Source organism: Nycticebus coucang, chromosome 24 (assembly GCF_027406575.1).
Source record: "Nycticebus coucang isolate mNycCou1 chromosome 24, mNycCou1.pri, whole genome shotgun sequence".
Taxonomy (NCBI): domain Eukaryota; kingdom Metazoa; phylum Chordata; class Mammalia; order Primates; family Lorisidae; genus Nycticebus; species Nycticebus coucang.
In genome coordinates, this window is record NC_069803.1 from 32,014,138 (window position 1) to 32,280,917 (window position 266,780).

At 41.3% G+C, this 266,780-nt stretch overlaps 5 protein-coding genes and 1 long non-coding RNA gene across 14 annotated transcripts; 2 read left to right on the forward strand and 4 right to left on the reverse strand.

Annotated features, from left to right (window-relative positions):
- Window positions 1-20,155: 20,155 nt before the first annotated feature.
- Window positions 20,156-29,854, reverse strand: LOC128576449 (uncharacterized). Its single transcript, XR_008377372.1, has 3 exons — window positions 29,704-29,854; window positions 22,063-22,216; window positions 20,156-20,824 (listed from the first exon to the last, which is right to left on the reverse strand). It is a non-coding gene; the product is annotated as an uncharacterized LOC128576449 (long non-coding RNA).
- Window positions 29,855-57,095: 27,241 nt separating this feature from the next.
- On the reverse strand, window positions 57,096-110,938 carry IDO2 (indoleamine 2,3-dioxygenase 2). Of its 8 annotated transcripts, none has more exons than XM_053578646.1 (13): window positions 110,687-110,725; window positions 110,214-110,522; window positions 84,293-84,388; window positions 79,731-79,850; window positions 78,169-78,287; window positions 75,972-75,986; window positions 74,460-74,559; window positions 72,951-73,068; window positions 68,252-68,303; window positions 62,354-62,502; window positions 60,693-61,044; window positions 60,428-60,564; window positions 57,867-59,612 (listed from the first exon to the last, which is right to left on the reverse strand). In XM_053578646.1, the coding sequence occupies exons 2-13, from the start codon at window positions 110,310-110,312 to the stop codon at window positions 59,323-59,325; spliced, it is 1,647 nt and encodes a 548-aa protein (XP_053434621.1). In that variant the 5' UTR covers window positions 110,313-110,522; window positions 110,687-110,725; the 3' UTR covers window positions 57,867-59,322. The 8 variants fall into 8 exon arrangements, with proteins under 8 accessions (XP_053434626.1, XP_053434621.1, XP_053434622.1 ...); XM_053578647.1 differs by having other exon boundaries at window positions 110,214-110,500; window positions 110,687-110,705; XM_053578651.1 differs by lacking the exon at window positions 57,867-59,612 and adding an exon at window positions 57,096-57,248 and having other exon boundaries at window positions 110,214-110,808.
- Window positions 110,939-127,119: 16,181 nt separating this feature from the next.
- IDO1 (indoleamine 2,3-dioxygenase 1) lies at window positions 127,120-141,012 on the reverse strand. Of its 2 annotated transcripts, none has more exons than XM_053578750.1 (10): window positions 140,885-141,012; window positions 136,531-136,626; window positions 136,124-136,243; window positions 134,389-134,507; window positions 133,407-133,421; window positions 132,608-132,707; window positions 131,369-131,486; window positions 130,349-130,400; window positions 129,742-129,890; window positions 127,120-128,282 (listed from the first exon to the last, which is right to left on the reverse strand). In XM_053578750.1, the coding sequence occupies exons 1-10, from the start codon at window positions 140,981-140,983 to the stop codon at window positions 127,927-127,929; spliced, it is 1,224 nt and encodes a 407-aa protein (XP_053434725.1). In that variant the 5' UTR covers window positions 140,984-141,012; the 3' UTR covers window positions 127,120-127,926. The 2 variants fall into 2 exon arrangements, with proteins under 2 accessions (XP_053434725.1, XP_053434724.1); XM_053578749.1 differs by having other exon boundaries at window positions 132,578-132,707.
- Window positions 139,400-232,295, forward strand: ADAM2 (ADAM metallopeptidase domain 2). Its single transcript, XM_053578751.1, has 19 exons — window positions 139,400-140,036; window positions 176,941-177,019; window positions 185,238-185,314; window positions 185,831-185,999; window positions 188,440-188,493; window positions 192,167-192,238; window positions 193,242-193,408; window positions 194,343-194,424; window positions 196,516-196,652; window positions 201,044-201,227; window positions 203,683-203,781; window positions 203,897-204,092; window positions 208,032-208,137; window positions 214,190-214,373; window positions 220,793-220,870; window positions 221,715-221,844; window positions 228,141-228,303; window positions 230,207-230,270; window positions 231,967-232,295. The coding sequence occupies exons 1-18, from the start codon at window positions 139,732-139,734 to the stop codon at window positions 230,238-230,240; spliced, it is 2,316 nt and encodes a 771-aa protein (XP_053434726.1). The 5' UTR covers window positions 139,400-139,731; the 3' UTR covers window positions 230,241-230,270; window positions 231,967-232,295.
- Window positions 232,296-252,841: 20,546 nt separating this feature from the next.
- On the reverse strand, window positions 252,842-254,917 carry LOC128576316 (protein FRG2-like-1). Its single transcript, XM_053578368.1, has 3 exons — window positions 254,737-254,917; window positions 254,150-254,227; window positions 252,842-253,857 (listed from the first exon to the last, which is right to left on the reverse strand). The coding sequence occupies exons 1-3, from the start codon at window positions 254,915-254,917 to the stop codon at window positions 253,292-253,294; spliced, it is 825 nt and encodes a 274-aa protein (XP_053434343.1). The 3' UTR covers window positions 252,842-253,291.
- Window positions 254,918-263,060: 8,143 nt separating this feature from the next.
- On the forward strand, window positions 263,061-264,068 carry LOC128576317 (vomeronasal type-1 receptor 3-like). Its single transcript, XM_053578371.1, has one exon. It carries the CDS (start codon window positions 263,061-263,063, stop codon window positions 264,066-264,068), a length of 1,008 nt encoding a protein of 335 aa, XP_053434346.1.
- The last annotated feature ends 2,712 nt before the right edge of the window (window positions 264,069-266,780 follow it).

Sequence of the window (266,780 nt, forward strand, 5' to 3'; positions counted from 1 at the left end):
AGCCGGGCGTTGTGGCGGGCGCCTGTGGTCCCAGCTACTCGGGAGGCTGAGGCAAGAGAATCACTTAAGCCCAGGAGTTGGAGGTTGCTGTGAGCTGTGTGAGGCCACGGCACTCTACCGAGGGCCATAAAGTGAGACTCTGTCTCTACAAAAAAAAATAAATAAATAAATAAATTCTTCAAAAAAACAAATACATTCTCATTTCTGGAGGAACCAAATAGAGAGGGAAGGTAAGCCTGAGCTCTCCAAAATGCAAGGTATAGAGGTTTGGCATATGCTGTTTACAACTATCACCTATGCCTGGTGGCAACTGAAGAAAATGAACTTCAATCAGATGCTTTGGGTGTGACGGTACCAATGTTGTTTTGATTTACCTTATATTCCTCCTAGAGAAGCAATAACAGACTTATAAAGATTACATTAACATTTTTATGCCTTTATAACAGTGGGTCAGGTAATAGCTTTGCACATTTGTAAACAAAAATAATGATATTTTAAAAGCGTTCTACTACAGTTACAAAATGTAAGGGGTCTCAGGGTTCACTTTCCCACTCCAGGCAATCCTGACTCAGCAAAAGAACAAGATAAGAAATCCAACTTGCTTCTCCACAGAAGGGCTGGAAGAGGAGGGTTCATTTAATAGGTTTCTAAAAGGGGACCTTGAGAGATCACCTTCTGTGGCCTCCCTCCTTCAGAAAGTGAAAATAATTCAGGGGATTTGAGACAATTGAGGTCCATCCTCCTGCCTCAGCCTCCTGAGTAGCTGGGACTACAGGTAATTTGATCAAGGTTCTATGGTAGATCTTGTTTAAATAAGAATGCTACAAAAACTATTTAAACCCCAAATCAATGTGTTTAAAACATTTCTCAGCAATCCAACCACTTTGTATGAAAATATAAGTAATAGAGGCTAAGAAAGTCATTTACTAGGAAACCATGATTTCACCCCCCCAAAAAATAGTTGCCTTACACATTCCAAATTACTCATTTTGTGTCACATTTGGGCAGACACTTTGTCAGATCTCTTGTGTCAGATAAGCATGATTTACTGCGATGATTACCTTAAAGTTTTAAGAGAAACCAGTCCCTCAGCAGTGCTGGAAACTCTTTGTTAATATAAAGTGGCAGAATCATAAACCATCAAGGGGGATGTTTGGTTACTATGCAACTACAGGAGAATTTATTTTCTTCTGTTGTTTCTTGTGGAAAAGATTGAAGTGTTGGATATAAGGATAGAGGCAGGAACAAACCAGTTCAAGGGCACCAGAGCTATTTCACTTCTGGGTAACAGGAAAAGTAAAATCAAATCAAATCCAGTAATCTGTAGCATAACAGATTGCCTTCATTATATAAATAGAGTCCTTAAAAAGATCTTGTTTCTGTAGCTTTCCAAACATTTTTAATTTCACGAGGACTAGATCATAAGTCCATATTAATTTTCTATTTTAATGTCTAGTTACATGTCCTTTTTATATGTACATATTAGTATTTCACATGCATAGAATTTATAAACATATGAATAAATGTAGACTAGAAAAGTATGCTCAACTTTTTTTTTTTTTTGAGACAGGGTCTCACTCTGTGGCGCTGGGTAGAGCACAATGGTGTCATCACAGCTCACAGAAACCTCAAACTCTGGGGCTTGAGCATCCTCCTGCCTCAGCCTCCCAAGTAGCTGGGACCACAGGCGCCCGCCACTATGTCCAGCTAGTTTTCTTTCTTTTCTTTGTTGCCCTCAGTAGAGTGCGATGATGTCACAGCTCACAGCAACCTCCAACTCTTGGGCTTAGATGATTCTCCTGCCTCAGCCTCCAGAGTAGCTGGGACTACCAGTGCTCGCCACAACACCCGGCTATTTTTTGTTGCAGTTTGGCCAGGGCCAGGTTAAAACCTGCCACTCTTGGTATATAGGACAGGCACCCTACTCACTGAGCCACAGCCACTGCCCTAGTTTTCTATTTTTGGTAGGGATGGAGTCTCGCTGTTGTTCAGACTGGTCTCCAACTCCTGAGCTCAAGCTATCCACCTGCCTCCGTCTCCCAGAGTGCTGGGATTACAGGTGTGAGCCAGCCCTCAATTTTTTTTAATTCACAGAGTTCATTAAACAAAAAGTTTAGAGAGCATATTTATGAATTATATGTGCAAAATGAGTTTGAAAGGAGAAGAGTTTGGAAGGCTCCTCAGCAAAGAATGTTATTGATTTGAGCCCTGAAAGACAGGTTGTATCAGGCCAGACATGTAAAAATGTGACCTACAGATTTCATGTTCAGAAAATCAGACTGAAGAATAAGCCCAGAGGTCCTTGGAGGATCCCAAAAGAGGTGGGCATCAAACCTTCCATCAAATAAGACCAGTTTGGGGAGGATGGGTAGAGGGAGGGTAATGGTGGGACCACACCTAGGGTGCATCTTACAAGGGTACATGTGAAATTTACTAAATGTAGAATACAAATGTCTTAACACAATAAATAAGAAAATGCTGTGAAGGCTATGTTAACCAGTTTGATGAAAATATTTCAAATTAGGGCGGCGCCTGGGGCTCAAAGGAGTAGGGCGCCAGCCCCATATGCCGAAGGTGGTGTGTTCAAACCTAGCCTCAGCCAAAAACTGCAAAAAAAAAAAAAAAAAAAGAAAGAAAATGTTTCAAATTGTATATAAAACTGGAACGTTGTACCCCATGATTGCATTAATGTACACAGCTATGATTTAATTTAAAAAATAATAAAAACACCAGAAAATAGGAGCGAAAAATTAGAAAATCCTCCTTTTTAAAGATGCTAAGGCTAGGTATAGGTTCCAAAGTTCTTCTACCCTGGTGCCTCAGGGGCTGTGGCGAGTGCCTTCCATTGCCCCTCCAGATTTATTCCCCGCTCTTGTCCACCTGCATAAGGACCCAGAGGTTTGATCCATGGCTACGTGAAAGGGTTCCTTTGTCTGCTGTCTTTTGTTTGAATTCTTTACTGGGCTGAAGAAGAGACATCAAATTATCTGAGGGAAAAGGAAGGGTGAGTTTGGAGTATTTACCCCATTATACATGTACACGCGCCAAGACACACTGGTAGTTGTGTCTTTGCATAAGGCTATAAGCCATTTCAGGCTGCACCAGGCTCTTTAACTTGGGCTCCAGAGACTGCTCTGTCCTCCGGCTCTTTCAGACCAGGATGGTTAAGGAAGGGCTGTCCTTCATGGCTAGCCCAGGGATGATACCTTATTCTGGATTGGTGTCCTTAATTGCTCAGAGCTTTGTTTAAAAAAAAAAAAAAAAGGAAATAAATAAGGAAAACTAAATCCTCCCCTCAAAATTTGAGTGTATGGTTTATTTCTTGATGGAATCCTGACTGACACAGGTGCAAAGCATGGATTTCTAGAGGACAGAATGTGGAACAGCTGTACTCTGTGCACTGGAGACTCAACCAACAGGAAAAGAGAGAAAGAGGTTGGCTGGGAACGCCAGTGAAAGGTTGATCAGGCTGCTCTAAAAGTGGTCATGTGCAGAAGGGCCCTGAGCAAGTAAGTGCATCCCTAGGCCAAGAAGGAGTAGGGCGTCGATCCCATATGCCGGAGGTGGCGGGTTCAAACCTAGCCCCGGCCAAAAACCAAAAAAAGAAAAGAACAACGAAAGTAAAGGACTCACAAGGGACGTCCAAGGTCTGAAAATATTCAGCATCTTAATCTGGCAGCCAGTTCCCAGGTGTTCATTTTATTGTTCATTCCTATAACCGTACACAAATTTTCATACATTCTTCTGTATGTGTGATGTATTTCACAATTAAATAGGGTGGGGAAACGAGTGAATAATCATGGGTATGGTGAACAATGCCGCATGTAACTTCTGTCAACACAATGTTCAACATATTTTACGTTCTGTTTTGTTACTTAATTTTACACTAAGATGGTGAAGTAGGAATAGTCATCCTATACTTAAGATATTCCCAGGAAATTGGCAAAGTAGTGTATGCCAGCAGTCAATATTCTATGAAATACTTTAATCAAGAAAAACTTGTGTTGAGCAGTGCCTGTGGCTCAAAGGAGTACCTCCATGTGCCAGAGGTGGCGGGTTCAAACCCAGCCCCAGCCAAAAACTGAAAAAAAAAAAGAAAAAAATTATGAAAACTTGCCTAACTTTGGAAAAAATCCTTGTCACCTCAAATGAATTTGTAAAACAGTGTCTTAAAGAAGTAATCACTGACTTCTTAAAAGAGACTTTAATCATTAACAGAAAATTTTAAAGTTCAATGAGTGCAAAATCAAAACTATTGCCGGCTTGTGAAATAACCTCAACATATCTAGATTTAAAATATTTATCATATTTTTACCATTCCGACTTTCACAAGCCAAGAAATATTTCACTTTATCTCAGTTATTACAACAATGTAGGTTGCTTAGAAAAACCTAAGCAGATTGTGTATAAAACCAGCACGTTGTACCCCAGGATTGCACTAATGTACACAGCTATGATTTTATTAAAAAAAAAAAAAAAAGTAGAAGAAGAAGAAAAGAAAAGAAAAACCTAAGCAGGATGAAATTTGACATTATACTGGTTTCTAAACAAAAAGTTCCCTAATACATATGTGCATAAAGTTCCCTTGAGGCTGACCTCCCAATGGAGATTAGTTTCAGGGACAAAAACAGAAAAGTGTTTATGATTCTCATTCCTTTCTGAGAATACAAATGAGTAAAGACATTATTATTAAAACCCTTTTGAGTTAGATATTTTTTCTCCAATAACTCATGTTTTATTGTGGTTCGTTTCATTTTAAAGTCAACGTAAATTCAAATATGAAGAAGGAAATGCTTTATTCATGTAAAATTTCTGCAGTGATTCATACAGGAAGGCTTCAGGCAAAGAGCAAGATGAAAGCACTTTATTCCCCGTTTAGAATTCTTTTCCACAGTTCCTAAATAAAATTCCTTCTCACTAGTTATTGTGTTTAAAGACACTCAAAGCCGTGAAAAAAAAAAAAAAATGCTCTCTGCCTTTCCTAAGTCCCATTGCAGAATCTGCGTAGACATCTCACATCCCTTTATTCAGAGACTAAAAGGATGTAAGAAACTAATTTAAAAAATTAATTCACTATGGATAACAGACTTAAATCTAAGGCCTGAAACTACATGTAGAAGTATTCAGAAGTAAATAAATCTTGGAAAAATTCTTATTGACATTGGCTAGGCAAAGAATTTATGAAGAAGACCCCAAAGGCAATCACAGCAACAAAAGTTAACATACAGGTCCTGATTAAATTAGAAAGCTTCTTCCCAGTCAAGGAAACAATCAATACAGTTAATAGACAACCCACAGAATGGGAGAAAGTATTTGCATGCCTTACATCGGATAAGGGTAACCACAATCTATAAAGAATTCAAGCAAATCAGCAAGAAAAAAAAAAATCAAACAACCCCATTAAAAAGTAGGCAAAAGACATGACTAGAAGCTTTTCAAAAGATAGACTAATGGCCAATAAACATGAAAAAATGCTCAACATCTCTAACCTTCAGGGAAGTGCAAAGCAAAACCACAATGAAATATTTCCTAATCCCAGTGAGAATGGCTTCTATCAAAAAACCCAGAGCAACAGGTGCCAATGTGGGTGCTGAGAGAAAGGAACACTTATTCACTGTTGGTGGAATTGTAAACTCGTGCAACCTCTATGGAAAGCCGCGCAGAGACACCTCGAAGAACTAGACCTACCATTGGTTCCAGCAATCCCACTGGGAGGTATTTACCCAGAGGAAATAAAGTCATTTTTGTCAGAAAGACGTGTAGTAGAGACTTTACTGAAGCACAGTTCACCATCACGAAAATGCGGAACTGACTCATAAATACAGCAATGGGTTAATAAAATGTGGTCTACGTGTAACATGGAGTAATATTCAGCCATTTTAAAAAATGGTGAACTAATACCTTTTGTAACAACCACGATGGAACTGGAGACCCTTAGAAGTGAAGTTTCACAAGAATGGAAAAACAAACACCCCATGTGCTCAAAATTGGAACTAATCGATCAACACCCATGAGCACATTTGGTGGTAAAACTCAACTCAGTGGAAAGCAAACAGGTGGGAGGGAGCAGCAGGGGAGCAGTAAATTTATATCTAACGGGTACAATGCCCACCGCCCAGGGGAGGGGCACACTTACAACTTGGACTCAAACTGCACAAAAGCAATTCATGTAACCAAAACATTTGTACCCCTATAATATTCTGAAAAAAATAAAAATATAAAAGAGAAACTAACCTAGATGAATAGATCAAAATTCAAGTAGGATATAGTCTGAATTGATTTCCGTGCTGGGATAGTGAGTTTAAAAGATGAAAGCAATTGGTTGGTTGGATTGTGGAAGGCCTTGAAAACTAAACTGAAAGTTTAGCACTTTTCACCTACCCATAGTAAAGTGTTATATATTCTTGAGAAACTCAGAACACCCAAAGGTCACCATATACAAGGAGAGATGGAAAGTTATAGCAAAATGTGCTTTTTTTTTTTTTTACAAAATATTTATTACAAATTTTACAAACAGAGTATTTTGTGAATATTTTGTAGACTAATTCGATACATATGATACTTCAAGAGAATTAGCACGACCCCAGTGGATCAATAGAAATGTGTGCGGAAAGGACAAACTTTGGAGCAACCCACAACTGGGAGGAGGGAGCCCCACTCTGGGCACAGATCGGTTCCTGAGTGATCACTTTTATCCATGAGATGCTTCACTTTAAGCTTGAACGGTAATTGCAAGACCTTGCTGGAAATGTGGACATGTAAGAATGAGTTGGAAGAATAAAATATAATCCCGAATCTTTTAGCCTTCAAGATTGAGATGACCGTAGCCTGGACAAGACCAGCGGAAATGTGTTTGCGGTCCACATACAGGTCATGGTGACAAAGGTCAGCGTGCTGAATTTGTGATGATGTAGGACATTTGGCTGGATGTACTAGAGAAGGGGCTATGACCAGAATAATTGCCATCTATGTAAAAATATCCCTAGTGGTTAATTCCTCAAGGGAGTTAGAATGAGAAAGAAGAGCCTAAGAAATTACAAAGACTTCCAGTGAAAGAGAGAAATACTTCCTGTGAAGGCGCAGGAACAGAAGGAGGACATTAAACAGAATGGTGCAGAGATGGGAGAGCTTTCAGTAGTTCGTGGGTACCAGGGCCAAGCTTTTCACCATGTCAAGGATGGACGCGGAATTTGAGATTAAGCCCCTGTGGGTGAAGCCACACCAAATAAAAGGCTTTTTGTTGGTGGTAGTTTTTGTTTGTTAGGGATTGGAATTCTGAGACATGGAAAAACTTTGGAAGCCGATGTGAAGAGGCTACATATTTCCAAATACAGGATTGCCACGTCTTAAGGAGCCATGCTGGACCCAGACAACCGCTCCAGTCCTGTGTGCGGATCTCTGGGTTTATCTTTGTGGCTTGAAACAATGCATTTCAGATAAGGTCACGTGAATAAAAGGGATAAAGAAGAAATGCTAAAATACTCTTTGTACTCAGTTTCACCCTAGAAGACAGCCTCGCAGCCTCCGTCGTCGTAGTTGTTAGAAGCCTGCATCTTCAGAACCTACTCTCTTCCTGCTCAGACCGTGAGGGTAGACTAGAACCAGATGTGTCCTGACCTTCTCAAAACCTACACACAGGCGGGGGGCCATAGCACTCTGTAAATGCAGCCCATATGTGGCTAGTGCAGCCCTCATTTTCCATGATGTACCCAAGAGGCTGGAGCCCGGCCAGGTGCAAAAGCCCCTGGCTAGAATTTTACCAAGAACTTGTTCCTCTGGGAGGGAAACCTATACTGGGCACAGTCCCTGAGTGGCCACTTGAGCTGCTTCACCGTAAGCCTGAGCCACTTAGGGGAAACGTGATCTATAATTTTCAATTTCTTCATAATGAAAGGTCAGCTTTTAGAAACTGGAAAAGACACACACAAAAAAAAGCATTTTAGTTTTGTTTTTTCAACATGACTCAAGCGGTAGACTCCCGCGACTTCCCTTGTGGTTCAGTTCCACATCCAGGTGTCTCTGGAGGAAATGTATTCTTTTTTTAATGGAACTTTGACATTTTTTCTTAATGTTGTTTCCATTGCTCCTTTTAGACCACCCTGAAAATATTTTCCTTTTTAATTTTCTAACTTCTTATTCTCTCCCTTTGAGTCTCTCTCTTCTCACATACACAGTCACCACAACTCCAATCTCTCTGATCTCAAAGGACTAAGGCAAGGTTTCATTTTCACCTCCAAGGGTCAGCTCAACAAACATATACCGAACACCAACTATGTACCAAGTGGTCATTAGTTCTTGTTTTACTTTGAAAACAGCTGTTGCCTTTGGAGAAAATGTTAAATGGCTCCTCTTGAAAAATATAAATAAGAAAAATACAAGAAAATATTTCAGATCCCACTGTCCCAATATAACCAATATTTACCACAGTTGAGCTATCCATGATTCTTTCATGCACATTATGGAGATGGGTATACATATGTTTAAAAATGTTCAAAATATTCAGATTGTATATGAAACCAGCACATTGTACCCCTGGATTGCACTAATGTACACAGCTAGGATTTAACAATAAAAATAAATAAATTAAAAAAATAGACAACTAATATTTATAAATAAATAAATAAATAAATAAAAATGTTCAAAATAGGGGCAGTGCCTGTGGCTGAAAGGAGTAAGGCACCAGCCCCATAAGCCGGAGGTGGTGGGTTCAAACCCAGCCCCGGCCAAAAACAGCAAAAAAAAATTTTTTTTTTTTCAAAATAAAATCATAGATATTATTTCTACAAGCCGCTTATTTTACTCAATATGCCAGGAATATCTTTCCTAGTGAAAAAGTATCACTACATCTTCATTTGTAACACAGTCATGCGTCACCTAACAACATCTTGATCACGGTGGATGGAATGTGTTGTGGTAGTCCCATAAAGATCATAGTGGCACTGAAAAATAATTCCTATCATATACCGATGAAGTGCCTGTCACAAGATGGTAGCTCACTGAATCACTCACGTGTTTACAGTGGTGCTGCTTAAACAAATCTGCTGCCCTGTTAGTTGTATAGAAGATACAGCACTTGCCATTATGTGCACTATACCGCTCGGTAGTGATGGTGAACACCTGTTCTCGGTTTGTGCATTACGACACTATACCTTTTAATGTTGTTTTAGAGTATACTATTTTTACTTAAAAAAAAAAAATGTAAACTGTAAAACAGCCTTCGGCAGGTCCTTCAAGAGGTATCCAGAACAAGGCATTGTTATCATAGGAGAGGGCAGCTCTGTGTGTGTTACTGCCCCGCAGACCCTCCAGGGGGCCAAAGTGTGAAGGTGGGAGGCCGGCACAGATGACCCTATGTAGGCTTATGTGTGTGCCTGTGTTTTCCTTTCAACAAAAAAGTTTACAAAGAAATATAAATTTTAAAATAGAAAAAAAGCTTTAAAATAAGGATATAAAGAAAAAAGATTTCCGTATAGCTGTGCAATATGTTTGTGTTTTAAGCTAAGTGTTAAAACAAATGATTCAGCAGTTTAAAAAAAATTAAAAGTTTGTAAAGTAAAATAACTATAGTAAGTTGCTTTATTATTAAGGAAAGAATTTTTTTCTTCTTTGTTTTTTTTTTTTTTTTTGCAGTTTTTGGCCAGGGCTGGGTTTGAACCTGCCACCTCCAGTATATGGAGCCAGCGCCCTACTCCTTTGAGCTACAGGTGCTGCCCAAGAAAGAATTTTTTAATAAATGCAGTGTGTACAGTGTCTCCAAGGTCTACAGTAGCGTACAGCAATGCCCTAGGCCTCACCACTCCCTCTGTGACTCACCCAGAGCAACTTCCACTCCTGCAGGCTCCAGTCACGATGGTGCCCTACACATGTGTACCACTTTTTATTTTTATACAGTGTTTTTACTGTATCTTTTCTATGCTTAGGTGTGTTTAGATACACAAATTCTTGCCGTTGTGTTAGAATTTTTTGCAGTCTTCAGTACGGTCACATGCTGGAGAGCTTGGTCGCCTGGTAGACTCCATCTTGCAGCCTGGGTATGTAGCAGGCTGCACCATCTAGGACTGAATGCACTTCTGATGTTTGCACAATGACAAAGTCGCCTAACAATAAGTTTCTTAGAGCCTGTCTGCACTGTTAGGTGACACAGGACTGTAGTTGTGTTGTACAACCTATGGTCTCCCATGGCGGTCATCGAGTCACATGACTGGGCTTATTCTTGTTTTGTTTTCAAACTTCCAGAAGTGACTTTATACATCAGAGTTTTTCACTGGTCCCCTTTATGAACCTCTGCCTGCCTACTCCAGATCCACTTAAGAAGGGTTGAGGGCAATCTCTGAAAATATGAAGAGCTTTTAAGGAAAACACACTTCATGTGTGGGACACCAGGCAGGTGAGGTCAAATGATAGACGCCTCATGTTGGCAGATTTGGGTTCAATGCACAAAGGTGTATTTCAAAATAATTGCATTAAATAAACAATTAGATGTGAAAGTTGTGCTGAGAGTTGTACAGCACAATAATTTTTAAAGCAAATACCATTGTCATGGTGTAATTACAGAAGGAATTGCTTCATTAAGTGTTGAATTCCTAGGTTTCAACTATGTTTGTACTGAAGTTGGGCGAGACATTTTTAGCAGTTAAACCCACTTTGGTCCTAGGTGGATGCTTTTTTTTTTTTATTAAATCATAGCTGTGTACATTGATATATTCATGGGGCATCATTCACTAGCTTCACAGACCATTTACCAAGTTTCACATATACCCTTGTGAGATGCACCACTAGGTGGATGCTTGAACTGGCTAACCTATTGTATTTTCTTTCTCCCATGAGTTTCTAAGATTCCAAGGTGGAGCTAAAATTGGTTCAGCCTTAACTTTACCACCACGTCCCTTGTGAAAACCTTTAATTCGGGAAGATTCTTAACAGATAGGTAGATGGACATATTTTGTTAGGGAGCCTTTCTGGGGCCTCCCTTAGATCACAACTTTTCTAATATCTGTTTATATGATAAGTTCCCATCTCAAATATCATGGGTCTCAAACAGGATAACCCCCCTCCTGCCTCCTCACACTCACATCCAGAGTTTCAGCCCATCAAATGTCCTGCGTGTAGGGGGTTTGCTAGATATATAAAGAAGTTTAACAACAGGAAGAAAATAAACACCCCAAAATTCCATTGTGCCTCTACTTGCAAATCATGAAAAGATAGAATGTGCTAGACATCGACACACATGTAAATAAACGTTGTCAATATCAGTACAGGCAACATAGACACCTCGCTTTCATAGCCGATTTCTTACAGCCGTCTCATAGCAGCTGTCCTTTCAGTGAAGTGTCTCTTCCTGGCACCTAGAGAAGTGGGCTAGTTGACCTGTTTGCACAGTTTCTCCTGCAATGTTCTTAGCCCAGTTCATACAAGTAAATTAATGGGAAATATATCCCACCAAGCAAAAAGGGACTCGTTGTGGAGTAAAGATTTGCACCTGAAAATTTATATAGCAAGATACAAATTTTCTCAAATAAACAATAGTGATCTTGGCTGGGCACACTGGCTCACACCTGTAACCCTAGCACTTTGGAAGGCTGAGGTAGGTGGATTGCTCGAGCTCTGGGATTCCAGACCAGGCTGCACAAGAGCAAGACCCTGACCCTATGAAAAATAGAAAAAAGCTAGCCAGGCATTGTGGCAGGTGCTTGTAGTCCCTGCTACTTGGGAGGCTGAGGCAAGAGGATTGTTTAAGCCTGAGAGTTTGAGGTTACTGTGAGCTATGACACCACAGCACTCTACCCGAGGTGACGGAGTGAGACGATCTCAAAAAACAAAAAATTATATATATATAATACATATTATATATATTGCTATACACCCATATATATGTGTGTGTATAGCAATCTCAAGGGTCAAAACATACATATTATCCCAATGGCCAACACTTTTCAGCTCTCTATTAGCCTTTGATCACTTCTTGAAAGAATATGCTGAAAAATAAAATAAAATAAAATCTTTGCCAGTGATCTAAAGAGGCAGCGTCTGCCCTGGGCAGTGGTGGTTGTGAGGGTCTTCCTCTTGTCCATCCGGTGAAGTCTCGGGGTGTGGAGCAGAGCCGAGGAAAGGAAAGTTTCCTGAGAATGGAAAGAGTTTGCATCTCCATGCAACTCTGCTTCTTTTGTAAAATAAGCCAACCCCTCCAACAGAGTGTGAGTCTCTTTTCAAAACATTTGCCCTGGGTTTCCTGTGGCCTACAGCTGCTGTTTTCTCATTAGAGCACTCTTACCTCAAGAGTTCTTGGCTAGTACTTAAAAGCTATAAGATAAGACATTTCCTGCAGCTTGGATTTTCTAAAAGCTATAGTGAAAGAAAATCATAATTGTTATAATATAATGGGAATAAATATTATTCAGCAGAGTGCAACATCCATGCACTTTATTTTATCTTTAAAGCAATCCATTATGTATTATTAGAATGAAACTTCAAGGCTTTTCCTTTTACAGTCAGAGCACATAGGAGCGTGCAAATATTCTCAACACCCTTAGGGATACGTCGGTAGAAATTTTTTAGAAACATTAAGCTCAAGTAGAGCATAGACTTCTAGGCTGGTATTTAAAATCTTTCATAATGTGGTCTCAATATTTCTCTTTGAACTGTTTCCACTGCCTTTCTATCTGAAATCTGAATTCCAGCTGGTGTGTCCACAAGTTCAGTGTGCTCCAGGCATCCGGAACTCTGCACCAGGACCCACTTGGTTTTCCTTCCTAGAATATTCCTGCCTCTGCCCCTCCTCTGCATCTGGTTTGCAAAGTTGAACTCAAGTAAACTCTTGTGCAACTCTATCCCCTTTAGGGCTAATTCTGCCCTCTCTGCCATTGATGGCTTCTTTTAAGTTGTCATTACTAGTAAAAAAAATCCATTGCTTGGCTAAAAAACATAGTGTCTTGTTTTAATTATATTTTTGTGCTTACAACTTCAACTGAAGATTCCTAGAAGGAGGGACTTTTAACATTCTTCATAAGTCCTGACTTGGGAGCAAGTACACAGTAACAGAAATAAAGATCTGTGGACAGCCTTGGAGAGGTCACAGAATCTTGAGTTTCTCGTTCCTTGTTTCGTAGATGAGGAAATTTACCAGTAGAGACCAAAGGAAAAAAGCAAGAAAGCCTGGAAGAACAGAGCAGTGATTTTGATTTTGATTGGGTCTTCCTTTTAGTTTTTGTAGGGATCAGTTTTACAAAAAGCCCTCAGGAAATTAGAGAAAGAATGGAAGAGAGAGAAAAAAAGGAGAAGTTGATTTTTGCTACTACGGCCTATGGCTGGAGGATTAGGTCAAAAATAAGGAACTCTGCCCGAGGGGAAGGAATGTTTCACTCTGCCCTCTGGGGATCTTTCCTGCTGCTCCAGTGTGGTGTCTAGAAGCAGGAAGATCCACATCTTTCTGATCTCTCTCGGCCTTCATTTAAGCATGGGCTTATTTTTGGAGTTCTACTCATTCATATGCAGAACCACAGACCCGAGGCCAGTCCTCTGAACAGTTCATTTTCTAGGGCTCCCCCAACAAGGTGCCACAATCTGGGTGGTTTAAACAGCAAAAACTGATTTTTCTCTTCATTGTGGAAGGTAAGAGTTCAAGGCCAAGATGTTGCCAGGGTTGATTTGATTTCTTCTTAGGTCTCTCTCCTCAGTTTACAGAGGGCTCTCTTACCCCTTTGTCTTCATAAAATCTTCTCCTTTTATGAGGACATCAGTCATATCAGATTAGGGTCACAAATACGACCTCACTTTGCTGCAATGGCCACTTTAGTGGTCTCCAGATCCAGTCCTATTCGGGGGTGCTGCAGTTAGAATTTCATCATACGGATTTTAGAGTGGAAGGGACACAGCTCAACCTATGAAAGATGGCTATGAAAGATGGCTATCCAATGCTCATCATCCTTAATCATCAGAGAAATGCAAATCAAAGATGGCTATCCAAATGTATATTCTGTAAGCGACTGGAAATGCGAGATTACGGCACAGAGAAGAGGACCAAGGGGGAGAAAGCTATTTGCAGAATTTAGCGTGGACGATGAGGCCATCAGACTTATAGTGTTTCCTTAGGAACTTGTTCCAAATAGGAAAAAAAATACATATATATGAACAAACATGGGAGTTTCTCAGATAATTTAGGGAGTGACTAAGCCTAGGTGGGACCAGGTAATAATAAATAGAATGGAGCTACGTCATTACTAGAATCACAGTGGAAACAGTGCCAGTCAGGTGCACTGCCCACTCTGAGCGGATTTTAGGACAAACACTCAGGGAGTGGCAGTTTTCGTATCCCAAGCAAAGCCTCAGGTGGCAAATAGTCTTGGTGCGTCCCCAGACTCCAAGACAGGTTTTAGCTTTGTGGATTTCACCCTGATTCTTGCTGGAACTAGTTTAAGACTACTTCCTCCAAAGAGAAAACGATGCTCAGGATGGTTTACTCCCCTCTCTCCAATTCCCTCCCCTCTCTCTCTCCTCTCCTCCAACACTGCACCGCGTGGCTGGGTCCACAGGGGACGATTACACCAGCAGGGTTCCCAGAGCAGTTCACGCTCAGACCTGTGCCAAATCATGGCTTTTATGACGCTGACGTCAGAAAGGCGAATCCAGGGAGGGCTTAAATTGGCTTAGTGAGGAGGAAGAAAATCATCTTCAGTTGAACTCTGCTACCCGGAAAAGGTAAAGCTTCTCCTTTTCAAAACGGTCCTTCCAATTAGCGCTTGTCACACCTCCAGGGTGCCAGGAGGCTGTGGGTCAGAGGCACAGTGTGGAAACTCAGAGCGGAATGAGAACGCTGCCCGGGCTTCTCCTTACACATGCACCAAGCCTGCTAACAGGGCTCACCACACTGCACCACAGCCCTGGCTGGTCTCCTTCTGGCTTCTTACTACTTTACATTTACATTTTTAACTTTACTACTTTACATTTTTCTCCTCTTACCAACCGCTCCCTCCACCTCCCTGACTTCTACTTTTTTTTTTTTAGTAGTAGTAGGCTTTTGTTTTTAATATGGGTTATGCCATAAATTCATGGGGAAAAGCTCCCAGCAGTTCAGAAAGGCAGGTGCCTTGCCATTGAATGTGACAAAGCATTGCTTGACTATTATGCCATGAATCCATAGGGAACAGGTCCCAGCACCTTATATCACTGGTACTTAGACACTCTAAGCTGTCTCGGCTCTTAGAGTGTACAGGGTCCGTTGGTTATCCTGTGCCATGCCGTACACCTATTATGCCATGAATTCATGGGGAATAAATAAGTTCCAGCACCTGTGTGCTAAGTCATATGTCCATTATGCCATGAATTCATAGGAAATGGGTTGGTCCTCACAGAGTAGGCTTCTCTGGGTGGCGCAGGCTGGCGCTTCAGCTGAACCCAGGTACCTTTCTCTGTGGCTTCCTTCTTTTTCTGATCATTTTCCTTCACATGTTTCAGGAAGCTGTCTCGGTTCTTAGAGTGCTTAATATGCTCAATACGAATATTAATCCTCTTGGCAAGAATCTTGCCCTTACCTGGTTTGTTTACAACAATGCCTGCTGAGTGACACTGTAGACTCTCCCAGTTCTGCCGTGGTGACATCTGTGTGGCATGCCTTTTTGAACAGTACCCGTTCCCTTGATGTCTACAATATGACCTTTCTTGCAGATTCGCATATATGTGGCCAAAGGAACAACTCCATGTTTTCTAAAAGGCCTAGAGAACACGTATCGGGGGCCTCTCCTCTTTCCCTTTGTGTTCGTCATTTTGGTGAATTACTGGAAGATGGCAGCTCCGGCCGAAAAGCACTTCCACTATTCTTGAGACTTCAGCTGCCATCACTAAAGCTCATACCAGGTCGGGTCCTCCTGAAGTAGGTCTTTTAATTGTTACTTATTATGTCTTCATGCTAATTTGTCCTTTTATTTATAATAATGTTTATGACCTGTGCATGTTTAGTTGCTATTTAGCCACCTCCCAGGACTGGCAGCTCTAAGGGGCAGACGTCGTACCCACTTTATTTGCTGCCGTTCACCACATGTCTAGGGCAGTGCTGATCCAACCACGTACGGGATCAGCATTTATTTAGTTAGTGCATCTAGTAGCAAATAGTATGGCACAAGAGAGAGACGGCACGCTGTGGAATTAGACATGCCTGAATTTAAATCCAGTTGTCACATTTTAATTGTCTAGAGCCAGATGCAAGAACGATCAGCAACTCATGTTTATTTCTCATCTTCTTTGATCTTTCAGTTGAACCTTCACTTTTTTTAAAATTTTAAATAAATGAAGGTACAAGTCTTAAGTTACTTGTTACAAAGTTCAAGTTGCAGTTGGGCCCCTCACCCGGGGCCCTGCTGAACATTCCCTCCCTCCGCCCTCTACCCCTTGCTACTCTACATCTATGTTTTATCTTTCATGTCCACGTGTTTATATATTGGTTTCATATCAGTGTTGAGTACAGTGGACACTTTTCCCCCCAGAGATTCAGAAAGAGAATCCTAAGACAGCAGCAGGCCCCACAAATTGAGGAGAACAACTTTGAATAAAAGCGAGTGTGTTCATCCCAAAAACACAATGCTGCCTGCCGTCGACTCATCCTCCTCCTCCCCATCCCGGGCACATCCTCCCTTCTCTTTCCTTTGCCCTCAAGGTGTATTGAACCCTCCTCCCCATCCCTCTCAGGATCGCAACAGCCCCAGCCTGCATTTGGGGACTGTCTCTTAATATCTCCGTGAGAGCGCAGTGAACAAGTACTGTGCTTAGTACCAGAATCGAGCTGCCGTGGATTTGGAGGCTTAAAATGATGTTATAGTGAATTGATGAATGATATTTTGACAAAATGGATAAAGGGAATTGATAAAATGGTATTTTCGTGACTCTTGTGGTATATTTTGAGGCTTAAAATGATATGTTAGGAAATAGTTTATAGTTTATTCCTAATCCCGGTGGGAGATGTGTTTGTCACAGCACCAGTTCAGGTTTGATTATGTTTTAATAAGAACTTTTTCTGTGCATGTGCAATCTGTAATACAGGGTGTAATACATAAGAAAACAGGAAATTATAGCTTAATTATCTTTATTTACAAAATATTCATTACAATATTTTACAAAGGGGTGGCCAACATGTCGACGATATTTTGTAAAACATTTTTAATGAATATTTTGTAAATAAAGGTACATTTAACCACCATTTTCCATTTCCCCTGTGTGTAGTGAACTATGGGGTGACTTTTGGGGACATCTTGTACAAGACTGCATATACTGTCATTGCGAAAACATCTTATGTTTCAGTGAAAGATCTCAGAGATCAGAAATTCCTTCTAAACCATTCCCAGGGCTCTGAATGTAAATTCTGTCTTCAGCAATTAGAGATTTAGATCATTCAAGACAATGAAAAGCAAGCAGACAGCAAAATCTGGATCCTGACAATAAGCCCCAAGGAAAGGTCAGATCCTAAAAATAACTCCAAAAAAGGTCAGACATCAGGGTAAGAAATACTTCATCCAGGCATATTTGTGAACAAAAAAAAGGTATCTCCAAACCAAGAAGAATCTGAAGTAGCACGGCCTTCCATAAGAGGGAGGAAAAAGATTTGACTGACACTGATCCAGTGAAAATCAAACCTGCTATTGATCTGAAAGGAATGATTTTTCTTTGTGTTTAAGTACCTTGTGCTAAGTCGAGGCATTTTCTTTGATAAAAATGTATCAGTTACAGGGTTTTGGGCTTCACATTATGAGTTTTTGAGTAACCCACAGGTTATGGATAAACTTGTTTTTAGGTTCCCCGCAGTCCAAAATAACAAGAAAGACAAAAATCAGTCAGGCTACAGCTGTGGAAGGTACAACTGGACATTGAGGCTTGATCTCCAAGAAGCTTTTGCTCAACCACCTTCTCATGTCATCTCTGAAATACGTTGCTAGAGACTAGTTGTGTAAAAGGATAAAAATTTCAGTGTGGATCTGCAAATATCTACCATCCAACAGTTATAACTCAACCATATACCAGAAAAACAGTTGTCTTCAGACTTAAATTCTAACTATTTTTTTCTCTAAATAGAAAAAGAAAGAAAAGAAAGAGAAATGCTAAAAATATTTTCCACAATAAACACAACTTTACATCATAAATTGGCTGTTGGGCAGGCTTAAATACCCAAAACTTAGAAGCAAAGTCTCTAAGTAACGAGAAATTATGGTGCCTACAGTAAGTGTGAGTCACTTGACCTGAACATGAACCCTTCAGGCGTTTATTCAAGGTCATTTACAGTTACCTTGTACTACTTTAAATAAGCTTTCATATTTGATAGCTGAGTCAGCATCAGCTTAAAATATAGAAATTAGAATACAGGGTGGTGCCTGTGGCTCAGTGGGAGGGTGCCGGTCCCATATATCGAGAGTGGCAGGTTCAAGCCTGGCCCCGGCCAAACTGCAACAAAAAAATAGCTGGGCGTTGTGGCAGGCACCTGTGGTCCCAGCTACTTGGGAGGCTGAGGCAGGAGAATCGCCTAAACCCAGGAGTTGGAGGTTGCTGTGAGCTGTGACACCACAGCACTCTATGAAAGGCAATAAAGTGAGACTCTGTCTCTTAAAAAAAAAGAAGTTGTTCACCTATTCTAATAAATAATAAAAAAAAGTTTAGAAAAATATTAGAATACAGAAACAGGCAGACCTTACTCTCAGCAACAGTACAAAGCATTTGAGCCTACTTAACAGAAGGAAGAAAAACTAAAAAAATCAGTAATTTCTCATGAACCCAGAATATTTGATAGTGGGGGAAGAGTGGGGAATTTGGCACAACACGGTAAGCCCCAAGGAGATAATCTATTATAAACAACAGCAATATAACAAAAAAACAGACCAAAAAAAACATAGTTACAATTTTTATAAAAGTAAGAAGAAAAGATCAGGGAGCTGTCTAGGAGTGAATAAGAAAAGCTGAGGATTTCTCTCTCCGAGAGAGAGTTGTCCAGGGAGAACTGGTAAGATGGGACTTAGTACGAGGGACTTTGTGAAATTTTCACTGTCATCCCAAAATAACAAATCTAGCCCTCAGTAAAGCAGGTCACCTAAAAGAGGACTTCCTCTAACCCTCTGAGCTGGGAAGATAAGAAAGCCAAACACAAATAAACTCTCAGAACAAAAAGGATTAGCTCCTTGGGCTTTTTCTGACTTAAGAATGCTTAGTGCTTAAAAATCAGAACAAAGAAAACTGGATAGTCTCTCTTTTCTCACTGCCAGTCAGCAAAAGCCTTTCAGTCACAGGAGTAAGTCTTGTTAATCTTTACTTTCCCCTGAGATGGGTGCCAATAAATAGCTATTAAGCGGAAAAAATCAATGAGTTAAGGGGCAATGGAATGAAATCTACATCAATGGCTTGAGCTGAAGGTGTCCTGTCTTTGGTGTGTACGACATTCTTGGTAGCCAAACCGACGAGGATGCAATGCAACTCGGGGCCTCCTTTGACACACAGGTGCATGTGACTAGCTGGCTCTTTCCTCTCTGGGGACGCCATCCTTTGACTCTCCCGGGCCACATCTGCTCTGGTCCTCCAACCACAGTAGCTTAATCGGGACTCCTTATCTCTTGCTTGGATTCTTGCCATCGCCTGCCAATTGCACTACAGATTTCCTTCATCTTCCCCCTGGAATCCGTCTCCACATGGGCCTCTGAGGATAAAACAGACGCTACCACTTTCCTACTAGAAAAAAATGTAAACGTTAGGCTTCGTTAGAACAGAGTCAAATCCAACCCCCTAGCCTGTTGAAGGAGCCCTCATCTGGGTCTGGTTATATTTTCCAGTGAAATTTTATTTATTTTTTTATTTTCAGGGGCAGTGCCTGTGGTTCAAGGAGTAGGGCGCTGGTCCCATATGCCGGAGGTGGCAGGTTCAAACCTAGCCCTGGCCAAAAAAAAAAGAAAGCTTATTTTTTTATTTTCAGATTAATATGCGGGTACAGACGATTCGGTTACAATATCTACATGTGTTAGGCAAGGTCCTTGTTGTAGACGTATCCCAGGAGGTGACCATACACACTTCCATTGTGCCCATTAGGTGGGAGCACACCCATCCCCTCCTATGGCCCTTTCCTTCCCCCTCCTCCCTGCTCATCCCAACTTGAACCGAGTTTTTCCCTTGTGTGGGCACCCAGTGACATTTTAACTCACTCTTTGCAAACACTAAGTTTCTTACTTCACTTGGTTTACCGTCTTATCTTTCACCGACATAAACATGCATGAACTGTTACACTCACACTTATTCCTTTCCCAAAGACCCAGCCATCTGCCTGAAAATCACCCGGGTATAACCAGACATGTCGCTTAAATGCCACTGTTTACTAACCATCTACCCTGTGCCGGGCATCTGTTCAACATTATAGGTACTTTTTTGTTTAATTCTCACAACCTTCTGAGACAAGTGTGATTAGGACAAGTGGATAGCCAGGAAACTGAAATTTAAAAATAAACTCTCCTATGTTTACACAGCTAATAAATAGATTTGAGAGCTCAAGTGAACTAGGCCTGACTCCAAAGTCCATTAAATGTAATACTTCCTTAGACCTAATTTAACCGTGTCTCCAGAATATCTTTACTGGTACCTGGAAGCAAAGTTAGGATCTAAAAAAATGTTGCCCCAAATTCTCTTGCAGGACTGAATACATTATAGTTATTTGTTACACGTCTCTTTCTTTTAGTATACTGAGTCCCTGAAAGTTCTTATCTAATTTCACGTTTTCCTTGTGGACACAGATGAGCATGGTGGTTGGGCAAGGAAGCTTCAATGTTTGGGGAAACAGGTGGGGGCAGGGTGAGAGAGAGAAGTCCTCCATTCCCTGTGAAGAGAGATGAGGGGGAGATATGAATAATTTCAGAACAAAAGTATATGAACACTAGAACATTCTACTAATGCTACGATAATGTCTTATAGACATACTCTTTGTATTCCCAAAGTATGAGAGAAGACGTCATAGGTATTAGAACTGACAACAAGGTAGCAAGTACAGGCTTCATGACAACGGAAAAGACTGAGCTGTTTTTCCATTTGATTTGTCTTTATAAAAACATCTCCTCAAATCATGGATTTCATAGCTGCCACTTCCAGCATGGTGGCCTAGGTGGCAAGTAGACACAAAATAATTTAAGTGGAAGAGATTGCCAATGCACTGAGCCCAAAAATAACAGTAATAAATTAAAATCGAGAGCGCCAAGGACCTGCAGAGGGAAACAGTAATACATCGGCTTTGAGCAAAGACTATTTGGATAAAAATATTAATCAGGAGGGCAATTCAAAGAACTTTTGGATGATGATAGAAGCCTCTCAGACGCTCCAGGAATACTGAGCAAGGAATATTTTCATAACTTTCAAACATCTAGGGCAAATAGGATATTGATTAATATTAATGGACATGACAGCAGTGCAGCCAAGAGGTGCCCCCTACTCCCTCCACTGACAGAGAACGGCAGCACCAACAGTGAAGATGGCGTCACCTGCTTGTTACCCACGTGGCCGGGCTCTAGGAAACGAGCCCCAGATGACGGCGGGGACTGTGAGCGCAGGGAAGCATGGAGAATCCAAGTGCTTCGCCCAGTTCCATTCCAGATAATCATGAATATAAAGGCAGAGTAAGAGCAGCAGCCTGGCTGAGCTGTGTTCTCTGCAGTCTGGCTTTGGGGAGTGCGGATTGCCCTGCGGAAAGCAAATGGGAATTCCAGCAGGAGGGGCTGCAGCCTATGGGAACCGTCTCAGCCAGAAGCAGCAGGCTGCGCTTGAAATGGAAATTTATCTTTGCGGAATTCTGAACAGGAGAAAAGGGCATTCAAAGTTAGCCAAAGCTGACTGAGGAGCGATATTAGTGAGGGTGTGAGAGCAAAATGCTGTGAGTAAACACCCAGAGCTCCCAGGAAGCTGCTTTAAAGCTCACTTAGCACAGACATTCTCATTTGCTTTGCTATAAAAAAAAAAAAAAAAGAAAGAAAGAAAGAAGGAAGGAAAGAAATCAAGAGGAAAATCAATCAATTCTTCTTTTTCTAATGTGATACCCAGGAAATCAATTTTGTACCAAAGAAATACCTGTTAGGCGTTTTCCGAAATAATATGGTTGAATTTGGTTTATGATGGTTTAATGGCAGATTGCAAATGGCTCAATCCACGGCGATTTACTGAGGACCCACAGTGCACAAAGCAATAGATGTTCCAGATAATAACCAGAGTCTGAGATTAATGTCTGAGAATAGAATGTTGTAGGTCGTTTAAGCACATTAGGCTTTGTTTGGGAGAAGAAAGATGAGAAAGAGTTGGAAGCGATTTTATCTAATACTGCAGCCTCATTAAAACCTCCATAAGTTTAGGACCTAAGAGCATTCTATACTCTAGACCAGGGGTCCTCAAACTGCGGCCTGTGGGCCACATGAGGTGGTGTGATTGTATTTGTCCCCGTTTTGTTTTTTTACTTCAAAATAAGATATTTGCAGTGTGCATAGGAATTTGTTCATCGTTTTGTTTTTTTTTTTAAGCTATAGTCCGGCCCTCCAACGGTCTGAGGGACAGTGAACTGGCCCCCTGTTTAAAAAGTTTGAGGACCCCTGCTCTAGACTCACTGCCTTCCTTTCTTGCCTCCAACTATTCCTTAAAAATACATACTTTGCCTCTTTTTTTATTTTTATGTAGACATTTAGGAGAAAAGAAAGAGGCACATGAACATCTACCAATCAGATTTAACAAATTGCATTTCCCACATATTTATCACAGAGCGATTCAAACAAGAGAGTTATCTCCAAAGGTTTAAAAACTCCCTCGCCTGCCCCATCCCTTTTTTTCCTCTAAGATACAATCATCATTTCCAGGATATTATGTGACATTTCACGTTCATGTTTATAGATTTCCTAAACATGTGTGCAAAATTTTTTCTAACCTAGTGTAATTCATCCTAAAATTGCTTGCTGGAGTTGTCAAGCTGGTTTTTCACCCTGATGACCTTGAATTCTGTGTAACGGTGATGCTGTAGGACGTGGTATTTCACAGCCAGGCCTGGGCAGCCACGTTGCCCAGGCATAACACACTGTTCTGCTACTTATTGCGCGAGTGTCAGTGAATGCTGCCTCTTTCTAAGAGTCACTTTTTTTTAATTTTGGCAAAAACAAAGTACAAATGCAAAGATAAGTCTCTAAATTTAATGTTTTATTTCAGAAGAAAGAATTGCCATTTGGAACAAACATGCAGACCTAGACTGGGTAGTCTTTGGTGTGTCCAAAGAACAAAGAAAAGGTTGGGGGCTTTATAAACACGGGGAATGTAGTTTGGAGAGAAAGTAATCAGCACAGGCAAACCTTTGGGGAGCTGGCCAGCTCCAAGTTGAGGGCGAGGGTGGTGGGTAAAATCAGAATTGTACCAGGTGCTCCCAGCAGCTATCGATAAAACTGGTTTCAGGTTACAAGAAGCAGTTTCACCTGGCAGACTGGCAGAGACGTGCTTTTCTAGAGCAACGTTATGTACCCTGAGTGCTTTTCCCCCATATCTCCCACGGTTCTGATTTAGTTGGGCATGACAAGAAGGACCTAATTCAGATGATCAACTTTCACAATTTGTAAAATAGCTCATCGGAATGTAGACGAGATTAAATAAGTTAACAACAAAGTTCCTGGGCCAGTTCCTGACCTGCAGGAGAACTTAGTAAATGTTAGCTGTCGTTATTAGTATTGTTATTGCTGTTATTATTATCATGCAAAGTATAAATTTAATTAACTATGAATGGATAATCACTCCAACAATATTTATGATACAATCATTCTGTTCCAGCGTGAATAAATAATGCCACCTGCTATTACAGGCGTATTATACGTCTGCAACACACTGTCCTTACAATAAACCTCATGTCTGGAATGACTCATCATCTGCCTCGGACTCTTTAGAGTAATCTTGGTAATTCTTAATCCTTTGTTCTTTCATATCAATCTTTCACACTAATCTAATGAGTTAAATTCCTTTAAAAACAGCAAACAGGCTGGGTGTGTCCTCCCAGCACTTGGGGAAGCTGAGGTGGACAGATTGCTTGAGCTCTGGAGTTGGAGACCAGTCTGAGGTCTCCCCTAAAAATATAGCCAGGTATGGTGGTGGGCGCCTGTAGTCCCAGCTGCTTAGGAGGCTGAGGTAAAAGGGTCGCTCCAGCCCAAGAGTCTGAGGTTGTTGTGAGCTGTCGTGCCACTGGTACAGGGGTCCCCTATTCAAACTGGGGTCACTGGACAGGTGACCCCAGTTTTCTAGGCCTGGGCAATTTCATAAAGGGAACACCCTGACATTCTGCCCCAAGCTGGAGGGGCTGCGTTCATTTGTTAATAGGCTCATTAATTTTGGAAAGGTGTTTTTCAATCTACCAAGTCCCAGCCAAATATACTTCTCAAGACCTTAAATTCCTGGACAAAGGACCCATGTGGAGACTTCCCACTGGGGTTTTCCCTCTTCAGAAGCTCCGGTGCTTTTTACTCCTTCTGTACTCCTTTCTGCCTAATAATTCCTATCTTACTACTGATCTGTGGTCCATGGGTTCATTCTTTGAATCTCCAAGACCAAGGACTTGCTGCATAAGGAAATTCAGGTGGCTCGGTGCCTGTAGCTCAGCAGCTAGGGCGCCAGCCACATACACTGGAGCTGGCAGGTTCAAATCCAGGCCAGGCCTGCCAAACAAGAATGACAACTGCAACCAAAAAATAGCCAGACATTGTGGCGGGTGCATGTAGTCTCAGCTACTTGGGAGGCTGAGGTGAGAGACTCACTTTAGCCCAAGAGTCTGAGGTTGCTATGAGCTGTGACGCCACAGCACTCTACTGCGGGTGACATAGTGAGACACTGTCTCAAAAACTAATAATAAAATAAAAATAAATAAATAAAATCACATATCTAGCAAGTTATCACTTTGTCATATACCAGTCACATATTCACAGCTCAGCTCAAATGTTCTCTATTTTTTCCATTGCACCATCCCAGTGCGAATAGAAAGCAGTTCTGATGACTGTGGTTTTGTATTAAGGCTTGAAATCTGGAAGAGCAAGTTGTCCTTTACGCCTGTGGTGCTTTCCTTGGCATCTGCGCTCCCAAGTGACTTTGACAGGAAGTTCGTGAGATTCTAAAGTAAAACAACAGCAGCTGCTGAGTTGTTGCCTTGAATCTGTTAACATGGGTCTTTCCAAGCCGTTAGGAAGACACAGGCCTTCCGGTGCCTAGACTCTCCTCCTCCAGGTCTCTCAGAGACATTGGATGCCTCTTAATTTCTCCATAGAAAACTTACACATATTTTGTTAGATTTTTTCCTTAGGCACTTCCTATTATTTTTAATGTTATATAAAAGGTACCTTTTAAATTTTTGCCATTGCAAATGTCATCGCTTTGGATTACAGGGTGGGTTTGAGTGGGGTAAGTGGTTAGCTACGTGGAGAGAGAGATGATTAGTTTTCATTATCAGATCTCCCTCTTGGTGTGAATGCAGTAGATTTTCACATTTCCCAGAAATGTTGACTGCCCAATTTTTTATTTCTCTTGTGATTCCTCTGTGGCTCTGGAGATAGGTAAAAACAAATAGGTAACATGATACCGTCAAACCCTGCAAAAAAATAGCTCAGGAACGTTTTGACTATTAAACAATTCATATCGCCCTTGACTGTTAAGTACACATTGGGTGTAAAATGCCTATGTGTAAGACCCCTTATTTAACCTTGCAATGAGATGGCTCGTAATGTTATCACTTTGCATGGTTTTGTCTTCACAAAATTATTTCAACTGGTTTAGTTATTTTTTAAAAAAAACATTCTGGTTTCACCTTTATTGAAGTAATTTGCATCTATACTTCACTCTTTAGGTATATGGCATGAGGCCATCTTTTGCACTCTTGGTCTTAATAATGAACGAGTGGTCACCGGTGTGATAATGAAAGAGTGGACATTGGTGTGATAATGAATGAGTGGTCACTGGTGTGATAATGAATGAGTGGGCCCTGGTGTGATAATGAATGAGTGGACGTTGGTGTGATAATGAATGAGTGTGCGTTGGTGTGATAATGAGTGGGCCCTGGTGTGATAATGAATGAGTGTGCGCTGGTGTGATAATGAATGAGTGGTCGCTGGTGTGATAATGAATAAGTGGACGGTGGTGTGATAATGAATGAGTGAACGCTGGTGTGATAATGAATGAGTGAACGCTGGTGTGATAATGAATGAGTGGACATTGGTGTGATAATGAATGACTGTGTGCTGGTGTGATAATGAATGAGTGGACGCTGGTGTGATAATGAATGAGTGGGCCCTGGTGTGATAATGAATGAGTGGACATTGGTGTGATAATGAATGAGTGGGCCCTGGTGTGATAATGAATGAGTGGACATTGGTGTGATAATGAATGCGTGGACATTGGTGTGATAATGAATGAGTGGACGGTGGTGTGATAATGAATGAGTGAACGCTGGTGTGATAATGAATGAGTGAACGCTGATGTGATAATGAATGAGTGGACATTGGTGTGATAATGAATGACTGTGCGCTGGTGTGATAATGAATGAGTGGACGCTGGTGTGATAATGAATGAGTGGGCCCTGGTGTGATAATGAATGAGTGGACGGTGGTGTGATAATGAATGAGTGGACATTGGTGTGATAATGAATGAGTGGGCCCTGGTGTGATAATGAATGAGTGGACATTGGTGTGATAATGAATGAGTGGTCATTGGTGTGATAATGAATGAGTGGACAGTGGTGTGATAATGAATGAGTGGACGGTGGTGTGATAATGAATGAGTGGACATTGGTGTGATAATGAATGAGTGGACATTGGTGTGATAATGAATGAGTGGGCCCTGGTGTGATAATGAATGAGTGGACGGTGGTGTGATAATGAATGAGTGGACATTGGTGTGATAATGAATGAGTGGGCCCTGGTGTGATAATGAATGAGTGGACAGTGGTGTGATAATGAATGAGTGATCACTGGTGTGATAATGAATGTTCACTGGTGTGATACACTCCTGAGAGGTCAGTAAAATGAGACGATCCAGAGTTGACCATTAGACTTGACCCCTAGAGGTCCTTGTTGACTGTGATGACAACATTGCAAAGGAATGGTAAAGTCGTAAATGCCCTGAGTAGAGCCAGAGAGAAAGTCTAGAAGTGAACACAAACATTGGTGTGGTGCCTACCAGGATATCTCACCCTAAATGTACGCTTTTCCTGTTTGAAGTCAATAAATAAGTTGTGGGGATTTACGGTGATGCTACATAAACGTCCCGTTTCAATTCAACTCCTCCCCTCCTTCCTACGAGTTCTCAGCGTGTGGCTGCCTGGGCCTGGGCTGCTCTGCTTTCCTCTTGGCCGGCAGAGAGGGTACAGAGTGACAACATGCCTCCTAACTGCTGACATCCCTCCAGTCTCAGCTTTAACAGAACTTCCTCAGAGATGCCATCACACCCTGCCCAGCCCCAAAATTACTCCCTTGTTATTTTCTGTTGCTGCACCCTCTACCCACCCTCACTGCCTTGAACACGGTTGATGCTAACGTGTATCTTTCATGTTAAAATTTTCAGTCTCGTTCATCAGAGAGGCTGTCTACTTCATTACACTTTATAAGGGCAGTGCCTGATATAATTTAGGCACTAAAAGGACCCAATGAATATCAAAATTAGCCAGTAGACAAAGGTGGCTGACGGCAAAGCCAGGCTGAGCCCTCAAACTGCTGACCACACAGCCTGTCCTGCCAGGACTCAGCTTGGCCTCCTGCCTTGGTTACTTGGACTCTCAGCCTGACCTGTAACGATGGTCTGAGACGTGTACATCAGAAACGCTTCTTATTCTCATTCTCCTGCCATACTTTGCCCTAGAGGCAGTCCCTGGGTAGGCTGTGCTGCCCACGCAGCACCACTGACAGAAGGAATGATGGGGAATGTTTCCAGGTGCCTAGCACTTCATGTTGGTCACTGGACAGATCATTTCATTCATTTCATTTTATCTCATTTATTTCAACTATGAGTTAAGTACTGTGGTGGACTTTGTTCTGTATGAAAACATCAGAAAAATAAGTAAAATAATAGCCTACCTCCACATATGAACCCAGAGTAATCTGACTCAAAAATCACAACTCTTGACCTTAAGTCACTCTCCGCTACCCTGTTTCCAGGTCCTGTTGTCACACACCCCCGTCCCACACCATCTGTATATACAATGAGCATGTTACAAAATCCAAAGCAAAAGACGGAATGATACAAGCTCAGATCACGTGATTTGCCACACCAGCTGCCTCGGGAGCAGGCCCACCTGGAATGGTGGGGAGAGGGAGGGGACTCAGTGTTCTTTACTGGTCCCCACAGTCCCCTCTCCCGGCCTCGGACGCTGCCTCACCTCCCTGCAGCTCCACCACTTGAAGCCACACTTCAGTCTGTGCTCGGAAAAGGGAATCTTGACAGAATGGTCGTGTGTCACTTCAGATTACTGAGGAAGACACCTGGCATTTATTTTCTCTGTCTCAATGCCTGTGCTGACGTCTGGGAATAAAAATTACAAGGTATCTCTGAGCTAATGTCATAGAATTGGCCCTTCTCGAAGCAAAAAACAGTTGAGAGTGAGGCGTCACCGGGCTGAGTCCCTGATGAGCACTTTCTAAAGGGAGTGTTTGGCAGACAGTACCTTTGTGTGCAGGACTGGCCGGTATTTGTTTTGGAGACTGTTTGTTTCAGAAACTTTGAAGAACATATGCCTGGGACTAAACGCTCCATGTTGACCTGTCGCAGTCCTGAGTAGACTCGGTTCTGGACTTGTAGCTGCAATTCTGATTTCTTGTTTTATGCTGAAATCTGAGTGATAAAATGGCCAACGGTTTCTGTCCTGCAAAGTTATTTCATCTGAACAAGGCAACGCTCCCTCAATTTTTTCCTTGCCTTAGAGACTGAGGTTTGATAACCTAACAAGAAATTGCATCATCCACAAGTTCTTAAGAGCACTGGCCTTGCAGAATGCCTGTTTCCAATTATATAACATATTTTATAGTTTGTCATCCAAGCAGGATGGTAAATACCAGTGCTGTCATATCATCCCTCCTGCCACAAAAGACTGAGGCAGCTTACAAAACTGTAAGATGAAAATTTGATTGTAATATAAGACACAGCTTTGGGAGAGGACAGGGGAGTTAGAAAGCAAAGTCTCAGTTTGTGAGGGAGGGAAATGTGTCTTGGCTGAAAAAACCTGATCTGAACAGAAGCAAGCAACCTGATCTGTACCACATAGGGGAAAAGCCCCCTCCCCAGGCTCTGCTAGATTTTGGCAGACAGTAGGAAGGTTTTATCTTTTGTAATTCTTCCTCTTTGCCCCAGTTCTGTGCCAGAAGCTAATGAGTGACTTTAGCAGCCTGTGTGGAAAGGCACAGGGTTGGGAGGGGAGTCTTGAGCCACCCAGAACTGGGGTGAGACTGCAGCGTGGCAGGGGATGGGCGGATGGCATTGGTCAACATTTTCTCTACCTCAAGTCACGGGGCACAGGCATCAGGATGCCTTCAACCTAATTTAGGACTCAGCACAGACAGTGGCGGAGTCGTCTGTCTCTAAGTGCAAATGTTTTGTGTGTGCTATAGTTTTCTTCTGCTGACTGTAGCAGACATGTTGGTGCCCAACATCCATATCCTCCCCGTCCCCCTCTGAGTTCACTTGTGGCTCAAATGTTGAGAACTTCCCACCCCAAGCACTTACCTTCCTTCCCCCTCTGCCTGAGGGTTCCTTCAGTGTTTTGTAGAAGCTTACTTTCTGCATACTTTTTGCAACTCAAAAGCATATGTAGGAAGAGGGTTAATAACCTTGGATCGACTGACTCCCAGTTAATTGGGAGAACAGCAGCCACATAAACCAGGCAGCCTCCACCCACTCTGGTGGGAGAATTCAGATGGACACTCCCTGCTTGGGGGTTTTGAGAATCTCCCCTAGGACAGAACCCCGGTTTCCTGCAGAAGTCAGCACACAAAATAACACAGACTTTTGCGGCTTTTCTCCCTCCTGGAATCATGGGCCCCTCTTGTTTGCACTTCAGGGGTCATTTCACAGTTACCTGGATCTAAATCTTAATCTCAAGGTCTTCTTTTGTGGAAAACAAACAAACAAACAAACAAAAAAAAAAACCAAACCAACAATCTAAGAGACTAACCAATCTGTATTAAGAAGGAAGGACGGAAGCAAAGAACAGGGCTTTCTCCCCAGGGCTGAGTGTCCTTGGAGGACATTGCAGTAAGATGGCTCAGCTGGCCCCTCCCAGGTGGCCTCCCAAAGCCCTTGAATCTCTGAGAGGTCACTCGCTCTACTCTAGGGGACACCATTCCCTCCACTGCCAGGGTTGGAGCCAGTGGGTCTTCCCACTGTGGTCTTCCTACAGCTGCACTGCCCCCCCACCCCCCCATACACACACACACACACAGGGCATTGGCCTGTTACATACTGAGACTGGCTCAGAGCAAGCAATTTCCAACCTCTGTGCCAGTTCTCTCTGTCCTTTGTTTATCAGAACTGGCTGGGATTACCGACTAGAATTCCTAAGGGGAGGACAGAAGTTGCAAAAAACCAGGGCTGTCTATACTCCATTAGCGGAGGCAGACAGAGCCAGCAGCACCACAGAGCATTAACTTCCAGACATACACATTTACTGCAGACGGTCCATGGCCAGGGTGGGAGAGCGTGGTGGGGGTGCCCACACCGCAGGATGAAAGTGGGCGGCCCCAGGTGCCCTGTGCCAGCCATTGCTCAACAGGTCTCTGAAACCAGTTTCCCCAGAGTTAATGAAATGTTTGTTTGTTCAAAGAGTATTTCTCTAAATCCAAAGGTCAATTTCGTTGATTCATGTCTATCTACACCACCTGCACCACAAAACGTGCCCTTCTGACCTGTATCTGCCTTTTACCCCTCCCTGGTGACAAGGCATACAGCCTGGTTTCCACCACCTGGGCACCATCGGGAGGTTTCCTGACCACCATCTCCCCCAACAGCTGCAACTTGATTCTGCCCCCCACACACACACCACCCCACCAGGAAGGACTCACAGGTGCGGAGAGGCAGATCACACAGGTGTCATGGGGGGAGGAGCAAATTTAAACATGTCAGGGACCTTTGTCACGTTCATGTTCTCATCTCAGCCTCAGAAGAGAGTTGACACTTAGCAGATGTTCATTAGATGGAAGTTGAACCTTTGGATACATGCAGGGATGAATGAATGAATCTATGCATCCTTTTTCCAGCTTAAAGTGTTGAGTTTTAGACTATCAATCTATTTACTGAGTAATTAGCTCTGTGCATCGTAGGTGCACATAAAACTGTGAATTAATGGGTCAATATGTGCCTTAAAGGGCTTTGCAGAGGGTAGTGCTGTGAAGGGCTGTGAACGTGCCCCCACTCTGCCGCTGGTGGAACCGGGCACTGTACCCCCTGAGGATTAGAGCTGCGTAGAAATGATTTCTGTGATAGCATCGCTGAGACTGGTAGGACGGCTTTTTCGACGGGCTTTCTGTTTCAATAGGCGCTGGTCTTTCTTCATGTCCTATTTTTGTATTAGTTTTTTGGAGACATTTAGGCAGAGCTAGCTAGTGGGGAAGGACCAGAGCTGTAATTAGTTTCCAGATAGATTTTTTTTAATTGAATAAGAGTCTGCCAGTGGTCATAAGTTCAGGCAGCTAGTCCCTAAGGGGCAGTGCTAGCTACATTATCTCCACCTTGCGAGCAGGCCCTGCGCTTGATAAAGCCGTAACGGAGTAACAGGTGCAATCATTCCTCGGATCTTTATCCACTCAGTGCTGTTTCGCTACATCAAACTGTTTCCTTATTTCATTTCCTAATCGCACTGTGGAATTGAGACATTTTATTTTTTACTCTCATGTGGCATTGACTATTTCTGGAATGTTCATAAGGAGTCTAATTGGACTTAATACTCTTCTATTTAATATTAATGATAATAACTGTGATAACAGTGACTGTTTTTGAGCATTTTCTGTGTGCTAAGCTCTATTAAGTATTTGGTACGCATATTCTTATTTACGCCTTAGATTAAATTTTTGAAGCATTTGTTATTATTTTCAACTTACACATAAGGAAGAAGGGAAATTTAGGAGGGTAAGTAATTTGGTCAATATCATATACATGGCAAATAGAACAAAGTCTCAAATTCAAGTCTGTTTGAGTCAACATTCTTTACTCCTAATTATTTTGTTAGCATGGAGGCAGGAACCCTTGACAGAAGGCTAAAATTAGGATCAACATAAACCAATATGGGATTTGGAATAGCAGCAGCTATTATCAGATGTTAGGCTGTACACAATAAATTACATGCAATTTCCACTTTATACAGGTGAGAACATTTGAGCTCCTGGGGTTCATGTGACTTTCCATTGGTGACTAGCAACTAGGTTAGCAGAGTTCAGGGTCAACCCAGCAGTCTGACTCTAGAGCCAGCAGCCCAGTGACTGTTTACTGTGAGGGTAGAAATTTCCCGAGTATCTATCGTAGACATTTAACATTTTGTTCTCTGGATGGCATCCACCCTGTCTTCTTAGCAACACCTTGATTTTGAACTTTATATATATTTTTGTGTGTGGAGGAGCAATGACCTCTTCTCATTGTTTACATACTTTTTAGAGTAGTGAATTCATGTGATTTCAACTTTTAACTCTTGTGGACAAGACATGGATGGACGATCTAAATTTTACCATTGGGTACTTTTTTCAGAGACTTGAATCTTGATGAACAGGTGCTGGTGGTGAAGACGTGCTTGGGATGTATTAGTCTCATTTCTTTTCCATCAAATGTTCCTACTTTCAGATCACGCTATGACTCCCTCAGGCATGGCCCCGACACATATGAATAAAGTAAATCCTTCCTTGGACTGAATTCCAAAGAGCATATCTCACTAACTTTGCTAGGAGAGGTGGTCTGAGATGAGATTATATCTTGGTCATGGCAGCTTGTAGTCAGATAAGCTGATGAGAAATTTAGGACCCTGATTAGAGAATTGCAACCAAGGGAAAAATTACCAACGTACTTGAAACAAATGAAAAATAGAAAATGTCAGTAAAGACATCAAGCGTGTAAAGAAGAACTGACTACAAAGTTTAGAACTGAAAAACAGAACAACAAAATAAAAATAAAAACTCAGTGGATAAAGACTACCTGAAATGGAAAACAAACAACAGAAATTACCCCATCTTAAAAAAAAAAAACAAACACACAGAGAGGAAATAGACTGAAAAAAAGTAAATAAACAAGCCTGGGGGATACATGAGGTGGAAAAGAAAAGATTTAATATTTTTATCATTAGAGTCATGGAGACAGAGGAGAAAAGGACTGAGATTTTAAAATTACCCAAACAAATCATGGCTGAAAAGTTTCCAAATTTGTCAAAAGACACAAACTTACACATTCAAAAACCTGAGGCCTCAGTAATGCTCAACCTTGTATATAAGGGTATTTCAAAATGTTGATAATTAATTTGTATTTTGCAAAAGTGCAATGGCTTGTTTTTATTATAAGTTGCTTGATCAGTAACTATTTATAGGAAACATATATGTTCATGTTTTATACCTTGAATATTTCAAGATTCTGCTCTTATGTCTTTTTCATAAATAAAAATTTGTCTAGAAAATAAAAAAAAAAAAACCCTGAGGCAACAAGGTTGTATCCAAGCAGGATACAAAAGTCCACACCAAGACACATCATAATGAAAATTCTGAAAATTAAAGCAGACAAAATTCTTGAAAGCAGCAGGAAGTGACACTTACTAGATGAAAAACGGTCTGAAAAACAGCAGATTTTCTATCACAGTCTACAAATGCCAGAAGGACGTAGTAAGCTACTTTTCAAGTGCTGGATAAAAAAAGACAAGTCAAATATTTTTTAGGAATGAAAGGAAAATCAAGACATTCTGAAATGAAGCAAAACCAACAGGACGTATCAGAGGCTGGCCTACAATAAAAGAACAGCCAGAGAAATTCCCTTAAATAAAAGAGATGGGAAAAAGAAGTGATTCGGAAATGCCGGGAAAAAAAGGAAGAGCAAGGGGATTCCATCAGGGAATAGGCAGCAAAAATACGGATAATTGCAACAGACTTCCCATCTACTCTTGCGTCTTAGCATTTGTAAAACAAATTTTACAGTCAGATGTCATTCTCAAAATATGTCAAAGAAATTTTCTAAATAATTTCATTGTAAATGTAGAAAGGTTAAGATAAGATTTCTACACTTCACGTGACTGGTATAACGTACCGTGCAAAGCTTTACGTGTACAGTCTGGAACTGAAAGCAAGCACCGAAAATACTTTTGAAAGAGATGCACTCAAAAACCCTACATGTAGGTGTAAATAACATTTTTTTAATGTTCACATAATCCACAGGAAGACTGGGAAGATAGAAAAATAAAATGTAAAGAAAAAAGAGAGAAAATAAAAGATAGCAGACATAAACTCTAATCTATCAGTAATGACATTAAAGGTAAATATTCTAAATATACCAATTAAAACTGAGAAATTAACAAAATTTATTTTTCAGAAAGACCAAACTATGTCTTCTCTTGAAGAAACTCACTTCGAATATGACAATATAGATAGGTTCAAAATATAAGGAAGGGAAACAATGAACTACGAAACCAATAATTGATAAAACTGAGAGTGGGGATATAAAATCAGACCGACGGTAGCAGAGAGATTGTCAGGAACAAAGAGAGACCCCACGTGGTAAAAGGATCCATCCACCAAGAAAACAAGCAACGTTAATTGTGTTTTCACCAAGCAGGAGAACTGTAAAATATGTGAGGAAAACAATTGATAGAACCGGAATGAGAAACATATTAATTCAAAATTACTGCTGGGGACTTTAATGCCCTTGTCTCAGCAACTGATAGAACAACCAGATGAAGAATCAGCGAATATACAGAAATCAGCAACATCTCACCTACGCCTAACCTCCTGGCCACTGAATTTCACATCAGCAGATAAGACACTTCACTCCAACACAACCAAATGCATGTTCTTTTGACCACTGACAGGGCAGTGTCCCAAGTTAAACTGTATCTTGGGACATAAATAAACTTCAGCAAACTTCATAAAGTCAAAATCATATGGATGGCATTCTGTGAACATGATGCAATCAAACAAAAAAACAGTGACGAAAAGACAGAAGGAAAATCTCCAGATACTCGGAAACCAAACAATACTTCGTATGTAATTCATGCATCAGGGAAGAAGTCTCAAAGGAAATTAAAAAAAAAAAAAATATATATATATATATTCAACTTACTGAAAATAAAAATCAAAGGACCGTGCCTATGGCTCAATGGATAGGGCACCAGCCCCATATACCGAGAGTGGCGAGTTCGAACCCGGCCCCAGCCACACTGCAACAAAAAATAGCCAGGTGTTGAGGCAGGCACCTGTATTCCCAGCTACTCAGGAGGCTGAGGCAAAAGAATTGCCTAAGCCCAGGAATTGGAGGTTGTTGTGAGCTGTGACACCACAGCATTCTACCCAGGGTGATAAAGTGAGACTCTGTCTCAAAAAAAAAAAAAGAAAGAAAGAAAATAAAAATCCAAACTAGTTGAGAAAACTCTCCCGTATTTTTATTTGCCAAAGTAGATTTTAAAGGCGGTGCCTGTGGCTCAGTGGGCAGGGCACTGGCCCCATACACCGAGGGTGACAATTTCAAACCTGGCCCCGGCCAAACTGCGAACAAAAAATGGACAGGCATCGTGGCGGGCGCCTGTAGTCCCAGCTACTCGGGAGGCTGAGGCAAGAGAAGAATCGCCTAAGCCCAAGAGCTGAAGGTTGTTGTGAGCTGTGATGCCACAGCACTCTACCAAGGGTGATAAAGTCAGACTCTGTTTCAAAAAAAAAGAAAAGAAAAGAAAAAGAAAAAGAAAATCCAAACTCGTAAAGCATTTGGGACATGACTAACGCAACAAATGAAGGGAAGTTTGTAGCAGTCAATGCCTACATTAGAAAAAAGAAAAGTCATGGGGGGGTGCAGTGGCTCACACTTATAATCCCAGCACTCTGGGAAGCCAAGGCGGGAGATTCACTTGAGCTCACAAGTTCAAGACCAGCCTGATAAACATAGTGTCTCTAAAAATAGAAAAAACTAGCCAGGTATTGGGGCAGCATCTGTAGTCGCTGCCACTTGGGAGGCCGAGGCAGGAGGATGGCTTGAGCCCAGGAGTTTGAGGTCGCTGTGAGGTAGCATGACACCCAGGTGCTCTAGCCAGGGTGACAGAGTGAGAATCTGTCCCCACCCCACACAAAGAAAAGAAAAGAAAAATTATCAAATTAATAATCTAAGCTCCCATTCCCATGAACCAAAAGAGACTAGTGATATTTACCCAAAATGAACAGAAGGACGGAAATAAGAAGATCAGAACAGAAATTATTGAAATTGAAAGCAGAAAACTATTGGAATAGAAACTGGTTTTTTGAAAAGAGCAATAAAATTATTAAAAATTCTCTGGCAAGACGGATAAAGTGAAAAAGGAAGATACAAAGTGATAGGATAACAGGAAAAAGACAAAGACAGACCTTTCAAATACCAAGGGACAAGGCGGAAATACTGCAGAGACCTCACACACGTAAATTTGATAATGTAGGTGAAACAGGCCTGTTTCTTGAAAAGCACCAACTGCTACGGCTCACTCCATAGGAAGTAGATAATAATCGAATATTCTTAACTATTAAGAAAACTGAATTGTTGTGTTAAGGTCTGAGGAAAAGGTTCCCCTCTGCCCTCTATGTTCACTAAAAATGAACTGACAACTGGCAGATTAGTAGGATAAAAGGACATACAAATTTATTTAATGTGCCCAAATGGGGAATTACAGGATAATTACCCAACAACCCAGTGAGGTTCAGATGCTTATAAACCCCTGGAAGAAATGTGGTCATTTTGAGAGTTAGTAAATTATATTTTGTTTTATTTTATTTATTTATTTATTTATTTTGCAGTTTTTGGCTGGGGCTGGGTTTGAACCCTCCACCTCCAGCACATGGGGTTGCACCCTACTCCTTTGAGCTACAGGCGCCGCCCTATTTTATTTTATTAATTTGACAGAGTCTCACTCTATCACCCTGAGTAGAGTGCCGTGGCGTCATAGCTTACAGCAACCTCAACCTCTTGGGCTTGAGTAATCCTCTTGCCTCAGCCTCCTGGGTAGCTGGCACTAGGGTGCTGGCCATGAAGCCCGGTTAGGTTTTGTATTTTCAGTAGAGACGGGGTCTCACTCTTGCTCAGACTGGTCTCCAACTCCTGAGCCCAAGCAATCCACCCGCCTCACCTTCCCAGTTTACTAGGATTACAGGTATGAACCCCCATGCTGGCTAGTAAATTATTTTTAGAGGGAACGAATAAGCCCAATGTTCAGACAATGGTTAGTAAATTATTCTCTTTAAAAATTAAATGGGACCTAAGAACAAACAATAGCTTGAAATAATGTTTGTGTTCCAGGTGTAGTCTTTAATATTCAGACTCTTTCTCTGTGATAGGAGTATTTTAATCTTCTCTGGTTAATGAAATATCAGGGAGAGGATCAAAGGTGATTGGGTTCCTCTTTGGTGAGTGGTCTGGTTTCTGGGCAGATAAGGGAGATTCAGAGAACAGCCTCACCCTGTGCTTTGGGAGAAACAAATCATTGAGAGAAAAGATGGAATGGGGAAAGCCGGAGTCAGCTGCAACTGCTTCTTCAGTTCAGTATTTCAAAGCACCATGTTTTTTTGTATCATTTTCTAGGCCCCAAGAGTTACTAAAAGCAAAACAAAACCTCCCAAACAAATCTTTAGGCCCAGATGGTTTTATTAAAAAATTCTACCGAATATTTACAAAAGAATTAGCACAAATTTTACGCCATCTGTTCTAGAAAATAGAAGAGACAGCATTAATGAATCATTTACTTATTTTATAAAGACCAGTGATAACCTGAAACCCAAACCGGAGATCACACCAGTAAAAACAAAAACACAAAACCTTTGCGTTATACACTGATGTACTTTATAAACTTAGTTGCAACAATCCTTAACAAAATATTACCAAATAGAACTTACCGATATACACCAAGAAGTATACACCTTGACCAAGCAGAGGTGTAAGGCTGGTACTGTGTGTGAAAATAAATCAGTGTAACCCACCTTCTTAACAGGTGAAAGAAGGAAGGTCACATAACTATGGAAATTATCATATGGACGGATTTGACAAAATTCAACACCTATATACGACGAAAACTCTTAGAAAACCAAGAATAAGGGAGAGCTTCCTCAAACTGATAAAATAAAAACCTATGAAAACCTATGGCAAACATCATTCTTTTTTTTTTTTTTGAGACAGAGCCTCAAGCTCTTGCCCTGGGTAGAGTGCTGTAGTATCACAGCTCACAGCAACCTCCAACTCCTGGGCTCAAGCGATTCTCCTGCCTCAGCCTCCCAAGTAGCTGGGACTACAGGCACCTGCCACAACGCCCGGCTATTTTTTGGTTGCAGGCATCATTGTTGTTTGGTGGGCCTGGGCTGGATTCGAACCTGCCAGCTCAGGTGTATGTGGCTGGTGCCTTAGCGGCTTGAGCCACAGGCACCAAGCCGGCAAACATTATTCTTACTGGTGAAAGACTGACAGTTAATTTTATGCATCAGCTCAACTGGCTGTATTAATCCTTATCTCTGGGTCTGTCTGTGAGGGAGTTTTGGTGAGATTAGCATTTGGTTTGGTAGACCCGGCAGAGTGTCCTCCTCTGCTGGGTATGGGTATAGCCAATCCACTGAGGTCTTAAACAGAACAAAAGGTGGAGAAAGGAGGAATTCACCCCTTTCATTTTCTACCTGCCTGAATTTATTCCTAGCAGCTTTATTTGTCACAGACATAACCAGCAGCAGTTAACATGTGCCCCCCAAGAGCCTGGTGATTAAACAAACTGCACAACATTGATATTGTGAAACATTACTACTCGCAATCAGAAGAAATGAGCTATTGACACAACAGCAGCTCTGATGGACCTCCCAGTCGTCTCAGAGGCTCACACGCCCTGGTACTGGCTGACTGCAGGCTCAGGGAGCCCTTCGCTGCTGAAGCACCAGGACAGTGCTTCAGTGTCTTGCTTTTTTTCACCCTCTGATTTAGAAAATGGACTTTCCAAGGATATGCAGAATCAGGACCTTCCAACCGTGTTCTGCTTAGTCAAATATCTAACAACACAGGCCTTCTTTCTGTCTTTTCTACTTTCATCTGCCTGATCCTGTTCCCACGAGGGCTGGGTTATGTGGGAACAGGATCAAAATGTGACCCATTAGGCCGTGAGCGCTGTGCATGTGGCGGATTTCCTTAAAAGGAATGTGAGCAGAGCAGGAAGTCATCGTAAGAATGTGGCCCTGCTTAAGGCTGCTGGGAAGGCTTCAGACACCCTGAAATTCACCTGTATTCCTTTCCGGTTGACGTGCCTTTGGTTTCAAGGTGCAGAGGTGAAGCTGAAATACTAACTGTTTTCTTTTCAGGAGCTACTTGATCCCCTGAATAGGTGTTTGTCTCAGCTGGGGTGGGAGAGTTGCTGGGTCTTTCAGGCCAGGTGGGAGGAGCAGAGAACCCCAGGAGTACATAGGAGGGTGGGCTTGAACAGAGGGGGTAGCCAGAATATCAGGAACAAGCCACTCAAATTTATTTATAAAGCAGACACAGAACCAGAGGCATGACCAGCAGAAGAAAACTACTTAGCACCAGGGGTAATGTGAAATCTACCCCAGGAACCTACACTGTGAACTTGAAAGTCTGCGAGTAACTTTGAGATCACGTCTGGCAGAGTTAATAAGGTCCATCTCTATGCCAAGACAGGTGCATAGAGATGACAGAGTTGTGGACAGCATTTGTCATATCTACTATCCTTTGCTTTTGTAAATATAATACAATATAATTTATTGGCTTAAGTAGCTAAAAAGTCCCAGGGGGGCAGAGTTGGCTTCAGTCACAGTGATTTGAAAACAGCTTCTGAGCCGTCCCTCTCTCTCCTTCCCTCCTCCCCCTCCCCAGCCCCCTCCCTTCACCCTTGTCCCCCGGCCCCTCTGTTTACTGGCTTTGTATTCTTTCCACAATCATCTTCACACCTAATTTTCATGAGCCTTTTCAGCTGGCAGATTTTCAAAATCAGGGAAGGTAGGATGCCCCTGTCTGGTGGCACCCTAGTGCGGTAATGTTGACCATGACCTGGGTGTGCAGGCGTGAGCAAGCAGTGTGCCCACATGCGAGGGCAGAATTGGAGTCGGCCCCACTAGTGCACAAACAGCAGGGCAAAGCCGTTGTCAGAGCAGGCACTCAGGGAATTAGGAGCTGGGGTACCAGAAGGTGCTGGAGGACACAGGAAGAAACGTGGAGACCTCTGCTGGGAAACCCACCGACCTCAGCATTTTGTCAGGAAAGCTTCACGGGAGGGGACCCCACAGGAGGAACTTCGACACACAGATACGACTTTGGATAGTTACATAAAAGGTCCAAAGAGGGAAGACAAGAGGCCTCACACTCCCTGTGATCATTCTGGGCTGTTTCTGGGCTTCACCACCACCCCAGGTTTCCTTATCTGGAGCAAGAAGTCATTTCTCAGGAAGAAATGAAAAGCAAATTATAAGAGGCCAATCTGCACTTTCTCCCCCAGATTATAAAGAAACTGAAAATCCTGGACCCTGGGAGAGTTTTTAGCTAGCCTTAAAAATCATGTGTGAAGTGACAAATGAAATAGGTCAAAAATACAGCTCGCATAATGAAATACTTAATACACATGGAGTGATTGATGTTTTGAAGATTTTTTTCTTAACTTGGTAGCACCAAAAGCTGATCCATCATTTTACACCTGAGCTCACGGTCTGCAGGGACCAGGGAAGGCACAGACTTAGTTCCAGGCTTTGGAAAGGTGCCTGTAGCACCACCAACAGGAGCCTCCCAGCTGATCTGACTTTCTGGAGAGACCAATAGCTTTGAGGATATGTCTGAGACCACGTGTTGTGTGTGTGCAGAATGCATGTGTGTACATGTATGTATATGTGGGTCACTACGAAAGTTTGAGACAGCCTGTTATTGCCCATTATTTTACTTCCAAGAAATCAGCCAACAAACAGCGTCCTTTCTGATTGACCTGTGCGAATTTCCACATGCTCAGCTTATTCGTGTTACTGGGAAGGTTTCGTTTGTTTCTGTCCGTGGGTTTTACGTTTCTTGATTTTTGCATCTCTCAAAACTGTCGTAATGACCCGTGTACTTATGCATTTATATTTTAGTTCCATATATGTGCACAACTCATCTAGTGCTTGGTCAGAAAAAAAGGGCTCCAAAATTACCACTGGATGGTCTAAAGATAAATCTTTGCTCATGAGGCGCGTAAAGTCTGTCTTTGGTTGGGAGGCATAAAATCTGGTTTCTATTGTTTTTGCCACTTTGTAAAACCACTGTATGATTTAACTGTGCTATACATGAAAGTTTCTATGCTGCCATTGACTGGGCCCTTAGCTGTGGGTGGAGTCTGCACCAAGCAGAGCTGCACTGCACCTCCCATTCTAGGCCCTGCTTCTTTATGTCATGGACAGCAAGTCAAGCTCTCCCCCCGTCTTTTATTATTATTATTATTATTATTATCGTTATTTTTTTACAGTTTTTTTTTTTTTTGGCTGGGGCTGGGTTTGAACCCACCACCTCCAGTATATGGGACTGTGCCCTACTCCTTTGAGCCACAGGTGCTGCCCTCTCCCCCCATCTTCTGATGGAAGAACAATTCAGGTGTTTTTCATTAGGATCTCAGAGATGGACACTAGAAAAAGATCAAACAAGTCGCCTTCTGCTTTCTCCACTCGAGGAGGAGCTTTCAAGTTTCACACCCATGCAGTTCCTCCGTCACTGCTGTCACCCGGCTCTGGTTAATCTGACGGATTGCCAGTACCCTGCAAATTGCTCCCCTCTCAACTCCAAGGAGCTCTGGAGAGGACAGCCAGGTTGGGGTTGGAGGAGACGGTGCCACCTTAATAGGGATGTCTGTGGAGAACGGACGTGGACATCTGCTTTTGTTTTCTGCTCTCCTTTCCTTTGGTGAGGGGACTTTTTGCAATTGTGGTGGCCATTGCTCCTGGCTTTATAAATCAAAGACTTCAGAAGCAAATGGAACTGTTTATGAAATATGAATTAAAGATTCGAGTTAAATGGCCTGAGTCATTGGCAATTGGAGAGTGATGCATCAGAGGGAAAGTCTCTGCCCAAAGCCATCAGTGCAGATTCACCAATCAGGGCAGTCATTCCAGGATCCTGTGTCCCCGCATTTTGCTCCCAGACGGGCAGAGAAGCTCAGAGACAAACCTTTGGGACAGGAGGGAACGCTATTTGGAGCTGGGGCTGAAGGACAAGCTGGCTTGCAGCATTCGAGCTCCCTCTCCACCAGGCAACACGTGTCCAGTTTTGAAATCCCTTTGACAGTCCTGCCATGTGACAACCATAGGGAGACCCTTGTCATTTGTAATAAAGAAAATCCAGGTTGAGTTCTAGTCCTGCCCCTCACTATGTTCTCATGCTTGGGCAGGTTACCAACCGAAGCTGCATTTTCCTTACCAGCCGAACTGAGATAATCATGGTACCCTCTTTACTAGGCTGTCGTAAAAATTAAATGAAACTTAATGATATTGAATTTTTCACTTAAAGCATTCAAGGTAAAAGCATTCAATCATGATACACATCTGCTACTATGATTATATGCCCCTAATCTTTCAGTAAGATATTACTACCCTGTTTCCCCGAAAATAAGACAGTGTCTAATTTTAAGGTGTGCTCCCAAAGATGTGCTAGGGGACGTCTTATCTTTCCTATAAGTAGGTCTTATTTTCGGGGGATGTCTTATTTTCGGGAAACGGTGTAGTATAAAAATGTGTTGTGGGAAAAACCCACAAAGTAATCTGCCTAAGGCTGCAGATTCTCTAAGGGTCACGAGACTCCTGTTTCCTGGCATGGTGGCTCTTTTCTCCTTCACCATCTGAACTGTCTTTGCCTCACTGCCTCTGCTCAAATGGGCAATCTCCAGCCTCTCCTGTGTTCATTTCTTCCTTCACTCCAAGAATATTCAGCAAATGTGGCCTCTGGGAGGCATAGGGAATACCAGGGTAACATCACAGAACTCATAGTTAAGTGGAGAAAGCAGCTATGTAAGCAGATGATTATAACTCTGGGAGCTAACCATGTACCCATGGAGGTGAGCCTGAGGGGTTAGGCTGCCCCTCCGTCCCCCATGGTGGCAGCAGGGAGAACCACCAAGAGATGACATCAGAATTGAATCTTCAAGGATTTGCAGGAGCTTGTCAGGGAATGACGGAGGAAAAGGTACCTTCCAGGCTCTCCCCATGGGTAATATATAGACTAAGGTGAATATTGTAAATTATGAGGAATTATAATTAAGATTTAAAATATCAATAACTAGATCAGCGCCTGTTGCTCAAGCAACTAAGGCACCAGCCACATACACCAGAGTTGGTGGGTTCGAATCCAGGCTGGGCCCACCAAACAACAGCTACAACCAAAAGATAGCCAGACGTTGTGGTCGGTGTCTGTAGTCCCAGCTACTTGGGAGGCTGAAGCAAAAGAATCGTTTAAGCCCAGGAGTTGGAAGTTGCTGTGAGCTGTGAGGCCACAGCACTCTACCCAGGGCAACAGCTTGAGACTCTGTCTCAAAAAAAAAAAAAATCAATGGCCACTTCAAAGATTCCATGATATTATTTGAAAAAGGCAGAAGACCATGTGTGGGGAGGGCTCGCTCAGAGGAGCTGGTGGTCATAGAACGAGGGTTTGGGGTAAGGCAAATGATGAGTTTCTTGAATAAAAATATGATTTATCTTATTAAAATATGATTTTATTTTTAGCATTCTAAGTGTCATAAACACTGCCCATGTTTCAGGCAAACACCTCAGCTTAAATGGCAACAAACCAGCTAACGCTTAGAATAACCGCCCGTTGATCCTACACCTAGAACCAGCCCGTCCCACACAGCACTCAGATGCACCCCACACACTCACTTGTGGATCCGTGAATGTTAGAAAAGGCCTCAGAGGACGTTCAGTCCAGCACACTCAGCTCACAGATGGAGAAACTGAGGCTCAGTGAGGTGAGGCAACGGGCCTGAGATGGATGTGCAGGGAGGAGTAACACAATTATTCCACCACGTGATTTAAATTCCATTCATGAAAATCCTTGTTTGTGTTAAGCATTTTTCTAGCTCTGTTTTGGAGCTAATTTTCTCACTAATTTTTGGAGGGACATTGCAGCCATTCATCTTAATAAACACCAAACTCTAATAGTTCCAATTTAAGTCCCAGAACCAGTCTTTCTTCCAACAAAATCTTAGTCGGCAGCTGCTTTAGGATGTGGCCATTTTAAGGAAATTATCCACATTATTTCTTGTGTCTTTTGGCCCAAACTGTCTTGAATTTTTAACTATTTTCATCATTAAAGTGATATTGCTTTTTTTGGAACTTGAATTTGTTCTCTATTAATGTTGACACTTAATGCTGCAAGAGGATATAAGTGAATCATTTCTCTTTATAATAGACACAGACATTTTTCTGTATGTTTTTGGAAAGAGATACATATATGGGGCTCAAACCATCCAAGACATCCTAAGCTCCCCATTCGGATGACGATGAAGAACTTAAGCTTTTCCCCACCAGAGGCAGAACACTCTTCCATGTGAGATGAGCTACTATCAAGGAAAAGAGGGAAACATCATAACCCAGTGGCCCTCAAACTTCAGCTTGTAATGACATCACCAGGGAACTTTAGAAAAGCAAAACTCTTGGGGCAGTGCCCGTGATTCAAAGGAGGTGCCAGAGGTGGCAGGTTCAAACCCAGCCCCAGCCAAAAACTGCAAAAATAATAATAATAAAAGAAAAATATAGAAAAGCAAAAATCTCAGGTTGAATTCAAAACCTACTGGGTCACTTTTTGAAATGTTTTCTTCTAGAATTTTTATGGTTTCAGGCCTTACATTTAAGTCTTTTTTCTTTTTTTTTTTTTTGGCCGGGGCTGGGTTTGAACCCGCCACCTCCAGCATATGGGACTGGCGCCCTACTCCTTGAGCCACAGGCGCCACATTTAAGTCTTTTTTCTATCTTAAATTAATTTTTGTATATGGTGAGAGGTAGGGGTCCTGTTTCATTTTTCTGCTTGTGGCTACTCAATTTTCCCAGCACCGTCTATTGAATAAAGCTTCCTTTCCCCATGTATACCAATGTCTTTTTGGGTTTTTTAAAGATCAGTATGTAGATTTTTTTGTTTCTCTATCCTGTTCCATTGGTCTGTGTCTCTACCTTTATATCAGTACCATGCTGTTTTGGTTACTATCACCTTGTAGTATAATTTGAAGTCTGGTAACGTGATACCTCCAGATTTGTTCTTTTTGCTAAGGATTGCTTTGGCTATTCCAGCTCCTTTTTTGGTTCCAAATGAAGTTTAGGGTTATTTTTTCCAGGTTTGTGAAATATAGCATTGGTATTTTGATGGGGATCAAACTGAATCTGTAAATCACTTTGGGCGGGATGGACGGTTTAACGATATCTATTCCACTAACCCAGGAGCAAGGCATGTTTTTCCATTTATTTGTGTCACCTGTGATTTCTTTATCAGTGTTTCACAGTTTTCCCTGTAGAGATCAGAAACTCTTCTAAGAGTGGTCTCCACAGTCTGAGTTTTATCAGATTCTCCGGGCAATCCTAAAGCAGGGCTCCAGTTTGAGAAGCTCTGCTATAAACTGAAAGACTGACGCATTTGAAGAATGGGTACTCTTGAGTCCATGAACATGAGATCCAGTCTCTCCTCCAATCTGAGAACTGCTGTCTTACACAGGCGGAACTTTTTTCATAATGGTGTAGCTGCACATTGAAGATGCTATTACAACTTTTAGTACAAATGACCAGCCTCGGGGGAGGAAGGTGTGAGTTGCGTCTGTGACCGTTTCACATTCTGTTCCTACCCATCACTGCTTTTACTCCCTTCTTTCCCTTGAAAATTTACTAGCAAACTGTGATAGCTACAGGAAGTCTATAAGCCTGTAAAATGCACACATGCCTTAGTTAGTGTCAATCCTTCTACCCTTCATCAATCTCTTATATGTGAGTTGTAGATTCCCATCTGAGAAAATGTCAGGGAGCATAGAAGCACTGAAACAATTGGACCATTTAAGAAATATGGAATATAAATGGGTTTTGTGGCTACCTCAACACACATGCATTCCTCTCTTCCATCTTTTTTTTTAATATACATGTGTTTATTAGGTTTCCACTTTTTGCCTTCACAAAATTAAAAAGGCTTAAAATGTAATAACAATAACAATGTTTAAGATAAGGACTAGAAACAAAAACCTTGTAAAGAACGAATGACAATAAATACATTCAGAAAAGAAATCAGATGATTGCTGCATTGAAATATTAAGCAATAATAATAATAATAATGCAAAGGAAGTAACATTCACATTATCAAATAAGAGTATGTCTATCATAGAATGCTTTGACTCTGAGGTTCAGTATGGAGTCATCAGTTAACTTCTTATTATTTTTTTTCAAAGTCTCAAAAAATAGACAACTAATGTTTATAAATAAAAGTAAAAGATAATTTCAAAAAACAGATCATGCCAAATCTTATAGACAATAGAAAAAGAAGAAGAACTTCAAAATCTTACATCTTTTTTTGTTTGTTTGTTTTTTGTTTTGCTGGGTGCATGTCTGTGTGTACCCAGCCAGTCTTCATTAGAGCTAAGAAGACTCTTGGACTAAGATACAGTCAACAGAGAGAAAAGTATATAGGGGACTTCTTGGAAGTATCTTTAAAAAGGAGAAGTTCGCTTTTTCACCTCTATTCTTCCTGTGATGTGGGCGCCAGATGTAAGGGCTGGAGTTTCAGCAGCCATCCTGAACAAGGAGATGGGAGAAACCCCCTGAGGATGTCGGGGCAAAGAGGGAGCAGTGTGAGCTGTTAATGACACAGTAGGGACACCATTGTGCCCCTGGATATTTTAAAACCAGGGTCCTCAAACTTTTTAAACAGGGGGCCAGTTCACTGTCCCTCAGACCATTGCAGGTCCGGACTATAGTTTAAAAAAAAAAAACTATGAACAAATTCCTATGCACACATCTTATTTTGAAGTAAGAAAACAAAATGGGAACAAATACAATATTTAAAATGAAGAACAAGTAAAGTTAAATCAACAAACTTACCAGTATTTCAATGGGAACTATGGGCCTGCTTTTGGCTAATGAGATGGTCAATGTTCAGTTCCATATTTGTCACTGCTAGTCATAACAAGTGATGCCAGTGTGCATCAGTTAGTCTAGATCTGGTTGGAGATTTTAGATGTTTCATTCTGGAAAATGTTTGTTCACGGACATAAGTGCTACCAAAGATGGTTGCCATTTTGAGTGCATGGTTGAGATTAGAATATGTCTCAGAGGGGAGAGATGCATAGAAATTAGGAAGGCTCCTTGACTTGAATGCATCTTTCAGAGAGTCACAATTCTGCAGTTCAGCCCGTTCCATTTGGTAAATCGTATCCATGTTTTCAAAGTCAATAGAAAATGGGTTACAGAAAAGCTGTATGTCCTGTTCATGGAGATGAAGCTCTTTAGATCTAAATTGGAACTCCTTTTGCAACTTTTCCAGTGAATCCACACATGTTTTATTTGGGAATGCAACCAATGGATTTTCTGCTAACAGATTTTGAGCTGTGGGGAGATGGCAGAAATTTTCCTCTTTGGGGCGGCGCCTGTGGCTCAGTCGGTAAGGCGCCGGCCCCATATACTGAGGGTGGCGGGTTCAAACCCGGCCCCAGCTGAACTGCAACCAAAAAATAGCTGGGCATTGTGGTAGGCGCCTGTAGTCCCAGCTACTCAGGAGGCTGAGGCAAGAGAATCGCTTAAGCCCAGGAGTTGGAGGTTGCTGTGAGCTGTGTGATGCCACGGCACTCTACCAAGGGCCATAAAGTGAGACTCTGTCTCTCCAAAAAAAAAGAAAAACAGAAAAGAAATTTTCCTCTTTCACTTGTTTGATGAGGAGGCCTAATTTTACTTCAAATGCTTTCACATGTGATTGCATATCACAGATGAGCTTCCCCTTTTTCTTGAAGTTGCACATTGAAACTGTTGAGTAGCTCTGTTATATCTGTCAGAAAGGCAAGGTGCCATTTCCATTCTGCATCATTGAGCTCTGGTACTTGTTTTTTGAAAGCAGAAAAGCTGTAATCTGTGGAAGTAGGTCATAGAAATGTTTCAAAATTCTCCCTCAACTCAGCCAATGGACTTCTGTGTGGTACAGAACATCTTCACAGGCAACATTTAGCTCAGACAGAAATTCCTAAAATTGTCTGTGGTTTAGTGCATTACCTCTAATGAAGTTAACACAAGATACCACAGTTTTCATAACAGAGTCCCACTTCAGTGATTTACTACACAGCGCTTGTTGGTGGATGAGGCAGCGTATGGCTATTGGATGAGAATGGTTATGTTTGTCCATCTCTTGGTTAATGCGAGCAGTTACTCCTTTCTTAGACCCCACCATGCTAGGAGCACCATCAGTTGTCACACTGGCTAGTTTTGCCCAGTCCAGCTCGAAACTGTTCATAGTTTGGCAAACCTTCTCATAAATACCCTCTCCTGTAGTTGTTCCTTTGATGCTTTGCAGTGCAGCAAGCTCTTCTGTGACTTCTTAATAGTCATTCGTACCATGAATAAAAATTAGAAGTTGTGCAGAATCACAAACATCATTACTTTCGTCAAGTGCCAAGGAAAAATAGGAAAGGTTTTTTGCGGAGTTTTGCAAATGCTGAAGCAAATTGTCTCCCATTTCTTCAATCCTTCGTGTAATTGTAGGTCCTGAAAGACTCACTGTACTAAATAAATCGGCCTTCTCTGGACACATCTCTTTGGCAACAGAAAGAAGGCATTCTTTAACAAATTCTCCCTCCACGAATGGTCTGCCAGTGCACACCATTAGCTTGGCAACTTGAACACTTGCTCACAGTGATGAAGTATTTAGCTGTTTCTGCTTCACAAAAGTATTTTGCTAAGTTGTCAATGTATATTTCAGTTTTAATATTTTATCTTTTCTCACTTCTCCGACCAAACTATCGTATTTATATTTATGTTGAGTTTGATAATGTCGACATAAATTGTATTCTTTGAACACAGATGCTATATTCTGGCATATCAAACACACAGCTCTTTCCTTGTGCTGCATGAAAAAGTAATCATAAGTCCACTGTTGTTTGAATATCCTACACTTCGAGTCAATTTTTCTCTTTCTTGATATCATTGTTTCTTAGGGATTCCAAATTGCTATTGGTAAAATACCAATATATATATACAGCGCTCCAAAAACAATATACCAGCAATAACTTTGCCCACACAGAGACATATAGACTGCACTGCCCATCAATGCAGTCTGATCAGTGCCCATCAATGCAGTCTGATCAGTGCCCATCAATGCAGTCTAATCAGTGTCCATCAATGCAGTCTGATCAGTATCATCAATGCAGTCTGATCAGTGTCATCAATGCAGTCTGATCAGTGTCCATCAGTGCAGTCTGACCAGTGTCCATCAGTGCAGTCTGATCAGTGTCCATCAATGCAGTCTGATCAGTGCCCATCAATGCAGTCTGATCAGTGTCATCAATGCAGTCTGATCAGTGTCCATCAATGCAGTCTGATCAGTATCATCAATGCAGTCTGATCAGTGCCCATCAATGCAGTCTGATCAGTGTCATCAATGCAGTCTGATCAGTGCCCATCAATGCAGTCTGATCAGTGTCCATCAGTGCAGTCTGATCAGTGTTCATCAATGCAGTCTGATCAGTGTCATCAATGCAGTCTGATCAGTGTCCATCAATGCAGTCTGATCAGTGCCCATCAATGCAGTCTGATCAGTGTAATCAATGCAGTCTGATCAGTGTCATCAATGCTGTCTGATCAGTGCCCATCAATGCAGTCTGATCAGTGTCCATCAATGCAGTCTGGTCAGTGCCCGTCAATGCAGTCTGATCAGGCTCATCAATGCAGTTTGATCAGTGTCCATCAATGCAGCCCCCAACCCACATCATTTCAGCCTCGCCAGTGCCCATATGGTGGAACTCCGCTTCGACCTCAGGCTCACACTGGTGTGGTGCGGGAACAGGCACGATTACAGAGCTGGTTCCTCCACCACCTTTCCAGTTCACATTACCCTGTGTGAACCACACTGTGATCTGTGAACTCGCACAGGAATCTGATCGCCTGGGTGAGAAGACCCATGTGATCATATTCCACTGCAGGAAAAAAGAAGGCATATATGCCTTTTTTCTTCCGAATCTAATGCGAGTTCCGCTGTACAAGCATATGGCTGAACTCGCACTGCTCAGAGATCGCAACAGTGTGAACCGGGACTTACACAGCACACAACATACAACATCATACACAACTGAATAGCAATCAGAATATAAATGCACTTACTGGCAATTAAATTGGGTTTCCTACTCCTCAGCTGTCTGCAGAGCCAGATTAAGTTCCCATGGGGCCCTAGGCAGATTACCAGTTTGGGGCCTCTATACGATAACACTGAGCACTGACCATTTGCATTAACACTGACCACTGACCATTTGTGATAACACTGACTGCTGACAATTTGCATTAATACTGAGCACTAACAATTTGCATTAACACTGAGCGCTGACTAGTGTTATCAATGTGATGCAACCCCCCTAGAAACTAACCCCAACCAACTAACCAACTTAAAAAAAAAACTTTCCCAACTTCAAACAAAGGCTCTTCAACTTCAAAAAAAGGCGCCCCCATCTGCAAAAAAAAAAGACCTCCTAACTTCCGAAACAAAAGGACCCTTTAACTGCAAAAAAAAACAAAAGGCCCTACTAACTGCAAAATTAAAAAAAAAAAAAAGACCTCCTAACTTCAAAAAAAAAAATCCTAACTTGTTCTTACCTCAGTCCTTAGGCAGCAGCAGGCTCTGCACAGGCAACCTGGTGACTCCTCCGATTACACCAGAGATTGAGATGAGGAGTCGAAAGACAGAGAGAAGGAGGGGCGGAGAGACAGAGAGAAGGAACGGAGTCGGAGAGTTGGTGCACACTCCACACATGCGCCCTGTGGCCCAGGCGGGACAAGTCAGCGACTACGCAGGACAGGCAGCTGTGGCAAAAACACCCGGCGGGCCAATACATGTCCTTGGCGGGCCACAATTTGAGGACCCCTGTTTTAAAACATTAAACATCTACCATTGGTATCATTTTGCTTATATAAAATAGAGCATTGTGCTAAAAGGCATGTCATCAGGCTGTGGTTTGGTGGTACAAAAGACACCAGAAACGTGAAAACCAAACTTCCCATCCTTTTACAGCCAGTCCCGTGAGGCAGAAAACTAGCTCCTCCCTGCCAGTATTCTTCGGAGTCTCAGCTCTAAAGCTCCCACTTCTGATATTTCCCAATTCCTTGCTGTCTGCATTTCTCTCAAAGAATGTTGGAACGTCCCCCAACAAAACTGACATGATTTTTGTTATAGTTTAAAAGTAGATATTTTATAACGTTTGGAATTTAGGAGTGGGATTAGAGAAATTTTTCTATAGTGAAAATGACAGTAAGTAAACTGTGTTAGAAAAATGCTCCCCTAGAAAGATGAGAAGGAAATACCATAGAAGTTTCTTTATTTTTCCAAAGGTCTCTCTCTCTCTGCAAATGTACCATTGGTTCTTAGATCACAAACTTCACTCGTGGGTGAAGTCTGAGAGAACAGAATGATCTGAACTCTTCAGTAACTGTGTGCCTTGGGTCTGAGAGAGGAAGCTTTCCTCCCACCCTGCATGTTTAACAATTTCTAGCAATTAATAAAAGGAATGCCAGTAACAGCAACCTGTCACATGATGCTTGCTCTCTAACCCTGATCTAAATGCTTTCCCTACATCAATTCACATTCATACCCCATTGTTACTGGCCTAAAATTGACACACAGAGATGTTACAAGTGTGTCCAGTGGAGGAACTGAAATTTGTACCCAGGCAAGTGACAGAGACAGAAAGGAAGTGCTGCGAGCCGATCTGTGCGGGCAATCCCCTGTACTGCAACCCCCAGAATGTTTATTGCAGCCCAATTCATAATTGCCAAGACATGGAAACAGCCCAAGTGCCCATCGACCCATGAATGGACTAACAAATTGTGGTATGTGTACATCGTGGAATACTATGCAACCATAAAAAAGATAGAGACTTCACATCTTTTATGTTTACATGGATGGAGCTGGAATATATTCTTCTTAGTAAAGTATCTCAAGAATGGGAAAAAAACTATCCAATGTACTCAATACTACTATGAAATCAGTATATAACCACCTATATACTCATACGAATGGCAAAAACTATAGTGCAGAAAGTAGAAGGAAAGAGGAGAGAGAGGGGAGGGGAGAGGGTATTTGGGGGACCTCACCTAATTTGCTTGATGCAATGGTAACTATTAAGAAATGAAACTATTTCAAAACTATTAAGAAATGAGTATAATTGAGATGAATGTGTTAGTTCAATGTAAGCATTTCACATTGTATATCGAAGCACTACCCTGAACCCCATACATGCACGAAGTTATGATTTAATACAAAATAATTTTTAAAAAATTTATGCTTATTGTGTGGTAGAACGGAGTAAGCAATATCTAAGTTTGTTGGGTTAGTTCCATATAAGAATTTTTTATTCTGTGGTCAGTCCCCTTATTAATCATTGGATATGAATGAACATGAGAGATGATAAATAAACACTCTGGAAGTCTGATTTATCTTATGCTGCTTTTGTATTTTAAAGGCAGGCTGGATGTGGTGGTAACAAGCAGATAGATCTCCCACCGCCTTGGCCCGGCTAGTGCCTGACCCCCTCCCCATTTTCCCTCAGAGTCTGAATGTCATTTCAGTGAGTGCCACTGACTGTTTGGATTTGCTGAGGGCATCTCCAGTCTCCATGGCTAGAATTCCCCAGAAACACCTGTGCCTGAAGTCAGCCCAGTTAGGGTGGGTTGAGGGATGGGAGACAGAGATTTAATTTCAGTGATGCTGTGTCTTGTCTTTTAGATGAAAACCCCAGCTAATCTCTTCCACATCCCAGTGCAGTGATTTGGCTTTTCCTGTCTATTTTTTGTGATCTTTCACTTCGATGCTTAGTGCTTAGTTACTAATCTTTTCAAAATTTGGCTTCATTTCAGCTTCTCTAACAGCAGAGATTCACAGATAACACCGATCAACAAGGTAGGATGGCGCCTTCCTTTCCAACTTAAAAAAAAAAAAAAGTCAATGTTTTCATTTTTACTAATGAAAAACATAAAAGAAGTCAAATAATCCACAGCTCTATCACTTAGAATATTCTATGAACTTTTATTAATGAATAAGATACCATTTGCTTTTGGATCTAGAGGGAGAGCCATCTGGATTGACCTTGGGTGAGATAACTTCTCAAGGTCTTCCTGACCCTACTATGGGAGGAGGAGATACATCACGTATATTTTATTTTTTTTAAATACACATCACGTATATTTTAAACAGCTCTATAGAGATACATGATTCATGCATGTGCAATTCACACATTTAAAACAAATTGAATTACTGTTCGTATGTTTGCATTTTTGTGAAACTGTCACCACAATCAATCTTAAAACGATTTCATCACGTAAAAAAGAAATTCCATAACGCTACTTCTAAAAAAAAAAGGCCTGTGGCATCAGCTTGGAATCCACGCCCTGCGGGGCTGGTGTTGGCTTAGCTGGTCGCTAGTTCCCTCTGGTGGCGAATGGTCAGAACTACAAGCGGTGACTAAACCTTCCCGGTGAGACTGAGGTTTGCAGGGCCCGGGGTCAGAGCGCAAGGGGACACTAGCATACCATTTATACACGTACTAAGAACTGTAAATCGATACTGAAGATTATTCAATCAAAGACATTCTTACCTTCATAAGGGCTTGGAAGCTCATATGCAAATTGAAATTGTAAGACTTCTCAGAATTCTAAGTCAAACATGGGGACAGGAAGATGGTAGGTCTCATGTCCGCTTTGCTCTTCCCAGCCCTGCCCCACTGTGTACTTCCAGGGACCCGTGTGCTCCGTGCAGACAGCCCTGCCCCACTGTGTATTTCCAGGGACCCGTGTGCTCCGTGCAGACAGCCCTGCCCCACTGTGTACATCCAGGGACCCGTGTGCTGCGTGCAGACAGCCCTGCCCCACTGTGTACATCCAGGGAACCCGTGTGCTGCGTACAGACATCCCAGTCCATTTGGCTAAGATCCAGCTACCCATCTGCAGGGAGCCTACTCCTTCCTTCCCTCACACTCAGTGAACTGGATGTAATGACATGGTTGAGAGGATTGTGCAGGCTCAGACTCAGTCTTAGCACCATTTGTGTTGACGGTCCTGGGTTCCAGGTATGCTGAGCATTGCCCAGCAGGTGCTGGTGGTGGAGGCTTTGGGAAGGGAGGTTAGCCATTCTGCTTCTGTCTGCCCTGGTTTAGCACAGACAGTCCCCCATCCTGGGAAACACTTCTTCAAGATGCTAAAAGCTCTGCTTACTGGTCTTGCATAAAAAACTAAAGGAAAAAAGCAAAGTCTATATGGAAGCCCCCAAAATAGAGGCTAAGAGTAATGCTGTTTTTGCTGTCAAATGAATATGATATTTTAAAAAATGTATTAAAGGGCAGTGCCTGTGGCTCAAAGGAGTAGGGTGCCTGCCCCATATACCAGAGGTGGCGGGTTCAAACCCAGCCCCGGCAAAAAACTGCAAAAAATAAATAAATAAATAAAAATGTATTAAAAATATGTGTTCTGAAAAGATGGTATTCAGTCAATAGACTGCACTGAAGGATCCAGAAGGCCGCACCGTGGGCCTGAGGTTGCAGGTCCCCACCCCGGCCCCACAGGTGCTGCAACTGTGACCTGCAGTTCTCAGTAATGGCTCACTCATCACGCTTCACTCTGAGTGATCCAGCTAAAGTGTGCAGCGTGAGTGCTCTGTAATCACAAGCATTCACAGCCTGCCTGTGAATATGGATTAACTGTTCTGCTCTATCGAGATAGTATGAATTTAGTTTTTCATCCTCTGGATATTGTAATCGTGTTTTCTCAACTCTTTCTAAAAATTTAGATCATTAAAATGAGAACCATCCAGTGTTATCTGTTTAATAAGTCCTGCTGTTAATGACAAATAGTTGTCACTGTTAACGATCCGATTGTTACATTTATAAAACAGAAAAGAAAGTATTTCAGAACATAACCTATTCCACACAGATGTTTAGTTTTATATTTTGATGATCAAGGAATCATCAAAATATAAAATTTTTTTATGCTATGGCCGTGTCCCTGGTTGTTTTTCTCAAAGGTCAGTCAATCCTAAGGGTAAATCGCTGTGGCTCAGGAATCCTTGCCTTCTGAGGAGAGAAGGGCCAGAGTGGGGTCTCAGAACCTACTGCAAATGATTTCCAACACAGACTGCAGGTAATGGTACCTTGGGGGAGGAAGAAAGCTGTTTAGGGAAATTAAAGGCAAATGCATAATAGAATTTGGTTTGATAGTCGTATAGCTGCCACAGAAGCATGTGGTCCAATCGATTTGTGAGTTTACAAAGGAAATTACTTTGCAAAAAAATTCATTTATTTTTGATGATGCTTACACTCAAGAACTCAGTTTTTTAATGTTACTGGGTAGCAGATGCTAAACTGCAAAAATTGACGAGAGAAGGCATTTCAGAAAGCAGTAATATCTGACTCCGTTATTAAGTTTACTGTTAAGCGAACAGAGGGAAAGAAGTGTACTTCTTCCATTAGCAAAGCAAACAGGACATCTGTGCACAAGAGAACGCAAGGCAAAATGTGGTGGGTGAAATCCATTGCGGTGGGAGGAATAATTGCAGGTACAGGAAGTTTTGTATTCCAGACCTTGAGTGGAACAGGATGTCATCGTTTTTAAGAATTGCTTTTCTTTTCTATCTCCTTTCCCCCTTTCTCTCTCGTTAGTCTTTCTCTTTCTATCTCCCCTTACCTCCCTCCCTCTGTCCTCTTTTCCTTTCTTTGTCTTTTTTCTCTTTCTTTCTCTCTTCCTTCTTTTTTATTCTTTGATTAGTTTCATTTTGATTTTAATCCTGATTAAGAAACAACTAACATGAATTTCAAATGGTGAAGAGAGAGGAACCCAGTCGGCGAGCCTCGCTGTCATGGCTGAGAGGTGCTTGTGGACCATTTTGAGGGGTCTCGTCCACCCAAATCTACCCCCAGGAATCAGGAGAGCATCAGGTCCGTGGGCACCAGGCAGTAAACATCACCTGGTAGCCACGTTAGCTAGCTGTTATTTCTTTAATGTTTTTTGTTTGCTTGCCTTTAATATCATCCCGAGTTTTTACTGACGTCTCCTTAACTAGTCAGCAAACTAATCTTGGGTGCTCTTGGGCACGGTGTTGAGAGGAGCAGTGTTCCACGTGCCTACAGTGGTTTAGCAGAGGGGACCTTTAGAAAGAGAAGGTGAACGTAGCTTGGAGAGGTCAGGGCTCAAAGGCTTGTCACTCTTCCCAGGGAAGAGTCACCCCATGTTCCCAACCTCAGAGCACCGAGTCTTTGTCTTATGAAGGGAGACAATGTCTTTGTTCCAAGTGGACCTCGAGGCATAGTCTTTAGTTGCAAAATACATCAGGCCAGTGTCCCCCACTCCTCTCAGAATCTCTCACCCAACCTACTGCTGGGTCCCCTCCTCACATCTCTCAGGGACAGCTACTGTGTTTAGCATTTTTGATCTCTTCTCCATCAGCATAAAAGGAAGACTCTTCTCCTATAATAGAGAGTGTCTGGATAGTATGTGAAAGATTCTGTAACTTACCTTAATTCTGGCTCTTCTGAAGGAGGCCAGTCATGGCCAATTTTATGTCATCTTGGCCGGGTCACAGCATATGGATATGTGGTCAAATGTCGTTCAGAATATTTATGTAGGGGGTTTTATTGAATGAGATTAACATTTAAACGGACGGACTCTGAGTAAAGCAGATTGCCCCGTAATGTAGGCGGGCCTCTTCTGATCAGTTGAACACCTGAACACAGCACAGACTGACCTCCCCTGACCAGGAAGGAGAAAGGACGTCCACAGCAGGTGTGTGGACTTCAGATTGGAGCTGCAGCAGCGGCTGTCTGGTCCCCCAGCTCTCCAGTTTGCCAGCTCTCCCTGCAGATTTTGGAACTGTCAGCCTCCATTATCTGTCTGTCTCTGTGTGTATAAATATATATATTACAAATACACACACATGCACAGAGTCCTCCATAGCTACAGTTCCACATCTGCAGATTCAATCAACCATGGATTGCAACTGTTTAGGGACAAAACACAATAAAAAAAAAAAAAAAAATACCAGGGCGGCGCCTGTGGCTCAAGGAGTAGGGCGCTGGTCCCATATGCAGGAGGTGGCGGGTTCAAACCTAGCCCTGGCCAAAAACCAAAAAAAAAAAAAAAAAAATACCAAAATAAAAAATAAATTTAGCAATACAGTACAACAACTATTTACATAGCATATACATTGTATTAGATGTTTTTTTTTGTTTGTTTGTTTGTTTGTTTTTGCAGTTTTTGGCCAGGGCTGGGCTTGAACCCACCACCTCCGGCATATGGGGCCGGCACCCTACTTCTTTGAGCCACAGGTACTGCCCCTGTATTAGGTATTATAAGTAATTGAGAGATGATTTAAAGTTTACAGGAGGATGTAAGCAGGTGGTTATAGGTAAACACTATGTTTTTTTTTTTTCTGAAGTATGTACCCTTTGAACCCAGAAATTTTGAGAAAACTGTATTTGTTCTCATCTGTACTAGAAGCTTTCCTTCCACCATCGTACCATAAAGCTGAGGATAGACGCCCCTCGTCCAAGAAATCACACCTAACACATGAACTGGGTTCATTTCTTCATTGTCATTCAGTAGGAAGAGCATAAGGGCCTGTGTTTCTTTTATTCCCTGCTGTGTGAGATGTGATGACAGCAAATAAAACATACTCCGAAGCCTTTGAAAGATGAAACTTCATGTACTTCTCCTCCTAACCCATTTAATATGTCCAGTTTTCCATTTTGTTCAATATTTATTGGAAATTCCACATCAAGCTCTGTGGTCTGAGTGACTTAGATCTGTTGAAAGTCAACCAATGACGATTCTGTGGGACACCTGTTACCGTGAGAGACAAAGGGGCCTCCATCTAGTGCAGGTCAAGATTTAAAACCTGAAACGACCCTGGCAGCCTTTCACACGTTCTCAAAGGCCCTTGTCATTACCGCACATGCCTATGTGATTTCAAGAAAAACCCAGATTCTTGGGGTCATTTTGTCCCATATTCTTATCGAGTGTGGGGAGGTAGAGAGCCAGATCCAACTTCCACATTGGTTCCTAGGAGTCCACATATGATTCCTTTCCATTCAGGGACACGGACAGAGGAACGAAAGCCACCACTAAGCCCCACATGGTAATTATGCGATTCCTACGTTTACAATTAAGTAAATTGTGGCTCTGAAAGATTAAATAACATGTCTGTGAGTATAAAATGGGACAAAGCTGGAGGACAAGCCCAGGTTTCCTGGCTCTGTAAGCCCACACCTCCATCTGTGTCCCCTTCTCAGCATTCTCACGTGACAAATGTTTATTGTGTTTCTGTGCAGACTTGGTGACTGCAAAAAGTTTGAAGGACACAGTTTCCCTCTTGAACTGATATCTGTACTCCGACCCTCATCTCACAACCAAACATGATTTTGTGATTTTTTTTACCCTCTGTTGCAGGCACAATCCTGTCTGTTATCCATATGCACCCCCAGAACCTTCAGATCATCTAGATTTTTATAAGAGATGGGAAGCTGGGGATTAATGACTTTCCAAAATTTGTCAAAAGCCACATTGTTAAAAAAAGGGAGAGTGAGAATTCAAATGCAGGTCTCACTGTAAAGGCCACGCCCTTTCACCTGCAAATGGCAGAGAAGGATGATGTGGCTTCTTTCCCGTCTGAGCCAGCATCCTTGGGCCACAGCCCACATGCAGTCCAGGCAGAGATCGTCCGGGCAGAGCAAATTAAAAGCAAAAAATATGTATGTTTGCTCACTTTTATGGATTCAAAATAAACTTTTTAAGAAACAGCACAAGGACAGCAAGTGCTTCGTGGAGCCTAAGCCTTTGAGCAGAGGCTCTGACCTCAGCTGTGGGCAGAGAAGACGCCGTCGAGCCCAGTGGTCTCCCTTGGCCACTCAGACAGGAAAAGATTCGCTGTCTGTGAGTCAGAGAAGACACAGAGACAGAGCCTGGGGGAGTGTCTCTAAGAAGAAGTTTTGGTCCTGTCCTGCCCACCTCTGTCTTCACCAGGCCAAGCCCTGGGGAATAGATGATGGGAGGATCTCTCCCTGTGGAAGATTCCGGGTCCTGTCTTCTCATCAAGGGCCTCGGAGAGTTGACAGGGTCTGGAACTCTCTTTTCCCCGTGGCACTGGAGAGTGAAGATGGTTGCTGTGGCTTCTAGCCAGGTGCTCTCTTATCGTGTCCAAATACTCCCAGAGGATGTAGGACCCAGTCAAATGTTTTTCCAAGTGGCATGATGGGAACTTGAGGGCTGAAAGGTACGAAAGGCCTTTAGACGGGATGACTCATGTGTCCTCCACTTGACCAGCACCTGTGGGGAGGACGGCTTCTTAGCAGATGTCAGGGTGGCCAGAGGCTGCCCACAACCAGGTGCTCCCCCGGAAGCCATGACACCATATGAGCGTTGCTGGGGATTTAGAAACAATTCCGGGTACAGGTGTGTGTGCATGGGGAGGAGGGGAGGACCTCAAGTCAACAGAATTTATTCTAACTTGGTCTGATTAAAGCTTTCTGACATTCTACTGTCAGATTGATTGAGCCTTTGAGATAAAAATTAAGTAAAGGTAGTTACATTCACTTACACACTAAAAGCATAGGGATTTACCGTTATTTCCATGTTGCTTATTTACTTACAAAGAGGCAGTTCATTCGTTTTACAAATGCAGACTTTTAGAGTAAGTATAATTATTCTTCTAAAAATAGAGGAATTACAATAGACTTTGAGAATCTGTGTGCCGTGTGGAATAGTCCCATCCATTCCCACATCATCAGATATTTGTTTACACACTGGCGACTTCCAGGACTTAATCGTCAGCATCTTCTTCCTTCCACCGGAGCATCCCCAGCTCCTACAGCAAACCCAACAGCTTCAGGAAGAAGAGGGCTGGTCTGGGGCCAAAGGAACCCAGATTCTGATCTCAGAGGCAGTGCTCAGTAAGAACTTAATAAAGTGAATTTGTTTGCTAAAGAAATCAGCAAGGTTATCTGTCCCCAGGCGATTTTATTTTATTTTTTAAATTCTGAATGGTTTTCTATTACTTGCCAGAAAGAATGGGGAACACTCACTTCTTTGTGGGATCCTGAATAAGGAGGTATCCAAACTGTCTGCTGTTCTGCGGGGATCAGCTAGGAAACAGGAGTGTCTGGCCGTGTCAGCTCTCCTTTGTGAACCCGACAGCTCACAACCAGGAGAACGTGACATTCTATACAGGAGAAGCATAGAGCAGGGCTGAGTCCTCCTTGGAGGATTCCAGGAGGGAACCTAATGGCAGCGTCCACCCGCCGCCCTCCCATGGCTGCTCCGCCTTGCTGGGGAGAGGCAGCCTCTTACCCACTTGGCTGAAGGATGGCCTCTAAGGTTGTATCCCTGACGCTCTTTAGGAACCTCAGAACTGCAGTTCCACCCGTCCCCCTTTCTTCTAAAGCCTGAGGTAGCCCTGGGAGAGGGCTCAGCTTCCGGCTCCTCACTTTGGCTGCAGCCGTGATGAGGTATCTGGTCACCATGGTGATGTGATAGCTCCGCAGACCTCCCAGGGCCTCCACACACTGGTTGTAGGCTGCCAGGAGGTGTCGGCCTCCCGAGGACAAGACGAACTCCCTCAGGGCTGGAGCCCTACGGATTTCTTCTATGAAGGCCTTATGGGAAGGAGGCATGTAGTCCCTCATCCCGCACAGAAAGTTAGCTGGAAGGAACAACCCAAAGGGACGTCAGGTGCCGGGGAAAGCCTGGGAGAGCCCGCCGCTGCTCCAGACACCCTGCAAACCGTGCCAGTGTCTTGTCTGTTGTTCTGGCTCCTCTGCGTGCAAATTTCAAAAACTCAAATGCGTATTTCTGACTGTCCCTGGGAGATGGCGAAGAGCAAATGAAGCACGTTCATCTCAGCCAACTCAGCTGGAACTACAAGTATTTATTATTGGCCAGACGTAAACAAAGCACCTTGCAGCCAGCTACACACCAGGACACAATTCTTTTTTTTTTTTTTCTTTTTTTTTTATTAAACCATAGCTGTGTACATTAGTATGATCGTGGGGCACCATACACTTGGTTCATAGATTGTTTGACACATTTTCATCACATTAGTTAACATAGCTTTTGTAGCATTTTCTTAGTTATTTCTTAAGCTGATCAGCTAATGACTCCCGGGAATTTTGTTGCCTAAGTGTTTTGGCCTGGGGGGACTGTTGGGGAAGGTGAAAGTTATATGGTGTCTAAGGCCAAACAAATAAGGAACAGCCAGCTGTTTGGGGAGGAACCTCTTGAAGCCTAATTGTTTAGAAGTCAAATCAATTGGTATTTATAGGAAAATCATTGTGTTTAACATGATACATGGTAAATCAGGCATTCACCTCACTAAATGTAAAAATCCATGAAAAATTATCATAGTTCTACAGAACTGGCTTTTGTGGAAGAGGCTGGACTCTATGACACTATATTTTACTCACTTTTTTTTTTTTAATCTAATCCAACTTGAAAGCTCTAAAGTGTGAAGTGCCTATTTTTGCAGCTGTTAAGCCCACAGCTTTGATGCTGGCAGGTAAGGAAATGGGCGATTTCAAGCTTCAGAAACAGTACACCCCTCTTCTGGTCTGGAGCGCAACCCTTCCCTGCTGGCTCCAGGCTTATCACCATAATGTCACGGCCTTCAAACTCCAGCTCTCTCCCCCATGTTCTTTTTTTCTCTCTCCCATTTTGTAATTTTGTCTAAATTACAAAATGACAGCAAACAGTTGGAAATACAGCCATGCTTTAAGATTGGGAAATGAAACCCCAGACCCTGCCGAGATCTGATATTTTGATATCAACTGACTTGGAGCAATAACATTTGGCAGGCACAGACTTTCCAGACTGATTTAGATGAGTGTGGACTTCATGACATTTTAATTTATACTTGGTTTTATCAGTTGCTAGAAAAACAAAAAATTCAGCTCTGCCTCCCTCTCCTCTTGGAGGAAAAAAAAGAAAAAGGAAAAAAAAAAAAAAGTCGGACTTACCACTTTCCTTGCTGTGACGAACGCCCAGGAACTCGTCAAAGGCGTGAAGCACTGTGCTCTGAGCCGCACTCCCTCCAGAGTATTGCAGAGGCTCCTTGGAGACACCTTCATACATCAGCCCTGCAGGCACTGCTGGGTTATCTTTCCATCTATGCAAGAGTAAAGTCAGAGAAAATAAAGGGGTAGTAGGGGTTCAGAGTATATTTTCTCATATACAAGCCAAGAGTGAGCACCAAAGGGAATATGATTTCAGTGGTAATTTTAGGGCAAGGGATTGGGTGTCTCCATAGAATAAACATGGAAGCATCATCCTAACCCCAGCTTCAGAACATGCCAGAAATTTACAACCCTTCTCTCCCTCATTTACACGATTCTTCTTGCAGTGGCTCACACCTGTAATCTTAGCACTTTGGGAGGCCAAGGCAGGAGGATCTCTTGAGGCCAGAAGTTCAAGACCAGCCTGGGCAGCATAGTGAGACCCTCCATCTCTACAAAACATTTAAAATTAGCCTGGTGTGGTGGTGGGTGTCTGTAGTAGTAGCTACTCAGGATGCTGAGGCAGGAAGATTGCTGGAGCCCAGCTCAGAGTTGCAGTGAGCTTTGATGACACCACTGCACTCTACCCAGGCCTACAGGGTGAGACTCTGTCTCAAAAAAAAAAAAAAAAAGAACAAATACAGAGACACACACACCCCTGTGCCCTTCCCTGAAACGATGACAGTTGTAATAGCTGTCACACTGAACTATCAGTTCTAGATATTACCTGCGTTTGTGAGCCTCGCCTTTACCTAACACCCTCTCGGCAGCAGGTACTCATAAGGGCGGATAACAAGGGTGGTGACCGAGAGTGCAGCTTGCCAGGCTGACGTCAGGGGCCGCAGAGGCCTGGAACTGGGGCTCTGTGAGGTCCTTTCCTCCCTGCCCTGGCCTTCCTTGGCCTCCTCCCCACTCCCTTCTTTCCTCTCCTCTGTCTCTCTGATGCCCTTTCTTCCTTCTCTTCTCTGGATCTCCCCCATCTGTCCTGCTCATTTCTCTGTGTCTGACGTTTCACAGCATCCTGAAGACTCTCGGGGGACCTGGATAGCTCCGTGATGAGATCAGCGGCACCTTTGCACCGACAGCACTTTCCGCTTTGTCAAGCCCCTTCACATTCATCTGCCCTCCCGTAACCAAGTCCCTTAACCAATGAGGTAAAGCAGGAATTCTTTACCTCATTTCATAGATAAAGAAGCAAAGACTCAAAGAAATTAAGTTTCCAGGATCACATTGTCCAAGAATGATGGAACCAGAACTTGAACCCCAAACCCGTAATTTTCTATTTTCATTTTCTCAAAACTCCTTGGATGGACTTCTGTTTTCACTAAGGAAAAGAATCTTTTCCTCTTATGATGGGGAACAAGCTACCTTCTCTGTTTTGAGTTTGCCTAACAGATCTGCACGGAAGTTTCACTTTCTTCTGGTAATTTGAAAAGTCATCTTGCTCAAGAGCAGGACACCCCCGTCGTGCCCTTGCAGAGGACACAGGCAGACTGTCCTGTGTGCAAACTCCGACCTTGTACCAATATTGGCCTGAGGCTGGGGATGCCGCAGGGAGCGGGCTTGGTTTCTTTGGGGCTATTTCAGGTTGGCTGCTCTGTGGCTTCCTCCGGCTGAACAGCAGAGTGGATTCCGAAGTTGGGGTAGCATCACTCTGACAGAGATGAGGTTCCAAGGACAGATTTCTGCTGTGAGGTCCCCACAGGCCACCACCTTGCTGTGCATCATCTATGAGTCTTGGCTTCATTCACCAACCTCTCTGCACCTCCTGTCCCTCATCCGAGCAACCCTAGTACGCTGCATAAACTAACACGCCACCAGCCTGGGGCCAGGCACTTATTAAGCGTTCAATACAGGTTAGCCATTTTATTTAGAGTGAACTGAAATCCTCGTGCCCTCCTTTCATTATCTTGAACTTTATAAAGATTTTCCTGGGTCTCAGTTTCCCCGATTTGTATCGGCTTCCTACAGCTGTACTTGAGTGACGTGAGCTCCAGAGAGGTTTTGCGAGTTGTTCAATTGTTAGTTTTTGTATGTTCGGTTGTGTCATATAAACAAATATGCAAAAGAATAGGTGGGGTCAGGTGACTGTCACCTTTTGGAGGTGACTGTCAATTGGGGCTCTGACAACATTCATGGGGAAGAAACGTTACAGATGTAACTTCTCTGGGGTGAGGGGTGGCCCAGCCTGAGCACACTCGCCCAGGGCTCTCTCTGCACCTCTCTCGTGGCTTCTGCTGTCATCTTGGACCTCTTCACCCGCTCCTTTCTGTCCTAACCACTCCGACCCGCTGGGTTCTGAGTAGGGTCAGTCTTTGTTTTTTTGTTTTTTTTTCTTTTGAGACAGAGCCTCAAGCTGTCGCCCTGGGTAGAGTGCTGTGGCATCACAGCTCACAGCAACCTCCAACCCCTGGGCTCAAGTGATTCTCTTGCCTCTGCCTCCCAAGTAGCTAGGACTACAGGCGCTTGCCACAACGCCCGGCTATTTTTTGGTTGCAGCCGTCATTGTTGTTTGGCGGCCTGGGCTGGATTCGAACCTGCCAGCTATGTGGCTGGCGCCTTAGCCGCTTGAGTCACAGGCACGGAGCCTAGGGTCAGTCTTTGGACTCCTAACAACTCTTGCTTCCCCTAGCTAGCCGAGTGCGTTTAAAAATCAACGATATTCTGGCTATTCACAAATCTTCACCTACAGCTGGTAGGTGTCCCCTATATTCCAGAGGATATGTTGAAGCCACACTGGAGGGGACAGAATGCACACCAGCGTAACAGTCCAGAAAGATAAAAGAAATATGTCTCCTTTCAAAGCCCGTGTTTGCCAGCTCAATAATTCTGATCTGAGGAGGGAAATTGTGTTTCTCTGAGCAGCCCAGTGACTACTCTGGTGTATTCTTAGGTCCAGGCCTCCATGGAAAAAAAGGAATTGTTTTCCTTTCAAATCTCTGTAGGCAAGATTATTTTTAGGCTTGTCTTGTAGCATATTTCTAGCAACCCCAAGAAAAGGGGAAGTTTAAACAGAATAAACAAACAAAAAAGGATGACATTTTCCCCCCCTCAGGGGCTAACATCGCTGAGAAATTTAATGAAGTGGGAGCTAAAGGGAATGTATTTCATCTACACATGAAATCTCCACTCTCCAAAATAAGAATGATTTTTAAAAAGGAAGCAAAATATAATAAAGCAAACATAGGACAGAGGAGCCAATTTCACATTTCTCAAGACAATGGAAATCCTCAATAATCCAGATGTTTTTTGGCCATCTATATTCATGAAAGCATTTAGGATTTAGTACTGGCTACTCAGCAACATGCAAAACATTTTGACCATCAGAAAGAGCAGGGAGGTATTTACATATATCACAGATAAAATTCACTGACCCAGAATTTATATTTTAATAAAAACAAAGTCACCCTCAGGGGCCCATCTCAACATGAGCACTGCAGAATAGAGTCCATCCTTGTCAGATACTCTGACATAAGGAAGAAGGACAATTCATTTATTCCCTTAAAAGATACAGTGGCTAAGTGGAATTCTAAAAATGATTCCCCCAAGATTCCCATCTAATCTCCAAGGCTGCTAATATTAGGAGACATCACACCAGTCCATAGGATATATTACATGGTGCAAGGAACTTTGCAGATGTAATTACGGTTACTAATCAGTTGGCCTTAACATTAATATAAAGTTTCTTGCTGGATTACGTAGGTAAGCTGAATCTGATCACACAGAACCTGTAAAAGCAGAGGGTTTTCCAAAAAAAAAAAGCAGAGGGTTTTCTCTGGCTGGTGGCAGAAAGAGAGGTTGGAGGGATCCCAAGTACTGGACGGATGGGAAGGAGCACGGCTGGGATGGAGGAGCTGCATGATGAGGAATAAGGGCATCTCTGGGTGCTGAGAGCAGCGGCTGTGTGACAGCCAGCAAGGGAAGGGAGCTCGGGGCCAGGACTATGAAAACCTGGATTCTGGCAACACCCTACTGAGTTTTGAAGCAGATTCTTTCTTTCCCACATCTTCAGTGAAGAGCCCAGACAAAAGAACTGGGGCCTTCTGAGACCCAAAAGACAGAACCCCACTGAGCCTGCCGAGCTTCCATCCTACAAGACTGTGACATTTAAAAAGTGCCTTGTTTTAAGGTGCTGAACTTGTGCTTCATAACTTTGTTATGAAACAATGAAAAACTAATACAGATTTAGAGAGTAGAGTGAAGCAGAAGGAGATTTTCCAGGGCTGGGTGTCTTCTCCTTCCCAATCTATGTCTAGACTAGCTTGCTATATGGTACCATGGGATTTTTTAAAAATGGCCTTTTTAGGGCGGCGCCTGTGGCTCAGTCGGTAAGGCTCCGGCCCCATATACCGAGGGTGGCGGGTTCAAACCCGGCCCCGGCCAAATTGCAACCAAAAAATAGCTGGGCGTTGTGGCGGGCGCCTGTAGTCCCAGCTACTTGGGAGGCTGAGGCAAGAGAATCACTTAAGCCCAGGAATTGGAGGTTGCTGTGAGCTGTGTGAGGCCACGGCACTCTACCAAGGGCCATAAAGTGAGACTCTGTCTCTACAAAAAAAAAAAAAAAAAAAAAAAAAAAAAACATGGCCTTTTTATCTCTAGTCAAATCCTACCAAAGGTATACATAGAAAGCCCAAATTCTGAGACTCACTTTCAACTCTGCCTTCCAGCCCTTGCCCCCCTCTGTTTAGTTCCTTCCCCCATAAACCCCGTACCTATTACTCTGGAGTAACTGTTTGGAAACGTTCTGGCTTCCTCTCTCTACCCTTACCACAGAGATTCCCCACTCAGGCTGGGCTCCCCCGAAGCATCTCACACTTCAGAACTACCCGAGCTGAAGGGAATATTATACTCAGCCTGTGTTGCCACACTGTTCTTCCCATGGAATGGATCCACGGTAGACATCATCATCTGGTGGGTCTCTCTCTACCTCCAGACCCAGCCTCAGGTCTTTCTGCTGCTACACATCAGCCTTCCCCTGGTGAATAGGAGACCTCACTAGAGGGTGCCTATTTCACATTTTCACCTCATCCATCTACTGACTCCACCTTTTCATCCTTTAAAAAAAAATTTTAAAAGCAAAGACAAAAAAACAACAACAACAACAAAAAAAAAAAAAAAAAAAAACAGGAGATCAGGAAGAAGAGAAAGGACCAGAGGTCACATGTGATGGTGAAGAAGGGAAATTGGTGTCATGGAGACATTATCTAGGCCTCATATTGAAGATGTTTTGGGGTTTTTTTCCCCTCTTTCTAAGAAACAAAGAGCCATAGACAGAAATCTAGATATAATAAATATACCCCAGATCACAAAACTCACAGAGACCCCCATTATATGAAGAAAAAAGAGCAATCCGCAATAGCTGGTGTGAGGAAATCCCCTCCCGGAGGGCCCACTGTCTAATGCCATCAACTTGACCCTTACGCTTCAACACCTGAATTTAGGAGGGACACAGACATTCAAGCTGTGGCAGGTAGCTCTTCCAGGAAATCTAAAGGAAGGTTTTATGCTACTGCCCAGCCCTCCACCTGCCTTGATAACAAAGGAACAGTAAAGGTAAACAATAGAACTCTGCGGGTGACATGCTGCAGGTTTTAAATGTCAACAAGATAGAATTCTAAGAAAAGTGAGCACAGATGGCTCTCAATGGCCTCAGGACAGTCTTGAATATTCACCATCCATGTTGTTGGTCATGCCCATTACATACCACTTCTTTCAGCACAGAGTGGGTCCACGTGATCCCTTGGCTAGCACTGCTCGCTGGGTATGCTTCTTACTCTAGAAAGCATCCGTCTGTTTCTCCCCTGATAAATTTGGACAATGCCATAGAGACCTCATGCACAAAAGTAGTTGCACTGGACTTACCCAGAGAGGAATATCCGGATGACTGCATAAAATACGTCTGGATCTACATAATCTGGAGAAGCAATCAAAATGTGAGCTTTACTACATGCAAAAACAAACAAACAGAAAAAGCAATTCGTTACATGTGCACAGGCCCCGCGGCTCTCCTGGGGCTGCCTCCTCTATCTGATCTGCACGGAGCCCCGGAATGAGGGGAGCAGAGAGAGGGAGCTGGAATGTCCTCTCCCGCAGTCCCCTCAAGGGCCCTCACAGGACCTTTAAACTGTCCCATATGCTGCCCTTTTCTATTTGCAGCACTCCCCACCCCCACCCCCCGTGCTTAACAACAACAACAAAGAGATCTAGGCCATCTTTAAAAATGTAATATTTTAAACAGATGATATTTGAGGGAATGTGGGAAGTGGAGAGCAAAAAACCAGAGAGAATTGCCTCCCTGAAAGCTTTCATAAGAAGGGAAAATTAAACCCATCAATACCCAAGTGAAGGTCTGTGCAGTCAACCAGGGCGCAGGAGTGGACCGTCCCTTGCCCAAGCACTGCCACACCAGATCAAAGACAGACTCATTGAGCTCCACGTTTACCTCTGTTCATTAATATGTGCAGCCAGTTCTGAAGTTGTGCCAGTGCTGGGAGATAACTGATTCTGAGAGCTTTATTAGCTGGTGTATAAGGAAGCACGTCTCACTATTCATCGTGTATGTCCATCTTTGCAATAAACCACAAAACTTAGAAAATGTAACTTTGCATAATTTAGTGGTATGTACTGGGTTGTTTGTTTATTAAAGTGAGGACCTGTATTTTCTCATCTCTTAGCCCAGGCAACATGTGAGACCCCATCTCCACAAAAAAATTAAAAAGAACTAGGCCAGGGGTAATGGTTCAAGTCTGTGATCCCAGCACTCTGGGAGACCAGTGGGAGGATCTCTTGAGCTCACGAGTTCCAGACCAGCCTGAACAAGAATGAGACCCCATCTCTACTGAAAACAGAAAAAAATTAACTGGGCCAGTGTCATGGCGAGCGCCTGTAGTCCCAGCTACTCTGAAGGCTGAGGGAGGAGAATCACCTGAGCCTGGGACTTTGAGGTTGCTGTGAGCTATTGACCCAATGGCACTCTGCCTAGGGTGACAGAGTGAGACTGTGTCTAAAAAAACCAGCTGAGCGTGGTGACACCACCTATAGTCCCAGCTGCTCAACACACTTAGGTGGAAGGATTGCTGGAGGCTGGCCTGGGCAGCAGAAAAAGACTATCTCTAAAACTAAGTAATTAAGTAAAATAAATGAATAAATAAACGAGGATTTGTATTTTCTCTTTTTTGTGTTAATTAACTTGAGTTTGTTTGTTTGCTTGTTTTAAGCTTTAATATCAAAAATTGCTATTGTTTGGTTTACCTAAACGGAAGTCTGAGTGATTGCCATCTTTGAAGGATTCTCTAATTAATAAGGTGGAAGCCGTGCATTTCCCAGGTACAGGCTGAGCAGAAACATTTTCTTTTACCAGAAGGAGCCTTTTGGGGGCATATTTGAGCTAATCACTGACTACCCACCCCCGTGCAAAAATAATATTATAGGAAGTTCAAATTGGAAAAAAAGAGTGGACAGTTAAGCAAAATGTGTGTATTTTTATGAAAGTGAGTGCATGATATGCATACTACTCTGTCACCTATTTTTTTCACTTAGCAATATATCATGAGCATCTTTTCCAGCTCAAAAACGTTAACATAATTTCATTATCATGCGAAATTAGACAAGAATGCAGTGTTAATTACTTTCTAATTGAGTTTAGGCAGAATTAAGTGAACTGATCAAAAGTTCACAGTACAGTTTAGCTCCAATTTACTCATAAGAAATCTAAACTCGTGCACCCAGTTTGACTCTTCACTGCCATTAAGAAAATTCTTACACCTGTCAATGGGTCAAGCAGAAGCTACAAATCCTGTTGATCCAGAAGGAAATAAAGGCAAACACTTCAGGGGTTTTCAGAGAGAAAAATATCCTTCCGCTTTCTGAGGAGAAAACTAATTCTTAGGGAACAGGTGCTAGCCATAAACCGGCCACCAAGTGTGTCTGCCCCTGGTCCTCACTCTGGAGCATCTGAGAATCTGTTGGCCTTCCCACAGATCACAGAGCTTGGACCTAGTTGAGCTCGTAAACTGGCAGTTCAGAAGGAAGTTAGCCGCAGCTCCTGTAGACACGCGGTGGAAAGGCCAACGGCAGCTAAGAAGGCATTTCCTGCTGAGCCCCGCACGCGTGCAAAGAAAATGGAGGCAAAGGGAAGAGGGGTCCAGCCAAGCTCCATTTATCCCACAGAAGAAAACTAAGGACCATACACCAGAGACAGTCACTGGAGAATGCGTGTGATTCCTTGCAGTTTCTAGTATCTGCCATTGTTTTTATAACTTCATTTTTGTTTTTATCGCTGCACAGAAACTACTTGAAACTTAATGGCATAAAGCCACCGTGACATCCTGCTGGTCAGAACCTGGGCAGGACACAGGGAGAATTCTTTGTCTCTACGTTACAGTATCTGGGCCCTCAGTTGGAAGACTTGAAGATGGACGGCAACTGAGGACAGGGCCTAGAGTCCTCTGCTGATGAGCTAACTTGTCAGGCGGCATCCACACATGGGGCGTCTCAGCACGCCCTGCCTTTCTTAGGCACAGAATGCGGGCAGGTGAACTTTTTACAGTATCCAAGGTAGAAGTCACATCACCTTTTCTGGCCTTGCCCCAGAAGTCACCTGCTACCTTCTGCTTCATTCTGTGGGCTACAAGCACTGCGCAGATGTGAGCTGGACCTAAAGGGCTGTCCACACCATGCCCTGGAAGAGCATGCAGCATGGTGCAGGGGTGGGCGCTGTTGTAGCCATTTTTGGAAAATTTATTCTGATACAGTCATCTCTTTTGCCCCTGACTAGTAGGGAAACATTTAAAACAAATTACTGTAGAACCTCCCTAGCTGACCACCTCCTTCAGTTGACCTCATCTTCATAGACTGATGGGCACCACATACACGTGTCTGTACGGTTGGCCTAAGTCCTTATGTCAACCACCTCCACGTGTTGACCAGTTTTTACACTCCCTTGAGTGGTCGACCCACAGAGGTTCTACTGTATGTTTGTGTGGGGAAATTTGTCTCTGGGGGAAACAAGGAGGTGGCCCCGGGACCTCCCCAGAGCCTCAGCTATCATGCAGAGGCTAATCAGGAGCCTTGGGACAAATGCACAGTGAGTCACCTTCCTGCAGCATGCACTGAGACAGGGCAGAGAGTCTCAGCCGCCAGCTCTGAAGACTCCTGCACTCTGTCCTGAGAAGTCTTCTCCCCCAAGTAAGGAAAAGCCAAAACAGGTCTCCTCTGTTGTGAGCTTGGCAAAGCCAGGAACAAACTTAGGGGACTCATTTGGCAGGAGAAATATTGCTATGGTGATCAAGGTTCTAAAGTGAAAATCTGGGGAAATGGAGAATATGAAACATACACTATAAGATAGGGAGGTTGGATGGAAGTAACACATGATCCCGTGACTTCAGCTGGAAGTGTCCTGGTGACGACATATAAATTTTCTCTGAACAAAGAGTAAATAAAGGTGATGAAGCCCCCAGCCCCCTCTAGGCTCTTTCTCCCTCTCGTCCTGTTTCCTGGGAACACCCTTTTTCCCCAACAACTTTCTTTCAGTGAAGCAGGATTTGGGGAAATTTATACCCCATTCTGCTTTTCCCTTAACAGGTCACCCCCCAACCCCCACACCTTGCTCACACCCAGTCAGATTCCTGTGATAGAGTCCGGTGAAGAGCCTCCCAGGCCCAGAGACTGAGCACAGAGACCAGAACCCATACAAGCCCCCCGGGAAGCAGAGCCCCTCAGCTGACCACACCTCAATAACAGACACACAGGGGCTCTCCAGACACAAAGGTTCATTCCACAACAGGACCCTGCAGTGCGACCACGTGCACATTCCAGGAGATAAAGAAAGACACAGGTCTTCAGAGGAAAATTACATCACTTCGTAAGATCATTATACTTGGCTAAAAGAACAATAGCAAACAATGCCCATTCGAGGATGGACAGGGCAGTGGCCGGTCAGAAGTCTGTGTTGTTTGTGTGCGTTTGTGTAAGATTGTGACTGATGGTCCTTATGCAAGGTTGTGGTTTTTGCAGAGTCTTTTCTGATAGTTTGAGTTGTCAGGCATGAGAACCCTCTCTTCTGAGCCCTCCCTGGCTCTATTTGTCAAGTTTGGTTTATTTATCTATGCATTATTTATTTATTTATTTTTGGTTTGGTTTTGTCAAGTGACTTCATTGATAATGACAACTCACGCTCGCCCTAGTCACAGGAAAGGCACCTCAGGCCAAGGCAGGAAGAGAAAGAAGAAGAAATGGGGTACCCGGGAGTCCAGTCTCACTGTGCACCCCAGAACCTCCTTCCACGCTCAGACAAGGCCTCCACATGCCGCAGAAGTCTCTGGCCACGCAAGAGGGGAAGCTCTCCCATCACAGGAGACTGTAAAGAAGGACAAAGCCGTGACAGTAGCTTTGCACATGGAGCAGGTGCTCCAGGTCAATGCTCACGGCCAAGTGTAGCGCCTTAGAACAGAGACAGTCCGCCAGCGCCACCTGCCGGCCAGAGATACCGTCACCACGCGGGATGCGCCCGGCCGGCCAAGTCCCCAGTCTCGGTCGCCTTCAAGAGCACCCTACATCCTACCGTGCATTTGTCCCAAGGCTGTGGTCATGGCCTGAATGGAGAGCCTCAGTTGCTGCAGGGCTTGGAGCAGCGCGTCCTGGCTGAGCTGGGAGATGGCATTCACGGCCTGAACGAGAGCCTGGGGATGAGATTCCTGCATTCAATTCATGAGCACTCCATTAAGCCCACTGAGGGGGGTGGGCAGGGAGGGCCGCTCCAGACAGCTGACCTGGGAGCGTCCTCTGCTAGATCTATCTGCTGTGGGGTCTGCCCCAGGGCTGAGAGCTTGCCAGGCACCTCCCAGACAGAGCCCTGCTTGGGGTTTTCTGTATCTTTGCACTGGCTGCTAATTCTTGTCCCTCTCAAGGCCTGAACTCTTCTATTCTGCCCATTTCTTCTTCCTGATTTATTGTACATTATGGTCATGTTTACTTCTGCATCTCCAACCAAGGCGTCATTTCTCTGAAGCTCCATCTTCCATAAGGTCAGACAAAGCTCCCTCTGCCAGGAGCATCCCTGCCTTACAACAGTCTTATCTGAACATTTGATCCTGTACCGTAACCCTAGACTCCCACTTCTGCTGGTGAAAGAACGTGCAGTAATAATTGAGCTGGGACACCGTATGCACTCAGCATATGCTTCCTGCTGAAGGCAGTGGGCGAAGGATAAATCCACCTTAAATATCTTTTCTTGTTGTTGTTGTCATTGATGTTTAGCAGGCCCTGCCGGGTTCAAACCCACCAGCCCTGGTGGAAGTGGCCGCCCTAACCACTGAGCTACAGGCACCGAGCCTCACCTTAAATATCCTAAGAAGAGGCACAAAAGTGCCGGCTGATTACACTAATAACCCTGAGAAAATGCACGAAGGTGCTGGCTGATTACACTGGCTTTTTTTCTTGCCTGGCCTTTATGGTACCTGTCCAATCCTTGAAGAAATTCAAGTTTGCAACCCCTGGGTCTAGATTACCTCAACAATGCCTTCCAGCTCTAAATACTGTTCATTTCATTTTTCCCTTGAGCTTTTTCATAGCAGTTTTCTCTTCCAGGAATAACATAACAAAATACTTGTGTTCTCTCTCAATATCTATCTATCTATCTATCTTCTCTCTCTCTCCCCTCATTCTGGTTTTGATTCCATTTCTCTGCAGAAGGTCTGCCTGACCCTTCAAATCAGGATTAGGTTTTAGCTGTCTTTTTATGAAACCCCACGCTTTTCTTTATTACCCCCTTATTATAAAATATTCCATTTTCTTTCACTGGTGAGCTCCTGGAGGGGCTGGGACAATGTCCGTCTTCTTCGCTGTGATTTTTTGTTACTCGGAAGAATACCTGTTTGTTGGGCGGACAAACGGTCAATTCCAAATTTTAAAGGAATTAAGAAAGAGGAGCTAACGTTGTGGGCTAGAATTTATATCTCTTTTCTCAGACTTGAACTAGGACAAGGTCTGTGTTTCACTGTATTGAGAAACCTGTGAAATTCAGACTGATTTCTCATTTAAAAGAATAAAATGCTGTTACATGAGAAGGTACCTTAATCCCAGGCACTGCTGCTTTCTCTACCAAAGCTGTCACCAGCACAAAACCACGAAGGCTCTCTCCCCCAGGAAATGAGATGATGACCTCCAAGTTCCTTAAGAAGGAGATGATCACAGGGTTAGCTATCTGGAGCAGGTGCTGTGACTACGCACTGCCTGGAGGCTCTACGCTCCTCCTCTCCAGTTAGACAGCTGCCAGGTGAAACTATGAGCAACTTTCTCCTCTGCACAAGACAGCCTGGCCTGTGAGCATCCATCTTCAGCAGCATCCAGGCAGGAAAGAGAACAGATCCGTTCAAACTTATGTTCACCTGACTGGAGGGCTCTCAATGTCTAGAATGGCCCTGAAGGTCCTAGACTGTCCCTCAGTTACCTGATTCTTCTCAGGACTGCAGAGCCAGTCACTTGACCCATTACAGCCTTCCTCTCAAAAGCCACAGTTTCAAAGCCAGAGCAATCCCAGGCAACTGCTAAGGCCATGCTTTCTTTTTACAGGTATGAAACTATGGCCTGAGAAGCAAAGCAGCTTGCCCAGGGCCTTACAGTGGGACTAGGCAAGGAATAATTCCATGATTCAGGCCAGTGCTCCTCTTAAGATGTGATATGTGAGTGTGTGTGTATATATATATAGAATTTATTTTTGTTTAAGTCAAATGTAACAGAGTGGGAGCTGGAAATCTTTTTTTAATGGTCTGCTATTGCTTTGTGGGTCCAATCAGCAAAACTTAATAATTTAACTTTCTAGACCACTTTTGCCTTTAACCTTTTAAGCTTGAGAAAAGATGAAAAGCAAACCGAAACCTAAGTTAGGACTTTTGTCATTACAGGAGGTACATTAGCTTGGGAAGTGACGTCCGCATCTTCCATGCCCCCTCTCTGAACTACAGCTTTAATTCTCAACTCCTTTATTTGAGGAAAGGTGACATCTCAGAGGTTCCTTTTGTTCTCCAGGGAAAATGGGCCCTAAGGGGACATCTGGTTCAGCTCTGCCTACGAGTTCCACTCCCTGTAACCAGATATTTCAGAGGCATTCTTCTGTACCCACCGAATGCCCTTTCACAGAAGTTATAGTGAAATGGGAAATCTTTCAGGCCATTCGATTTCAAGAAGTCACAGCAGGTGGCGCCCGTGGCTCAAGGAGTAGGGTGCCGGTCCCATATGCCGGAGGTGGCAGGTTCAAACCCAGCCCTGGCCAAAAAATCCCAAAAAAAAAAAAAGTCACAGCAATTTGGTGAAGTTTTCTTCTCTTGCATTGCATTTTATTTGTTTTATTATGTACAAATTGGGAAATCCAGTAAAGAAAATGAACCCCCTAATCCCTCCAAGGCAGAGGCACCACTGTCAGCTTTTGGACTATTAATTTTGGGCACATTTTCTTTCAGTATTGTTTTTTATGCATTTTATTTAGTTGATCTTATACTATATATGATCTGGTATGCTTTCCTTTTTGTTTTATTGTAAAGTTAGCATGGATTTTAAAGTGAGCATAGGATTTCTGAGAGCTTACCTGATTTCCAGGGGTCTGGTTCAATTTCAGTTATTAGAAGTCACCGAGAGAAAGAGAAAGTAAAAGAGTAATTTAGTCGGTAAACCAGATGTGCCTTGTAGGGTCACACGTACACAGGATTGCACATTCACGTTTGATGCAATGCACCTGCAGACACACTTTGAATGCCCATGGCTGTGAGAAGACTATGGGCCACTGTACGATAAAGGGGGAGTCAGGTCTCAACTCACATACCAGCCTCAGAATACCTGGCCTGTAACCGTTAGTTATTTCACCCCTTTTATATTATTGTGATTATCACAAGCCCACATTTTGGTTCTTTTACTCCTACTTATCTTTTAAGACTTGCCTTATATCAGCGGTTCTCAACCTGTGGGTCGCGACCCCTTTGTAACAATGAAAATACATTGCGGTATTAGGAGGGTTGAGAACCACTGCCTTAGATCAAGACCTGCCCTTACACCCAGCCTTTCGCTGATGTTTAAAGCCTGAATTGATGTTATTTCTCCTAAATTCTAAAGGGCATGTTGTTTGAATCACTCTTTGACATTTGTAGGCTGCTTTTCTTGGTATTTGACCATCTGGGCAGTACTTTCCTTCTGTTTTTTTCATTTCTTCATAGCACTTGGCTCTGTGCTAGGCATATTAAAAGACTCCAAGAGATAATTACCAAGAAAAATACCTAGTAAGATCCAGGACTGTGTCTGCCTCCCTGGGGTTAAACTAGCCCTGCACCCTCACTTCCTAGGAAACTAGCTTTTTGTTGTTTTATTCTCAACTTTACCATCTCCAGACAGCCATTTGCTCTCCAATCTTCCTTTCTTAAGGAATCATAAATTCAACTTATCCAGTATTCAATGCCCTGACCAGACTTATGCACATATATTTATGATTTCTTTTTCAGCCAAATTCTGAGCCAGATTCAGCAGCTTTCAATGGTCACCTATTTTGTTGTTAAAGCAGAAATGGTCAAAGATCACAATTAATAATTATAGAAAATATAAGATACCAGGGCTCTGAGATTTTTAGATAGATGAGGTGGCCCAATCTCACTTCTTCCAGTGGCATATAAATACATCCAAAAGTCAAAGCTCTTTGTTAACTGTTTATTCCTTTAAAGCAGATTCCCATCATGTCCTCCGGTAATCCCCTGGTGACCCACCGCCCTTATACTAAGGATGTTCTTCCCAAGATCCAGCCTCAATGCCTCTTTAGTCAGTCACAAAAAAAGTGCTAAAGTGAACTTGGCCCTGAAGATGACGTTCAAAGGCAAATTTAACATTTCATCTCTCCCACCTAATTCTATTTATTAGATTTCTTATTTGTTAAAAACTCATAAGTCATGCAGGATATGGCCAGAAGCAAAGCAAAGCTCATGTTGTTTCTTCCATAAACAAATGCCACTATTTTCGGCCCTAGTGATGAAAGAATGATGTGAGCTCAGTGGAATAGATGGCATTATTAGTCACACTTCCAATCCAGTACACCTAGGGCACTTGCTCTTAGTGCGTTCATAACCATTCAAATATCACCATATTACTATATAATGTACACAGATTTTAAGAAAGGGAATTGTAATGCTCAATATGTCCCAGTAATGTTTGTTATCTTGTACCTTTTGTAACTGCAGAAATCAAACGTGGCCTGAGGATTACAATTTTAATACAGTTTTTTCCTTTCTTAAAATACATAGACATTTCTGGCATCCTGTATAGTATATGTTATATATAATATATGTGTTATTATATAGTGATATGTGTTATATATGATATATTATATGTGTATTATATGTATATTAATGTATTATATCACTATATCATATATCACTATATAATGGTCACACATTGAAGCTCCTGGTTTTCACTTGACTTTAAGGGGGGCACATTAGGGAACAAACAATTTGATAAAGTCCAATTGTGTGGGAGCTTGAAGGTCCCAATGAGAAATTCAGATATCATGTGAAAGCAAACTAGGAAACGTAGTCTGGGCCCGGATATTCAGAGTATATGGAAAGGAAACATCTGTGATTTCTGAACTTGCATTCAAGTTCACCCCTTCTGTGGTATTATAAAAACGGACAATAAATATGAACATCCCTAATTATAAATAACTGAAAAGTCCTGGGTGTTTCCTGTGGGGAAGTCACAAGATATAATTTCATTCTGTCAAAATTCAAAGTGTAGTCTCCCTTCCTTACCCTGCCGGGTTCCTTCTGGCCCAGTTCGCCAGCACCAGGTCTGCGTGCACCAGGATAGGAGGGAGCCCCAAGGTACTGGAGACTTCCACCAGGGGCAGGGCAAGATTTCTCGGCAGAAACTTTCAGACACAAATGCAGATAATTAGCATGTTCTAGAAAAGATTCAGCAGAGGAAATAACAATGGTTGTCTTTCATTCCAGCAATCCTCTGGTAGGGAAACGGGCTGGGGACCTAGCTGGAATTACGCGACTGATCTTCATTGAGACACCACTAACAGACTTTCCTGTTAACAACCCACTGGAAAGGCCGTGTGTGGTGGCTCACACCTGTAATCCTAGCGCTATGGGAGGCTGAGGCGGGTGGATTGCTCAGAGGTTCAAGACCAGCCTGAGCCGAAGTGAGCCAGAGTGAGACCCCATCGCTACCAAAAAAAAAAAAAAGGTGGGACATTGTGGCCAGAGTCTCTATTCCCAGCTACTTGGGAAGCTGAGGGCAAGAGAATCGCTAAAGGAAGAAAAGAAAAAAAAAAAAAACTTCAATGGCCAGCACCTATGGCTCAGTGGGTAGGGCACCACCCCCATATACCAAGGGTGGTGGGTTCAAACCCGGCCCTGGCCAAACTGCAAACACAACAAAAAAATAGCGGGGCATTGTGGCAGATGCCTGTAGTCCCAGCTCTTGGGAGGCTGAGGCAAGAGAATCACCTAAGCCCAGGAGTTGAAGGTTGCTGTGAGCTGTGATGCCACAGCACACTACCCAGTGCGATTAAGTGAGACTCTGTCTCTACAAAAAACAAACAAACAAAAAACTTCAAACAAGACAATTGAAAGCAAAATTAAAAAAAAAAAAAACCCTGGTGGAAATAGCATTTATGAGTCTACAGTGCAAAGGATGTGTAAATTGAAAAGTTGGATCGCGCGCACACACACACACACGGTATAAAATAACCTCTGAAAACTGGCTATGCAGAGAAAGGCATTACAGAAAACCTTCAGGACTAAGGAGATGAAGGGTGGGGGGGAACAATCTCTCTAGATAGATAAATAGAGATATATAAATGGACATAGGGTTACTCGTGCCTGGCCTGGCTTGCTCACTCATCAGCCATCTGACTGGGGCAAGGAATTTAACTTCCGTGCCCCTCAGCCGTCTGTAATATGGGCATAGGATAGCCCTATTTACTTTGGACTGCGAAAAGCAACCAAGGTAACTGATATGCATACCAGTTTAAAATGCTCTAAGTCTTGTTGTAGTTGTTTTAATAAATTCTCAGAATCTGCCTTCAAATACAGCCCTTCAAACATTCTTGGAAGACAGTACCAGAGAAAAGGAGAATCAGATGCTAATTAAGGGGAGTAATGTGTATCAGTGTAAAAGAAAACTAGCTCCCTAATCAAGGGGAAAAAATCATGTGCAGCGGGCCCTTCGCCCTGCCTTCCACGGACACGGATGGAAAAGAACCAGAAAGGGCCCATTTTCCAGGACACCGGAGTGCCCAGCAGAGGGCGCCGCTCCGGGCGCCGCGGACCCGGCGCAGGACGCGCCCCTCCCTGCCCCCTACCTCTTCCGGCCGCGCGTCTCCTTCCTGCCACACGTAACCCATGGTGATGGCGCTCAGGACCAAGCGGGCCAGGCGCTGTTCCCGGTGACCCTTAAGGAACCGGCAGTTCAGGAGAGGCATCTGAAAAGAGACGTCCCGAAGACTGAGAGTCAAACGGGTGGGAACGAGAAGGGGCCTTCCTTCTGGGGCTTGGAAGAGTCTTTTGGGTGGAAGGGAATGAGTTGTATTTTACTGAAGGAACTAAGAGCCCGCACGCGTCTCATTCTCCCAAGATCTGGGACACTGCGGTGCTGGAGGGTCCATACGACGTAGTTCAGGACGTGCCTCAGTGCCCCTCCCGAGCCCCCAGATCAGCCGTCGTGGCTGCACCTGTCTCCAGTCTCCATCAGGGAAGCTGCAGCTTGGTCAGACTGTTAGGGAGTAATGAGTTCCCAGACTAAGAGCACACGCTGGGGGGAAGTCTGACGCGGCGGTCTCACTCAGCACTTGTGCCTACTCGCCATCATTTAACCCTCTAACAGCCCCGGGTTGCATGGAATACTGGGTAGAACGAGGTCCAGTGACGCTAGGAATTTTTATTTTTCAGAATATTATGGGGGTTCACATGTTTCAGTTAGTTTGCTTTTGTATATTTTAAGGCAAAATTATAAGTGTATCCTTTACCCAGTGTGTGCTGTACCCATTAGGTATGAATTTACCCGTCCCCTCCCCGCCACCTACTTGAATTCCACCAAGTTTTTCTTCCAAATGTGCAAGTAAGGGTTGTTCACCTAGTTCCAGTTTAGTATTGAGTACATGTGGGCCTTGTTTTTCCATTCTTGTAATACTCAGAATGGTCTCCAATTCCACCCAGGTGATTACAAAAAATACTAGGTCACCGTGTTTTTTTTTATAAATAAGTATTCCATGGTGTCTATATACTATGTTTTACTAATCCATTCACATATTGATGGGCACTTGGCCTGTTTCCACATCTTTGTAATTGTGAATTGTGCTGCTGTAAACATTTGGTTGTATCTTTTTAATAAAATATATTTTTTCTTTTTCCTTTGGGTAAATACCTAGCAGTGAGACTGCTGGATAAAATGGGAGGTCAACGTTAGTTCTTGGAGGCCACTATTTTCCACGGAGATTTTGTCAGGCCACAGCCCCACCAACGGTGTAAGAACATTGCTTTCTCTGCACCCTCACCAGCATCTGTTGCTTTGGGACTTTCTGCTATGCACCATTCTCTCTGGGGTTAGGCGATATCTCAGTGTGGCTTTGATTTGCATTTCCCTGGTGATTAGAGATGTTGAGCATTTTGTTAAGTCAAATACACATTGATCATGAATACATTTATGCATATGTGGGGTACAATGTGTTGATTTTTTTTATGCAATCTGACGTGGTTAGATCAATCAACACAGCTTTCACCTCATTTACTTGATCATTGTGCTAAGACATCTATGTTCTACACTTGAGAGATTTGACTTGTACCTTGTCATATGCTCCAGAAGTGTGGTCCCTCCTTTTACCCTCCCTCTGTGAAACCTCCCACCTCCCCTCCCTTCCCACTCCATTTCTCTCCTTCATCCTGGGCTATAGTTGTGTTCTATCTTTCATAAGAAAGTGTGGGTAAATATAAGTAGGTTTCATAGAAGTACTGACTACATTGGATACTTTTTCCTCCATTCTTGAGACACTTTACTCAGGAGACTATAGGCCAAATCCCTCCATGTAAACATAAAAGAGGTAAAGGGTCCATCTTGTTTTAAGACTGTATAGTATTCCATGGTATACATATACCACACTTTATTAATCCATTCATGGGTTGATGGGTACCTGGGCTTCTTCCATGACTTAGCTATTATGAATAATAGTCTGGGGCAAATATATTTTTTGCAAAGTGATTTTTGGTCTTTTGGATATACTCCTAGTAGAGGGATTGTAGGATCCAACGGCAGATCAATTTTTAGATCCCTGAGTGTTCTCCAAACTTCTTTCCAAAAGGAACTTACTAGCTTGCATTCCCACCAGCAGTGCAGAAGCGTTCCCTTTAGCTCACTTTTTAATCTTGATGATTTGCTTGGAGTTCTTTGTGAATTCTGGTTATCAGCCCTTCATCTGATGGATAGCTGGGGAATATTTTCTCCCATTCTGTCGGTTGTCTGTTTCTCTACTGATTGCGTCCATGACTGTGCAGAAACTTTTGAGTTTGATCAGATACCATTTCTTTACATTTGTTGTGATTGCTTTGGGGGACTTTTTCATAAATTCTCTGCCTAGGCTGATATAAAAGATTTTCTTTTTTTTCTGGAATTCTTATAGTTTCACATCTTAGGCCTAAGTCTGAATTAATTTTTGTGAATGGTGAGAGGTGAGCGTCCCCCATCCCCATCTGATCTTTGACAAAGCAGACAGATAACATACACTGGGGGAAAGAATCTCTATTCAACAAATAGTCCTGGGAAAACTGCGTAGCCACAGGTGAAAGACTCAAGTTAGGAATTTGACTACACCCCTGCAGAGGCAGCAGAGCTGGGCCAGTGATTCTCCAGCCCTCGTCTCAGCAGCTCCTGTGCGGCCGCTGGGCCTTTCACACAGCCCACCCCCGCGCCATGCCCCCGTTCCTTCCTGTCCGAGTGGGGGATTGACAGCAGCACTCCTGTGACCCTGAAAGTCGGTGCCATCCTTGAAAGCAACTTCCTGGCCTTCCCCGTCCCGCCCCATTCTCTGGCGCTGGACGCAGCCTGAGCTGGATGTGCCCGCGTGCCCCACTTCCTGCCCAAAGTACCAGAAAGCACCAAGACGGGGGTGTTTGGGGCGCCTCCAAGTGGGGGCGAACGGGCGGCTCCCGGCCGGAGTTGAGTTCGGGCCGCCTGGCGCCATGTCCTCCGCTGCCCGCTGGGGGGCGGGCTCTCCCGCCGGACCGCGAGTCCCCCCCCACCGGGCCCCCGCCCCACCTGCTGCGAGACTCGCCAGCGGCGCCAGGAGACCGGCGTTTGTTCAGGGCCCCGTGGGCAGCAGTTACTTGTTAAGTAGTTATCTTTTTTTTTTTTTTTTTGGCCGGGGCTAGGTTTGAACCCGCCACCTCCGGCATATGGGACAGGCACCCTACTCCTTGAGCCACAGGCGCTATCGTAAGCCTCTTGCTACCCAACGTCTAAAGCTTGCTGCTACAGACTTCTTATGCAGGACGGTGTTCCGTCTTCCCCCAAATCCACAAGACAGAACAGAGACTCTAGGAGGGGAAGATATTTGCCCAGGGTCGCAGGGCCCGGACGCGCTGAGCCAGTTCCGCAAACCGCTGTCCTTCTGTCTCCTGCAGTCAGCGCTGCCCGATAGGACTGCACAAGTCATAATTATGGTTTTAAATTTTTCAGCAGCCACATTTGACAAAAAAGAAAAAAGAAAAGAAAAGGGCAAATGATATTAGGTGTCGTTATTTATTTTACGTAAGTCAACATGTCAAAAAATATTATCAATAAAAAATCGATATATGGGGATATTGTATGATGAATTTTTCAAAGGGTTCGACATTTGGTCACTATCTTATTTCTTAATTTGTCCTGGGTACTTGTCATGTGCTCAATAGCTTCCGCCCCTACAGTGCAGCCTTAAGGTAAAGGAGAGAGACCCAAGGTCAGAACTGCCTCTTGGTTAGAGAGAAACGTTTTTCTAGAAACTTCTTGCACATTCTAGAGTCTCTGGCCTCACCCCTTCAAGAAATCATACAAATAAATAGCTTAAGGGATTAAAAAGGAAGATAAAAACAGGAACTAAACAAAACACTTTTATAGTGGAAATAATTTTTTCCACCTACAAATAAAGGTGCAATGGCTAGCGAGTACATCACACACCTGATTATTTCCCTTCGTGGAAGGTGATTAGCTTGACTTCATATTTTGCTTCAATATAAAATGCAAAGTAAGTACTTGGCAGAAATGGCTTAACTTCATCATATTTTTTTTTCTTTTTGCACCACACCCCGGTGACCTGGCTTGTTCCCTGATTTTTTTTATTTTTAATATTTGTTGTGGTCTACTCCCTTTCTGCTAATATAAGGAGGTTTGACAGCGGACACCTTGGCTCTCACACAAGAGGAAACGTCAAAAGTTTCACAATTTGATTTGAATAACTCTTTTCTCCCTAGCATTTTCTTTCTTTCTTTCTTTTCGAAACCCCTTCAGAGGCAACAAGGCAGGTTCACTGACCAGGGGACATAGAATGAAGATAACACGAATTCCCATGTCGTCCCTTCCCAGGCTAAAACCTCCCCATGAGCTTGTTTAAAAGTCCCACTCAGATTCTTCTTTAAACAAACATGTGGTGGTTGGTTAATGTGTGCCAGACATTGTATTGCCCTGGCTCTGGGAATCTCAGGAATATACGTGCATCATATCAGGAAGACGTCAGTCTGTTCTTCAGGAAGGGTGAGATAGCTCTGCTGAGAAACTCAATGACATTGATTAATTTCCCAGTGAAATTGTTCCAGTTCCACTAGGTAAAAAAAGAAAAGTCGTATGAGGATGAAAACAGAATGGTGAGAAAGGGGCAAAGAGAAGAAGGAAAACATGTACCTTGTTCACATGACCTCGAAGCTGGTGAGTCTCTATCAAGTGAGGAAGTTGGTTGGCAATTTCCATCCAAGGCCTATAGTGATCTGGAAGTTCTTTCTGTGTTTAAAGCAGAAACATGTCCACATTTTAGACCTGTCTGGGAGGTGGTTTCAGGGAATAGTTGCTTTCAGATTTCAGTTCAAGTCACTTCAGTCCATTGACAAGATTTCACTATGGGCTGCAGAATTACAGGTGACTTAAATACAGCCCTTCTTTAGAAAGTGTGTGGGGTGAAGAGAAAGTGTCCTCTTCCCTTCAATCCACAATAAGGCAGATTAATAAGAGAAGGGGCGTGTAACCTGTGTTGTTACTGTGCGCACGGGGAGAACCACAGGGTGACTGCCCCGCATCCAGTGAGGCCCCGATATTTATCCAGCCTCACTTCAGAGGGGAGGGAGGAAACAGAGACGGGAACACAGGTCGTCCTGCTGAGGGACACTAAGTTGTAGCTACTGAGAATAAGAAGGAATACACACTTGGGAAAATAAATGGTAAATGACTCTCTTAGGAAGTTAAATGAACCTGAGAGACAGGCTTCGTTTAGTAAAGGGTCAGGCTAGGCCTGGTTACTTCTTAATCTTCTGCAGTACGTTATGAGATCATGGAGAGGGACGGGAAGAAAATCGTTCTTCCTGATGGGTCTTTCTGGTCTCTATGGAGATGGCAGAAAGTACCTTCTAAGGCCTGTTGATCTCGAAGGGCTATTAAGTAAAATAAAATCCTAAGCCCCTCTCTGCTTATTATTCCCTCCTCTTGGCCAAGGAAACCCCAGAAAAACTTTAAAACTGAGTTCCTGGCTGTGAAGGGAAAGGAGGTCAGACACATCTCTTTACACCCTCCCTTTCATAGTTTAGAAACAACATTGACAAGCATAAATGTGAAAACAGATCAAAACAGATCCCTTGTGACAATAAAATACTAAATTATTACTATGCCCTGAAGCCATTCAGAGCAGAGGTTCCCTCAACCCATCATCTGAGTCAGGGTTTGGGATACTGTGAGTCCTCCCTGATTAGAAGCTTTCCTTATCTTACCCTACAATAGTCCAAGCCTTCATACAAAGCTTTATTATTTCTTTAACCAATTATAAATTAATGAATCTTTGTACACACCTATAATCTGGAAAACACCCCCTTCAACCCGGCTGTTCCGCCTTCTGGGGCCAAAGCAATATACACCTTCCATGTACTAATTTATGATTTTACCTGCAATTCCAGTCTTCCTAAAATGTATAAAACCAAGCTGTAACCCAGCTGCCTCAGGACCACTCACCCAAGACTTCTTGGATGTAGCTTCCCAGGCCATAGTCACACATAAATGATTCCAAATAAGTGTTCTTTAATTTAGCTCCATGCCCATAGCTCAGTGGTTAGGGTGCCGGCCACATAGACCAGCACTGGCAGGTTTGAACCCAGCCCAAGCCTGCTAAACAACAATGACAACTATAACAAAAAGATAACTGGGCATTGTGGCCGATGCCTGTAGTCCCAGCTACCTGGGAAGCTGAGGCAAGAGAATCGCTTATGCCCAAAAGCTTGAGGTTGCTATGAGCTGTGTTGCCATGGCACTCCACCAAGGGTGACATATGAGACTGTCTCAAAAAAAAAAAAAAATCATTTTACAGAGTTTGAGGGGATTTTTTTTTCACATTAACAAGACTTTTAATTCAAAATACTCTTTATATCAAGGAGTCATATTTTGGGGTGAAATTTCCTGCCTTCCTTCAAGCATATGGTTAGTAATGGAGAAAAAAGTGCATTCAGGTATATCCCAGTGCTGTATAACATGTTTCATTCCTGGTGTTTGTGCAAGTTTAAGAACTTGCAAAGAAGAAGTGGGTAATTCTTTCAGCTGCTGGAGGAAATTAAAGGGGAATAGTCACATAAATATGACAATCAAGTTTAGTTTTGTAGTCCAAATATGACTTTTGGGGGTGGAAATTTGTTTTTGTTTGTTCTGCTTTTTTTTTAAACTTTTTTTTTAAATTTCAGGTTAATGTGAGAGTACAAACCACTAGGTTACAATATTCAGATGTGACAGGTAGAGTCCCTCTTATAGTTGTGTCCAGTACCCAAAAGGTGTGCCCACATCCTTCCTTACATTGTGCCCAGTAAGTGGGAGCACACCAATCCCCCCTCCTCCTCTGTCCCCCACTCTCATTCCCCCCCTCCCAAATTGAATTGAATTGAGTTTTTCTTTTATGTAGACATGTGTTCAGTTGTCTACTGGCTTTGTATTAATATTGAGTATGTTGGATATTTGTTCTCCGTTTTTGTGATACTTTACTAAGAAGAATGTGTTTCAGTTCCATCCAGGTTAATACAAAAGGTTTGGGTGGACATTTGAAGAAGGGAGAGTAGCGAATGCAGAGGGGACAGCTGGTAGACAGACATGGGTATCTTGGGACCACACATGACTCGGGGATGGTAGAATGGAAAGCTCAGGGGAAAAGACAGTGGAAGATGAGTTTAGAAAGTCAGTTCCAATGGTTTGTATGAAATATCTGAGTTTTCCCTTTATGAAAGTTGGTGACATTAAGGTGGTGCCTGTGGCTCAATGGAGTAGGGCGCCAGCCCCATATGCTGGAGGTGGTGGTTTCAGACCCAGCCCCGGCCAAAAACTGCAAAAAAAAAGGAAAGTTGGTGACATAATTTGACTTGGATTTTTGGAAGATAACTAACTTTGTAGGATTTTAAGATATAAAATCAGATTAGAAAGCCTTTCAAATGTTTGTAAGAAAGAGAAAGAGCTCCACCCCCCACCACTTAAGAAGTAAAGGTTACTTAATGACCTACCTAGTTATCAGACAGTCATATTTTGCCCTGTCCTACCCTGGCTCAGGTCCAGAAAGCTGTCATGGCCCTGGGCTGCAGATAACACCAGGTGGAAGAGTGTGGAAGCCTCTGTTAGGTACCCCACTGTTTGCTGTCAGGATAAGAGGGTTATAAGAGGGCAACAAGGGAGGCTACTGCTTGAGACAAAGGGCGTGATGATGTGTTATTAGAACCAAGGGGGGGGGCGCCTGTGGCTCAAAGGGGTAGGGCGCCGGCCCCATATGCCGGAGGTGGTGGGTTCAAATCTAGCCCTGGCCAAAAACTGCAAAAATAAAAAATAATAATAATAATAAATTAAAATAAAAAGATTTCTTTAAAAAAAAAAAAAGAACCAAGGGGGTTTTATGATATGTAACTCAAATACGGTAACTTTGGGGAGGGGTATTCAAGTCTGTAAAGTTCTCACAAAGCAAGGCAGGCTTTGAGAACAATTTCCCCGACTTCCTGGAATTCTAAATCTTGGTGATAGGGGATAAAGAACAACCGTAACCAGCACAAGGGTGTTTGGCTCCCGGTTCAGTCACACGGGTACATGTCCAAGGATTACACTTAGGCCATGATAGTGAATCTGGAAAGGTGAAAGCATCCATTTAAGATACGTTTGGGAACCATATGAATGTTTCTACAGTATTGTTTGCTAATTTTTAAATAAAGTCATGATCAGTGTGAAAAAAATATATATGTTTGAGAAATAAAATTGAAATTACATGATTAAATTTTGGAAGTAGGGGATTAAGGCAAGAAAATCCCTGACCCAAATAGCTATTATTTGTGTGGCCATGCTGGACCCATGATTTAGCCAAGCAGGACAGAGTCTGGACTTTAGTAACCACAACTCTAACCCTGGGATGGCAAACTGCATCTATTTTTTGTGAATATAGGATCCCAGCCATTCTTATTAGCTCGCATATTATGTATGATTAATCTTACATTGTGGTGGTAGAGGGAAGCATACGCAACAGAAAACTTACGATAGCTTGCAATATTCAAAGCTTAAAGGTCTGACTATCCGTCAGAGAAAATTTGCCAACTCTTGACTTATCCCATGATCTGGGCTTCCTTTTTCAGCCTGTGGCCTGCACAAGCAAATGTCGAGTCTCTGGGTTCAGAGGAGGAAGGACCATTTCCACATTTATAAAGTAGGTGACCAAATGAATGGACGGGGACACAGGCTGCAGCAGAATGCAGGTGGAACTCAGAGTGGGCGTAAAGACGGTGATTTTTAAATACGTTGAGCTTAAAATGTCTGTGGAATCTGAACATAGAGCTATTCATTGAGAAGTTGGATATACAGCTTAAAGTTCATTAGGAAAGTCGTATTAGAAATACTCAATTGTAAACCAAAACTGTAGTAAAATCCCTGGCTTGTGGTTAAAACCACAGTGTGTATAATGTCATTTGAAAGAGCAAAGTGAAGCAAGAACAAAACAGCCCAAAGGGGAACATTCACATGACACGTGGAACTGAACCCAGCAAGGCAGGGATTTTAGGAGTTTGGTGAGCCATCAGAACTGGCCTATAGGAGAGAAGACATCAGGGGATTTCACAGAAGCATGGAATCATCATCAGGTCAAATGCGTCATTAGAAAATCAAAGTAAGATTTTCCCCCTTTAAAAGCAAAGTAAAACTAGGAAGCTGGTGAGGTGTATTAGTTTCTCTATGTACATAACATAGTAATTTAGGTCAGGGTCTAAAAGCAGTGTTCAAATTTTTGTGTGCTAAGGAAATAAAAAGGCCTAGAAAATGTCCTTTACTTCCTGAGGAGCGCTGCCTAAGGAGGAATTTGCATTTAAGAGTTGTCTCCTTTTTTTTTTTTTTGGCCGGGGCCAGGTTTGAACCAGCCACCTCTAGTATATGGGGACAGCACCCTACTCATTGAGCCACAGGCACTGCCCTTGTCTCCTTTTTTTTTTTTTTTTTGTAGAGACAGAGTCTCACTTTATGGCCCTCGGTAGAGTGCCGTGGCATCACACAGCTCACAGCAACCTCCAACTCCCGGGCTTAAGCGATTCTCTTGCCTCAGCCTCCCGAGTAGCTGGGACTACAGGCACCCGCCACAACGCCCGGCTATTTTTTGGTTGCAGTTCAGCCGGGGCGGGTTTGAACCTGCCACCCTCGGTATATGGAGCCGGTGCCTTACCGACTGAGCCACAGGCGCCGCCCCCTTGTCTCCTTTTTAAACAAGAAACTCTAGCAATTTACTGTCCCCTATTGCAAGAGGCAGAGATTGAAAGCAAAGGTGAGAGTTGAGTGATTTAGGCAGAACATCTTGGAGAAAGGGAAGATAGAGACTAAGAGCCCACAGGGCGTCTGTCTTTGCCTGGACAAGGAGATGTGGAGGGTGGAAGTCGTCTCTTTATGCGCCCAGCTGCTCAGCAAATGGGAGTGAAGATCAGGCTGTGTCAAGGCATAAAATTAATCATAGCAGGGAGCTAAACCTCAACAACACAAATCATATAGAGGGTGAATGAGACTCAGGGAAGTTTGAAAGCCATTTATTTGGACAGGCATGCTACAGGAGACTAAAGATCTCAGGACCCCTCTCTGCCACGTTCTTGTGCAGAGGGAAGGTCAAGCCTGGAGGCTGAGTCATATGACACCCTTCCAAACAGTAGTGTAATGAACATTCTGCATGAACCAGAGTCACAAGGAAAGGTTAAAAAGGCCTCAGGCCTCTGTGAGGACTTCCTTGCTGGCCTCACATAAATAAGGACATGCAAGTTGCAACCTTGAATACGCAGGCTAAATCTAGCTCTTAAAGTGTGTTCCGTTCTACAAGAATCAGATTGATGGGCGGCGCCTATGGTTCAGTGGGTAGGGCACCGGCCCCAAATAACGAGGGTGGCGGGTTCAAACCCGGCCCCGGCCAAACAGCAACAAAAAAAATAGCTGGGCATTGTTGGGGGGGGGTGCCTGTCATCCCAGCTACTCCGGAGGCTGAGGCAAGAGAATCGCCTAAGCCCAGGAGTTGGAGGTTGCTGTGAGCTGTGTGATGCCACGGCACTCTACCGAGGGCCATAAACTGAGACTGTCTCTACAAAAAAAAAAAAAAAAGAATCAGATTGACTACAGGTTTATTTTCCCAGGTGTAGAACAGAGACAGGACAAGGTCGATCCTTCCTCCACCCACCCAGAGACATTTGCATAATTCATTCTTCCTTAAATCCCTTTTTCTCTTCAAACATTCACCTTATTTTATGTGAATGTGGGTTTCCTAGGATGCAACAATCTACCTCACTGCCCATCCCTCCCCCCTGTTTCTTTCTGTACACCTTCTCCCCTTAAACACTGATCTCCCAAATCCTGCTTTGCAAAAAACAATCACATATGCATCTCAGGCTTATATTTCTCCCAGGCACATCCTCAAAAACTTAATAAACCTCCATTGATTGAGATTTTGCCTCGGTCACTTGTTTTGGGTTGTAAGTATAAACCTACAGGTGGACTTACTTGTTAGAGGTCCTCTTTCCCTCGGAACCTGAGTTCAAGCTCCTAATTAATTCTTAACTTGGGTACACCCGGCACCCTATCCCCCATCTCTGACTTTAATTGTCTCCTTGCTGTCTTTGACCTTGAATCAATTCAGGATGAATGAGTATGGTACTCCCTGTACTGACTTTTCACAGCAAATCAAATTATACCAAATATAATTTTTATATTTTTACTATGGATTCGGGGAACATGAACTTTGTTCACAGGGAGGAGATTGCACCTTCCCGTTTTCCCCCACCCAGCATCAGCATTTGGGGCCTGTCTGCTTTTACCCCAGAAGAAAAACAGTTCATAGGGATGGTGGTGTAGTTTCCTCCCGCAAAACTCAGCTGTGGTGCAGAAGAAGAAAACTGATAACTAAACGAATATAAGTTTGGGGATTTATAGTGTGGCAGAAGAGTAAGATCAGGAATAAAGGCAGAGAGAGGTATGGGGAGCCTAGCGGACTGTAAACAGCGACTGGTTTTATGAACAAAAAGGCGAATGCAGTTACAGAAATGATGGAGTTAATTCTATAACAGAAAATGAAGGCTTCTGTGTCACAGTAGTATTCAGAAGACCCCTGTAAAATGGGTTTTAAGAACAAAACTGTAACCATATTATAACATCTGCTTTTTCCTTTTTTGAGGCCTAGATAAGGAATCACATCCTGAGCACTAAATTAAACCTTCCTGGGTCTCTGCTTCCTGGCTTGCTTGGAAATTCTTTTCTTTTTTTCTTTTTTTTTTTTTTTTATTTTGTAGAGACAGAGTCTCACTCTACCGCCCTCGGGTAGAGTGCCGTGGCGTCACACGGCTCACAGCAACCTCTTAACTCTTGGGCTTACGCGATTCTCTTGCCTCAGCCTCCCGAGCAGCTGGGAATACAGGCGCCCGCCACAACGCCCGGCTATTTTTTGGTTGCAGTTTGGCTGGGGCTGGGTTTGAACCCGCCACTCTCGGCAAATGGGGCTGGCGCCCTACTCACTGAGCCACAGGCGCCGCCCGGAAATTCTTTTCTTTTGTTTGTTTTTTTGTTTGTTTGTTTGTTTAGAGACAGAGTCTCACTTTATCACCCTCTGTAGAGTGCTGTGGCAGTCACAGCTCACAGCAACCTCCAGCTCTTGGGCTTAAGAGATTCTCTTGCCTCAGCCTCCAGAGTAGCTGGGACTACAGGCGCCCACCACAACTCCCAGCTTTTTTTTGTTGCAGTTTGTCCAGGGCCGGTTTTGAACCGCCCACCCTGGGTATATGGGGCCAGCACCCTCCTCACTGAGCCACAGGCACCACCCTCCTGGCAATTCTTAAATGCCTCCTTTTGTGTCAAACCATGCCCACTCCGTTCTTTAACACCTACTTCATCTTTCCCTTTAGATGTCTAGAAGAATGCTTTCCTCCCTCCTTTTTTGAACCCTCTCCCTTTTAAAGATGTTCTAATATCTGGACATCTACATCAACTCACAGATATAAGAAAACCAGGAACTTTGAGATCCTCTGAGCTAGCAGTCCCCAGTCTAGCATATCAGCAACACTGGAGAACTTGTTAGAAATGCAAATTCTGGGCCCACTCAGACATACAGAATCTGCCACTCTGGGTGGGGCCCAGGGGTACTTGTGCTTTTTGCAAGCGTTCCAACTAACGTGATACATCCTGAAGTTCAAACCAGTGACCCAGAGACCAAACCTTGCAAGTAACTCAGAAGGGGAGAAAAGATTTCAAAGATGTTCTACAATCCACTTAAAACATACTCTGGGGCCAGATAGTTCAGCTCAAGCCTGTAATCCCAGCATTTTGGGAGGCTGAGGTGGAAAGATCTCTTGAGGCTTACAGTTCCAGACCCAACTGGGCAATACAGCAAGATCCCATCTCTACAATAATAATTTTCTTTTAATTACCTGGGTATGGCTGTGTGAGGCCATGACACTTGGGAAAACAAGCTTGGAATCAACATTGTCAGTGTGAAATTAAATAGACTTTAGCTTTAGGAACTTGAGTTAGACTGCAGACCTAAAGCTATGATTGACATGCCCTTGTGCATAGAGGCCTGCAAAGAATTTCCTTACGAGTGATCTATGAGAACAGTCCTCCCCCACTAAGCCTGAGACCTTTTAGCTTTTCTTGAGGGTCTGGCTAATGCATAATCTTAGGGACAGCTGTTCATTTGGAAGCAGGTAAGGGGGTGGTGCATGACTCAGCATACAAGCTTTGACCTTACTTTTTGCAAGAGAAGTCTGAGAAGTGGTCCTGAGATTTTCATTGTCCTTTGCAGAGGACATTCAAAAGTCATGAGGCTTATAAAACGAAAGTATCCTGATTCTCACCCTTCCTCACTCCATCCAGCAGATGACTCCTGCATGTACTGTCCTCTTCCCAACATTCATGTAGCACTTTCACTGTGTCCATCATTACTAACTAGCTATCATTCTCTTCCTCCAAATGTACATTTCCATGATTATTAATGGGTTTCAGAAATATTTTTTTATGTAAAAATTTTCATTAATCATTGCCATGGTGGCTCACACCTGTAATGGCAGCACTTTGTGAGGCCAAGGCAAGAGGACGGCTTGAGGCCAGGAGTTCAAAGCCAGCCTGGGCAACACAGTCAGATCCCATCTCTAAAACAAGCAAAAATTAAGAATTAAAAAAAAAAAATAGTTGCCACGGTGCAAAAAGTACTTTCAGTAGGGATGCATTTTTGTAATGACATTAAAAGACATTCAGTTATAGGTCAAAGAAAGACTATTTCCTGCAAACAAAAGATAAGGTAGACAGACCGTGTATGCAGCGTAGAAAGTGGGGCATCAAAGCATCATTCCAGACAAAATATTAACTATTAATATGTTTCAGAATATCTTATACTAAAGATCTTAGCACGGTGGTTTTGCTAGCACACTTCATTATCCTGAAAAGCAAAATTAAAAGGAATATCTTTATTGATCAAGCAAATGATTGTCACATAATTTGGTGTAGTCACAACAAACCTCCCTAAGAACAGCATCATGTGAGGGGCTTTATGCTTTTTCAAGCTCACAGGACTGGGGAGGTCATGAAAATTAGTGAAATGGCCTGGCTGTAAGATAAGAGGAAGATGGGCACCCCAGCCAAACCCCAAGTCCACACCGTACCTGTAGCAGTCTGCATGGGTCTGGTTAGGCCAGAGCAACAGAGAAGCCAACAGCTGGGTCAGACAGCAAAATGTCCTTGCTGTCTTATAGGGAGCCGCCCCCACACAACCTGTGAGTGTCCCCAGTGTGTGGCGGTGATGAGGGAATCAAGAAAATAAAGACAGGGTGGTGCCTGTGGCTCAGTCGGTAAGGCGCCAGCCCCATGTACCGAGGGTGGCGGGTTCAAACCTGGCCCCGGCAGGGCCAGGTTTGGCCAAACTGCAACCAAAAAATAGCCGGTCGTTGTGGCGGGCGCCTGTAGTCCCAGCTACTCGGGAGGCTGAGGCAAGAGAATCGCTTCAGCCCAGGAGTTGGAGGTTGCTGTGAGCTGTGTGAGGCCACCGCACTCTACTGAGGGCCATAAAGTGAGACTCTGTCTCTACAAAAAAAAAAAAGAAAGAAAAGAAAATAAAGACAGGTTGCACCTGTGGCTCAAAGGAATAGAGAGCAGGCCCCATATACCAGAGGTGGTGGGTGCAAACCCGGCCCTGGCCAAAAATTGCAACAAAAGTAAATAAAATAAAATAAAGACAATAGAAATAGAGTAGAATTTACAGAATGGGCCAGTGGGGCCTGCGCTCTTTATGCGAGAGACAGCAAACTCCAGAGGCACTAGGTTTTTAAACTTCTCTTGATCAGCCAATGGGTGTTTGCAGCAGCAACAGCATACATCGCCCTTGCGGTTTCTCATGGCCTAATCCTCCATGACCCACCCAATTACCCTTTAGCGATTTTCATTACTTTTACTTCTTAAAGTACTTATCAATCTCTAGCCAGATTACAGACAACAAAGGAAAAGGGAACATGGACTTTGGAGCTGGAGGCCACCCAGTTAATCCTCTGCGTTCCTGCAGGACAGTTGAGTCGACACCCTGCTCATCTCAGGAGCCGGAGAGAAAAAACGCTGAATCCTCTTACTTCACACTCCCAAGAACTAGTCTTTCTTGCTCAATGAGTCAGCTGCACGTACTGTCTTAGGCAATCTTAAAATGGCTCCCCAAGCCCATTCAGGCCTCAGCCAGGCCCTTACGGACCTTTTTTCTGAAGCCCTCCCTGACTTCAGCCAGGCCTTTTCCTGAAGTCCTGAAGCTTTCATGCCAATCTGTCTCGTGAAGCCCCCAGCAGAGTGAGTTTTTGTGGAGTCTCATGTCCTCTCTCATTATCTGAATACCTGATCCTGATCACAAAATTTTTTGTACAATCTTTTCCTTATTTTATCCGTAACCCTAACTTAACCTAATGTTCACCCACAGTTTCTCACGCCACCCATCACAGACCAGGGAGCTCTGCTCTTTGTCAGTAGAGCAGCCACTATCTGGAACAGTCAGTTATGGGACCATTATAAGGCACAGAAAAAAGAAAAAGCATAGCTTCTTTTGCTTAGACCAAGCAGTATATTTTTTTCTTAATTTAAGAGATGTTAGTAGGTATGGTAGTCGTTAAGACTGTTCTCAGATATTCTGTAGCTTCCCCAATTTGTGCACAAAGCCTGGTTGCAAACACTTGCCCACTTGCAGTTAGATGTAACCGTGGGATTTCCTTGGCCAATAAAATGTGAATAGATGAAAGTCTTTTCTTAGGCTCTGGACATTGAATTTGTGTGGATGTGTGTGTGTGTTGGAAATACCCCTTCCTACCAGAGTAGTCAAATGAACTAATATTTCATTCATGCTCCTGAGTTTTAAATCATGCTTAGAAGGTACTTCCCATCCTAACATCATTTCTTTTAAAGTGTTTCAAGTTTTACTGTTAATTCCTAAACCTTTAATCCTTTTGCGTTTGTATGTACATGTTACAAATCAGAGCATATTATCTGATTATTTCTATTTTGAAATACAGAAAGTTAAATCCTGGAGAGGTAGATGACTTTCCTGAGGTTACACATCTGGTTAGTAACTAGGGCAAAGCTCTTCTGATGCCAAGTTCAGTCTGTTCTTCAAACCTCCACAGAGAATGGTGGGGCTGAGAGGATGAGGGTGGAGGCAATGGAAAACAAAGTGGAAATAACTTCAAATGTTTTTCTTTCCTTTATTCCCCAAATCAGAAGAGCCAGACGGAAGTGAGATAAACGGAAAAATAGCATCTTTGCGATAAAAACAAATTTTCTGGTTTTTAATTTTTTTTTTTTTTTTTGGATACTTATGCCATGGAATACTAAAACTTCTTGTTTTATTTTTAATCTTTGTTCTTGACTTTTATCAATACAACATTCAAAGTGTATTTTTCAAAAAGTTGAAAAAGAATCATACAGGGGCAGGGCCTGTGGCTCAAATGAGTAGGGCGCCGGCCCCATATGTAGGAGGTGGCGGGTTCAAACCCAGCCCCGGCCAAAAAGAAAAGACAAGAAAGAAATAGCTGGGCGTTGTGGTGGGCGCCTGTAGTCCCAGCTACTTGGGAGGCTGGGGCAAGAGACTCGCTTGAGCCCAGGAGTTGGAGGTTGCTGTGAGCTACGATGCCATGGCACTCTACCCAGGGCAACAGCTTGAGGCTCTGTCTCAGAAAAGAAAAAAGAATCATACAAGTGTAGAATGTGTGTCAGAAATATATTTAGCTCATTAATGATAAAATCATTAATCAAATAGCAGTGCATAAACTGAGTGTTTACAGAGTTTTGAGAAAAAAATGTTGGAATAAAATTGCTGGGTTAAATATACAATCAGCTAATGTCCTATAAGGCAGTCCAATCTTTAGTAATGGAGTTATATTTTCCACTCAGCAGAAATAATTTTCAGCTTCTCTGTATAAAAATATACAAATTAACATCTAACTTCAGATATTAGGCTGTAATCAGTAGAAAGGAGGGGATAGACTATAGGGGCAGCCCCTAGAAGATTAAACAATCCTAAACAAGGCGATGTTCTAACAGTCTCATTTTATAACATAATGAATATGCTGAATTAATTTGTATTTTGAGTTGTCCTTTTGAAAAGATGCATAGCCCTCGTTTTGCTTTTGGATAACTTTCCATAACTCATTTATAATCTAAAGGAGAATATTTTTTATTTATTTATTTTTTTATTGTTGGGGATTCATTGAGGGTACAATAAGCCAGGTTACACTGATTGCAATTGTTAGGTAAAGTCCCTCTTGCAATCATGTCTTGCCCCCCTAAAGTGTGACACACACCAAGGCCCCACCCCCCTCCCTCTGTCCCTCTTTCTGCTTTTCCTCCCCCATAACCTTAATTGTCATTAATTGTCCTCATATCAAAATTGAGTACATAGGATTCATGCTTCTCCATTCTTGTGATACTTTACTAAGAATAATGTCTTCCACTTCCATCCAGGTTAATACGAAGGATGTAAAGTCTCCATTTTTTTTAATGGCTGAATAGTATTCCATGATATACATATACCACAGCTTATTAATCCATTCCTGGGTTGGTAAGCATTTAGGCTGTTTCCACATTTTGGCGATTGTAAATTGAGCTGCAATAAACAGTCTAGTGCAAATGTCCTTATGATAAAAGGATTTTTTTCCTTCTGGGTAGATGACCAGTAATGGGATTGCCGGATCAAATGGGAGGTCTAGCTTGAGTGCTTTGAGGTTTCTCCATACTTCCTTCCAGAAAGGTTGTACTAGTTTGCAGTCCCACCAGCAGTGTAAAAGTGTTCCCTTCTCTCCACATCCACGCCAGCATCTGCAGTTTTGAGATTTTGTGATGTGGGCCATTCTCACTGGGGTTAGATGATATCTCAGGGTTGTTTTGATTTGCATTTCTCTAATATATAGAGATGATGAGCATTTTTTCATATATGTTTGTTAGCCATTCGTCTGTCATCTTTAGAGAAGGTTCTATTCATGTCTCTTGCCCATTGATATATGGGATTGTTGGCTTTTTTCATGTGGATTAATTTGAGTTCTCTATAGATCCTAGTTATCAAGCTTTTGTCTGATTGAAAATATGCAAATATCCTTTGCCATTGTGTAGGTTGTCTCTTTGCTTTGGTTGTTGTCTCCTTAGGTGTACGGAAGCTTTTCAGTTTAATGAAGTCCCATTTGTTTATTTTTGTTGTTGTTGAAGGAGAATATTTTTTTTTTTTTTGTAGAGACAGAGTCTCACTTTACTGCCCTCGGTAGAGTGCCGTGGTGTCACATGGCTCACAGCAACCTCCAGCTCTTGGGCTTACGTGATTCTCTTGCCTCAGCCTCCCGAGCAGCTGGGACTACAGGCACCCGCCACAATGGCCCGGCTATTTTTTTGTTGCATTTGGGCCGGGGCTGGTTTTGAACCTGCCACCCTCGGTATATGGGGCCGGCGCCCTACTCACTGAGCCACAGGCGCCGCCCGAAGGAGAATATTTTTTTAAAAAATGTATTTCATAGATAGTACAAGCTCTTCATTAGATTAACACTTGGTTAGGTCAACGATGACTTTTGGCTAAGAGAATAATACAGCAAAATTTAAAAAAACAAAAACTTATACAAAAGTAAACCAGGTAAATATCAGCAGGAAAGTTGGGCGACAATATTAATACAAGGAAAAAATAGAATTTAAACTATCAGAGAGATTAGAATTTAAAGTAGCGGCTTTAAAGGAAATTAAAGGTTTAAATTGCAATGGAAAGAGACTGGTCTGACATTGTAGGAAAGTATTGTGAAAGGGAAAGAGACAAGACACTCCCTTCAGGGGAATAACGGGTACATGTCCTTCCAGGAAACTCTTAGGATTTCAATAAAGCATTTGATTTTGTTCTACAGAGCAGTTGGAGAGTTTGCTTGTTTTTCCTTTTAAAGCACTCTGACTGCTATTCAGAGAATGTTTGATAGCTGGACAAGAGGTAGTGAGGAAGCAGGAGGAGGTACATAGTCCAGGGGTTAAGGGGTAGTTGGCTGAACAAGGGTGGGAAGGAGAAAGGGACTCAGCTAGGAGACACGTTTCAGAGATAGGGCTGAATCCAGGCGTTATCAAACAGGCCATTTTCATTTGTGAACGGTAAAGATTATCCTGAAGATTAAATAAGAAAAAGTGTAATCAGAATTAGCACCGGGCCCCGTTTAAAGTGAGCACTTTCTGTGCAGGTATTACTATTACCCTATTATATATTATAAAGAGGCTGTGACAGGAAATTAGAGAAACTCAATTCCTAATGAAGTATAAAATATGGAAATATGGTATGAATGGATTTTGCAAATACATTTGAAGATTTCAATTAAATCTCCATTTGGGAAACTGTGAAAAGTCCAATTGTTGTGTAGAAGTAGGAAACCCAGGGCGGCGCCTGTGGCTCAAAGGAGTAGGGCGCCGGCCCCGTATGCCGAAGGTGGCCATTCAAACCCAGCCCTGGCCAAGAACTGCAAAAAAAGAAGTACGAAACCCAAACAGATAGCAAGCACGGAGGAAATGCAAAATGTAGTTTATTCATTTATTTTTTCTCTGTCTTTTGTTTATTATTGTTTGGGATTCACTGAGGGTACAAAGAATTAGGTTACACTGATTGCATTTGTTAGATAAAGTCCCTCATACTTGTGTCTGGCCCCCAAGACGTGTGCCATATACCGTGACCCCCAACTCCTCCCCTCCTCTCCTTTCCCCACGCCCGCATTCCCTATCCCACCCCTCGTATTAGCTCATCTGCTGCCTTCATATTAGAATTCAGTACATTGGATTCTTGCTTCTCCATTCTTATGATGCTTTACTAAGAAGAATGTGTTCCACCTCCATCCGGGTTAATACAAAAGATGTAAAGTCTCGGGCAGCGCCTGTGGCTCAGTCGGTAAGGCGCCGACCCCATATACTGAGGGTGGCGGGTTCAAACCCAGCCCCGGCCAAATTGCAACCAAAAAATAGCCGGGCGTTGTGGCGGGCGCCTGTAGTCCCAGCTACTCGGGAGGCTGAGGCAAGAGAATCGCTTAAGCCCAGGAGTTGGAGGTTGCTGTGAGCTGTGTGAGGCCACGGCACTCTACCGAGGGCCATAAAGTGAGACTCTGTCTCTACAAAAAAAAAAAAGATGTAAAGTCTCTATCTTGGAGCTGGAACATATTCTTCTTAGCAAAGTATCTCAGGAGTGGAAGAAAAAGTATCCAATGTACTCAGCTCTACTATGAAGCTAAATTATAGCTTTCACATGAAGACTATAACCCAACTATAGCACAAGACTATGGGGAAAGGGCCAAGGAAGGGGAAGGGAGGGGGGAGGTTTTGGTGGAGGGAGGGTGATGGGTGGGGCCACACCTACAGTGCATCTTAGAATGGGTACAGGTGAAACTTACTAAATGCAGAATACAAATGTCTACATACAGTAACTAAGAAAATGCCATGAAGGCTACGTTGAACAGTTTGATGAGAATATTTCAGATTGTATATGAAACCCGCACATTGTACCCCTGATTGCAGTAATGTACACAGCTATGATTTAACAATAAAAATAAATAAATTTAAAAAATTAAAAAAAAAGAAGCTCCCTACCCTTTATTCCAAGGGAATAACATGACTTTTATTTTTCTTTTATTTTGAATAAAGCATTCTTTGGCAAAAAAAAAAAAAAAAAAAAAAAGTCTCTATCTTTTTTTGGCTGAATAATATTTCATGGTGTATATATACCACAACTTGTTAATCCATTCCTGGGTTATTGGGCATTTAGGTTATTTCCACATTTTGGTGATTGTAAATTGAGCTGGGATAAACAGTCTAGTGTAAATGTCCTTATGATACAAAGATTTTTTTTTTCTTCTGGGTAGAGTAATGGGATTGCAGGATCAAATGGGAGGTCTAGGGTGAGTTCTTTGAGGATTCTCCATACTTCCTTCCAAAAAGGTGGTATTAGTTTTCAGTCCCCCCAGCAGTGTACAAGTGTCCAACGCCAGCATCTGCAGCTTTGAGACTTTGTGATGTGGGCCATTCTCACTGGAGTTAGGTGATATCTCAGGGTGGTTTTAATTGTCATTTTTCTGCTGATTAGGGACAATGAGCATTTTTGCACGTTTGTTAGCCATTCGTCTGTCTTCTTTAGAGAAGGTTCTATTCATGTCTCTTGCCCAGTGATATATGGGATTACTGGGTCTTTTTGTTGATTAATTTGAGTTCTCAGTAGATTCTAGTTATCAAGCTTTTGTCCAATTCGTTAAAACTAAAACAACTCTAGTCCACAGAGCTATGGCTTAATATGAGACCTGTGATATGTTCCACACCACAGAAAAAGCAGAGAAGGCATCTGATACATTTTACGAAGAAAACACAACCTCCAAATAAATCCTTAAAATAACAACCCTAACCAAGGCCACTACATACCACTCACATTTATGGCTACCAGAGGGTGATTTCATAAGTAAAATATCATCAAACCAAATTCCACGGTATATGAAAACATCAATCAAACATGAGCATTACTATGGGTGCATTTTATTTTATTTTTTTTTTTTATTTTTTTTTTTTTAGAGACAGAGTCTCACTTTATGGCCCTCGGTAGAGGGCTGTGGCCTCACACAGCTCACAGCAACCTCCAACTCCTGGGCTTAAGCGATTCTCTTGCCTCAGCCTCCCGAGTAGCTGGGACTACAGGTGCCCACCACAACACCCGGCTATTTACTATGGGTGCATTTTAATAATTAGAAAGTTATTATTCTACATGAAACCAGGGAAATCTGGAAGTCTAGGAAAGTGTTTTTTGTTTTTTTGTTTTGAGACAGAGTCTCACATTGTCACCCTTGGTAGAGTGCTGTAGCATCACAGCTCACAGCAACCTCAAATTCCTGGCTTAAGCGATTCTCTTGCTTCAGCCTCCCTAGTAGCTGGGACTACAGGTACCTGCGACAATGCCTGGCTATTTGTTATTGTTCTTGTTGTTGTTTTGCAGGCCCAGGCTGGGTTCGAACCCGCCAGCCCCAATGTATGTGGCTGGCACCCTAACCACCGAGCTATGTGCGCCGAGCCTAGAAAAGTGTATTTTGACAAGTGCCTGCATTGGAGCACATGATAAAGTGGCAATGAAGACTTGCCAAAATTCCTTCTGAGGAGGGTGGGATTTGCCTGGGGTAGGATTACGTTTCTTTTTTATTTTCTTTGTATTTTTTCTCTTTGAGGGGAAGGCGAGTAGATTTGATAGCTGTGGATGGCAGCTCTCAGCAGAGAATGGACAGCTTTCTCTGCCCCTTCCCTGCACCTTGTGTGAGAGCTAAGTCATTCCTCTTAAAAAAGCACTGGGCAAATATTAAAGTCTATAGTTCTTAACTGGCACCAAATTATCAGTCCATCTAGGACAGTGTTTTCAACCTTTATATCTCATGGCACACTTGAACCTTTGTTTAACCTTCCACGGCGCACTTAAATTATGTTGATCAAAGAAAAGAGTAAAAAACATATCCTTACTGTGCTCTGAACTTCTTTCAAAAATAATTTAATTAATAATCATTAAAAATTTTCATAGCACACCTAAGATCCTCTCATGGCACTGACCTGGGGTGACTAAATATTTTGTTCTGGCTTCAGTCTCTCTGCTATGTGCAGAACCATGTACCTCCGGAGCTCACATGTTCGCACCCTAACCATTCTGCCTTAGCCTGCGAATGCTTTTGGAGGTAGCACCTTCAAAGACATGAGTAACTTAAACTGAGGCCTTTAGGGTGAAACCTAACTCAGTCTAACTGGTGTCCTCATAAGAATAGGGAATTTGAGTACATGAGACTGCCTGGCATTGGTATAGAGAGGCGGGGCCGCGTGAGGGCACCGTGGGAAGGCAGCCGCCCTCTCTGAGGCCAGGAGAGAGGCTTCAGAAGAAACCAAGATCTTGTACACCTTGATCTTGAACTTCTAGCCTCCAGAACTATGAGAAAATAAATTTCTGCTGCTCAGTCCACTCTTCCTGTGGTTTTGATGGCAGCCCCAGGAAAGTACTACCCTTCTGAAGTTATCTTCACAACCTTAAAGGTAAGAGTTGAGCAGTCGTCTTGGGCCCTGGTGAAGACCAGAAACAGGACTTGATACGATCAATAACATTATGTTATTAGGATTGATTAATTTCTTGCAAAAGTTTTTGTTACGTTATCAAGTTTAAAAAGCAAAATATGAGTTTGAATAAATAATAGGATCGGAAGTTTATAACTTTACAAACACACACACCCACACGCACAAATAGGCATTCAGATAAACACACACTCTTAAATAAATATCTCCAAACACTAAAGCATTTTGATTCTGTGGTAGGGCTAAGAGTAATTAGTTTCATACTTTTCTTAATGTTTAAACTTTTATTTAATATCCTTTTACTAACTTGATAATAAAATACTCACATTTAAAACATTTTTTCCTGAAAATGTCATGGCTAGTGATAAGCCATCATACTTTAGTGGTCTTTCAATTTACAGCACTCATAGCAAGAATTCTACTCCTAGGCCAAGAAGCCAATGCAGTTTTTCAAGTTTTAAAGAATAATAATAAAATAAAATAACTGCCCATGTGCAGCGGCTCACACCTGCAATTTCAGCCGTTGGGAAGTAGAGGCAGGAGGATCACTTGAGCCCAGGGGCTGGAGGTTGCAGTGAGCTTTGATGATGCCACTGTACTCCAGCTCTGGACTTCAGAATGAGACCCTGTCTCAAAAATACTATTACTAGTAATAATAATAATAATTAACCAGTAAAAATTAATGGAAAGTAAAATTTCAAACAGTGGGTTATCAATGTATGGTACTCATTAACCTGAGATGATAGGCAAGTACAAGATTTTTATTAATAATGGAGCCATGAGATGATCCTAAAAGAAGCCCAGATATTAATCATGTTTTTCAAAATCAAATTAAGGCATATGGCTTGATAAATACTGGCCCCTTGCCTTCCAAGCACGGAGGCCAGTCCAACTGGAGATAATTGTGATATAAAATGGAATAAAATATCATATTTCAAATTAATCATGATTGGACCATCTGGGTTGTGCAGTCTGACCTAACTCATCATGTTATCAATAAAACTCCGGGCTGGGGCTGACCTCAAATTATAAGGGGCTGAGGTCATAGCAATACCTAATTGTATTGCTCCTTACTTAGATAATCTCATTCAAACCTGAAAGCATGCTTGTAAAGTATTATCCTCTCATGAACAAAATAAAGTTCAAAAATATTAAATATAACTTATTTGTTTTAAAACTGGCAAGACGCTTTGCTAGGAATCTAACTCAGATCAGTTTACCTATTCTAGAACTTGCCTACTCCATCGGTCAGAACTCATGCATTGACTACCTACAGTTTCTTACCTAGTGTAATGCAGAGATTCGTCTGGAAGGAAAATCTCATGAATTCCAGAGAGTAATTTCCCAAGGACCCACAGATCTCAGTTGGGAAAAGTGAAGAAAGAAACTTAAGTCTTTTTTTTTTTTTCTCTTTCAGTTTTTGGCCGGGGCCGGGCTTGAACCCACTACCTCCGGCATATGGGGTCAGTGCCCAACCCTTTGAGCCACAGGCACTGCCCCTGCCCCTTAAGTCTTTTTTTATCCTTCCACTGCCACTCATCACTACAACATAAATTTTTTTTTTTTTTTTTTTTTTTGTAGAGACAGAGTCTCACTTTATGGCCCTCGGTAGAGTGCCGTGACCTCACACAGCTCACAGCAACCTCCAACTCCTGGGCTTAGACGATTCTCCTGCCTCAGCCTCCCGAGTAGCTGGGACTACAGGCACCCACCACAACGACCGGCTATTTTTTGGTTGCAGTTTGGCCGGGGCTGGGTTTGAACCCGCCAACCTCGGCATATGGGGCCGGCACCCTACTCACTGAGCCACAGGCGCCGCCCAAAATTTTTGTTTTTATACTTCATCAGAGACTAAAATCGAAATGTTAACTTTTATGCACATTTATGAATATATCTTTGCTTCTCCCCTCCTCCACCTGAATATACCACAATCCCCCACTTCAGAAACATGGTTCTAGTCCATCCTTTCAAATTTATGCAGAAGAAAATGTCCTTTCCCATGTAACTAGGGTCACATCATTACTTAAAAACAAAGCTAAAAGGGCAGCACCTGTGGCTGGGTAGGGTGCTGACCCCATATACCAAAGGTGGTGGGTTCAAACCCGGCCCCGGCCAAACTGCAACAAAAAAATAGCTGGGCATTATGGCAGGTGCCTATAGTCCCAGCTACTTGGGAGGCGGAGGCAAGAGAATTGCCTAAGCCCAAGAGCTGGAGGTTTCTGTGAGCTGTGATGCCATGGTACTCTAATGAGGATGACAAAGTGAGACTTTGTCTCTAAAAAAAAAAAAAAAGCAAAGCTAAAAGAACTGAAATTAGACCTCCCATTTGATCCTGCAATCCCATTACTGGGCATCTACCCAGAAGGAAAAAAATCCTTTTATCATAAGGACATTTACTCTAGACTGTTTATCACAGCTCAATTTACAATCACCAAAATGTGGAAAGAGCCTAAATGCCCACCAACCCAGGAATGGATTAACAAGGTGTGGTATATGTACACCATGGAATACTATTCAGCCATTTAAAAAATGGAGTCTTTACACCTTCTGTATTAACATGGATGGAGGTGGAACACATTCTTCTTAGTAAAGCATCATTAGAATGGAGAAGCAAGAATCCAATGTACTAAATTCTAATATGAAGGCAGCAGATGAGCTAATAAGGGGGGGTAGGGGGATGAGGAAGTGGAGAGAGGGAAGGAGGAAGGGGGTTGGGGGTTACAGTGTGTGGCACATGTCTTGGGGTCGGGTCCAAGGGTAAGAGGGACTTTATCTAACAAATGCAATCAGTGTAATCTAATTCTTTGTACCCTCAATGAATCCCAAACTATTTATTTATTTTTGCAGTTTTTTGGCTGGGGCCATGTTTGAACCCAACACCTCTGGTATATGGGGCCGACGCCCTACTCCTTTGAGCCACAGGTGCCGCCTGAATCCCAAACAATTCGAATTAAAAAAGCAAAGCTGCAGCTGGAGCTCAGATGGGCTAACGCAGGTGCCTGCCCTTGCCTGTGTGCTGTCTTCATGTTTTGGCTTTCCTCTGACCTCAAAGCTACAATTTTACAGCGTACAACGTGTGTGTTTTCTTCAGGAGAACCAGGTCGCACTGGTGAACACGACCTAACATCATGGCTGCAAATGCCCTCAATGGTACTTAACTGTGTCCCCCGTTTTCTTGACTGTTTTGTGCTCTCCCTTCTCAGCTGTCATCGGCCTCCTCCCTCTGATGCCTGCAGTGTCAGGTTTGGGGATTTCAGGACATGAGAATGCTTTCAGTTACTATTGCTAAGGTCCCTGCTCCCTCCCCACCGAACCTCCCATCTTTTCTCCTCACTTCCTGTAGCAGGTTGAACGGCATCTCTCTGAATCTCTCTCTCTCTCTCTCACACACACACACACACACACAAATCTGCTCGGAAACTGTGAATGTGACCTTCTTTGGAATAAAAGGGTCTTTCTTGATGAGATCATGCTGAATCGGGGCAGGCCCTAAAGCCAAACACAAGTGTCCTATTAAGAGAAAACGCAGACGGAGGTGGGCGTGTGGGGGAAAGACACACAGGCCATGTGAAGGGGCAGGCAGAGCTTTGTTGCCACAAAACCAAGACATACCTGGAGCCCCAGGAGACGGAAAGGCGAGTAAGGGTCCTTCCCTGTGCCTTGAAGGGAAGCTGGCCCTGCAGAGAGACCTGGCTGTTTGCAGTCCTTTTCTTCTGCCCCAGTGGTACATTTAAAATTTCACTTTGCCTTTATCATTATACTTAAACTACTCCCAGTCCCTTCCCGGTGCTTTTAGTCCCACAGCCATTGCCTTAAGCTCAGCCCTTTCTCTCTCAGCCAGGCCAGGCAGTGGTCTCTTCCCTGCCCCTCCACTCAGCCTGCCTTCCAAGCACGGAGGCCAGTCCAGCTGGAGATTCTGAACGAGCTGTTGCAGTGGAGCTCCAGCATCAGGACTTTTAAAACATTCCTCAAGTAACCTTGGAGCACAGCCTGTGAACCACCACCACTTCACATTCTGCACTGTTCATGTGCCGGAGGCATCAAGTCTTTCCCAGAATCGTTAAATCTCAGTTCCAGAGTCTGCCATCTGGGATCCCTGCTCCTGCTGTGACCTCTTTTCCTGCCAAGGTAATTTCCTTGTGACCTTTATGTCTAAAGAGAAATGATCCCTCCCCCTCATAGCACACACACACATACATGCCCATGAGATGTGATCTGACAAAAGATTTTTTTTTTTTTTGTAGAGACAGAGTCTCACTTTACCGCCTTCAGTAGAGTGCCATGATGTCAAAGGACTCACAGCAACCTCCAGCTCTTGGGCTTCAGCGATTCTCCTGCCTCAGCCTCCCGAGCAGCTGGGACTACAGACGCCCGCCACAGCACCCGGCTATTTTTTGGTTGCAGTTCAGCCGGGGCTGGGTTTGAACCTGCCACCCTCGGTATATGGGGCTGGCGCCCTACTCACTGAGCCACAGGCGCCACCCCGACAAAAGATTTTATGGTATATTTATAAAGGCGAGTCTGTATTTTATGGTGTATTTATAAAGGCGAGTCTGTGAGGCACAAATTTTCTATGCTGAAACCCTGGAAGGAGGAAAGGTTTGAGCATTTATAAAATCATGGGATAACATAATTGAAACCAAGTCAGACGCTTCCCCAAAATCAGATTTTTTTTTTTATTATTCACTAGCTTGACTACATTTTTTTTTTAGCAACGTTTTCCAGCAACTTTTTATAGAATAGAAACCAAAAAAAGCCTCTCTTTTGAAAGAGATTCTAGAGAACCTCTCTGAGGCCAGCTGACCTGCAGGAAGGAAGCCCGCCAGCCACACTGTCATCAATGAGGGTGACGCCTGGCTGGGCACATGGGCAGAGGCACTGACCCAGATTTCACAATCCCCGGTTACAACACCACTGCCCGGTGATGACCGTGCCTGGTCTCTCCTCATGCGTGCAGCCCTTCCCCACCTCTTCCCAGAAAGGAAGGTGGGTCATATTTTCACCAAATCAAAGACAATGAAAACTGAAACAGCACGCTGCGTTTTGAGGGTTCTGGGGAATACGACTCTATCAGAGTAGAGCTACTTTGTCAGGGAATGGAAATTTCTTCTAAGGGGTCAGAAGGTCTCAGGAGCTTGATGCTACACTGTTTCTCACCTAGTTCCTATATTTACAAAAAAGGGAACAGCGAAGAGAGGAACTGCGCGAGTTGGCCCTGTCTGATGTGTGCCGACTGTGCGGTACTAGTTTTCCCAGGGCAGTGTGCATATTTAATCCCTTTTTTTTTTTTTCTTCAGTTTTTGGCTGGGGCCAGGTTCGAACCCACCACCTCCGGTATATGGGGCCGGCGCCCTACTCCTTTGAGCCACAGGCACCACCTGCATATTTAATCCTAATGAAAGCGTGACAGGCTAAGCCAGAATGGAGGTCTGTCTGTTTGTTTGCCTGAGACACCGTCTCCTTCTACCCCCCAAGCTAGAGGGAAGACATGTCGTCACAGCTCACAGCAACCTTAAACTCTAGAGCTCAAGAGATCTTTCTGCCTCAGCCTGCCCAGAGCTGGGACTACAGGCACATGCCACCAGGCCTGGCTAATTTTTCCATTTTTTGGTAGAGACAGGTCTTGCTCTTACTCAGGCTGATCTTGAACTCCAGAACTCAAGTCCTGAGGCCTTGGTCTTCCAAAATGCTAGATTACAGGTGTCAAGAATGGAGTTTCTGCCTTAGTGCCTATAGCTCAGCAGTTAGGGCACCGGCCACGTACACTGAGGCCAGCAGGTTCAAACAACAATGTCAACTACAACCAAAAAATAGCCTGGCAGTGTGGTGGGCGCCTGTAGTCCCAGCTACTTGGGAGGCTGAGGCAAGAGAATCACTTGAGCCCAAGAGTTCAAGGTTGCTGTGAGCTGTGACGCCACAGCACTCTACTGAGGGTGACATAGCAAGACTCTGTCTCTAAAAACAAAGAATGGAGTTTCTAACAAGTCTGGACTGGAACTCGGGGGCCTCTTTTTAGGCTTCACACTGCCTTTATCAAGGTGCTTTCCTGTTGGTTGTGCACTGCAGCCTCGTGGAGTTGGCCCCAGATCTCCATCCAACAAATGTGAAAACTGGGGGCCAGACATTGGTGGTTCACTCCAAACCACAGGAACCAATACATGCAAATTAGGGTGACTGACTCATTTTGGTTTTCTCAGGACTTTCCAAGTTTAGCACTGAAAGTCTCACATCTCAGGACCCCATTCAGTAGCTGGCCAGTGGAGACACTTGGTCCTCGGTGTCAGAGCACACAGTTGGGTCCTCTGGACCACAGCCCTGCTCTGCACAGAGCCCGTCATCTCCGCTTCCCACGCCCAAGTTCCTTGCAGATTTGTGACTTGGCTCAATCCTGACAGCTCTCTGCAGAGAATTTTGAAAGCAGCAAATAGTTCTCCTCATCATTTATATCTTTCCAATAACACTTAGAAATAAATAAGCATCAGGGTGGGCTGAATGCTCATTGAATTCTAGATCATTCTTTATTCACTGTTAAGTGGAAAAGTAGACTGTATGGGGAAGGCAAGGAGTTTATTCTAATGTCATTGCAATGTCTGCACCATCAGTTCCCGAGGTTGTGAACTCTGTGGTCTTGGCTCTTACTTAGGGTATAATAGAAAAAGACGTCCAGGGTCTTTAAGTAGGAGCCCTACTTTTGCCACTAATAATGACTTCGGACAAGTGGGTTCCTCTAGACTTTAGCTACCCCAAATATAAAAGGAGGGAATTAAGACTAGATGGTTTGCAGATTCTAGGCCTTGGACTACATTCAGGGAAAAAAACCGTCGATAAAGCCTAGCTTATGAAACAGATTTGAATTACAGGTTAAGCCCTAATTAAGAATCAACAAAGAGGTATTGTTTGTTATCGAGTTCCTTCTTCTACTCAGAAATTCTTCCCAGCACCCGGAAAGCACCCAAGATCCCCCTGTCCTCTTGTTTTGCTTTGACAGCAAATGGAGATAACTAATTTACACCAAAATATTAGGTAGTGACTCAGAGCAGTTTATAAGTAAGCTGTCTTGGAGAAATTTGCATGACAACATATATCCCAAGCAAAGGATAGGATTTGTAACACAGAAGTTCTAGCTGTGTCTGTCGGAGGACCTTTTCTTGCTAACACCTCACATTATGCAGGAGAACACACCTTGAAAGCCCCAGGGTCCATATTTGTGTACATAATTTATCTTTAAGTTCATTCTTTTTCTTGATACCTACACATTTGCGTACAATTTTCCTGGTCTAAGTGAAAATCCAACAGAAGAAACTGGCACAAAGCCGTTCCATTTATATCCTCTGCTGTTGCTGGAGATTATAACCCTATGTCCTATCAGCATCTTTCTCCTGTTGATGGGTTGGTGTTCATATTGTATCTCCCCTAATAACCACATACATTTACCAAAAAAAGAAAGAAAAACAACCAACCAACATCTCAAGAAACTTATTTCTGACCTGGTCCGCGCCTCTATGCTTACCAGAGGGTTTGGAAGAAGAAAGCCGTACTCTTCTGAGATGTGGAACCTTCCTAAGGACAACGGCAGCTCTGTCTTCGTGCTCTGTCTTTGGGGCTCCATTATTTTGTTTGAAGTGTCTGCACTGAAGCCGCCACAGTATAGACAGCCGAATGCATCCAAGACCCAGGTTCAGAAACTTCAAAACTGGATCTTCTGGTCGCAGTTGGCTGTGCAGTGTGTCAGCAAGAGGGGAGAACTTTGCCCTGAGGTTGAATTCCAGACTGCCATGAGCTTTCTCTGAGACAAGGCTGAGCAAACAGTTCAAGACTGCTGATGAAGACAGATTGGCAAAGTAAACTGATTCTCACACACACAAGCCCCCATAAAAAAACTCTCCTTGTCACACCCACACCTATAATAGGAGAAGATTGGTTTTAAACCCACAGAGGAATTTCTTCCACTTTGGAACAGGAGATTGAACTAGATAGACATACCTGATCATGTATCCTGGTAGGAATCTGGTCCGTGGTGACCCAGCTGGGCCACAGATGTCCCAAGGGAGTGAACTATTAAAACTAGAAGTTACATTCTGGCAGTTGTGTCAGCGATGGTGGGTGAGGAGGCTGGGAAGAGGACTCGGAGGGCTTACCGGAAGCTCTGAGGGGTTTTGTATGCCGTTTGAACAAAATAGTCTACAATGACTATTGTTTGTATTTAAGAAATAATATTTAATATTTTTTGAAATCTTTGATCATATTAAAGTAAAATATATATTTTTAAGTTTAATAAATGAGATAACAGATACTGACAGACTTGAAAACACCTGGACATATGATTACATTCAACTCTGTACTCTTATCAAACAACTTTTCAGAACCCACCATGAAAAGGGGTGACTTTACTTAGGAAGTAGGATACCCCCGGTGTTTACAGATCAGTGAGCAGAGTCACACGCATGGGAATAGCCTGTCCAGTGTGCCGCTACTATTCATTGGCAGAGAGAGGACTTGAGCTAATGTTTCTCAATTTTCAGGCCATTACCCTGTTTACCAGATCAGGCTGCTTTTAGTCTGTTCAAGGTGCCATCACGGTTAGAATTCCAGTCTGTACAGAGCCCGGTACGATGTCCACCGTTCACAGGTCTGCACTGGGGAAATTCTGAAGGCCCCAACTTTTGCCCAGTGAACCCTGAACTTAGGTCATAAGGTTGTAAATAAATTTATTCAGGTGCTAATTTATCTAGGCACACCTCTCCATCTTCCCTTTCTCTAAGATACTTAGAAAAGCTACAAGCTGTAATAACTCAGTGAACTGTTCCCACAGAGGGAGAGGTTTCAGTTTTGAAGGTTGTGTGCCCAAAAGCAGCCTAACTGATTTATGGCCCATTCTGAGGCTCCTGAGAGCCACGCTCAGCCACCTCCTTCCCCTCTCTGATTAGTCTGGCCAGGATTTCCAGTACTGCGTGGGAAGGTGGGTAAGAGCCAACATCCTTGCCCTGTTCCAGTTCTCAGAAGAAAGTAGTAAACATCTTCCCCTGGTCAGTATGATGTGAGTGTGGATTTGTCATATATGACCTTTATTATATTGGGATACATTCCTTCTGTATTTAATTTGTACAGAGTTTTTATTGTAAGGAAAACTGTCCAGCCGGTTTTGCAGTTCAGGATCTTACACTTCCCACGTGCAGTTTCTCAGACTTTGTGTGTTTGCCATCCTCTCGTTCCTGCCTTCACTCGCAGATGAAAAGGAATCTCCTTTATACACATGGTCATACCTGCTTCCTCCCATCGCCTCTGCACCCTCTGGAGCGTTTACTGAAACGCAGTAAAGCCATAGAATCATAAAAGGTCAGAACTGAAAGAGGCATGGAAAATGATGTGGCTCAAAACCCTCATTAAACATGAGTAACCCGACATTAATCGGGATGAGGTGACTTGCCAAGGCCAGGGTGACTTTCACTCTGGACGTTGGCTTCAGAGCTGGCCTAGAATCCTGATTGCAGCCTCTCAAGGGGGCCTGTCCTCCTGTTACTGGTTCAGGCTCACCAGAGTATTAATCTCTGTTCTATAACCCATTAGCTATGTGGCCCTTTGAGCAAGTAACTTAAAATTCTGGGCTGCCTCTGTTTCTGCATCTATAGGAAATAAGTAATGCTTACCCCAGAGATGTGATGTGATGAATTAATGAAGCACTTCACATACAACAGTGGACATTCTATCCCTCATGCTGCTTTCTCCCCACGCTGGGAATCTTTTTGTTTTCTTTGTTTGTTTGTTTGTTTTGCAGAGACAGAGTCTCACTTTGTCACCCTCGGTAGAGTGCTGTGGCGTCACAGCTCACAGCAACCTCCAGCTCTTGGGCTTAGGTGATTCTCTTGCCTCAGCCTCCTGAGTAGGTGGGACTACAGGCACCCGCCACAACGCCTGGCTATTTTTTGTTGCAGTTTGGCCGGGGGCGGGTTTGAACCTGCCACCCTTGGTATATGGGGCCAGCGCCCTACTCACTGAGCCACAGGGGCCGACCACCACTCCGGGAATCTTTAATGTGCTGTACTCGATCTCCTTTCCTGCTGGTCTCACTATCCATCTTTTGTTTTAGTCATTGCCTCCTTTTTTTGTTTCAGTCCTGGGCACACAGATATCTGCAGAGTAATTACAACCATCTATCTTCTTCGGTGTTCAGATGTGTTTCCATCTGATCCTACCCCATCAATTCTCATCCCCAGGCTCCTGTTTTCTTGTTCCCAAAGTCCAGACCCCTGTTACTTGTGGGTCTGTAAATATCCCAGGTCCTGCCAGAACAAGCATTCAAGTGGGCAGTGAAATAAAGTTCAACTTTTCTTGGTCTGGCACTCAGAGATGTCTGTGACATCTTTATTTATTTGCTCTATTTATAAGTTTTTATATTAATTTTTAATTAACGCACAACACACAAGAATTATACACCTTCATTAGGTACATGTGATGTCTTGGTACCTGTACGCAGTACGTAAGGATCAAAGCAAGCGTCCTCGTCACCTCAGATACTTATGATTTCTTTGTAGAGTGCTATCGGAGGCTGGGGGTGTGGTGGGAGCGGCTGGTTAGTGCGTACAAAACTGTAGTTAATCTCACTACTGCACTTGACTAGTCTTAAAAACAAAAAACGATTGTTGAATTAGAAGAAACAAGTTCCACTGTTCTGCAGCACAGCCCCGCAGCTGAAGTTAACCGTAATTTATTGTGTATACATATCCAAGTAGCTAGAAGGGCGGATTGGAACGTTCCCAATATAAACTGCACCTGCCTTTTGTGATCATAGTACCGTGAACCATTTTTCAGAACTATTCTTTCTTTCTGTGAAGTTCTACTATCAGTCTGTACCTCTTTCCCCCAACCTGTCAAGTTCTACTGGAATTGACCATTACTGAGATTTTCACCTTGTCTCACCTATCAGATGATAAGCCCCTTGGAAACAGAACACATACGGCACCCAATTTTGTATTTTCCTTTCGCAGCAAGTCCAATGTCTGGTGCTCACTAAGTATTGATTGAATCAGTGATGTCTGGGAGCCTCGTCATGGACCCTGAATTTCTAGAACTGCGGTCTTAATGTTACATAGACCTGTGTGCCTGTCCCTGCTGTTCCACTTAACTCCTAGAAATGCTCCCTGCAGAAGGGGGCACAGGGCCACACCCCGCGTGAAGCACTGTCTGGCATCTTATTTATTAAAAGGAAGTTGGGTACGATGTAACTGTGCTTGGAAACTTCCTCTCCTAACAGGAGGGCTGGGAGTGTCAGAGCCCTGGGGTCCATACTCAGCATTCCTGTGAATTACAGTAGTGTCAGGACATACCGAGGGTTCCATTTCTTTGAAATGGGGTAGTAGGGCCTTCTGGAAATGGAAATTAGAAAAAGAAGAAAACGTTTATAATCGAAAACTTTAGGGCCACATTCACGTGTTTACTGAGAGTAACATCAGATATGCCAAGTTTCGCTTTCCACGCTGATAAAGTCCTAAATCTGAACGGTCAAAACAATCGACAGAACAGCCCTGGTTCAATGGGGCCCTTCCCGGCCAGCCCGTTAATCACGTCCTTGTTTCTAATGTCAACAGGGACTTTTTAGTCCTTTCCTTGATTAAGTACTCAGGCTTCTGGCATTTCAACCTACTTTTTTTTTTTGGTTTTGTTTTTTTTTTTAACTTTTTCTCTTCTTGACATCTTTCACAAAATCTGTTTCTCTTCATTTTATGGCAGTTAACGATAATGACCAATGATGAGTAATAGCTAACAGTCACCAAACTGTGTTCTGTGCTGAGTCGCAGAGTAAACTTCTGCCATGGAGAAGTTCATCAGACCCTCACAAGAGCCCTGCAAGTCAGGTCCTGTTATCATCCCAGGTCCTGTAATTCAGCCAAGGATGTTGCAGCTCAGGGAAGCTTGGTTAAAGTCTCACAGTACACTTTTGGTGCATGGCAGAGCCAGGACCAGGACCAACAATCTGACTTAGAGCCATCACTCTGGCCACAGGAAGCCTGGCTTCTCCTCTCTGGCTGTTCCTCTCTGTTTTTCTGGCTCATTGTTGGTCATCTCCATAGTTCTGGGCTCACCTGACTCTCTTCTTACTCTGCCCCCTCTTCCTAGGTGATCCAGGCTGACGCCTCCCGACAGTTTATCTCTGCTTAGATCTTTCCTGATTCTCAGACCCACATATCCTCCAGTCTGAGAGCCAGAGAGGCTTCACATGACCTAACTCAGCTGGCAAACATTTACTAGGTGATATCCATTAAGGCTTAAAAAAAAATCCCCAATCACTAGCCGAAGGCTGTAAGCAGAAAGCGTCGCAGGTCTGAGCTCTGCTGATCACTGACTGTGTCCTGACCAGAATGGAAACTCGCCTTTTGGGACTTCCTGGCATAGTGAATGGTGTTTCTCAGAAATAGCAGTATAATTTGAGGGCCAGTGATAAACATAAACATAAGTTTCTTTGTTCAAATTTACCAATAATTTTTTTTATTAAGTCTTTTGTACATAGATCATAAATACATTCGTGCCATTTTCAATGTGTTGATTATTTGTACAACTTGGAGTGCTTACATCATACTAATCAGCATAGCTTTCACCTCATTTACCCGATTATAGCATTAGGACATTTGTGTTCTACACATGATAGATCCACCTTGTACTTGCAATGTGCTCCAAAGCTGTGGTTCCCCTACTATCCCCTTCTATCCCTCCCACCCCCGCCCCTCACCTCTCCCTCCCCTTCCCTCCTTCATCCTAGGCTAAAGTTGTGTTTCATTTTTCATATGCAAGTGTGAGTGATTATAAATTGGTTTCACAGTAGTGCTGAGTACATTGGATACTTTTTTCCATTCCTGAGATACTTTACTAAAAAGAATATTTTACCTCTTTTATGTTTACATGGATGGAGCTGGCAAATTTAATAATTTTAAGACCGACAACAGAACATTAGGCCAAGGGTGGTGTCCTGCAGGCAAGGCCCCAGGTGACTGCCCACGGAGCTGGCCCCATCACTTCTGCTGCCAGAGCTGACCTGCCAGAGGCCAGGTGGTCAGTCCTCCCTCAGAGCCACATGCAGCAGAGCCCCGGTCTTGCCAGGCCTGCTGCTGTAATTCTTCTTCTTGTTCCTCTTTGTTTGCAATCCACCATTAGCATTTTAAGTCACTTGACGTTTACAGTTGGAAAAATTACACCATCGTGATGACCTGACTGACCTCTCTGCCTCAGAGCCAACCCTGCAATGTTCTCCCATCAGTGTAGGCTTGAATTGCTCACCCAGCCTCCCAGTTCTTCCCCCTGCAGTCATTATCACCTTGCTTCTCACCTCACCCCTGCATTTCTTTTTTCTTTTGAGACAAAGTCTCCCTCTGTCACCCTGGGTAGAGTGCTGTGCCTTCAAACTCCTGGGTTCAAGAGATCCTCTTGGGTGGCACCTGTGGCTCAGTGGGTAGGACATCGGCCCCATATACTGAGGGTGGCAGGTTCGAACCAGGCCCGGCCCAAACTGCAATAAAAAAATAGCCAGGCATTGTGGAGGGCGCCTGTAGTCTCAGCTACTCAGGAGGCTGAGGAAAGAGAATCACCTAAGCCCAGGAGTTGGAGGTTGCTGTGAGCTGTGATGCCACAGCACTCTACCAAGGTCAATAAAGTGAGACTCTGTCTCTGAAAAAAAAAAGAAAGAGAGAGATCCTCTTGCCTCAGCCTTCCAAGTAGCTGGGACTACAAACGCCCACCATAAAGCCTGGCTAGTTTTTCTATTTTAGTAGAGATGTGATCTCATTCTTGCTCAGGCTGGTCTCAAACTCCTGAGCTCAAGCAATCCCCCTCCTTGGACTCCCAGAGTACTGGGATTATGGGCGTTGCATTTTTTCTTTCCAACTCCTCCTGAAGTTATTTACATACTTATTATTTAAATAGTTAATTATTTTAAAAAAGCTTGCAACCACTCATTCAAATATCATTCATCTATTTAGATATAATAAAGTCATTTCTCCACTTAAAATCTCTAGCCAAGCCTTTGGTTCACACCTATGATCGCAGCACTCTGAGAAGCTGAGGAGGTTGGATCCCTTGAGCTCAGGAGTTTGAGACCAGCCTGGGCAAGAACCAGACCCCATCTCTACTAAAAATACAAAAACTAGCCAGTCATCATGGTGGGCACCTATAGCCCAGCTATTTGAGATGCTGAGGCAAGACAATCGCTTGAACCCAAGAGTTTGAGGTTGCTGTGAGCTAGGATGCCATGCACTCTACCCAGGGTGACAGAGCAAGATCCTAAGACTCTTTCTTTCTCTTTTCCCCCATATTTATTCCTATTTATTTTGAGACAAACTTAAGAAAAGTTGCAAATACCGTTCAAGTAATTTTTTTAATTTCAGTTTAGTAGGAGGGTACAATTAAGTTCTATTGTTTGCATTTATTAGGAAAAGCCCAAGTGACAGTTGTACCCGAGACCTTGTCTCTTAAAAAATAATCTTTCCCTTTGTTTTCAGAATACACCCAAACTACCTCCTTGTGGGCCCTGGAAGATGTCACGGTTTAGCTTCACCAACCTACCCAGCCTGTCTCTCCCCACTCCAATCACCTTCCTATTCTTTTTTTTTTTGGCCGGGGCTGGGTTTGAACCCACCACCTCCGGCATATGGGACCAGCGCCCTACTCCTTGAGCCACAGGCGCCGCCCACCTTCCTATTCTGTTATACTTCAGTCTGTGTGACCTCCCTCAAGCAGACCACGTGTATACTGTTGGGCTCTGCCTTTCTTTCTTCCTTCCTTTCTTTCTTTCCTTTTTTAATTTTTTTGGCAAGTTGTCAGTGCAAAGAGACATTGCACATTGTTTTTTTTTTGAGACAAAGCCTCAAGCTGTCACCCTTGGTAGAGTGCCGTGGCATCACAGCTCACAGCAACCTCCAACTCCGGGGCTTAAGCAATTCTCTTGCCTCCACCTCTCAAGTAGCTGGGACCACAGGCGCCCGCCACAACGCCCAGCTATTTTTTTGGTTGCAGCCATCATTGTTGTTTGGCAGGCCAGGGCTGGATTCGAACCCACCAGCTCAGGTGTATGTGGCTGGTGCCTCAGCCGTTTGAGCCACAGACACCGAGCCCTTTCTTTCTCTTCCTGGAATCTTCTAACATGCTGTTGCTCACGGACATATGCATTAATCACCCTTTAAAACACGTCCACATATGACCTCATCTAGGAAGGCCTATTCTTGCCACACAGCACTTTCCGTACCACCCTCCCCTTCTCGGTTTTGTGTAGGGGAAGCTCCCTTCCCCTGCTGCTGCCTACCCTGCATTTACGTCCATGCAGCCTTTACCCCACTGGGTTATAATAATCCACTTGTTTAATTGGCCACCAGCAAGTTCTTTGAGGGTGGAGTTGGTGCCCTTAATCTTTCTGTCACTAGTATCTACTCAGCAACTATCACCTTTTATCTGTTAAATGGTAATTGAACAAATGGGATTCTAATGCTTATAGGATCAGATTTAACCCTATTGATGAGGTGATATTCTGAATCAATATCGTATTCATTTATTCTTCTTTTATTAAATACATTGCTAAGTTTTATAATGCAAAAATGAAAAAGCCATGGATTTATCCATACCAAACGGACAAATTAAAAGCAAAATAACACGTACACTCACGCAGCCACAATCTCTATGTAAGGGCAAAAATGGCATGCCCTGGAAGAGAATAAAAAAAAAAAACAGTTCACACCTGTAATCCTAACACTTTAGGAGGCCACCACTGGTGGATTGGTTGAGGTCAGGAGTTTTAGACCACCCTGAGCAAGAGCAACCACCCTGTCTCTATTAAAAACAGAAACAAATTGCCGGGTGTGGTGGTACACGCCTGTACTCTCAGCTACTTGGGAGCCTGAGGCAGGGAATCACTTGAGCCCAGGAGTCTGAGGTTGCAGTGAGCTATAATGATGTCACTGCACTCTAGCTGGGGTGACAGCAAGACCTTACCTCAGAAAGCAAACAAAACAAAACAAAAAACACAATTGTGCAAGAGTTGAGAGAGAATTCCTAAAAGTTAGTTCCTTGGTTTGCGTTAGGTGATGATCTGAAATAGTGGTTCTCAAATAAGAATGAACAGGTGGTACCAAGGGCCATAAAGTGAGACTCAATCTCTAAAAAAAAAAAGGGATTCTGGGCGGCACCTGTGGCTCAAGGAGTAGGGCGCCGGTCCCATATGCCGGAGGTGGCAAGTTCAAACCCAGCCCTGGCCAAAAACCAAAAAAAAAAAAAAATGAATGAACAGGTGGGAGGTAATTTTGTCAGCATTCTTGAAGAATTAAGGGTCTAAGAAATATATTCTCCAAAAGATACTCTTTAAGAGACATTAATTCTGTTTTTCCCTTTCCTCATTTACCCTGCCTCTTATACCTTTATTTTTTTTTAATTTTTCCTCTTATGCTTTCAAAGTCAACACAGACTTTAAAAAAAAAAAAAAGCTCTTTTGACTTGACTGACAGGGTTGTAGAAAGGAAGTAATGTTGAGGGAACAGTACTTTGTGAGCTTTTATGACATATAAATACACAAAAATAGTTATTGTATCAAAATCATTTTCATTATGACCTGGAAGAAATCTAAGTACTAGTCTATCCTAATACTTTTGACTCATATTTTGACATATTTTGGCTCTTGGTTATTTAAAATTGCTTACCAATCAATATTTTTTATGGCTAAAATCTGAAGATCACATATATGATTGAATCATACAGTTGGAAGGCACCTTTAAAAATACTCTATCACTGATGATTTGAGGTGCACAAAAGACCAGAGTGGTCAAGTGAAATTATCTAAGGTCATACAGCAATTTTATTTTCTTTTATTTATTTTTATTTATTTATTTATTTTTGAGACAGAGTCTTACTTTGTCACCCTCGGTTGAGTGCTGTGGTGTCATAGCTCACAGCAACCTCCAGCTCTTGGGCTTAGGCGATTCTCTTGCCTCAGCCTCCCAAGTAGCTGGGACTACAGGTGCCTGCCACTAAACCCAGCTTTTTTTTTTTTTTTTTGCTGCAGTTTGGCCAGGGCCAGGTTTGAACCGGCCACCCTCAGTATATAGGGCCAGCACCCTACTCGTTGAACCACAGGTGCCGCCCAGCAATTTTATTTTCAATAGATTATTTTTTAGAGCAATTTCGGGTTCACAAAAAAACCCCAGAAATCCCGAGAGTGGCACCTGTGGCTCAAGGAGTAGGGTGCCAGCCCAATATACAGGAGGTGGTGAGTTCAAACCCAGCCCCAGCCAAAAACTGCAAAAAACAAACAACAGCAACAAAAAAGAAAACCAGGAATCCTGGAGAGTTTCTATTGCTTTCCCCGCACGTGTACAGCTGCCTGGGATCAACACCCCCACCAGACGTTCACTCGTTATAAGTGATGACCTTGGACACGTCATTATTACCTCAAGTCCACAGTTTACTTTAGGGTCTACCCTTGGCGTTGTCCCTGCTATGGGCTTTGGTAAATGTGTAATGACATTTATTCACTATTATAGTGTCATGCAGAATAGTTTCGGGACTTTAAAAATCATCTGTGCTCTGCCTACTTACCCCCTTTCCCTAGCCCATGACTACAGAACTTTGCCTTTTCCAGAATGTCATGTAGTCGGAATCGTAGAGTATGTCGCCTTTTCAAATTAGATTCGTCCAGTTAATAATAAGCATTTAGGTCCACATCACAAAATCTCAAAACTACAGATGCTGGCGTGGATGTGGAGAGAAGGGGACACTCTTACACTGCTGGTGGGACTGCAAACTAGTACAACCTTTTTGGAAGGAAGTATGGAGAAACCTCAAAGAACTCCAGCTAGACCTCCCATTTGATCCTGCAATCCCATTACTGGGCATCTACCCAGAAGGAAAAAAAATCCTTTTGTTATAAGGACATTTGCACTAGACTGTTTATTGCAGCTCAATTTATAATCGCCAAAATGTGGAAACAGCCTAAATGCCGACCAAACCAGAAATGGATTAACCAGCTGTGGTGTATGTACACCGTGGAATACTATTCAGCCATTAAAAAAAATGGAGACTTCCTAGTCAGGAATCTCACCCCACCTGCACTCTAGGTAGAATAAAAGCCACTTTAATTGCAAAAAAAGCTATGATCTTGCTATTGTACTCCAGCCGGGGCAGCACAGGGAGACTGAGTCTCTTAAAGAACACACACACACACACACACACACACAAAAAAAAAAAATGCAATAAGTTTGTAAGCATGTCCTAAAAGCAAAGTTATGCTGCTTGTCTGTTTATAATCCTCTCTGACCCTTCAGTTGTGAGGACTGAGGTTTCCTAGCATTTTGTTCTCTCATTAAAATACACAGGCTTTGATATACATTGAGATTATTTTTTAGGAAGCCTTCCTGAAATAGGAAGTTGTAGTAAATAAAATAGTCTCTTTCTTTCAAGCCGACAAAAAGTTATTTATTAAACATATAAAGGGCGGCACCTGTGGCTCAAAGGAGTAGGGCGCCAGCCCCATATACCGCAGGTGGTGGGTTCAAACCCAGCCCCAGCCAAAAACTGCAGAAAATAAAATAATAAAAAAAATAAAAAATAATAGGAGTAGGGCACCGGCCCCATATGCCAGAGGCAGGGAGTTCAAACCCAGCCCCGGCCAAAAACTGCAAAAATAAATAAATAAACAAACAAACAAACATATATACCTACATGAAATTTTAATCATTTACAACTAGAACTTGGATTGGAAAACATTAAAAGGGTGGAAGAAAGACCCATAATCTCTCTTTGATGTAAATTGAACGTTTTTTCATTTTGTCTGTACCTAGTTATTTTACTTTGTGGTGACACATAACCGTCAGAAGGGAATCCTACCTGCTCGAGACACTGGGAACCATCACTGAACTGTAGCACACAGATCTACTAGTTTACCATATGGAGACTAAACATTTTCCAGAAAAATAGATCTTAGAAGCTGTGCTGATTTTGGAAGACAATCCTTTAGATTACTAGAAATGGGATTTGTCCCAAAGTCGTAGCTATGCAACCATATTCCTTATAATAAATAACTAGATACTTATTAAATATTGACGTTTATTATGCATAAGCAGAACCACTTACAATCATTCTTTTGAAAGATAACGCATCTTTCATTGGGAAGTTTTACTCACAGAAGTAGGAAGTAATGCAATATTAGGAGCACTAATTCTGCTAGATTATGTTTCCACAATTACCAGAAAGAAGGGACTACTTCTGCTTTTATTTTCCCCTTCTGAAATTACAGATTTTCAGCTTTAAACAAATGCAATGACCCTCCTTAGCATGGACCATGTGGTAACTTCAGATGTGTGTGCCTTTGGGGTGTGGTGTGCATTACGCACAGGGGTTGGGAAGCATGAGTCCCTGGGGTCCCATTAATCACTGTGGTTAATATTCATCATTAATCTTGACAGTGAAGACGGAACAATCTCACAATGATCCAGTGTGTGGAGAGCGCACATTCGTTTTCTAGAAAGGCTTTCACTATGTTCTTTAGAAACCTGTTCCTTTCTCGTCTGTAATTCCAGGTACACATGAGGGCTTTCTTCAGAATAGTTACAGAGCTCCACTGTAGAAGGATATTCCAACTGGTAGTGTGTTTTGACCTCATGCTGGGCTCTTTGTACCATTACAGCTTTCTTATCTATCATTTTGACTAAAACTACTAGCTGTGCGCGAATGGACTCAGCTCTGTAGATGCCAGCCATGGTCCCTTATCCAGCAAGTTTCTGCCCTTAAAATTCCCCATCTTCTCTCTGATGTGGTCACGGTGTTTCCAGGTACCAGCCTTGGCACTCACTAGGTTCAGCTCTCCAGGCTGTTGTTCCTATGGCAAAGCCACAACCACCTAAAAATCTCCAGGGCACCTTCCAAGGTCAGGACCACACCTCTGAGCTCCCATTTTTAAAAGATTGGGCCACTTCTCCACATAGCAATATAGGGACAAAAAAAGGTCTTCTTGCCACTGCACTTAGATTCTTTTATGACTGTGCCACAATAAAAAGGCACGTGTGAGTTGAGGGTGCTGGAGAGTTTCATGCAAGAGTGCTGTGCTGTCATAGCTCACAGCACCCTCCAACTCTTGGGCTTAAGCAATCCTCTTGCCTCAGCCTCCCAAGTAGCTGGGACTACAGGTGCCTGACACAATGCCCGGCTAATTTCTTGTTGTGGTTGTCATTGTTGTTTAGCCAGCCCAGGCTGGGCTTGAACCTGCCACTCAGTGCACGTGGCCGGTGCCCTACTCACTGAGCTACGGGAGCCCAGCCAAGAGAGAAAGAATTTTTAACAGCGCAGGTTGTATAGTGCAATGATTTGAAATATTCTGTAGTTAGATTGCTTGGGTTCAACCCCTTCCTTTGTCATAGCTACCTGACTTTGACAATTACTGAACTGCCTTACGTACCAATTTTTTTAATAGGAAAACATAGCTAGCAATAGAGCCTATCTTACAGGCTCATTGCTATGATTAAGTGAATTAAGATATAATATATGAAACTTTTAGAATAGTAATAGGCAAATGGAAGAATGAAGTAAATATTAACCATCATTATTAATTTGTAATCTTAAAAGGTAGCTCTACCAGAAGATTCCACATATTAGATGATTCTGATGCCCTTTTATAGAATTCATATTTTTATGTTTACTTCTTGAATTTTATGAGGCTAGGTCAGCAAGCAAAGTTATAGTTCTGCTTGTTTCTTTAATGTTGGAAATTCAGAAAATTTACAATTAAGCTGCAAGAATGAATTACAAGTATCCTATTTACCTCCCGTCAGAAACTTCCCTCACCTTTCCAAGCAGAATGAATAATTTCCTATTGTAGCCACACACTTTTTCTTTTAGTCTGATGATTCGAGAGGTGACAAGCAGACAGGAGCATAACGTGAGATCTCCTCTCTGCGAACTGATTGAGACCGTGGGAAGTGTTTGATTAATTTTTAAATATCAAGTGACTCTTCAGTCACGCAAGGTGAGCCAAGCTCTGGGTGGGTTGGTGACTTCCCCTTTCCTGGAGGTATTCCCACAGACGCTGGATGTTTTTTCCCCTAGATACAGAGAGTACCAAAAAATGCATACACATGTTAAGAAAGGAAAAAACTTCATTAAATTTGTAAGACTCAAGTCATGTTTGACTTGGCTTCTGCAATTAGAAGAGGTTCTCAAGGTGACTTGTATTCCTCTTTTCTTCTCGCTATATATATATTTTTTGTTTTGTTTTGTTTTTGTTTTGTTTTGTTTTTGTAGGGACAGAGTCTCACTGTACTGCCCTCCGGTAGAGTGCGGTGGCCTCACACGGCTCACACAACCTCCAACTCTTGGGCTTACGCGATTCTCCTGCCTCAGCCTCCCGAGTAGCTGGGACCACAGGCGCCCGCCACAACGCCCGGCTATTTTTCTGTTGCAGTTTGGCCGGGGCCAGGTTTGAACCCACCACCCTACTCACTGAGCCACAGGCGCCGCCTCTCGCTATATATTATTGCAACTTTAGTACAGTCTTTTCCTTTCTGAAAATGGGTGTGCATTTTTCGGCACCCCCTGTATCATGGTCACTAAGAGCTCAATCTCTGGAGCCAGGCTACTGGGTTTGTTTCTTAGCTTTGTCTTTGGCTCCTATGTCCTTGAACACATTTCTTGATTCCTTGGGGTCCCAACGTCCTGATCTATCAAATGGGGAGGATAATAAAATTTACTCTGTAGAATTGCTTTGAAGATTAAACAAGTGAAAGTAGAAAGACCAACTAGAGCAGAAAGTGATGGCCTGAGCTCTAAAAGTTTGGTGTATTGCCAGAGACTTTGGCCATAAGATTGATTCATGCTTGTGTGGGCTATTGTATCACAGAGCTGACAAGAACTTTATAAACCATCAGAGGAATGTGTACACAGCACATTTTTGGCTGCCTTCGTGAACTTTTTAATTGTTTATTGTCATGGAAAACAATTCTGTGAAAATGAGCCAATGTCTATTTCTAGCTCGTGGTTTACCAGTGATAACTGCCTGATCTATACGGGCTCTACACAGGTAGAAAGAATCAGAGAAGTTCAAAGTGAATTGAGCAATATTTTTCTTAATTCCACGCAAGTCTTTACTTAATATATTAGAATGAAACATAGGATTAAATAATACAGATGGAACATCTGTCATTTAATGTGCAAAGTTAATTATAGAAGGCAGAGGGTAAAGAATACTGACTTTTGTGAATCTTTGACATGAAAAAGATACAGATTCTAAGCTAAACTCTCCTCACTTACAGAAAAGAACATGTGGAGCAATCCATTGCTATGAATTTCTGATTTTACTAGGACATAGACTGGGATGGAATTAGCATTCATTTCATTCAAATAGGAACCATGTTACTAAGAATTGGCTACATCTGGTGGCGCCTGTAGCTCAGGTGGCTAAGGCGCCAGCCACATAACACCAGAGCTGGCGGGTTTGAATCCGGCCCGGGCCTGCCGAACAACGACAACTATAACCAAAAAATAAAAATAAATAAAAAAAAATAACCGGGCATTATGGCGGGCACCTATGGTCCCAGCTACCTGGGAGGCCGAGGTGAGAGAATCACTTGAGCCCAGGAGTTGGAGGTTGCTGTGAGCTGTGACACCACAGTAGTCTACCCAGGGCGACAGCTTGAGGCTCTGTCTCCAAAAAAAAAAAAAAAAAAGGAATTGGCTACATCATGTTAAAACCTCCTCCTGTGATAAGATGCCACCATCACCATCTGGTGTCCCAGCCCACTGTGACATGCAGAGGTCACATGTCACGAGACGCAGAAGCCACAGATCCGGATGTGTTTCAGAAACACTCCCGGTATTTTATTGTGCCTCATCCAGTCCAGAGATGATTTGATTAGAATAAAATCGGGAATCTTGCTCTGTATTATTTGGGCAGATAAAAGAGAAGAGACTCTGGAAAAAGCATCCAGACCCTCTTGGACAGAACTCGGAGGCAAGTCTCAGAGCCCCTCCCTCCATAAAGCGATGTGATGCCAATTAGGTACAACCAATTCTGGAAGAGAGAAACACGGCAAGCGTGGCCAGCCAGGCCAGCCCTACAGATAGAAACCTTGACCTGAAGCCCGTCGGTGACCCTCCAGCAGTGTCCCTACTCACAGGGAGTACTGCCTCGTAGGTTCCTGACACGTCAGCCCCCTATTCCATTCACAGCGACCTTGTGAGCGAGACAGGGCAAGTGTTTTTATGCTTATTTTATAGAAATATAAAATGACTTTCTCAAGGTCACAAAGTTATAGATGTCCACAGTGGGAACCACATCCTAGTCTCCAGAAGTCTCTAAGCTTCTGTACCATGTTAAACTCTGAGAACGTGTTGGTCTTTCCGGTCATTTAAATACTATTGTGCACACGTGCACACATCTGCATGTATTTGCATGTATAAATGCATGCCTGTGTACCGCTTTCATTATAAATTATATGTACTCAGTGCAGAAACATCACAGGAATACCATTACCATTGATATCTGGTGTATTTTCTAGGTAATCTCGTGACGTGTTGCTGTGAGCAGGAAGATGTCACTTCACTTCATTGGGTTGGGATGTATTTGAGAAATAATGCTAAAATAGATTTTAGAAATTTGGCTTTTAGAAGAACACGACTACCTTCCCTTCTTCAAACCTACTTGAGTATATTCATTTAAATTCCTGTGCCATGTCTCACCTTTTCAGAGTTGAAGTTTTCATAAATTCAAAGTGCTTGCTAATTTCACACCCATGAGACCACTATGCACTTTTTCTCTGTAACAGACTTGATTTCTGGCTAACCATATACTACCTCATAAGACCTGCCAAGTCATCCAAAATTTTTTTTCCCTCCACCATAGTTTGTTTCAAGTAGAGGAATAAAAAAAAGAAAGTCATCAAAAACATAAGTTCTCTCATTTGTAACTGAATCGTCTGAGTCTCAGTAAGTTATTTCACCATTCTGAGCCTTAACTTTTTCATCTGTAAAATGAAGTGTTTGGCTCAGATGATTTTTAAGTTCTGCTTAAGCCCTAACTTTCTAAAATTCCATTGTCATTATATAAATCCACACCAGTGCCCAATAACCTTGACCTCATAGGAGAAATCATATTTCAAAGGTGACTTCTTCTTTTTAACCCTGATGAATTTATTCATATATGTTCAAAGTGTCTACTAAGAACTGGGGCTACATGAGTCTGGTAAATAATACGTTGTCCCTGGCATCAAGAAGCTGTTTATGGAATGAGAATACAGACAAGCAAACAGGTTATTATGAAAAAGGACTGATATTAACATAGGGTAAGTACAGGGATCTGTTAGGCATACTGCAAGGGTCATACTGTAAAGTAGGTCCATATTTAATTTTAGTTATAAACGAACCAAGATTTATTACATTTATACACATTAGTATTTATTGAATTTCATGGTTATATTCCAGTGATGAAATATAAATTATAATATTTCTAATAATAATTTTTATTTTTATTTATTTATTTATTTTTAGGCTTAAAATTTAATAACAATAATGATGTTTAAGATAAGTACTAGAAACAAAAACCTCGTAAAGAATGAACAAACATAAATACAATCAGAAAAGGAATCAGACAATTGCTACATCGAAATAATAAGCAATAATAATAATGATGATGCAAAGAAAGTAACATTCACATTGTCAAATAAGAGTATGTCTATTACAGAATGCTTTGACTCTGAGATTCAGTATGGAATCATCAGTTAACTTCTTCTTATTATTTTTTTAAGTCTCAAAAAATAGACAACTAATATTTATAAATAAAAGTAAAAGATAATTTCAAAAAACAGATCATGCCAAATCTTCTAGATAATAGAAAAAGAAGAAATACTTCAAAATCATTCTACTTGATCTGGGTACACCTGATATTAAAATTGGAGAAAATATATGATTATAAAGGGGAAATTACAAACATATGTCACTTATAAATGAGGATGCAATATCCTAAACAACATATTAACAAGTTGAATTAAAAATTAATCTAATAATAATTTTTAGTGGCCTTATATAATTATTTCGTGCTGTTTTCCGGCAAGGAATATAGACATCAGAAGAAAGTTAATTTTGAAGTCAGTTACAGGGTATGTGTATCCCTGGCAAAGTCTTAGATGTTATTGATACAGGGTCTGATACAAGGAACAGTAAGGGGCAGAGATGTGTTTGCTTTGATACGATCTACCCCTGCTTGAGTTACATTAACCGTCCTTCAACAGGGATTTCTGTGTTGTAGTTTTTACAGTCTTCAGGAAATTCATGATATCGGTGCCTCCAGTCCCTTTGCTGTCCGGTCCTGAAGGCTCTTCAGACGTGTTGCCAGGCCTGAGCTGCTGGCGTGCGGGATTTCTAATGTACTTGGTCACTATTCCCAGATGGTAGCTGCGCAGGTCGACCATGGCTTCCACACACTCATTATAGGCTTTCCTCAGGTCAGCGTCACCTTGTGACTGGACAAACTTCCGGACCGAGGGGCCTGACTCCAACGAGTGAAGAAAAGCCCGGTGAACCGGTGGCATATAAGTCCTCATTTCCTGGAGGATCTCAGCAGCAGACTCTAAAGGAGCAAAGGAACCATGAGCTCACAGGGAGACCAAAGCATTTCCCAGTGCGGGGAAAAGGCAGAGTGAGGCCAGGTGGTTGGGAGATCACCAGCCGGGACCAGGCAGGAGTCACAGGGGTTGAAGGGTCCTGTCTAGCTCCAGAGTTTTTCAACCATTTTTTTTAATCTTACAGCTCAATGGAACCTATAATTAAACTTCCATGGCACACTTAAATTATGTTGATTAAAAAAAAGAGAAAAAAAAAGAATACCCTTGCAGTGCTTTGAACTTCTTTCAGAAATAATTAATGATCTTTAAAGATTTTCAGGCACACCTAAGATGCTCTCACTGCACACCAGTGTGCCTGGGCACACCAGTGCAAAGTCACTGGGCTGGTTGTTAGCCTTGCTGCCAGCAATAGTGAGTATTGTAAAATTTTGTTAATTCTGAAAACCACATGAGCTAAACTCATTCTTTCATAATAAGAGATTTTTGTGTGTGCTTCTTTTCTCTTTTTTCTGTTATGTTTGAGCCTTCTAAGAAGCTGGTGGTAAGGACAGGATCAATATATAACTAGACAACAGAAGCTGGTGGTGAGGACCCGTCCATACATAACCAGAGACCAGGAGGCTAAGTCTGGGAGAGGTAAGGGTCATTTTTAAGTGTCTGAATTAAGAAAAAAAAAACATGTTTTCCCCCAGCCCACTGCTTCCCCCTCTGACTGTTACATAGAAGTTTAAGAAAACATAGCCGGGCGTTGTGGCGGGCACCTGTAGTCCCAGCTACTCGGGAGGCTAAGGCAAGAGAATCGCTTAAGACCAGGAGTTGGAGGTTGCTGTGAGCTGTGTGAGGCCACGGCACTCTACCGAGGGCCATGAAGTGAGACTCTGTCTTTACAAAAAAAATTAAAAAAAAAAAAGAAGTTTAAGGAAACAGCAAAGAGTGGATAGAAGTTCTTCCCAGAGCTTCTTTCTCTCCTCCCTCTAAGCCCCTATGAGAAATATAATGAATATGGCTGTTTTAAACTGTGGAACAGGCATTGCCCTGGGCTGCTGGGGACACAGAACAAACAAGGAAGAGCAGAGCCCAGGCTCCCTTGTCACAGAGGACCCTGCCATCTCATTTCCAAGTGAGGCGCCTTTCTGAATCTGATCTTCGTTTGAGAACATGTGACGCTGGCTTCCCCAGAGCCAACCAGTCTTTCAGCACATGCTCAGCTCTCCAGACGGAGGGAGTCTGACCTCGGCTGGCTGCAGCCTCTCTAATTACAAGGAGCTGGCAACTCATTCTCATTGAAGTTTCTGCTTCTTCATTTGTGAATTGGGGTGATGGCAATCAAGTCCCTACTTAACCCATTGTCCTGAGAGCACTGGAGATGTTCAGGGGAGCTACTGATGGGAAGACACACTTTCTCAGACATTCAAATGCTACTAATAATTAAGAGATCATTACTTTTTGCCATTTTGAACTCACCTCTGCCAGCTTTGTGCTGGACGCCCAGCAGGACATCAAAACACTGAAAGACGCTGCTCTGGCCGGCACTGCCCCCCGCAAACATCTTCGGGGTATCCCACACCCCCTCATACAGCAGCCCTTCTGACAGCTGGGGGTTGCCTTTCCAGCTAAGCCAGGAAAGAAAGCAAAGTCAGTCTTGGGGTTAATTGCCAATTCTCAGAGACCCAATCTTGCACTAAAGGCAATGGAGGTGATAAGAGAGATTTCACAATCTTCCCTTCACACCCTCCCGCCCCTCCCAGAGGAGCCTCACTCCCCTTCAGTGTCCACAGGACGGGGTCTCCCTCCCCACTCACGTTCGCCTATGAGAATAAAAAGATAATTCTGAGAAGATTTGGCATCAATATTCTAGGAACAGGACCCTACTTGTGCAGTGTCACAGACCATTCCACTCTTTAAAATGAGGTGCTTTCCTATCTCCCCTGAAGTACATCCCTGGCCAAGTAATAGAGCAGCCTGTTTGAAGACATGCTTGATTATTTGAGCTCAGCGGCTGGGGGGGCTATCTGGAGGAATCTGGTGTGTTCCTCATGTTAACAGAGTGAAAGAAGCTCGGCATACATACCCAGACAAGTATATGCGAAGGACGTTGAAAAAGAGTTTCGGGTCCACGTACTCTGTAAAGGGTGGAATTGGTTTGATTACACAGCCGCAGAGGCATATGGGGAAACCCAGGTGAAGAAAGGAGAGTGGATTTCAGCACAGGCTGCAGGAGCGGCATTTGGTCAATCTGTGCAGAACACAGCCACTGCGTTCAGGTGCTCTGCTCCCGCCCCTCCCAGAGGAGCCTCGCTCCCCTTCTGTGTCCACGGGACTGGACGGGGTCTCCTACAGGGCTCCAGGGCAGCGGATGCTGAGAACCCATCTTCCCACCTGCTGGCTGTCATCAGTTCTAAGGCTTCTTCACGTGCTCACTAAGGTGACTGATAACCCATTTGCATAAAGAACCCCCCCAAAAAAAAACAGAAACAAAAATTCCAGCTGCCCTATGCCTGTGCCTACATGAGTCTCCCTCATGTAGATTTGATTTTAAGGTCTAGCCCTGGCCAAGACCCGATGAACCCAAGATAAACAGTCATGTGTCTGTTCAATTTGTCCAGCAGGCAGATTTCCTCTTTGCAAATTGCTGCGTATGAGTTTTGATAGATTTTTAGCTATTAATTTTGCTACAATGTTTGTGCTCATTGGCTTGTTTAATTCATAATAAAGCAGAATTAAGCAGAAACGATGTGTTTCAGGACTTAAAATCACCTTTACTTTTAGCAAGTTTTTCTATGGTTTTTCTGTGAGGCTAGGGAAGTGCCTTGGAGTTAGAGCATCCCCACTGGGAATGTTGCCTTCACTGATTACCACCTGTGTGGTCTTCAGTCATTGATCTTATCTCTCTGAATTTAGATTTCCTTGTTTGTAAGGTGATGCTAATAAAACTTGCTATATAGAAAATGTAATGATTTAGTGAGATAAAATACATACTATAAAAACACCCTCACCACGTGGTGCTTGTTTTTTGCTTCTGTTTTCTGATGGCTTCGTGTTGACAACCAGACTCTATTGGCCTGGAACCTTGTATCCACACAACACTTACTGTGGATTTGGCCAAACACTGTTTTGGCTTCCTTCAGGGAAGAAGCTATGTCATCCAACGCTCTCTTCAAAGCATCCTGGTCCTGCTGTTTCACTGCTCTGAATATAGTGGGAATTACCTTAAAAAAAAAAAAAAAAAGACACTTAAGATTTCCTAGGACCACACACTTACGTGGAGTAAAAGTTTCCCAAATCTTAACCCCTAAATTAAACTCGGAATTTTACATTTCTTTCCTGGGCTAAGCACCCTATTTGACTAATTTCCTTGAATTTATTAAGACGCACAGTTGAGTTTGTTTATTCACTTAACATTTAATTTACAGGTGTTTATATACTTATAGATGTATATACATCTTTTTTCATTTTTATTTATTTATTTTTTTAATTTTTTTTATTTTTAATTTCAGTGTGCTTGTTCATTCTTCTTTGTTTGAAGTACTCTTTTTTTGTTGATTTTCTTCTTCCTCCTGTGGTGCTGGCTATTTTTGATGTTGTTAGTAGAGACGGGGTCTTACTCTGGCTCACTGCTGCTCGTATGGGTCTTGAACCTCTAAGCTCAGGCAATCCACCCGTCTCGGCCTCCCATAGCGCTGGGACTACAGGCGTGAGCCACCACGCCCGGCCTATTTATTTTTTTTTATTATTATTATTATTTTTTTTTTTTTTAGTTTTTGGCTGGGGCAGGGTTTGAACTCACCACCTCTGGTATATGGGGCTGGCGCCCTACTCCTTGAGCCACAGGTACCGCCCCTTTTTATTTCTAATAGTCAAAATCATTAAATGTATGCCACTATGTGTAACAGTCCCATGCCAATTATGTTAGATAATTTTATTTCTTATAGGGGTTTCAAATTAGATTCTAAATATATGGCTCTGAGATTTTATATTATAGGTGATACCAAAAACATAAATGAAATGCATAGAGCCTCCACAGTTGACCACCACCCTACCTTGGCCACCCCCTTAAGTTGACCTCATATTCATAGACGGGGCGCACACCACTTGTCCGTATCAGAAAAGTGGGTCTCGTTCCCTATTTCAACCACCGTGGTATGGTGACCTGTTTGTTACAGTCCGTTGAGTGGTCCTTTCTATGAGATGATCCCTTAACCCCAATTAAATAATCCCATGTTGTATTCGTTCAGGATAAAGTTAATTTATGCTTCATATAGTTCATTCATTAAGTGATCGCTCTGAATTGTGCACTGACATACAACTTTTCAAGTGTGGAGGGCCGTACTTTGATTGCAGAAGCAGCTGCTATTTCCACCAGTAGAGAAACCAGGAAGAATCCTTTACCGCAGTCCCCACCAGGAAACGAGAACAAAATGTCCATGTTCCTAAGAATCAGGTTTAAGGGCAGTTACTTATTGATACGGGGATACTTCTGGCCACAGAGATTGTTAAGTCACAGATAACAGATGAATGTGCATATTGATTACACATAGATACATGCAAGTAGCATTTTTGGATATACCTATATCTACAAATCAAATAGGCACAGGCATAGATATAAACTGCAATTTTTCGCTTTTGAAATAACCGCTTACTTTTTGCCTAAATTTACTCAATCATTCAAAAGTACATTTGGACTATATCAATAAACCTACATTCTTTTTTTTTTTTTTTTTTTTTTTTTTGCAGTTTTTGGCCAGGGCTGGGTTTGAACCCACCACCTCCAGCATATGGGGCCAGCGCCCTACTCCTTTGAGCCACAGGTACTGCCCTTTTTTTTTTTTTTTTAAGAGACAGAGTCTCACTTTATCACCCTCGGTAGAGTGCTGTGGCATCACAGCTCACAGCAACCTCCAGCTCCTTGGCTTAGGCGATTCTCATGCCTCAGCCTCCAGAGCAGCTGGGACCACAGGCACCTGCCACAATGCCTGGCTATTTTTTTGTTGCAGTTTGGCCAGGGCGGGGTTTGAACCCGCCACCCTTAGTATATGGGGCTGGTGCCCTACTCACTGAGCTATAGGCACCACCCCCTACATTCATTTTTAATAACAATTCTTAAAGTAAAATAAGAACCAAATACTTACTCATAAGTCATGGGCCTTAGGAAAGGGCACAGGCATCAGAGGGCCGATCAGAAGAGAGAAAGAAAACCAATGTAAAAATCAAACAGTTTTGAGTTATTGTTATTTGGTTGAACATCCTTATTTATTAGAGGTCATACATGGTCAGGTAGAAAGAAAATGCACGTGCTTTTTATATTTCTCAAGTGGGCATTGTAAGTATTTATCTTAATAAGTGAAATAAAAAATTAAATAGTCAAGGAGCACCCAGGTGTAGTCAAAACTTGCCATTACTAACAAGAAACTTTCTAGATCAAATCCCCTCAGTATGTTGTATTTCCATTTGTAGAAGAGTCTTCCACAAGGAACACAGAGCTGTGGGGCACTCTGACTCTCCCTGCCCTTGGCATAGCAGATCCCATCACTCAATGGGTGAAACAGGCCTAGACGCCGAGTAGATTGCTCTGAAAAGCCAGACGTCACGGACTCACGGCTAAAGACATGTTGACTCTTAAATGCCACTGGCTACCCAAAAATTAAATCAGTATAATCTCAAAAACACCTTAATCAGAGGAAGCCAGACCTGAAAGGGTACATCCCGTAAGGTCTCATTGATACGAACTTAATAACAAAACAAAATAACTTTTAACAAAACAAATGAGAATACCTTTACCCGGGGCAGGGAAGGAAATTGGATGGAATAAAAAAAGCACAAATGAATTTTCTGAGGTGATAAAAAACATTCTGTGCGTGGTGGTTAGTAAGGGTGCATATAGGAATAAAACTCAAAGTGACGATTTAGGATTTGTGCATTTTGCTGTATTTTAACTGTCTACATCGCTCTTGTATGTAAAATACATTTGTAGACACCGCAGTGCATGAAACTGTACCCAAAGATAGAGAAGAAAACTGTGCCGCTAAAAATTAGGCTAATACATAACAACTTTTTGATTTAAATAGCAGGTGCTCTTATCAATTCCTATTATATTAATCACAGTTCACATACCCATTCGGGTCCTTTTTCTTCCAGTTTGCCAAGACACAGTCCGCATACACCAGAATAGGAGGCAGCCCCAGCTTCTCAGAGAGTTTGCAGTAGGGAACAGCAATATTTCTTGGCAAGATCTAATTAAAACACAATATTTAGTTTTAACCATGGAAGTGTCTCACCTTTTTTCTACTTCCTGGTTGCTAAACACTTAGCTCTTCTATGTAATGACACTTTGAAACTACACAAATGTAATTTTTTTTTTCTCCTTCATTTCACAACCTAAGTTGTTAAATGTTCACATTTTGGGTTTGGTTTGATGAAGAAATAGTTCGACCACAGAGAGGTGACAGAGGGAAGGATGCATCTCTGACTTTCTAATGGCCCTGCCAGGTATTTTCACTCAATCTCTCATCCATCCATCCCATGGATATTTGTAAACCAAGTTTTCAATGCAAGATGCCACATTCTCCACTAGCAATGAGGTAAAAATCAATTGCCTCAGAGATGCTTGAAGTCTTCATCATTATGACATTTGGATCACTATAAATAAATTGCTGCTCTTGGAGCACAGGGCAGAAAAACTCCTTAATGATTAAAAACAATGTTTTTTAAATCTTCACCGTTGAATGACACTGGTGTTTGGTCTTAAAGACTTACTTGTGCTGGAAGAAGGACTCTCCTACCCCACTCTCTTTGTACTGCCCTGTGGAGACCAGGATGGCACTCAGTTAACCTCGCATTCGCCCTTCCTCAGAGGAGGCCTAGAGCTTTCTAATTGTGAGTTTGGAAGTGGAACCACAGCTCAGCCTCCTCTCTCCTCATCTCTTCTTTTCCTGAGGCTGCTCTTTGCAGAATTATCCTCTGCTCAGCCACAGGCAAAAGGCTGTTGTCCCCTGGGGCAATCCTGCAATTGACTGGTGCTGCCTTCAATGAGGTGAGTGAGTACTTCCCGGGTACACTTTTATCCAGCCTGTTGGTCACCTCAAACTGGGCCATGTTTTCCAACAGCTCTATTAGTCATAAAGCTCTTTATCAGCCTGACTTTCTCATCTAATTATCATTTTGCTCCGCACTGGATGATCCCTAGGTAATCAGGGTAATCATTTTCACTGGCAGCCTGTGGCTGGAATTATGTAATTAACCAGGGAGGAAAGGGCTGTCTAGGGTAGTGAGTGGTGGAACTTAGTGAGTGAGATGGTGCGATGGTGAAGACCATTCCACGGTTCTGTGTTATCATGAGAGTTAACCTGAGTGACTTCAGATTAGCTTAATACCCCAGTGACGGGTTTAACCAAGAGAACAAGATGCTAGAACAGAATCACTGACAGTCAAATCACACCTGCATACGTTCTTTCCGTTGTAGAATTTGTGCTTCTGGGGACTGAAACATTTTGGTTGGAAAATTATTTACATGTCTTTCAAAAAGAAATAAATTTGGCCCCTCTGATTTGAGGAAAAAATCAAAGGAGAAAAAAAATCAAAGGAAAATGTTTAATTAAATAATTAATTTGAAATAACTCAAGGAAAAGAAAGAGGTGGGGGGAAGCACATCTCTATTTTAGACACTCTTACAGTGGCTAAGAGAGTCAGCTAATGTCCATTTGCAAGCAAAACATGCTTTTGGTTGTTTTTTTCTGTTATCTAAACTTTGCAAAATCTGGTTACAATACTTTAAAATATTTTTTAAGTTAAATGGAAATTGGATGAAAACCTATCACGTGGCATAAGAAATACTAGAAAATTTCCCAACCTTACAGACATCTCCGTTGCCTTTATTCCACACGTACGCCATGGTGATGTACCCCAGAGCCAGATGTGCCAGGCGCTGTGACTTGTGCCCTTGGAGGTCGTCAATGCTGAGCATTGGTAACTGTGAACAAACGGAGAGATGGACTCAGATCAATGCTGGTGATGCTGTCGGCTTCAAAAGCAAGTCTACAATGTTGAGAAGCAACATCAGTAGACAGCCAAGCATAGTGACCACGAGGCCTGTAATGCAGTGACATGGGTGGCAGAGGCAGGAGGATCACTTGAACCTAGGAATTTGAGGCTGCGCTTGCACTCCAGCCAGGGTGACAGAGATAGACCACATCTCTAAAAACAAATAAATAAATAAGAGAAGAAAGAGGACAAATAAATGTAATACATATTTCAAACCTTCTCAACTTCTGCTCGAAGTTGACCCATCTGGATCAGGTCAGGCAGACGTCCAGCAATGTCCATCCAGGCACTGTAATTGTCAGGTAGCTTTTCCTTAATTAAAAAAAAAAAAAGAAAAAGAGTTTCATTTACTAATAGCAGGAAATGTAAAATAGTTTGCCTTCCTGATGATAGTCCACTCTGGTCAAATGCCATTCTGCACAATGTTGCTCCCATGCACACTTCCCGTCTAGACAACACCAGCCCTTACCCTGTCACCTGCTGTCACCAGGCTGAGACCCGCTCTGCGTCCACCTCTCCCTCTCTCTTCACGCAATCCTGTCTGCCTCTTTCTCACAGTTCACCTCAAAAGCTCCACTAAAATCTTCCTGAATATTTAATTTGATCCCAATCTCCTCTATGTTAAATCCTATGAATTATGCCTTTCCCCATTGTTTTTTGTTGTTTGTTTGTTTGTTTTGAGACAGAGCCTTGAGCTGTTGCCCTGGGTAGAGTGCTGTGGCTTCACAGCTCACGGCAACCTCCAACTCCTGGGCTTAAGGGAGTCTCCTGCCTCTGCCTCCCAAGTAGCTGGGACTACCGGCGCTGGCCACAATGCCCGGCCATTTTTTTTTTTTTTGGTTGTAGCCAACATTGTTGTTTGGCGGCCAGGGCTGGATTTGAACCCGCTAGCTCAGGTGTATGTGGTTGGCATCTTAGCGCCGAGCCACCTTTCCCCATTGTTAAGTAATTTATAAACTGCTTTTTTTCTTCTTGTCTAGATTTCAAGTTCTTTGAATGGAAGAAAAATGATATTTCTTAAATGTCCGTAGTGGACTAGGCATTCTGCTTAATAATTTCACATATATATAGTGCTCTCTTAATTCCTTTTTAATTCTTGTAACATCCCAAGTAGTTATTTCTGTTATAAATAAGGACATGCAGGCTCCGAGAGTTTATGTAACTATTTTCGCCTGAGCTAGAGTACAGTGGAATCATCCTAGCTCACAGCAACCTCAAACTCCTGGGCTCAAGGGATCCTCCTGGCTTGGTCTCCCCAGTAGCTGGTACTACAAATGTGCACTGTCACACCCAGCCAATTTTTAATTTTTTTTTGTAAAGATGTAAGTTTTGCTATGTTGCCCAAGCTCACCTTAAACTTCTAAATTCAAGGGATCCTGAGCCCTGGACTCATAGGTATGAGCCACCACACCGAGCCAGTGCTTTTAATTTTCTATCCCTTTGAAGACCCAGCACCCTGCACGTTGACACACAGGAGGTTGATTACCAAGCTGGGTTTCCCTACAGGCTTGTTTTTGGCTCAGTGCAAATGAAATCCAAATGAAAGTATTTTCCTGGATCTTATTGTTTCCACCATCTCATCCGACAGGGTAACATAAAAACAAAAGACTTGGCAACAAGTCCTTGAGCAATTTCCTGCATACCCTGACCCACCCCTTCCTCCATCAGGTGTCTGGAAGGAACACCCTTGAGGTCATGGGTGCTGAGCCCTGGGGTCTGAGTGCAGAGAGCTTGACTCACATCAACGTGGGTGAGGTTTTAAGCTTCAAAATGAAGTTAATATTACAAGTAAACTATAAAACAAGAAAGCAAGTAGGGTATAAAATTGGACGCATTTCCACCCTCTGTATATGCAATTGTTCAATTTTTTTATAAATCATAGCTGTGTACATTAATGCAATCATGGGGTATAATGTGCTGGTTTTATATACAATTTGAAATATTTTCATCAAACTGGTTAACATAGCCTTCACAGCATTTTCTTAGTTATTGTGTTAAGGCATTTATATTCTACACTTAGTAAATTTCACATGTACCCTTGCAAGATGCACTGTACCCTCCCTCCACCCTCCTCCCCCCTCTCCTCCAATTGGTCCAGGCAAACATTTAGGCAGCGCCCTTTCTAGGCAGCCAGTTGTCCTGCTCAGAACTCTCTCCCTGACCACACTGGTGCCGTGTTCTAGTGCTTTTAGTAATAAATATTTGTTTTTGTTGTTCTGTGTTTCACTGTATAGCCCACACCTGATTTTTTGGCTGTTGCTGTTTTCCTCAAGTGATAGAAATACTTTTTTGTTATGTACCATGGTTAATGTTTTATTGGACAGCACTTTCCTCTAAAGTAAAATTCAATCAACAAATGTACTTCTGGCTCAGAGGACCCCTAAACTGTGTGATATAAATTAATAAAGAGTAATACAGAGAATCGTTCAAATTCTGCTCAGATTAGAGAATTTTGTACATATATCTATATAAAATCAGAAGACATGTAACTTTTCCTTTGGAATAGAAAGCTGATTCACAGAGTGTGAAGATTAAATATACATCTTGAGCTCGTAAGTTTTAGGAAAAATCACCAATGAAGAAATAAAAGTAACCCCTAATTTCTTTTTCTTCATGTTTCAGGACACTGAATCTAATTTTCTCAGCATCACAGCTAACAGAATTACTTTTTAAATAGTCAAAAAAGGAGGTTTTTTGGTTTTCTTTTTGGGTTTTGTTGTAACCCTCATAATCCGTTTTAGAGGTCTCTGTGACTACCAGAGCTGTTGCATTTTTCAAGAGAACTAACTCTTTGGAGAAAAAATGTACTATGAAGTTTAGAAGTGTCTGAAAAAGATGGAGCTATTGTACACTGAAAAGTACATGCTTGAAACCATACAATTCTGGCATCTGTGCATGGATAGGGAGGGAGCAGGGAGCAAGTCTGAATATTACTGAGTTGTGATTTTATTGTTGGCAATAAAATCAAAGCACATGGGTGGTGCCCGTAGCTCAGTGGGTAGGGCGCCAGCCACATACACCAAGACTGGTGGGTTCAAACCCGGCCTGGGCCAGCTAAAACAATGACAACTGCAACAAAAAAATTGTCGGCATTGTGGCAGGCACCTATAATCCCAGCTACTTGGGAGGCTGAGGCAAGAGAATAGCTTAAGCCCAAGAGTTTGAGGTTGCTATGAGCTGTGACGCCACAGCACTCTACCTAGGGCAACAGCTCGAGATTCTGTCTCAAAAAAAGAAAAAAAGATTAAAGCACATGCTTTATTTTCCTATGTTAATTTAATAATCTGAAGAGAAAAAATTAGAGGGGAGGAAGAGGTTTCTTGAGATTTACCTTTATTACACAGTGCATTTTCAAGATTTTATTTCTGAGCCCAGTTAGGTTGGAATCTTTGGCTGAAAATTTATTTGTTGAATCAAATGGTGCTTTCTGGCATGTGGACAATAACTGAGCTAAAAACAGGTAAAAAATATACTAGTCTGCAGAATTGCAACATGCAACTGGTTCATAGAAGTTATCCCCTGGAATCTCGAGTGACTTGTTACCCCAAAAGTGAAAGAAAGAAAAGAAAAAAGAACAAGAAAGGAAAGAAAAGAACTGAGAAAAGAGGAGAGGAGGGGGGGAAAGAGGAGAGAAAACCTTTGTGCCCCCCTCTTAAGAGAGCTAGCCTGAAGCCAGACGACTTAGGCTCCCATCTGCCTCTTTCACTTGCTGGCCGGATGAGGTGAGTAACTTAAATTCTATTCTGCATGCCTGACTGGGATGGTTGTGGGGATGCAATGAGTTAATATTTGTTAACTGCTTAGAAGAATGCTAGGTGTTTGATAACTAAAAAATATATCTATGCTAAATTGGTTTCCATGGCATTCATAGGAAGACAACTTAGGAAAAGGTAGTTTTTAAGGGAAATATTTTTTGCCCATACCTTGGACCCTGTAGCTAAAACTTGCAAATAAATAAATACCAGGCATAGTTTAGACTCACATTTGAATCTTATGCTCAGTAAAGAGTAAGCGGCAAGCGTTATTAATACCATACAAAAGTGGCTTCATGTACCAGCCTATAAACCCTATCAAATCAGGAACATCTATTTTTTTTTAACTGCTAATTTTTTTTATTATTAAGGAACATCTATTTTATACAATTTAAGGTACCAGCAGAGAAAGGGATTTCCCCTCTTTTCTCCTGGACCATTTAGACCTCTGACTTTTTCAAAAACGCCTCTGAAAATACAATGGTAATAAACATAGCATTATTCCAAGCAGTTAACTTACTTTTGATTTCTACAGGATAATTCTTGGGTGATGCTAAAATACTTCCCAAAGCTTCCTTCCCTGATCACTCTTCGCATCCACACTATGTAAGAAAAGGTACACGGAGGACTACTATGTTCAGGGAGAAAATTTCAAGAAAGTTAAATGAGACACAGTTATTAAAACTCTGCCTCTGATTTTGGCATTGCTCTATCCGTTTGTTTAGAAGTTACTGAACCACAGGTGTTCAGTAGTTAATTTGCCCAGGTTAAGTGAGAAGAAGAATACATTTTGTCCACCTCGCAGTGGGGTCTCTTACCAGGGGGTTTGGCAGAGCGAAGCCCACATCCTCATCTATGTGGTATTCTCTGGTGATTTCCCAAGAGCTGTCCCCAGGAGACACTTCAACCTCTGCCATCCTTGCAGTCCACTGCTCCGGTCCCCGCAGCCTCTGAAGGGTTTCAGAGCATCTTTTCATTATATTTGTTGCCATAGCCAGTCACCACAACCTATCACGTAAGCAGTGATAAATTACTTCCACTTTTGGAATAGTTTCATTTTCTGCTTTCTTTACATGTAATTTGATAAACAATGAAACCACACAAGCATCATTGAAAGAAATTGAAAGTTTATTTTCCATATGAAATTTTTACCATTTAGGAATTTCATGTGAGCCTTATGGGAAGTGAGAGGGGCCTGAATGAAAGGAAAACAATTATGAAAAGAAGTGACCAGGAAAAGAAGAAGAAAGATACTTTAGGCAAATTTCTTAATCTTTCAACGAAAATGAAGAATTGTCCTATAGCTACAGTCCTAAACTAAGAATTGTCATTGTCCTGTAGCTATAGTCCTAAACTATTAAGTTATTTGTCATTGACATTCTTTTAAGCTTCCAGGGTTCCTCAAAAATATCACCGTCATGTCCATAAGAGACTTTGTAATGTGTTAAAGGTTAAAGTAAAGGACAAAATATTTTGAAAATATTTCTTTCAAAATACAAATTAAGCCTGCTTTGGCGAAGGCTTTCGGGTTACCTGCATCCTTCTATCTTACTAATAATGTGAAACAAGGGCAGAAGCCATATGGCCTCTTTTTCATGATCAAAAGGAGAAATGAGAAGGATTTGGGGTTCAGCACATTAAAAGGTGATGCGGGATCTCACGAGACTCAAGAAGCATGAATCCTATGTACTCAATTTTGATATGTGGACAATTAATGACAATTAAGGATGCAGTGGGGTGGGGGAGGGGAGAGCAGGGAGAGGTAAGGAGGGAGGGGGGTGGGTAGAAAAAAAAAAGGTGATGCGGGATCAAACAGGAGGTCTAGTTTGAGTTCTTTGAGGATTCACCATACTTCCTTCCAAAAAGATTGTCTTAGTTTGCAGTCCCACCAGCCGTGTCGAAGGGTTCCCTTCCCTCCACGTCCACGCCAGCATCTGCGGCTTTGAGAAGGGGAATGAGCAAGTGGGGAGAGGGGAGGGGGGAGGGCACTGGGGCATCACACCTCTTGGAGGCGGGACACAATTAGAAGAGGGACTTCATGTAACAAAGACAATCAGTGTAACCTAATTCTGTGTACCCTCAATGAATCCCAAACAATTGAAAAATAAAAAAAAAAAAAAGAAAAAGGCGATATAGTTTTGTCAGCCAGTTTATGACAGTTTTATGCTTAAAATCAATTCCATTTGAGTAGCACTCAGCTTTGGTGGCACATTCTGAAGTAGCTGTCACACTGCCCTGCCCTGCTCTGTTTTTCTTTCCTTTTTTTTTTGTTGTTGGTGTTCTTATTCACCACTGTGCTAACCAGGGTGCACTCCCTATTACGTTACATTATGACTTTATTTTTAAGCAAGTAGTTTTACAAGAATATGTCCTCTGACAGGAAAAGTAAGATAAAAGGAAACCAAATTGGGTAACAATGACTACATTGTTCAAAAGAAATGATTCATGAGGCAGTAACATTTAGAATCAGGCCCTAAAACAGAAAAACAGACCAAAAAAAAAAAAAAATGATACAAGCCTCTCATATCTACATGGAAAACAGAAATACTAACAAAATATTGAGAATTAGAAATTTTGTGGTTATCCCTATGATTTTTCATTCTTTGTACCTGAATTTTTCTGTGGGTGAGTAAAACTAGAATGAAGTTTTAGAATGATTCTGTCCTAGAAAAATCTCCCAGGAATTATATTTTAAGGAGCACGGTTTGATAGAATTTTTTCTTGGCTCTGCTTACCAGCTGCTTCACTAAATCTGCCCCGCTCTTGACTGCAGAAACACTAATTCTTTACTGACTTTGAATCTCCCAAACTTTTAACTCTTGCATATTTCTCCAACAGTATGCTCAGTTCATCCTGTCTTCATTCACCTTAATTTTTCTTCGGCCATAACTACATGTCCTTAGAAACCCACGTGTGAAATCACAGGTTCCCAGGAGAGTACCTTGACTGTACAATCTCATATGGATTCTTTATCTTCCTCTTCAGCTTTTTACCTGCACCAAGGTCATGGTGCTAAAAAAAATCCTGAAGGCCAGAGCCCAGCCCAAGCCAAGCCCAGTCTTGCTCCCTCACCTTCTAGATCTGAAACTTTATTACACATCGTCTTCCCTGTACATGTATATGTCACTTGCTCTAATAGCCTTGAGCATCTTTTCTCCATAACGGTTGTATTGCCTGATTTATCTCTAAAGCCACAGACTACATTTCAAATGGGCGTCTCTACCTGAAAACTCTGGTGTCCAATCTTACCAAGGACTTCATTGGCAGGAGGGCTGTTATGACAGCATTTGCCAAGGGGGCTTGTATCCAGAGCCACGGTGAACACAAATTCACTTCCTCTTAATATATTGTTCTCCATAATATATTCAACTTCCTTGTTATCACTATGTTATAATAATTTACAAAACACATCTTGGTACTTAAGATAATTCTCAGTTTAAAAAAAAAAAACAATCCAGAGCATACAAGAGAAATGAAAGAAATCATGGAGAGACCAGCAACCCCTGATATCATCATTAATGTTTAACGGTGAACTGATAGTATCATGCTTTGTACCATCATTCATGCAAATTAATAACAAACAAATTTTCCTGAGCATTTATTAGCATCAGGGGTTTTGTCTGTCACACTGGGATCAGTGGCTCATGCTTGTAATCCTAACACTTTGGGAGGCTGAGATGGGAGGCTCACTTGAGGTCAAGAGTTTGAGAGCAGCCTGACCAGGAGTGAGACACACCCCTTCCCCAGCTCCTCCAAAAGGAGAGAAAATTAGGCAGGCATTGTGGTAGGTGCCTCTGCACTCCCAGTTACTCCGGAGGCTGAGGCAGGAGGATTGTTTGATCTCAGATTGCTGTGAGCTATGCTGAGGCCATGGCAATCTAACCCAAGCGACAGAGTAAGACTCCTCCCAGAAGAAAAACCAAAAGAAAAATAAAAAATAAAAATAACTTGTTTGTACTAACTAATTTGATTGACTTTTACAGTTGACGTATGAGAAAAATTCCCTGAAAGAGAATTAAGGTGATTCGGGATTTTCTGTGCCTTTAGTTGCCTGAGCAAAACAAAATTAAATAATCCCTTGAAGAAAATGTATCTCAAACCTTATTTATACCACCTTTATAGATCTCTAGAAGTCACTAAAAATAATATCCAGACCCACATTCTAATACCAAGGAAAACAACAGATTATAGAAAGAGATTTACAAGAGATTAGATTAAAAAAATAGAAGTTGACAGACTTTGAAATTCATCTTCGTAATATATTTAAAAAAAATTAGAAATTAAAACCAAGACAGAAAACTTAGAAGAAACTGTATAAAATACCAAATGCATATTCTGAAATTAATGTAATTTTTACTTTCCACTAAATCAGATTCCACAGAGTGAGTAAGAGAACAGGAGTTGGACTGGTGAGAATTTCTTACACTTCTGCTGGCTGCCAGGGGTGGGGCTTGCAGAAGACTGGGGCAAGTCTTCTTTGACTGGGGCTTGCAGAAGACAGAGTTTTGGGTTGTCTTTCTCACTGCACTGAAATGACAGGGACCAAGGGAAAACTTTCCTTTTGCCCTGTGAAATTTCACTGAAATTCAAGAGACAGTAGGCAGGTTCATAGGAGAAAAGATACAAACTTCATTTCAGCGTGTGTGGTACAGAGGAATTGTGGGAGAATGATTACCCAATAACCCAATGGAATCCCAATGTTTATATACCCTTCTTCATAGGGGAGGGGAGATGGGTGAAACGTGGCAATTTGGGGGATAGTAAATGAATTTTAGGGGGAAATCAATGAACTTGGAGAACAAACAATGGCCTGAAACAAGTCGGTTGGGTTCATAAAGGGAACAATGGCCGGTAAAAGATTATCTTTGAATTACTGAATGGGACCAAAATAGAGGGTAATGGTTCCCAACAGAATCCTGTCCGTGTGTGTTGACAGACGTCAGTCTTTCTTCCTGAAAATTTAGGAAAGGGACCAGAGGTAATTTTTTTCTTCTTTGGCAGATCTGGACTTCAGGCAGATAAGCGACTTCAGAGAATAGTTACTTCCAGTGTCTGCTGGTCTCCTAGCACCTTCAATTACCATGCCTGGGCACCAGGCAGCACCCGTAGCTCAATGTGTAAGGCTCCAGCCACATATACCCCAGCTGGTGGGTTCAAACCCATCCCGGACCAGCTAAACAGTGACAACAGCATCAAAAAAATAGCCAGGCATTGTGGCAAGGCACCTATAATCCCAGCTACCTGGGAGGCTGAGGCAAGAAAATCGTGAAGCCCAAGAGTTTGAGGTTGCTGTGAGCTGTGATGCCACAGCACTCTACTGAGGGCAACATAGGAAGACTGTTTCAAAAAAAAAAAAAAATACCAGTGTACCATACTGGGGGTTGGGGGGAGTTTCTAAGCCTCAGTATATCCTTGAAGATTTTTCTAAGACAGACCATTCTAAAACAGAGTACTTCACCTGAATTTTTAAAAGATAGTGTCCCTGAGATCAAACAAGACATTGACAACTTGGCAGTTTCTTTGCTTTTTGTTTTTATTTATTTTCCATTTAATGTTTACATGGTACAGCAAAGACTGAGTCAATTGACTGCAGTCTATTTTCCCATTGATCATGTCAGGCTCTGGAGAGAATGCAAAAGTAAGCTACTGAGTACCCAAAGTAATGTCAGGTAGATTGAGGACCAGAGTTGAAATCTGAATAATGGTGCATAGGAAATTGAGGTTTGTAATTTTAGTTTTTCTTCCCTTCTTTCCTGATTATGACCCCAAACTGGTCCAAATCCTGGAACAGTTAAATAGATGTTGAGTAGAAAGGTCTCCTCTCCCATCAAAAGACTAGAAACTTTATTCTTGCACATGGTAAATTGTGTATGGGAGGGGGAATCTCCCTTTTTCTTTTTTCTCTCTTTTCCACCCTTGCTCTACTCTGAAGTCAGCTGTAGTTGTGATATAGGACTGCCACGGAGGCACCCCAAGCCCTGAACAAAGAACGAGTGGCCAGAGAAGCTAGGGAATGGCGCTGTGCGTGTCTGAAGACTGTGGGAAGAATGCACGTTGTATTCCTCTCTCTTCTATCAACACTTCTCTCTGAAGTTGATGCCAGTCATGCTTGATTGCACATCAGTGCAGAAGGCTAAAGCTCTGGATTAACAGCATCTTTCTGAACAAAGAAACTGGAAAAAAGGGCCCCAGGGCATCCACGCATGTGAGAGAAATCAAAAAGAGAATAGCACTAAAAAATGTGTCTTCTCATTCTGGGATGAACTAACATAAATTCTGGCTCTATCTCGAGCAATGCACACCTGGGACAGATCTAAAAAGACATATCAAATGTTTCCTCAAATGAACTATGATGTAAATGACTTCCTAAATCTCAGACTAAACTTTCTTGGGGTGGCTCGTGCACCAGGCAGACCCAAATGACCTAGAGAAAGCTTTGAAAGTGAATCTGATATGGAGTGATGATGAGATAGAGCTGTAGTCTGAACCTAGCAACTTAAGTGCTTGCTAAAACAAAAACAAAGAAGTCATTCTTCAGTAGAAGATTTTAACAGGATCTAAACTCTTGCAATATACTGATAGAAAATGTTAAAGATGTAATCCAAAATTAGATGGCATTCAGAGAACCACGGAAATCTGAACAAAATCCAAGGAAAAGTGCCATGACCACTGCCAATCCTGAGAGTATGCACATTATAATCACCTTCCATAAGGTAAATGTAACTATTCCTAAAATTAATGAAAAGATAGATATTCTCATAAAAAAGCTCTGAAAATACAAACCAAATGCAAAATTACAATATACGGTACAAAATAAATATGACATTTGAAATTACAAACAAACCGTGTTGGCTCAATATCAGTATGAAGGTGACAGAGGGAAGAGCCAGTGAGGTATAGACAATACCCAATCTCAACAAGGATGAAAAAAATGATTTAAAAAGAAAAACCAAAATACATAACAGAGTCTTATGGGCCCAAGAGACAATATCAAAACATTCGTGTCATCAGCTCCAGAAAAGAAAGAAGAAATTGATGCAGAATAATACATTTGCAGATACAATGGCTGAAAATCTTCCAAATTTGATGAAAAATATGCCTTAACAGGTGTAAGAAGCTCAACTAGTATAAGAGACAAGTACATATGAAAATGAAAGTAATGAAAATCAAAGATAATAAGTCTTCAAAACATTCAGAGGAAAAGGGCACATTATATTTGAGGGAACAACGATTCACATTATTGTTTCTGAGAAACAGTGGCAGTCAGATATCCACAGAACATCATTTTTAAAGCCCAGAAACAACTGGCAGCTCAGATCCTATTGCCTGTAAAAATACCCTGCAGGAATGAATGTGAAATAAAGACTTTCTTGGAGAAGGAAATATGGGAACATTTCTCAACAGCAAACCTGCTCTCCACAAATTGCTTAGGAAGTTTTATAGGTTGAAAGAAAAGTACAGGTTGTCCCCAGGTTACAAATGAGACAGGCTCCGTAGGATTGTTCCTAAGTTGAATTTGGGTGTAAGTCAGAACAGGTGCATTGACCTATATTACCAGTAATAGCCTCCATTTGTAAGCGTGAGTTGTATGTCAGTGGGTGTTTGTAACCTAGGGGCACTTGTATCCCAGAAAGGTACATGTAACTTAAGGGGTGAAGGGGAAGGAACAGAAACACACTTAGACGGGACCAAATGAGACATTGTTCTTATTGTTTTTTATTAAATCATAACTTTGTACATTGATGCATTTATGGGATTCAGGGTACTGCTTCTATATACAATGTGAAATGCTTACATTGAACTAAGTAACACATCCATCACAATTATACTTATTTCTTAATAGCGTTGAAATGTACCATTGCATCATGCACATTAGGTGAGGTCCCCCCAGATACCCTCCCTCCTCCCATAAGCCTCCTCCCTCCCCTCTCTCTCCCCTTCCCTTCTACTTTCTGGACTATAGTCATGTTTTACCATTCATATCAAGTAGCTGTTTATATATTGATTTCATAGTAGTATTGAGTACATTTGATACTTTTTTTCTCCATTCTTGAGATACTTTACTAAGAAGAATATGTTCCAGCTCCATCCAGGTAAACATAAAAGATGCGAAGTCGCCTTCTTTTTTATGGCTGCATAGTATTCTATGGTGTACACATACCACAATCCATTCATGGGTCAATGGGTACTTGGGCCATTTCCATGTCTTGGCTATTATGAATTGGGCTGTAATAAACATGCTGGTGCAAATGCCTTTGTTGTAAAATAATTTTTGATCATCTGGGTATATACCTAGTAGAGGAATTGCAGGATCAAGTGGTAGGTTTACTTTTAGTTCCTGAGTGTTCTCCAAACTTCTTTCAAAAAAGGTCGTATTAGCTTGCATTCCCACCAGCACTGTAGAAGCATTTCCCTTCTCTCTACATCCTCACCAACATCTGTAGTTTTGGGGTTTTGTGATGTGGACTAATCTTACTGGAGTCAGATGATATCTCAAAGTGGTTTTGATTTGCATTTCTCTGATGATTAAGGATGAAGAGCATTTTTTCATGTATTTGTAGGCCATGTGCCTGTCTTCATCAGAGAAGTTTCTGTTCAAGTCTCTTGCCCACATAAAAATAGGGTTATTTATTCTTTTATTATTATTGATTAGTTTGAGTTCTCTGTAGATTCTAGTTATCAGACCTTTGTCAGAAGCATAACCTGCAAAAATCTTCTCCCATTCTGAAGGTTGTCTGTTTGCTTTACTTACTGTGCTCTTGGCTATGCAAAAGCTTTTTAGTTTGATCAGATCCCAGTAAGGTATTTTTGGTGTTGCTTCAATTGCCCAGGGGGTCCTTATAAAATATTCTCCCAGGCTGATTTCTTCAAGTGTTTTCTCTGCACTCTCTCCAAGAATCTTTATAGTTTCGTGTCTTAAGTTTAAATCTGTTATCCAGTGAGAATCAATTTTTGTTAATGGTGAAAGGTGGGGGCCCAATTTCAGTCTTCTACAGGTTGCCATCCAGTTCACCCAGCACCATTTGTTAAATAGGGAGTCTTTCCCCCACTGAATATTTTTGATAAGTTTGTCGAAGATCAAATGGCAATAAGTAGTGGGGTTTATCTCTTGGTTCTCTATTCTGTTCCATACATCTACCACTCTGTTTTTGTGCCAGTACCATGCTGTTTTGATCACTATAGATTTATAGTATAGCTGGAAGTCTGGTAATGTGATACCTCCTGATTTGTTCTTATACCTCCTGAGTAATGTATTTGGTATTTGAGGTTTTTTCTGATTCCATATAAAATGAAGTACCATTTTTTCAAGTTATTTAAAGTATGACAGTACTTTAACAGGGATTGTATTAAATCTATAAATTGTTTTGGGTAGTATGGACATTTTAACAATGTTGATTCTTCCCAGCCATGAGCATGGTATGTTTTTCCATTTGTTAACATCTTCAGCTATTTCTTTTCTCAGAGTTTCATAGTTCTCCTTATAGAGATCTTTCACATCCTTTGTTAGGTAAATTCCCAAATATTTCATCTTCTGAAGTGAGGGGGGAGGTTTCAGTGGAGGGAGGGTAATGGGTGGGGCCACATCTATGGTGCATCTTAGAATGGGTACAGGCGATTGCACTAATGTACACAGCTATGATTTAATAATAAAAAAAAATATTTCATCTTCTTTGGCACTATTGTAAAAGGAATAGAGTCCTTGATTGTTTTTTCAGATTGTCTATTGTTGGTATATATAAAAGTTGAGTCCCTGGAATTTTCCAAGTATAGGATCATATCCTCAGTGAAGAGTGATAGTTTGATCTCCTCTGACCCTATTTGGATACCTTTGATCACCTTCTCTTGTCTGATTGCGATGGCTAAGACTTCCATTACTATGTTGAATAGCAGTGGAGAGAGCGGGCATCCTTGCCTCATTCCTGATCTGAGTGGACATGTTTTCAATTTTATACCATTCAATATGATATTGGCTATGGTTTGCTGTAGATGGCCTCCATTAGTTTAAGAAATGTCCCTTGTGTGCCTATTTTCTTAATAATTCTGATCATGAAAGGATATTATCAAAGGCTTTTGCTGCGTCAATTGAGAGAATCATATGGTCTTTTTTTAATTTTATTGATGTGATGTACTATATTTATAGATTTGCGTATGTTGAACCAACCCTATAACACTGGAATAAAACTAACTTGATCGTAGTGTATAATTTTTTGATGTGTTGTTAAATTCTATCTTATTGAATATTTTTGCATCAGTATTCATTAATGATACAGGTCTATAATTTTCTTTCTTTGTTGGATCCTTTCCTGGTTTGGGGATCAGGGTGATATTAGCTTCATAGAATGTGTTGAGAAATGTTCCTTCTTTTTCTATGCTTTGGAGAATGTTGTATAATATAGGTACTAGTTCCTCTTGGCAGATTTGATAGAATTCGGATGTGAAGCCATCTGGTCCTGGACTTTTCTTTTTAGGAAGATTTTGTATTGTTGATGCTATTTCAGTACTTGATATAGGTCTATTCAAGATTTCTAATTTTTTCTGGTTGACTGTAGGAAAGTGGCATCCTTCCAGGTATGGGCCCTTTTCCTTCAGATTTTTATATTTCTGGGAATTGAGATTTTCATAGTAATCATTGGGGATTTTTTTGAATTTCTGAAGTGTCTGTTGTTATTTCTCCTTTATTGTTTCTGATAGACAATATTAGAGATTTTACTTTTCTGTTTCTGGTTAGGTTGGTCAAAGGTTTATTAATTTTGTTAATCTTTTCAAAAAATCAACTTTTTGTTTCATTGATCTTCTAAATGATTCTTTTGTTTTCAATTTCATTTAATTCTGCTCTAATTTTGGTTATTTCTTTTCTTCTGCTGGGTTTGGGGTTGCACTGTTATTCCTTTTCCAGTTGCTTGAGATGATTCATTAAGTTGTTGGCTTCCTCTGTTTTCTTGATGAAAGCTTCCAATGCTGTTAATTTCCCTCTTAGGACTGCCTTTGCAGTATCCCACAGGTTTTGATAATTTGTGTCTTTGTTGTCATTTTGTTCTAAAAATTTGGTGATTTCCTTCTTAATCCCATCTTTGACCCACCTATCATTCAGCCGAAGATTATTTAGCTTCCATGACTTTGAGTATGAAGATTCCCATTGCTGTTGAGTTCAACTTTTATTCCATGGTGGTCTGAGAAGATACAAGGAATAATTTCTACACTTTTAAATTTGCTGAGGTTAGACTGGTGTCCTAGGATGTGATCTATTTTGGAGGATGACCCATGGGCTTATGAGAAGAATGTATATTCAGTTTTATTAGGGTGAAATGTTCTGAGAGGTCTATAAATCCATTTCTTCTAGGGTCAGGTTTAAGTCTAATGTTTCTTTGTTTAGTTTCTTCTTAGAGGATCTATCCAAAACTGTCAAATGGATGTTAAAATCTCCAACTATTATAGTGCAGGAAGATATCAAGTTGTTCATATCCATTAGGGTCTGTTTTATGAATTGAGGAGCATTCTGGTAGTGTGCATACATGTTAATTATTGAAATCTCTTCATGTTTGTGTTTCCCTTCACAAATAGGTAGTGACCTTCCTTATCTTTCTTTATCTTTGCTGGCTTAAAGCCAATTGTATCTGCTACTAAAATTGCAACCCCCTCCTCTTTTCTGGTTTCCATTTGCCTGTATTATACATGTCCATCCCTTCACCCTGAGTCTATTTTTATCCTTTAAGGTAAGGTGAGATTTTTGTATACAGCACATATCCGAACTGAGTTTATGTATCCAGTCAGCCAGCCTGTGCCTCTTTAGCAGACAATTTAAACCATTCATATTAATTGAGAGAATTGATAAGCCTGGTTATATTTTGGGTGTCATGATTTTCGAACGTCCAGTGGACATTTTTAATCCTTCCACCACTGTGGAAGTTGGGTTTTGTTCAAAAATTTCTGGGTGAGTTTACTGTGGAGGTAGAGCATTGTGCTGATCATTGTGGAGGATGGGTCTGAGAATATCCTGGAGAGCTGGTTTAGTTATGGCAAATTTCTTCAACATGTCTATGTCATTAAATGATTTCTCCATCACAAATGAAACTCAGTTTAGCTGGATACAGATCCTGGGCTGGAAGTTGTTTTGTTTTAGGAGATTGAAGGTCAATGACCATCTTCTTCTGGCTTGAAACGTTTCGGCTGAGAGATCTGAAGTTATTCATTTGTAGGTGATGCTTTTCTTATGTCTGGCTGCTTGCAGAATTTTCTCCTTCGTCTTAATTTTGGCAAAGTTAATCACAATGTGTCCAGGAGATGCTTTATTTGGATTGAGTCTTGCTGGGGTTCTGAAACTATCTGCTATCTGAAGTTCTGTATCTCTTGCAATGCTTGGGAAATTCTCCTCCAAAATCTCTTGGAGTAGAGCGTCTATACCTTTAGGACCATCCTCTTCTCCTTCAGGAATTCCTATAAGACAAATGTTTGATCTTTTGGAGTGATCCCACAACTCTCTCGGGGAATGATCAATTTTTACCCTCCAATTGTCTACTTCTTTGAGTGTTTGGGAATATTCAAAAACTTTGAACATTTCCAGAGATCCTTTCTTCTGCCTGGTTAACTCTATTACTGAGGGATTCTACTTTGTTTTGGAGCTCCTAAATTAACTTTTTCATTTCCTTGAGCTTTGCTATCTCTTTTCTCATTATGTCCATATCTTTGGTGACTTAGGGTTTGAATTCATTAATTTCTTGAGACAACTTTAGTACTCTTTGGAATTCAATTTCTATCTTTTCTTCCATTCTATTTATCTTATTTGCAATCCATATTCTGCATTCGATTTCTGACATGGCATCTTCAATTGTATCTCCTTTGTCATTTCTTGCGGGGGCTGATCTACTCTGGTTATGCATGTTGCCGGAGTTCTTCTGTTGGATCTGCACCATGTTTATTTTCCACTGTTTGGTTATTAGAACTGGTAGGGTGAGATTGAATTGGGGTTCCCCAGCAGTAGAGATAGCCCCTTATCAAAGCCCTGGGCTTCGTAATTGTAGCTTGCCTCCTACAACCTTACAAAGGCCTCTTTCAGAGTTTTAGCCAGAGACTCTGAGGACCTACTTAGTGAGACAGCACAAGCTAGCTTTGTTTGATATCAGCCAACCTCTACCCTATCCTAAGAAACCACAGTGTTAGATTTAAATCTTGACTGTGAAGAGATACAAACAGTTGTGGTGCCCAGCCCCCACCCTTCATTTCTTTTCCACTACAGAACTTGAAGGTCAACCTCAGAATGTCCGCCAGTGGATAGCTCCAGACACATGTTCCAACCAAATTGTCTCAAGCAGTGCAAACCCTATCCAAAAGAGAGGGATTCAAGGGTTTCCAACAACACAGTTAGAGCCAGGAATCTGCACTCCCACCCGCCAGTCTCAGTCCACACTGTTGTTCACTTCTCTGTTCACAGGCCCAGCTGGTGCCCTGGACCACGTTCCCACCCACCAGTCTCAGTCCACATCCAACTAGCCTCTGCTTGGCAGACCAGTTGGAGTCATGGGACCACACCACCACCTGCCAGTCTCAGTCCACTGCCTGGCAAGCTTCTACTCACAGGCTCTGTTGGAGTCAGGGCACTAGGCCCCACCCTTCAGTCTCAGTCCACACACAGCTAGCCTCTGCTTGCCAGACCAGTTGGAGTCAGGGGACTACACCCCTGCCTGCCAGGCTCAGGCCACTGCCTGGCAAGCCTCCATTTGCAGGCTCTGTTGGAGTCAAGGCACCAGGACCGTCCTCCAATTTCACTCCACACACAGCTAGCCTCTGCTTGCCAGACCAGTTGGAGTCAGGGGACCACACTCCCACTTGCCAGTCTCAGTCCACTGCCTGGCAAGCCTCTCTTCGCAGACTCTGTTAGAGTCAGGACACTGCACTCCACCTGTAGGTCTCAATCCTCACCTGGTAAGTCTCTGCTCACCAGTCCCACTGGAGACAGTGGGCCATGACCTAGCCCTGAGGTTTTGGGGTGGTTCACACCAGTAAGCCACTGCTCGAGGGTTCTGTTGGAATCAAAGGATCATGCCCTTGCTCTCAGGTCACAGTCCACACCTATCAAGCCTCTGCTTGCAGGCCCAGCAGTGGCTGGGGACTAGCCCTGTCTGCCAAACTCAGTCCACACAGGGTAACCGCTCTCTCCCTGTGAGTGCCATCAGAGCCAGGGGTTCTGCACCCTGTCCCACCAGACACAGCCCAAACCAAGGGTCATAATCATAACCAGGGAACTGCTCCTCCTCCTGCCAAGTGTCCCTTTCTTCCCACACCCTCTTTCTTCCTGCTGGTTGGCGGTCCACACTATGCCCAGTTCTCTCAGGACAAGACTAAACACTCTGTGCTCTGCAGGGGGAAGAACTTCAGACCATGCGAGGGGGAAAGAGTGGAGTGGGAGTTTGGACTTGAGGGGGAAATATCTGTTCAATTTTATGCCTGGTGGGGTGGTGTCTAGGTTCATGAGTGGGACCTCTCCAGAGAAAAAGACCTGGAGGTCAGTGGCTCTCTTCAGCAAAGTCTCTCTTTTATTGCCTGCTTGTTCACAGATAGCCTGCATCAGGCTCCCTGCTTGGGGGAGGGGGTCTCCTGTCCTCTAGTCAACAGGCTTTGTACCTGTAATTTGGTTTCTTGAGTGCTCTTCCTTGGAGTTACAACTTGCTGAACTTCTTTCTTGGCTCAGCTCCTCGTCTTTGGCTTCCAAGAGTTGCTATTAGTCGGCCATCTTCCCAGAATTCCCCTCCGGCATTATGTTTTGGGGGGTTTTTTTGTTTGTTTTTGTAGAGACAGAGTCTCACTGTATCACCCTCAGGTAGAGTGCCATGACATCACACAGCTCACAGCAACCTCTAACTCTTGGGCTTATGCAATTCTCTTGCCTCAGCCTCCCTAGCAGCTGGGACTACAGGCGCCCACCACAACGCCCACCTATTTTATTTTTTGTTGCAGTTTGGCCGGGGCTGGGTTTGAACCTGCCACCCTCGGCATATGGGCCAGCGCCCTACTCACTGAGCCACAGGAGCCGCCCATCCAGCATTATGTTTTAAAGAATAAAATTCTAAAAATTTATTTTTATTATTGTTGAATTATATTTCACCATATGAATATATTATGACTTATATCTATATCCTAATTGATGACCATTTATACAGTTTCTACGTTTTTGTTATGAATAGTATAGCATATATATATACACAAATATGTATATATGTTTATTATGCATATGCGGGAGGTTTCTTCTTTGGCAATGTTTTCCAAACTATGATTTATGAGGGCTCAGACTCATTAATAAATCATGGGAGACATACACTGGAGTAGGACAAACTTTTTTTTAAAGAGCAGACTAGGGGAGTATACAAAATTTTAAGGTACACCATATATATCAAGGTACATATAGCTTAATAAAACTTTTGTTTCTTTTATTTCATGGATGTGCAATTGTGTGTGTGTGTGTGTGTGTGTACTGAGCCTCACAGAAAATATTTTTACTTAATAGGCCTGTGGTCAAAATGTATGAAAATAACTCCTATAATTTACTTCCATAAAAGGAGAATTCCTGGTGTTTGGTATGAATATCTGTAGCTTTGCTAGACATTTTTTAATCACCTTCCAAATTGATTATATACAATCATGCCCCCTCCATATCATTTTTTTAAGCATTTCCACATATCCACATTAACACTTTGGTATTTTCAAACATTTCAAAATAAATTTTTCTTATAGTAAAATATACATATAAAAAAGTATGCCTATTATAATGTACAACTCGATTCATTTCTATAAACTTACTTGTGAAAACAGGTAATTCTCTCTGGTAGCAGATATCGATTCATTTCTATAAACTTACTTGTGAAAACAGGTAATTCTCTCTGGTAGCAGATACACTGGCCAATGAGAAAGGGACTATAGGCCTTGTTTAAAAAAAAAACAGTGAACAACAGCCACAGTCTGCTGCATACATATCCTTTTCCAAGTGATGGAATAGATTGTTGGTGATACTGTCTTGGAAGATCTTCCCATTGCTTATCATGTCAAATTATTTAAAATATTTCAATAAATATTAATAACTTAGAGAAATTATATAAGTGTGACATGCCAGCTGGCAAGTGGAGCATAATAATCTTCAATTTTTGCCACATGAGTAATTCAGCACAGTGTCTCAAGTACCAAGAAGTAATAAAGCATGAAAATATAACAAATCCATCATTCACATTAGCTTAGGGGAGTGAGTTATAAAACATATCCCTATTAATTTTTCACAAAATGTTTGGTATTCCAGCGACTTTTACTGCCAAATGTTGTAACACTCAGCAACTTCATCAACACGTTTTAATCCCTTTCCAATTATCAGTTCAGAGGAGATTTGAATCTTTTATCCCGCCAGATTTAAATCTTTTATCCAGCTTGAATCAGTTTTTAAAAGTGGTGAAAGGGGGTGGCGCCTGTGGCTCAGGGAGTAGGGCGCCGGTCCCATATGCCAGAGGTGGCGGGTTCAAACCCAGCCCTGGCCAAAAAAAAAAAAGTGGTGAAAGGTGTGGGGTCAAGTTTCAATCTTTTACATGGGGTTATCCAGTTCTCCCAGCACCATTTACTAAATAGGAATTCTTTTTCTCAGTGTTTGCTATATTAATAATCAGATAGCTATAAGAGACTAGTTTCATCTCTAGGTTTTCTGTTTGGTTCCATTTGTCTGTGTCTCTATTTTTGTGCCAATACAAGGCTGTTTTGATCACTGTGGACTTGTAATATAGCCTAACGTCTGGTAGAGTCATGCCTCAAGCTTTGTTTTCATTACTAAAAATTGCCTTAGCTATGTGGTGTGTTTTCTGGTTCCAAATGAAATGAGGAACTATTTTTTCCAGTTCTTCCAAGTATGATATTGGTAATTTAATGGGGATTGCATTGAAACAATGTTGATTCTTCCCACCCAGGAGCATGGTATGCTCTTCCATTTGTTAATGTCTTCTGCTATTTCTTTTCTTCAGGTTTCATAACTCTCTTTGTAGAGGTCCTTCACCTCTTTTGTTAGGTATATGCCTAAGTATTTCATTTTCTTTGAAGCTATTGTGAAGGGACTTGTGTCTTTAATCCGCTTCTCAACTTGGCTATTGTTGGCATATTCAAAGGCTACTGATTTGTGGATTGGTTTTATAACCTGTATTTCTTGATCACTTCCAGGAGCCTTGTGGTTGTATCCCTGCGGTTCTGTAAGTATAAGATCATATCACCAGCAAAGAGCGAAAGTTTGACCTCCTCTGCCCCCATTTGGATGCCGTTTATTTCCTTCTCTTGTCTGACTGCCTTGGCTGGAACTTCCAGCACTATGTAGAATAGTAGTGGTGATAAAGGACTCCTTATCCGATTCCAGTTCTAAGTGGAAAAGCTTTCCGTTTTACTTTCAGTATGATGTTAGCCATGGGTTTGTCATAGATGGCTTCAATCAGTTTAAGAGATGTGTCATCTATGTCTATATTCTTAAAGTTCTAGTTAGAAAAGATTGCTGAATTTTATCAAAATTTTTTATGCATCTATTGAGAGGATCATATGTTCCTTGTTTTTGTATCTATTGATATAGTGAATTGCATTTATGGATTTGCATATGTTAAACCAGCCTTGTATACCTGGGATAAAGCCTACTTGATCTTGATGTATAATTTTTTAAATGTGTGGCTATAATCTATTTAGCTAAGGTTTTATTGAGTATTTTTACATCAATATTCTTTAGTGGACTTGGTCTGTAGTCCTCCTTTTTAATTGGGTCTTTTCCTGATTTTAGAATCAGGGTAATGTTTGCTTCATAGAACATGTTGGGAAAGATTCCTTCCTTTTCGATGTTTTGGAATAGTTTCTGCAGTATAAGTACAAGCTCTTCTTTGAAGGTTTGATAGAATTCTGGTGTGAAACCATCTGGTCCAGAACTTTTTTATTGTTGTTGTTGTTGAAATAATTTTTTTCAATTTTAGTGCTTGATATTGGTCTGTTCAAGAGATCTATTTCTTCCTAGTTAAGTCTCGGGAGATGATGTGATTCCAGATATTCGTCCATTTCCTCCACATGGTTAAATTTCTGGACATAGAATTTCTTGTAGTGGTCATAAATATCTCTTGTATCTCTGTAGAATCTGTTGTTATTTACCCTTTTTCATTTCTGATTGAGGTTGTTAAAGATTTTACTTTTTTGTTTCTACTTAATGTGGCCAACGGTTTATCAATTTTATTTATTTTTTGAAGAACCAACTCTGTTTCATTAATTTTCTGAATGATTCTTTTTTCTATTTATTTATGACTTAGTTTTGTTTATTTCCTTTATTCTGCTGGGTTTGGGATTATATTCTTCTTTTTCCATTTCCTTAAGATGCTTCATGGGGTTGCTAATATGCTCTCTTTCTGTTTTTCAGTTGTAGGCATTTAAGGAGATAAATTTCCTCTTAGGACTGCTATTGCAATATCCCACAGGTTTTGGTAGCTCTTGTCTTCATTGTTGTTGTGTTTGAGGAATTTACCAATTTCCTCCTTTATCTCTTCCTTGACTCAACTATCGTTCAGCATATGTTGTTTAATTTCCATGCTTTTGTGTGGGGATGAAAATTTTTGTTAGAGTTGAGTTTCACCTTTATTGCCTTATTGTCTGAGCAAATGCAAGGTTTAATTTCAATTCTTTTAATTTTGTTGAGGTTTGATGTGTATTCTAGGATGTGATCTATTTTGGAGTGTGTTCCATGAGCTAATGAGAAGCAGGTGTGTTTCTTAGCTTTGGTATGATATGTTCTGTATAAGTCTAATAAGCCCATTTGTTCTATGGTCATGTTTGAGTCCCTTGTATCTCTGTTTAGTTTCTGTTTAGAGGATCTATTCAGTTCTTCCAGAGCTTTGTTAAAGTCCCCAGTTATTATAGTGTTATGGGACATCATATTGCTCACAACAATCACAATGTTTCATAAATCTGGGAGCATTTAAATTGGGTGCATAAATATATAGTATTGAAATGTCCTCTTGTTGAATTGTTCATACTTTATCAGAATGAAGTGACCATCTTTGTCCTTTAGACCATTTAATTCCTCTAAATCCACTTGTATATGAAAATAAATTTGTGACCCCTTCCTTTCTTCTGATTTCCATTTGCCTGAAATATTGTTTTCCATCACTTTATCCTGAGTCTTACTTTGTCCTATGAGGCTGAGGGTGTTTCCTGCAGACAGCACATGGATGGCTTGTGCTTTTTATCCAAGCAACCAGCCTGTGCTCCTTCAGTGGGGAAGTAAGCCATTAACATTTATTGAGAGAATTGTTAAGTGTTCTATTCATCCTATTTTGTAAGCCATTAACATTTATTGAGAGAATTGTTAAGAGTTCTATTCATCCTATTTTGTGAAAGACTGTTGCTCAATTTTATGTTTTGTGCCATTATGGAAACTAGGTTTTGTCCTTTAATTTCTGGGTGTTTACTTTGCTGGTGGTCCATTTTGATGGTCAGTATTGAAAATAGGTCTAAGTATTTCCTGTAGAGCTGGTCTTATTGTGGTGAATTTCCTTAAGGTTTGCATATCAGTAAAAGATTTGACTTATCGGTCAATTTTGAAGCTTAGTTTAGCAGGTTACAGAAATTTGGGCTGAAAAGCTTTTGTTTAAGAAGGCTAAAAGTAGATGACCATTTTCTTGTGGCTTGGAAATTTTCAGCTGAAAAGTTCCCTTGTCATCCTGATGGATCTCCCCCTGTAGGTCAGTTGGCAGTTACTCCTGGCTGTTTGCAGAATTTTCTCTTTTGTCTTTTCTTTGGACAGGTTTGTTACAATGTGTCTTGGTTATGCTCTTTCTGTTGAGATGACCCAGGGATCAATATCCCTCTACAAGTAGGGTTTTAGAATCTTTAGGGAAACTTGGGAAATTTTCATTTATTATATCCTCCAGTAGGGCTTCTATTCTTTTGGGACATTATTCTTCCCCTCTAGGGTTCCCTATAATTTGTATGTTCCCATAATTCTCTGAGCAATTGTTCTTCTATCTCTTCTTTGCTGCCTCTTTAACTACTAGGTTAGCTCAAGAGCTTTATCCTGTAGTGCTGAGATTCTTCTCAATGGTCTAATCTGTTATTGATATTTTCTACTTCATCTTTAAGTTCTCTGACTGACTCCTTCAAGCTCTGCCATATCATTTCTCTATTCTTCATATTTTTCACTCATTTTTTGGTTCTGTTTTTCTGTTTTTCATCAATTCCTTTTATTGCCTTTGCCATCCATATTTTAAATTCCCTTTCTGTAATTTCCATTAATTCTTTATAGATGGAATCCTCTATGGTAGCAACCTCATAGTCCCTTGGAGGGGGGTTGCTCTTGTTTTTTGTTTTTTTTTTTTTTGCCTTTCATGTCACTAGATTTTTTTTCTGTTAGTTCCTCCTTATGTGTGTTTTCTTCTCAGGCACTTCTTTCACCTACTGTTTCCACCTCACTACCTCCTGTTATATGAAAAATTTATGTGGTAATGATGAGAAAAGTAAAATTTCTACCAAAAGAGAGAAAAAAGGAGAGAAATAAAAAAGAAAGAATAAAAGGGGCTGAAAAAATCATTACAAAATAGAGGAACCCTTACTACTGAAGAAAATAAAAATACAACCATAAAACCCTATGAAGTTTGTGTGTGTGTGTGTGTGTGTGTGTGTGTCTACATATCAATAATGTAGTATATTTTCAGGACACCAGGTGTTGCTGTGGTGTTAGAAGATGGAGAACATACACTGTTTTACTGTGAAAAATTAGGACCAGAAGCTATCTCCTAGTTGCAGAGGCGATTTAGTCCTGTCTCCTTGAGTTAGTTGCCCTCAACCAGGGCCCAGTTGCTTTGTCAGTATTGAGTCTCCACATGACTGAGGTCCTAAAGCTCTTGCCACATTCCTTAGGAAGCACGTCATGAGTGCCCCTTGACAGCAATTCCCTGGGCCACTCAGCTCATCCAAAGGGTGATGCCCAACCTCAGCATGTGTGCCAGAACTAGCCATGCATTAGAACTCTGCAGACCATTTTTCCCACATGGCCTTCTCACAGTGGTGGTGCCCAGCTAGCAGCCAAGCCTGTGTGAGACACAACCCACCCAGTATTCAATTCTGGCCACTAGACACTGAGTCCACCCACTCATTTAAGCCTTCTAAGGCAGCTCCAATTAGCAGTTTAGCCAAAATAAAAAAACTACAGGAGAGCGCCTTCCTGTCCCCACTCCTCCATGGTTTGGCTGGCCAGCTGGTCCCTGCCTATTCTCAAACACTTCTTTTCTGTGCTGGTTTCCTTCAGCTGCAGACCTCCTTGCTGGCTCCTGGGGTCCACCTGTTTCATTGCCCTGGACTGATGTCCCTGGGTGGGTCCCCCCAACCCAGAGGTGGTGGGAGTTTCCTTTCCCCTGCTTTGCTGCAAGTAGCTAGTAACAAGATGTCTCTAGTCTGCCACCTTGCTCTGGCCCACTACTGAAAATTTAAAAACCATTTACAAGACAATGAAGTGGAGATATTTCCTAACCTTTCTAAAAAATTTGGTATAACATAGATGTTTACTTTAATTATACTGTTTATCAGGAAGAGAGGGAGTAAGTACAAGCACTCATGCAAGAGTGGGCTCAGTTTACTTACTGTGCACTATTTATTCATACAAATTTATTTCTGATGTTCTAAGCACTGGGTTTCAATACTATGCATGTGATCAGAGTTAGTACCTATAATAAGATACTTCATAGAATCCTCAAATGCCAACTTTTTTTTTTTTTTTTTTTGTAGAGACAGAGTCTCACTTTATGGCCCTCGGTAGAGTGCCATGGCATCACAGCTCACAGCAACCTCCAACTTCTGGGCTTAGGCAATTCTCTTGCCTCAGCCTCCCGAGTAGCTGGGACTACAGGTGCCCACCACAAAGCCCAGCTATTTTTTGTTGCAGTTCGGCCAGGGCCAGGTTGGAACCCCCCACCCTCAGAATATGGGGCCAGAGCCCTACTCACTGAGCCACAGGTGCCACCCAGTAAGTGCAATTTTTAATGGACAATTATAGACTAGGTTAAAAATGATTATTTGCTATGAGAATATGACAAAGCTGTGATGAAAAGACTGCTCCCAACCTAGCCCCCATTGTTAGTATTTGGGGGGGCCTCTGTATGTATTCATAAGTGTATTGAAATTCAGGAATAAAAACAACTTGTTTGTACTTAAAATACTATATTAATTTTGAAATTAATGCCATACTATATCTAAGTCCATATTCTCAGGCATGTCTCTAAATATATACAACAACATATCTTTTAAGTTGCAGCCATGATATAAATACACAGAAGGCTAGTGAAAGACTACCAATGGGGACTTTTAAGCTGTCAAATAGAAGTCAAAACATTTAGCTTCTCACAGGCTCAAACTGAGAAGTCAGATTCTGGTACTATTAGCAATATGGAAGACAATATTTAACATCATAGTGCCATGTGAACCTCACAATTAAGCTGAGCCTTCTGAAGTGGCTAGTGTTTCCATCACCTTCCATGTTTTTTTTTTTTTTTTTTTTTTCAGTTTTTGGCCAGGGCTGGGTTTGAACCCGCCACCTCCAGCATTTGGGGCCAGTGCCCTACCCCTTTGAGCCACAGGCGCCACCCTCACCTTCAGTATTTTTGAAGAACTAGTGCTACCTTATACTCGTGACCCCTGAGACCCTGTCAGAGAAAATCAGTGGCAGCTTCTTCCATCTTTCCTTGGGAGATGTAACAAAGAACCACCCTGATCACCTCAGCCTTCCTGGGGTAAAATCAGGTCGCCCTTGTCATTTTGAACCACGTTACCTTCAGTGATGGAGACAGAGACTTGAAGACTGTTCTCTGGGTGAGAAGTCTGAGAATTGTGAAGGTTTGGGTTCATTGCATTTGAAATCAGCACATGATGGAGATGAGGTATAAAAATACTGACAGGAAAGTTTACTGTGACAGAGAAAGGACTTATGTTAAACATTTCCAAAATCGTCGTGTTGATGAATATCATGCTTCTTTTTATTTTATAAACCTAAACATTTCATGATAGTAGGGATATATCTGTATAATTTTATAGTGTGTATAACTTCCTTTCTTCAGAGAATATTTAAACGATGCCTTTAAATGTTGGTAGCTAGGTCCCAAGACAGAGGCTGCAAAATTTCTAGATAAATTATTTTTTTTTTAATTTAATGTAGAGAAACAGAGTTCACTAGGGATGAATTGTTAACAATTGCCAGAAGGGGAGATTATCAGGGCCTGGATTGAGAGGCTAAGCATCTGTTCTTTAGGCTCAGGCGCCCTCTGGTGGATATTGATGGTATTAGGGTTAACGTGCCCCTGCGCAGCACCGGTTCATTTCTTAGGGCGAAGGAAGAAATCCATTCATCTGGCGTTCGGTCTCAGGATTTCACCATTCAGAAAAAGATTCAGCAAAGTCGTTTTGTTTGACGAATATAAATATGTTACTGTTATCTGTTTTTTGGGGGTTTTTTTTTTACATATACATGTGTTTATTAGGTTTCCACTTTTTGCTTCTCAAAATTAAAAAGGCTTAAAATTTAATAACAGTAATAATGTTTAAGATAAGGACTAGAAACAAAAACCTCGTAAAGACCGAATGAAGATAAATACATTCAGAAAAGAAATCAGACAATTGCTGCATCGAAATATTAAGCAATAACAATAATAATAATGCGGAGAAAGTAACATTCACATTGTCAAATAAGGGTATGTCTATCATAGAATGCTTTGACTCAGTATGGAGTCATCGGTTAACGTCTTATTTTTTTTCCAAGGTCTCAAAAAATAGACCACTAATATTTATAAATAAAAGTAAAAGATAACTTAAAAAAAAAGATCATGCCAAATTTTAAGAAAAGGAAGAAATACTTCAACATCCTTCTACTGAATCTGGATACACCTGATATTAAAATTTGAGAAAATATATTATGATAAAGGGGAAATTACAAACATATTTCACTTATAAATGAGGAGGCAATATCCTAAACAACATATTAACAAGTTGAATTAAAAATTAATGTTTAAGTAATTTTTAAGTAGTGTTTAAGCTTTGGTCAAAATTACATCCAAATTATGTGAGAATTAGTCACTTTTTTTTCTTCTTCTTCTTCTTTTCCTTTCCCTCACCCCCTCTTCCCCTGGGGGACCAGTTTGTTACAGAGCAGGAACGACTCCAAATGTTTTTTGGTTGTATGTGAGGATTCTTATTTTGGTGCTACCAAATATAGAGAACTATATTGTTCTCTAGATTGACTTGATTTGTTAACAGTGAGACATTTCTTTGGGCTTAGATACCAAGTCAGCATATACTTACTGTACCTGTTGGTGCATGGTTAGAAGATTGCCCAGACTGTGACGCAGCTTAAGCGCGTGTTGTAGAACCAGAGCTGGTAATGAGAAGCTTAGCTGTAAAGGAAGACTATGTTGCAGAGGTGTTTTACTTTATTTTCACCAGAATATAAGAAAGCAGGCTTTCACTGTGTAGTCAGAAAGGGCCTATTTTAAAAGATGATGACCAGATTTATTTTCTAAGATGTAAAAGATAGTCTGAAACCACAAAGTATTACACTGTGTATGATTTAAATATACCCAAGTAATCCAATGCCTGTTCCAGCCTCTATTGCCCATGTATTAAAGAGAAAGTTATAAAAATATTTTTGAAACTATGAGTTACACTTGACAGAAATTCTTAACTGTTGAAATTTAGGAATAAAAATAACTTGTTTGTACTTCAAAATCTTATGATGGTTGCTTAACAGACAAATTGAAAATGATCACAAACTTGTGACCCAGAGCAGAAGGTCCATGTGCTTAGATATCAAAATGTTTACCATTTGCTTTGTCGTTGTTATAATTCTAAACCTTAATCTACATAGGTAGGGTTTTCTATTTTATTACATATACTGTTTCAAATACTTCTCTTGGTTTATTAATTTCAGTAATAGATGTTGACACACTATGTGATGCATTCTGACTAAAATTTTTAATTCTAGAAGAAGTTATTTTGTTACAAAAAAATGTGAAAATAAGATGTTATCATACATTTCAGAGAAACTGCTAGTGGTACATCTCTCAGGGCCTCCTGTACAGAGTTGTAACCTTGTATACAGTTTCAAATAGAGAATTTTTGGAAATCCACACTGCAACATTGAATAAAAATAAACTTATTCCTACCTATATTGTAAAAGTTGATCATTAATTTAAAAAGAGCCTCCAAGACTGTTCATTCTGAAATCCTAAATGGTTTCACATTGCTTGAAGATGCTGGCAGTGGGAGTTTTCTCCTATTTTCACTATATTTCACATGGACCAAAAGAATTAATGTCTTAACTGTCATTTACAATATTCAAGACTTCTTCTTAGGGAAGAAAAATCACACTATTATTTCTGGGAGAATTTTTGTAGGACTGGCATTATCTCTTCTAAAAATGTCGGTAGAATTCATTCATAAAGCCATCTGGGCCCGGAGTTTTCTTTCTGGGAAAATTTTTAACAGATTATAATTTCCTTATTAAGGAAAGGGCTATTCAAGTAATCTTCTTCTTCTGAAAATACAATGACGGTGATGTTAAAGCAGGAAATAGATAGAAATTTATTAGAAAGAATAAAGACAAACTTCCGATCATAGAGGCTAGAACAAATTACATTCAAAATAAAAAAACAAAAAGGAAATAAATGCAAGCACAAAAATCAAAAAAACAGAAAATGAACCTACACTTATAATAGAAGAAAAAGAAATCCAAAACTGAGTACTAGGAAAGGATCATACAAATAATACATTCCAAAAACTACTGCCCATAAATGAAGGAAAAAAATTACAAACTGTCTATATTGAGAATGAAAAAAGAGACATCTTTGCAGATGTTAGAGACTTTAAAATGATGATAAAGGAAATGAGGATGTTATGGACAACTTTCACCAGTACATTTAACAACTCAGAAGAAATGGTCAAATTTCTTAAGAAACAAAACATTTTTAAATAGACACAGGAGAAAAAAATATCTGAATATTTTAAAGAAATTAGATGCATTAGTAAATAAACTACCTAACAAAGAAAACTCCAGATCCTAATAGCTCCCGTTCTAAATCCTAAGAAACATTAAAGGAAGAAATACAACATTACACTATTTTAAAGGATAAAGAAAAGGGTACTATTTTCCAATTTCTTTTATGAGGCCAGCATGTCTCTGATTCTAAAGTTGGCAAGCTCACAATAAAAGAAAATTATCAATTTTGCTTATTAGTATGGATGCAAAAATCCTAAACAAAATATTATCAAATCAAACCAGCAAAATGTAAATTATAACACATCATGACCAGATAGCATTCTGGGGCATACGAGTTTGTTTCAACACCAGGAAATCATCAATCTTAACTAATAACATTAACGAAAAAATGGAGAAAATTATATGATTGCATCATTTCTGTAGAAAAGTATTTGATAAAATTCAACATCCATGATAAAATGCACACCATGAAAATTCATTTGGAATAAAAAAATTCTGACTATGACTAATTTTATGTACAGAAATCTGTTAAAAGTGAAAAAGCAAACTGCAGTACACAACATTTTTGCAATCATTATATCCAACAAAGGAATTGTTCTTTTTGTGTTTTGTTTTGTTTTGTTTTTTTTGAGACAGAGTCTCGCTCTATCCCCCTGGGTAGAATACTGTGGTGTCACAGCTCATAGCAACTTCAAGCTCTTGGGCTCAAATGATCCTCTTGCCTTAGCCTCCCAAGTAGCTGGGACTACAGGCACCCGCCACAATGCCCCACTATTTTTAGAGATGGGGTCTTGCTCTTGCTCAGACTAGTGAGTGAAAATCTTTTTAAGTCAAATATCTTGAGAACAGAAAAACTATTATGTAGTCATTATTAATCTGATCCTAGGTCAGAAGATGCTGACATGTTTGCTCAGCTGCTCCACTGGAGAAAAAGTGCAGACACTTTTCTTAACAGGAGAAATCTCATCACTCTGCTTGTGAGCAAAGGGAAGAACATAAATTAAGGAAAGAGGGAAGAGCATCATCTTCTGATGCTGAGGAAAGACTAAATGGGCAGATGCATTTTATAATGCAAATGAAAAAAAATCAACGAAGGATTACATGGTTTGCAGTAGAAGTGAGAAAAAGGGAAAGGGGAGGGAGGAGAAGCCATTTTCTACCGTGAAACCTGCAAGAGGAAGCCTGGACTTCACCCTAATTGCTGCAAGAAGCATCTCACTCAAAAAGATATAAACAAAAATAAATAAAAACTTTATTTTATGTAACCTAAAAGCGATAAAACCATCAGGTGAGTTCATATTTATGTTTTTCTCTTTTAAAATTGCAAGATATTTTGGGGTGGCACCTGTGGCTCAAAGGAGTAGGGCGCTGGCCCCATATACCAGAGGTGGTGAGTTCAAACCCAGCCCTGGCCAAAACTACAAAAAAAACCCCAAAACTGTAAGATATTTTCAAGGAATCCACCAACCTCTTTCCTGCAGAGGAAATTGGTGCGGGTGAAGAGAGAGAGGAGGGGAGGAGTAAAAACCTATGAACCTATAGCCAGGACTCCACAGCGTTACAGAAGCAACCCCCAATAGATTTTGAAGTTATAAAAAATCCCTTAAAAAGAAGTTCAAAATCAGACAAAAACTAATGTGTGGCTATTAGAGGTAATGATTGTTGGGGCAATCTGGGGGCTCTGGCTGTTCTATTTTATATCTACATCTGGTTGTTAATTACACTGCTTGGTACTTGAATATTAATTAGCTGTGCATCTATTACTGATTTTGTAGTCAATGAAAAGTTCATTTTTTTGTTTTATAATTTTTTTTATTAAGTCATAGCACATAGATCATGAATACATTTATGCTTCTGTAGGGTACAAGGTGTTGATTTTTTTTATACCATCTGACGTGCTTACATCAAACCAATCAACATAGCTTTTGCCTCATTTACTTGATTATTGTGTTAAGACATTTATGTTCTACACTTGACAGATTTGACTTGTACCCTTGCGATATGCTCTGTAGGTGTGGTCCCGCCTTTTACCTCCCTCTATCAGACCTCATCCTCCCCTCCCTTCCCACTTTCTCCTTCATCCTGGGCTATAGTTGTGTTCTATCTTTTTGTTTGTTTGTTTTATTTTCACATATACATGTGTTCATTAGGCTTCCACTTTTTGCCTTCACAAAATTAAAAAGGCTTAAACTTTAACAACAATAACAATGTTTAAGATAGGGACCAGAAACAAAACCTTGCAAAAAACCGAAGGAAGACAAATACATTCAGAAATCAGACGATTGCTGCAAACAAAGTATTAAGCAACAATAATAGTAATGCAAAGAAAGTAACATCCACATTGTCAAATAAGAATATGTCTATTATAGAATGCTTTGACTCTGAGGTTCAGTAGGGAGTCGTCAATTAACTAAAAAAAAAACTAATAAGAAGTAGTTGTGTGCTATCTTTCTTCAGAGCGTGTTGAAAAGTTTGATTAATCAATGTTAATCTATGACTCAAGGGAAATAATAAAAAAATAAGTGGTTACCCATCTTCCTGTTCCTCTGCTATTTATTTACCTTTGACTTTTGCAAGCGGGTCTGCCTTTTTCCCCCTAAGCCTCAGAGAGGTGTGAAGCCTATGGGAGTCCTCGTCCTGGGAGAGACTTGGGGGACAAGAGCTCCCCGGGGACAGCGCTCCGAGCCCCCTCCCCCGCCCCGGGCTGTCAGCCACCTGCCTTTTGCAGGGTGGAGGACAGGCAGGGTCCCCTCGCGCACCTAACTGCCCTCTCCCTGTCAACTGTCGTTATCCCCGCTGGGACCCAGGTGGCCCAGCCATGCTGCAGGTCCTGTTTATCCTGAGCGGCCTGGACGCGCTCAGCGGGCTCTGGATAGGCAATCGTAAGTAGAGAAACCCTCCTACCTTTCGGGAGCCTCCGCCCTACTTTCTCTTTGCCTGTGAGTTACAGCGGACAACCCTGGGAAGGTGGGTTTCCTAAGGGGCTCCCCGCCCATCGCCGCTCTATCCCCCAAATTCACATCAGCTGAGTTTCCGGTTCATCCTGGGACCCAAGGAAAGAGGCGGGGTCCCCGGGCTCAGGTGGACACTCAGGGCTGGAGTTTCAGACCCTGCTTTGCAGTTTGGGCCTTGGTGAAGGTGAGACCCAACTTCCCTTCTCTGAGCTCGCGGTACTGAGAGCTTGGGCTTGTAGACCCGGGAAAATATTCCTAGAATGGTATGACTATTAAAAAATATTCTTTCCTTAAAAAAAAACAAGAGCCAAACAAAGAAAGCCCAACTCTCGCAATTCCTATGAAGAGAGGGGAATTAAGAGCATGTGCAAGGTTAGCGAACAGGAGCGGGGACCACAGATGATGGATTAGATGATAGAATAATGGAAATTACAAAGTGACTCATAACACAGTTTGCAAATTGCAGATTCTGAAAGACTCCCTTTGCAAGTTACAGTTCCAGAGAAAGTACAGTCCGTATTAAGTGAAGGGATCGAGATGCAGGTAATTGCTAACATTGTTCGCTATTTTATGTCGTTTATGTAAATTCAGGTGTTTTGGGTCCTGAGAAGTTAGCCTGCCATTTTTATCCACATACGCTTACTGAATGTTTTATTTATACCCATTTTTTTCTCGAATGGAAAAGCCCTTTTGAAAATGAACCAAGATTTACCATGTTTCATAGAAATAAATGGCACAGTGGAAAGCTCCAAGTCCCCACTTGGAAGTGTTTTCTTCTGGGAGTCTTTGAATAATTATTGGCTTGATGCACTTAGAAATTCTCTTCACAGTCACTGGCCAGGCTGTATTTGGAGAAACAGTTTTGCTAAGTAAGCCTCGAGCTTCCTTACACAGGATGGTGACTGCCTGACTTAATGATGGGTTACGTAAATGATTTTTCCATCCTGATTGCAAATATGTTAATGATTAAAACTATTTGTGTAGTTTGTCTTAGTTCAGGATTATTGCTTTTTTTCTTTGAATTAAAAAGCTTCTTGTCTTTTTTTTTTTTTTACCAAGTCCTAGAATTATTTTTGAAGAAGTGACATAATTCTTGAGATAGCACACCTTAATTTTTCTTTTTACTAGGGTAGAGGGCGTTTGGGTAATTTAAATGCAAGTATTTCCTTAGCAACTCTTTATCCGTCACCCTAATACAGAGATTAGAGGTGAAATTTTTTTAAAGGAGTGCATATCTCTTTACAAAAACTTAATTATTTAAATAGAAAAGGCTATTAAGAGTATTTTAATACTCTTAATACAAGGCTTTTAACAGTATTTTAAGAGTTTTTTTGCAAAAATGTTAATCTAATATTAATAATTAGACTAGGAAATAAACACAAAATCCATTTGGAGGGAAATGTCTTCAAACAAGAATCGCCTGACTTTTACAGCGATTTACCAGAAACAAAGTAACAAAGGAAAGTACCTATCTTCAAGTATGAAATTCATAAGGGAAATAATGTCTACAATTATTTTGTTACTGAGTGTATCCCGGTTGCATAGAACTATGCCAGATGCTTAGTAAGGAATTAAGAGTATTTTTGTAATCAGTGAGGCTTTTATACTTACTGATGCAACAAATACTATAGATATACCATGAAATGTTTCTTTAAAATCATTATTATTAATAAATTAAAATTATAAATTATAAGAAGAGAAGATTTAAACTAAAAAGACTAGAAGTTATTTTCACTTAACTGAAGGAAACGTCAAAAGGTGGAAAGGACGGTGTAAAACTGTAAAAGTGAAGAGTTAACAGTACAGTAGAGGCAGCTGACGAGACTACATAATGAAACACGTGAGTGGCTGAGGATAAGGAGGGTAGGATAGGAAGCTTAATATAGAACAATTGGCATTCCTGGAGGAGAGAGAAAAAAGGAGCGAACATATATTAACTGCAAAATGATTTAAAAAAATTAAATGTTGGCTCAGCACCCATAGCTCAGTGGTTAGGGTAACAGGGCTGGCGGGTTCCAACTCGGCCCAGGCCAGCTAAACAACAAGGACGACTACAACAACAAAAACAATAGCCAGGTGTTGTGGCGACCACCTGTAGTCCCAGCTACTTGGGAGGCTGAGGTCAGAGACTCACTTAAGCCCAAGAGTTTGAGATTGCTGTGAGCTCTGATGCCACACCACTCTACCAAAAGCAACAAAGTGAGACTCTGTCTCAAAAAAAAAAATTGAATCTTCAGATCAGGTGTCAGAAATCTAAGGTGGAATAAATAAAAATTAAGTAACACCTTGACGCACGCGTATCAGTGAAATGCAGAATATCAAAGCAAATAAAATGGCTTAAAGACAATCATGAATGAAATAAAAAAATCCATACTGAAATAATAAATATACTAGGAGTAGACCTCTCAAAATTAGCAACAGAAATGAGAACAAATTGAAATAAAAAATCCTCTTTTCTGATTTAAATAAATTGGTTTCTACAATCATTTACCTAAATAAGATATCCTTCAGAAATTAGGAATACTATATTAATAATTTCCAGATTAAAAGAGGAGAAAATAATTAAAACAATGTGCTTCACTAGGTAGAAACTGAAACTAGCACTAACTGACATATGAGCTGAATTTGGTGAAAAAGTGGTGGACATGTATAACAAAACACATCGAAATATAAAATTGTAATAGTAACCTTTAAAAGACTAGAAAGGGTGCATAAAGTTCCAACTAATGGGGAATCATAATAGAATATATTTAAATATTAAATTAAAATATAATTGATTATATGTATTGGAAAATAAGACATTCTGTATTGAATTTTAGAATATAACCATAAGAGACATTACCTCACTTACAAATAAACAGACTGAACACAAAATAAGAAAAGCTACACAGAGGAAATGGTAAACAATACCTGGCTTGTGTAGCCATCCTTTCATCAAGCAAAAATGGTCTTTAAGGCAATGCAAATAAAAATATAATAGACAGGCGACACCTGTGGCTCAATGGAGTAGGGCGCCGGCCCCATATGCCAGAGGTGGCAGGTTCAAGCCGAGCCCCAGTCAAAAACTGCAAAAAAATAAGTAAAAAATAATAGACTATTAGTAGGTATGAAAAAAGTAGATATAGCTAGATACAGAGAGAAATAAGTCCAAAGGCATAATGTACAACATGATACTATAGTTAATAATAGTGTGCTGTATTTAGAATTTTTGCTAAATGAGTAAATTATAGCTGCTTTTGCCATAAGGCAAAAAACAGAGTGAAAACATAGTTACATGAGATGTGTTCATTTGTTTGACTATATTCATCATGTATACGTACATTATATCATCATGGTATATACCTTAAATATACACAATAAAATTTATTTTAGAAAAGGCATTAACACACCTTTTAAGAAATATACATAAAGGCTGGAGCAGTGGCTCACGCCTGTAATCCTAACACTCTGGGGGACCAAGGTGGATGGATTGCTTGATCTCAGGAGTTCGAGACTAGCCTGAGCCACAGCGAGACCTTGTCTCTAAAAAGTAGCCAGGTGTTGTGGTGGGCGTCTGTAATCCCAGCTATTTGGGAAGCTGAGGCAAGAGAACACAAAGTGAGACTCTGTCTCAAAAGAAAAAAAAAAGAAAAGAAAAACTTCAAACTAAAACAATTAAATACAAAATTTAAGGAAAATTAAAAAAAGAAATATACGTAAACTTGAAATGTTGAAAGCTTTTCTTTAAAGATCAGGAAAGAGACAAGGAAGCTGTTTATTATCTTTTCTACTTAACGTTATCCTGGAAGTGCTAACCAATGCAATAAAGTAAGAAAACACAAAAAATGTCTCATAGGCATAACCACTGTACAGGAAGTGCTAACGCTATCATTATTTGCAGATGAAATGATTGCATGCAAAATAAAATTCAAAATAAATCAGATATAGTTAGAATTGAAACAATAATTGAGAAAATTCTCTGAAAACAAGGTTAATACAAAGTTACAAGGTTAAATACAAAAATCAGGTGTATTTCTATTCTGGCAAATGAAGACTATGAAACATCATTTTAAAAAGATATAATTTCCAGTACATAAAATTCTAAATGCAAAAAAAAAAAAAAAATTCTAAATGCAAATAAATCTAATGAAGGAATCAAAACCTCCTCATTAAAGAAAATAAAACAAGGTGAAATAAAATAAATGTCTTAATGAATGGAGGAATTTCATGTTCATGGACTGGAAGACCCAAAAATGCAAAGATGCCAAAACTCCACAAACTGACCTATGAGAGACTAAACTGTCCATATGTCAGACACTATTTTCTGATCAATGGGCATTGGAACAAATGTCATGAAACCTTTCAATATTTTATTTTATGTGCTATCAATACCTCGCTCTTTATATATGTATATTTATTGAGTAATTTAGTTATATTCTGTTTTAGGCACAAGTTTTGCTGTGGCCTCAGTCTTTGTTAAGCTAACAAAATTATTGGATGAAAAACCATTTATTTGTAACAGTAGGTTCTATTGGGTAAATTTAAAAATTAACAAATAAGAAATCACACAAATTATTTCTTTCATCCATTATTTTTATTACAAAAGATGATGTTTTAATATCAAAATTCATTGAGATAAATCAACATTAAATTATAAATTTTCTTTTATTGTATTAAGTGTTTTACAACGTAATTATCATTATGTAAAATGGTTATTCTAACATTTTTTCCTCTTTCCATTTTTAATGTATTCTTTTGTCAGGTATCCTACAAAATTATAATTCAAGGGCAAACACTTATTCTGAACCTAATGCAAAAGTAGGTGATCCTAATTATTTTATCAACTGTCTTTGTTCTATTTTTTAAATTATTGTGTGTAATTATCCAGAATGTAATCATTTGCTACTCACTTTTCACATGTTTCTTATTTTATGCTTTAAAAAGCCTTTTAAATATGTGTGGTTTATTTCTACAACCTGAATCTGTAGTATATGATCCCATCTTTGTGGTTTCCGGTAACACCACATTTCTTTTTTTTTTTTTTTTTTTTTTTATTGTTGGGGATTCATTGAGGGTACAATAAGCCAGGTTACACTGATTGCAATTGTTAGGTAAAGTCCCTCTTGCAATCATGTCTTGCCCCCATAAAGTGTGACACACACCAAGGCCCCACCCCCCTCCCTCCTTCCCTCTTTCTGCTTCCCCCGCCATAACCATAATTGTCATTAATTGTCCTCATATCAAAATTGAGTACATAGGATTCATGCTTCTCCATTCTTGGGTAACACCACATTTCTATTTGGTGATCTAAGAGCTTTCTTGGAAGACAACTTTTGATAATTTTATCTCTCTTAAAACACGAATATGGCCATAAATTTTAAATTCCCTTTTCTTCAACTAATATTTTAAAGATCATAGTAGATTCTTGTTATGTGAGACAACAGACACGCTAATGTCTAATAATACAAAAAATTTGTAGTTAATCAATCCTACCACAATGTATTAGGACTTGAATTACAATGATAATTAGCCAAACTTAACCCCATGCCAGCTGATGAATTTGGGAAAAACAAGCACATATACTAAGGAATAAAGACAAATCAAAATTTAAATGCTCCACTTTTAAGTGATAAGAATAGACTTCCAAAAATAATGAAATACAGAAGCCTATAAGTGAAGCTTTCAAACCAATACAAAAATAAGAAATACATCTGAGAATGTGTCATTCCTAGAATTCCCAGCTGCAATCCTAACGTTTCATACCTAATAATTTTTAGAGAATATTTTCCATATACACATGTAGTTTAAAGAAACATATCAAAAATTGACTCAAAAGCACTTCTTCCTCTAAAAGAGAAATCCCACGTTTTTTGTAATATACATAAGGAAAATCCAGACAGAATCCCATAAACAGGTACTACTTTAGAATGCCAAGTGATCTGGACCAATGCACCCTATTAATAACTTTTAGCATCACAGACAGAGATTTATGATGATGTTTATTAGAGATTGAAATATGTAAATTATATAGGAAGACCTGAATTAAAATACAATCACAGAAGATTTCTTAAGCTAATGTCTTTTTTAGAGTAGAAAAAAAGGTATAGATTTGCAGTGAAATCAGTGGTGATTTGATTTCCAAATCATATATTTCATACCTTACAAGTAGTGTGGTTCTTTTCTTACACATGAGCAGCCAAAAGGAATATAAATAAAAATAATCATATATTAGAAAAAATTTGTTTTTCTGAATAGTAACCACCAGAGGTCCTCAAACTTTTTAAACAGGGGGCCAGTTCATTGTCCCTCAGACCATTAGAGGGCCAGACTATAGTTTGAAAAAAATATGAACAAATTCCTATGCACACTGCGCATATCTTATTTCGAAGTAAAAAAACAAAACGGGAACAAATACTATCACACCGTCTCATGTGGAGTTTGAGGACCCCTGGTAATTACATTCTTTTTTTTTTTTTTTGGTAGAGACAGAGTCTCACTTTATTGCCCTCGGTAGAGTGCGGCGGCCTCACACAGCTCACAGCAACCTCCAACTCCTGGGCTTAGGCGATTCTCCTGCCTCAACCTCCCAAGTAGCTGGGACTACAGGCGCCTGCCACAACACCTGACTATTTTTTTGTTGCAGTTTGGCGGGGGCCAGGTTTGAACCTGTCACCCTCAGTATATGGGGCCGGCGCCCTACCCACTGAGCCACAGTCACTGCCAGTAACCACATTCTTGATGGCTAGAAAAATAAAATTAAAAATAATTACAAATGCTTAATCAAAGGAGCACCAGCTATTTGTAAATTCAATAGTGGTCAAGAAATAACTCTTGGCTCAAAAATTCAAGACATGATTGCAAAATATTAATAAAGCAACAATAAACAAAATGTTATAAATTGAAAATTTTAGATACGTGTGGACAAATCTATAGTACAAGTAAAAGGCAAATATTTCGAGACTTCCGACTTGGGTCTTCCCCTTTGCCAGAAGCTCTGCTACCTTTTTATGTTTCTGTATTCCTTTCTGTCTAATAAAATCCTGTCTTACCAGTGGAAAATAAAATGCAAATATTTCATTGTTTTTACATTTTACGTGCAACAGATGAGAATAAAGTGTGTAATACCAGGGATTGGACAAATGAAGTGCTGTTGGGTAGTCCCCGCTGGTGGTGTAATTGTTATCAGTCTTCCTCAAGCCCTACCAGCCTGTATCAAGTGTATTTGGTAGCTGGTTAGTTTCAACTTGACCAACAGTTTACGGTACAACAGGGCGACACTATCTTCACTCTCAGCAGACTGTCAGGCCTGGGCTGTGTGCGGCACCAGCGCCCAACTGTCAGTCTTCCTTTCTTAATTATTTTCTGCTCAGGCCCAGGAAAATGGGAGACCTCTGTTCAGCCCTAAGCGGGGGAACTCTGTACCAAGATGAGACTAATAACGGTAAAATAAATAAGTAGGAAGAATATTAGAAAGCGATATATAGTTGGGCAAAAGTATGGACCAAATTGAGAGTGTGGTTTAGAAATCCTATGCTTTGGTAATTTAAAAAAGGTAAATTCTTAAACTATTTGCCAAGATAAGCTCACGGAGGTGTTGATACACAAATAAAGTCTTGAAGTTGATGAGAGACTGAGCTACAAGGCCCCAGAAAGAGGGTTACTGGCACAAATACTAAAAGGTAAAAGTTTGCCTTTTGTGTTTGAAAAACAGTGCGACCGTAGAGTGAGTTTAGCGAGATCTCACAACTAGAAGTTTTAAGTAAAATTTAAAACATAATCCATATAGTCAAAAAATCTGTTTCTCTCCCTCTCTCTTTATGCCAACCGACCTGTCTTTAATGAATACAGGAAATATCTTTATCAGAACAAAAGTTTAATGAATAAATTTGTCCATTAAATACTTTTCAATCTTTTTTTTTTTTTACAGAACTTTTTTACCTAGAAATTTTAGAGTTTATGGTTATAATAACACAGAAGTTATGAAGCCTGTTGAGGAAAAATTTCAGGTATGTTTTCTTATTGCCTGTTGACGTTTGTCTTGTGACCTTCCGAGATCACCTTATTTATGTGTTATTGGGATACAAAGGGTTGGGGTCATGTTTTGTTTTGGTATGAATCCAATCATTTCTTTTTGTTATATAGAAAGTTAACCACGTTAAGTAGATGATTAACCAAACAAGATAAAATTGTGATGTTTCTAAACTTTTTGTTTGTGGTTCTGTAAATGTATGTGCTTATATGCCTGAGACAACCGAGGTGGAAAATGTGAAATATGGTGGAAAAAAGCATGATTTGAATTAGGAAGGCCAAAGCTTGGAATAAAAGGAGACTCCAAAGTCTTCTCTGAAAGAGATTGAATGACCAAAAAAGCACACATGTAATTTCACACACATTTAATGGAGTATATGAAATTTTCATATATTTCAAACATGTGGCACTTCATTTAACAATGTAATTTGTTGTAAAAAAAAAAATAGAGAGAGCAGGGAGTGGATTACCCATGCCTAAATGTTAAAGACACTAATACTTTCGTTTTATAAAGTAATGACCTATAATTGGTGTTGAAAATAGAAGCAGAAATATTTTACACAAAATTATAAAATAAGATGGAAATAGAAATCTAGGCCTATTGAGCAGAAAATGGTTTTTGGAACATGGGATAAATTGAAAATTTAGGTATCAAAGTAGGAAAATAAACTATGAAGCAAAACTCAATAAAAATTCCGTGAGAAATTTATAAATGAAAATATTTTGATGGAATTAAAAAATATTTCTGTGGTGGATGGAGAGTGACATCAGTAAGATGGAGGGATAGAAATTCTCAAGCTCCTGTCTTTCCACAAATACCTCGATCTGGCAAATATTCGTGGAAAAAAGTATCTTTGTGAGAGCTACAAGATCCATGAAGGAGGTTGTGACAATCTGACTGTGCCCAGCACCAGGGAAGTGTCTCTGAGAAAATAGGCTCATGCCCCCAGGAGGAGGTTCACTGACTGTGGACCTGGCTGCCAAACCGAAAGCAGGTGGGCTCCAGCCCCACTCTGACATGAATGTGGGGGCTGCTACTGCCACCCAGGGAAATGGGCAGGAATCATGCCCACTGTGTGAATCGGACTGCAGCTCCATAAGTACCTCTGTCTGCCTACATTTCCAGCTTCAGCCCCAAATTCAGACAAGACCCATAGACAGGCTTGTTTGATTAGGGACCCAGAGGCAGTCCCATCTGGCTGTGTACATGACAGGAGCCATGTCTGCCTACACCCCTGGTGGTGGGTATCCATCCCAACCATGGAACCAAAAGAAGTCCCTGAAGCAGTCGTTCTCACCTGCAATCCTGGAACCAGTTCCTCCAGACCACCCACAGACCGTGCTCCAGCTCTGACTGTTCACGGACAGAGTCTCACTCACAGACTGTGCTCCAGCCCTGACTGCACGTGGGCAGAGAGAGTCTCACCCACAGACCATGCCCCAGCCCTGACTGTTCACGGGCAGACTCTGGCCCACAGACCATGCCCCAGCCCTGACTGTTCACGGGCAGACTCTGGCCCACAGACCATGCCCCAGCCCTGACTGTTCACGGGCAGACTCTGGCCCACAGACCATGCCCCAGCCCTGACTGTTCATGGGCAGAGTCCCAACACCACCTGCCTATGTGTCTGATCGTCCTGCACGGGGATCCCACTAGCTAGTCTGTCCACAGACCTGACCAGGCAAATTGGCTGTGGACTCTGCCAGCCTACTGGCACAAAATCTGTGACTGGGATGACCAGTGAAGGTCCCCCCATTGCTGAAACTAGTCTCTAAAGACTCGAAGGAAGTAACTGTTACTTCAGATACACAGATACCAATGCAGGAACTGTGAAGGGTAAGAAAGAATGACACCAACAAAAAAACAAAAAAAAGGAAACTCCAGCAACTGGCTCTATAGAAACAAGAGATCCATGAAATACTTGACGGAGAATTAAAAGTTATTATCACTTAAAGAAGGTCAATAAGCTGTAAGAGAATACAGATAAACAACTAACCAACATTTAAAAACCCACCAATAAAATAAGAAGTTAAATAAAAAGTGGAAGCCACAGGGCAGCACCTGTGGCTCAAGGAGCAGGGTGCCAGCCCCACATACTGGAGGTGGTGGGTTCAAACCCAGCCCTGGCCAAAAAACTGAAAAAAAAAAAAAAAGTGGAAGCCACAGTGAGAAACCAAACAGAAATTATGGAGCTAAAAAAATCGAATGAACTGAATATTTCAACAGAGAACTTCAAAAGCAGAGTCTTAGGTAGAAGAAAGAATCAGCAAATATAACAGTAGGTCTTTGTTGGTTTTTTTTTGCAGTTTTTGGCTGGGGCTGAGTTTGAACCTTCCACCTCTAGCATATGGGGACGGCGCCCTACTCCTTTGAGCCACAGGTGCGCGCCCTTAGTCTTTTTAAATTTTCCAATCAAAGGAACAAAAAGAAAAAAAAATGAAAAAGAATGCAGAAAGTCTACGGGACTTATGGGAAATCATGCAATAAACCAATAAACATTATGGAAATTCTGGGAGAAAGTGAGAAAGGGGCAGAAAATTTATTTATTTTTATTTTTATTTTTTAGAAATGTAACTCCCCAAATCTAGGGAACAAGTAAATGGACATTCATATTTTTCAGCCGAAACCTTGTAGACCAGAAGAGAGTAGAATGGGGTATATTCAAAAGGCTGAAATTAAAAAGAGAAAAAAACATAAACAACAATATCCAACAAAACTGTCTTTAATATTGAGAGAGAAGTAAAGATTTCCCTGGACAAACAAACCTGAGGGACTTTTTCACCACAAGGCCTACTTTGTAAGAAACATTAAAGGGAGTTCTTTGTATTGAAAGAAGACTTGGTAAACACCAGCACAAACCAAGGAAAGTCCCACTTTCAGCCTAAAGACTGGGCTTAAATACCATTTGAAAGGCAGAGCAGCTAAAAACAAATTCTCTCAGTTTTTGTTTGTATTAAATGTCTTGATTTTGCTTTCATTTTTAAATATACTTTACTGGATATAAGATTTCTTTTTTTTTTTTCTTTTTGCCTTTTGTTTTTTTTGTTTTGTGGTCTTTGACTCTGTTAGCCAAGTGCCCCTTAAAATTTGTTGTTTCTTTGTAGAAGTCAGTTGTCAATCTTTAATTAGAGTTTCCTTTTCTATTGTGAGCTTTTATTTCTTCTGTTGCTTTCAAGGTATTTTTCCTTATCTTTGGCTTACAGTGTTTTTACAATAACAGGTCTATGGATCTCTTGCATTTAGCTTGCAAGAGATCATCGATCATTTAGCTTGCAAGCTCCCATCACGGAGCTTTTGGGATACACAGATTAATGTTTGTAAATAAATTTGAGAATGTTTTTGGTCACTTTTTCTCTAAATATCTTTTCTGATCCTTTCTCTGATTTAATACTGCTTGTGTAGTGCATGTTGGGGCTTTCAATGGTGTCCTACAATTTCGTTAGAGTCTTCATTTTTAACTTTTTTTTTTTTTTGCAGTTTTTGGCCCAGGGCAGGGTTTGAACCCGCCACCTCCGGTATATGGGGCTGGCGCCCTACTCCTTTGAGCCACAGGTGCCGCCCAAGACTCTTCATTTTTACTCACCATTTCTCTACCCTCCTTGCCAATTCTTTCTTCTAGCATTTCAAATACACTCTAGTGAGGTTTTCATTTCAGTTATTGTACCTTTCAACTCCAGATTTTCTCTTTAAATACACTTTGTCTTTGTACAGATATTCTCCATTTAACATCTTCATTTATGCTTTTTAATTATGGGTTTTCTTTCCAAAAATCCTTTGAACGTAGTTATAAAGGATACTTTGAATTCTTGTTCTGTTAAATCCAGTATCTTGTCAGTCTCACAATGCCTTAGCCTCTTTGGCCTGCCGCAACAAATTACTATAGATTGTGTGTCTTATAAACCACAGAAATGCATTCCTCACAGTTGTAGAGACTAAGAAATCCAAGCTCAAAATAGTGGCAGACTCATTGTCTGGTAAGGACCCACTTTATAGTTCACGGACATTTGTTTTCTCACTCGGAAAAGGGAGAATTTGGTTTCTGGGCTTCTTCAGCCCCTTATAATGTGGGTATTAATCTCATTCATGAGATCTCTGCCTTCATAACCTAATCACCTCTCAAAGGCCCTACATCTCCTACTAGGGATTACGAGTCCAAGAAATGATTTTTAGGGGACTCAACATTCAGTTTCCAGCATACAGGATATTTCTTTCATCTGACTTTTCTTTTTTTTTTTTTTTTTCAATGTATAGCTTATACTTTGTTTCTTGACATTTCTTGTCCCTCCTTTTTGGAAAATGAAAATTTTAGACAACATATTTTAACTAGTCTGAGTACTGCCTCCAGCCTTCCTGGGACTTTCCTAGGTCAGTGTTTGATATTTCTTCTGACCTGGAGGTATCTCCTCCCAGACACATGCTTTCTACCAGCCTCCCACAATTTAGCCAGGCACATATAGTAGAGCCTGTACGCTCCCTGGATTCTCGAATCTTCTACCAATTGTTCCCTACCACAATCTCCACCAATTTTGAACGTGCCCTTAGGCTTGAATTTCTCTGTGCTGTGTTGCAGATAAAATCAGTTCATCTGAAAAGAGATCAGGTACTATTTGTTTTACAACCTGCTTCTCACACTAGGCAAAATCTCTTGCCCAGAAGTGTGGTGCAATGTTCAGGCTGCTCGGTTATGACCCCAAAATGTATATGCTGAAGCCCTAATACCCAAAGTGATGGTTTGTGGAGGTGGGGCCTTTGGGAAATAATTAAGTGATGAGAGTGGGGCTCACGTGAATGAAAGTAGCATCCTTATGAGAAGAGATAAGAAAGCAGTGCTTTCTCGCTGGACCAGTGAGTACCCAGCAGTAAGGTGGATGTCTGCAAACTAGGAAGAGGGCTCTCGCCAGATACAATGTGCTAATACCTTGATCCTGGACTTAGCCCCCAGAACTATAAGAAATACATGTTTATTGTTTAAGACACATGGTACCTGACATTTTTTGTAGCTGCCTGAACGGACTAAAACAAACTTGCAGTGGGAGCAGTGATGTATTTCATTTGGAGCAGCACCCTCACGTCCGTGGGGTGGGCAATCTCTAGACATCTTAGCCTGCTTCTCCTGGCACGATATTACTCACTTTGAACCAGGGCAGGGGCGACTGAGCAAGGCTGTGCTCAAGTGTGTATTCTGTTCCATGTTGATTCCTACAGAAAGCTAAAGGAGCTCCTGTTTGAACACACTGGTCCTTAATTTAGTCTCAGAACTACGTATCTAAATATACGGTTAAGAAATGCCAACATCCTGCTCTTCCAGCGGCAAAAGCCCTCCAGCTCAGAGCTCGGACAAGAGGGAACCCTGTGTTCCCACCTGGAGTGAAATCTCTGCCTTGCAGATCTGAGAGGGAGAAGGAAGGAGTGGGTTTATCTCAAACACCCGCCCCTTTTCTTTCCTTCCTGAATTTTTGTAAGTTTTCTTGCAAAGCTGATTGTTCATTTTCTCTTAAAACAATTTTCCCTTAGTACCATTTCCAGAGGATGTAAATGGTCATTTTTGATCATTTTCATCATTTTCTCCAGACTAGAGCCGTGGAGTTCCTCACGCTGCTGGGTCAAAAGTCAGTTTTCCATCTCTTCACTTTGAAAGAATACTTTTACTAAAAGCATAATTCTGGATTGCCAGGACTTGATTCTTTCTGTGTCAGCATTTTATGCCGTTGCCCTGTGTCATGGCCTCCAGCATATACAATGGTAAGACACCTATCGCTCACACCATCATACTTCTGGTATCATGTTTGACTTTGGTTTCCTCCAAAAAAAATTTTTTTTCTTCATTTTTGGTTTTCAACAGTGTATTATAATGTGATGGGGCTTTTAGTTCTCATGAAAATAAAGACCAAACATACAAGAAAAGCAAAGGCAATTTATTCAGAGCTTGCTGTAACATAGGAGCCAGCCCCTGTTGCCTATGTTTTGGCAGAGACCCAGAGGCAGGCCGAGGCATGGGAAAGCTTTCCAGTAGCAAAAAGGAAACGCTAAAGGCATGTCCTGATTGGACCGCACGGGCACAGGGAGACTAACGGAGCATCCTATGGGACTGGCTGCGGGTGCCTAGTTGGGTTTTTCTGGTTAATTGTCCTAAAAGGAGAAAATTAGGAAATCCAACAGTTACTCATCAAATCCTGGCTATTTGGAGCCGATTGTTAACAGAAATTATTGTTTTGCTTCCTGGCTGGTTACTGGAGATGGCAATCTGTCTTCCTGCACAGCCTGGCTTACAAAAGGGCAGCTTTCCGGGCTGTTTATTACAGATAAAGGGGCTGATGTCCTGGGCTGGTTACTGCAGGTTGTGGGTCAAAATTCTGTTTTCATCTTGGTCTGGCCCTTGTGTATTTGTATATCCCATGTCCATCTATACATTTTTGTTTCTTGCGAAATTTGGTCACTGTTTTGCAAATATTTTTTGTACCCATTTTCTCTTTCCATTTCTCTGTGACTCTATTTAAACATGTGTTAGATAATATTGTTCCACAGATGGCTGCAGACATGCTCAATTTTTTTTTTTTTTTGGAGACAAGAGTCTCACTATGTCGCCCTTGGCAGAGGGCTGTGGCATCACAGCTCACAGCAACCTCAAACTCTTGGGTTCAAACGATTCTCTTGCCTCAGCCTCCCAAGTACCTGGAACTACAGGTGCCCGCCACATGCCCAGCTACTTTTTGGTTGCAGTTGTCCATATTGTTTAGCTGGCCCAGGCTGGGCTCGAACCCGGCAGCTTCAGTGTATGTGGCCGGCGCCCTACTCACTGAGCCACGGGTGCTAAGCCCAGACATGCTCAATTTTTAAACCTTCTTTTTCTCAGGTTTCTTTCAGACTTGACAATTTTTGTAAGTTTATTTTCCAGTGTATTTTGACACTTTCTTTTACCATCTCCAACGTGCAATAAAACTTTTCTAGCTTGTTTCATTTTAAATATACTTTTTTTCTAATTGACTTGTTGTAACGTGTGTTTCTCAGCTCGGTTTCCTAGTTAATCCTCCTATGATGCCCAAATCTTCCTTTATGCACTTGGTCATATTTTAAATATCTGTTTCAAAATCTTTTTTTTTTTTTTTTTACTAAGTCCAAAATCCTGGGATATTTCAAGGTGAATTATCTTTCTGATTTGTCTCTTGACTTTGAACCACGTTTTCCTTTTATTCACAAATTCAATATAGTTTAAAATAATATGCAACATTCAGTACTATATTGTAGAAGTTGCAAATCTTTCTCTAATGAGTTTTTGTTCTTGTTCTAGCAAGTGGTTAACTTGGCTGGAACCATCATCCAAACTCCAGTCCTCTGGGTTTGAACAGGGAGTTGTCAATTCTCAGGTTGTCTGTTCTTGAGTTCTTCTAGGCTACTGGCCATTGTCTGCTTGTATGTCCATGTATCTCTCTTCCCCGTGCTCTCCCCGCAGATGTAAGAGCTCACCCCTGAGTCAACAGCACACATTCTGGGTCCACATTCTGTGCCTCCTCCTTCCCTGGCTGCTGCACCTCATTTTCAGGCACTTTTGAAACGACAGCTTTGATCCTTAAGCTAGTAATATTTGTTTCTCTGTTGGAATATTAGCTACCTTACGCTACCCTCCATGGGGGAGTGCCTTTGCAAGAAAAACCATGTAATGAACATCCTGGAAAATTCGGCTATCTTCTCTCTCATGTTGACTGCCTTCTTCTTTCTTCTTCTGCGTTACTTTGTAGTTGAGGTTTTAAAAAATGTATTTTCCCGTGCTTATCATTGGTATCTTTAAGAGGGTTAATGCTACTCTCTAAGCTACTCCACCATTGTACTCAATGAATTTAAAACAGTAATTTTTCTTTTGGATTCGTTTCGCCTTTCTACCATGAGAAAATCAAGTCAGAAGAGTATAAAAAAATAAGTTTTGATGTTTTTTTACCTTAACCTAACAGCTGAGAATGTCATGTTTTGTTTATAACATCTGAAAAAAGTATGAAAATGTAGTTATTTTTTATGAACCCGTGGGGAACATTTCGGAAAACTGAACCATCTACTCATCTAATAATCTTGTAAGTCCATTTTGGAAGCAATACGTATTTGATGCATGCATACAAAAAATACATATTTAAAGTATTTGAAACTAGAGTCTTTAACATGAATTGTTCTAATAGACAGATATGTGTTTTATCCTTATTTTTCAGAATTTCTGCTACTACCAAGGGTATATTGAAGATTATCCACATTCTATGGTGATTATGAGCACATGTCATGGAATCAGGTTGCGATTTATAATTTTATATATTATAAAAGGAAATATTAACTCAGAAATTATTTAAGTGATTTAAAAATAATATTCACTAGGGTGGTGCCTGTGGCTCAGAGGAGTAGGACGCCGGCCCCATATGCCAGAGGTGGCCAGTTCAAACCCAGCCCTGCCCAAAAATCTGCAAACAAAAATAATAATAATAATAATAATATTCACTAGTCCTAAAGTCATGAATGACTATTGTGGGGGAAAATGCCATTGGAAAAGCTTACAGCGGCTCTTGCCCTTATACCGAATTAAGATGGTTTCATGGTTTGGCAACCACGAAATATTAATAGCTAGAAAAATGCCAACAGCATTATGATGAGCACCAGGCTATGATGCTCAGTAAGGGGGCCTATACGTAGTGACGTTTTCCTGCCTTATCACTTAAGACTAAAAGTAATCTGCATGTCATTAAAAAACAAAGTGGCATTTCATTGTTCATAATGCATTATTATATTTATTCACTTTTCTTGAAATTTGTAGGGGCTTAATACAGTTTGAAAATGTTAGCTATGTAATTGAACCCCTGGAGTCTTCAGTTGGTTCTGAGCATGTGGTATACCAAGTAAACCTTAAGAATGCGAATGTTGCGTTGTACACTGATAAGGCTCTCGAACCAAGAGAGACGTCCTATAAGATAAAAAGTGTAGAGGTAGGTGATTAACTGAGTAAACTCTGTGTTATTACCACGTAGGGAAATAAACACTTTATTTTTCTTAATAAATTATTCATGTATACACCCATACACACACACACACGAATATGTGTACCAGAAACTTTTTAACTTATCGTAATCCAAAACTAGTTTTATAATTTTCCGTAACTCTATACCCATGCGTCCTTGAAGTATTTGATGAGAAATAATCAATGGTGTTATTCTGCCTATTTCTGTTGCCACCTTATGCTATGGACCATACATTTTAGGAGTGTCTTCAAATCTAATCAGATGAGAGAGGAAATTCTAGAAATCCCAGAACTAATTATGATTTGTCCTTAAGATTCTGTTTCTTTATTACCTCATTCATCCTTGTTGGAGTTGTCCAGCGAAATGAACAGAAGGTAACACACCTGCATAAGTATCATGTATACAAACACACACACCACACACGGAGTACACGCATGATGAATACAGAGTGAGAGAGAGAAAGCAGGAGAGGTTTCGAGGAATTGGCTTACATGACTGTGGGGGCTTGATAAATCCGAAATCTGTAGGGCAGGCTGGTGCTGCAAGGAGCAGCCACAGTTTCAGACCAAGGCAGCCAGCTAGCAGAGTTCCTTCTTCCTTTGGAAATCATCTTTGTTCTGATCACGAAGTCAGCTGACTGGATGAGGTCCAGCTACATAATGTAGGGTAATCTGCCTTACTAAATGTTCATCCATTTAAAATGTTAACCTTGGCTAGGCACCTGTAGCTCAAGTGGCTAAGGCGCCAGCCACATACACCAGAGCTGGCGGGTTCAAATCCAGCCCGGGCCTGCCGAACAACAATGACAACTACAATCAAAAAATAGCTGGGCAATGTGGCAGGCACCTGTAGTCCCAGCTACTTGGGAGGCTGAGGCAAGAGAATCACATAAGCCCAGGAGTTGGAGGTTGCTGTGAGCTGTGATGCCATGGCACTCTACCTGGGCGACAGCTTGAGGCTCTGTCTAAAAAAAAAAAAATTAACCTCATCTGAAAAACCCCTTCATAGAGACATCCAGAATAACGTTTGACCTAACATCTGGGGCACAGTGGCCCAGCCAAGTTTATAGATAAAATTAACCATCGCACCAAGGTTACATATTTACTGTTTATGTCTCTTCTAAAAGTTTTGTTGTTTCATCTGATTTTGATATATATAATCATATGATATATGATTTTACATTAATTCTTTTTTATATGGGGATGTAGGGACCTAAATTTATTTTCAGACCGATACCTGATGGTCCCCAATCGTCATTGTTGAAATGACAATTCTTTTTTCCAGCGTCAGAGTTCAGACTCCATGAGGTCTGGCTTTTCTGTCTGATTCGGTCATTTCCTTCTGGAGATACATGTGGTCTAGTTTAAGGAAGTCCATCTCTGTTGCTTACCTTCCCCTGAGATACCTTATACAAGGTCTAACTTTATCCTTTAGAGGAAATTTCATCTCTTACACCCAAGGATGGATGTGTTGTTATTCTTTCCGCTCATACACAAAATCAAACTACACAGTAATGTAATAATAACATCACTAAGCTAACAGATCTACATCCATTTTGTAACCAGGAGTTGATGGATTTACTCAGAAAAGAGAGTAGTATCAATAGTCTGGTACGTGTACCAGTGAGAATATAGAGAATGGAAGGTAGAGGAAATTATTTCTGAGCAAATTAAGTGATTAATTGGATAAAGAGAAGTGACAAAAGAAATACAGTAGAACCTCTGTAAGATAACTACCCTGGGGAGTATAACAAACTGTTCGGAATATATGGAAGTGGTCAATATAAGGAACTAGGTCCACTGTACTGATACGTGACAGGGCCCAGCACAGGGACACAGAAAGGAGTACTCAAGTCTCACCCAAGAAGGAATGAGCGCAACAGTCCCCAACCCCGGACACTTGCGTCTTACCCCCCTTAACCCACGTGCTGACTTCCTTTTTTAACTAGGCACTGACACCCAAGTGAATAAAGGCCGTGTTGCCCATATAGAATCTGGACTCGGCTTTCTTTCATTCACATTTCAGAATAGCCTCTCCTTTTGTACATGTGATGCTTGCCTGGTCCATAAAATTAGGTCAACATGGGCAGCTCCTGTAGCTCAGTGAGTAGGGTGCTGGCCCCATATACTGAGGGTTTCAGGTTCAAAACCGGCCCTGGCTGAAGTGCAACAACAACAAAAAAAAAAATTAGGTCAACCTAAGGGACCAAGTCAATGTAGGGAGGTGGTCAACTATGGAGGTTCTGCTATAATTGAAAAGATTTTATGATGTCTAGTTTTTCTTATCTGATTCTGTTTCCATATGTAAAATGTTATTTTTCCATGTTGAGTTCATTGATAGTAGTGATATACAGTGAAAACATTCAAGTCATTTAATTGTGATGTACAGCTCGTGGATTTTTTTTCAGCCACTTCAGTTCTCTCAGTATATAGAAATGCATCTTGTAGTCGAACAAAAATTGGTAAGTACATTCTGATTTATTTGTCTCATGTCACTTTATATTAGCCATGAAGGGTTATAAAAATAATTTGGAATAAGTTTTTGACAGAAGACAATTAATGATAAATTTGTGTTAGCTCTGCCTTAATGCATTTTAATGATTATCGTCAGTATTAAACTGAGAATCAAATTTCTATCTTAGTTTTCTCTTAGTTTTCAGTGCCTGTTGAGATGACAATAGGATATTTTGGTCATTCCGTTAATTAAATGTATTACATTAATTGATTTTCAGATATTAAAACGATCTTGTCTTCCTGAAATAATTCCCACTTGATCATGTTGTATAATCGTTTTCATATATTTCTTGGTTTAGGTTGCTAGTATTTTTCTTACATTTCCTTTGTAAATATTGTATAATATATTTGTTTTGCATGTTGGAGGTCTGAGGTCAGGGTGCTGGCACAGTCACCTTCTGGTAAGGACTCGAGGGGCCCACCCTCATGACTTCATCTAAACCTAATGATTTCCTAATGATATCGTTTGTAAATACCATAAAGTTTGGAGTCAGGGTTTCAACATAGGAAGTTTTGTAGGGATATAATTCACTACGCAACACTCCACCCCGAGCTCCCACATTTATGTCTTTTTCGTATATAAAATGCATCCATTCCAGAGCAACAGACGTTAGAACTCGGACGTCCTAAGTCTCGTCTAAACATCATCTAAATCTTACATGGGTGAGACTCGACATAAAGGCAATAAATTTTGCCGTTATTTGTCTCAGTGACATGAGAGAAATGAAGGCAAAATTTCTCTCCATCTGTGAAAGGGAGAGAGGGAGAGAAGGAAGGAAGGGCATGTGGCCCCCTAGCAAGTCCAGGATCTAGCAAGACATATTTGCTTAGATTTTAAACCTTGAGAATAATCCTCTTTGGCTCCGTGGCCTAGAAGCCGACCTTTCGGGTCCACTGAAGGGCATCACCATTTCCACAGCTGTGCTCACTGGGTGGTCTGGCTGGGGGAGCTCTAGGCAGAAAACCACCAAACTGTTGAAATGAAGGCAGTGGCTCTAGTAATCCTGGAATGACCTGAATTTCTTTTCCTCTTGAAGAGTAGCGCTGATTTGCAGCTAAATAACTACTGACAAATCTGAGAAGTCCAACAGGCTTCTTTCACGTCGGTCCGTCCCGATAACCCCTGAGTTCAGACTGGCAGTATCTCCACTCAGACAATCCCATAAGCTTTTTGCCAAATGGTGGTTCGGCTATTCCCTCAATGTTCAATCAGAATAAGTGTTATGATTTTTTTTTACAATACAGATAGGCTAAGAAATCTGCAAACGTTTGCTATTTGGTTCTATTTTGCTTTACAACTTCTTCTTCAGTTCAGGACCTCACATCTCAGTACCAAAATCTCTCTGAGTCAGCTTGAGCTGTGACGCAAAATACCATAGAGTGAGTGGCAGAGAGAACCAGAAAAGTCTTTTCTTACGCTTCTGAGCACTACATGCCTGTGGATCAGGGCGTCAGAATTACTGGGTTCTGCTGGGGGCCCTCTTCCTTTCAATTCACTGGGATGGGAAAAGAAGGGCCACCCTTTTCTGGCTTCTGATGTGGCAGAGAAGGTGAGAAGGAGTGAACTCACCAAGGTCTCTGTTAATTGTCAAGGTGCCCCACTCTGATGATGCCATCGAAACCTAATGGTCTAAAGACCCCATCTCCAAACACTGTCACTTGAGAGGTCAGGGCTTCAACACATGAAGGTTGTGGGAACAGAATCTAGTCCATAGAAATATAATATACCAAAGTCACCATCCATAGGGAAAATGGGAAATTGTGGGAGGTGGGAGCTTCCTACTATGATCTTTTAAATATATGTTTATTTACAAAATATTCATTACAAGATTTTACGAAATATTTACAAAATATTCTCTATGTGTTGGCTACCTCACTCTCTACACACACACACACACACACACACACACACACACAGGCTCTCCCACTCATGGTGCACATATCCCCTCTCCATGGAAACTTTTGGGACACCTGTGTATGTGTGTTAAATATATGTTACGGTACATAGTTTTGTGTATATATCACTGTATGTAGACATGTGTGTGTTACTATATAATTAAGTGTATTATGTAGTATATAGTTTTAATGACTACTGACCTGCAGTTTCCTTTTGAGGCGATGTCTTTCCCAGTTTTATCAGCATGGTAATTTATCTGGATTATGATTATATAGTATTCTGTAATTACTAAAGTTTTGTGAATGATATTTATTTTTCTAAGCCTTTGCTAACATTTTTTCAATAAAGATTTTTGGGCTAGATTTTTTTGTGTGTGTGAGGGATAACTTTTAATTTTAAATAACTTTACATATTATAAATCTTACATATTATTATTCTTAGTATTTCTGCTTGGTCCAGTACCTTCAGTTTACATCTTCCAAAAGCATCTAAGCAATGGATTCTGTTCATGTTCATTTATAGAAATCCTTTGCATTCCTTTTAGTGTCTATCACATCACTAGTGAAATATCTTTGTACCCTCCTGATTTTGATAGCTATTATCTTTGCTCTTTTTTTTTTGAGGTCGTACTGGCTAAAGATTTGCCAATTTTGTTATTCTTTTGTGTGTGTGTGTGTGGTTTCTGGCTACGGCTGGATTTGAACCCACCACCCCCAACATATGGGGCCGGCGCCCTACCCCTTTGAGCCACAGGCACCGCCCTCAATTTTATTATTCTTTCAATTATAAATGTTTGACTACATCGATCTTCTCTTTTCCTTCTTTGCATTTCATTTCATCTTCCAGTTTTCCTTCTGTTGCAGATTACTAGTTTCAATTCACTGTGATGGGAAAAGATACTTTGTGTGATTTCAGTCTTTTCAAAACTTATTATGGTTTTTTTGACCTAAGATATGGTATATCCTGGAGAGCGTTCCACGTGTGTGTTCTGCTGTTGTGTAGTGGTGTGGTCTGTATATATTTTTAGGAACAATTGTCTTAGAGTATTGTTGAAGGTCACCATTTCCTTATTGATCTGTATGCTTTCTATGCCATTTTGCAATCAAATGTTCTATAAATACCTATTGGCAAATGGTTTTGTTTTAGTTTGAAATACTTGTGTTCAGTTTTTCCTCAGGTATTATATTATTGAATGTTGTGTCCTTAAGTCTCAGTTATGGTTGGAGTTTCTATTTCTCCCCTCAATTCTACCATGCTTTACTTTGTGTAATTTTCTGGTCCTCTTTGGAGCATATGCGTTTGTAATTCTTATATTTTTCCATAGACATCCCAGCTCATTTATTATCGCTGTTTTCATGGTCTGTCTTGGCAGTTATTTCTCTCTTGAGTGATCTGTATCTTTGAAAACGTAGTATGCCTCCTGTACACACCTTTAAATATCATAATTTTAAGTAAGATTTTCAGTCAACAATTACTGTGATTGGTTTATTGATAGCGGATATCTTGTTTGTAGTCTCTTTTTCGTGTTTTATATTTTTCATTTTTCACAATGAACATCTATCAAATGATTTGTATAATCATAAAATAATGTGGTTGGTAAACTAATGTGTTGGAAATTTAAACAATTCCTTATCTCACCATCTTGAATTTGAAATGAAAAAAATAACAATCATTCGATGCTGAGCAATGTATGTTTAAATCTAAAATATAATTATATTTTACAGTACAATCACATGGGTTCTGATATTTCTGTTGTCACTCAAAAAATTTTCCAGTTGCTTGGATTGACAAATGCTGTAAGTATTTGCTTCTTAATACATCGGACTTCCAATGTTACTGGAACAATTTCTGTGCCTTCTCTTATGACACTGCCTAAATATACATGTTGTATGATCTGGGAGAAAGTAAGTTTAATTTTATGTTTTAGATTTTTATCTGTGAAGAAGGCATAATAATAATTGTATATATCTAATTAAGTTACTGTAGGGATTTTATTTTATTTATTTATTTATTTATTTATTTATTTTTGTGACAGAGTCTCATTTTGTCACCCTTGGTAGAGGGCCGTGGCATCATAGCTCACAGCAACCTCCAACTCTTGGGCTTAAGCAATTCTCTTGCCTCCCGAGTAGCTGGGACAACAGGCGCCTGCCACAATGCCCAGCTATTTTTTTTGTTGTTGCAGTTGTTTAGCTGGCCAGGGCCAAGTTTGAACCCGCCACCCTCGGTGTATGTGGCCTCGTGCCATAACCACTGTGCTACAGGCACCTAACCTACTGTAGGGATTAAAACACTTGGCACGGGGCTCACATAGGTGCCATTTTAAAATGCCACGTATGGCTCAGCGCCTGTGGCTCAAGCGGCTAAGGTGCCAGCCACATACACCTGAGCTGGCGGGTTCGAATCCAGCCCAGGCCCACCAAACAACAATGAAGACTGCAACCAAAAAATAACCAGGTGTTGTGGCAGGCGCCTATAGTCCCAGCTACTTGGGAGACAGAGGGAGGAGAATCGCTTGAGCCCAGGAGTTCGAGGTTGCTGTGAGCTGTGATGCCACAGCACTCTACCCAGGGCAACGGCTTGAGGCTCTGCCTCGAAAAAAATAAACAAATAAATAAAATGCCGAGTATTACTTATATTATTTGTAGCATTTATTAATTGTTAATATACTTTTAAAGAGCCACTCTAGACTTGCAGTTCAGTTGTTTATTATTTTTCATAAGTTTGTTTTCATACATAATTATGAAATCGGTTGAAACTATGATTTTGGAACCCGTTTTCTGTTTGTTTTCTGTTTAGATTTTTACTTCATTTAATGTGACAATTATTCTATCTTCATTGGAGCTTTGGACAGATAAAAATAAAATTCCAATCACTGGAGATGCCAATGAGTTACTACACAGATTTTTAGACTGGAAAAGATCTTTCCTTGTTTTGCGTCCTCATGATGTGGCATTTTTACTGATGTAAGCATTTCTTGGCATTACTGAAGCTTATAAAAGAAACATACCCAATCTGACATAATGTTTAACAGTTGAAAAGCCTTTAGGGAAAAAAAAAATCTTCTGTAATTTTATTCTGGTATATACCATATGAATATTATTTTTTATAAAACGGTTTATTAGAATGATTGACATCTATTTGTTGATTTGTAGTTAAAACTCATTCCTTCGATCTTGGGCAATATTCCTTCGCACTGTAGCGTATACAACACATCATTAAATGTCTCTAACTATGAGTAAAATATTAATGGCATCCTTTTGAAGAAATAGATCTGAATTCCATAAACGTATAATCTAACCTTCTTCTTATACTTTGTTGTTATATAGTAAAACACAAAACAAATAAATAAATGGAAACACTTTTGTATATTTTAATACCTATAACGTAGTCGCATTGTGCATAAGATTTTGGTATATAAGCATCCTATTCTGTTTAATAGATCCAGTTTTTCTCTTACCAGTAAAAAGTGTGTGTGCGTACGTACATAACATTTTAATCTTTCTTATCTCTGTCTCATAAACATGCCGTATCTTTGCATAGCTCTGGCATACTAATTTTTTTCTGATTATGTGGAGACTTTCATCCATACGGTGTTTCTGGCCATTGATTTCTAGTTTTAAGGTATTTATTTTTATAATTTTTATTTCAGGGGATTTATTTATTTTAGTTTTTGGGGGGAGCTACATAAAATGAATCTTTATTATGTTACAGAAATCCAAATCCCCATTATTTGTTTTTTTCAATCCATTCTCAAAAGAAGCTACGTCACACTGACGTTAGGTGGAAATATTTATGAGTTTGATATAAATGTACAAAACAAAATTTTGGTTAAAAATTCAGTACAAATTGTGCTTACTTTATAATATTATATGATTATGATCCTTTTTAAAATTTAAGTTACAGAGAAAAATCAAATTATGTTGGTGCAACCTTTCAAGGGAAGATGTGTGATAACCACTACGGAGGAGGAGTTATTATGGTATCGTACGGTTTAATTTGAAATGTAAAGATGGAATGCTACACAGATTAAGATGCTATTCAAAAAACAAGAAAAAAAATCAGATTAAGATGCCATTAAAGATTTCTTTTTTTTTTTTTTTTTTTGTAAAGACAGACTCTCACTTTATGGCCCTCGGTAGAGTGCCGTGGCCTCACACAGCTCACAGCAACCTCCAGTTCTTGGGCTTAGGCGATTCTCTTGCGTCAGCCTCCCAAGTAGCTGGGACTACAGGCGCCCGTCACAACACCCAGCTATTTTTTGGTTGCAGTTCAGCCAGGGCCGGGTTTGAACCCACCACCCTCGGTATATCAGGCCGGCGCCTTACCGACTGAGCCACAGACACTGCCCTAAAGATTTCTTTGTTTTATTATGTCTAAGTATATTACAGTTTGCATTATTCTAGGTACTTTGCAAACCCTGCGGCTGACAGAAATATTTAAACTAAGAGTTCTCATTGAGCTCACTACATATAAAACTTCACAGTTTTCTTACAATAAGTGTAAAAAATCTTCTCTAGGGGCTCAGCGCCTGTAGCTCAAGCAGCTAAAGCACCAGCCACATACACCTGAGCCAGCGGGTTTGAATCCAGCCTGGCCTGCCAAACTATGACAACTGCCACCAAAAGACAGCCAGGCGTTGTGGGGGGCTCCTGTAGTCACAGCTACTTGGGAGGCAGAGGCAGGAGAATCGCTCGAGCCCAGGAATCAGAGGCTGCTGTGAGCTGTGATGCCACCGCACTCTACCCAGGGCAACAGCTTGAGGCTCTGTCTCAAAAAAAAATCTTTTCTAGGCAGTTAATGTAATGATCCATTTTAGTTTATTATAAAATGCTCATCAATTTTTCATAATCTTAATATTTAATCATTTATTAATTTTAAGGTTTATGTTTCGTACAATTTCTTAATTAGGTAGCTAACATGATTTTGAACCAGATTAAAAGAAAGCATTTGAAACTATTGTGGAGGTGAGGAGAAACTACCCCTTTCCCCAAAACTTCACTGAAAGATAAATTCACAATGAAGGCAGATAAATAAGAGAAAGAGGTTGATTTACCTTAAGCCAGGGGAGAATCACAGAATGATTACCGAGTATCCCTAGGGGATCCAGAAATGTATATGCCCTCCTTTTAAAGAGCAGGGAGAGATACAGGTAATTCTGTTGAATGAATAGGGGGAACATATAATTAACCTGAGGGACCGGTTATATTTAAAACGATTTGGGCCCTTGTTCCTACTTATCCCAAAGGTTATTTTTCCTCCACAGAAATACAGTGATGCCGTTGTTATATAAATCATGGCATCTATTTCTGGCCTCTTTCTGGAATCTTGTATGACTATTGGTCTATATGTCTGTTCTTCTACTAACAAATTATAAATCAAGTTATAAATTAAATTTTTTTCAAAGTTTGATACTCTACGTGTCTCTCTTTGAAGACTGTTTTCTGAGAGCGCAGCTATGACTCCAATGGTCACTGTGCACAATTAACAAGTTCGGGGGGCAAGGTTTTTCCCTGTCTGACTCCACCAAATATGTCACCCATTTACATTTTGGTGATATTTAAGATTGCATCTTTCTTATATTTCTTTTTTTTTTTCACCTATACATGTGTTTATTAGGTTTCCACTTTTTGCCTTCACAAAATTAAAATTTAATAACAATTAACAATGTTTAAGATAAGGACTAGAAACAAAAACCTCGTAAAGAACAAACGAAGATAAATACATTCAGAAAAGAAATCAGACGATTGCTGCATCGAAATATTAAGCAATAATAATAATGCAAAGAAAGTAACATTCACATTATCAAACAAGAGTGTGTCCAGTATAGAATGCTTCAGAAATACTCCATACTGAATCTTAGAGTCAAAGCTTTCTTATATTTCTTGTATTTATAATGTCACCTGTAACATGCGAGTTAGGCCAGTATGGATGGCATTTTGGTGTATAACCTATTATTAAACGCCTCTGTCACATTTTATCATGTGACTATCTCTAAGAATTACATTGTTCTCCCAGTAAATAATTCCCGAAAAAGTGTGCATTTGCATTTATGTTTTACCTCTTTTTTCAGCACCCCAAAGCCATAAGCCTGGAATCACTTGCAGTTATTTTAACTCAATTACTGGCCCTTAGTATGGGAATCACCTATGATGACACTAGCAAGTGCCAGTGCTCGGGAGCCATCTGCATAATGAACCCAGAAGCAATGTAAGAGGCTCGACTTTTACACTTCACATACATACTTTAAGATGACTTTGGCACATTTAACGTAAGAAGGCTGAAGCTGTTACATAATGATGGTTGAATACCAGCTAAGAGTGATGATTCCAGACTAAAATATATGTCGCAATGGCCATACGGGACGTTGGTCTCGGTGGCCCATCATCCACTGTGGCACTTGCTTTCTCCTCTGTGATCTAAGTCTACGTTTATTACTGTATTTACCTGTATTATTTTATAATTTTATGCCTGTCTTGATAAACCAAACACGGGCTTGTGATCACTGCTCGTGAATTATTTATTAGTATGAACTTGTCTGCAGGAATCTCTCACATCTTGTTCTGCTCAGCCTGAAGTTCTGACCCCTATTGATTTCAAAGACACTGCCATTCAGCTTCTGCTTTGACGTGAGAGAAGGCCTCTTATACCACACATACCTAGCAAATTGGTTGGCTGTTATGGTTACTCTTAGAGAACATTATGAAATGTTATAGGAGTGGGAGCAAATAAGAATCACAGGATCCATCCCGTGACTGGATCCAGCCTCTTCTCTTTCTGACTGACAGATCTGAGGGTGTTTTCTGCTTCTAGATGTGTTGAGAAGGAGGCCTCACGCCAGCAGCAGCAAACTTCCCCCTCCCTTCATCCCCTCCCACTCCCCCGTCCCCTCCCCACTCCCCCGTCCCACTCTCTCCATCCCCTTCCCACTCCCTCCATCCCCTTCCACTCTAGTGCAGTCTGTGGGCAAGATGCCCGGCTGGCTGAGGCTTGTGATCAGGGAAACAAGGCCCTCCTGGCAAATTAGGGACATGTGGAGCCTCTAGCAAGTACCATTTAAGAGATGTGAAGTTCTTTCACAGCTTCTGGAGGACTGTGGGGTCCTTGTAGGTTGAGCATGTATTCAGGACATAGTAAGTGACTATCTTACTGAACTTGACTATTTTTGTGGTAATATGGGTGTTTTCACTTCCATATTACCCGATGGAGGGAGCGTATGAGTCTTTCTGATGACAGCAGTAGCATATCAGGGAGGAGGCTAGAGAAAGCCCAGAAAGCTGAAACAACAGGAACAGGGGTTCCAGATCCCCACGGCACCACATCTCTTTTTCCAACAGTTCTTAATCAGTTCACGTCAGTGGCCTCACGGGGATATTAAAAAACTGGTTGACAGAGGAAGAAAAATCTCACTCTCTTTTCAATATGTTAGCTGGAGTATTAAAAAATTCATTATTTCATACTATCGTATAGTTATATTTAGACTTAAAGTCAGTGGGGAGGGGTGAGAAGTGTCCATGTGAGCCTGTTTACAAACATGGCTTTCCCTCGTGTGGGAGAGAATTGCCAGCTCCCAGTGCCTGTGCTGTGGCAAAGGACTTGGGTCGGGGATCTAGACACTGTAAAGTTGGACGTTCAGAGACAAGAAAGCATGAGGAAGAGGCAGGTGGGTTTGTTTAGAATGGGAGTAAAGAATACAAGATATTTATATTTGTGTTTGAGTGTCACCAGACAGTATTTTGTCCTGGTTGACCTGGGTCAACATTCTGACCTCCAGGAATACCAACCAGCTTCTTCCTACATCACCCATAAAACAAGGTGTAAGGCAGGTGGGGTGGGGGGCAGCCTTCAAGCACATTAGTGGAGTGCTAGAGACAATTCTGTTAAAGATTGTGCGCTCCTCTCTCCGGTCCCAGCAGAAAAAGCCATGCCTGCCATCTCAACTACACACAGGCCTGGACGCCTCCCCTCCATTCATCCTGACTCCCCCTCCTGCCTCTGAGGGTTACCTCCCAAGTAAAATTTCTGCAGTCAAGTTCATGCATTAGATTTGTTTTCCCCATTAATCTCAACAAAACCAGACGGCATCAAATATCAATAACATCAACACTGTTCAATAATCTTCGATTTATCATTGGCCAAAATATAGTTGTTTACAATGATATTGATGATGTATTGCTTGTGATGCTGATTATAATAGTTACAATAGTTGTAATGACGAGGACATGAAAGAAAGGAGAAAAAGACCTTCCATACAGAAAGTTCTTTGACCCTTCACGCACTTCTGAATATCTGTTCAATTTTGAAACCAGGTTACTTTGTTGGTGTGCTTGATGAATTATTCTCATGATTGCTAGAACCTTTCAAAATGTAGTGTTTCCTCATTTATTTTTTTCCACTTTGGAGAAAGTAGCAAATGTAAACAGGTTGTTCCTTACTGTTTTTCTAATTGCAATGTGTTTTATAGTCTTAAAGACTATGAAATTTCTGGTTATTTGTGACAATTATATAGAAATGGTATTGATTACTTTTTTAATTGATCTTGTATCCTGTAGCTTTGCTAAACACATACTAGTTTTGGAACTTTTAAATTAGTTTTGTTATGGTTTTATTGACACGCAATTATATATTAGAAATATAGTTTTCCATCTTTCTTTTCAATCTGTGTGTGTATATATATATATTTTTTTTTCTGCAGTTTTTGGTCAGGGCTGGGTTTGAACCTGCCACCTCTGACATATGGGGATGGCACCCTACTCCTTTGAGCCACAGGCACCACCCACAATCTGTATATTTTTTAAATTTCTATTTCTTGTCTTCTTAATAGTGCTTAGGACACCCAATGCCGTGTAAAATGAAAGTTGTGTATGTGAGTGCTTTTCTTTACTCTGATTTAAGGGGAAGACCTTTCATCTTTCACCAATAAATATGTCAAGTGAAGGTTCTCCTAAGGTCTTTTCATCAGATTCAGAAAATGCTCTCATATCCCTTATCTGCCAAAGCTTTCATTAGGAGTAGATTTTAAGGGCAGTGCCTGTGGCTCAGTGGGCAGGGCACCAACCCCATATACTGAGGGTAAAAGGTTCAAACCCAGCCCCAGCCAAACTGCAACAAAAAATAGCCAGGCGTTGTGGCAGGCACCTGTAGTCACAGCTACTTGGGAGGCTGAGGCAAGAGAATCACCTAAGCCCAGGAGTTGGAGGTTTCCGTGAGCTATGACACCACAGCACTCTACCAAGGGCAACAAAGTGAGACTCTGTCTCTCTTTTGTGTTTTTTTTCCAATTAGATCACCTTTTTCATGGCTAAGTAGTACTCCATGACACATGCCTGGCACATTTTACACATATATTCATGTATTGATAGGCACTTGGGGTGTTTCTACATCTTGACAATCATGAATTGTGCTGCTATAAGCATTCATGTGTAAAAAAAAAGAGTAGATTTTTAACAAGTATTTAGATGATTGTGTGCTTCTTTCTACTTCATTCTATTGCTACATTGAATTACATTTTACGGATCTGGAAATATTAATAGTGCAGAGTAAGCATAGGCCAGTCTGTAATGCTGTACCTGCATTATACTGTCACAGCTCTAAGAGATAAATAATACATTTATCACATACTGCAGAGAAAACTGAAGTGTATATATAATTTCAGTACCTTTCATAAGGGCATACAACTTGTGAATGGAAAAAAAAAAAAGATTTTAACCTGTGTTATTTGATTGACCCCCAGAGTCCACGTTCTGAAACACGTTATGCTTGGGGAGGGGCGGGTTATGATGGAGAGGAGAGGAATTTAAATTTAAGATGCCTGGGAGATAAGCTTGAGGAGAAACACTGCAGCAAAGCAACAGATATTACACTCTGGAGTTTAGGTAGTGAGTTTGAGTTAGAAAAACAAATATCTGAGATGTCAAGGGTAGTGCTGTTCAAAACTATAGAACTCGATGAGATTACCTATTAACAAGCACAGGTGAAGAAGGAAAAAACCTGATTTCTTTTGTTAACAAAGGCGTATCCCAACATTTAGAAGTCATAAAAGGGACAAGGAGCAATCAGTGAAACAGAAATGGAGCCCTTTGTAAGAAAAAAGCCAAAATCAGAGAGACCAGTGCCAAAAATAAGTGTCACATAAGAGCTCATAAAACTTCATGCATCGATAACTTACTCCTTCTATAGGGCAGCGCCTGTGGCTCAGTCGGTAGGACGCCGGCCCCATATACCAAGGGTGGTGGGTTCAAACCCGGCCCCGGCCAAACTGCAACCAAAAAATGGCCGGGCGTTGTGGCGAGCGCTGTAGTCCCAGCTACTCGGGAGACTGAGGCAAGAGAATCACTTAAGCCCAGGAGTTGGAGGTTGCTGTGAGCTGTGTGAGGCCGCGGCACTCTACCGAGGGCCATAAAGTAAGGCTCTGTCTCTACCAAAAAAAAAAAGACTTTTAAACTCTTGAACAGTTGAATTTCCATGCCTAGAATGTGAAAGCTTTCTGACACGAGATTGGGAGGTTTGGTGGGCTATGGAATGCTATTAAATAGCTTTACTCGAAGGGAAGGCAGTTCCTGAAAACTCACATAAAAATGTGAAGTTTTATGTGTTTTTAGTCGTTTCAGTGGTGTGAAGACGTTTAGTAACTGCAGCATGGAAGAGTTTGCACACTTTATTTCGAAGCAGAAGTCCCAGTGTCTCCAAAACCAGCCTCGCTTAGATCCGTCTTATAAGCAGAACCCAGTTTGTGGTAACCACGTGGTGGAACAAGGAGAGGAATGTGACTGTGGAAATGCACAGGTTGGTGCTGACCTGGAGGAAAATGTACAGGAATTGCACTAAACACGATTCATCCGTGTTTATAGCGTGACACTGCCCATTTTCCTGGGTTTGTCAAGCTAATGTTTTTTGCAGAGGCTTGAGGAAGGCCCATAGGGATCATTATAAACTAACAAATGCTTTTATATATATATATAAATATTGGTAAACAGATTCAGATATTTGTAACTCCACATGGAGTTGTATGGATGTACAGGCAATGTCATTTTCTTTACTCCACCTTTATTGAGATATAGTTGATAACTAAACACCATATATATTTAGTTGTATATGGCAGCTCACACGTGTAGTCCCAGCGGCTGAAGCAGGGGGATCTCTTGTGCCTGGGAGTTCAAGGTTGCAGTGAGCTACCATCTACCATTGCATTCTAGCCTTGGCAACAGAAGGAGATTTTATTGCCAAAAACAAAACAAAGCAACTAGAGAAAAGAATTAAAGCCGTACAACTTGATGATTGGGTATGTGGTACATGTGTACATTGTGAAATATTCACCTCATTCAAGCCAATTAACATATCGGTAACCTCACATAGTATTTCTTTTCTTTTCTTTTTTTTTTTTTTATTTCTCTTTTTTCTTCTTGGTGAGCACACTCAGGTTCTATCCCCTTAGCAGCCTTCAAGTGCACAATGGCATATTGCCAGTTATGGTCATTTGTCTTGTAGAAATGAATCTTTGCACCTGTTGTGAATGATCTCCCCACTTTCCTCGTCCTCCTGTTCCCTATAACACCGTTCTAACCTCTCATACAAATAATTTTTAAGGTCGCCGTTCCTTATATTTGACATCTGAGGTGACGTAGGTTTGCTGTCTTCCTCTGGAGTGTACTTTTTGCCTTGTATTCAAAGCTAAGATTTAAACCTGGTGCTTAACCTAAAGTCCTCTGACGTTCGGAAGGACAGATACACACCTTTCACCATGGCACAAGAAAACGTGGCAGGAGACATCGCGGGTTTAAAATATTTTAATCTAGGTCAGTATTTAAGTCAGAAAGATTTGGAACATATGAAATAAAGCAACACTAGTTTAGGCAAATCGTGGGCATCTTAGAAAAAGTGGCTGGGTTGAAAGAAGGTGAGAGGAGCAGAGAAAAAGGAATGGCAGGAGGTATCATGAGACTCGGTAGTGAGTGCTGACCTGGGACACGAAAGGGTGTGAGCGGAGCTCAGAGCTCCCCACAGCAGCTGCTGAGGTCACTGTGCACTCTCCCCAGCATAAGAAGTATATTTCTAGGCACTTCAATGTGTGATATATGTATTTAAGAGATCATTCCCCATCACCCACTTGTTTTTGCTTGGTTGGACTTGAATAGAAACATCTTGAAAATTTCTGCTAAAATTGGGCAGTAGTATGTCTATGCCCTATTAAATGTTTTATCATTGCATCTCGAACCAATATGATATAACGTTCCCCTCTAAAATGCCATACAGATAGCGGTAGCAAGGACGCATCCCATAACTGTGAAAAATATGGAAAATCCTGTGTCTCAGTAAACATCTTGCTGTAACTCATATTAACACTACTGATGTCTATGTCTTATTTTAGCACCCTCTAATGAATTTTTTCCCCAATGTTTTCCACTATTTCAAATCCCTGGGAATTTAAAAGAAAATGTAAACTTGTGTATGTATGTGAACACATCGTCTCTCCAACCTCCTCTTCCATTTTCTACTGCTTTTATTAACCCTAGAATTTTTAAAAGCAGATTCACTGCATCTAGATAGATGGACTATCGCATAAAACAGGGCACGGTGGGCAGCACCTGTGGCTCAAAGGAGGAGGGCGCCCGCCCCATCTGCTGGAGGTGGTGGGTTCAAACCCAGGCCCGGCCAAACACTGCAAAACAAACAAACCAAAAAAAAAAAAAAAACAGGGCACAGTAAGTTACAGGCAAATAACATAAAAGTGACAACTTCAGCCATGCTCAGAAATAATACCATTTCCTTATTATAGGATTAAAAAAAGAAATAAACTTTGACTATTCCCCCAAAATGCACCACATTTTTAACAGAGTAAATCCAGAAGGATTGAGTAAGAAGTAGTCACTACAATGAAATTTTAAAATTATCACTTCTGTTTATCATTCTGTCCTATATTTAACTATCTCTTTTGTCTACAAGAGCCAGAGACCATCTCAACCTAGGGCTGGATCCCAGGGCTTCAGAGACCCCTATTCCCTAGATAACCAAACCTACTCTAGAAATATAAAAAATCCATACGGTCTTACATTTTGTAGGTAACTGGTGAGTAAGTCTCTTAATTTTTTTTTCTGTTTGGCAACATGTTTGTTAAGCATCCATGTGTGTATTACGTTGTATTTCTGTGCACACTATGTGTATCATGTTAACACCATGAAAATGCATGTCCAACGTCAATGCAAGTTAGAAGACGTGTCGGTGTATTTTGTTTTCCTTTCAGAACTGTGCTGCTGCTGAAGACAACTGCTGTGATGCTGCAACATGTAGATTGACACGAGGTTCGTCTTGTGACAGAGGAGAGTGCTGTGAAGAGTGCCATGTAAGAGCTTTTAGAAATGTTTCTGTTTACCAACGTAAGTAATGCTGTCATTCTCTATAATGCTTCTGTACTCACATTTCTGCTTTATTCAGTATTATTTGCTTTGCCCCATCAGTTTAAGGGAAAAGAACAAGTCTGTAGGCCAGCATACGACGAATGTGATTTCCCTGAATATTGCAACGGATCTTCGCCACAATGTCAGGAAAACGTCTTTGCTCAGGACGGGACGCCCTGTGGGCAGAACCTGTGGCTCTGTATTGACGGCGAGTGCAGGAGTGGGGACCTGCAGTGTACAGCCGTGTTCTCTGAGGGTATTCGTTAGAATCCAATTTCTCTTTTGTGTATGTTTTCTGGAAACAAATGAAATAGGTGTTGATATGTGATTTTGACTTTTAAAATAGTGTGGTTTGAATTTAAATGTTGTAAAATATATATATAGAAAAAGAAGAGGAATACTGTAAAAAATAAAATGTAAGTAACCTGAAATTACAATTTTGAATTATTTCCACAAAATAATGAATGGAAATGTTCAAAGTCGATGGGCCTTCTGAGTTTAAAGAGAAAGACATTAAACTGAGCACCAGCTACACTCTCCTCTGACTCCACCTCCACAGTGTTGTTAGTAAACACAGAACGAGCAAATATGTGCACATAAATAAAGACATTAAAAAGATGCTGAGGAATGGCTCAACACCTGTAGCTCAAGCGGCTAAGGCGCCAGCCTCATACACCAGAGGTGGTGGGTTCAAATCCAGCCCGGGCCTGCCAAACAACAATGACAACTACAACCAAAAAACAGCTGGGCGTTGTGGCGGGCACCTGTAATCCCAGCTACTTGGGAGGCTGAGGCAAGAGGATCGCTTAAGCCAGGGAATTGGAGGTTGCTGTGAGCTGTGATAGCACAGTACTCTACCCAGGGTGACAGCTTGAGGCTCTGAGTATAATTTTCAGCACTCATGCATGCCTTCAGCTGGGGCAACTATGATGAGGACTCATGAAAATCCAGATTCTGTCACGTTGTTAAGACTTCATGTGCACTGAAGTTGAAAACAAAAAGAAAAACCATGGTACGAACCACATATGGAATGGTTTGCTGGAGAGAATGGAGACCACACCGTTGGCAATAGTATTTCAGGCCTATATCAGAAGAATCAAGAGCCATTGGCAGAGGAAATATTAAGAATATTCATTAAAAAAAAAAAAAACAGCCAAGCAGATCAACTTTTTTTCTCGACTAGTACAGGTAGCAAGTCCAATTCTAATTTCTGTGTCCAAGGAAAGGTGCGTTGAAAAACAGTTATCAATTTCCAATTAATTTTTTTTTTTTTTTGAGATAGACTCTCAAGCTGTCACCCTGGGTAGAATGCCATGGTATGTGATCATAGCTCACAGCAACCTCCAACTCAGGCTCAAGCAATCCTCTTGCCTCAATATTTCTATTTTTACTAGAGACGGGGTCTCGCTTTTTGCTCAGGCTGGTCTCCAACTCCTGAGTTCAAGCAATCCACCCGCCTCAGCCTCCCAGAGTGCTGGGATTACAGGCATGAGCCGCCGCGCCTGGATCTATTTTTAAAGATCCAGATTATTTATTTCACTGATTTTTCCTACTATTGTTTGGCTTTCCCTTTGATCAATATTTTCTCTCATATTGATAATTTCTCTTCTACTTTTTGCTTTATCTTTTGTTTTCCAGTGTCATTAGGTCATTATTTAAAAAGAAGCAGGGATGCTATAAATCCCCCTCTGGCCAGATGTTTATCTGCAGCCACACAATGTTGATACTAAATTCTAAATATTTTCTAATATCCAACACTCATTTTGCCTTTATACCTGGGTTATTTAGGAGATCACAACTTCATTTTAAAGTATTTGGGAATTCTTTAATAATAAGTTTAATTTCGTTGTGGTCTGAAAGACACTCATGTAATTCCAATATTTACTACTTTATTGAGTTTTTATTTCATGTCTTAAAATATCATTTGCCTGAATGTTTTAATGGACTTGAAAATGTTGTGTGTTCTTCCATTATTACTTTTAGCATTCTATAAAATAAATGTCAATTAGGTCAAGTTAGCTGATACTGTTTTGCAAGTATTTTATATCTTTGTTTTTTTATTTATTATTTTATTTTTTATTTTTTTGCAGTTTTTGGCCAGGGCTGGGTTTGAACCCGTCACCTCCAGCCTGTAGGGCCGGCAGCCTACTCCTTTGAGTCACAGACGCACCTTTTATATCTTTATTTTTGTAGTCTCGTTATATCAATTACTGAAAGAGATAGGTTGAAACTTTTATCCATCATTATGAATTTGTTTTCAATTTATCAATTTTTGCTTCAGATATGTGAAGGTCTAAATTTAAGTGCATATACATTCAGGAATTTTATGTTACTTATGAAATCGACTGTGTAATGTCACTTTGTAATGTCCCCGAAAATATTCCCCCTTAGGATGTATACTTTATCTCTTACAAACATAAAAAGTCCAGATTTCTTTTTTGACAAGATATTGTATTAGAGGAGATATCTAGTATGAAGTTTATTGAATCATTGTTATTCAATTTTTAACAGCTTTATTAGGATATATTTCACCCATTTAATGTAGCATGCAGGGCTTTTAGTATATTCATAGCTCTAAAACCACCTCCACATTGTAATTTTAAATTACCAGATGTAAAAAAAAAAAAGCTCAGGAGGGGGAGGTGGCTCACACCTGAAATCCTAGCATTCTGGGGGGGCCGAGGCAGGAGAATCCTTTGAGTTCATAACTTCAAGACCAGCCTGAGCAAGATGGAGACCCATTTCTGTTAAAAATAGGCAATTTAGCCAAGTGTCCTGGTGGGCACCTATAGTCCTCCAGAGCTTTGTACATTGATGCATTTATGGGGTTCAGGGTACAGCTTGGATATACAATGTGAAATGCTTACATTGAACTAAGTAACACATCCATCACAATTATACTCATTTCTAATAGTTTTGAAAGGTACCATTGCATCATGCACATTAGGTGAGGTCCCCCCAGATACCCTCCCTCTTTCCAAATTCCCCTTCCCCTCCCCTCTCTCTTCCCTTCTACTTTATGGACTATAGTTATCTCTCCTTATATATGAATCTCCTGCCCTACACATGTTTAGAACCAGGAAAAAGCCTTGAGGAAGAAACCAATTACATACTGTATTTTGTCATTACAGCTATAAAAGATCATTAAAATAGGGCTTATTTTTCTGCCCTCCAGGAATAGCTTTTTGCCCTAGCCAAGCTTAAAATTTTAACTTCTCACCCATAATCATCTTTATAAATAACCTCCGAGGTAAAATAAACTATATTTTGAGTTCACCTGTGCCCGTAGGGGTTTCAGCTGAGATCCTAGTCTGTCCACCAAGGCTCCTCTCATGGAATATTGGAATGTCATTTTTCTCCATCACCACTATGCAATGGGTCAATCTCCTGTCAAAGACTTTTGGCTACATGTTTCGGAGCAGAACCAATATGGGTTATGAAAAATAAACTTGTCTCTAAGTAGGTTGGATCTTATGAGAATTAAAATTAAATGGATTATGCATATGAATTTGTAGTGAGAGTGAGAATGAATGATGCCAAGATTTTTTTGGTTTGAAGAAATTATGATAAAAAAAAATAACATAGGGCAGCGCCTGTGGCTCAGTGAGTAGGGCACCAGTCCATATACCGAGGGTGGTATGTTCAAACCCAGTCCCGGCCAAACTGCAACAGAAAAAATAGCCAGGCGTTGTGGCGGGCGCTTGTAGTCCCAGTTACTCGGGAGGCTGAGGCAAGAGAATCACTTAAGCCCAGGAGTTGGAGGTTGCTGTGAGCTGTGACTCTTGTCTCTAAAAACAAAAAAAGAAAAGAAAAAAAATAGCATAATTGGTTAGTGGTTTGATTTGAAAAGACATTTATGAAAAAAATAACTGTTCATTGGCTAGTCATTCAATTACTTTTAACAAGTCTCTTATGTACTTATAGAAAGGAATGTGTAACTTAGCAACAGGAGAAGTTAACCTTTATCCTATGGTTAACTTGGGTATATGTTTATGGATAGTAGTCAAGAATCATTTCAATTTTTAAGTATTAAGTGGTTTTGCATAATCTTAAATCTAGTTTTTATTTTAAAAGTTGTAGTAGGATCTTGTTTTGTAAATAAATGTATTTTAACTCATTTTGTAATTTTATGTGTTTTTGTTGATTATTTTAAATAAGTGCTCATTTAATATGACCAATCACACTTTTTTTTTAGTTATGCAGTTTGGTACTGACGAGTGTTTCGTTGAACTTAATACCAAGGGTGACCAATCTGGGAACTGTGGCCCAAACGCTGATGGAGTCAAAAAGTGTGAACTTAAGTATGTTTTCAGAAATCTATTTGAGAACCTCTGCTTATTACCTTATATTTGAAAATATCGCCAATTACGTTTATAGATAAGCAAAATATCACCCGGTATAAAGTCAGATCGTGTTTGATGGAAAATTGTAAACCTCGTAGAGACAAAAGTCAGTTTTGTTTTTTGTTTTTTTTTTTTTTTGCTGTTTTTGCCTTCCTTTTCATTAGCTTTAAAAAGCAGTGGTACAATTTTAACTTTATTGTTTGCTATGAATAATACATGTTGAAACTCTGTATTCATTTCCTCTTTTCTGAAGGCTAAAGAATTTTGTTAAGGAAGGAATTTACACAGCTGAATTCAAAACCACCGACTCTTCCCGTCTGTGAGCAGCCACAGAAAACAGTGTTCATTTTCTTTTTTTTTTTTTATTGTTGGGGATTCATTGAGGGTACAATAAGCCAGGTTACACTGATTGCAATTGTTAGGCAAAGTCCCTCTTGCAATCATGTCTTGACCCCATAAAGTGTGACACACACCAAGGCCCCACCCACCTCCCTCCTTCCCTCTTTCTGCTTTTCCTCCCCCCCATAACCTTAATTGTCATTAATTGTCCTTGTATCAAAATTGAGTACATAGGATTCATGCTTCTCCATTCTTGTGATGCTTTACTAAGAATAATGTCTTCCACGTCCATCCATACAGCTCCAGGAGCCGCTGTTAATGTGCTCCCTGGATTCTTCACTCCCCACGCTTAGTTCAGCAAACAGCCAGGTTGTAAGGCACAGTCTATATGCAGATTTTCGTGCTCAGTCTCTCTGATTCTCCGGTCACTAAGTGATGTTAGCGCCATCTTCTAATTCTGTTTATTGGTTATTCAAGCTCAGAGATTGTACGTGCTCTTGTAAATTTAAAATGAAAAAAAGCCACATCTACAAAATCTCTCATGATGTACTTGCTGTTCTACAAGGTTAGTTACGTGGCTCCTTCCTCTAGTTAAATGTGCTGCAGTGTCTCAAAGTGAGTTTGCCTCTGTGTGTTTCAGAACAGTTTTACCTTACCGCCATGCCTTCCAGCCAGAGACCCCCAGGAACACCCCTGTAGTTGTGCTTCTGATAACGTTCCAGGGAGGGAGAATCCCCCCACTGTGGAAAGGTGGGGGGTTCCTTGGTTGCAGAGTTTTACACACTTACTCTAAGACGTGTGCTTGTGTTAGGGAGTGTTCAGGAGAGTTTCAGGAAGTCGACATTTGCTCTGAATTGACACGAAGTGGAGGTCATTTTGTCATTATGGGTCTTAATGAATCTTACATATGAGGAAGGAAGACTAAAGTGAAGCTAAAGGGGTCATTGCTGAAGACGCACAGGCCACTCGGGTCAGGTGAGTCCCGAGGAGCTGCAGGAATTCCATGGCCGGACAGTGCGTATGGTCTCTGCTGTGCCCAGACGTGATTTTCAGAGTGGACTCGCTTTCTTGTTCTTAATCACTGGTGGTCATAGCCTGGCCTTGCTCCCTGTTAATGTTGTATGGAATTGCTCGTGTTGGGTGGGTGGGCACACTGAGTGCAGGGCAGCGCTCATCCACGCCAAGGCCCTGAGGAATAACAAAGGCTGGTTTGCCCATTTTTACTTCCCTCTTTTGGCCAAAGGTAGGAAAGGTCAGTCTATAGAAAATAGTCCTGAGATGTTTATATGTTCAGCATTGCTGAGACTGTGCTGACTGAGAGGTTATTTAGACAACATGTGTATTTATGTCTGTCTGTGGCTGGCCTAGGGTCAGTCCTTCCTGGCTTTCTTGGTTTTTTGAATTCTCTCTGATATGGCAGTGGTCATGTAGTAGCATTTTAGACCTCAGGCATGGAGTCTAAATACATGGGCCAAATAAAAATTTTATGGTATAACATGTACTATAAGCAGATACTCACATTAATCCGAGGGATGTAATACCTTAAATGATGTACATAATGGTAACATGAGGCATATAATTAGTGATTTTTGTTAATTAATGAGACTTTGGCCCTTAAAATCTTAGTTTTTAAAAGGTAGGTGAACAGACAGCACCCATAGTTCAGTGGGTAGGGTGCCAGCCATGTACAGCAAGGCTGGCAGGTTCAAACCCAGCCCGGGCCAGCTAAAAAAATGAGAACTGCAACAAAAAAATTAGCCAGGTGTTGTGGCAAGCACCTGTAGTCCCAGCCACTTGGGAGGCTGAGGCAAGAGAATGGCTTGAGCCCAAGAGTTTTGAGGTTGCTGTGAGCTGTGATGCCACAGCACTCTACAGGGGGCGATATAGTGAGACTTTGTCTCCAAAAAAAAGAAAAAAAAAGGTAGGTGAACAGATGCAAAATTCATGCTTAGTAAATTTTTAACAGTTGAGATACATTTAAATGATGATTAATATTTAAGGACAGATTTTTGTCCTTGTTTTTATTAGGTAAAATCAGTTAAATGTATGCCTTATGACATATTTTTCTAGATTCTGCCTTACAACATATTTTTCAGAACATTGGCATTGGCAAATTCACAGATTTTATTCAAATTTCATCACTTGCCCATGCATTGGTCTGTATATGTATGCAAAGAGGTACGGCAGGTGTTGTATGGTAAATTGTCGTCTTAATAGTTGGAATTTTCCAATTAATAAATAATATCTCTCAATTTATTTCACTCTTTAACTTTTCTCAGCCAGATTTACTAATTTTCCGTGTTCAGATATCATATTTCTTTCATTAAATATATTCCTAAATGTTCTTCTGAGACCACTTTTTTTTTTTTTTTTGTGGTTTTTGGCCGCGGTTGGGTTTGAACCCGCCACCTATGGCATATGGGACCAGCGCCCTACTCCTTGAGCCACAGGTCCCGCCCCTGAGACCACTTTAAACAGAATAGCTCTCTGAATTTCATTTTTACATTGTTCGTTACTTGTCTTTACTAATCATAACAAAAATACAAATAATGTTTTTGTGTTAACCTTGGTCTTTTAAAATTTGATTTCATGTTTTTATTTTTTGAGACAGAGTCTCATTCTGTTGCCCAGGCTAGAGTGCTGTGGCATCAGCCTAGCTCACAGCAACCCCAAAGTCTTGGGCTCAAGTGATCTTCCTGCCTGGACCTCCCAGAGTGCTAGGATTACAGGCAGGAGCTACTGGCCCCCCAGATCTTGATCTTTTGTATTGTGTGACCATCCTGAAGTTGTGTGTGTGTGTGTGTCAGCATTTATGTGTAGAATCACCTCATCTTCAAGTAAATTTTTAATTTATTCTTTTGCTATTAGGATGTCTTTAATCTCTTTCTTGATTGATTAAACTATCTCGATCTCCATTAAAATGCTGCATTTAAAAGAGAGAAAGTGAACACTCTTGATGATTTTCAGTTTTATGGAAAATATTCAGCTTTTCATCATTAAGTTCATTGTGGTGTTTTTAAATGCTCTTTAATCTGATAGAGGAAGTTCCCTTCTTTCAGTTTGTTGAGAGCTTTCAGTACTAAATAATGGTTTCATTTTTTCAAATGCTTTTCCTTCAAATACTGCCATAATTTCATGGGGTTTTTGTTTTGTTTATATAGTACTTTACATTAATTGATTTTCATATGTTAAACCAAACTTGGGTCATTTTTTCAGTATCTAGAGTGATAATCTCTGATTTTTAATTGCTTATTTAGATCATTCCAATTAAAATTGGTTGTTGGCAGGCACAGTGGCTGACATCTGTAATCCTAGCACTCTGGGAGGCCAAGGCGGGTGGATTGCCTGAGGTCACAGGTTCGAGACCAGCAGAGCAAGACCCCATCTCTAAAAACAGCCAGGCATTGCGGGCGCCTGTAGTCACAGCTACTTGGGAAATTGAGGCAAGAGAATCACTCAAGCCCAAGAGTTTGAGGTTTCTGTGAGCTGTGATGCCGCTGCACTCTACCGAGGGTGCCAAAGTGACACTCTGTCTCAAAAAAAATAAAACAAGGGCAGCGCCTGTGGCTCAGTGGGCAGGGTGCCAGCCCCATATACCGAGGGTGGCGGGTTCAAACTCAGCCCCAGCCAAACTGCAACAAAATAATAGCCGGGCGTTGTGGTGGTAGTCCCAGCTACTCGGGAGGCTGAGGCAAGAGAATCACCTAAGCCCAGGAGTTGGAGGTTGCTGTGAGCTGTGTGATGCCATGGCACTCTACCCGAGGGCCATAAAGTGAAACTCTGTCCCTACAAAAAAATAAATAAATAAAAATAAATTAAATTAAAACGGTTGATAATGTGCACTTATATCTACTATCTTTAAATAACAATGTACAATACAATAATAGTTCACCCTCCGACAACACTAACACTGCTTCATGTGAAGGGCAGGGGAGTGACATTCAGTCCCTGTAACATCACTATTAATCATTTTACTTATGCAAATGTTAAACACACCCAATACAGCCTACTGTTATTGCTTTAAAGCAGATAGTGAGTTACCTGTCGGTTCAACCAGGGGTAAGAAAAATAAAAGAATATTTTACTTTCATGTGTTTATTTTCTGAGGCTCTTCCTTTCTTTTTGTAGCTCCAAGTTTCTGAATCATATCGTTTCCTTTCATCTGAAGAACTTCTTTTCATTTTCTTACAGGAAAGGTGTAAGAAATGCGTTATTTAATTTATTGCCGTTCGTCTGCTTCTGCTGTGGAGTGAAACTATTACTATTGGGATGCCTTTAATCTCTTTCTTGCTTGATTAAGCTATCTAGATCTCCATTAAATGTTGGGGAAAATGCTTTTTCGCCCCTGCACATTACATTGGGAAAAACAGCTCCTCTGCTGTGGAAGTCACCGATTTTCACCACCAGCACTACCTTGCCCATAGGACTGTTTTGAGATGGGGGTAGGGGCAGGGAACAGACTCAGGGAAGAAGACAGCAGCCCTCTACCCCCTCTTCTTACTGGGTTTTATAGCAGCTTTTCATAAAGAAAGCCTTCTCATTTTATTGTTTGCTTTTGGTTAATATTCATAGCCCTGAAATAGGTGTTTTTGACAAATGGGCCAGTTTTTAAATCTTCTGAGGGAAGCTGGTTAACTCCCCACTGGCTCTCCCTCATGGTGCTCCCTTAGCAGGTTTACCTCCACAGTTCTATTTCAGTGTGTGATTTATCACAAAATCTAGCACAAATCCATGAAAACCACTCTCTTCTACTAGTAACAGAAGGGAACTTTCTTACCTAACAAAGCTACATGACTTTTACACTGCTCCAAGCTTCATCTAGAATAAATTCCGCTCGATGTAAAGAGGTTAAGCTTTTCATGAGTCCAAGACTGCTGATAATGAATTTTCTTAATTGTTGTTGGAAAATGCCATTACCTCGTTTCGGGGGATATTTTCTCTGTGTGTACAGTGGGAAAACTGTAGATATTCTGTTTCACCGTTGAAAATATCTTTCAACAGTCTTCTAGTTCTCAATTATTTTTGCTGCAAAGTCAACCTTCAGTTACCATTTTTAGGCTGCTCACACTTCCTCATATCCTGGTTAGTTTTATGATTTTCCTGCAGTTCGCAGTCACATCATTATGATGCATCTTAATGGCTTTATTTTCATGTTGATAGCATGACATTGAAATACTACTTGAATGCAAGTTTTAGAATTTTGTCATTTTGGGACCCGTACGTTAAGTTGAAAAGGGAACCTTGTTCGTAGGCAAGGCCCTCACATTGGAGGGTTTTTTTTTTTTTTGTAGAGGCAGAGGTTCACTTTATGGCCCTCGGTAGAGTGCCGTGGCCTCACACAGCTCACAGCAACCTCCAACTCCTGGGCTTAAGCGATTCTCTTGCCTCAGCCTCCCAAGTAGCTGGGACTACAGGCACCCCCCACAATGCCCGGCTATTTTTTGGTTGCAGTTTGGCCGGGGCTGGGTTTGAACCCGTCACCCTCGGTATATGGGGCCGGTGCCTTACCGACTGAGCCACAGGCGCTGCCCCACATTGGAGGGTTTTTAAAAATCAGTCCCTGATGTTTTTTCAAAAACCTTGAATACTTTATTTAAATCTGTTTTAAAGATGATTTTTCAATATTTCTCTAAATTAGAATTCATCATTTTCCTTTTTGGGTCAATTACAGAGATGCGAAGTGTGGAAAATTAATATGTAAATATAACAGTGATAAGATACTTGCCTTGATGGCCGCAACCGTCATTTATGTCAACGCAAATGAACAAATCTGTGTTGCCCTGGAATATCCCCACGGTCATGCGGACAGCAATCATATGTGGGTAAAAGACGGGACCATCTGTGGTAATAATCGGGTGAGTGACCTTTCCTTCCCATGTAACTTCCTAACATTTCATACTCTGTTGGTAAAGAATATTTAATATTCTCCCTGAGAATGAAGCATGCATTCAATAAAGAAAAATGGAAAATAACAAACTCACTGTTTTTTATGTATTTTTATGATTTTTTAAATTTCAAAATATCAAGGAGGTGCAAATATCTTTGTTATGTGCCTTAAGTCAGGGCACTAAGTGAATCACTTGACTAGTGTTCACTGTATCTGTTAGATAGGTTCCTCTCCTTCCTCTCCTCTCCTCCTGCTTGATTGACGATGATTTTTACTTCTCTCTGTGTACAGGTGTGCCTCTCTGTTAGTTTCAATTTATTTGAGGGTGCATGTGGTGTTTGTTTTTCCATTCTTGAGATATTTTGCTTAAGATAATGGCCTCCAGTTCCTTCCAATATGATGCAAAAGGCATTAATTCATCTTTCTGTGGTGGAGTAGTACTCCATGGTATAGGTATACCACATTTTGTTAATCTACTTATGAACTGACAGATATTTGGGTAAATTCCAGATCTTTGTCATTGTAAATTGGTATGCAATAAACATTTGAGCGCTAATATCTTTTTTTTTTTTTTTTTTTGAGACAGAGTCTCACTTTGTTGCCCATGGCCTCATAGTTCACAGAAACCTCAAACTCTTGGACTTAAATGACCCTCTTGCCTCAGCCTCCCAAGGAGGTGGGACGACAGGCACCTGTCACAACACCCAGCTCCCAGCTACTTTTGAGACAGGGTGTCACTCTTGCTCAGGCTGATCTTGAACTCCTGAGCTCTGACAATTGACTTGCCTCAGCCTCCCAGAGTGCTGGGATTACAGGTGTGAGCCACCTCACCTGGCCGCTATTGTCTTTTTAATAAAATGAGTTCTTTTCCTCTGGGGAGCTACCCAGCAGTGGGATTGCTGGACCAAATGATAGGTATACTTTTAGTTCTCTGAGGAATCTCCTTTTTGTTTTCCATATCAGTTGTCCTAATTGGCAATCCAACAGTGTACAAGCTCTCCTTTCTCTCTGCATCTGTGCCAACATCTACTGCTTTTAGACTTCTTAATAAAAGCCATTCTAACAGGGGCAAGGCAATATCTTGTTTTGGTTCTAATTCGCATTTCCCTGGTAACATTTAACATTTTCTCAAATGTTTTTTGGTCATTTATCTAATTTTTTTGTTTTTAAAAAGGCCTGTTTGTATCTTTTGCCCACATTTTAACAGTTTTTTTTTTCTTGCTAGTAGGTTTGAGTCCTATGTAGATTTTGTATATTAGCCCTTTATCAGATGTATGATTTGTTAATATTTTCTCCCATTCTCTAGGTTTTCTGTTGTTCTGTGATTTCTATACCTGGTCATTTTAATTAACCAAGTCCCATTTGTTTATTTATGTCTTGCTGTAATTGCCATTATGGTGTTAGTCACAGATTCTTTGCCCAAGGTGATAATATGGAAGAAATTTCCCTAAATTTCCTTCTAGAATTCTTATGGTGTCATGCCTTACATTTAATTTTTTTATCCATCTTGAATTAATTTGGGGGAGTGCTGAAAGATAGGGGTGCCATTTTATTTTTCTGCATGTGGCTATCTACTTTTCCAGCACTGTCTATCGAATAGGGCTTCTTTCCCCAAAGTGTATATTGTTGTCTGCTTGGTCAAAGTTTAGTTGGCTGTTGGTAGATGGCTTTATTTATGTCTGGAATTTTTCGTATGTTCTGTTCCATTGGTCTATGTCTCTCTTTTTTGGGTGCCAACATCACGCTGTTTTGATTATTACAGTCTTGTAGTATAGTTTGAAGTCTAACAGTGTGATGCCTGCAGATTTGTTCTTTTTGCTTAAGATTACTGTGGCTATTCAAGCTCTTTTCTGGTTCCAAATGAAGCATAGAATTATTTATTCTACATATGTGAAGTACAATGTTGGCATTTTGACGTGCATTTCATTGAACCTGTAAATCACTTTGGATAGTGTGGACATTCTAACAATGTTGATTCTACTGATGCATGAGATCAGTTAGAGTTGCGGCGACCTGGGGTCTGATATCCCCCCTGAAAGGAGTGTGTCAGAATCTTTGGTGATATTTGGGAAATTTTCATTTATAATATTCTCTAGTATGGCTTCCATTCCTCTGGGGCATTCTTCTTCCCCTTCTGGGATACCTATAACTCGTATGTTTGAACACTTCATAAAGTCCCGTAGTTCTGTCAGTGAATGTTCTGTTTTCTCTCTCTTCTTTTCTGCCTCATTAACTATCTGAGTTATCTCAAGTGCTTTGTCCTCTACCTCTGAGATTCTTTTTTCTGCATGATCTAATCTGTTGTTGATACTTTCTATTGCATCCTTAAGTTCCCTAATTGACTGCTTCAGTTCCTTCAGCTCTGCTATAGCCTTTCTATATTCTTCATATCTTTCATCCCTTATTTGATTCTGTTTTTCGATTTCCTTTTGGTTATTTTCCACTTTATCACAGTTTCCTTCATTGTTTCCATCATTTCCTTCATTGTTATCATCATCTGTATTCTAAATTCCCTTTCTGTCATTTCTAACATTTCTTTATAGGTAGAGTCCTCTACAGTAGGTGGGAGTCCCATGGTGGGAGTTGCTCTGGACTGCAGCAGTCCCATGGTGGGAGTTGCTCTGGACTGCAGCAGTCCCATGGTGGGAGTTGCTCTGGACTGCAGCAGTCCCATGGTGGGAGTTGCTCTGGACTGCAGCAGTCCCATGGTGGGAGTTGCTCTGGACTGCAGCAGTCCCATGGTGGGAGTTGCTCTGGACTGCAGCAGTCCCATGGTGGGAGTTGCTCTGGACTGCAGCAGTCCCATGGTGGGAGTTGCTCTGGACTGCAGCAGTCCCATGGTGGGAGTTGCTCTGGACTGCAGCAGTCCCATGGTGGGAGTTGCTCTGGACTGCAGCAGTCCCATGGTGGGAGTTGCTCTGGACTGCAGCAGTCCCATGGTGGGAGTTGCTCTGGACTGCAGCAGTCCCATGGTGGGAGTTGCTCTGGACTGCAGCAGTCCCATGGTGGGAGTTGCTCTGGACTGCAGCAGTCCCATGGTGGGAGTTGCTCTGGACTGCAGCAGTCCCATGGTGGGAGTTGCTCTGGACTGCAGCAGTCCCATGGTGGGAGTTGCTCTGGACTGGTTTTTCATGTTACCAGGATTTTTCTTCTGCTTCTTCCTCATGAGTTTCCTTGCTCTAATTTTCCTTTCACTTCCTCTTGCTCTTTAAGTTACCATGCCTCTGGACTAGGGTATCAATGAGTCCTTTTGGTACAGGACCAGAAAGATGAGAAGATTGAAGAGCAAGAAGGGAAAAAAGAAAAAAAAAAGAGAGAGAGAGAGAGAAAGGAGAAAGGAGAGGGGGTGAGTAAATGGAATATTGACAAAAAGAAGAGAGGCACAGAAAGAGGGAGACAGGAGCAAGGTATGTGTACAGTAGGACACTTTGACCCAACCTTAAAACCCCCAACTTCTGGGGGTGCCAGGTTGGGTGGTTCCCTTGAGGTCAGCAGCTTTTTGCTAGCCTGTTTGGACACAGTACCCCACCTCCACCAAGTAGAGAGGAAAGAAAAAATGCTATAAATAAAACCAAAACAAGCAAACAGTAAACTTTACGGGATAAAATTGGGGGAAAAACTAACTAATAGGAGTAGAAACACTAGCAAAAATGAAGTTCTAATTGTTAAGGTAGGCAACAATGGAAAATTATATTTAAACTAGAAAAATGAAGAAAAGAAAGAAAAAAGAAAAATCTAGAGGGAAAAACGTTGAAATTTAAAAAAAAGCAAAGCAGTATATATATCTTGCTGAGTATTGTCTGGGCAGCAGGTGATCTTCTGGGATATGAGATTTTAATCACAATGTTGATATGGCTGTATGAGATGGGGACTGGAGGCCTCTGCTGATTTCTCAAACCCTGCAGGGTGGAGAACCTGAATCTCTCCTCAGCCCACTTAAAAGGCACTTTAAAATGCTAACCTTGGGGCGGCGCCTGTGGCTCAGTCGGTAAGGCGCTGGCCCCATATACCGAGGGTGACGGGTTCAAACCCGGCCCCTGCCAAACTGCAACCAAAAAATAGCCGGGCGTTGTGGCAGGCGCCTGTGGTCCCAGCTACTCGGGAGGCTGAGGCAAGAGAATCGCTTAGGCCCAGGAGTTGGAGGTTGCTGTGAGCTGTGTGAGGCCACGGCATTTACCGAGGGCCATAAAGTGAGACTCTGTCTCTACAAAAAAAAAAAAAAAAAAATGCTAACCCTGGCTAAGCAGAAGTTTTCCCAGGAAAGCACTTGCTGCTGGGATCACTCCTGGAATGCCTGTCCACTTACCCAGTGTGCCAAAACCGGTCTCACTCTATGCCCCAAGGGCCAAGGCTGTGAGGCATCTCAGTCCCCGCATTTAGGCTGCTCAGTCCCTAGATTACTCGCCCAAGGTCTCCTGCCTGGTCCTTGCTCTGTGACCCTGAGGGCAGAGCTTGCCGGGGGCAATTCTCCCACAATGGCTCTGCCTGGCCCACAGCCGAACACTATTAGCTTTGGCTGGCTCAGCAGCTCAGTCTGGGGCCCTAGACAATGCTTACAGTCCTCCGCACTCTTGCCCAAGTTCTCACAAGGTAGTTCAACTGAGTGCCACCTCCAAAAAAAAAACAAAACAGCTCACAGGTAAGTCCTTTCCAGTTTGTAATCTCACTGCTGCTGTACTTACAGCTGCCGGTGGGATTAGACGGAGCAAACACATGCAACCACATGCCAGTTCTCCACTGCTTTTGTCCTCCTCATGGGGTCCAGAAGTCTCATGTTGACTCTCTGTGTCCCCAGAGGGATGTTTCTGGGCAGATCCCACCAGCCAGAGATGCCTGGAGTCTTCTCTCCCCAGTCTCACCGTGCCCAGTTGCAGGGAAGCTGTTACTCGGCCGCCATCTTGCTCCACCTCTAACAGATATTTTTCTAACTGTAGCAGTACTTTCCTTTGTCCAGAGAACATTTAAACTACTTGGTACAACCACCCCAAATAACATGACCACCTATTGATCATTAGCCTATTTCCTACTAAATCTTCAACAAAAGTATGTGTTGCCATAATTATCTGATGCAATAAATAATATATCTTTTCAGATTAAATAATGTTGAGCAAAACTATGTGAACAGATTAACTCTTGGACTTTAAAATTTGTATATTGTTCATATATTTTTAGAGGAAAAAAATTCTGAAGAAATACTGCCAATATCCTTTAGCACACATTTTTGTAAAAATATTTCCAATTACATGTTCTTTGGCTTAACAACTTATAACTACATTTCATTAAGTATTTTTTCCCTGTCAGTTTCAAGTATATAGATTGAAATAGGTCTCTGATAATAATGTATCTAAATGTTGGTGATTTTTGCTTAGCTTTCCTTATATCAGTTCATTTACCACCAAAAGAATTAAACAAGTCAGAATCCTTGGTATTATTTAGTCATCTATGTTCATCCTCCATATACAACCCATATGAGCTTAACTAAGCTTCTTGTAACTTTCTGACTATGTCTCAAATACAATATTTTTACCAGTATCCTGCTCCACTATCACTCAATTTTACTCTACAGTTAACATTTTTGTGGACTATTGTAATGACTGTCTAATTTTCTATCTACAGTTTCTTGCCCTTCCTATTCCCTTTTTCAAAACCTACTTTTATCAGCTTTTTGATCTCGTAATTAAACTTCTAAATACAGCCAATTATTTGCTGGTTAAACTCTCTCATGAAGACTCTCTCATGCAGTCTTGACGGCTGATAGCATCTTCTCACACGTAGCATCTCGCTTTTTGTTTTCTTCTCTCTCTTTTACTATGATGTGAGCTAGATGAGATTTGTGTTGTTCACTGAGATCCCCCTAGGGCAGGGTACATTTGTAGAACTTGAAAACTTGATGAATGATAGATGGCTGTTAGTGCAGTGGCCAGATAGCCCTTTATCCTTCCTGAAGGTCCCATGCTACCTTCCTCTTGGGGTCCTTCTAAATATTGGCTGCTTTTCTCTGCCTGCTCCTATTTGCCATCACAGCTCAATGGGAAGATTTTTACCATTCCAAATATCAGATAAATTATATTGTATGCGTCCATAAATCCATCTGTTTCCCATTATGACTTTTATCACGTGTTGGCCTGTCTTTTACTTACTTCTTACCTGTGCCTCCTGTTCAGTATAAGCAGGGAAGGTGCTCTTATTATTTCCTTTACTCCCAGATAATTAGTTTCACCTAATGCTGGAAACACAGTAGCGTTATAAATTAATGATTCATTGTTAGTACACTGATATTTATTCTTAAATGAATACCTCTTGTATTAGGATAGTATGGAATTCTTCTTATCAAATGGCAAATTCAGATGACCCATCAGTTAACTTATTCTGGCTTGTCCTTTTTAGGTTTGCAGGAATAAGGTATGTGAGGATTCCGCATACTTGGGTTACGACTGCACTCCTCAAAAATGCAACAATCAAGGTGTAAGTACCAGAGATTGAGGTGAGAATAATCAGCACTGAGACTGATCTCAGGAAAGAGAGTGCACTGCTGCACACACGTGCACACACACACACAATTGCACGCATATGCACACACGCATGCACACACACGCATACACATATGCACGCACATGCACACACATGCACACACGCACACACATGCACACACATGCACACATGCACACACACGAACACATGCACACACATGCACACATGCACACATGCATGCACATGCACACACGCACACATACGCACGCACATGCACATGCGCACACACATACGTGCTCACACATGCATAGACACACATGCACACATGCATGCATAGACAAGCACACACACACATGCACGCACACATATGCATGCACACACGTGCATAGACACACATGCACACATGCACGTGCACACACGCACACAGACATGCACACACGCAGGCACATGCTCACACACGTGCACAAACACACATGCACACACGCACAGACACATGTGCATGCGCGCACACGTGCACATACATATATATGCACAAATGCACACACACGAACACACATGCACACATACATGCATGCACACAGATACAAACATACACACGCACACATGCCTATACACGTGCACGCACATGCACACACACATACATGCTCACATACACACAAACACACGTGCACATGCACACATGCACACACACATATACACATACACACACACATTCAGACCCCTATCAAACACATAGGAAAATCAGCCTTATCTGAGCTCGGTATCGTTTTATGATTCTATTTGTACACATGTCATTCCTGATGCCTGCTTCATAAGCCTGTATTTCTTCTGCTTTCAGTTATGTAACAACAAAAAGCACTGTAACTGCAACCCTACGTTTTTGCCTCCAAACTGTGACACCGAAGACCTTTCATGGCCTGGTGGGAGTATTGACAGTGGCAATTTTCCACCTGTACGTCGTCCTGAGGGCAAGTATTGATAGCGAATAGAAAATAAAATTAAAACATAATTTGATTTTATTAAATTCAATAAAATCTAGGTTGTTCAATAAAAGCTAGGTTGTTTGAACTTCAAATACTGCGCTATGTATGAATGTTTATGATTTACATCCAGAGAATAATTTATTATGATATATGTTATAAACAAGGTACGCCAGTCAGACCCCAGCTACAAAAGCAGAAATAACTTCAGTCTTTCAAACAGTAAGAATTAAATACAGGCACTTGCTAGCACAGATGAGGAGGCAACAAGGTATTAGCAATAACAAGAAATCTCCTGTGTTACTGAAATCAGTATCTGGGCTACCTCGTCTGACATCTAACTACGGTCAGGGCTCCCCGGCAGGATCTGGACCACAGCTGGGGGTGAGGGACTGTCCAGCATGAGCTGCAGGGATACAGACACACAGCCGCTGGTGGAGACGCTGGAAGAAAGGAGAAAAAACGTCACAGCTATCACACTCATCAGAGTCTCCGCCTTTTATCCAGTGAATCCCATTGACCAAATCTAACCTCCAACTGGCACAGCAGGTCAAGGAGGTTGGGAAATAAGTTTCTTGCAATATTGATCAAACAGAGGAAAGGCCAAGATGGGTTTTACAGAAAGCCAGCAGTTAACCAACCCTTCCAAGCATGCATAAACCCAGGGAATTTCCCTCATGTAAAAACCTGAATTTACAGATAAGTAGAGCCATTTGTTTAGGGTTTTGAGTCAGGTGTAGATTCTGCCTTCATCCCATGATTTGAAAACACCATTTTAATGCCAGGTAGTAATAGATTCGTAAGTTTAAAACATCATACAAATTTAATGTATTTTCAAGCTATGACCTTTGTGGCAGCAACTGTTAGATTGTGTTCATGTTATCTGCAGCTGCCTGAGCTGTTCAGCACACACGTGACTGCCCTGAGCATCAGCGGAGACCAGTCCCTCCCCAGAGCTCAGGGTGGCCTGCATGGTACGATTGATGAGTCAAACACCCATGCCTGACATTCTGGGATTCCCGCCGTCCTACAGAGTCTGACTAGATGTTTTGGCATGCTTATTCTTGGAACACTCCTGGAACACTCCTTCTGTTAAAAATCTCCTGCAATGTATAAAATTTGGCTGCTTGGAGACGAGAAATACACTCAACCACTAAGCCCTCCCCCAAAGTCACAGCCCACAACCTTGTCAGCAAAGTCGAATGCTTATTTTAAGTTTCTAAGCTTTGAGGTAATTTCTCAAGCAGCATAATATAATACAAAGCGTTTTTTAGTAACCAGTGTTGCCTATTTCTATAAGAAGCATCTAAAACAAGGGTGTCCTACAGTCTGCGCGTGGTGTGCTGATTATTTGAGAATTGCTTTACTTACCTGTGGTGTTGGAGATCATGAAAACCATTCACGAAACTTTTCTGGGGGTGTGTGTGAGCTCATCCCCTTTTGTTAGTGTTTGCGCATCTAAAGTGTGGCCCAAGGCAACTCTTATTCTTCCAACGTGCAGCAGAAAAGAAAAAAGGTTGGACGCTCCTGGTCCAAAATAACAGTGTAGCATTGGCTTTGAAATAGGACAGTCCGTGGAGAGCAGAAAAGCTTTCAAGAGATTGGTTAAGAAATTGTATTGTCTTGGGAAGACTGCCAGTGCGCACCTCAAGAATAGCTTCAAAACATGTTTTTTTTAAGTTGGAAAAGGTGGAATGATTATTTTGAAGTTGTAAAATGTTTACTGTCATTGCTGCCTTTGGTAACCTGTAAGATAGGACTCGTGTTTCCTGGTGGTTAGAAGTAAAATATGGAGCAAATATAAAAGAGCTATGATTTTTTGTTTGTTTGTTTGTAAATAAAACTAATTCTTGTTCCTGGTCTCAAACCAAAGAGCACATTTGAGAGTTTTAAAAGCAATAAAATTTTGTCTCGGATAAATATTGTTAAGCTTTGGACTATAACCCCCACTCTTAAAATCTCAGAATAGGGCAGTGCCTGTGGCTCAAAGGAGTAAGGCGCTGGCCCCATATGCTGGAGATGGCAGGTTCAGGCCCAGCCCCAGCCAAAAACTGCAAAAAATAATAATAATAAAATAAAATAAAAAATAAATAAATAAAATCTCAGAATAAATGAAGCTGATGACCCTTAGAGAGTCCTTCATCTATACATAAAGCCTTCTATGTATTTTATACAAATACCTCATAAAAACATCAAGCCTTCTATGTATTTTATACAAATACCTCATAAAAACATCCAAACACCATCTCTACTAAATTTGGGTGGTGCCCTGACTCAAGCATTCACAACAGCTATCCACGTAACAAAAAACATTTGTACCCCCTTAATATTTTGAAATTGAAAAAAATAAGTCTACTAAGAATTATATAGTTTATTCCATAGTAGCTTCACCAAAGCGCAACACAGTGAAAGGGCTTATGTCACAGTGAACTGTTTAAGTGTGGCCTTTGTTTCAGGGAGTACATTTTTTATTCAATACATAAAACATTCACATTTTAAAAGAATTATATATATTAGCTCAGACTGAACGTGGTCAAGAACGTATGGGAGGGCAATAGGCTAATAAGAATATTCAGATGAGAAAATAACTAATCCTTATGGAAAACCATTATAAAACAAAGGGTGCAACCAAAAAGCCAGATAGGAAACTTCCTGGATATTGGATTTATGATTAAAGAAAAAACAAGGCCAAAAGACAAGAATTTTTAAAACTGTAGGCCCAGATGATATCAGAGGTGAAATGAAACAAATTTTTGTAAGACAGCAATAATATTTTTTAAAACAGTGGTGAAGAAATCTCCATCAACTTATTGGACGAAGAAAACATAATCCTGAGGGCCAAACTCAGACAAGAAAACTAACAACAAAAAGAAAAATTACAGGCTCAGCACCTGTGGGTCAAGCGACTAAGGCCACATACACCTGAGTGGCGGGTTCGAATCCAGCCCGGGCCCGCCAAACAATAACGGCTGCAACCAAAAAAATAGCCAGGCATTGTGGTGGGCGCCTGTAGTCCCAGCTACTTGGGAGGCTGAAGCAAGAGAATCGCTTGAGCCAGGAGTTGGAGGTTGCTGTGAGCTGTGATGCCACAGCACTCTACCCAGGGCGACAGTTTGAGGCTCTGTCGCAAAAAAAAAAAAAAAAAAAATTACAAAACAATATTCTTCTCAAACATAAATGTAACACTCTTCAACAAAATATTAGCTGATGTTATGCAGCTATCTATTTTAAAAGATCTACAATCGGACCAATTAGGGTTTATTTTAGGAATGAAAGACTGTTTCATAATTTAAAAGTCTATCAGTTTAAATTACCACCCAAACAACAAAATAACAAAAACAATAATGCAAGTATATCATTTGATGAAATCATTTAATAAGATCTAACATTTATTCATGAGTTCTTTTTGAAAGTACCAAACAGAAGGCAGCAAAAAACAAACAACAAAAAAACACCTTGCAGTTATTTTATTTTTTTAGAGACGGAGTCTCACTTTGTCACCCTTGGTAGAGTGCTGTGGCATCACAACTCACAGCAACCTTCAGCTCTTGGGCTTAGGCGATTCTCTTGCCTCAGCCTCCTGAGTAGCTGGGAGTACAGGTGCCTGCCATAACTCCCGGCTACAGTTATTTTATGTTATATCAAAGTATGTTTCTTTTTTTAATTTCAGAATAATATGAGGGTACAAATGTTTGGGTTACATTGTTTTCATTTCTAAATTAAGGTTCAAGTTGTAGTGGAGCCCTTCACTCGAGGGGGTGTGCTGAACACTCTGACATTGTGCACGTTAGGTGAAAACTCGCCAGTCACCGTCCCTCCTCCCCTTTACCTCTCACTGGAAGGTACTTGCATTTTTCTTTGGTGTGGGCACATAGTTGTTTATATATATTGGTTTCATGTAAGTGTTGACTACATCGGATACTTGTTTTTCCAGTCTTGTGATACTTTACTGAGAAGAATGTGTTTCAACTACTACCAGCTTAACACAAATGATGTAAAGCCTCCATATTTTTATGGCTAAATAGTAGTCCATGCTACACATATACCCCAGTTTGGTATAGAATTGAATAGAGAATTCAGAGATGGCCCCAGCCACAGATCTCCATCTGATCTTTGATAAACCAAGCAGAAGCCTACACTGGAGCAAAGAATCCTCACTTAATAAATGCCATGGGAAGAACTTGTCAGCCACGTAAAAGACTGAAACTGGACCCGCACCTCTCAACACTGACAAAAATTGACTCTTTCTTGCTGGACCAAAGATTTAAATTGAAGACACAAAACAGTAAAAATTGTGGGGAAAAAAGTGTGGGGAAAACTCTTGACAAAATCAGTCTAGGAAAAGATTTTATGAAGAACACCCCTTGGCAACTGCAGCCGCACCAGAAATACATCAGTGGGACCTGATCAGACAGAGTCTATTTTCTGCTCTCTCCACGTCTATCCAACATTTCGCCTTAGGTCCCAGCCATTGCATTAGGAAAACAACAAGAAGTAACAGGGGAAATGTTATGAAGTAAGGCTGCCTCTATGTCCAGATGACACGATCAACTATACTGAAAATCCTAAGAATCTACGAAAGCACTTCTAAAATTAGTAGCTATAGCAAAGTCTCTATCAATAACGGTAGTAGAAACAGTATATAAATTCAATTGTATTGTTATAGCAATAGTAAGTAGGAAATGTTGTACCTACCCATTGCCAGCTGGAAGAAAAACTTGGACCCCACTTCAGGTATAAATCAGATGGTGATTTATTACATCTAAACAGGCAGACCGCTGCCCAAAGGCAAACGGCCCCGAAGAGAAAAGCAGGCTGTCTTTTATACCATTTTTGTGCTGTGTTGGCAGGCAAGCTGGTGAGCACAGAAGCAGAACGTGGTGGTTGGTTAGCTCAGGGGGTAGCTCGGGGTGGGGTTACAGTCATGGGGGCTGGTTCGCTTGGGGGTTACATCGTGGCAGCTGGCATGGGGACAAACTTGGCTTGGGAAATTTTGCTTAAGTAAGCTTTCCACCCTTGTTTAGCCACTGCTAGGGGTTTGGAGTAAGTTCTACCATTGTTTTACCTGTGGCTAGGAGTCTTTGGGAATTCAGGGAACTTCCTTGTTCTATTCTGAAACCTTTTGAGGAATTAACCCAAGGAAGGGATTGAGATGTGCAGAGACTCAGGCTGAGACAGGGGCCTTTAGGGGTCTTTTTGCTGAGTACTACAAAATCAACTGACGGTCAATAGAAATAAACCCACACATTTACAGTTGGCTCATTTTCAACAAAGTTGTCCACAACATACGTGGGAAGGGAAAGACCATCCCTTCCATAAATGGCCTTAGGAAAACTAGGAACCACATACAGAAGAATGAAACTGGACTCCTATTTTTGCCATGTGCAAAATGTATTAAAGACTTCAACCAGGGGCGGCGCCTGTGGCTCAGTCGGTAGGGCGCCGGCCCCATATACCGAGGGTGACGGGTTCAAACCCGGCCCTGGCCAAACTGCAACCAAAAAATAGCCGGGCGTTGTGGCGGGCGCCTGCAGTCCCAGCTACTCGGGAGGCTGAGGCGAGAGACTCGCTTAAGCCCAGGAGTTGGAGGTTGCTGTGAGCTGTGTGAGGCCACGGCACTCTACCGAGGGCCATAAAGTTAGACTCTGTCTCTACAAAAAAAAAAAAAAAAAAAAAGACTTCAACCAAAGCCTTGAAACTATAAAGCCACAGGAAGAAAATATTGGGCAAACACTTCAAGAAAGTTTGAACAAAGCTTTCATGAGTAAAACCTCAAAAGCACAGACAAATGAGATAATGAAGGGATAATCCTCCCAGAATGGGGTAAAACCACCCAGCTGACATTAATAACCAGAATATACAAGGAGCTCAAGCAACTCAATGGGAAAGAGAAAACACCCAAATAATCCAATTTTAAAATGGGCAAAAGATCTGAATAGACATTTTTCTTTTTTTTTTGTTTTTTGGCCAGGGCCAGGTTTGAACCTGCCACCTCTGGTACATGGGGCCAGTGCCCCGCTCACTGAGCCACAGGTGCCACCCTGAATAGACATTTTTTCAAAAGAGGTCATACACAGACCCACAGATAGCGACGGGCAGGACTAAGAACGTCGGAGTTTAGAAGAGTGCCTTTGAGCACTTACACTGTCAAGTTACCTTCTCCATATAAAAATACCGTAGTTATAAATTTATTAAGTCATTTAAAGATTTCATGCTAATAGCCTTAGGAAAATACAGAAATATCTTGGTGATTGCCTTCAGATGTTCGATGTTTTCTCTTGTAGGAGCACGCTACATTGAAGAACCGCCTTTCTATTCCAAACCTACGAGATGGCCCTTTTACTTACTCATTCCTTTTTTTATTATTCTCTGTGTACTGATTGCTATACTGGTAAAAATTGGTTTCCAGAGAAGAAAGTGGAAAGCGGAGGACTATACAAGCGATGAGTATATTGATTTCATATTTAGGATTTGTTACTTTTGTAATTTTTTTCTGTGATAAATCAATACATTGCATCATGGTATATTTAACTATTATTAATTTCAATTTAATTCGGGGGGGGAAGGGAGCAGTGTCTCACAACTGTAATCCTAGCATGCTGGGAGGTCAAGGCAGATGGATCGCCAGAGCACAGGAGTTTGAGACCAAGCTGAGTAAGAGTGAGCCCCATCAGCCAGCCTGTGGGGGACACCTGTAGTCTCAGCTACTCCAGAGGCTGAGGCAAGAGGATCACTTCAATGCGGGAGTTTGAGGTTGCTGTGAGCTGTGAGGCCACATTATTCTACTCAGGGTGACAGAGTGAGATTCTGTCTCAAAAAAGAAATTAATTTTTGCTTTTACATGGAAATTTAATAATATATTAATGATTAATATAATAAATAATGAAAAAAAATTTTAAACCCAGCAATTTTAATATTATAAGAACTTTGACTCCTTTAGGACCAAAATTAAATGTAAAGGATTTGTGGTTAACGTTTATATGCTTTCTTTCATTATTTGATTTTAATTATTAAATGTGTATTAAACATTATTACTTTAATCTGCATGTGTTTTAAGGAATTTTTATGATGTTTCAATAAGGGCAATAGAGACGTTCAGGAAAGAAGTTCAGTTCATTTTGTAGTTATATAGATTGAGACACAGGCAGTCAGAGGTAGAAGAGATTAAAAATTAATATACAATAAGATTGAAATAGCCGGGCGTTGTGGCAGGCGCCTGTAGTCCCAGCTACTTGGGAGGCTGAGGCAAGAGAATCATCTAAGCCCAGGAGTTGAAGGTTGCTGTGAGCTGTGTGACACCATGGCACTCTACCAAGGGTGATAAAGTGAGACTCTGTCTCTAAAAAAAAAAAAAAAAAAAAAGATTGAAAAATCTGGGTTATAGTCATAGCTAATCTATAGAAATAAAACCAATAATTTTCATTATCAAATAGAAATATCTGTAAAAATACCACAAGAATAAAAATGAATGTTAAAATTGGGTGACTTCTCTTCAAGGAAATTGCTGTAAAATAATTTTTGCCTTTACCTTCTATATCTGCCACTGCCACCTCTTTATTTTACTTAAAATGAATTGGATTCCGTTAGAATATTTAAATTAATAAGGCAATGTAGGTAAAAGGTATATAATTTATAGAAATAGCTTGAAAAGTTCTCTTTTTTTTTTGCAGTTTTTGGCTGGAGCTGGGTTTGAACCCACCACCTCCGGCATATGGGGCCGGCGTTCTACTCCTTTGAGCCACAGGCGCCGCCCCAATAGCTTGAAAAGTCGATGTGAAATTGCTGGAATTTTGTGTGGCACATAAAATAATTACAATTCTGTCAAGATTTAAATATATTAAAGTAATTATCTTATATTGGACAATATATTGTGGAAAAAAATACCTTTGGGGAAAAAAGTAGCGAAGTAGCTTCTAAAAGATAACAGAAATAAATAGGGCTAAGGATGAATGGCAAAAAAGGTTTATAGATGTTTAACCAATAATAGTATGAATATAAGAATGATTTAAGTTTATTTTCAGATAAGTATATACCACTGTGCTTTTCCTCATAAGTGGCGATGCAAAGATACACATTTTTAGTGTTAATTACCAAGTGAGGGGTGTTCTCAGTGGGAAGATATTCAAAGAGTACTTTGAATTCTCAGGGAGGAATTAAAAAATATTTCAATACTGGGCGGCGCCTGTGGCTCAAAGGCATAGGGAGCCAGCCCCACATGCCGGAGGTGGCGGGTTCAAACCCAGCCCCAGCCAAAAATATATATATTTTTTTCAATACTGATAGATAATATAAAGGTTTATAAAATACTCTTGAAGAATACATACTTTTCTTTATCTTTTTTAATTTATAGGAAATCTGAAAGTGAGAATGAGTCTAAAGAGTAGTCTGGACAACAGACATTCCAGAATATCCCAGTGAGTTTCAAATAGTTTGAGAGAGAGAATGCAATGTATTATATGAAAATAAGTAACGCAAAAATATATAGTAATAATCATACATTTATATATAATAAAAATATATTAGAGACTATGCCAGGTGTGACAAATTCACAAACTCATCCTAGAAAAAGTGCTCCATGCCTCATTGCTGAATATCACTCTGGTCACCTTCAAAATTCTCCCCCCGAATACACCCTACACCTCGTCCACCCTTAATGCTGTTTTGGAATTATTTTTCTGGAATGAATATCAGAACTGTCATCCTGTTACCCTTCATGTCCTGAATGTCATCAAAATGTCTTTCTTTCAATATTGTCTTTACCTTGGGTAAAGAAAGAAGTCATTGGGGACCAGACTGGGTGGATGGGGTGCTGTTTCAACACAGCAATTTGTTTCCTGGCTGAATACTCCCTCACAGACAGTGCTGTGTGAGCTGGTGCACTGTTCTCATGCAAGATCCGTGAGTGGCTGGCCAAGATTTTCAGTTAAGCTTTCCCTAACTTTTTCTCTTTTCGAGGTTTATTTGGTCAGCTGTGCTTCTCACAGTCGTCCAATGATTTTGACACCATTCAGTGAATTTTTGCAATGTTTTTGTTAGTTTTGCTCATTACCAGTCCCCCTGATCTCTCTCCATCAGTGATGCTTTCTTTCCCCTCAGAAAAACATTTAATCCATTTGTACACAGCCATTTTCTTCATGGCATGATGCCGATACCTTGGGCTAACATGTCTCTGATTTCATTTTTGCTCTTGCCAAGCTTTAACAAGAAATTTACCCATGTTTGTTCTGTGCTCTAATTCAACTTCTGACATTGTCACAATGGCATACAAAAACAAACAACAGCAATGATGAATACCCCTCAGCAGAACGTCCACATGAACACAGCCAGGAGACTCGGATGTGCCGAGGTTATGAACCCTCAGCAAGCTGTTTATGCAGGGCCGCCAAAGTCAGAGCACAGCGGCAAGTCTGTGAACCTATGGTCAGACTTAGTATTTTCAGGAGGGGTTAAGTTATAAACAATATTTCAATTTTTGTCATGTAAAAACTTTATTGCAGTGTTGTCTTTTTTCTTTTTTTTTGGCCGGGGCTAGGTTTGAACCTGCCACCTCCGGCATGTGGGACGGGCTCCCTACTCCTTGAGCCACAGGCGCCACCTGCAGTGTTGTCTTTTTAATTACTTGATCTAAGTAGATTTCATCCCCTAGAATTTGTGCATTCCAAAAGTTGCTTAAAAAAATATCTGCATGGCTCAGCACCTGTAGCTCAGTGGTTAAGGTGCCAGCCACATACACTGGGGCTGGCGGGTTCAAACCCAGCCCAGGCCTGCTAAACAACAATGACAACTACAACAACAATAGCAAAAAGAAAAATAGTCGGGGGTTGTGTCAGGCGCCTGTAGTCCCAGCTACTTGGGAGGCTGAGACAAGAGAATCGCCAAAGCCCAAGCGTTTGAGGTTGCTGTGAGCTGGGACGCAACAGCACTCTACCCGGGGCGACATAGTGAGACTCTGTCTCCAAAAAAAAAAAAAAAAAGAAAGAAAGAAAGAAAATTGCGTGGCATTAAGCCTACTTCCTATTGAGGTTACTCCCATGCTATTTGTTGAAGTAGTCCTCATTTGTACTTGTGTGTTCATAAGAGTGACTTTTCCTTATTGATTCATTCTTCCAGAGTAATTATCTGTGATGGACAGAAAGAAAAAGGTCATGAGAAAGAAGACACCTTGCCGATTTCCTGAAACTCACACCTGCATAGAGTGGCTTTATCTGCTTAGAAAAGAGTTCATCCATCTATACATATATAGTTATATACATAAAACACAGAAACCAGTGCATATGTATATGATTTCAAAGATAATGTATTTGTAAGAACTGCATAGTAATGAGTTTTATATTACATATTCCTTATTTTAAAGTTTTCTCACATTATTTCAGTTGGTCAGTAATAGGCACTAATTCTGTCCCCAGGCATGATGTACAAGGAAAGGCTGGAATGTAATAAAGTTGGTGCCACAACTAAAGGCTACTGTTAGATTTTAAATTGCAGGGGTATGTTGTTCCACAGTTCAGTGGTCCATAACCAATCCAAAGACAATTATTCTAACATTTGTAACGTTTTATTCATTTTGTGATTCTGATAAAAGTTACATTTTCAGGTATATAAAGGTTCAAAGTAAAGGATAAAAAAAATATGTACCATAGGAACTTTATACAAAAGAAAGCTAATAGATTTTAACAGCATTTGTAGAGATAAAAGAATATATTATAATGCAAAAAGTGAATCTAATAGGAAACTGTAGTAATTTAAAAATTATATGATGCCTTTTAATATAACTTCAATACATATAAAGCAAATATTGATAGAACAAAAATGTGAACTAGAAACATCCTCATTTGCAGTGAAGAACTTGAGCAAAAAGATTGACAAAAATGGTCTACTTGATTTATAGAACACCAAATTAAACAACTCCAAAATATACACTTATAAGAGACATGAAAGATGGGTGGCACCTGTGGCTCAATGAGTAGGGCGCCGGCCCCATATGCCGAAAGTGGTGGGTTCAAACCCAACCCTGGCCAAAAACTGCAACCAAAAAAAAATAAAAAACAAACAAACAAACAAAAAAGAAACATGAAAGATTTATGGACACATGACATATGCCTGTGTATAAAGCAAGTCTAACCTATTCCTCATGACTAAAATTTTTCAGATTATATTCTCTAACTAAATTGAAGATAAATATATCAAAAATATAAAAACTCAAATATTTGAAGTAAGCAATACATTTCTAAATAATTTGTCCATCTTAGAACTTTTGATGAAAATTTGAATTTATTTTGAACTGTACACTATAAAAATACTATTTAAAAATGTGATGTAGGCTCAGCACCTGTAGCTCAGTGGTTAGGGCCAGTCGGTTCAAACCCGGCCCAGGCCTGGTAGAACAACAATAACAACAACAACAAATAGCCAGGCTTTGTGGCAGGCACCTGTAGTCCCAGCTACTTGGGAGGCTGAGGCAAGAGACTTGCTTAAGCCCAAGAGTTTGAGGTTGCTGTGAGCTGTGACAGCACAGCACTCTATCGAGGGTGACAAAGTGAGACTCTGTCTCAAAAAAAAAAAAAAAATGTGATGTAGCAAGGCCTTGCTGAAAGGGAATCTGAGCCATTTGAAGATATTAAGGGAAAATTTTAAAATAGCCAAATAATATGTTTAAAATAATTGAGGGTAGGAAGTAATTTAGAAAGGAGGAAAAATTAATAAAAGCAATAATATTAAGAATAAACAAAGCCAAAGTTATTGATTTGAGGAAATTAATAAAATTAATTAACTTCTTAGACGAGGCTCAAAGTAGAAAAAAGAATGTAAAGGCAGACATTAGCAATATCAGGAATGAAAAGGCACATACTCAACATTTACTACAAAAATTAAGAAATTCAGGTGAAATAGAAATACATTATAAAAGGACACTATCCACGGGCAGCTCCTGGGGCTCAAAGGAGTAGGGCGCCAGCCCCATATACTGGAGGTGGTGTGTTCAAACCCAGCCCTGGCCAAAAACCAAAAAAAAAAAAAAAAAAAAAAAGACACTATCCAAAACTGACCTAAGAAAAATATGTGCTATCCATTTTTAATGCTAAAAAATTGGTGACATAGAGCTATAGTTTGAAAAGCAATCATAATCCTAATTTAAAAAGGGTTTCATAGAGGACATCGTAGGTCTGGACGGCATCCTAACTGCAATTGAGCAGACACAAAAAAGATATCACTTCAGTCCTACACACCCACATTCTTTCCCGAGGCCAGCAGAAATTGATACCAAAATATGGCAAAGGTTATTCAGCCTGAAAAAGAAAATCCTGTCCTGCGCTATAACATGAGTGAAACTCGAGGACGTTATACTATGTGAAATAAGCCAGTCACAAAAAAATATAAATACTACGTTATTCTTCTTATATGAGGTATCTGAAATATTCAAAATAGTTCGTTAAATTTAACACAATATTCTGGTTTATAAGCAAACATACACAGGACACACACATATTTTTAAGTACTAAGATTTGAAGTTTCTTATTGTGGTGAAAGGCATTAGCAAAGCATGTACAACATTCAACATAGTTAATACTAAGTTTTATAGCCTTTCCTCATAATATTGTGAACATCCGTTCATACTGTTTCGACACCATTCAGGTTAATACAAAAGATGTAAAGTCTCCATCTTTTTATGGCTGAATGGTATCCCAAGGTGCACACATACCACAGCTTGTTAATCCATTCCTGGGTTGGTGGGCACTGAGGTGGTGTCCACATCATGGCGATTGTAAATTGAGCTGCAATAAACAGTCTAGTGCAAATGTCCTTGTGATAAAATGCTTTTTTTTTCTACTGGGTAGATGCCTAATAATGGGATTGTGGGATCAAAAGGGAGGTCTCATTTGAGTTCTTTGAGGATTCTCCATCCTTCTTTCCAAAGAGGCTGTATTAGTTTGCCTTCCCACCAGCTGGGTAAGGGTGTTCCCCTCCCTCCACATCCACGCCGGCACCTGCAGCTTTGGGACTTGGTGATACCACCTTTGGGTTAGGTAATATCTCAGGGTGGCTTTAATTTGCATTTCTCTGATGATCAGGGACGATGAGCATTTTTTCATATGTCTGTCAGACATTCCCCTCTCTCTCTCGTCCCCTCTTGCCTAGTGGAGTCTGCACACACCTGTTCCCCTCTGCTTCCTACCGCGGGTGGCAGCTGCATGAGAGCCTTCCCAGAAGCAGAATAGACACCAGCACCACGCTTCTTATATTAATACTTCCCATCCTACAGAATCATGAGAATCTTTCCCATATATGGATTACCCAGTCTCAGGTTCTGTTACAGCAACAGAAATGACTCAGACAAAACTCTTTCTTCCACCTGCTTGATTCTCCAGCCAGCCTGGGCCTTTCAAAGTACCAGGGCTCAGTCCCACCCAGTCTATGGCTGTGGCCCAGCCGCTCAGTGGTCAGGGAGAGCCTTTGTAACAGCCTAGACGTGGGGATGTCATGGGTGCCTCCTCAGCCACAATCATTTCCGTGCCTAGAATTGTGCATGCTCACTCCAACAACTCAACCCACTTTTTGAGGAAACTCTAAGTTTTAACTTGACTTTTTATTGTAGAGAGAAATGGGTCTATCACTGGGAAATCCTGCCCTATCCAAAGAACACTACTCAGGGTTATCTGACTCTACCCTGTACTGTCTTCAAGAGTTTCTGCGAAGCTTTGTTTCAGATTGCTAGTTGAAATGCACAACGTCTTGTCCAGTGGACAGTAGAGGGCCGACTGCTAACCCTCTCACACTGCAGTGGTGGGGGAGCTCCCTCCATTTACATATTCATGTAAGTATTCGTGATTAATATTCCTCTGGCTCTTCCTTGGATCCTTTTCTGTCCTGGCTATTATTTCTATTGAACCTTCATAAGTTAAATAAAATAACACATGTTCATATCTTTATGATTGCCATGACTTTATTTTTTTTTCAATTCTCTCTTAGACGTTCTTTAGGTCACACTGATATGCCCAATTGATTCACCTACCAAAACCAGGTAAATGTTTATGACAGAGCATTGCACCAAATGTGCAGGTGAAACGTGGCTGTGTCTTTTGTTGGCCCCCTAAGTGACTCCAAAGCACCAACAGAACTTTGTTGACACTCCCTTTTTTCTCATTTCGGTTCTTCCTTCCTCTTAATTTATCGTTTCTGTGTTTTTGCTACATGGACAGCTGCGAAGATAGTCTCCTTTATCGGGAGTCTAACTTGGAGTTTATTTCTCAAGTTCTTTTTGCTGAGATAAAATTTATATGACATAAAATTGAACAGATTCACCACTTTAAAGATTGCAATTCAGTATTTCCCAGTGTAGTCACAATGTTTTACTGTCACCACCACTAGGTAGTTCCAGAACAGCACAATCGCCCCCGGGAAGAAACCCCACACCATTTACTAGAGACTCCCTACTCACCCCCCAGCCCGGGACAGCAAGTAATCCACGTTTGGCTTCTGTGGATTTCCCTATTCTGGGCATTTTATAAAATAAATTAATAAAGGACATAGCCCTTCATGTCTGGCTTTTTTCATTGAGCATAATGTCTTCGACAAACACTTGTTTCCTTTTCCTGGCTGGAGAATGCCTCTCTGTGTACAGGGTCCACGTGAGTTTAGTCATTCATTGATGGGCATTTGGATTGACAGGCATTTGGACTGATGGACATTTGGATTGACAGGCATTCAGATGGCTAAAGCAAATGATGCTTCTATGAACATATGTGCTAATACAAGTTTTTGGAGAACATGTTTTCATTTCTGTTTATACCAGCAGTTCTCAACCTGTGGGTCGCAACCCCTTTGGGGATCGAACCACCCTTTCACAGGGGTCACCTAAATACATCCCGCCTATCAGATATGTATATCACGATTCATAACAGTAGCAAAATTACAGTTACGAAGTAGCAACGAAAGTAATTTTATGATTGGGGGTCACCACAGCATGAGGGACTGTATTAAAGGGTCGCAGCATTAGGAAGGTTGAGAACCACTGGTTTACACTCAGGAGTGTAGTTGCCGGGCTCTGTCCTAACTCTGTTAATATTCGGACTGTATCCCTTTATCATCTTACCAGCGCTCCGTGGGAGTCTCTCTCTCCACATCCTCACCCACACTGTTTTCCGAACATGACCCAAGCTAGTGGGTCTGAGGCGACATCTCATTGTGTTTCTGCTTTTCATCTTACATTTCTTCATGTGTTCCTTGGATATGCAAATCATTTGTTCTTATACCAATAATTGAAATGTGCAACGGACCGCCCTGTCGGTGGCCTTCAGTCCGAGGGAGTGCAGGGAGAAGGAACGAGGAAAGTTGAGAGGTCGGCGCAGGAAAGACAGTCTGGCACACCACGGGTGAAGTATGCAGCTGTAAATTTACTGGGTACACATGTTGGTATTTATACATTTTTACAGAGCTTACATAATGCAATCTTTCTGCTTACGTGCGCGGGTTATCTTTGCGTTTACAAGTGTGATTTATCATGTATTGTTATGTTTTAACGTTCCGCTTCCGGAGGGTGGCGGTTATTAGTCAACTCTGCCCGCTTTCTCCTATCTCAGTTTCTTATTATCTTTTTAGAACAGCTTGACATCTTCTTTATGTTTAATGCTTGACTAATTTTACATTTATTATTTGATCTTATTGTTATTGATAATTATAATTTTGATTTAGAGTAAATTCTTTGACAAGTATTATTTTTCCTATTGATTTTTATTATGTGTGACAATTGGTGAAACAAGATGTTCTGAACAGGACTTTATGGTGGGTGGATGTGTTTCAGTGACTTTGTAACTTATGTAGATAATTTGTATTTTATGTCCTTGGGCTTATCGTCTTAGCTCACTGGTGGGAAAACATCTTTATGTGCTCATTGTTGGTGCCACTGAGTTTAGCAGCTCACAAGGCTGTGTTTTATCTGGATTAGTAGTGCATTGTGCTCATTCTTAGGAAAGTACATATTGACAATTTATCAGAACAAACAGACTTCTGGTACAGGATGACAAACACATGAGTAGACGCCACAATCTTTAAACTTAAGCGGGTAACTGAGCATGCTAGGCAACATTTCTGATGCTGTGCATACTGGGGGCGCTGGGGGCAAAGCTCCGGGGAGCACAAACCACCTTCCCGTCGTTCTATAACGCGGACAGCACTGCCTCACTACGGCTATATGCCGTGGGCGCGGCATTTCCCCCTTTTTTGTTTTTAAACCATAGTTCAAAGACTTCTTGGCGTATAGAGTTAATAGAGGAAAACAGATACTGTATGAGACATGGTAACAACAACACAACACAAAATGACAAATAACTAATAATGGTTATGAGCACAATATACTGGATCCAGTTAAGAGGATTGAGTGTTCTAAACCCATTAGTTAAAGATTGAGCTAATGTGTTAAGAGAAGTTATTGGTAAATGAGCTTGACTCATGGCTGTAATATCTTGTTGTAAGCTGTGTAAATTATGTGTTATATTATTGTCTCTCTAGACACTTTGAAGATGTGCTTGTACTTTGTTCTATGAGTTAGATACATTATATGGTAAAGGTGTAATGTAAATGGCTTGAAATGTTGAGTGACATTTTGTTTGTAGTTTCTGTTGTATGTACTTAATGTTCTGACCTAAAGTTAAGACTACCCTTTTTAACACATTTAATTTAGTTTTAAGCTTATTATCCATATTAGCTTGTGTCATTAATGTTAAAGTTATATTATTGCTAAGAGTATTGACATAGTATGTTGTATGCATTTGTTGCACTAAAGCTGTAGTAGCTACAGCAAAAGTAGTGATTATAGAAATTAAAGCTGCAATGCCTAAAATTAAAGCTGTTACAAATTTTTTAGGTCTAATTAATTCATTAAGTGTTTTTAACACTTGTAATGCTGTATTATCATACTATGGATTGCTTTGTAGATTTACAGGTAATATTACATAAGAAGGTTTTTTTATAATTAACATAACATTTACTTGTTTATCATGTTGAATATTAAAGGACGCAATACAATTAGTTATTTTTACAAATTAAAAGATTTTAAAGGAAATACATAGTCAACTGGATCACATGTAAATTCTTTCATAAATTCTCTTTTATGAGTTTCATTTAACCTGCACAGACCATCTACAAACATTCTAAACTTTCTTGAACTTTTGCCCTGCCTTTTACTTTCTTACATAACTATTCTGTTTCAGGACAAAATTTATCACACAAGATTCTTTCTTTACACAATGTCATTCTCCTTTCTGTTTAATTTCTCTTACTCTCAAAAACTCACTTTCCACCAAACAGGATCCTAGTTTACTATGAAGTCACTTATTCACTCAGCTAAACTGATAATTAGAAGGTTTAAAAGGCAAGAATTTTATCCGTTGACAAAGATTCAGTTTGTAAAAATATTTTTCTTATTTATACAAATTACTAGTGGTAAAGGGTTAATAATAAAGGTTTTAAATCTCACCCTTGGGATTCTGTCAGTGCTGCTGTCTGGGGGCTGTAACACTTGGGAGGCAGGCCCGCCCCACGAAGGGCAGGGGGGGGGCCCCCAGCTTCCTTCTCTGCTGGGCTTTTTCAGCTGTCTTGGAGCCAGTGGAAATGCGCCCGGTGGTTTTGTTTGCTATCGGCGAGTGTGCTTTCATTTTCTCCAAGCGGCGGGTGAGATCTTGCAGTAGCCGCTGGCGCCTCCTTCTGCGTTGTCTTTTCCGAATCTGAGTTAACTACTTCTGGAATAACTTCAAAGTTTTTAGTATAATTTGAACTTCTACTAATTATAATTCCAACCGTTCCAGGTAAAAGTTGCCTTTTCATTGCAGTGGGGATTAAAGTAACACCGTCCCATTTGGATAATAAGATATTCTTTTCATTTGCTAAATTTAAACCTGCACTTCCAGGAGTGTCTCGTGAAAGGTCATGAATAGTAAATTCAGGGGCTTGAGGATTCAATGTGGATAAAGGCTGTGTGTTACAAGCTACAGCCTGCTCTCCCTTGGGGCCTGGGCTGGGAGAATGCCCCTTATCTAGTTTTTTGATCTCTGTACGTCCTGATCCTCAGGATCAGTGTCTCCCTTGTTATTTAAGGGGGTTCCATTCTTATGAAATTTTGATTTACATTCATTTCTCTAATGTCGCCCCTTTTTACAACGAGGGCATAAGCCGGGCGGTTCCCCCCTCGGCTTATTGGCATGGGACTGTTTACAGTCCTTCTGCATATGTCCTGGCTTGCCACAATTGTAGCAAGTGTCAGCAGGAGCTCTCGGCCCCTTACCTCCCTTATTGAAGGTATTTTTAATATAGGCGCTGAATTTCTGTCCTTGCATTGCTGCAGCATAGGCCATACTTTGGACTATCGCTGGTGAGGCATCCATGCATGCTTTAATATCTTTGGTTAATGCGTGCCCCATGGTACCTGCTGATTGCTCACACTTAACCGGTCAGCCTTTACCGGCGGGACTGCAGCTCCCTGGTGAGAGCCGCCCTCAACCTTGAAAAAGAAAGAAAGAGAGAGAGGATTACCTGTCCTTCAGGTCCCTGTTCGAAGCGCCACCTGCAACGGACCGCCCTGTCGGTGGCCTTCAGTCCGAGGGAGTGCAGGGAGAAGGAACGAGGAAAGTTGAGAGGTCGGCGCAGGAAAGACAGTCTGGCACACCATGGGTGAAGTATGCAGCTGTAAATTTACTGGGTACACATGTTGGTATTTATACATTTTTACAGAGCTTACATAATGCAATCTTTCTGCTTACGTGCGCGGGTTATCTTTGCGTTTACAAGTGTGATTTATCATGTATTGTTATGTTTTAACGTTCCGCTTCCGGAGGGTGGCGGTTATTAGTCAACTCTGCCCGCTTTCTCCTATCTCAGTTTCTTATTATCTTTTTAGAACAGCTTGACATCTTCTTTATGTTTAATGCTTGACTAATTTTACATTTATTATTTGATCTTATTGTTATTGATAATTATAATTTTGATTTAGAGTAAATTCTTTGACAAGTATTATTTTTCCTATTGATTTTTATTATGTGTGACAATTGGTGAAACAAGATGTTCTGAACAGGACTTTATGGTGGGTGGATGTGTTTCAGTGACTTTGTAACTTATGTAGATAATTTGTATTTTATGTCCTTGGGCTTATCGTCTTAGCTCACTGGTGGGAAAACATCTTTATGTGCTCATTGTTGGTGCCACTGAGTTTAGCAGCTCACAAGGCTGTGTTTTATCTGGATTAGTAGTGCATTGTGCTCATTCTTAGGAAAGTACATATTGACAATTTATCAGAACAAACAGACTTCTGGTACAGGATGACAAACACATGAGTAGACGCCACAATCTTTAAACTTAAGCGGGTAACTGAGCATGCTAGGCAACATTTCTGATGCTGTGCATACTGGGGGCGCTGGGGGCAAAGCTCCGGGGAGCACAAACCACCTTCCCGTCGTTCTATAACGCGGACAGCACTGCCTCACTACGGCTATATGCCGTGTGCGCGGCAGAAATGTTCTCTAGAAACATATTTTTTCTAAGGTAATTTACTTCTGAAAATTTTTCAAGGGTAATAAATGATTCCCTCAATGAACGTAGTTGTGTCATTTAATTTTTAAAATGTTGAGTAATATGACTTGATTCTATTATTGTTTGATCTTGCGTTTCTGAAATAAACTATTTGTGGTCATTTTGTATACTTATATATTAATTTTACAAATTAATTCATAGTTTATATTGGCATAGTTGTCAAGTTTGGGTACAATGTATGTGAGAGCTATGCAAAAGCTTCTCGTGGCTTTTTTGATGATTAATAAAAGAGATTTCAAGGAGAAATACCTAAACTTTAAAAATATGGGCAAGGATCACTTAAAACCGTGAGAATTTTGATTAGTATTTACACATATTTAAAATTTATCTATTTTCAAGTTTTTAATTATTTTTATGTCAATTTTAGTAGCTTCTACTTTACAAATACCATTTCCCCCCCAGTTTTCTGATTTATTACTGTACAGTTGTTTATATTAGTCTCCAAGAGTTTAAAAACTCTATCACTTTTTTTTCTTTTTTTGTTTTGCAGTTTTTGGCCAGCGCTGGGTTTAAAACTGCCACCTCCAGCATCTGGGGCCGGTGCCCTGCTCCTTTGAGCCACAGGCACCACCCCAAAACTCTATCACTTTTAATGATGTTCATTATTAATAATATTTAAGTTTGTCTTTTCACATTTTTCTTAACATTGTACTAGCTCTGTATAGTTTATTATTAATTTTATTAATTTTTATTATCTTCCATAAATAATTACTCTAAATTTTATTACCTGGATTATGTTTTCTTGTTACACATTATTTGCATTTAGCGTAGGTTTACTTTTATGAAGCCCAGAGATTGGTGTCTAGCACCCCTAGTGTCAGGCATCTAGTAAATAAATCTTTAGTTATCTTGTTACTCCTAAACACTCATGAACCAACTACAATAAGCAACTCTGATATGGGAGATTTCCATTGTCTTTTAGTCTAAAAATATTATTATTCATTAGTAATGTTTCCTAGTTTTAGTTTTTAATATTTTAAAATCTCTTTGCATACTATTTCAAAAATAGTATAACCTAATGGATAACAAAGCTAACCTCTTTGTTTAAAATATTTCATATTTGTTAAAAATTGTTTTGAGATCACGTTTGTAAAATTGATCCATATGTGCTTTAAAAATGTGATATAAAGCCCAGGTTCAATGTCTGGCCATTAAGTCAAGCTCCTTTGTTGTGTTCTTGGAATTTTTTTGTTTATTTGTTTTTCGAGACAGAGCCTCAAGCTGTCGCCCTGGGCAGAGTGCCATAGCATCACAGCTCACAGCAACCTCCAACTCCCGGTCTCAAGCGATTCTCTTGCCTCTGCCTCCCAAGTAGCTGGGACTACAGGCACCAGCCACAAAGCCCAGCTATTTTTTGGTTGCAGCTGTCATCATTGTTTGGCAGGCCCTGGGTGGATTTGAATCCGCCGGCTCAGGTGTATGTGGCTGGTGCCTTAGCTGCTTGAGCCACAGGCACCGAGCCAGAATTTTTGAATAATCAATAAATCTCACCTGTGTTATCTAATCAAAACCACAGTTTGTTTAATTTTTCCCATTGGTCAAGAATTGCCCAGTTTATTCCATATTCAGTCAAAATTCCTCCCTTGAATATTTCAAAGGACTATCCCAGCCTTGATCCCTCATCAACAATGGAACCATGACCTTCGCGCCCAGATGCCTGGTCCCCAGCTCCTCCCTGAACAGGAGCCGTTCCACCCCACCACAGATTCATTTCCCAAAGGTCAGGACATGGGGTCCATCCAGCCTCTTTCTTCACCACATTGCTTGATACAAATGTGTGTACTTTCAAAGGGTTCCAAAACCCAGTTTCTTTCCTCTGTGACTCTTACATTTATAAACTGTGAATTGAATCCTGACCAAGACCTCTTAACATGATCCTGTGCTCACTTTCCCCCACCCAGGTCATTCTGTCCATTTTTACTTGAAAATATTTGAAACCTATGCTACTCTAATCTCACACACACATAAATTACATATTTCAAATGACTGACTTTCTTTCAAGGATTTAGCGTAAAAATCTGGTCTTTGATGTCACTCAGTGTCTGACTCTTTATCTCCCTCGTGCTTCATCCCAGGCCACTTGTTGTGCAGTTACTGCTGCTTTTTTCTCACTTTCATGATAGAATAACACACACTCTGGTCCATTTCGTTAAACTCATATCACGCTTCTGTGCCCAGTTAATTTCAGGGAATTTCAAATTAATAGGTTTAAAGTTACATACATAAGCTTTCTTACTTGCTTGCTTTTTTTTTTTTTTTGCAGATTTTTGCAGTTTTTTTTTGGCCAGGGCCGGGTTTGAACCCGTCACCTCCAGCATAATGGGGCCGGTGCCCTACTCCTTTGAGCCACAGACACCACCTCATAAGTGTTCTTTTTCACCAAATGAGGTCCAGTTTGAAAAGAATTCTCTACTATCAACTTTTCCATCAACATGTTTGATAAAATGAAAATTATGAAAAGCATTTTGTTTGCATTTAGCCTGTACCTGCTATTCCTCCCGCAGGATAAATCCTATGAGGGCAGAGACTCAGTCTGGGATTCACACACTCTCTTTTATTTGACTGCTCCCAGTGGTGGTTAAATAAATTTCTGCAAGGGAAGAATAAATGACCGCACAGTATAAATGGACCCAGAAAACCCACATAAAATTTAGAGGGGTCTTGTTAGCATACGGAATGTTTTATCCCTTCCACAGCAGGCCAAGGAGGTTTTGGATATCCTGGGGTCACGGCTCATGAGAATAAAGGGGCTGACTGCAGGAAAACAAGCAGTGATTAGTGCAGAGGTGTTTACCAGCCACATACCTGGATTGGGAAAAAGAGTCAAAAATGATATAAAGATGGAGGAGAGGGTATAGAACGATACAAAGGCACTCACTAGCACAAGGATGCTTTGGGTGACTCTGGACTCAGGGGAGGACCTGGGGGAGAGGCTGGTCCTGAGGACGTGCTGCTTGTGTCTGTGCAGGATAAAAACTATGGAGCTGCTGGCCCAGGTCATGAGTCCCAAACACCACCCATCGTAGCACGATGACACCACAATGTGGAGCAGTGCTACACTGCTGTTGCCTACATCCACTGCAGAACAGTATCCCAAATCCTTCTCCTCTGTGTTGTTTCTGCTGTTCTGCTGGCCAGCCATGTACTTGAGAATTATGGTGGCTGCCAGCATGTTCAGGACCCAACACAACTTGAGGCAAGGCCCAGTGCACTGAGCAGCGTGCAGCTTCAGCTCTGCCCACCTGGAGTTTGTGGGGCTGATGGTGATAGCCTGGAAGACACTCAAGAGACAAGTGCTGCTCATGCACAGCCCCCTGCCCACTCTGTGAACAAAGAAAACAAGTTTGCACTCAAAATCATTCAGGAAACGTTTCAAGCCAAAAGTGCTCATTGTCTGTGGGACGCCTTTGGAGAGTAGGACCAAGGAGTTGGCTACAGTCAGGTGTCTGAGAATCCAATCTGTGCACCTGGTGTAATGAAGGGAACTGTAATGATAAAAAAGAAAGACATTCCCCAGGAATCCAACTGTGGTCTGAGATAAAAAGATCATTCCTACCACCACAAACCTGGAGGCCATGGTCATTTTCCAGGGATTGACAATCTCACTCAGAGGGAGGGAACCCTGCGTGGAAACGTGGTCTGTTTTACTAGGGTACACTTACGATAATTTTCAACCCATAACTTTGTTAATAAATGCTACTTTCCTTTTAGTCAAGAGTTTTGCTATTATATATGAAATTGTATGCATGTATAAATTTCCCCACTGCAAGACTACTACATTCATGGGTTGTGTACAACTTTTACAACAATTCTATGAAGTATTTTATTTTTCACCCTTTGCAGGTAAGAAGAGGAGGTCTAAATGCCGTTTCTCGTCAGCGCCTTGTCAAGAGGCAAGTGTCAGAAGTTGATGATACACTTAACCACTATGGTGTCTCAACGCAGACGTATTTTTTTTTAATGATTCACATCTTTTTTAGTAGAAATAAAAGATGAGGATGATATAATTGATCAACTGCCCTGTTTTTACTTACCTTGGACGCTATATACAACAACTGCTGAACACACATTCATTTCAAGTGTACATGTATTCTTTTCCAAAATAGACTGCATTCTGGGCTACAAAGACTCTCAACAAGTTTTTAGGTAATTGAAATCTTAGAGAGTATGTTTTGTGGTCACTGTGGACTGAAATTTAAAAATCAATAAGAGAAACACATTAGACCTCACCAAGTATTTGGAAACTAAACAATACACTTCTCAATATCCTGTGGATCCACACAGAAAATATTTCTAACTAAATGGTATTAAAAGTATGATATATTCAAACATGTAAGATGCAATTAAAACAGTGTTTAGAGGAAAATCTACACCTTTAAATGATCTATATTCCTAGTACAAGATGCTGAAAAAAGAGCAAATCAAAGCCAACAAAAACGTGGCTCGGCGCCTGTAGCACAGTGGTTATGGTGCCGGCCACATGCACCAACGAGAACAGGTTCAAACCCAGCCTAGGCCAGCTAAACAACAATGACAACTGCAACAACAACAACAAAAATAGCCAGGTGTTGTGGTGGGCGCCTGTAGTACCAGCTACTTGGGAGGCTGAGGCAAGAGAATCACTTAAGCCCAAGAGTTGGAAGTTGCTGTGAGCTGTGATACTGCAGCACTCTACTGTGGATGACGTAGTGAGACTCTGTCTCAAAAAAAAAAAAGGGGGTAAAGAAAATAATAATAATAACAATAGAAATCAATGAAATAGAAAGCAGGTACACAATAGAAAGAAAATTAGCAAAGTTGTGAGGTGGTTTTTTTAAGATAAATAAAAGGTAAAAAACACAAATTGCTGGTATTGGTAATGAAATGGAGATCATTACTAGAGAAGCTTCAGAAATTAAGAACATTGTAAGGTGATTAAACTTTATGGCAATCAATATGATAAATTATATGTAAAGGACAATTTGTTTGAAAAAGTCACTTATTAAAAACTGATACAAGAAGAAACATAAAATCTATAAAATTCTATGCCTGAAAAGAAATGGCATCTGTGATTAAAAGCACAAAAACACAGAAGTCCGGGGAAAAAACAGAAACTAGTGGAGTCCAAAAACTAAAAAACCCCACCAAAACCAAAACAAAATTAAATTTCACATCCAAATGGTTTCACTTGTGAATTCTATCAATAGTTAAAGAAGTAGTATTGGCTTCCTATAATCTTTTTCAGCTAACAGGGAAACGGAAAATACTTTCCAGACCCTTAAATGATATGGGCCTAGCCTCATTCTCAAAACCAGATAAAGATATTTTAGAAAGGGAAATTTATAATCCAATATCTCTCAGGACATGGATACAAAACCCTTATTACAAAAAGCAAATAAAAGCCTAAAATATATTAAAAAGAGAACAAATCTTGCCTATGAATAAAAAAGCTGGATTCACATATTTTCTTAATATTTTTGTCTTATTAGTTTTTCAAAGAATGATCGTGTCTTTTTTCCCCAGTTGTGATTGTGGTAATTTTTTTATTCAAACACAATTTTTTCTTTTATAGGCAGATATCACCCATGGCAATTCAGGTATCCAAGTAGGATATCAATGCACTGACTTTTAGTATATTATATATAAAACATATGAGCATATAATATATACGTATATATTATATTATATAAACATAATATATGTATATATTAGTGTTTATGTATTTTATGTAAATACATATATAATAATACATATACATTATATATATGCATATATAATAATAATACACATATATGTATATATAGTTCTATGATACATAGAAAACATAAAATAATTATACATGACTGTGTGTTCAGCAAGGGGACATGAGACATAGGAGACAAAATACTTCACATGACAAAATAAATTACCATTAATGTATGCAGAATATTAGTATTTGTAGGTGCAATGATATGAATTCAATTCAATGTCCAAATGGTTAAGTCTATTAAAACATAAGTCCATTATGCAAAAGGAAAACTGAAATTAGAGAAAATTATTTACTTAATAAATTTAAGTAGTACTAGCATGAGTATTAAGCCTGAGAATGGCATTGAAAAGCTTTTATACAACAGAAAATATCATAAAGTAATTCAATTCTGAAAACTACTGAAAATAATAACTGTTTAAAGATAGAAAACCCTAAGCTTACATTACCTTTCCTTGCTGACTTCATGAAGGAAAACAGGTATGCCACAATGAATAGACAACAGATATTTTCTGTTCCCACAAAGTTATGGCCTCATTAAGCATATTAATATGCCCAGAATTGATAAAAACTCTATATTTACTATTTCTGAAAGTAAGGTAATTCAACCAGCTTTATTTTATTCACTATCAGAACCAAGAGGATATTACAGAAAAACTACAACTGCTCCTAGAAATGTCATCCCTGACTCCTGTAGGGAAGAGACGGCATCTGGGAAATTCATTCCCAACTCCTACTAGAGAATGTAAAAAAATCCAAGAAGCTGTCAACAATGATGAACAGTGAGTATTACAGTAAATTAAATTAGAAACAGTTAGGGACTGGTCCATGGCCTTGACCGCAATGGTTTCTACAAGTTCACTTCATAACTCAGTAATTATCGCCTCTTTCTTGCATGAATGTTGTGCTGGCTCAGTTTCTAGCCTTAAAAATCCCTTTTTTCTGATATATCTCCTATGACACATAGTTCCCTGCAGACTATGCCTTGCAAACCAACATATAAAGTACTCACCGGACTTTCTTCTGCTGCTGTTGGGCTCAGGATTACTATAGGATCAGGACAGGTGGCGGGCATTTGGGCGAGGGGCAGCCAGATCTGAGATATGGATTTGTGATCCTGTGACCTCATCTCCCCACAGAACTGCAATTACCCCTTCCCCTGTAACAACAGTGGCCATACACACCTGGGGAGCCAATGATATTTTGAAAAACTTTGTCCCAGTTGCCAATTACCAATTATTTGCTCAACTTTCTCATGAGCATCTCCAGAGACACCAGAGTGTTGGGGAGAGGCTCTTCTTTTCCATGATCCCTGGAGGCAGACAGGGGCTCCCGTGGAGAAATCAGAAAACAAGGGCCCCCAAGATAGGAGGCCTGGCAGCAAAGCCTGTGTGTCCTGCTGGAGTCTGTGCTTCCCTGACAAGTTCCCCGGCAGAAAAGCTAATTTTCTCTTAATCTTCAAATTCCTGAGCCAAAGTATTATTTAACTTTGGCTAGAGAAATCAAATCATACAAAGAATTTGAGAAGAATTTTTCAATAGGCTGCAGTGCAGATCGCCTGCTGCCCTTCACGGCTTATTTGCACGGTGAGAACTTGAAGTCACATATTGATATGAAAAATAAATAGGGACAAATTTGTGCAAATCAATGCAAATTAACATGCAAATGTAGATATATATATTCTGGAACTACATACATTTTCAACATTTGCTCCCATAGAGATAGAGATTCTAAACTGTTTAATATTAAAGAAGAAAGAGAAACTTTTATCAGAGTCCCTCATACGCAGAGCCCCACAACTTTATATTATCCACACAGAAATACCACTAATGAACTAACTGATACAGTGATGCTACCTAATCGTTCAAGAGTTTTAAAGTAGTCAATCTTCCCAATAGTTTTAAGAACACGTGTGCAAGGGTGCTATGAGATCTCTGCCTGGATTGAGCTGTATAGAATACTGCAGACGTCCAGGGCATGTATGTGCAATGTGAAAAATTCCAAATATTAGAAGCAATTGCGTCACTGCTACAAACATTATATCGTGGTCCAGTGGCCTTCATGCCAAGAGAGCAAGTGACATTCACCATTTGGATATCCACAATCAATCACTTAATAGAATCAATAAAAGTGTCATGTATTGTATTTAAAAATAAATTGATAAGAAGTTAATGTGAGGTGGCACCAGTGACTCAGTGAGTAGGGCGCCAGATACCGAAGGTGGCAGGTTCAAACCCAGCCTCGGCCAAACTGCAACAAAAAAATAAACAGGCGTGCAGTGGGTGCCTGTAGTCCCAGCTACTCGGGAGGCTGAGGCAAGAGAATCACCTAAGCCCAGGAGTTGAAGGTTGCTGTGAGCTGTGATGCTACAGCACTCTACCAAGGGCGACAAAGTAAGAGTCTGTCTCTAAAAAAAAAAAAAGAGAGAGAGAGAAAGAAAGAAAAGAAGTTAGTGTGAAATATTTCTCAAACACGTGAAAAGTAGATTTGTACAAATGAAAAATGATACTATATATTGAGAAGGTTGAGTCAAGAATCTCAAGATGTCAATGATCTTTTAATTAGTTTATAAACTGAGTTTGATTCCAGTGTAGCTACCATCTCATTGTGTTCCAGAGGTAGAAAACTGTATTTCAAGGAAGAATAAACAAATACCCATGAAAAGTCTGAAGAGAAAATCAGCGACTTCCTCTATCATATATTCTAAGGACTTGGAATGTAAAATAATGTGATGTTGATTCATGTATAGACTGAGAGATCAGTGCAATACAAAAATTAAAAATGAATTAAAGCGCATATAGAAATGTACTGCACAATGAGTGCAGTGGTGGCACAGGAGGAGAGGAGAGCTTAGTGTGTCCCACTGGAGACAGAAGCTCAAAAGTAAGCTGAGGATTTTGTCTCTTGGTGTGTTTGTTTCCTGTAGCTCCGGCGTCTCCACATGTGCAGGTAGGACATTCAATATTTGAGTGAGTGTCTCTTTTCCTATGGTCAGTTGCATGAGATTTCACCTGACTCAAAACACATGGTAGCTTATCCGCTGTGTTCACAGTATGCGTCCTGGTTGGTAGGGGTCTATCACCTCTAACTGACCCCCTTGCTCTCTTTGGGAATCTTGGGAACAGTCACATAATGTTTCAGTAATTTTGTTCAGGTGTGACTGCTGTTTCTCTGTGTCCTGGGCCCACAGGTGGGAAGCGTCTGTAAACAGTTCAGGGAAGAGCCAACAGTATAGAGACTCTGGGAGGGGCTAACGTGGAATATTCTTAATCTATATCCTAATCGGAAAAAAAAAAAAAAACAGATGCCATGCTCCTTCAGGAAAAGGAAATCAGGAAAAAATAAACATAATGGGTTATAAGAAACAAAAACAATTTTCTTCATAAAATGTGCTATAATAAAAGCAAATAGATGGTCTATGCCTGGCCTGAAACTTTTTATTAAGGGAAACATTTTCTCCCAGGTACAGATAGACTTTCTGGCTGACCTCAAGTGACGTACACACACCCAAAAGCCCAGGAGAGGTAGGGCCCAGGAAGGCTGGAAGGACTAGCATCCTTGGCATAAACTGGGAAATCTTGATGGGAGTGACACACACCCTGTTTGCTTCAGACATTTTTACTGTTTTCTTTTTTTAATTTCATAATTTGGAGAAGGTGTTGTGTGTTTCTCTGACTGTCCTATCTGTGATCAGACATCTGGTGCCAGAGGTGACTTGTTGTCAGAGTGGGGCCATCATCATTTTCTATTGTTTAACATAGTAGGGAGTCCTGTAGTCTAAGAAGTGTTCTTATCTGACATAAGAAATCATAGAAAAAGTAAACAAATAAAGAGATATACCATGCTCATGGATAGGAAGACTCAATGTTATCAAGACATCAGTTCTTTCCAATTTTGTCTATACGTTCAATACAATTCCAATTAAAAAATTATCAATTTATTTTTCTGGATATTGAAAAAGTGATTCTAAAGTTCATACATAGAGGGAAAAGACAGAATTCTTAACATAATATTATTGAAGAACAAAATTAGACCATTGAGACATGACTTGGCTACACCAGCTACAATGTTAACAGTGTGGTATTGGTGAAGGAATAGACAAATCAACCAAAGGAACAAATATAGAACCCAGAGGTAGGAATACATAAATATAGTCAATACATTTTTGACAAACCAGCAAAGGCAATACAATGCTGCAAAAAAGTAGTCTTTTCATAAAGTGATACTAAAACAACTAGACATGCCGTGCAAAAATACAAATCATAGACATTATATCCTCACAAAATTTAACACGAAATAGATCAAAGTCCTAAATGTAAACAAAAAAAAAGATATTTCTTTGAAAATAAAATATTGCAATGGGAATATGAGTGAACTATGTACATATTCAGAGAGGTGAAAAATGACAAAGATTATGTCCTTGTAGAAACATTTTCTTTGTGTGTAAAGGTTTGACGGCCTTTGTGCAAGGTTGTGGTATTTGCAGGCTTTTATTATAGTTTTTGTTATCAGGAATACAAGCGTTGAGAACCCTCTCTTCTTGGCCATCCTCACCTCTATTTGTCAGAGTTTTCTTTTTCTCTTTTTTTCCTTTTTTCTTGAGACAGAGTCTCACTCTGTCGCACTGAGTAAAGTGGCATCATCCTGTCTCACTGCCACCTCAAACTCCTGAGCTTATGCGTGATCCTCCTGCCTCAGCCTCTTGAGTTGCTGAGCCTACAAGGGCATGGCACAATGCCTACCTAAGTTTTCCATTTTTAATAGAGACAGAGTCTTGCTCAAGCTGGTCTCAAACTCCTTAGCTCAAGCAATCCTTGAGCTTCCCAGACTTCTAGGAAGACAGGTGTGAGCTATGGTGCCTAGCCTATCAGAGTTTCATTTATTTTTTCTTTTTTAAATTTTCAGAATATCACAGAGGTACACATTTTGGTTCCATAATATGCTTTCATACATTTTAAGTGAAAGTTATAAGTGTGCCTTCACCCAGTAAGTGTAGGTAGAGTGGAAAGACATAGAATTCTTAACATAATATTATTGTAGAGCAAAATTTGACACTAAGTAAGTGTGCGTTGTTCCCATTAGGTGTAAATTTACCCAGCCCCCACCCCTCGCCTCCACCTGCTTGAGTTCCATTGAGTTTTTGTCTGATCACAGCAGCTCCAAGCCTGCCTGGTCTCCATTTCAATTTACTTTAACCATGTTTATGAAGTTTCCATTCCCACCCCACCTGTAATTTGTAATTATGGTTTATACAGATATACTTTGAAGGTACATCCTGGTTTCAAACTGATTTACAGCATATTATTGTTAAATTAGCCTCATTTACTAAACACTAACGTGCCATCTCTAAGTACAAGAGCTGTGGGTTCTTAGGAGGTCACAGTGGAGAGGAAGCAGACACCAGGAGGAAACCGCCAGGTAACCTACACACGCAATGCAAACAAATTCCAGATGAACGAAGCACAATTAACTAAAATTTAAAATACTCGAAAACCATTGAGGTTCATCTCATGTCTATGCAATGTAGAAATTATAAGACAGACACCAAAACAAATACTCAAATTCTTTTATTTATCTTACATAAAAAGTAAGTACATGTATATGATGAATCCTACTGTAAAATACAATAGAAAACATATGAAAAATGTAAAAATATGTACAAACGAATACCTTCATGAAATTTACTATTCTATATAATAAGATCAACGAAATCATAGCACATAAAAGAGTTTTGAAAAGCAACTTGTGTGAGTCAAGTGAGGAATAAATATAAATATAAAATAAATACGCTGCCTTAGATTTCACATAAAGAAAAAGCAATCACCAATGGTGTGGTGATTTCAACATGATTTCATTGAGAAAATGTACACATTTCTCCATAAAGAAAGCTGCAAAGTTCAGTGGACACCAGGCTGCCTCAACTTGAGCTGGGAGAGGGAAGATCTCCACCCTTTCCAGAATTACAGAGCGGACGAGATCATATGTGCACGTTTTCCTGTCCTTTGTGTTATAACCACCTTGTGCATTGATCCAGTTCCTTTATGAGGCCGGCTCTAGGTCCCCTGGTTCATTAACACGACGCGTCCAAAATCGTTGGTGCAGCTCACTGGGGCGACTCTGAGAGGTGCGGAGTCTTTATTCAGAGTCTCTGGGGAGAAGGGGGGCAGGTCCTGCCTCCTGTGATCCGCTGACCACCTTAGTTACCTCCTGTCTAGGTAAACGGGAGCGCGTCTCTCTCCTAGGAGGAGAGCGCCCGTGAGCGTCTCCATCCCGGACTGGATCCCCAGGCCCAGGCCGCGAGGCGGGGGTCAGCCAGGGCTGGGCAGGGAAGCCGTAGGCAGCCTGGGCGGCCATGGCATAGAAGGTCTGCAGCAGGGCGCACAGAGGCGCCTGGAGCTGGAAGAGCTCGGCGAGCTGCTCCGGGGTCAGCGGAGAACGTGCCTGCCGCGCCCACAGCTGGGCCAGATCTTGATAGACGGCCTCGGACTTAGCGCGCAGGGCGGTCACCAGGTATTTCCGAAGCGGTGGTGAGTGCTTTCCTGGGGAGCGAGGTCTGGGCGGCCTGCTGCGCCGGGTGCGGGTCCTCTGGGGGCCCCTGGGGCTGGCGTCGCGGGTCCCCGCCTTCTCGGGGCTGTGAACGGCGGCCGAGGTCTTGGGCTTCTTCCCGCAGGACGCGCGGCGCTCCTCTCGTGCGCTGGAGCCTGCGGAGTAAACACCAGTGACACGCGCCAGGACGGCGTCCACCCGGCCCATTCTGGAGGCGCCCCCGCACCTGCAGGCGCACCCCCACTTGTCTCTCCTTTCGAGAACACTCTCAACCTTTATAATGAAGCAAGGCCCGAAAACCTCTTGGTTCCCAAAACCTTTCTGAATGCCGGGATCTCTAAAATCATCTCAGCCACTGGGAAAACCCCTTCCTGACCAAACCCTGCATAAGTTACCGGCTAGTTTGCCGTCTGCGGAAGAAAAGAAAAAAAGAAAAGAAAATACTACCTGCTGTACTGCGGCCACTGTCCCTGGAACTGATCTTTCTCTTCCTGGAGTTCCTCCCACCCGAACTGGCTTCTGATTCTGTGGGTAAAATGGAATTTGAGTGAGTGCCTCCGACTGACCGCCTTAGAGACCTCCACCCCGGGACACGGAGGAGCTGAGCTTGTCGCTGAAACGTGGCTCTTCTCTGTTCCAAGTCCAGGATCCCAGAGGCCCTGGCTGCCAAGGAGCTCCCAGGGTCCTTCCCAGGGCAGATGTGTTAAGCCATCCTCTGCCTCTTCTCACCTAATAAGCGTCAAATATTACCTGACCTAGTGGGGCTATTTCTGGCTTTGGGCTTAATTTCCTTGGAATTCTCCTCCTCGTTAGGCCTGGGCTCTGATTCTACTATAAAGGGGCAGCGTATCTCTGACTTACACCTTACATTCCCTCAACTGAGCCCACTCAGCCAATGTCAAGAGCCAGCAGGAAGAGCCCTGTCCCATGAGATGATTGCAGATTCTGCTGTAAGCCGTTTCTACTCCCCAATTGCAAAGTGAAACCCTGCCAAAGCCACACTCAGTATCCCTCACTCCATCCCAAGGCCTTACCTCCGCTCTGAGGGTGCTTCTCGCTGGAACGGGCAGAGAGCTTCTCGCCTTTTTCTTCAAAAGCTTTCTTCCCCCCATCTGAGTCTCCTTCAGCAGAGGACATCTCTTTGGAAGGGGACCAACCACTCTGGCGTTGGCTGGACGGACTGTGAGCATCTGGCTCTTCAGTTTCCAACCCCATGTGGACGATCAAATAGGAGTTCCTACCTCTTACATGTCCAGCTCCAGACTGGGAGATGCTCTGCTGGATCTGCCTTTTATAACCCCCTTGACTGGGCGTGTCTCTCTCCAATTGGCCAATGAGATTCCTCCTGGCCTGGGGCGGGGCAGAGGCAGCCACTCAGGCTTGGATGAGGGTGGGGCAGGACTGAGTCAGGCCCCCGGCTTTGTCCTTCCCCAGGTGGAGCAGTTGCTCCAGGCAGCCCCGAGGAAATGCCCCACATACACATTGTCCCTTCGGAGGGTCCCTAACATTTTCCATACTGTGGTATTGGGACAACTGGATACCCTCAAGCCAAAAAATGAAATCCGGCCATTTTTCTTAAACCTCACCTAAAATGAATGTTTAAAGAACCACGAACAAAAGCCTTAAATGGAAGATACGAATTATAACACATAATTCGTTTCCCGGATATTGGTATTGGCAATGATCTTTTGGATACAACCTCAAAAGTATGACAAAGCAAACATAAACAAGTTGGACTGCATCAAACTATAAAGCTCTACACACAAGGGATAAGAGGATGAGAGAACGTGTCTTCTAGCCGCGCGTCAGGAAAGAGGGGAATATATAAGGTACTCATACAAATCAAATGCAAAAACAGAAGTGAGGATCTCATTAAAAATGAAGAAACTCTAAACAGATCTTTTTTTTAATATAGACTTAGACGAGGCCAACAGGTGTATGAAAATGTGCTGCAGATTGCCAGTCATCAGGCAACTGCGAATCGAATTATGTTGAGCTGTCATTTGACTGGTTGATACCTGCTAGGACAGCTAATGTTTAAAATATATATACGTGTGTGTGTGTGTGTGTGTGTAAAGGAGATAACAAGTGTCCACAAGGAAGTGAAACAGAAATCCTGTACATATTGGTGAGTTGTAAACAGGTATAGCTATGAAAATCAGGTTGGAAGGTCTTCAAAATTAAAAACAAACAGAAGTACCATATATTCTAGCAATCCCACTCACACCCTGAGCTGCCTGTCACTGCTCCCTTGTGCCGCTTCTGTTCTGCTGTCTCCCACCTTCCCAGCAAGTGAATTGTAGGGAAACCCCAGGTCAATCTCAGATGGGTGGAGAGTGCCTGTGGGAATCTGCCACGCCCTGTTTGATTGGGTTTAGCAGACCCTGTTCTGAGCTATCCACTTGTCCCCCTGGTCAGTGATGCTTGCAGGAAAGAGCCAGTGCAGAGGTGATCTTGTGCCAGTAAAGGCCTCTTACAAGGAGCACTTGAAAGCCCCAGGTCCTGGAAGGGGCCCTGCAGCCCCCAGGATTTGCTGGTTGACCAGCACCACAGAGGTGGGAGGGGAGTGAGGCTGGGTAGGGTTATTTGGGAGAACCTAGTCTGGTCCGGGCTGCAGTTTCAGCAAAGCTCAAAGGCCAAATTTCAGGCCCTGGGAAAAGATTCTGGGAGAGGGGCCTAAGGGGTCTCAGGAATCAGAAAAGACTGTGACCACCTGTCACTCTCCTCCTGGCTCTGGGAGTGAGCTTAGCCCCTCTCTGGCCAACTCTACCCTGAGAGGCTCCCTCCAGTGTTTGTTTGCAAATGGGCAACCCAACTGGCGCCTCTCACAGCAACGCCTCAGGCTGGAACTTCACCCTGGGGCCACCAACAGTGACTTTCCTGTGGGCAACGGGCGCCCCACCTGAGACTTTTATCCATCTCTTCGAAAACACTGCTCCCTTCACTGCTGCTTCTATTCTGCTGTCTCCCCTCTTCCCAGCAGGTGAATTGCAGGGAAATTCCTGGTCAGGGTGCCTGTGGGAATCCACCACGCCCTGTTTGATTGGGTTTAGCAGACCCTGTTCTGAGCTATCCAGTTGTCCCCTTGGTCAGTGGTTGATGCTTGCAGGGAAGAGCCAGTGCAGAGGTGATCTTTTGTGCCAGTAAAAGGCTTTAGCCTCTTAGGAAGAGCACTTGAAAGCCCCAGGTTGTCAGAGGGACCCTGCAGCCCCCAGGTCACCATAGCTTAAGACCCTCCCTGTGCTCTATGTACGCTTTCATCAATGGTGACACCTTCAGAGACTACAGTAAGGTACTAATTGCTGTGGAAGAGATGATTAAAATAAAGTCTCAGTAGGATAGAAGAATTCTCAACATTGAATTCTTTTTTTTATTATTGGTGGGGATTCATTGAGGATACAAAGAACCAGGTTACACTGATTGCTTGTGTTAAAGACCCTCTTATAATAGTGTTTCACCCCCAAAAGATATACCACCCCCATGACCCCCCACTCCTCCCTCCTTCCCTCTCTCTGTTCTCCCCATCCCCCACCCCCCACCATGTGCTAGGTAATTAATTGTCCTCATATCAGAACTGAGTACATAGGATTCTTATTTCTCCATTCTTGTGATGCTTTGCTAAGGATCCACTTTCATCCAGGTTAATACAAAAGATGTAAAGTCTCCATCTTTTTAAGTGGCTGAATAGTATTCCATGGTATACATATACCACAGTGTGTTAATCCATTCTTGGGTTGGTGGGCATTTAGGCTGTTGCCACGTTTTGGTGATTGTAAATAGAGGTGCGATAAACAGTCTAGTGCAAATTTCCCTATGATAAAAGGATTTTTTTCCTTCCGGGTAGATGGCCAGTAATGGGATTGCAGGATCAAATGGGAGGTCTAGTTTGAGTTCTTTGAGGTTTCTCCATACTTCCTTCCAGAAAGGTTGTACTAATTTGCAGTCCCACCAGCAGTGGAAAAGTGTTCCCTTCTCTCCCCATCCACACCAGCATCTGCAGTTTTGAGATTTTGTGATGTGAGCCATTCTCACTGGGGTTAGATGGTATCCCAGGGTGGTTTTGATTTTCATTTCTCTGATAATTAGGGATTATGAGCATTTTTTCATGTTTGTTAGCCATTCGTCTGTCTTCTTTAGAGAAGGTTCTATCCATGTCTCTTGCCCAGTGGTATAAGGGATTGTTGGCTCTTTTTATGTTGCTTAATTTGAGTTCTCTGTAGATCCTAGTTATTAACCTTTCGTCTTATTCAAAATATGCAAATATCCTTTCCCATTGGGTATGTTGTTTGTTTGCTTTGGCTATTGTGTCCTTAGCTGTACAGAAGCTTTTCAGTTTAATTAAGTCCCATTTGTTTATTTTTGTTGTTGCAATTGCCATGGGAGTCTTCCTCATAAAGTCTTTCTCCAGGCCAATAGCTTCAAGTGTTTTCTCTACACTTTCTTTGAGGATTTTTATTGTTTTGTGCCTTAGATTTAAGTCTTTTATCCATCTTGAATCAATTTTTGTGAGTGGAGAAAGTTGAGAGTCCAATTTCAGTCTTTTACATGTGGATATCCAGTTCTCCCAGCACCATATATTGAATAGGGAGTCTTTCCCCCAGTGTATGTCCTTGATTGGTTTATCAAAGATTAGGTGACTATAAGATGTTAGTTTTATCTCTTTGTTTTCTTTTTTTTTTTTTTCTTTTCTTATAGAGACAGAGTCTCACTGTACCGCCCTCGGTAGAGTGCCGTGGTGTCACACGGCTCACAGCAACCTCTAACTCTTGGGTTTACGCGATTCTCTTGCCTCAGCCTCCAGCTGGGACTACAGGCACCCGCCACAACGTCCAGCTATTTTTTGGTTGCAGTTTGGCCGGGGCTGGGTTTGAACCCGCCACCCTCAGCATATGGGGCCGGCGCCCTACTCACTGAGCCACAGGCGCCGCCCTCCTTGTTTTCTATTAGATTCCAGATGTCTACATCTCTATTTTTGTGCCAATACTATCTGTTTTAATCACCATGCCCTGTAGTACAGCCTAAAGTCTGGTAAGCTAATGCCCCTGGCTTTGTTTTTATTACTAAGAATTGCCTTGGCTATATGAGTTTTTTTCTGATTTCATACAAAATGAAGAATTATTTTTTCCAAGTCTTGAAAGTATGATGTTGGTAATTTAACAGGGATAGCATTGAACCTATAGATTGCTTTGGGAAGTATAGACATTTTAACGATGTTGATTCTTCCCAGCCATAAGCATGGTATGTTCTTCCATTTGTTAATATCTTCTGTTATTTCTTTTAATCAACAACAAAAGACTCAACAATCCCTTATAGCACTAGGCAAAAGACATGAATAGGACCTTCTCTAAAGAAGACAAATGAATGGCTAACAAACATATGAAAAAATGTTCATCGTCCCTAATCAGCAGAAAATTACAAATCAAAACTATCCTGAGATATCACCTAACCCCAGTGAGAATGGCCCACATCACAAAGTCTCAAAGCTGCAGATGCTGGCGCGGATGTGGAGAGAAGGGAACACTTTTCCACTGCTGGTGGGACTGCAAACTACGACAACCGTTTTGGAAGGAAGTATGGAGAATCCTCAAAGAACTCAAATTAGACCTCCCGTTTGATACTGCAATCCCATTGGCATCTACCCAGAAGAAATAAAATCCTTTCACCATAAGGACATTCGCACTAGACTGTTTATCGCAGCTCTATTTACAATCACCAAAATGTGGAAACGATCTAAATGCCCACTAACCTAGGAATGGATTAACAAGCTGTGGTATATGTACACCATGGAATACTATTCAGCCACTTAAAAAGATGGGGACTTTTCATCATTTGTATTAACTTGGATGGAGGTAGAACACATTTTTCTTAGTAAAGCATCACAAGAATAGAGAAGCAAGAATCCAATGTACTCAATTCTCATATGAAGGCAGCAGATGAGCTAATCCAAGGGGTTGGGTAGCAGAATGAGGGAGCAGGGAGAAGAAAGGGGAGGAGGGATGGGGGAGTCACAGTGTGTGGCACACCTTTTGGGGGCAGGACACAATTATAAGAGGGACTTAATCTAAAAAATGCAATCAGGGGTGGCGCCTGTGGCTCAAGGAGTAGGGCACTGGTCCCATATGCTGGAGGTGGCAGGTTCAGACCCAGCCCTGGCCAAAAACCACAAAAAAAAATAAATAAAATAAATAAAAAATGCAATCAGTGTAACCTAAATCTTTGGACCCTCTATGAATTGCAAACAAAAGAAAAGGGAAAAAAAGAAGATTAAGTATTTAAGGCAGAAAAAAATAGTGGTGATACTTGGATGACAATATTTGGGAAGATAAAACAAAAACAGATGGAAGTCCAGGAAACCATGGCCTTACGGAGGCCTTCTGGGGACGCTGCCTGGCCTGTAGACCATTGTGGGAGCGGCTCCCCTCCACGCAAGAGCACCGTGTGTGCATACACACACCCACTTTACAGAGACGCCGACTGTCAGGACCCGGGTGACGGTCACCCGCACACTTCCCAGGCTCTTCTGGAGCCCCTCTGCATTTCTGCCCTGGGCTCTGTGAGGCTCCCCATGCCCTTCTGCTCTCTGTTGTTCTGAGGGGTTTTGTTTGTTTAACTTGAGCTGTTGATACTTGTAGCCATAGCCCTGTACGATATTCTTCCAAAATTAAATACAAACTGTGTGGCCGCACGTTAAAAAAAAAAAAGAATTTGGGGATTAATTAACAGAGAATGTGAGTTTGAGCAGCAGCAGCAGCAAGTCTCCAGAAAGCAGTGACCCCAGCGAGACACCTCCCGACCCCCGTGCTTCTTTGCTCACCCCATCTGTCACCTCTCACTCCCTCCCCGCCTCCAAGGGAGCCCCAGGGGCCTGTAGGGACTGGAAAAGGACAGCCTCTCCCAAACATCATCCCCTCTCTGGGGATACGCACCAGTAAGTTGGGATTGTTTTTAGAAAGGATAACAGGGGCAAAGTTTGTCAAAAGTAGCAACTCCCCGAGTGTGTACGGTCACTGCTGCTACATGTGAAATGATAATTGCTGCTCTGTGGGGAGGTGAGGTCACAGGATCACCGTCCCATATCCCAGACCTGGCTGCCCCTGCACACACTCCCCGGCTATCCCGATGTCACCCTGAGCCTGCCACACTGGCAGCAGGAGGAAGTCAGGTGAGCATTTTACCTTTTGGTCTATAGGGATAGATAGTCTGACAAACAAGGAACTCTATCAGGAGACTGCTCTCGTCTGAAAAAAAGGATTCTTCTGGTCTAGACCATGAGCCAGCGCCAAAGCCATCCTGGGAAGGGAAAATAATCGCTCAGTAATGGGCTGAACTGAGGACAAGAAATGCAGATCCAAAACTACAAAGCAATCCTCAGCTGCTCCTAATTTAGTTTAATGTAATCCGCACTGTATAAAGCCATCAACTGTTTTTTGGTGTTTTTTTTTTTTAAAGTTCTCTGCTGTACTTTGAAACTTAATCTGCTGGCTAGTCTATCTTCACTAAAAGAGTCAGAGATGTTTCCAGGATTTGTAGAGATGTTTCTTCAATACCTTCATGCCTGAGTTAATATATAATATGTAGCTGATTGATTTGCATTATCCTGTGCAGAAATAGATAACACAGGCCTTCCACCTACTGGGGGCATATCCTGTACTTAACGGACACAAGTGATTTTTTGTGGTTACAAAAACATCTGGTGTCTTTGGATTGTGTTTAGACTGTGTTTCTTCTTGAAGTCAGAGAAGGTACATTCAAGGAAATTTGATACTCGAGATTTTTATCGTAGAAAAAAATCACGGAGTTTGGCAGTTTTTAGAATTGCATTATGTTGTGATATTTTCAGTGGTTTCAATAAATGTGCCAATGCCATTCCCACACTCAGTAACCACTCAGTACTACTTAAATTGACTTGATGCACAAGTTTTCCTACTAGGCTCCTTTTTGAATCGTGGACTTAATGTCATAATATATTTAACCATTCTGACATTTAAAAGTTTTTATTTAATACTTCTGCACTCAGAAATACTAAATTGTGTCTGTAGGTTAGTGCTAATTTAGTTTCTTTTCTAGAATATTTTATCTTACGCTCCTGTCCCCTTGCTCAACACAGAGTTGTTCCACCTTGCAATCCTTCTTAGTTCAGTCGAAAAAGATTCTCCTCTCTTAATTTTAACATGGAATCGTTTGGGCTTTTCTTACATTTGTTCTTATGTAATTATTCTCTTAGAATTGTGCTAAAATCAAGGCATCTATCTTCTACTTTGTTGTATAAATCTTTATAGGTAATATTTGCCAATAAATTAATGAGATTTAAGCAATTATTGTCACAATAACAATTTTTAAGAAAAGTACAGTCATTTTTTTAAGAAACTCACAAAAACATGGACATTCAGAAAAACATAAGTGTGCATAAATTTTCGGCACGGGGTGGTGAACACATCGTCAGCTGCTGGCTCTTCCTCTAACAAATAAATAGGGGACTTTAGAAATGTTATTCAGTCTCTCATGCCTAAGTTCTCACCTGTAAAATAAGAATAATAAAGTGCTTACTTCATGGAATTGTTGCAAAAATAGGTAAAACTCTAATATTTTTCCTACAAAGATAATTTCTTCCATGTGTTTTTACCTATATAACATTTACAGAAAAAAACATAATAAAACAATTAGTTTTATTTATTTTTTTTTTTTTAAAGACAGAGTCTCAATTTATTGCCCTCGGTAGAGTGCTATGGCGTCACAGCTCACAGCAACCTCCAACTCCTGGGTTTAGGTGATTCTCTTGCCTCAGCCTCCTGAGCAGCTGGGACTACAAGCGCCCACCACAATGCCCGGCTATTTTTTTGTTGCAATTTGGCCAGGGCCGGAATTGAACCCACGACCCTCGGTATCTGGGGCTGACACCCTAGCCACTGAGCCACAGGCACCGCCCAATTAGTTTTAATAAGAAATTAATAGGTTGGAGGCAGCACCCGTAGATCAATGGGTAGGGGGCCAGCCACATACACTCAGGCTGGTGGGTTCAAACCAGGCCCGGGCCAGCTAAACAATGACAACTGCAACAACAACAACAACAACATGGGCATTGTGGCGGGTGCCTGTAGTCCCAGCTACTTGGAAGGCTGAAGCAAGAGAATCACTCAAGCCCAAAAGTTTGAGGTTGCTGTGAACTGTGACTCTATGGCACTCTATTGAGGGTGACATAGTGAGACTCTGTCTCAAAAAAGAAAAGAAATTAATGGGTTGGGAACAGTGGTAAGTGGACAATTGTTGACTCCAGGTTCAATGATAAAAAAGACCGCATGTTTCCACGCAGGATCCTTACACTCTCAATGGGAATATGGGTCACGGGAAAAGTTAACAGATGGCCTCCAGAGACGTGGCAATGGGGATGATCTTCTTGTCACAGACCACAATTGGATTTGGAGGTAATTTATTTCTTCTTTACCAGTACAGCTTTGTTTATTTCACCAGGCACACACTAAGGCCCACAGATTTGATTCTCAAGCACCTGACTGTGGCCAATTCCTTGGTCATCCTCTCCAAAGGAGTCCCGCAGGTGATAGCTGCTTTCGGTTTGAGATATTTTCTCAGTGATGCTGGATGCAAACTTGTCTTCTATGTTCACAGAGTGAGCCGGGGTGTGTGCATGGGCAGCACCTGCCTCCTGAGTATCTTCCAGGCCATCACCATCAGCCCCATGAACTCTGCATGGGCACAGCTGAAACTGCACGCTCCTACATACATTTTGCCCTTCAACGTCCTGTGTTGGGTCCTGAACATGCTGATAAATATCATTCTCCCTGTGAATGTAACTGGCCCATGGAACAACAAGACCACCACCAAGAATAAGGATCTGGGATACTGTTCTGTGGGAGTAAACACAATTGAACTATTAATACACACAACATCGTCAGCATGCTACGATGTTTTGTGTTTGGGGCTCATGACCTGGTGCAGTGGCTTCATGGTTTTCATCCTGTACAGACACAGGCAGCAGGTGCAACACATTCATCGGACCAGCCTCTGCCCTAACTCTTCCCCTGAGTCCAGAGTCACCCAAAGCATCCTTGTCTTAGTGAGCACTTTTGTATCATTGTACACCCTTTCCTCCAGCTGTTTATTATTGTTGGCTCTTTTCCCTCATCCCAGCTGGTGGCTGGTGAACACGTCTACACTAATCACTGCTTGTTTTCCGACAGTCAGCCCCTTTGTTCTCATGCACCGTGACCCCAGGATAACCAGGCTGGGCTCTGCGTGCTGTGGAAGGAGCACACAGTTCCCTAAGCTGGTCAGAAGCTCTAACCGTCAAGTGCTCTCTAACTTGCTTTTGTCTTTAAAACGTGCAGACTCTCATTCATTATTTTCCTGAAGAAGTTCAAGCACCACAAGGAGCATCTAGGTGAGACTATACAGCTTTTATCTTTCCCGCACCTGGAATTCTGTCCACCAGGGTCATCCATATTTGTAACTATGACAGAATTTCCTCCTTTTTAAGATAGCATTCCATTGCGTAGTTATAGCACTTTTCTTTATTTATTCACCCATTGATTGACATTTAGATTGTGTGTAAATCTTGGCTGTTATAAGTAACGCTAAAATAAAAATGAGAGTTCAGATTTCTCTTTGACATATCCATTTTACTTCCTTTGGATCTATATCCAGAAATAGAATTGCTGGATCATACGGTAATTTTATTTCTAGTTTTCTTTTCTTTCTTTTTTTTTTTTTAGACAGAGTCTCACTTTGTCACCCTTGGTAGAGTGCCCTGGTGTCATAGCTCCAACAGCCTCCAACTCCTGGGCTTCAGCGACTCTCTTGTCTCAGCCTCTCAAGTAGCTGGGACTACAGGTGCCCACCACAATGCCCAGCTATTTTTAGAAATGAAGTCTGGCTCTTGCTCAAGCAAGCCACCTGCCTTGGCCTCTCAAGTGCTGGGATTACAGGCATGAGCCACCGTGCCCAGACTATTTGTAGTTTTTTGGAGGAGCCTCCACATTGCTTTCCAAAATGTACTAAGTTTCATTTTCACCAACAGTGTCTCAAGCTTCCTTTTGCTCCAATTCTCACCAACACTTTAAAGAGTCATTGTAACAGTAGTGAAGTGATAGCTCGTTGTGATTTTAATCTACATTTCCCTGATGATTAGAGATGGTGAACATATTTTCATACACCTATTGGTCATTCACATGCCTTTTATGGTAAATGTCTATTTACTTTTTTTGCCCATTTAAAAAAATCTACTTGTTTGTTCTCTTGCCATTGAGTTATTTCAGTTTCTTACACATTTCAAATATTAGTTTCTCATCAGATTTATGCCTGGCGAATACTTCTTCCCCATCTGTAGGTTGTTTCTTCATTCCATTCTTTTTTTTTTTTTCTTAGCTGTGTAGATGCTTTTCTTAGCCTGCTTATCTATTTTTGGTTTTGTTCCCTGTAGTACTGGGGGGGCTATTCAAAAATGTATTGCCCTGACATTGGTACTCTAGTCTTGAGACTACTGCAAATGCATTGCAGGATTAAGTAGGAGAGTAATTTTGTTAGTGTTCTTGAAAGCTGAGATGTTCAAGATGAACAAAGTGGATATAAGATTAATAAGGTAACGTAAAAAGCCTGTTGTCCTGCTTATTGATTGGAAGTATCAGTAAAACTCCTGATATAGTTTATCATTGAAAAATTATACTTCCAGGGCAGCGCCTGTGGCTCAAAGGAGTGGGGCACTGGCCCCATATGCCGGAGGTGGTGGGTTCAAACCCAGCCCTAGCCAAAAACTGCAAAATATACATACATATATATATATATATATATACACATACATATATAAACTTCCAGCTCAGTGCCTGTAGCTCAGCAGCTAGGGCACCAGCCACATACACCGGGGCTGGTGAATTCGAACTTGGCCTGGGCCTGCCAAACAATGACGACTACAACCAAAAAATAGCTGGGCATTGTGGCAGGCGCCTGTATTCTCAACTACTGGGGCGGCTAAGGCAAGAGAATCATTTAAGCCCAAGACTTTGAGGTTGCTGTGAGCTGTGATTCCAAGGCACTCTACTGAGGGCAACATAGTAAGACTATGTCTCAAAAAAAAAATCATATTTCCTAGCTTTGTCTACTGAAAAGACATAGAAACAAGGATGGACCCAGTTGCAAGGAACACCTGCAATACCAAAACTGTGGCCTCTGAACTCCATTTCTCATTTAAAGGAGTCAAGGGTTCTTAGAGAAATGGCTAAATTCAAGTCTGTGAGAAATCTAGAAAATGAACCTGGGACATCTTGTGATCAAAGAATCTATGAAGGACTACTAGAGTCATTGTGAAAAGACCCAAGAGCCAATCTGAACAGATAATTGTTGGCCAAAATTGGGGCAATTCAAATCATAACTGCAATAAGTTAAAACATCCAGTAGTTTTTTTGCTTTTTTTGAGACAGAGTCCCACTCTATTGCCCTCGGTAGAGTGCTGTGGCGTCACTGCTCACAGCAACCTCCAACTCCTGGGCTCAAGCAATTCTCTTGCCTCAGCCTCCCAAGTAGCTGGGACTACAGGCACCTGCCACAATGCCCGGCTATTTTTTTGTTGCAGTTTGGCTGGGGGCTGGGTTCAAACCTGCCACCCTTGGTATATGGGGCCAGTGCCCTACCCACTGAGCCACAGGCACCGCTGCCCAACATCCAGTAGTTTTAATCCAAGTATTTATAATGAAACTAAAATAGAAAATCACAGGACCCTTGAATACTATGAAACCAATTCATTGGATAGAAAACTAATTAAAAGGAAAAAGAAAAATAAAAGGCAGGGAAAAAAGCTATATCCTACCTTTCCCATATGACCTGTACGTCAGAGTAATTGAATGTTAAACCACCTTGGAGTGGAATCAGCAAAATTCAAAATATGGAAACTTGATAGAAAGAACTTCTAATGTCTTCAACCAAAAAAACTACAAAGAATAAAGATGTGGCAGATGAGCTCATTCACTAAAAGAGACTTACTAGATAAATTGTCTCATTACAACTATGATCTTATTTGGGTGTGATTCAAACTAACTATAGAAAAATGAGACGATCTGGGAACTCAAACAGT

Excerpts from the sequence above, each read along its gene's own strand:
- IDO2 (XM_053578645.1), bottom strand. The coding sequence starts at position 110,312 with ATGGAGCCCCAAAGACAGAGCACGAAGACAGAGCTGCCGTTGTCCTTA. Across the intron at positions 84,389-110,213 it reads TTCTTCTTCCAAACCCTCTG|AAAGAACTTCCAGATCACTA; the intron begins GTAAGCATAGAG and ends CTTTAAACACAG. Across the intron at positions 68,304-72,950 it reads AGCCTTGGGACAAATGCACG|ATTATGTAGATCCAGACGTA; the intron begins GTAGGATGTAGG and ends TTGCTTCTCCAG.
- ADAM2 (XM_053578751.1), top strand. The coding sequence starts at position 139,732 with ATGGTGCTTTCTGGCATGTGGACAATAACTGAGCTAAAAACAGGTAAA. Across the intron at positions 193,409-194,342 it reads GATGTGGCATTTTTACTGAT|TTACAGAGAAAAATCAAATT; the intron begins GTAAGCATTTCT and ends TTAAAATTTAAG. Across the intron at positions 196,653-201,043 it reads ATAATGAACCCAGAAGCAAT|TCGTTTCAGTGGTGTGAAGA; the intron begins GTAAGAGGCTCG and ends ATGTGTTTTTAG.
- IDO1 (XM_053578749.1), bottom strand. The coding sequence starts at position 140,983 with ATGGCAGAGGTTGAAGTGTCTCCTGGGGACAGCTCTTGGGAAATCACC. Across the intron at positions 136,627-140,884 it reads TCGCTCTGCCAAACCCCCTG|GAAAAGCTACCTGACAATTA; the intron begins GTAAGAGACCCC and ends TTTTTAATTAAG. Across the intron at positions 130,401-131,368 it reads AGTGTTTGGCCAAATCCACA|AGTACGTGGACCCGAAACTC; the intron begins GTAAGTGTTGTG and ends CACCCTTTACAG.
- LOC128576316 (XM_053578368.1), bottom strand. The coding sequence starts at position 254,917 with ATGGGGTTGGAAACTGAAGAGCCAGATGCTCACAGTCCGTCCAGCCAA. Across the intron at positions 254,228-254,736 it reads GAAGCACCCTCAGAGCGGAG|AATCAGAAGCCAGTTCGGGT; the intron begins GTAAGGCCTTGG and ends TTTTACCCACAG. Across the intron at positions 253,858-254,149 it reads CAGTGGCCGCAGTACAGCAG|GCTCCAGCGCACGAGAGGAG; the intron begins GTAGTATTTTCT and ends TTTACTCCGCAG.
- LOC128576317 (XM_053578371.1), top strand. The coding sequence starts at position 263,061 with ATGGCCTCCAGAGACGTGGCAATGGGGATGATCTTCTTGTCACAGACC.